This window comes from Eubalaena glacialis, chromosome 17 (genome assembly GCF_028564815.1).
Source record: "Eubalaena glacialis isolate mEubGla1 chromosome 17, mEubGla1.1.hap2.+ XY, whole genome shotgun sequence".
Classification (NCBI taxonomy): Eukaryota; Metazoa; Chordata; class Mammalia; order Artiodactyla; family Balaenidae; genus Eubalaena; species Eubalaena glacialis.
Genome location: NC_083732.1, coordinates 30,421,364 through 30,709,721, shown reverse-complemented (window position 1 = coordinate 30,709,721; position 288,358 = coordinate 30,421,364). Strand labels below are relative to the sequence as shown.

The window sequence follows — 288,358 nt, the reverse complement described above, 5'->3', positions numbered from 1 at the left end:
CTAAATCCCAAACAACAGAATTCTAATCTACCATGACTAAATACCAAAGTGAAAAAATATGTATTATTATTGTGTTTTCCTCCATGTTCAGAAGTTCATGAAGGGATATTTTAGTTGAGGTCAGAGAAAGTTTGAAAACTGTGACCTGACCACAGAAAGCCTGTCTTTTCAGTTTCCTGAAATGTGTCAATGGAGTTGATGACTACATAGGGACTGGTCCTCCTTGCTTAGGTACATATGAATGGAAAGAGGAACTTCAGCATAACAAGAGCATCACTCACTTTGAGCAGACCACTATCAGCAAAGTCAAAATATAAAATCAGGGTTCATGTTGTTGCAATAATTGATATTTAGGAGTTGAAGATGTGCTCAAGATTCATAACTGAAACAAAAAAATTCTTTGGACCACATATATACAATCTTATGGAATCAAGATGATTCAAGGAGATATGAACAGACTGCATTCTTTAAAAACAACGCCTGTTTCATTACAATTTTACAGAAATGACCCAAATTACTCTGGATGGCAGTTGGAACAGTTGTTACCAACATGGATTATGCATGTAAAAATGTTATAATGGGCTTCCTAAGATATTTTCTTATTCCAAAATTTCCAGGTTCCTTGATTAACAGAAGCTAAAAATGCTAGTCAAAATAATCTAAATTTTCCATTCCCAAAATATATATAATAAACTCTTTTATGTTGCATGAGCGGGGGATAGCTACTAAAAGATGGCAAGTTATATAGGTAGAGTAAACGATGATGATGATAGATGATTGATAGGTAGAGAGATAGAGAGATAAACAGACAGTATATATCACTCATGAATTTAAATTTTTTTTAAATATATAAACATATCAAGAATCATGTGATGGGGTATGAACATTCATCTTGTTTTTACTGGAAACTTAACTGTTTTAGTTTTTCTTCTATCTATTGCATTAAAAAAAATAGAATACAATTATTTCCCCTCACTTTCTGATAGAGTTGGAAGATTTTGCCCTTTTTGACCTCTAGTTTTCATTTGCTAATAATTCAAGCTTAATGGGTCTTCAGTATCTACTAAGAAAAATAAAAAGAGAATGGAATGATTGTAGTGATGGGGAATTAGGGAAAGAAATAGAGTGATCAAGAAGATGTAAGGAAAAGAATCTGAAAGGAAAAGGAGTAAGTTTGGGGGCTTACTCAATGGGACACCATAAATCACAGAACTTATCCCAAAGAAGCTGCCTAAAAAGGAAGAAGGCCCACTACTAGAGAAGAGTCTAGTGCACCAAGAAACAGTCACCCTACTTCAATTGCTCAGTCCTTACTGACTCTGTACATGACAAGACAGGCTTAAGAAAATGGTGGAATTTGAATTGGACCTTGAAGAATAGACAGTATCTGAGAAGGTAGAGAGAAGATTATTACGATTAGGAAATGGCAAGAATAAGGTTGTCTCATCCTGAATGTGGATTGCATACACTGGAAAATATCTCTAAATAAAGACTTTGAGTTGTAAGCCAAGTTGTGCATCAGGTGACTTCAAATGGTTCTCATGAATTAATTATGAGTCATAATTGATGATCTACTGTGGACAGACATCATAAAGGCCCCTAATTTTTTCCAAGTACTATGTTCATCACTCAGGATTTAACTGTGAGAAAAATAGCCATGTTTCCACCTCTGGTATTTAGGGTAACAGACCTTAATCAAAGATACTCTGATTCATATGAGACTGAGAAAAATTAACAACCTGTCATACCATTAGTGAACAGAACAGAGAGCATATTAATTCAGTGCTGGGTAACCCAAAGCTCATGTTCACAGTGGAAAAGTGATCGTACTTAATGTGGCAGAAGAGGAAAGATTGGTTCCAAGGGCTTAAATAATAGAGACACAAATGTTAGTCCAATAGTTTCTGTAACAATTACAAATGTCCCAAATTAGACAGGCCTGCTTTTCAGGTAAAATTTAAGCAAAGGCTGAATTACTGCCTGCCTAGAGTATTGTAAAGAGAATTCTTGCACTGGATGACCTCTAAATTCCTTTTAACTTTAAGAGTCAGTTAAATCTTGATTTTCTTCTATACATAATATGATTACTTAACTAACAATAAATATTGATGATCCCTGCACAAAGATATGTGCAGTAAAATAATTCCAAAGATAACAGATAATATGACCTCTACTCTATAATGATTGGATGTTCAACTAATATTGTTGGTCTTTTCATTGATCATATTATTCCTAAAGTCTTCCTACCAGTTCTTACCTGAAAAGTCCTTTGTTGATTATTTCACTTCGACATTATCAAATCAAGGGGATATTTGAAACATTTGGCTTTCTTAAACATCTTATAAATACTCAACATAGTCTGTATCAAATCAGTATTCACATCATTTCTTCAAAACCTTACATTAAGACTTGATTTTAATTACACCTCAATTACATCTTGCACCACTTTTGTGAATTAGCATTTTTAAAGGAAGGGAAGCTGCTAGGAAGAATTAAAGCAATATGACAAGTTTAGACTCAGCTTCTGTTGCAGTTATGAAATAGTTCTCCAAAACAAGATGCCTTCATATAATTTTTAAAATTATATACCTCTCACTTGTTGTCTCAGATTTCCACATGTATCTATGTCTTTTTCTAAAACAACATACAGAAGACAATAAAGAAGCACTGGCTGTCAGATATAAGCACTAGAACTAGACAAAGTATGAAGCACAAGGATCTCTGCATTATTTTTTATGCAGAGTTGTGAAGACCGTGAAATATTTCCAAAGAAGATTCATATTAACCACTTAGAATGTTATAAATTTATAATTTGGTCACCTCCTTCTTAACTGACTTCAAAAGTTTTCCTAGTGAACAGAGGTTCCTATAAGTATTTAAACTTATTTTTAATGAAACAATCATGCATAACAATAGTGAAAATAACAATGATGATGATGAGGATGTGATAAGAGCTACACTTATCAAATACTGATTATGTTCAGGCACAGTTATAAGTACATTATATGTATTAGGTAATTTAATTCCCACAACAATTGTATGAGAAAGACTTTTTTTAAAAACCATTTTATAGATGAGGAAACTGAGGCACATAGATTTCATAACCAGTGAGAAATAGGACCCTGTTTCTAATCCTACTAGTGAGGCCCCAAAACTTACATTAAAGCCATTATGCTAATTATAAAATTATTAATTTCTGCTTCTGTCTTAGAAGCAAAATGATGACTCCCTCACACTACTTCTCCAACCTTGAACAAAGAGGACTAACTGCTTTAAAATACAACACCATGCATACATCAATGGATTAATAAATGCAGACAACTAATCATGGTGTCATATTTACAGAAAATAAAGAAGAGATTTAGGTAAGCAAGATCCATAGTGAAAATAAGACTTCTAATTTTAAAATAGTGCTGACCACTTCTCATCTCAGAAATTACCCAAAACAAGGAGGAAGAAAAACCTGAAAAACAACCCCTTATGTCTTAAAGTAGGACATAACTAGGAGCTAATAGGAACAGAGCACACAGGTTAGCTGTGGGAGCATCTCCAAAATGTCTTGTCCTCAAACAGAAGCTGACAGCAGAGATGGATGAGGAATCACGCAAGCAGACTGCATTATCAGGAAGCAGTCTGTTGGTGAGACAGTTTGAAAGAAAGAGACTGAAGCATTGATAGCCCTGGAGCTGCCAATCTTAGATGACAGGGAGGAAGTAAACCCTATAAATACCTCACTCACACACATGCTGATGTTATAACGAGAACTTCTACCAGCTTGGAAGACTACCTTGACCTTTTTCTCAAGGAAAACATGTAGTCCAGGTAGAACACACCTCGTCAAACAAAATGAGTAATAGCATGCAAGGACTTTGTACAAGTCTTTACTAACATATCAAAAGACAATAAGAGGAGTGAAAAAACAGGAGAAATTAGTAACTCACTAGAAAAATATTGATAAAGAAGCAAATAACTTTAAATGGTGTATAATCTATAAAAGTATTGAATCACTGTGTTGTACACCTGAAACTAATATAATATTGTAAAACAAATATACCTCAATAAAAAAGAAGCAAATGAAAATTGTGACCATCAATGTCACCATGAATTTTTTAAATGTAATGAATAAATTGCTCCCCAAAAAATAAAATCTCAAAACAAAGAGACATGAGCTCCGGAGAAAAATAGTAGGAAAACAGAATAAGGTAAAACACGGCATGGTTGAACTTAGAAAAGAAGTGGGGGAAAAAAATTCATGGTGCCATCATAGAAATGATGTCCATGTGGGAAGCAGACTTAGAAAGTAAATATTGCTGCAAACACAGTAAAGATATGGAAGGCAGGACTGGGAAAAGGAAGAAAATAAGATAAAAATGAGCAAGTTGATTAGAGAAAATCATACATATGCAAGAGCAATGAGATTCCATTATATGCAAAATTGATGTTGATAAAAAAGAAATCCAACATAATGTTAGAGAAAAATAAAAAGCTTTGGTTTAATAAAATTATCCCAAAATTTAAAAATACTAAATCTATGGATTCATAGGACACAGGATATCTCAGGGGAAAAATGCAGACAAAACTTCCGACACCAAGGTATTTATGAGTTAAGTTCCTATTTTCATATCTTTTGTATCTGGGGTAAGGGAAAGGGGAATCATTTAAAGCTGATACTTGAAGTCTGAAAATAATAAAAAGGATAAGTGTGAAAACTAAGAAAAGTGTTTCTATTAATGAAGATCAGGTACAGAAAGGAAAGATCTATGGTGATAAAACATTAAAATATAATAATTTTATTATTAAAGAGAGTAACTAGTCAATAGACTTTCCATTTAAAAATAAAGAACTAAGTTCTTATATAAAGTTACAGTTAGAAATATAATTATTAGAAAAAAATCACAATAATTACAAATAAATAATTACAAATTAGTTATAAACTACATGAAACAAGAAAGCAGCAAAACAAATTCAAACTATATTGCAAGTTTCAAAAACAAACAAAAATATAAAAATGTAAAAACAAAAAAATTGCAGTAATATGATAAAATACAAAACACCAAACATGTCTTTTATACTAGTGGGCTAAATTCACCTATTAGCTTGACCATGGAGACTTCTAAAGCAAATCAAAAAGATAAAAATAAAAAGATGGACATATATATACAAGGCAAATGAAAACAAAAAGGAAACAGATGCCATAACCATTTTTAATTGAAGTACACACATTAAGGATGAACTACATGAAGAAGCATGCTCTAAAAGAAAATGTGTACAATCCAAAATGCAGAATTACAGTTATGATCAAATAACATAGCAGTAATATTCACCAAATCAAAAGTACAGGTGTACCTCATTTTATTGCACTTTATTTTATTGTACTTTGCTACATTTTATTATGCTACATTTTTTACAAATTGAAGGTTTTTGGTAACTGCGTAGACCAAGTTTATCAGTGCCAATTTTCCAACAGCATTTGCTCACTTCCTGTCTCTGTGTCACATTTTGATAACTCTCACAAGATTTCAAACTTTTTCATTATTATTATTAATATATTTGTAATCTGTGATCAGTGATCTTTGATGTTACTATTGCAATTGTTTTGGTGTGCCATGGACTGCCCTCATATAAGACAGTAAATTTAATTGATAAATGTTATGTGTGTTCTGACTGCTCCATTGACCAGCTGTTCTCCGTCTCTTTCCCTCTCCTCAGAACTCCCTATTCCCTGAGATGCAACAATATTGAAATTAAGGCAGTTAATAACCATACAATGGTCTTTAAAAGTTTAAGTGAAAGAAAGAGGCTCTCACTTTGTCAAAAACTATAACTGATTAAGCTTAGTGAGGAAGGCATGTCTAAAGCTGAGAAAAGCTGAAAGCTAGGCCTTTTGGACCAAACAGTTAGCCAAGTAGTGAATGTAAAGAAAAAGTTATTGAAGGAAATTAAAAGCACTACTCCAGTGAACATGCACATGATAAGAAAGCATAACAGGCTTATTGTTGATATGGAGAAAGTTTTAGTGGTCTGGATAGAAGATCAAATCAGCCACAACATTCCCTTAAGCCAAGGCCTAATCCAGAGCAAGGCCCTAACTCTCTTCCATTCTGTGAAGGCTGAGAGAGGTGAGGAAGCAGCATAAGAAAAGTTTGAAGCTAACAGAGGTTGGTTCATGAGGTTTAAGGAAGAAGCTGTCTTCACAATATAAAAGTGCAAGGTGAAGCATTAAGTGCTAATGCAGAAATGTTAGCAAGCTATCTAGAAGCTCTAGCTAAGATAATTAATGAAGGTGGCTACACAAAGCAATAGATTTTCAATGTAGATAAAACAACCATATATTGGAAGAAGATACCACCTAGGACTTTGTTAGCTAGAGAGGAGAAGTCAATGCCTGGCTTCAGAGCTTCAAAGGACAGGCTGACTTGTTAGGGGCTAATGCAGCTGGTGACTTTAAGTTGAAGCCAATGCTCATGTACTATTCCAAAAATCCTACAGTCCTTCAGAATTATGCTAAATCTACTCTGCCTGTGCTCTGTAAATTGAACAACAAAGTATGGTTTACTGGATATTGTAAGCCCACTATTGAGACCTAGTGCTCAGAAAAAAAGATTCTTTTCAAAGTATTATTGCTCATTGACAGTGCACCTGGTCACCCAAGAACTCTGATGGAGATAATAATGAGATTAATGTTGTTTTCATGCCTACTAGCACAACATCCATTCTGCAGCCCATGGATTAAGGAGGAATTATGACTTATTATTTAAGAAATACATTTTATAAGGCTACAGCTACCATAGATAGTTATTCCTCTGATGGATCTGGACAAAGTAAATTGAAAACCTTCTGGAAATGATTCACCATTCTAAATGCCATTAAGAACATTTGTGATTCATGAGAGAAATTCAAAATATCAATGTTAACATGAGTTTGGAAGAAGCGGATTCCAACCCTCATGAATGATTTTGAGGGGCTCAAGACTTCAGTGGAGGAAGTAACTACAGATGTGGTGGAAATAGCAAGATAGCTAGAAGAGGAGCCTGAAGATATGACTGAATTGCTGCAATCTCATAATAAAATGTTAATGGATGAGGAGTTACTCCTTATGGAGGAGCAAAGAAAGTGGTTTCTTGAGATGGAATCTACTACTGGTGAGGATGCTGTGAAGATTGCTGAAATGATAACAAAGGATTTAGAATATTACATAAACTCTATTGATAAAACAGAGGCAGGGTGTGAGAGGATTGACTCCTATTTTGAAAGAAGTTCTACTGTGGGTAAAATACTGTCAAACAGCATTGCATGCTACAGAGAAACCATTCATGAAAGGAAGAGTTTTTTGATACAGAAAGCTTTATTGTCATCTTCTTTTAAGAAATTGCCACAGTCACCCCACCCTTCAGCAACCACCACCCTGATCAGTGAGCAGTCATCAGCATCAGGGAAGACACTCCACCAGCAAAAATATCTACTCACTGAAAACTCAGATGATGGTTAGAATTTTTTAGCAATAATGTGTTATTTAATTAAGGTATATACAATTTTTAGATATAAAGCTAGTGCACACCTAATAAGCTACAGTATAGTATAAACATAACCTTTTTATGGACTGGGGAACCAAAAGATTCATCTAACTCTATATTGAGATATGCACTTTATTGTGGTGGTCTAGAAATGAACCCACAATATCTTCGAGGTATGCCTATATAGGATATACAAGGAGAAACAGCCAAATGCATTAGTAGTAAGAAATATTAATTTACCTCTCTCATCCTTGACATATCAAGTGGAGAAATAATAAGTAAAACTGTAGAAATCCTAAAGAGCATAATTAATGATGTAGCGTGTAATCACTGTGCTTTGAACCCTTACATCACAAAAAGAAAAACTATACCTATTTCTTACATGTCCATGGAACATTAACAAAATTTGTTCATTTAGTAGGCAAAAAGAACTCAACCAAATTCCAAAAAGTAGAAACAATGAAGGCAACATACTTTGGATCACAAAACAATAAAACTAGAAATTAATAACAAAATGAAAAAAAGAAAAACATACCACCTGGTTTAAAAAAAAACTGTTGATTCAAAATGGAAATAAAAAATCTACTAAAAGACATCTGGAAAATAATAAGAAAACTAATTTGTATTGGAAGCAATGTGATAAAGTTTGTGCTGAGAGGAACAGTCACAGCCTCAAATATTGATACTTACATTTGAAAAAAGAAAACAAAAATAAATAAGCATCCAATTCAAGAAGCTGAAAAAAAAATAAAGAAAACCAGTACAATGATAGCAGAAAAAATAACTGATAAAAATTAAAATATAAATTAATGAAAATGATTGCAAGAAATAACTTTTTGAAAAAAAATTTTTAGCAGACAGGTCGTTAGATAAACTAATCAAGGGGAAAGGAGAAAAGAAAAGGAGCAGGCAAAAGCACAAAATGAGAAGTCATTAATCGGAAAAGACTAAAAGACAAGATTAGAGGTTACTTCCCTCATATGTATTCAAAAGCCTGTATGAAATAGATGATGTTCTAGGAGAACATAAATTAAGGAAACTCTTCTCAGTGTGTTACCTTTAGGATATTGGCAGTTGAATCCATTCAACACCAAGTCACTAACATGCTTAACTTTAAAAAAATCCAGCAAGTTACTACAACACATTTTGCAAAGGCCCCATCCTGGAAATTTAGTAAGTAACCAGTCCCCAAGCCCTAGACAATTATCTCAGGCAGAATATGTCCAAGATACAGTCATTACTTTTGCCAAAGGCCATAGCAGACACAGCAGCATGCCAGTCAGTTTAAGCCAATCATTCAGAATCTAAGGACTGTGAACTTACATTCAATTGGAAAAAGCTCTCAGCAGAAGTTTAATTTAGACTTTAAATATTTACCATGCTATATTTACTATGTATCCTGTCACTTCTCTCAAAGATTAGTATTTGAAACATTGACGTCTTCTCACAGCATTTTAGAGTATTTACAGTAGTGGCAGAGTCCGTCAACTGCTCTTATTTGAAGTTCCTTTCTTTCACATCCAGTATATCCAAAACTTTATAAATTCTATTGCTCCTGGCAATAGAATTGTCAGGCACTGACAATTAAAACCTACAACCTCACTAGTGCTTTGGCGGGGTATGAAAAACTCAGCTGCCTTATAGGTTTGCAGTTGAGCATTTGTTATTTTTCCTTTGCCTTTGTCTGCATGTGCCTTCCTGAACATTAGCAGAAATGTAGGGAGCTTACGCTATGGCAACCTGAATGACTGAAGAGTAAAGACTAAACGTTTCTGTTCTTAACAAGGAAACAAAACGACGCCCTTCAGTCACTTCTACCTACCTACTCAATCTCCAGCATTCCACCAATTGCTTGTCATTTCTCATCTCTTTTCTTCCCAGCTCTCTCTTACTCCTAAATTCCTAAAGAGGTTTTTAATTGTGAGGTGTGTTCAGGGAACAGTTAACAATGGAAAGAAGGGATCCACGGGGAAAGGAAAGAATGTAAGCTTCAGGAAGGTAGAGATTGTTGTATGTTTTTTTTGCTGAATTGTCACAATGCCTAGAACATATCCAGTATATAGCAGGATTTTGGTAAATATTTATCAAATTAAAGAATAAAGATTGGGACATGAGAAAGGGGTAGATGGCAGAAATAAGGCTGAAATTAAGGTGATTTCCAGTTATAATCAAGCTGCTCCCTAAATCCAAAATCCTCAATGATTATCTATTGCTAAGACTGCAAAATCTAAATGATTTCTTCCACCCTGATCAGGCTTCAGCTTCCGTTTTGATTTTATCTTGCAATTTATTATGTTGTCTGTGCCTGCTGCAAACTGGTTCACCATCCTACAGCATGCCCACATTACCTCAACTGTCTAAGTCCTATCAATATTTAAGATGCATCTTGAATTTTTTCCTCTTTTCCTTTCCTAAAGCTCTTCTGGATTCTCTCTACTCCCCCATTACTCAACACAATGTGATTGCTTTTTTATAAGGAACTCCATTTTCCTCTGTTCTTACTTCACTCCTGACTCCTGAAACATTTAGCCTTAAATTATACCCATCTATAGTTTTGACTTCTCTCATTGTCACAGTGGGTTATCACCATTTTATTCCTTAACAATTATAAACAGATGATGTTCACATGTGCAATACTATGTCATTGTGCTCTGTCATTCTATTTCTTTCTCTCCCACTCAAGAAAACAAATTGAGATGCAGGGGAAAAAGGTAGAGAATTGAATGGAATTAAGTTTAATTTACCCTGATATTTTAAGTAATTTGAGATTTCATTAGTCTAAGTAATATCAATCACAAGCCACTGGCAAGTTATCTCACAACTGATAGTTAACATTCAATACTCTTTAGGATATTTAAAAGGCATTTTTATATTCTTGTATTTTTTTCTGTATCACCTAACATAGTACCATAAATAGATAAGCCAGTGAACCTCACTTTTTAGGAGACATATCAGAATCACTGGAGTAGGGGTCGCATACCTATAACTCAGGCAATAGGCCCCTTATCTTTGCCCATAACAGGTCCTGTAACCCTCTCTGGTGGAAAGAAAGAACATCAATTAGCTTTCTTCAATCAAGGGGTATCAGGTAATGGGTGAATATTGGATCTCTTCCTCTCCTGGTACTGTAGAGGCCTAAGTTGTCTGACATTATGGGTTTCACCTTAAGTGGGGAAAGTAGCATGATACAAAGTACACAAGTTGCCCACCCTCTATTTGATATATGCTCCTGTCTCTTCCCATTGAGTACTAATGAAATAATTTTTATTAATGGAAACGGACAGTATACTTCAAGAATGATAAGGAAGGGGAAAAGGTTGAGAACCAACATGCAGGTACCCAAAATGAATTACTTAAATTAAATTAAATTAGGAAGACATTTCTGGTTATAAGAGCTGCCTGAAGATGAAACTATTATACATTGAAGTGGCCTCTCCATCACCAGAAACATGGGAATTAGGTAACTTTCTAAATGTTATCATTATACCCTAAAACTAATGTTATCATTGTTCTCTGCACATTTTATTATATATGCAAGTATATCCATCCTCCCACTTGACTGTAAACCCATTGAGGACCAGATCATATCTTAACTGGCTCACAAGTGCCTGGGTCAGAAGAGGTATTTAATAAATATTTTTGAATGACTATATGAATTAAAGTGAACATTTGAAAAGGATTTATATATTTGATGACTAGCATAGTAGTACTTCTGCATCCGATTCTAAAAATTTATGTATCTGTGATTTCCTATGAAGATTATTATAGAGTTATTTTGCCTCTGATGAATCTCTGAAGAAAAAAAAGACCAAAACTATGACGGATGGTAACTAGAGTTTAGGGGGTGATCACTTTGTAGTGTATGCAGATATCAAATTATAATGCTTTACACCTGAAACTTACACAATAAAAAAAAGACCAAAACTAATCTTTAGAGCTAAAGTGACAGATCAAAACCAGGAAAAATATTACAACCATAATATGAAAAAAATACACACTCAATGTTCGCCATTAACAAAATAGAGAATCTTGCTTTTTTTAAATTCATAATGGGAAAAAACAAATTTCTCCACTAACTCCAAATTAATCAAACAGGGAAAGGAAAGGAAATCAAAGATTTTACATTCTAGATGGGCTATTACTAAAAATGTTTATATTTACTGTATAATTCTTTGGTTTGACATTTCACAGTGTCCTTGTAAGATTAGCAGAGAAAATTCAAGAAATATCCCACAGTAACCATTGTAACAAAAATATATTTGGAAGTTATTGAAAATTTGTCTTTACATTTTATGAAAATTCACCTTTAATCCCCTTGTAGATAACCACAATTATTGATGACCATATATATTCCTTTAACTTGCTCTTTATTTTCCGCTCAAGAAAATATTCTTTTTCTGTTTCTCCATGGTGAAGATAACTCAAGAAGGAAATCAACATCGGTAACAATATAGCTATATTCTGCTTATATAGTTTTTCTTGAGTTTTTAATAGAATATAGCATCTTCATAGTTTATTCTTTAACAACATGTTGAACATTTACAACACATTAGCTAATATGTTACTGACCATAATTTCAGTCTTTCATTCATTGTCTTTGATTATTACCAGGGAAAACTTTGTTGAGCTTATATATGAGTTTAATTTTTCTAGCTATCTTCATAGGCAACTTTAAAAAAAAACTTATTAAACATCTTGCTAGCTATATACACATTTCGATATAGAAATGATTTATCTTGATAAATATTAATAGATGGAGTCTTGATAGCAAAGTTCCATTGTTCCATATTAATTTTAGTTGTGAATTAACTTCTTTTTATGTACCTTTTCAAGATTGACTTAGAATTTTTTATTTTTTAATGAAGATTTAAACCTTGAGCACAAACCCACCAAAATCTACAACATAAGAAATGTCCAGTTCTTCTTTTTTTTTTTTCCCACCGCACCCCCCTGGTATCCATACGTTTGTTCTCTACGTCTGTGTCTCTGTTTCTGCTTTGTAAATAAGATCGTCTATACTAATTTTTTCAGATTCAACATATGTGCGTTTATATACAATATTTGTGTTTCCCTTTCTTACTTCACTCAGTATGACAGTCTCTGGGTCCATCCATGTCTCTACAAATGACCCAATTTCATTCCTTTTTATGGCTGAGTAATTCCATTGTATATATGTACCACATCTTGTTTATCCATTCGTCTGTTGATGGACATTTAGATTGCTTCCATGTCCTGGCTATTGTAAATAGTGCTGCAGTGAACATTGGGATGCATGTGTCTTTTTGAATTATGGTTCTCTCTGGGTATATGCCCAGTAGTGGGATTGCTGGGTCATATGGTAGTTCTACTTTTAGTTTTTTAAGGAACCTCCATTCTGTTCTCCATAGTGGCTGTATCAATTTACATTCCCACCAACAATGCATAAGGGTTCCCTTTTCTCCACACCCTCTCCAGCACTTGTTGTTTGTAGATTTTCTGATGATGCCCATTCTAACTGGTGTGAGGTGATACCTCATTGTAGTTTTGATTTGCATTTCTCTAGTAATTAGTGATGTTGAGCAGATTTTCATGTGCTTCTTGGCCATCTGTATGTCTTCTTTGGAGAAATGTCTATTTAGGTCTTCTGCCCATTTTTGGATTGGGTTGTTTGTTTCTTTAATATTGAGCTGCATGAGCTGTTTATATATTTTGGAGGTTAATCCTTTGTCTGTTGATTCATTTACGAATATTTTCTCCCATTCTGAGGGTTGTCTTTTCGTCTTATTTATGGTTTCCTTCGCTGTGCAAAAGCTTTGAAGTTTCATTAGGTCCCATTTGCTTATTTTTGTTTTTATTTCCATTACTCTAGGAGGTAGATCAAAAAAGATCTTGCTGTGATTTATGTCAAAGAGTGTTCTTCCTATGTTTTCCTCTGTTTTATAGTGTCCGGTCTTACATTTAGGTCTCCAATCCATTTTGAGTTTATTTTTGTGTACAGTGTTAGGGAGTGTTCTAATTTCATTCTTTTACATGTAGCTGTCCAGTTTTCCCAGCACCATTTATTGAAGAGACTGTCCTTTCTCCATTGTATCTCTTTGCCTCCTTTGTCATAGATTAGTTGACCATAGGTGCGTGGGTTTATCTCTGGGCCTTCTATCTTGTTCCATTGATCTATGTTTCTGTTTTTGTGCCAGTACCATATTCTCTTGATTACTGTAGCTTTGTAGTATAGTCTGAAGTCAGGGAGTCTGATTCCTCCAGCTCCGTTTTTTTCCCTCAAGACTGCTTTGGCTATTCGGGGTCTTTTGTGTCTCCATACAAATTTTAAGATGATTTGTTCTAGTTCTGTAAAAAATGCCATTGGTAATTTGATAGGCATTGCATTGAATCTGTAGATTGCTTTGGGTAGTATAGTCATTTTCACAATATTGATTCTTCCGATCCAAGAACATGGTATATCTCTCCATCTGTTGGTATCATCTTTAATTTCCTTCATCAGTGTCTTATAGTTTTCTGCATACAGGTCTTTTGTTTCCCTAGGTAGGTTTATTCCTAGGTATTTTATTCTTTTTGTTGCGATGGTAAATGGGAGTGTTTTCATAATTTCCCTTTCAGATTTTTCATCATTAGTGTATAGGAATGCAAAAGATTTCTGTGCATTAATTTTGTGTCCTGCTACTTTACCAAGTTCATTGATTAGCTCTAGTAGTTTTCTGGTGGCATTTTTAGGATTTTCTATGTATAGTATCATGTCACCTGCAAACAGTGACAGTTTTACTTCTTCTTTTCCAATTTGTATTCCTTTTATTTCTTTTTCTTCTCTGATTGCCATGGCTAGGACTTCCAAAGCTATGTTGAATAACAGTGGTGAGAGTGGACATCCTTGTCTCATTCCTGATCGTAGAGGAAATGCTTTCAGTTTTTCACCATTGAGAATGATGTTTGCTGTGGGTTTGTCGTATATGGCCTTTATTATGTTGAGGTAGGTTCCCTCTATGCCCACTTTCTGGAGAGTTTTTTTCATAAATGGGTGTTGAATTTTGTCAAAAGCTTTTTCTACATCTATTGAGATGATCATATGGTTTTTATTCTTCAATTTGTTAATATGGTGTATCACATTGATTGATTTGCATATATTGAAGAATCCTTGCATCCCTGAGATAAATCACACTTGATCATGGTGTATGATCCTTTTAATGTGTTGTTGGATTCTGTTTGCTAGTATTTTGTTGAGGATTTCTACATCTGTATTCATCAGTGATATTGGTCTGTAATTTTCTTTTTTTTGTAGTATCTTTGTTTGGTTTTGGTATCAGGGTAATGGTGGCCTCATAGAATGAGTTTCAGAGTGTTCTTACCTCTGCAGTTTTCTGGAAGAGTTTGAGAAGGATGGGTGTTAGCTCTTCTCTAAATGTTTGATAGAATTCACCAGTGAAACCATCTGGTCCTGGACTTTTGTTTGTTGGAAGATGTTTAATCACAGTTTCAATTTCATTACTTGTGATTGGTCTGTTCATATTTTCTGTTTCTTCCTGGTTCAGTCTTGGAAGGTTATACCTTTCTAAGAATGTGTCCATTTCTTCCACGTTGTCCATTTTATTGGCATAGAGTTGCTTGTAGTAGTCTCTTAGGATGCTTTGTATTTCTGTGGTGTCTTTTGTAACTTCTCCTTTTTCGCTTCTAATTTTATTGATTTGAGTCCTCTCCCTCTTTTTCTTGATGAGTCTGGCTAATGGTTTATCAATTTTGTTTATCTTCTCAAAGAACCAGCTTTTAGTTTTATTGATCTTTGCTTTTGTTTTCTTTATTTCTATTTCATTTATTTCTTCTCTGATCTCTATGATTTCTTTCCTTCTGCTAACTTTGGGTTTTGTTTGTTCTTCTTTCTCTAGTTCCTTTAGGTGTAAGGTTAGGTTGTTTACTTGAGATTTTTCTTGTTTCTTGAGGTAGGCTTGTATAGGTATAAACTTCCTTCTTAGAACTGCTTTTGCTGCATCCCATAGGTTTTGGATTGTCGTGTTTTCATTGTCATTTGTCTCTAGGTATTTTTTGATTTCCTCTTTGATTTCTTCAGTGATCTCTTGGTTATTTCATAACATGTTGTTTACCCTCCATGTGTTTGTGTTTTTTACGTTTTTTTCCCTGTAATTTATTTCTAGTCTCATAGCATTGTGGTCAGAAAAGATGCTTGATATGATTTCAATTTTCTTAAATTTACTGAGGCTTGATTTGTAACCCAAGATGTGATCTATCCTGGAGAATGTTCTGTGCACACTTGAGAAGAAAGTGTAATTTGCTGTTTTTGGATAGAATATCCTATAAATATCAATTAAATCTATCTGGTCTATTGTGTCATTTAAAGCTTCTGTTTCCTTATTTATTTCATTTTGTATGATCTCTCCATTGATATAAGTGAGGTGTTAAATTTCCCCACTATTATTGTGTCACTGCCGATTTCCTCTTTTATAGCTGTTAGCAGTTGCCATATGTATTGAAGTGCTCCTATGTTGGGTGCATATATATTTATAATTGTTATATCTTCTTCTTGGATTGATCCCTTGATCATTATGTAGTGTCCTTCCTTGTCTCTTCTAACATTCTTTATTTTAAAGTCGATTTTATCTGATACGAGTATAGCTACTCCAGCTTTCTTTTGATTTCCATTTGCATGGAATATCTTTTTCCATCCCCTCAGTTTCAGTCTGTATGTGTCCCTAGGTCTGAAGCGTTTCTCTTGTAGACAGCATAAATATGGGTCTTGTTTTTGTATCCATTCAGCAAGCCTGTTTCTTTTGGTTGGAGCATTTAATCCATTCACGTTTAAGGTAATTATCGATATGTATGTTCCTATAACCATTTTCTTAATTGTTTTGGGTTTGTTTTTGTAGATCATTTTCTTCTCTTGTGTTTCCCACTTAGAGAAGTTCCTTTAGCATTTGTTGTAGAGCTGGTTTGGTGGTGCTGAATTCTCTTAGCTTTTGCTTGTCTGTAAAGCTTTTGATTTCTCCATTGAATCTGAATGAGATCCTTGCCGGGTAGAGTAATCTTGGTTGTAGGTTCTTCCCTTTCATCTCTTTAAGTATATCATGCCACTCCCTTCTGGCTTGTAGAGTTTCTGCTGAGAAATCAGCTGTTAACCTTATGGGAGTTCCCTTGTATGTTATTTGTCATTTTTCCCTTGCTGCTTTCAATAATTTTTCTTTGTCTTTAATTTTTGCCAATTTGATTGCTGTGTGTCTCGGTGTGTTTCTCCTTGGGTTTATCCTATATGGGACTTGCTGGGCTTCCTGGACTTGGGTAGCTATTTCCTTTCCCATGTTAGGGAAGTTTTCAACTATAATCTCTTCAAATATTTTTTCTGGTCCTTTCTTTCTCTCTTCTCCTTCTGGGACCCCTATAATGCAAATGTTGTTGCATTTAATGTTGTCCCAGAGGTCTCTTAGGCTGTATTCATTTCTTTTCATTCTTTTTTGTTTATTCTGTTCCACAGCATTGAATTCCACCATTCTGTCTTCCAGGTCACGTATCCGTTCTTCTGCCTCAGTTATTCTGCTATTGATTCCTTCTAGTGTAGTTTTCATTTCAGTTATTGTATTGTTCATCTCTGTTTGTTTGTTCTTTAATTCTTCTATGTCTTTGTTAAACATTTCTTGCATCTTCTCGATCTTTGCCTCCATTCTTATTCTGAGGTCCTGGATCATCCTCACTATCATTATTCTGAATTCTTTTTCTGGAAGGTTGCCTATCTCCACTTCATTTAGTTGTTTTTCTGGGGGTTTATCTTGTTTCTTCATCTGGTACATAGCCCTCTGCCTTTTCATCTTGTCTATCTTTCTGTGAATGTGGTTTTTGTTCCACAGGCTGCAGGATTGTAGTTCTTCTTGCTTCTGCTCTCTGCACTCTGGTAGATGAGGCTATCTAAGAGGCTTGATTGGTGGGACTGGTGGTGGGTAGAGCTGACTGTTGCTCTGGTGGGCAGAGCTCAGTAAAACTTTAACCCACTGTTAATGGGTGGGACTGGGTTCCCTCCCTGTTAGTTGTTTGGCCTGAGGCAACCCAACACCGGAGCCTACCTGGGCTCTTTGGTGGGGCTAATGACAGTCTCTGGGAGAGCTCACGCCACGGAGTACTTCCCAGAACTTCTGCTGTCAGTGTCCTTGCCCCCACAGTGAGCCACACCCCACTCTCCCCCCACCACCACCTCTGCAGGAGACCTTCCAACACTAGCAGGTAGGACTGGTTCAGTCTCCCTTGGGGTCACTGCTCCTATCCCTGGGTCCCAATGAGCACACTACTTTGTGTGTGCCCTCCAAGAGTGGAGTCTCTGTTTCTCCCAGTCCTGTTGAAGTCCTGCAATCAATTCCCACTAGGCTTCAAAGTCTGATTCTCTAGGAATTCCTCCTCCCATTGTCGAACCCCCAGGTTGGGAAGCCTGACGTGGGGCTCAGAACCTTCACTCCAGTGGGTGGACTTCTGTGGTATAAGTGTTCTCCAGTCTGTGAGTCACCCACCCAACAGTTATGGGATTTGATTTTACTGTGATTGCGCCCCTCCTACCATCTCACTGTGGCTTCTCCCTTGTCTTTGGATGTGGGGTGTCTTTTTTGGTGAGTTGCAGTGTCTTCCTGTCGATGATTGTCCAGCAGCTAGTTGTGATTCTGGTGTTTTCACAACAGGGAGTGAGAGCACATCCTTGTACTCCGCCATCTTGGTTCCTCCTCCCCGTTCTTTCTTTAATGAACTTGGGAACTGTATGGTTTTGGTCATTTAGGAAAAAAAAAAATTCCTCTTGTTAATATTTGTCCTCATCTCCTCTCTAAAAACTTAACACAAAATATTTACTTACACTTACATAATGCTCTATGAATGATAGAATTAAAATGTTTCTTTAATTTTAGAACATCAAACGTCTTGAACATGTAAAGTCCATGATTTCTTTACCAACATAATAAAGGTTCTTTTTCTTTTTTGGGTTTTTTTTTTCCTAATATTTTTATTTTTTATTTTTTAACATCTTTATTGGAGTATAATTGCTTTATCATAGTGTGTTAGTTTCTGCTTTATAACAAAGAGAATCAGCTATACATATACCTATATCCCCATATCTCTTCCTTCTTGCATCTCCCTATCCTACCCCTCTAGGTGGTCACAAAGCACCGAGTTGATCTCCCTGTGCTATGCAGTCCTTTTCTTTCATTACATACCTTTTCTCAAACTAAGTTTACTAATTTATATTTGCATCAAACTAAGGCAGAAACATTTGATTTTGGTTATTGCCATTATAATAAAACACATGAGGAACAATAGAAAATTAAAAAGGCCACTGGTGTTCTTATGCCTGGTAATGCTCATTCATCTCAAAAAGCTGAAATCTAACCCACAGCATAAACATTTTTCCTTAAAATAAATGTTCAATTAAGATATCTTTATTTGCTATTAATTTTTCATTTTGTATTTTTTCAGTATCCTTTATTTCCAAATTTTCTACAATGAATGTGTATTATTTTAATGAAAAAAATTTGTAAGATAAATAAAATTAATGCTACATGATTCATCTAATATGAATTATAATTGATGTTGTTAAATGTAACTAAGCATTTAATTAAAGTGGTTTTACAATTTTAATTTCATGTGAAATAAAGTGAAAAATAAGATAATTGGGATTAACTGAAAGGTTTCAAATGGTTGCTAAGTTCTTCTCGAACAATTATTTAGAAACTAAAAGTTTCTTCCTCAAAGGATGTGATAGAAAAACTCATCTTTAAAGTGCCTATGCCTATAAATTTGGTTTGCAATATCTTCAAGATTTGGCCTTTGTAAATATCATAATTTTTAGAAAATGCTCATAGAGTTTGGTAAGTAGTCTTAAAGTGTCTGAAATTAGGAAAACAAACAAACATTTCTAGAAACAAAACAAGTAATGAATAGAGGTTTAGAAAAGCTTTTGCACACACAAACTGATTTATATCCAAATAAGAAAAAAATATTGTACAACACAGTCTCTGAAAATCAGTCTCTTGTGATTATTTCTATTTTTTCATCACTAAGCACATAAAGAGAAAATATTTTTGTAACTTCTTTGTATTTCTGTAAGTATATAAATTATGGAAGGACTTAGAAAAAAGGTAGAACCAAAATTCTCAAACTGAATCTACGTTTGCACAGACAAAACTGAAGAAATATGCAAGAGATTTTTTTAAACAATCAAACTAGAAGTAAATCTTGAGCTGAATTATTTTAGAAAAGTTCTTCAAATTGGCTCTTTTCCTTTATAGAAATAAATAGACCTTCACATTGACGTTACAATATAATCCTGCCATGCAAAATAACTGCCTATTTAACATGTAGTTAGAATATATACTTGCAAAAAACAGTATACTAGAGCTAAATAAATATTTCCTGATTTTTAATAGATTATGATATAAAATATACATCATTATATTATTGAAGTGTTCAATACTTTAGAAATATACACAGCAAATAATATTCAATTAAGCCCTGGTGAAAAATATCTCATATAGAAATATTCTTCCAATCACAAGAAACCAACAAACCAGAAATCCAAGCTTTCTAAAACTGTAATAATCAGAAGGAAACATATTATAACACCCTATAATACTACATAGCTAGGATGTTAATAAATTAGATAAAATTAAGAGAAGATCTACTAAGACCTTCAAGTCAATAATAAAAATTACTCCATAAAAATTTTGTTTCCCAAAAAAATGAGTACTTTGAATTTGGACAAATGGAGACCAAAAAGTTAATTTTAATAATTAATGATTTTTAAAAGTGTGATCAAAATCTGTAAAATCATAAAGGGAATAGGTAGGGTAATTGTTAACTTTTTCACCAAATTCTGATGTACTCCAGCCTCAGTAAATTCTGCTCCACCAACCTCCACCCCAAGACTGAAAGAAAAAGCTTTTAAAAAATTGTTAATCAAGTGTCATATTGATGAACCCATTTCCACCAAAATTTGATCTAAAATTTGATCAACATGAATCTAAAGGCTAAATCTTCATGGATGTTAAGCAGAATGAAGAGTGTCTGGAGCAAAAATCTTACCTTCCTACTGAAAAAAACAAAATCCTCTCAACAAAGTGTCTTTGGTGACAAATATCTCTCTCCTTTCAACAATATCCTTTCTCCTTCTCTAAGTCAGCCTTTATCAAAGATGAAATCAAAATATATCACTAGTCACTGAATAACCTTATCCAGGACTGTTAAGTAGGTTCATAATTTAGAAAATGTCATTTAAAATAAACATTTCAAACAGAAGTATTTAAAGGTTAGGGAGCATTTACAAAGAGCTGAAGTTTGATTATAAAAGACCTTACAAACCCAGAGTTTCATCTCCCTATCCAAAACATCTAGACTCAAAATAATTTCTGCACAACATTTATATATTATAAATTATTCTAAATCAGTATTTTAAAATATCTTTTATCTTGGGCTCAAAATATTTTTATATAAATCTCTTTTTTAGTGTGCTAAAAGAGAAATCTGATTCTGTTTACTTGAATTCTCTTAGAGTCTGTCTTTCAAGAAGGGTATCCCTACACAAAATATTTTTTTTTCCCTCATCAAATGTAAGCTAAGTAGGCAAAGTATTATAATATTCACTTCCTGTTTATATATACACAGTTTTTTCTAATCAACCACTGGCAGCAGGGTGTAGGTACAATACATTACAGATCATTTTTGTTTCCACATGATCCTCTTAACAAATGGAGCTCCTATTATTTAAAAGTCCCTTATTAATCCATGCTCTTTTATCTGAGCTAATGTGTCTCTAGAACAAATAAATTCAACTTTGGTTTGAAGAGTTAAATCCAGATTTTTGCTGCTGTTTCTAAAAACTAAACAACTAAAGATTACTGCCATTTTCACTCACAACTCTTCAACCATGGAATTTCTGTACCAATCATGAAAAGGCTGAACTCTTTTTTTAAAGATAATATTTACTAATGGTAATCTCTAGAAAAAGATAGCAATTCACAAATTCTACTTCTTGGGACTCCTCTGACAATGAATAGAGCTAGTGTTTCTTCCATCTACTATCCTCTCATTACTACTTTAACCATTAGTGAATCCACTCTAAAAATAGTGTTTTTTAATTTAATTAGAATTTAAAACTTCTCTCTTTCCTCCATTTATTTATTTTTTTCTCTTTCTTATATCTTTTTTTCTTCCCTGTTCCCTCACTGATCTTCTTTGCAATATGACATATTGGTAAGAAGTGATCAAGGCAAATTGCAAAAGTCCACAGACTTTGGTTTATGGAGGAGTTAATCATCACCTTTTTCCTCTCTCTTCTTCTCTGAAATTCACCTACATAAACACACGCAAACAATATATCAGTCAGGTTCCACAGATGACACATTCAGAGAGTATAAATAGTCCTCAAAGGGACTGTTTGCCAGAGTGTAGGCAAGGTTAAGGGAACCCAGGGACCAGCAACAGAAGAAAGGCATTATCCACACAGTCCTGAAGGGGCAAAAGGAGAATTCGGGTTATTTGAACTTGGTGAGATCTATCGCCATAGGAATGGAGCTTAACAAGAGCAGTGTCCATAGGTAAAGGAAGAGAGGCCCAGACAAACAGAGACTCTGCAAGAAGAGAACGGGGTGGGGAGAACATCAATACTTCAGCCTCGTTCTCACCCACTCTTCCATCTCCTGCCAGTAGGTGACCACTGGTTGAACCAAATAAAAGCTAAATGGCAAAGGAGGTCAGGCAATGTGGTGCTTAGAGTTCAGTCTACAAGGATTGCAGGTCCAACAGAGAAGAATAGAGAATCACAAGGAGGAGGGGAAGGGCCAAATGGAGAAATACTAATGTTCACAGACACACATAAACTCACACACCCCTTCCTAGTCACACAGTTCATACATTCAATTCATAAATTACCACAGATTGGTGGATGCACTGAAATGGCTGGGTATTTTAGAAAGAGAAAAGAAAGAATGTCCCAGTTGTAGTTTCAATAGCATGCTCTCATGAAATTCCATTTCCATTGTTCATAATCCAGAGATGTGACATACCTTCCTTTTTGCACACAGAGATTACCTGCTTTTCGAAAAGATTTCCTTTGCTTAGCAGTGTTCTGTTTTGTTTTTTCTTAGACAAAGTGTATTAATTTTACAACTTAACTGAGGTATGATTGAACTACAATGAAGTGCACATATGTAAATTGTACAGTTCTGTCAGTTTGACAAATGTATACACCCATGAAACTATCACCATAATCAAGTTCACAATTATTTCTCTCTCTCTAAATTTTCTTCCATCTCTTTTTTAATCCAGCTCTCCCTCTACCCAGATCCAATTAGCAGTTTTTAACAAATGATTCCATATTGATGCATCCCAACGTCCAGGAAAATGTCAAAACTTTACCGGTTATTCTTTATGTCATTCATATCACAACATTGCTGTGTTAATAACCATGGTTTGTTGACTCTCTTCTTCCCTAACAACATATTTGTAAATTTGTATGTGTTAACTGATACAGCATTTAAAACAGCCTCCTGAGAGAGAGAGAGAGTAAGAATTTTTAGGACACTTTTTTTAGGAAAAGAATTTTTAGGAAAGAATTAACATTCAGAGGTTAAGTAACTCTTTCAATGTCACTCTGCTAGTAATGGTGCAGCAGGGGATTCAAACTCCAATCTTTCCAATACCAAAGCCTGTTAGTTTCTTACTATATTATACTGCCGCTCCTTGGATGCCAAGTTATCTTCTCAGTTTATGTCTTGAGTTCAGAGACCTTGCACCTAAGCAACATTCAAAGCACTCTCTTAATATTGAAGCTCTTGTTCAGAGCAATCTCGAGTTATACATTTTTACATGTATATACCAACTTGCACAGAAAGTCATTCATTCTAAACCCCTCATTAGTATATTAGCATAACAATATTTAACTTATTTTTACTAAAGCTATAATTTATACAAGTCAGTTCACATTATTGTTATGTATTTTATCATATTGTTGAAAGTCCTATTAATAGTTATGATAATCATCTACTGATATTAATGGCAAATGACAAATGGTATCTATGATGGAGAGAAGAAACTAATATGATGGTAAGAAAGACCAGCTGGAAGTTTACTTCAAAGGCCTGGGTAGGAGAGATACTGGTAATAGCAATAGAAAGGAAAGAATGGAGATGAACAGGGTTGAGGGTCCCAGTGCTAAATGAAAATGTGAGGTCACGTGTCCAAAAAAGCAGGGAAAATGTGTCATTAAAGGTACTGAAACATAAACCTTTTTCTTTCTTCCATAGTTTCTCTCCTGGTCTGTCATGGTGGTTTTATTTGCTATGTGCCATCACTTCACATGCATTTAACCCTCCAATAACTCCACAAATTAGGTAAACTATTATTATTCCAAGTTTATATCTGGCATCCTTTGCCTTTTGCAAAAGAAAACTGACTGAAGCTTTCATCTGATACAGAAGTCAATACTGTTTGCAGCAACCACTTCCGGTAGCCATATGGAAACTCTTGCCTTTTTTCAGGAAAATTCTCTTTTAAAATATATTTCCTTTATTTAGTATTGCTATCTTAGTATTGCTATCTTTAGAAGGATAGATATATTCAAAGAAGGATAGATAGGTAAGGCAGGGCTTGCATACATATGGGTTTTAAATACAAACTTGGTACATTTTACTTTTCTTACAAAGTACTTCTTAAATAATAAGTGAGAATTCCACAAGTGTGCCTCATGAGCGAAATGAATTAGAAGAAATCCACACTTCACAGTTGAAGAAATCAGCTTATCTAACTGCACACTCCAGTGAAGCTGATTTGGGTGAGGAGTTGTTTTGAAGTTCATGGAAATATTCAGGGCAACATGCCAAGTATAAAATCTGTCCTCAGTTTAGTCATTGCAGTCTAGACAATCAAACTGAAAATACTGGTAATTAATTATTTATTTATAGGGTACTATTAAGTTTTCTATATCCATGATTACAAATCTTGAGCCCAATTTCCGAAACAATTGGTAAAGAGTCAATTTGGGTTTTTTTATGGCATGTGGATTTGGGCAGCTGGGGGTTTGGGATAAAAGTGTTTCCCTCTCACGCAGTGATTTTCTAAAACTTCTTCAATGAATACAGTAAAAATGATTGAGTAGGGAGAGGTTCATAGCAACAACTGTAATGTTTCTGCCCAGATGTTCTCCCAGTTACACAGCTCTAAGATCACTTCCAATCAACATCAGTTGCAACCTAAGCCATTCTAAAAGCTAGATAAAACCAAAAGGATATAGACAGAATGCTGGAAGACTTATCATCACCTTTAGTTTATATTTTTATTTTTCTAATAATAATGGTGATGATGATGATAAAAGTGATCATTTACTTAACACCTATTAGGTGCTGGAGACCAAGCTAGGTGTTTTATTGTCTCATTTAATTTACATAACAATCTTAAAATATGTTAACATTCTGCAATGAAGATAGGGACACTGAGATTTAGAAAGATTAAGTAAAATTTCCCAAAGTTACGAAATGGAAGAGAAAGAAGCAAGAGAGTCTCCAAAGTAAATCTTTGCAAACTGGGAGCCATATTGACAAATTCTGGTACCCTCTTTCTAGCTGCTGGAATTTTATACTGGCTGATCCCTTGGCCTAAAATATTCTCCAGCAAGGTTTTCCCACAGATACATCTTTCTCATTGTTGAGGAATGTCTTTTCAGAGAGAGTTTTTTCTTGGCCTATGGTGTCCTCTCCTACTGTACCTCATCACCTTACTTATTGCCCACAATGTACTTATCAGTGTCTGTGAGTATCTTAAGGTTTTTTACTTGTTAAATGTCTATATCTATCTCCCTCTTGAATGAAATCTCCATGAAGATTGGGACCTCACCTTTCTTTTTCTCTATTGTATTTCCAAAACTGAGCATACTTCGTGATACATATGAAAAGTGTCTAAGAGTATGGATGGCCCTTAAGGCCAAGACAATGAGACCCCGTATCCAGGATATCACACTCATGGGGTATTCAAACACAAGTTCAAACACACAAAGTAAAGAGGATGGCTGAAAAAAAGCTAGGTTTTCTTGAGCTACCTGACTGACGAGCTTGATATTTACGGAAGTCAGTCTCCTCTTTGTGGGACTATCCAACCACGAAACATGAGATGAGCAGCCCTTGAAGTTTCATACCACAAGGAAGACTTGTTCATTGCATGAGCACATAGCCCCCAAAATCTGACCCCAGTGTCAGGATGCATAGCAGTTGACCAGCCGAGTAGGTAGGGAGCAGAAATTCTCTTGCTCTCTTAGGCTCACTCCTGTCCACGTGTGGTCTTCCAATTATAAATCTCACATACTCATAAAACTTGTTTGAGCCATAACCCCTGTGGTTCAATTCAAGATCAATATTACATTTAAAGAAGTACAGTCCAAAGATGCAAATAATAACATTACTAATATCAATAATTAATAAAGCAGAATTTCAGTCTCCCTCGTGTCTCTCCAAAGGCATTAAAGGAACACAGGTCATATCACTCACTAATCCTTTTTCTTCCAACATTTTTCACCCTCCCCACACACTCTCCAGAGACTCCTGTTTGTCAATTCCTCTCTCTCCCAAACACTTCCCTACTCTGTCTTCTACCTAGACTGCCTATGTAGTGTTTACAAATATCTTCTCCCTATCCTGTTACTGACAATTTCAGGGTCAGCAAAGCTAATAAACTATGATCGGTACAACATCAACAAATTTTAGCCTATCACACTCACAAAAGTACAATTTTCCCTCCAAGAACAATAGTGGGAAGATCTATTTATAGACAGCTATTATTCATACAGGTATTCTATCATCTATTTTTGTGATTCTCTTTCTAAATCCATTAGGAAATAATATTTTCTCTGGGAAATAAAATATATTTAACTTCCATATGTTGATAGCTTTGACAAGTGTAAATTATTAAATATTTGTGAATTATTAAATATTTAAATAATGGTCAGTGTCAGGAAAATAGTATTTTTTCTACAAAAGGAACTTTATTATCCCCCAAGTATCAGCAGTTCTGTATGTTACTGTGAAAGTTCTTGAGGTATGTGTCATACTTGGAAAACCATCATTGGTACAAGCAAAGAAGAATCATATGCCTGTAAGTAACACTAGTAAGTTATTTCAACGTTCTGATCCCAAAGTTATAGTCTCTCCCTAAAGCAAAAGGAATAGTTTTAAAAATGATTTGCATTCATCATACTTTCCTTTCAAAAATAAAACTCTTGCAAGCCAAAATATTTCCCTGAGGTGAGTTTTTGTCAGAGTATAGCCACACCATTTTTTTCATTTGAAGAATTCTTTCAATGGCTCAAATATCATGTTCTCTCCTACAGGATAGTCTAATGAATAATTACTCAAACTACTGTTCTTGGCAAAATCAGAACTGTATTATGCATAGATGAGTTACATACTCAAATCACCAGATGAATAAAAACACCCGGGAGGATCTTTTTAAATTAATGCAATCTAAAATAATTGGTGAAAGCAAAGGAATTAAAAGCTGTGGAAATTGTTATGTATTAGATTGTCGTTAGACTCCTGGCACCATTTCTGCCCACCTGCCCCACGCTCTCCTTGGTGTTGCAAAGCTAGAAGCCCGGAAGCTACATTTCTCAAAATTCCTGTGAGCAGGATTGCAAGCTAGAGACTGCCAGCCAGGAGCACTTGCATAAAATTTGAGAGGCAAAAGAAAAGCAGAAACCATGTTATTGTTTATCCACTGGAGGCAGACAAAGCCACAGAGCTTCAGTAGATGGGATACTTTACATCTGCCTTTGGGTATTTTCCTGGGAATCACTGAGTCAGCTCTGGAAGCAGCTGTGAACATAACCTGTAGTTTCCTGTAATTCCAGAGATTTTCTGAAAACTACAACACCTGAGAGTAAATGGTCCTGTTCTGACTTTCACTCTTCCAGCTCTGCTAATGGTTTTGTAAGCATCTAATTACCTTCATTATCTAGTCTAATCTATTAAATTAAATGTATCTAATTTAATTCAATTCATCATCTGATTTATAGAATCCTTTTCTGATTGAGATATCTTGAGTGGTTTTTGTTTTCATGACCAAACTTTGGACAACGTATGCTATACTTTTCTGAGATGACATATGGCTTGTTAGCAGATTTCATAAGTTCAAAAAAAAAATTAATGGAAATGTGTCCTTAGCCTTATATCATTCATATCACATTTGATTATGTCACAAAGTTTGGTACTGAGCTTGTGGGTGGTGTTATGTGTTCTTCTGCTGCTTCGATTGAAGTACCGCTTAAATACATATGTATTGACACTTGCTATGTTTGTTGGGCTCTTCTTTTCCTGCCAAATAACAGAAAAATGAGAAAATGCTGAGGCCCTTGCCCTCCAGATGCACAAAACCTAGTAGGGGAAGTAATAGTAGTATTCATTAAAAATATTGATCAAAACAAGACAGAACATTCAGAAAATGTCAAGGAAAAGACATAGAATGTCTTTTTACTCATCCATACCATTTCATCCCATCCCATCTTATCAGCAAATTAACTAGATGGCAGTCTCAAAGGTAAACCTTTAATGGCATAACAGATTTTCTAAAGGCAAAGAGGAACAAGACAAAGCACAAGGAACAGAGTAAGAAAGTGGACTGGGAAAAAGGTCACAGGGAGAGATACTGTGGGCAGAGACACATTTCCTAATCGATAATCTTGCTTGGAGGAAAAGTCAGATGTAGGGATTGAAATGCTTATCCCTGAAGTCTAAGAAAGCCCAAAGATTGCAAAACATCAGAAATGGCATTAAACAAGTTCCCTGGAAGCCTGGATTTTGATCTCATTTCTGCCACTAAATCTGACTTTTTATCTCTTCAACTCATTATCACTAAAATTATGGCCTGGACTGGATTATTCCTAGAGTCAATTCCAGCTCTCACATTTAAGCATTGGAACAACAGTTTATCCAGGGTGTGTGGGATCTTCCAGTATTTTCCAGGTAGTCACAGAATTCCCCTGGGCATCAGGCAATATTCCATTCACTCTATGTGGATATTTTAAAAATAGATATGTCAAATTTCAAAATTCAGATATTCAATATTTGAAGCATTATGTGCAATCAAAAGGAATAAGAGAATAAATTATTTTTGTGCATTTAAGGCCAGAGCATCCTGATCCATTCCATTTGACTCAGGAGAAAAACTCCCTCACTGCCACTCACTACCTTTTAAATGTACAGAAAGCAAGAAAGACATATTCCATAACTCTCCCAGAGCTCCACCATGGGGAAAAGGATTAACTATTCCCTTTATAAGAAATGTGAACATACCTTATCTTTAAATACAGCCATCTAAATTTAGAGACTTTTTCTCATGAATATTTAATTAATCAGTAATAGTAGTAATCATTCTCACTTTATAATTAAAGTAGATGAGTCATTTTTAATTTAGGATTGGGTTTTCTTCCTCTCTGTTAGGCAATCACAGCAATTCTTGATGAACATGTGCTTTATCTGGTAAGAAATGTCTACCAAAATAAAAAGTCACTCTGCTTTGGAAAAAAAAAAAATTAGTGGATTAAATCATGTGAAATCTTTTGGCTATAATTAAGATGATGTATAATTTTTAAAAATTTTCTACTATGGATATACAAGCCAAAATATGTAACATTAGTATACACACCTGCAAGAATTCAATTCAGTGCAAAATAGAACTGTGAAATTGACTTGCATTCATGAAGGAACCCCATTCCTTAACCCAAGTCCACTTTCACTTTAACTACATTTCCCACTCACTCCAAAGCCTGTTCTTGGGCACTATTCCTGCAAATTAAACATTTAAATGAAGATACACAGTTTTTATATGACTTCACCCTGACCTGCAAGAAGAAGAAAAGACTTACATTAATTTCTCTTTTCCTTAAAAAGTAGTTGGGTAAGTTCTCTTTTCCTTAAAAAGTAGTAGTAAAAGCATTAGTAATAATTTTTTTCTGTGCATGGAACACTTTGTTCCCAACCAATTGTTCTAAACCAAGGCAATGCCCTCTAGGGTAGACTGTACTTTATACTTGGAAGCAGGTGATTGGTAGAGGTAATATCAGTCCTTCCTACTCCTTGATTCTGTGTCTGTTTACTTGGCATCATGTGGATACTTCTTCCAGCATAATCCGAGTGTGAAGAGCATCCTTTAATATAAAGTCCCATCATAAAGTCTTCTACTCAACCCTTGTCACACCCTACTGTACCTGTTGAATACCTGGCATTTCCACAAGGTCTTACATTCCTTGAGGATAGACACCATGCCTAACACATGTTCTTCTCCTAAGCACTTGTATAACTCTTTGCATATAGTAGTGTTCCAGAATGAATAACTCTTCATCAACATAAAGATTGCCTAAAACTTGGCTCAAAATAAACCACCCCATCTGTCACTTCTTTTTCTCTGCTTCCCTGAATTTCTCAGACATTGAAGCATTTGTCAAGTTTTCTAGGCACATAACGTGAATTATTTTTGTTAACCATATCCCTGTCATTCACAGCTATTGGATGGCATGGAATATTTATGTTGGAGGGATCAGGGAGACATATGTGAAAAGGTAAATTGGGGTTAATACAAGTTAAAAATAGCAATAAAGCCAAATACCCCCTTCTCTTTTTATAGTAGTTTCCTTGAAATATGTTGTGGGGTTTGGTGGGAGGTTTTTTTCAATTATTTTACCAATTTATTTGGTATCATAAATATACTCTGAATGAGAAGTAAAGTGACATCATATAAAGGTCATGGATTTCAGAATCCAAAATGCCTTGGATCAACTCAAACTCAACCTCTTTCATCCATCCATTAAATATACCTCTTCTGAGTATCTGCTCAGAGGTTGGCCCCGGGCTAATCATCAGGAAAACATTGATCATTAGCACATGATTCCTGTTCTCAAAAAGTTTGAAATACAGAAGTAGTGAAAGAGGCATAAAAATGTAATGCAGTACATTTGTGGAAACATAGAGGAAGTGAGCTTAAACGTGTGGGGATCCAATGTTACTATATATGGAATGTGCTTTGTAAACTAAAAGCCCTGTATAAGGATGAGTCATTTTATTTCTGTCCTTAGTTTAATGACATAGAACATGGTTGAAAGTAGGAGCGGCCAGAAGAATCAAGAGATAGTGCAAATATCTTCCTTTGAAGAAGAGATTAGTTGCATCCAACTAATTTTAAACTGTATTTGAAAAGCTCTTCCACTTCTTTGTATTGAAAATCTGCCAGTGCTTACTTACCAAGGAAATCTCCAACTACTTTATTCTAAAAACTGTAAGAGTACTAAAAAAGTTATAAATATTATATAAGTATAAATTATTGAATAACTGGTTTGACTTACCCATTTTAATGACCCAAATGAAACATTTTAAGACAGTAATTGACACTAATGTCTTCATTCATTTTCTAACCATTAAATATCTTGTGCAAGGAAACAAATTATAAAACCCATATCAAATAAAATATTCTTCCTGAGAAAACGTGTGTAGAGCAATTAAGAGTCAGGTCAGAAAACCAGAAGCCAGTCTAAAGTAGTTCATGCAGAAATAAATTTAATAAAATGAGGTTTACAAAACCATTAGAGGGTTGGGGCAGTGCAGGTCAGGAAAAGCCTCTGCTGATTTTCAGGAGATGAGGAAGTGCAGACTTACCACCACCAGTGAGCTCAACTGCCCACAACCTCAAAGTGGGTGATTCATAGGAGGATGCTGGAAAGCGGCTGGCAGGGTTTCACATATGCCCCTCTGCTGAAGCCCATGAACTTGCCTGCAGGAACATTAATGGCTTCTGCTGCTCTTCCACCTTCCAAATCTTGCACAAGATCCTCTCATCAGTGCAATCTAATACAGAACCCTGTTGGCATAAATTTGGGAAAATGTTATTACCAAGAATTCAGGAGAAAGCGTAGGAGGGGAAAAATGGAGTTGAGTTTCCATCAGACCATCTGGCACACATTTCTTAAATGTCAACACTCTTGCTTATTAAGAATAATTTTTCCAAGTTCATATTTTTAGAAATTTATAAAACTAGCCCTTATCCTGTTTCTCATTCTGTGCCACCCTATGAAGCTTATCCACATGAGAGTTACTCCCTTCTTTTCTCTCATTCTGGACTTACTGGAAAAGAAGAATAATCAAGTTAAAAATGAATATTCTTTTCTAATGAATACACCAGAAAGGAAACAATATTTAACTTCTCTAACAATTAATAAATGCTCAGTAAATCTTCCCTCTCCCATAATTTTAACCAGAAACTCCTAATAAAACTTTCAATAATATTAAAGTTCATTTAAGTAAACAATTTGTTATCATGTTTAGAGCAGTAGTAAATTTTAAAAGTTAATAGCATACTATAGTGTATAGTAATTTTTAACATCCTTCAGTAAGCATAAAAAAAAATAAAAATACAATGTGAGATTAAACGTGGATGAGTGTCAGCTTCTGAAGCCACATTATCTAGATTCAGACCAGTTCTGATGCTACTAGTTGTGTGAGTTTGGCAAGTTACATGGCCTCCCCCTGCCTCAGTTTTCTCATCTGCAAATACAGAGAGGATGAAAGGAGTTAATATACTTAGAGTTTTTAGAATAATGTCTGGCTCATAGAAAGTATTTGATCAATGTTTCCTGTGTGATTCATAGAAGTAAATTTGCCAAGTCTTACCTAGGATCCTTTCATTAAACAAGTGTATATTGAGCATCTTTGTTATGCCGGACACTTCTACACCTGGTGGTAAATGGTATTGAAGTCAAAGACTCTGCCATTCTAGCAGAAAAAGTAGAAAACAAATGAACAATAATGTGATGTCAAGAGTGGTAAGCACTAGGAGGAAAAAATAAAACAGTAAGGGTAAGAAGGGGATAAAAAGTGATGGAGGCTGATATTTCAACTAGGATCATCAGGAAGGCTGTTCAGAGAGGGTGACATTTGACCAGAGATTTAATGAAGTGAGGAATTAGGCCATTCCAATATCTAGGTGAAGAATGTTCCAGAGCTATGAAGCAATAGCAAGTACAAAGGCACTAAAGCAGGACTGTGTCTGGCATGCTCAAGAATCAACGGATTGGCCAGTGTGGCTTGAGTGGAGTGAACACAAGGGAAAGACACAGAAGATGAGGCTGGAGACACAGTCTGGCAGGGCCAGGTCTGGGATGAGGCTAGTGAGGTATCAGGTGCAGGAACCTAACACTGAGTGACTCCTTAAATTATACTCCCTTTGAAGTTTAAGTTCAAAGCCCTTACCGGACCTACAATTTACTGCTTGATCTGGCTACTCCTCCAAATGTATCTCCTACCGCTCTCCTTCACTCACTCTATTCCAGTAACCCTGGCCTCCTTCAGCACCTTCAAACACACCAAGCACACTCCTACCCACACTTGCTATTCTTCCTACTTGTCGAGAGCTGCAGACTTCACTCCATCACTTCACCCAGGTATCAATTCAAATGTTACCTTCAGAGGAGTCTTCTGCTATGCCATCTAAGCTAGCAGTCTCCTACTCTACCCTCATCCCCATCCTCTGATCTGCTCTATTTCTCTCCATGACAGTTACCACTATTGGATATTACATTGTATTTTTAATTTATTTCTGACTTCCCCAGCAATTCCCCACATTAACAACTTAAATGTTGACATTTTGTCTGTTTTGTTCCCTGCAATATCCCCAGTGTCCAGTGACTCCCTGGCACTCAGCAAATGCACAATATTTGTTCAATGAATGAATGTGAAAGAGAAGATAAGTGACTATTTTGAAGCATAAAAAACTAACCAAACTGGCTAGAGTCACAAGAAGACATATTTGTTAGGATTAAGAGACATAGCCATGATTTGTTGAGGTACCCAATCTATTCAACTGACAACAGGTTATAGGTTTCAAGTAAGAATTAATCTCAGACTTTCAGGATAAGTATAGAAAATGTCACTCTACAAAGCTAAAGTCAATAATGAACAAATACTGGACACATATCTACACACTAGACTATACATATGCATATGTTAGACATATATAGAAGCAAGGCATGGCCCCACCTCACCCTTACCCAGTCCCTAAAATGGCTTGTGCAGGCCTTGCTGTTTGTACTGGAAAACAAATAACATACTGGAGAGGCCAATCTTTGCAGCTGAAAGTTCTAGATTTGAATTTGAACTCTGCCATTTCCTACTTGTGTGGTCTGCTGGGAGAGCCTCCCTTCCTTCCTCCTTTCCTTTCTGTTCCTTCCCTTCCCTCATTTGACTGTATTTATGGAATGCTTTCTTTGAACCGGGAGTTTGCCTGGGAGCAGGAGGAGAGTGCATAGAGTGGGGACGGGAAGGTCACGAAGCAGAAGGTTTGAAAGGAAAGGCAGTCCAGGCTGAGAGAGGATAAGCAATATCAGGAAGGTGAGAAAGAGTGGACCCTGTGAGAAGAAGTATAACTACCAGATCTCTATATCTATCCAGACAGCTAGTAGTTCAGGAGAATATGTTCAAATCCAAGAGGAGAGTATGAAAAGTGTGAAAAGAATGCAAACAGTTAAGGTGAAGGAATAGCAAGGGACACAAATAAGCAGCACTCAGAGAGCTCTGAGGACAAGTAGGAGATCCTGGCCTGAAGAAGTAAGCAATTAGAGGAAAACAACATAAAGAGTGCAAATATACCCAGTAATGATTAGGCTGAAAAATACACACCAGACAAAGCAACTAAGAACTGCAGGAGAATAAAGGAAGCAGAAATCAGATCGCACTAGGTGAGGAGGGAGAAAGACACAAGATTTCCCTGAGCAACAGTTAGTCATCTATTAAATGCTGGAAAAGAATACTTACCAAATAGGGATGCTGTGGCACCTAAAGTTGAAATAAAGATGATAGATGATAGAGAGAGAGATGATAGATAGATTAACAGAGAGATAGATAGATGATAGATAGATAGGTAGGTAGATAGATAGATATGATGGAAGGAAGGAAGGGAGGGAGGGAGGAAGGAACGAACGAACGAAGGGAGGGAGGAAGAAACTTTGCAGAGATGTACAGACTTGACACAGATACCTAATACATGGAAATGATGACAAAAGTATTATCCCTTCTATAGAGAGTGAAATCCCCTTAAGTATGCCATTGTTCTGACTCTATGCTCACAAAGTAATTTATTTTAAGCCTCAGTTTATTTACACATCTGTCTGAACAATGTCCCTCTTCATTCATTTGTGTATTTATTGCCTTTCTCAATCCTATTTCCCTAACTTCGCATAAGTATCCAATCTAATATGCTTAATTAATGCATACCTTTTTATTTGTATGTGTAAAATATAAAATGTCCCATCTTTTTTCTCTGACAGTTAGTTTTCCTATTCCTAGATCTCTATTCTTCAACATAAATTTTAGAATTAGTTTATCATGTTCCTCAAAAAAAAACTAGATGAATTTTTATTATGATTGTATTGAATTTATACTTTAATGAGAAAATACATGCATTTTTAATGTTAAGCCACCCCATTAAGGATATGGAAATCTTTCTTTTTATTCTGATCTTTTTCACATACTTTAAAAGAACATTTAAGTTTCCTTCTTAGATGTCTTGTGTATTCTTTGATATATTTATTTCTATAAGCTTCATGAATTTTGTTGCTATTGTGAATATTTTATCTCTGATTGTATTTTCTAGATACAGTGTAGAGGAATGTCACTGATTATTAAGTATTGATTTTGTGTCTGACAATGTTGCTGAAATTTTATATTCATTCTAAATTCATCTTTTGATTCTGTTGGATTTTTTATTCTATTCAGATGTACTGAATTAGTGTTCTCAAAAAATTCATATTCACTTAGAACGTCAGAATGTGACCTCATTTAGAAATAAGGTCGGTGCATATGTAATTAGTTGAGATGAGGTCATACTGAATTAAAGAGTGCCCAAAATCCAATGATTGTTGTCCTTCTATAAAAGCCACGTGAAGACACACAGATGAAGAAAAGGCCATGTGATGATGGAGGCAGATTTTGGAGCAATGCAGCTATAAGCCCAGGGATGTCAAGGCAACCAACAGAAGCTAGGAGAGGGGCATGGAACAGATTCTCCATTAAAATGTCCAGAGAGAATCAACCCTGCTGATTTTGGACCTTGATTTTGGACTTCTGGCCTATTGAGCTGTGAAAGAATAAGTTTTTGTTGCTTTAAGCCAACCAGCTTGTGTTGATTTGTTATGCCAGCTCCAGGAAAATAATACAATAAACAATCATATATCTGTAAATAATGACATGAATTTCTCTCCTACCAATGCTTACGACTCATTTCTTTTTTTTTTTTTCTTTATTTATGGTATTGGTCAGAACATCAAATATTGTGTAAAACAGTGACAGTGAGAGTAGAAATTCTCATCTTATTCCTGATCTTCAAAAGACTATGTTTATTTTTTCCATCAAGTGTGCTTGCAATAAGAATTTATATATAACCTCTCCAAATTAAGGACTTTCTCTTCTATTCCTTGTTTCTTAAGGGTATTATAATATATAGAATTTATCAAATGTATCTTTCTGCAATTTTAAGATAACTATGATTTTTTACCTTTGGTCAATTAATGGATAAATTAAATTCTTAGATGTTTTAATATATTCAGACATCCATGCATTTCTAGATAAAATCTGTTTCATAATGTATTATTTTTATACACTTTTGAGTTGAGTTGGCTAATGCTTTTTTATTAAGGAATTTCACATCTGTGTTAGTAAAGTAAAAGTGGGCATCTTTTCTTGTGCTATCATTCCCAGTTTTAGAATCAAGCTTAAGCTAACTATATAAAATAGGCTTGGCATCTTTTTCTACTTTTTATATTTTGGAAAAGCTTTTATAAGTTTTGAATTAACAGCTTCTTGAAAGTTTGGTAGAATTTTGGCCCAGGTTTCAGAAAGAGGAGTCTTTGATTACCATTTCAATTTATTTACATGTTTATTAGTCTATTCGATTTTCCATTTCTTCCAATTTTGTGTCCTTTTATATTTTTTCAAGTATGTATATATTTCACATTGAATTTTAAATTAGCTATAGTTGTTTTAATTTTTTTTTAGTTTCAATCTCTGTGTGATTATAACTTTTCCCTTTTTCGTTCTGTATTTTGTCTATTTGCATGTCATTTTCTTTTATTTTTTTCTTTATCAATCTTGCTAGAGATCTCCATATCTTATTAATCATTTCAAAGATCCATTTTGAAATCTTCTTTATTGTTTTTGCTGGTGTTATTTTTGTACTGTATTTCACGGACGTCTGCCCCTTATTATTTCTTTCCTTCTTGCTTATTTGGGTTTGCTCTATTGCTCTATTTCTAACTTCATGAGCTGAATGCTTAGCTGGTTTGTTTTCAATCTTTCTCATTTTCTGATAAAATTTTTAAAGCTATAAATCACCCACTCCCTAGAGCTGCTTTAACCATTTCACATAGGGGGAAGAATGGTATAATGTGACTCCATGTGGAGCTCGCCTCTGGTTAGAGAATGTGCCAGTCAGGGGTTGAAAGTTCAGGATACCTCCAGACAGCTCATCATTAACAGTCAAATATCATTAATGTAAGGTATGGAAAAACATGAAGTAGAGAATGGAAAAGCATGAACTGCTTAGGTTAACCCATCCATGTTGGTGGCTAAGTGGGGAGAGAAGCAAGCTGGAGGCCAGATAGATACTGACTTTGAGATATTATTAGAATTTTGGTCAGTAGGGCCACTAGCTTTTATAGGATAGTTCTTCTTACAATAGGCTCAATAAAATATTTCACTGGTTTATCTACTTTCTTTTCCTTCCGTTCTTACCAAGTATCTTCTGATCCCCAATGAGATTCGGTGAGCCCTTACTATATGCCAGGCACCATGCTAAGAACTGGAGAAATAATAGTGTAAAGGATCAGCAGAGTCCTTGCTCTCTAAGTGTTAAATCTATAACATCTCAGCAAGAGCACCAGCTATCTTTTCTTAAATATCTTATTTCTAAGAAAACATTTGAATTCTTGTTAATTTTCCTGTATTCACCAAATATGTTCTTTGTTCATATGATAAGCCCTATAATGTTTTGAAGCTACATTGATTCTGTCTCTCATAACCACAGTGAATAGACAGATGTTTTATTGGGGTGAGAAATGGTAATCTTCTGACTTGGGCAGTAGGTAAAGGAGGGTTCTTGTCCCTCCAACAGAAAATATATAGAAGGAGTAATTTGGGGAAAGGAAACTAGTTCAACTTTTTATGATTGAGTTTATGTTTTCTTTATGAAATCCAAATAGAAATATGTAAGAGTAGGTCAGTAGATATATAGGTCTAGACCGCAAGAAAAAAACTTAAGCTGGGGAAAAAGTTTTGGAGTCGCATTTTAATGAATGTCCAATAGACATTCATTAAAATCATGGGATGGATGCTCTCACCCAGGAAAAGTGTACAGAATGAGAAGAGCACAGGGCCAACACTAACTTCTTCGCCCTGAGCTATCAGTCCTAGTACTCACTTTCCATTTTCTACAAACCTGATAGATGACTAGTCAGTACTTGTATATTCTGCCTCATTTTCTGTGCGTCCTTCCACCTTAGGCTAAATAAAACTGTCATATTGGAGGATCACCAACGTTCTATTTATTTCCAATTATATCAACCTTTTTTTAGGATACAAACTAAGCTTTCTTTTTTTTCTATTTCAAATCTACAATCTCCTGGTTATTGTTTATTTATCCTTACAGTGAATATTTATTGAGTACCTACTATATGCCTAGTACTGTTCTAGATATTAGAAATACAGCAACAAAGAAAACAGCTATTGTGCTACCCAGTGGAGATTACATTCTTCCAATTATCTGATCTCTTCTCCATTTGGTCTCTGGATTTGCTTCTTCATCTAAATGTAGGTGTACTACATAGATCTTTCAACTTTTTTCTTCTAAGAACATCTATTGCAAAATCAATTATTGTAACATATTCCCAAATCTGCCTCTAGTCTTTACCTTTTTCAAAATCTCTGGACCAAAATCAAGCAAAAGTAATTAATTCTGTAAAGTATTTTGCTGTTTACTATATATATATGCATATATATGTGTGTATATGAATATTCTCATCCTTATTTTAGAAATTAAGAAACTGAAGCTTTAACAGGTGTAGTAACTTCCCTAAAGTAACAATTTATTAAGTAGAATAACCAAGTAATAAGCATAAGTTTTCTGTCTCCAAAATCAGTGTTTATGCCATTATTCTATGATAGATAGATTGCCCCTTAAGAGGAACAGGCTTATTATATATAAGTAGAATGTATTAAGTCCACCTTTGGAATATTTCTCCTATGAATATCAGAGTCATTTTCATACTTTCCCCTCCCTCACACTGCATCAAACCATCATAAAATTCTTTAAATATTCTACAGTCTCAATCCACCTCCTCCATCTGACTTCACTGACATTGCCATAGTTTATGCCCTCGTTACCTCTCTCAGTGCCACTCACTCATACAAACAAACTCATCTGATCAACACTATCAATGCTTTCCCTATGGACAATCATACAAATTTTGTCACCATTCCCCTAGCTTGTCCTACATACATGTCTCAATATCTTTGCTCAAGTTGAAATTTCCTTCATTTAAGAAATATTTATTTAGCCCTTTTTATAAGCCAAGCACTGTATCCCAGGAGTTGGAGCTTAGATTGTAGTAATAGTTATCATGGAAATTTATTGAAAGTCTATTTGGCACAAATGTTATCCCACTAGTCTTCCCCAAAACCTGTATAGTATTCATAGTATTTTTCTATTATTTAGAAAAGGAAATTGAGATTTAAAAAGTTTATGAACTTAGATCATGGTCAGAATCGAGAAAACCCAAATTTGACCCTAGTCTGTCTAAATCCAACATCCTCACACTTAATCTTATGCTATAAGACCTCTCCTCCTGATACTCCTCTTATCTGCCTATTGGATTTTGCTCTTCCTTTAAGATGTAACTCAAATCTTGACTTACCCAAAAAACCTTTCCTTATCAAAACTAAATTCATCTTATCCTCTCAATGCTCCCAGAAAACTTTCTTAAAATTTTTCCTTGTCATAAGCTGCTTTTTTACTACCATTTGTTATATCTACATGGGTATAACTTTAGTGCATAAATTATAAGGCCCAGCAGGAAAATAACTCTGTTCTGTTCCTGTTTATATTAAAGCAACAAGATGAAGAATGTGTAGATAGTAGGGGATAAATAGGTAGGAGGGTATGTTTAATTGAAGAGAACAACAGCTTACTAAAAGCTTCATTCTTACAAGATGTTAAATGAGAAAGCTTATATATATATATAAAATATATATAATTATATATAAAATCATCATGAACAGCTTGCAAGAAACATCTATACACCTTTAAGTGGGGAATTACTTCATAGAATATTTAAATCTAGTCATTTCAAAACATATTATTAAAATAAAAAATGAAGAATATTTATTAAAAGTAGAAATTATCATTTGGAGAAAAATTATATCCTTCAGTAAGTGTGGAAGTTCAGAAAGAAAGAGAAGTCAACTATATTTCAATTAAAAAAAAGAAAATGAAAAAAAGCATTTTACCATCTACTTATGGTATATCATGGTTGCATAAACTAGTTCTAGTTCTAGTTTACAAACTAGTTCTAGTTCATGAATGGTATGAACTACTTACTTGTCAACAATTCCATATGATTATATAGACTCAAGATTAAACAACTTTCAAAATCTGATCTTTATTCTTTTGTCCTTACACAATCTGTTTGAGTCTAAAGTTCTCTAGAATGATTAATAGCTCCAGATTTCCAAAAGGCAGAAAAATACACAGTGGGTATGTTTCAGAGTCTTGCCTAAGAACAAGTCAGTGACAAGGGTCCTTTTGGTTCTTTTCCTTAAATCTGTATGAGTGGTGAAGAAAACTGTATCCCATTATATATTATTATCATCTTCATTCTTTAACCTGAAAGATAGCACACTTTATTTTCTAGTATATCTTGCATACAAGCAACATATAATTAACCCCTGACACTTTTCTTTCTCCACACATTTTAATTCCCTGTTTGTGTAAACACAGTCTAATAATCAAAGTTCAAGGTAACTAGGACCTGTTTTAGTAAGTTTTCATTTCATTGTAAATTGTTCAACATTAAGGAATTTAATTAATTTGTTAAATTCATACAATTATTACAACATTGGAAATAAGGTTGTAGTGTAATATTTACTGACACAATGATGTTCATGATGTGTTATTACTAAATAAAAAAGTATAAAGCATGTACTGTATAATCCCAAATATTACATCTATTTATCAATTGATATCTATATTCATATCTACCCATATGAAGAGAGAGAGAGAGATTGATAACTAAGGTTTTTACAGGAATTAGCTCTGAAGAGTAGAAGCCTGAGTTAGTTATAGCCCTTTCAACTTGCTTGTGTTTCTAATATTCACATGTATTTATGCACTAAACATGCTTTTGAATTCACCTTAAATGCTATTTATTTAAGAAGCCATATTGCAAAGCTGCCTGCTTTATACCTTGTAAATAACTATCAAATTTTTGTGTTAATTTAGTTCCAAAATACAGCAATGAAACAGAAGTAAAAGTATATTATTGGCTTTTTGCTAAAATCTCAAAAAGACCTGCTGTCCTGTAACCTTGTAATTATACAACAGACAAGCTTCACAGACATCTTTCAAGAGAACCAGTTGAATGCAGTAGTGTAACATTACACATTAAGGTAAGCAAATAATATCCAAGTAGGGTCCCAGTTGATGCACAGATAAGTTTCCATCCAAATGTTTCAAAAAGATAATGACTTGGGCTAAAATAAAGCTGCCTAACTCTTTAATAATGTAATTACAATAAATCCACACTGTTTTCAAATTTTGAATTTCATATGTAAATGACCACCTGATTATTTTGTTTTTTTTTTTAATTTTGACTATTCCCGTTCCACCCTTTGACAACCAAGTACCACCTATAACTAGCTAATGTGATTTTTATAGTGACAAGCTTTAAATATTCATGATAAAAGAACTGGAGTCAGTGTCAATGCAGAATAAAGAAGTATTGGCGAAGTGCAGACAACGAGAGAGAGTTAAAGAATACATCTCTTTGATAACATGGCACATTTTAGCTTCCCAGGGAGCTACAGGTTACTAAAGGTCGATGCAAACAACAGGTCTCATATTTTCATTCTCTACGGAAAGAAAAATACATTATTTTTCTTTCTTTGATGTGTAAGAGCCCTGAGGCTTACAGGATCTTGTCCACAAAATGGATATGTATTTTTCCCCCAGTAATTGCTGACTCTAAATATAAACATATCTGAATAGAAAAATAAATTAACAAGGATTATCCAGTCAATTTGAGAAAATTAAATCTAGTAAATATTATATGGGTTACCTTTCAGCACGAATGTTATCCTAAAGATTTTGAAAGACATAGTAAAGTTCAGAAGGATACATTTTTCATCAATGCATGACATACAGGTCAAATTTGCCCAGAAATGTTACAGAATTTCAATGAGCAAGGCATTTGGTAACACAAAGGGGGAAAAATGATTGTATGAAAATTAAAGAGGCATTTAAGATCTAGAAGCTTTCATGTGGATGAACTTGAATTTTCCTATGCTCAATATTCCAACATTTTAGTGCTTTGACTATACTGTAGCCACAAACCACTTGAGAATCTGCCCAGAAAAAAATATGAAGTAAGCAATCCAACATTTCCACACTAAACTGAATCCACATCCCTGTCTTACTCCAGCCAAATTAATTTGACGAGCTTTTTATCTCTGGCCTTAGACCCTGAGCCACTCTATGGGACTAGCAACTGACTCTACCTGATGGCATTGATGGCAGTGCAAATATCAAATGTAAGAAGCCCATCCAAAGAGCCATGGAGATTCTGGAGAAGTGAGACCTATGACTACAAGAGAGTAAGGGAAATTGTTATTGCTGTGTTGAGAATGAATGTTAAAAGAAAATTATTTTCACAAACTGGCTCTGAAGACATAGGCTTGATCTGCCATCCTGAAGTCTTCTCCCAGTCTTCCTTATTCCTATCTCTGCAGAGTCCAAGAACTCTCATCTTCTAAACATAACACTAAACTTATAATCTCAACTCCACTGCCATCTCCGTTCTTTCAGGATAAAAGAGTGAAAAAGCAAAGGGTAGGAAAAACCTAGAATTTAATGAAATAATTACCATATTTCATTAACCTTAATGCACACACCTTTTGTTCATATTTTAACATCCTGAAAGTGAGTTACATCATTTTAAAATCACTCTAGGCCAGAGATAATAAACATAATTGTGCATATTGTTATTGTTTCAACTGAATTATGTGCACTATTGGTACTAGGAGTGGAATTTAAAACGTCTTAGGCTGGGGCTAATGGCAGACTCCCGGAAGGTTCACTCCAAGGAGTACTTCCCAGAACTTCTGCTATCAGTGTTCTTGTCCCCACGGTGAACCACAGCCACCTCCCACCTCTGCAGGAGATCCTCCAGCACTAGCAGCTGTATGGCTGACAGGGTCTTGCTGCTCTGGCTGGCTGTCAAGCCTGAGCCTTGCAGGTGGGAGAGCCGAGTTCAGGACATTGGACCACCAGAGACCTCCCAGAACCACGTAATATCAATCAGCGAGAGCTCTTCTGGAGAGCTCTGTCTCACTCAGATGCAGCTCCACGCAACGACCAGCAAGCTCCAGTACTGGACACCCCCTGCCAAACAACTAGCAAGACAGGAACACAACTCAAAGCATTAGCAGAGAGGCTCCCTAAAATAATGTTAAGTTCAAAGACACCCTAAAACACATCACTGGACACGATCCTGCCCACCAGGAAGACAAGATTCAGCCTCATACACAAGAACAGAGACACCTGTACCATCCAACTGAAAACCTACACAACCCACTGAAACAACCTTACCCACTGGGGGCAGACACCAAAAACAACGGGAAGTAAAACTTGCCACCTGAAAAAAGGAGACCCCAAACACAGTAAGTTAAGCAAAATGAGAAGACAGAGAAATATGCAGCGGATGAAGGAGCAAGGTAAAAACCCACCAGACCAAACATATAAAAAGGCAATAGGCAGTCTACCTGAAAAAGAATTCAGAGTAATGATAGTAAAGATGATCCAAAATCTTGGAAATAGAATGGAGAAAATACAAGAAACGTTTAAAAAGAACCTAGAAGAACTAAAGAGTAAACAAACAATGATGAACAACACAATAAATGAAATTAAAAATTCTGTAGAAGGAATCAATAGCAGAATAACTGAAGCAGAAGAACAGAGAAGTAACCTAGAAGATAAAATAGTAGAAATAACTACCAGAGAGCAGAATAAAGAAGAAAGAATGAAAAGAATTGAGGACAGTCTAAGAGACATCCGGGACAACATTAAACGCAACAACACTCAAATTATAGGGGTCCCAGAAGAAGAAGAGAAAAAGAAAGGGACTGAGAAAATATTTGAAGAGATTATAGTTGAAAACTTCCCAAATATGGGAAAGGAAATAGTCAATCAAGTCCAGGAAGCACAGAGAGTCCCGAACAGGATAAATCCAAGGAGAAACACAGCAAGACACATACTAATCAAACTGTCAAAAATTAAATAAAAAATAAAAATATTAAAAGCAGCAAGGGAAAAGCAACAAATAACATACAAGGGAATCCCCATAAGGTTAACAGCAGATCTTTCAGAAGAACCTCTGCAAGCCAGAAGTGAGTGGCAGGATATATTTAAAGTGATGAAAGGGAAAAACCTACAACCAATATGACTCTAAGCAGCAAGGACCTCATTCAGATTCAACAGAGAAATTAAAATTTTACAGACAAGCAAAAGCTAAGAGAATTCAGAAGCACCAAAGCAGCTTTACAACAAATGAGAAAGGAACTTCTCTAGGCAGGAAACACAAGAGAAGGAAAAGACCTACAAAAACAAACCCAAGACAATTAAGAAAATGGTAATAGGAACATACATATTGATAATTACCTTAAAGGTAAATGGATTAAATGCTTCAACCAAGAGACATAGACTAGCTGAATGGATACAAAAACAAGACCCATATATATGCTGTCCACAAGAGTCCCACTTCAGACCTAGGGACACATGCAGACTGAAAGTGAGGGGATGGAAAAAGATATTCCATGCAAATGGAAATCAAAAGAAAGCTGGAGTAGCAATACTTATATCAGACAAAACAAACTTTAAAATAAAGACTATTACAAGAGACAAAGAAGGACACTACATAATGATCAAGGGATCAATCCAAGAAGAAGATATAACAATTGTAAATATTTATGCACCCAACATAGGAGCACATCAATATATAAGGCAAATAGTAACAGCCATAAAAGGGGAAATTGGCAGTAACACAATCATAGCAGGGGACATTAACACCTCACTTTCACCAATGGACAGATCATCCAAAATGAAAATAAATAAGGAAGCACAAGCTTTAAATGATACATTAAACAAGATGGACTTAATTTATATTTATAGGGCATTCCATCCAAAAACAACAGAATACACTTTCTTCTCAAGTGCTCATGGAACATTCTCCAGGATAGATCATATCTTGGGTCACAAATCAAGCCTTGGTAAATTTCAGAAAATAGAAATCCTATCAAGTATCTTTTCCGACCACAACACTATGAGAGTACATATCAATTACAGGAAAAAATCTGTAAAAAATACAAACACATGGAGGATAAACAATACACTACTTAATAACCAAGAGATCACTGAAAAAATCAAAGAGGAAATCAAAAACTACTTAGAAACAAATGACAATGAAAACACAATGACCCAAAACCTATGGGATGCAGCAAAAGCAGTTCTAACAGGGAAGTTTATAGCAATACAATCCTACCTTAAGAAACAAGAAACATTTCAAATAAACAACCTAACCTTACACCTAAAGCAATTAGAGAAAGAAGAACCAAAAAACCCCAAAATTAGCAGAAGGAGAAAAATCATAAAGATCAGATCAGAAATAAATAAAAAAGAAATGAAGGAAACGATAGCAAAGATCAATAAAACCAAAAGCTGGTTCTTTGAGAAGATAAACAAAAATGATAAAATATTAGCCAGACTCATCAAGAGAAAAAGGGAGGAGACTCAAGTCAATAGAATTATAAATGAAAAAGGAGAAGTAACAACTGACACTGCAGAAATACAAACGATGATGAGAGATTACTACAAGCAAATATATACCAATAAAATGGACAACCTGGAAGAAATGGACAAATTCCTAGAAAGGCACAACCTTACATCTGAACCAGGAAGAAATAAAAAATATGAACAGACCAATCACAAGCACTGAAATTGAAACTGTGATTAAAAATTTTCCAACAAACAAAAGCCCAGGACCAGATGGCTTCACAGGCAAATTCTATCAAACATTTAGAGAAGAGCTAACACCTATCCTTCTCACACTCTTCCAAAATATAGCAGAGGGAGGAACATTCCCAAACTCATTTCCATCACCCTGATAACAAAACCAGACAAAGATGTCACAAAGAAAGAAAACTACAGGCCAATATCCCTGATGAGCATAGATGCAAAAATCCTCAACAAAATACTAGCAAACAGAATCCAACGGCACATTAAAACGATCATACACCATGATTAAGTGAGGTTTATCCCAGGAATGCAAAGATTCTTCAATATATGCAAATCACTCAATGTAATACACTATATTAACAAACTGAAGGAGAAAAACCATATGATCATCTCAATAGACACAGAGAAAACTTTCGACAAAATTCAACACCCATTTATGATAAAAACCCTCCAGAAAGTAGGCATACAGGGAACTTTCCTCAACAAAATAAAGGCCATATATGGCAAACCCACAGCCAACATCATTCTCAATGGTGAAAAACTGAAACCATTTCCACTAAGATCAGGAACAAGTCAAGGTTGCCCACTCTCACCACTATTATTCAACATAGATTTGGAAGTTTTAGCCACAGCAATCAGAGAAGAAAAAGAAATAAAAGGAATCCAAATCACAAAAGAAGAAGTAAAGCTGTCACTGTTTGCCGAAGACATGATACTATACATAGAGAATCCTAAAGATGCTACCAGAAAACTACTAGAGCTCATCAATGAATCTGGTAAAGTAGCAGGTTCCAAAATTAAGGCTGAAATCCCTTGCATTCCTATACACTAATGATGAAAAATCTAAATGTGAAATTAAGAAACCACTCCCATTTACCATTGCAACAAAAAGAAGAAAATATCTAGGATAAACCTAACTAAGGGGACAAAAGATCTCTAGGCAGAAAATTATAAGACACTGATGAAAGAAGTTAAAGATGATACAAATAGATGGAGAGGTATACCATGTTCTTGGATTGGAAGAATAAACATTGTGAAATGACTATACTACTCAAAGCAATCTACAGATTCATTGCAATCCCTATCAAAATATCACTGGCATTTTTCACAGAACTTGAACAAAAAATTTCACAATTTGTATGGAAACACAAAAACCCCGAATAGCCAAAGCAATCTTGAGAAAGAAAAACGGAGTTGGAGGAATCATGCTTCCTGACTTCAGACTATACTACAAAGCTACAGTAATCAAGACAGTATGGTACTGGCACAAAAACAGAAATATTGATCAATGGAACAGGATAGAAAGCCCAGAGATAAACCCATGCACATATGGTAACCTTATCTTTGATAAAGGAGGCAAGAATACACAGTGGAGAAAAGACAGCGTCTTCAATAAGTGGTGCTGGGAAAACTGGACAGCTACATGTAGAAGAATGAAATTAGAACACTCCCTAACACCATACACAAAAATAAACTCAAAATGGATTAAAAACCAAAATGTAAGGGCCGACACTATCAAACTCTTAGAGGAAAACCTAGGCAGAACACTCTATGACATAAATCACAACAAGATCCTTTTTGACCCGCTTCCTAGGGAAATTTGAATAAAAACAAAAATAAACAAATGGGACCTAATGAAACTTAAACGCTTTTGCACAGCAAAGGAAACCATAAACAAGATGAAAAGGCAACCCTCAGAATGGGAGAAAATTTTTGCAAATGAAGTAACTGACAAAGGAATAATCTCCAAACTTTCCAAGCAGCACATACAGCTCAATATCCAAAAAACAAAAAACCCAATCCAAAAATGGGCAGAAGACCTAAATAGACATTTCTCCAAAGAAGACATACAGATTGCCACAAACTCATGAAAGAATGTTCAACATCATTAATCATTAGAGAAATGCAAATCAAAGCTACAATGAGATATCATCTCACACCAGTCAGAATGGCCATCATCACAAACTCTACAAGAAATAAATGCTCTAGAGGGTGTGGAGAAAAGGGAACCCTCTTGCACTGTTGGTGGGAATGTAAATTGATACAACCACTATGAAGAACAGTATGGAGATTCCTTAGAAAACTAAAAATAGAACTACCATATGACACAGCAATCCCACTACTGGGCATATACCCTGAGAATACCATAAATCAAAAAGGGTCATGTACCAAAATGTTCATTGCAGCTCTATTTACAATAGCCAGGACGTGGAAGCAACCCAAGTGTCCATCAACATGTGAATGGATAAAGAAGGTGTGGCACATATATACAATGGAATATTATTCAGCCATAAAAAGAAACGAAATTGAGTTATTTGTAATGAGGTGGAGAGACCTAGAGTCTGTCATACAGAGTGAAGTAAGTCAGAAAGAGAAAAACAAATACTGTATGCTAACAGATATATATGGAATCTAAAAAAACAAAAGGTCATGAAGAACCTAAGGGCAAGACGGGAATAAAGACCCAGACCTACTAGAGAATGGACTTGAGGATACGGGGAGGGGCAAGTGTGAGCTGGGACAAAGTGAGAGAGTGTCATGGACATATATACACTACCAAACATAAAATAGATAGCTAGTGTGAAGCAGCCGCATAGCACAGGGAGATCAGCTCGGTGCTTTTTGACCACATAGAGGGGTGGGATAGGGAGGGTGGGAGGGAGGGAGATGCAAGAGGGAAGAGATATGGGGGCATAAGTATATGTATAACTGATTCACTTTGTTATAAAGCAGAAACTAACACACCATTGTAAAGCAATTATACTCCAATAAAGATGTTTTAAAAAATAAAATAAAATAAAACAGACAAACAACAAGGTCCTACTCTATAGCACAGGGAACTATATTCAATATCCTGTAAATAATTATAATGGAAAAAATATTAAAATTATATATATATGTGTATAAAAAAACACAAAGAACACTCCCTAACACCATACACAAAAGTAAACTCAAAATGGATTAAAGACCTAAATGTAAGGCAGACACTATCAAACTCTTAGAGGAAAACCTAGGCAGAACACTCTATGACATAAATCACAGCAAGATCCTTTTTGACCCACCTGCTAGAGAAATGGAAATAAAAACAAGAACAAATAAATGGGGCCTAGTGAAACTTAAAAGCCTTTGCACAGCAAAGGAAACCATAAACGAGACGAAAAGACAACCCTCGGAATGGGAGAAAATTTTTGCAAAGAAGCAACTGACAAAGGATTAATATCCAAAATTTCCAAGCAGCTTATGCAGCTCAATATCAAAAAAATGAACAACCCAGTCCAAAAATGGGCAGTAGACCTAAATAGACGTTTCTCCAAAACAGATATACAGATTGCCAACAAACACATGAAAGGATGCTCAACATCACTAATCATTAGAGAAATGCAAATCAAAACTACAATGAGGTATCACAAAAGACCCCAAATAGCCAAAGCAATCTTGAGAAAGAAAACCGGAGCTGGAGGAATCAGGCTCCCAGACTTCAGACTATACGACAAAGCTACAGTAATCTATACAGTATGGTACTGGCACAAAAACAGAAATATAGATCAATGAAACAGGATAGAAAGCCCAGAGATAAACCCATGTACACTGGTCAGAATGGCCATCAGCCAAAAATCTACAAACAATAAATATTGCAGAGGGTGTGGAGAAAAGGGAACCCTCTTGCACTGTTTGTGGGAATGTAAATTGATAGAGCCATGATAGAAAACAGCATGAAGGTTACTCAAAAAAATACAAATAGAACTACCATATGACCCAGCAATCCCACTACTGGGCATATACCCTGAGAAAACCATAATTCAAAAAAAGTCATTTACCACAATGTTTATTGCAGCACTATTTACAATAGACAGAACATGGAAGCCACCTAAGTGTCCATCAACAGTTGAATGGATAAAGAAGATGTGGCACATATATACAATGAAATATTACTCAGCCATAAAAAGAAACAAAATTGAGTTATTTGTAGTGAGGTGGATGGATCTAGAGACTGTCATAAAGAGTGAAGTAAGTCAGAAAGAGAAAAACAAATACCGTAAGCTAACACTTATATATGGAATCTAAAAAAAATAAATGGTTCTGAAGAACCTAGGGGCAGGACATGATTAAAGACTCAAACCTAGAAAATGGACTTGAGGACATGGGGAGGGGGAAGGGTAAGCTGGGACGAAGTGAGAGATTGGCATGAACTTACATATACTACCAAATGTAAAATAGGTAGCTAGTGGGAAGCAGCCGCATAACACAGGGAGATGAGCTCCATGCTTTGTGACCACCTAGAGGGGTGGGATGCCAGGTGCGGTGGGGAAGACGCAAGAGGGAGGGGATATTGTGATATATGTATATGTATAGCTGATTCACTTTGTTATACAGCAGAAACTAACACAACAATGCAAAGCGATTATACTCCAATAAAGATGTTAAAAAAATAAATAAAATAAAATAAAATGTCTTAAAAAAACTAGACTATGATTTATCACTAAAACTAACTTATTAAATGTGCAGAAAGACATAGAAATAGAGGAGTGGGTGAAATGATTAAGTAAATAGTAATCATTGTTGGAGGAATTACTGCAAATCCATATTTTCTTGCAAAGGAGCAATCAAGAACATTACAGAAATTAAGAAAGGAAGAGTCCCACAAATGGATAAAGTTGTAATGCATTGCAATGCATGGCTAACTTGAATCATCTAGGCATCTTGTTAAACATGGAGGTTCCGATTCAGTGAGTCTGGGTGGAGCCAGATATTCTACATTGCTAATGAGCTCACAGGTGATGTTGATGTTGAAAAGTGCTATATTCCCTCTCCGTACCATGCAGTGCAACTGAAGGTGGGGTAAATCGCCAGTTCCCTTCAAGTAAATGGAAAAAATTCAAAGCAATGAAAGAAAGGTGGTGTGATCAATTTATATGTTGCATAAGACTATCATTAGTCAAAAGCTTCCTGCTGAGACAAATACTGTATGATTTCAATTATATGTGGAATCAAAAAACAAAACAAATGAGCAAACATAATAAAACAGGGTTATAGATACAAAGAACAAACAGATTCTTCCCAGTGGGAAGGGGGTGGAGGAAGGAAAGAAATAGATGAGAAAGATTAAGAGGTATAAACTTCCAGTTGCAAAATAAATGTCCTGGGCATAAAATGTACAGTGTGTAGTATAGTTATTAACTATGTAACATCTTTGTATGGTGACATATGATAACTAGACTTATAATGGGGATCACTTTGAAATGTATAGAAATATCAAATCACTATGTTGTTTAACAGGAACTAACATAGTGTTGTAGTTAATTATACTTCAAAAACAAATAAACAAACATAGCAAAAGAGATCAGATTTGTCCTACCAGAGGCAGGGGCTAAAGGGAGGGAGAATTAAACGAAGGCAGTGAAAAGGTACCAATTTCCAGTTATAAGACAAATAAGTGCTAGGAATGTAATGTATAACATAATAAATATAATTAATACTGCTGTACATTGTATATGAAAGTTATTAAGAGAGTAAATCTTAAGAGTTCTCATCACAAGGAAAATTTTGTTTCTATTTCTTTAATTTTTTATCCATATGAGATGACACATGTAAACTTACTGTAGTAATTTCATGATGTATGTAAGTCAAATCATTTTGCTATGCACCTTAAACTTATACAGTGCTACATGTCAATTATATATTAATAAAACTGGAAGAAAAACAAAACTTCCTGCTGTCTTTGACGATAAGCTCTTACCTTCCAGCTACTTGTGATTCAATGGAGGAAAAAAAGTATAATTATGAGTAGTCAGATAGAAAAAGACCAGCATCAAAACTTATAAAATGAACAACAGGGTCCTACTGTATATCACAGGGAACTATAGTCAATATCCCATAATAAACCATAATTAAACAGAATATGAAAAAAATATGTATATGTATAACTGAATCACTTTCTTGTACAGCAGAAACTAATGCAACATTGCAAATCAATTATACTTCAACAAAATAAATTTTTAAAAAAAACATAAAATGACTACCAATGGAGCACCTTTTAAAAAACACTGCATTATCGATGTTTTTGATGGCACTGATGATGATATGGTATTGAAAACACACCTGTCAATGGCTCTAAGTTGAAAAATGATTGAGAAGAATAGGATTCTATTATTGAGCTCATTTTAAAATATTTTAATCAATTTATGTTTTATATTATTTCAAGTACAGAAAGGAGTTATATATGATATTTTTCAATTATGTTTAAATGAGTCTAAAATTGCTCTTTCTATAAATATAAAATAAAGGGTCTAAGTGCTAAAGCATTGTGTCATGACTGGCAGATTTTTTTCCTTAGTACTACAGTACATTTTTTTCTCGATAACAGTGTCCTAGATTTGATAAAACACAGCATAATGACAGTCAAATATCTTATTCACCTCCATTTCCACAAGCAAGCGTGCACACACACACACACAGTCGGTGGTCCATACTTTGAGAACCACTGACTTAATCATTCAAGGTATATTTAACTTAGTGGGAAAAGTCTTGTTAAGACAGCACTTGTGAACACTGACTGCAAATTGGAATCCTCTGGGGAAATTTTGAAAACTAGATTTCCTGGGAAGTACCCCAAACTAATTAAATCATGATTTCTGAGGGGCGGAGTCTCATCTTTCATACGTTTTTTTTTTTTATTTATTTTTGGCTGCATCGGGTCTTAGTTGCAGCACGCGGGCTTCTCTCTAGTTGCGGTGTGTGGGCTTCTCTCTAATTGTGGCGTGTTGCCCCGCAGCATGTGGGATCTTAGTTCCCTGACCAGGGATCGAAGCCGTGTCCCCTGCATTGGAAGACAGATTTTTAACCACTGGATCAGAAGGGAAGTCCCATCTTTCATACTTTTTAAGTTTTCTTTAACCTTTTTTTAATAAAAGCTCAGTTTGCAGAGTTTGGGCAACAGTGATGGACCTAGCTCAATACCTGCATGTAGTCCATCACCGGATGCTGCACTGATAAATGACTTTGAGGTTCCTGAGTTCTTTATGTGAATTCATGAATCTCACTGCAGCGCGGTGGTTAACAGCATAGACTCAGACCCAACTTCAGCCTCCCTTTGCCTCATACATGCCTCATCTGTAAAATAACACCTACCTTATAAAGTGGCTCAGAGATTATATGGGTTCAAATACATATAAAGCATCTAGGGCAGCCCCTCGCATGTGGCCAATGCCACATAAACATTTGCTATTAGTAGTATCTCAACTGTCTAACACTCAAGTGCCCCCTCTAGTGTCACAGCAGCATCTCAGCCCCTCTCAAAGGCCTTTCCTTGATCTCTGATTGTCCCAAAAGTGGTACATCATAATAAAGACTGTCAACAGAAGTAATTCAGCCTACTCCTTATAAGTTATCCCCTGCTCTGGCTCTCCCTTATCCCTGTGCACTGTTACAAAAACTGCCTATTTCTTCTTACTGCTTCACTCTGCCATTGCATTTCATGACAACTGCATTGTCCATGCCTCAGACATGGATGGACTCTGGATTCTCAAGGTGAAAGAGCTCATATGTGGAATCATGCAGACTTTGTTCCCTGGGCCCCAGCATAGCCCTCTTTGTGCCGGTCCCACAGAACCTCCTGCACAGAGCAGGTTCTGTCCCTCCCAGCCAACCACAGATGATCATCTCTACTTCATATGGCCAGACCAAGAGGCATTTCCACAACTTCCCCATTTTTCTACTTTTCCTTTCTCTTTTATCATTGCAGAGTGCAGGTAGGGGGAGCACTTTCTCTCAACCAAAATCTCTTCTGTTTTATTCAGTTAAAAAATAAAACCCCTTATGCACCTTCTTATGCATCTGAACAGAAGCTAAGTTAACAAATGGCAGGGGTTACATTTGGGGGTCTACACTAAGAAGAATTAGTCCAAAAGCTTGAAAAATATTTTTTTTTGTTAATATGTCATCTCATAATTGTTACAACATTGTAAAACTGCTATTTTAGTTCTCATTTTATATGACAGAAAACTGAAGGTAAGCGAGCAAACCCTACCAAATGAATTTGACCAGGGATGCTGATTAGCGTATGAAAAGTACTCTCCTGGAAGTATTGAAAAATAGCTGACAAATAGTGGGAAATTGTCAGGCCAAGGTTGAGGAGAAAGTGGGAATCTAGAAGAGTAAACAGACTCAGAAGATACCTTTACCTTGAAGGTTTTTGTCTATGCAAGAAAATTTGAAATTTCATTTGGGTGGCTTCTCTGGGAGGTCAAGATCAGAACCCAGGAACCACAATAAACTGGGACACAGAGACCATGCCTTGGTGTAAAGGTGAACTGTTAGAGAAAAAAATTACTCATGACACTGTTAAAATTGTAAAGCAGACTTTGTTCAAAGGAACTGTCATGATAGGTAGAGTTTTGCAGTAGGGGAGAGACATTGGGCTCAGTTCTAAATATAACAAGGAAAAGTGGGGATTGTATAGTCAAGGAACAGGCTGGGGGAGTCAATGGATGGAAAATTACTAAGAGGGTAGGATAATTCTTGCTAACTGATCTAACAGGATTATTGTTGAAGGAAGGCCAGAGTGATCAGATACTACCTGGAGGACAGTGAGGGATGAGGAAGATGATCAGATATAAAGATAATCAGATATTGGACGTGGGGGATTCTGGCTAAACTGACTTAGCAGGATTCTTGCTAAAATTGGGCTCTTGAGAACGTGCCTAAGGCCAAGGCCTACTTAAAAAAGAGCTCAAAGGAGCCTGACTAAAATTTGATCAAGGAGAGAATCTTTGTCAGTACGAGAAGTAGAATAGCTCTTCTTCTCAGGTTCCAGTCACCAGAGTCATCCAAAGAATTCAAGGTTTGAGTTTAGTTTAAGATGGTCCAGGACAGAAGCAAAGCAAAAGCAAGTCTTTTCTAAAAGAAGTAATTTCATCATGGGCCTCAAATTAGTCCTACAAAGTACTCTTCAAAAACAATAAGAAACTCACAGATAACCAGGAACATCACAAAGATAACCAGGAAACTAGATCCCATGAGCAAGAAGCAGCAAAATCAAGAAACAGTGTACCTAAAACAACGCACAAAGTCTTCAGACATTGAGTACATGCAAAAAATAGTTAACATAGCAAGGCTGAGTGCAATTCTCTGAAGATCTGCTTACAAGTTTGGCTTTTGGATCCTGTCCAGGAATTTGGATTTTAGAAGGGTTCCCACCACCATTAATTTATAAGAGGAACTCACTGTGCCTAAACTGTTTGTGTAAACAATATGGTTTATGTCAAACTCCTGTTCTTTCTAGGAGTGTGAGTATTTGCCAACAGAAGGTGTCTGTATGATCAGCCCCCAGTAAAAGCCCTGGGCATGGAATCCTTAATAAGCCTCCCTGGTTGGCAACATTTCACATGTGTTGTCACAACTCATTGTTGGGAGAATTAATCTCGTCTTGTGTTTCTCCACTGGGAGAGGATCCATGGAAGCTTGAGCTTGTTTTTCTCCAGACTACCCCATGCACCTTTTCCCTTTGCTGATTTTGCTTTGTATCTTTTTACTGTAATAAATATTAGCTATGAATACAACTATATGATGAGTTCTGAGAGTCCTTCTAGTGAATTACTGAACCTGGGGGTGGTTCAATGAACCTCCAACACAAACTATAAAATAGTTTTGCTTATAATAATACTAATAGCACAAATAAAATACAAAATTAAAGATATCTACAGAAAAAAGGGAAATATAACAAGTGACCTAGGATACTTGAAAATAGAATAATATAAAACTTCTAAAATTAAAATTTAATAAACAAAATTAATATTTTGATCATTCAGTTTAAAAACAGATGAAACACAGCCAAAAATGGAATTTGTGAACTGAATGTTGACATACTTTATTTTTTTAATGGAATTATGTTTTATTTTTTTATTGAAGTATAGTTGATTTACAATATTGTATTAATTTCTGGTGTACATCAAAGTGATTCAGTTATACATACATGATATTTGTCTTTCTCTTTCTGACTTACTTCACTTAGTATTATAATCTCTAGTTGCATCCATGTTGCTGCAAATGGCATTATTTCATTCTCTTTTATGGCTGAGTAGTATTCCATTGTATATATGTACCATTAATCTGTCAATGGACATTTAGGTTGTTTCCATGTCTTGACTATTATGAATAGTGCTTCTATGAACATAGGGGTGCATGTATCTTTTTGGATTGTAGTTTTGTCCAGATATATGCAGGGGAGTGGAATTGCTTGATCATATAGTAATTCTATTTTTAGCTTTTTGAGGAACCCCATAGTGAGACTGGGCATTGTTGTTCACGATTTTAGCAGAAAGGCTTTCAGCTTTTCACCATTGAGTACTATATTGGCTGTGGGTTTGTCATAAATTAGCTTTTATTATGTTGAGATATGTTCTCTTTGCACCCATTTTTGTAAAAGTTTTTATCATGAATGGATGTTGAATTTTGTCAAATGCTTTTTCTGCATTTGACAAAATTTCTATTGAGGTCATCATGTGGTTTTTGTCTTTCATTTGTTGATGTTGCTTATCACATTGATTGATTTGCATATGTTGAACCATCTTTGTGAACTTGGGATGAATCCCACTTGGTCATGGTGTATGATCTTTTTTATGTGTTGTTGGATTTAGTTTGCTAATATTTTGTTGAGAATTTTGCATGTATATTCATCAAAAAAAGAGAAAATTATAGGCTAATTTTGAAAGAAATATTTTCCACTTCAATATCTTTGAAATTGTATATACATTTCATCAATGTGATAAGAAAACATTTTGTCAGACTTTCTTTTAAAATCAATGGTGTCAGATTTCATGAGATACAGTAAGTCAGAAGAAATTATCTAGAATGCAGCATAATGAGACAAAACAAAATGGAAAATAAAGAGGGAAAGAAACAGATTTTTAAATGAGAGGATCAAAAGAGGCAAGAGAACAGAGCAAAACAGGAATATTAGAAGAGATATGGTTGGGAATTTTCCAGAAATTATGAAAAAAACTGTACTAGTTATCTATTGCTGTATAACAAATTACTCCAAAATTTGGTGGCTTAAACAACAAACATTTACTATGTCACAAAGACAAGATCAGGAATCCAGAAGTGTCTTAGATGGGTAGTTCTGGCTCACAACATGTCATGAGGTTATAATCAAGATGTCTGTTGGAGCTGCAGGCATCTGAAAGCTTGATTGGGGTGGAGACTCTGCTTCCAAGATCATCAGCATGGCTGTCAATGAAAGGCTTCAATTCTTCATCACATGGGTCTATCAGGAGGGTTACTCACAATATGGTAGCTGACTTCCCCAGAGAAAATGATCCAAGAGAGAGAAAGAATGATATGGAGAGAGGGGCTAAGGCATAATCTCAGAAGTAACATACCATCACTTCTGCCATATTCTATTGGCCAACACAAGCCAACCTGGTAAATGTGGTAGAGGACTAAATAAGGGCATGAATACGAGGAGGCAGGGACCACTGGGAGTCATCTTGGAGGTTGTCCGTCACAGACTCTAATCCATAGATTCAAGATGCCCAAACAATCTCATAAAAATAAATAAAAAGGTGCACCTAGATACCACATGGTGAAGCTGCAGAATAACAATATGAGATAGAAGATCTTTAAAGATTATCTTCAAAGGGCAAGATTTAGAGTAAGAGTTTACTTCTCAGAAGCAATACTGGAAGCCAGGGGATAATAACCTGTCAATGTGCTGAAAGGATATATCTAGAAAAAATTTTTCTCAAAAATGAAGGTGAAGTAAAGACATTTTCAAATAAAGAAATTAGAGGATTTGGCTTTAGCAAACTCTTATGAAAGAAACTTCAATAAATGTACTTCAGGAAAAAAGAAAATTATGTCAGATGAAAAGTCTAAGATGCAGGAAAAATTGAAGGGCCATACATGATAAATAATGTGTGTAAATTAAAAAGAACTTTGACTATGCAAAATAATAATATGAATAATGTTTCATGGGATTTTAATAAAAAGATGAGAGATAAAACAACAATAACATTTATGTCATGAAGAGAGTAATTGTAGTTAAATATTCTAAGGTCATTGTATTGTCTTAGAGAGGAGTGAAAACATTGTGTAACAAAGTTTGGTAGATTGAGGATAAATGCAGGAATGTTTAGGGCAACCATAAAATGAATAGAAACAGAGTGAATATCATCCAAACCATTAGTGGAAAAAAAAGAAAGAAGGAGAAGAATATAATTTAAAAATAGTACTAAAAACTATTACAAGGTAAATGGATGTATCAAGGAGTAAGGGGTGATACAAATTGACAGGCTCTTACGGGTAACAAGAGGGCTGTATTGTCTTTAGATAATTAAAAAATAATAATTTTAATTTTATCATATACTGACAATGCTAAATAATAATCTATAAGAAAATAAAGTCTTCACCAGCAGAGCAAACTGCTCCTGCTACTCTCCTTCTCCATGGCAAAGAAATAGGTAAATAAACAAAATAGGACAAATAGAAAGCACAAAATAAGATGGTGCATTTCAAACTAGTATATTGCTAATTTACATTAAATATAAATACACTAAATGGTTCAGATAAAAATTGTTAAGACTGGATAAAAAATAATGTCCAGTTACTGTATATGCTGTTTATGGGAGACACATCTAAAACATAATGATACAGATAGTTGGAAGTATAAGAAAGGAAAATATATATTATGCAAAGCAAAAAAAAAAAAAGAAAGAGGAGAAGAGAGGAGAGGAGATCAAGATGGCAGAATAGGAAGATGCTGAGCTCACCTCCCCCACCATGGACACCTCGAACAGACATCTCCATGTGGATCAATTTTCACTGAAAACAAATGGGAGATTGGCAGAAAGACTCTTAACAACCAAGGCTATAAGAAGATCCACACAGAGTCAGGTAGGAAGAGAAGAGAAGTGATCAGGTCAGAACCTGTGTCCCTAGAAGGGGACACAGAAGAGGAGGGGGATTACATGGGCTCAGATATTCCCTGGGAGTGAGCAGTTTGAACCACATATTGGGTTGGGGTCCTGGGGTCCAATGCCAGGAGGATGAGTCCTCTTAGCTGGTTTAAAAACCAGTGGGACTGACAGTGGGGTTTTAGAAAACCTAGACTACACTCATGAAGAGTACACACGTGCTGGCTTACTCCCCAAAAAAACGCAGAGGAAACAGACTAAAACTGCTCTGTGGCCCTGGGGAGTTTCCTGCAATTGCCCTAGCACCCACCCTAGCCCAAGGCAAGCATCTACTCTGGCCCCTCCACAATGCAACTCCACACTAGGGTGAAGGCTACCACGGACAAAGAGAGTGCACAGTTGTGAGGGACAGAGCCATCTTGGACCTGGCATAGCATCCAAATGGGACAAGGACAGACATCACTGGTGCTCATCGAAGCAGCAGACAGGGAGCAGTCTGTAATTCTGACTGGTGTTCTAGGAATACCCCAACATGCACCCCAGCCTGTACAGGGCACCTACTCTGGCCTCTCTTGCTCCAGCACTACTCTACACTGGGGCAAAGGTGCCAATGCTGGGAGGGGGGGAAACACACAACTTAGAGGGAACAAAGTCAGCTCAGACTCAACCTTCAGAGCTTCTGTTCCAGCAACTTGGGACTTGAGCTCACCCCTGACAGGATGGTGTTGCCACTGAGCAAAGAAGAAGCCCAGGCTCATACCCGGCTCTGGCTTTAGCCACTCTATCTCTAGCCCCATTGCCTGCCTAGAAGATAGCTGTCAGCACACCCTGGGGGAAGACACGACTGATGCTCACATCAGATCCAGCTCTCCCACCAAAGCCAATGGGCACATGCAGAATGCATAATGATGCTCCCAAACAAGGACAATCCTCCAAGACCAGGATAGGTAATGGTTTCACCTAATCTCACCAAAACAGAAAAAATTAAGCAAAATGAGAAGACAGAGGAATTTGTTTCAAAACAACAAAAAACCTGGGAAAAAAACTAATGAAACAAGAGATAAATAATTTACCATATAAAGAGTTCAAAGCCTTAGTAATAAGAATGCTAACTGAACTAGGGAAAACAAAAGATGAATGCATTGAGAATTTTAACAAGGAAATAGAAAATACAAAATAGAACCAGTCAGAGCTGAAGAATAAGATAGCTGAAATGAAAAACATGCTAGAAAGAATTAACAGCAGACTAGGTGATATAGAAGAATGCATAAGTGATCTGGAAGATAGAAGAAGGGAAACCACCCAATCAGAACAGCAAAAAGAAAAACAGATTTTTAAAAATGAGAATAGTTTAAGGGACTTCTGGAACAACATCAAGCATACCAACATTAACATTATAGGGGTCCCAGAAGGAGAAGAGAGATAAAAAGGGGTCAAAATGTACAATATTTGATGAAATTATGGCTGAAAAATTCTTGAACCTGAATAAGGAAACAAATACCCAGGTGCAGGAAGCATAGAGGGTCCCACACAAGATGAACCCCAAAAGACCCACATGAAGACATATCATAATCATAATTGCAAAAGTTAAATATAAAGAAAGGATTCTAAAGGCAGCAAGAGAAAAACAGTCACATACAAAGGAAGTCCTATAAGGCTATCAGCTGATTTTTCTGCAGAAACTTTGCAGGCCAGAAAGGATTAGCATCATATATATGAAGTGCTGAAAGTGAAAAATCTACCAACTAGGATACTCTACCCAGGAAGATCATCATTCAGAATTGAAGGAGAAATCAACAATTTCACAGACAAGCAAAAACAAAGAGTTCATCAATACTAAACTGACCCTAAAAGAAATGTTAAAGGGTTTCTCTAAGAAAAGAAAAAGATACAGCCAGAAGTAAGAATCTATAGGAAAGGAAAAATCCTACTAGTAAAGGCAAATATATAGTAAAGGTTGTTAATCAACCGCTTAAATAAAATAGTACAAAGATTAAAAGACAAAAAAATATAAAACCAAATATAACTACAATAAACAATTAAGGGATAAATATGAAGATGTGAAATATGACATCGAAAACACAAAATGTGGGAGAGGGAAGTAAAATATGTAGATCTCTTAGAATGTGTTTAAACTTAAATGACTATCAATTTAAAATGAGTAGATATAGTTATAAGTCAACATAGATGAACCCCATGGTAACAACAAATCAAAAACCTACAACAAATAAACAAAAACTAGACAGAAAGAAACATAAGCATACCACTAAAGAAAATCCTCAAACCATAAGGGAAGAAACTAAAAGAAGAATAAAAACAGAGAAGAACTACAAAAGCAACCAGAAAACAAATAACAAAATGTCAGTAAATACATACCTATTGATAATCACTTTAAATATCAATGAACTAAATGATCCAGTCAAAAGACATATGGTGGCTGACTGGATGAAAAAACAAGACCTAACTATATGCTGCTTACAAGAAACTCACTCCAGAGCTAAAGAGACACACAGAGTGAAAGTGGAGAATGACAGGGCACATGCAGGAGAATCAAGGGAGCCAGATCAACATCCTACCAACCATCAGACTAAATCCACCAGCTGCCAGGGCCAGCTGACCACCTGCTGACCACAGATGCATGAAAGAGCCCAGAGATCAGTCAAACCACCCACAGAATTGTGAGATAAATTGAATGATTGTGGTTTTAAGGCACTAAGTGCTAAGGTGATTTTTGTATCACCTTAAAAAGATAACTAATTCAGAGATTTAATCTGCTTTCCTTAATAGAACCAAAAAACAAATAGGAAATTTAACCCAGAAATGCAAATTCTAGAGGGTAGCTTGGTCTAATCTTCATTTGTATTCAGCTCAGTCCCTCACAATTCATAATCATCCTTCTTCTGCCTGGAATGCTCCCCCTCAATACCTCCATACAACAGAGTCCCTCTTTACGTCTCTTCCTTGCCCCTACTTGACTTCCCCACAAGTTTGTATTCAGCCATCTAGAATCAGCTTCTGGGAAAACTTCTGAAAACATCATGCAACAAATAAGTAAATCGTTCCATCCTTTGTGCTGTCCCTGTACAGTATACATCCCTCCATTGAAGGATTAGTATAATTGAATATCTACAGCTGCTCCCTCACTCTCCACCTCCACTAGGATGTGACCAGAGTCCAGGAGTTTATCTGATTAATCCAGACAGAAATGTTGCCTCAAATAAAACAGCACTCAATATAGATATAAATGTAGCTAATAGTACTTTATTGAACTATAATTAATATATAATAAAATACATAAATATTAAAAGTAGACCGCTAAATTTTGACAAATACAATAGCCCCATGTAAGCATCACCCAGATTAAGATATAGAACATTTCTGTCACCCCAGAAAACTCCCTCCTGCTCCTTTCCAGTCAACTTCCCCCCAACCCCCAATCCCACCCCACCACCTAAAGGCAACTGCTATTCTAATTTGTATCAGCATAGATTAGCTTTGTCTCTTCTTTCACTTCATATAAATGAAATCGTTAATTACGTTATTATTTTGAATACAATGGTTTTAAGATACATTCGTGTTATTGTATACATCAGTTGTCTGTTCCTTTTGACTGCTTTGAGATTTTTTTTGTATGACTAGGCCACAATTTTAACTATTTTCTCAATAATGGACATTTGAGTTATTTCCAGTTTTGAGCTAATTATGAATAAAGGGGCTCTGAACGTTACCACACAAGTCTTTATGTGGACACGAGCACTCACTTCTCTTGGGTGTGTTTCTAGGAGTAGACTTGCTGAGGCACAGAGTAGATATGTAAATCAAACAGTTTTCTAAAGTGGCTGTAACATTTACACTTCCATCAGTAATATATGAGTGTCCACAGTTTCACAGCAATTCTGGTGAATATGTAGTGGTAACTCACTGTGGTCTCAATATGTGTTTGTAGAATAAGCTACTGGTCTTCAATAAATACTGAGCAAATCTTGGTGAAAATGATGTTAAAGTAATTATCTTGATGTACTTTAATAACAAGGGTTAACAAGATTATCCATTAATCAGTATATATATATGTATACCAGAATAACCTATTTTTAGTGTTCCTGATATAAGGTGCTCAATATTGTGCTAATTTTTATTTTTAACCTATTGTTTACAATTACCATTAAAACTTCTATTGTCAAGCATTTTCAAAGTTGCAGATTACTATCACAAACATATTATTTAATTAAATATCAAAATATTTAATTATGGATGGAAATATTATGAAGGAGGCACACTTATCTCCTTTATACACAGGAGAAAATTACAGTTCATGTAAGCTGTGAGTTGCCAAAATCCACACAGTAAGTGCTGGAACTGGCTCTTCAATCCACGTTCTCTAACTTCAAATACTCTATTTTTCCTGCTAGGTCAGGTTGCCTCTTTCTAATGATTCATGATGATGTTTCAACTTTATGAAAATAGTATGTACTAAATATCAAAATGTTAAGAGAAAGTGAGATAGATTTATAGATTTCCACAATAATACAGACAAGTTTCTTTTGGGGACACAGCCTAGGAAGAAAGGAATAGACTAATTGACATTCATAAACCCTTTAGTTACAACTATTCTGTGAAATCAGAAATGGGCATAACAGAAACTTTACATGACTTTACATAACTGAAATTACATAACTGGTATTACTGTATAGAAATAGAGTGAGGAGTAGAATTTGGAAAGTATTTTATGAATTAAATGCAATAATTTAACTCAATATAGACTCCCACAAGAGGATTCATTTAATAATTTATTATACAAATTTACTAGTAACAATCAAAATTCTCTACATTTTTGTCTGCCTGTGTAGACACAGTTTGCAACTACTCATAAAAGTGTCAACTGTTTCAAAATTACATACAGTTTTAAATGTAGGCTATTTTCACTGAATATTGAAATTAAAATATATTTCACATTAAAATGGATTTGCAAATCTTAGGTATAATTAAGTAACTAAACAGGGTGTTTTTTAACCCCTTCCCATTAATGCATTTATTTATTTAGCTGGGTATACTGCATACCTTCATATTAGAAAGTACTGCCAGGGCTCAAAATGGATGAATTATATTCCCTGCATCTAAATACTTACATTATTCATCTGCATGCCTGTGTCCTCCACTAAGGTGCAAGTTTTTGGAGAACAGTGTGTCTCAATTTCTACAACTCCAATGCTCAGTAAATAAGTTGTTGAAAGCATTATAGCTTTGGCATCAGAGTCCCAGCTTTACTGTTTATTAACTATGTGACTTTTGGCAAATTACTTGATTCTTGTAAGTTTCGTTTTTATTTTTTTATCTGATTATTGGGGCCAATAATAAAAACTATCTGATAAGGTATCCTGAATATTAAGTAAAATAACACATGTAAAGTGACTGGCCTTCAATGTCTCTATTGCGTTTACTGAATCATTTAATGACTGAATAAATGAATCCATAAATCAACAAATGGATGAACACAAGCATAATTTGTGGCGATATCTAATAAATGACATGAGTTACAAAAGCAACATTTGGAAACTCCTTGACGTCCAAACTCAACTGTAAGCATAAGACAGGCAGTGTTTTGATTTGGACTGATACTATCTGAGAGATTTGATTAAAGTTTTTAGAAATATTAATTGGACAGTGTTGTATAAAATAGATGGTGCCATTCTATGGAAAGACAGGCTGGTACTTTTTTAAATTGTCAAGGCCATGAAAGACAGGAAAAGACAGAGGACTCATTCCAGATTTAAAGAGACTGAAGAGACATGACAATTTTGTTTTTTAATAAATTTATTTATTTATTTATTTTGGCTGCATTGGTTTTTCTTTTTTTATTAACACTTTTATTGGAGTATAATTGCTTTACAATGGTGTGTTAGTTTCTGCTTTATAACAAAATGAATCAGTTATATATATACATATATCCCCACATCTTTTCCCTCTTGTGTCTCCCTCCCTCCCACCCTCCCTATCCCACCCTTTTGGCTGGTCAAAAAGCACTGAGTTGATCTCCCTGTGCTATACGACTGCTTCCCACTAGCTATCTATTTTACATTTGGTAGTGTATATATGTCCACATATACACTACCACTCTCTCACTTTGTCCCAGCTTACCCTTCCCCCTCCCCGTGTCCTCAAGTCCATGCTCTACTAGGTCTGCATCTTTATTCCCGTCTTGCCCCTATGTTCTTCATAACCTTTTTTTTTTTTTTTAGATTCCATATATATGTGTTAGCATACGGTATTTGTTTTTCTCTTTCTGACTTACTTCACTCTGTATGACAGACTCTAGGTCCATCCACCTCACTAAAAATAACTCAGTTTCGTTTCTTTTTATGGCTAGGTAACACTCCACTGTACATATGTGCCACATCTTCTTTATCCATTCATCTGTTGATGGACACTTAGGCTGCTTCCAAGTCCTGGCTATTGTAACTAGAGCTGCAATGAACATTGTAATACATGACTCTTTTTGAATTATGGTTTTCTCAGGGTATATGCCCAGTAATGGGATTGCTCTGTCGTATGGTAGTTCTATTTTTGGTTTTTTAAGGAACCTCCATACTGTTCTCCATAGTGGCGGTATCAATTTACATTCCCACCAACAGTGCAAGAGGGCTCCCTTTTCGTCCCACCCTCTCCATCGTTTACCGTTTGTAGATTTTTTGATGATGGCCATTATGACCGGTGTGAGATGATATTGCATGGTAGTTTTGATTTGCAGTTCTCTAATGATTAATGATGTTGAGCATTCTTTCATGTGTTTGTTGGCAGTCTGTATAATTTATTTGGAGAAATGTCTATTTAGGTCTTCTGCCCATTTTTGGATTGGGTTTTTTGTTTCTTTGATATTGAGCTGCATGAGCTGCCTGTAAATTTTGGAGATTAATCCTTTGTCAGTTGTTCATTTGCAAATATTTTCTCCCATTCTGAGGGTTGTCTTTTCATCTTGTTTATAGCTTCCTTTCTTGTGCAAAAGCTTTGCAGTTTCATTACGTCCCATTTGTTTATTTTTGTTTTTATTTCCATTTCTCTAGGAGGTGGGTCAAAAAGGATCTTGCTGTGATTTATGTCATAGAGTGTTCTGCCTATGTTTTCCTCTAAGAGTTTGATAGTGTCTGGCCTTACATTTAGGTCTTTAATCCATTTTGAGTTTATTTTTGTGTATGGTGTTAGGGAGTGTTCTAATATCATTCTTTTATGTGTAGCTGTCTAGGTTTCCCAGCACCACTTATCAAAGAGCCTGTCTTTTCTCCAATGTATATTCTTGCCTCCTTTATCAAAGATAAGGTGACCATATGTGCATGGGTTTATCTCTGGGCTTTCTATCCTGTTCCATTGATCTATATTTCTGTTTTTGTGCCTGTACCATACTGTCTTGATTACTGTAGCTTTGTAGTATAGTCTGAAGTCAGGGAGCCTGATTCCTCCAGCTCCGTTTTTCTTTCTCAAGATTGCTTTGTCTATTCAGGGTCTTTTGTGTTTCCATACAAATTGTGAAATTTTTTGTTCTAGTTCTGTGAAAAATGCCAGTGGTAGTTTGATAGGGATTGCATTGAATCTGTAGATTGCTTTGGGTAGTAGAGTCATTTTCACAATGTTGATACTTCCAATCCAAGAACATGGTATATATCTCCATCTATTTATATCATCTTTAATTTCATTCGTCAATGTCCTATAATTTTCTGCATACAGGTCTTTTTTCTCTGTAGGTAGGTTTTTTTCCTAGATATTTTATTCTTTTTATTGCAATGGTAAATGAGAGTGTTTTCTTAATTTCACTTTCAGATTTTTCATCATTATTGTATAGGAATGCAAGAGATTTCTGTGCATTAATTTTGTATCCTGCTACTTTACCAAATTCATTGATTAGCTCTAGTAGTTTTCTGGTAGCGTCTTTAGGAATCTCTATGCATAGCATCATGTCATCTGCAAACAGTGACAGCTTTACTTCTTCTTTTCTGATTTGGATTCCTTTTATTTCTTTTTCTTCTCTGATTGCTGTGGCTAACACTTCCAAAACTATGTTGAATAATAGTGGTGAGAGTGGGCAACCTTGTCTTGTTCCTGATCTTAGTGGAAATGGTTTCAGTTTTTCACCATTGAGGATGATGTTGGCTGTGGGTTTGTCATATATGGCCTTTATTATGTTGAGGTAAGTCCCCTCTATGCTTACTTTCTGGAGGGTTTTTATCATAAATGGGTGTTGAAATTTGTCGAAAGCTTTCTCTGCATCTATTGAGATGATAATGCAGTTTTTCTCCTTCAATTTGTTAATATGGTGTATCACATTGATTGATTTGTGTATATTGAATAATCCTTGCATTCCTGGGATAAACCCCACTTGATCATGGTGTATGATCCTTTTAATGTGCTGTTGGAGTCTGTTTGCTAGTATTTTGCTGAGGATTTTTGCATCTATATTTATCAGTGTTATTGGCCTGTAGTTTTATTTCTTTGTGACATCTTTGTCTGCTTTTGGTATCAGGGCGATGGTGGCCTCATAGAATGAGTTTCAGAGTGTTCCTCCCTCTGCTATATTTTGGAAGAGTTTGAGAAAGATAGGTGTTAACTCTTCTCTAAATGTTTGATGGAATTTCCTTTGAAGCCGTCTGGTCCTGGGCTTTTGTTTGTTGGAAGATTTTTAATCACGGTTTCAATTTCAGTGCTTGTGATTGGTCTGTTCATATTTTCTATTTTTTCCTGGTTCAGTCTCAGAGGGTTGTGCATTTCTACAAATTCGTCCATTTCTTCCAGGTTGTCCATTTTATTGGCATATAGTTACTTGTAGTAATCTCTCATGATCCTTTGTATTTCTACAGTGACAGTTGTTACTTCTCCTTTTTCATTTCTAATTCTATTGACTTGAGTCTTCTCCCTTTTTTTCTTGATGAGTCTGGCTAATGGTTTATCAAGTTTGTTTATCTTCTCAAAGAACCAGCTTTTAGTTTTATTGATCTTTGCTATCATTTCCTTCATTTCTTTTTCTTTTATTTCTGATCTGATTTTTATGATTTCTTTCCTTCTGCTAACTTTGGGTTTTTTGTTCTTCTTTCTCTAATTGCTTTAGGTGTGAGGTTAGGTTGTTTATTTGAGATGTTTCTTGTTTCTTAAGGTAGGATTGTATTGCTATAAACTTCCTTCTTAGAACTGCTTTTGCTGCATCCCATAGGTTTTGGGTCGTCGTGTGTCTCCATTGTCATTTGTTTCTAGGTATTTTTTGATTTCCTCTTTGATTTCTTCAGTGATCACTTGGTTATTAAGTAGTGTATTGTTTAGCCTCCATGTGTTTGTATTTTTTACAGATGTTTTCCTGTAATTGATATCTAGTCTCGTAGCTTTGTGGTCAGAAAAGATACTTGATAGGATTTCAATTTCCTTAAATTTACCAAGGCTTGATTTGTGACCCAGGATATGATCTATCCTGGGGAATGTTCCATGAGCACCTGAGAAGAAACTGTATTCTGTTGTTTTTGGATGGAATGTCCTATAAATATAAATTAAGTCCATCTTGTTTAATGTATCATTTAAAGCTTGTGTTTCCTTATTGATTTTCATTTTGGATGATCTGTCCATTGGTGAAAGTGGGGTGTTAAAGTCCTCTACCATTATTGTGTTACTGCCAATTTCCCCTTTTATGGCTGTTACTATTTGCCTTATGTATTGATGTGCTCCTATGTTGGGTGCATAAATATTTACAATTGTTATATCTTCTTCTTGGATTGATCCCTTGATCATTATGTAGTGTCCTTCTTTGTCTCTTGTAATAGTCTTTGCTTTAAAGTCTATTTTGTCTGATATGAGAATTGCTACTCCAGCTTTCTTTTGATTTCCATTTGCATGGAATATCTTTTTCCATCCCCTCACTTTCATTCTGTACGTTTCCCTAGGTCTGAAGTGGGTCTCTAGTAGACTGCCTATATGCGGGTTTGTTTTTGTATCCATTCAGCCAGAGTATGTCTTTTGGTTGGAGCATTTAATCCATTTACATTTAAGGTAATTATCGATATGTATGTTCCTATTACCATTTTCTTAACTGTTTTGGGTTTGTTATTGTAGGTCTTTTCCTTGTCTTGTGTTTCCTGCCTAGAGAAGTTCCTTTAGCATTTGTTGTAAAGCTGGTTTGGTTGTGCTGAATTCTCTTAACTTTTGCTTGTCTGTAAAGATTTTAATTTCTCCGTGAAATCTGAATGAAATCTTTGCTGGATAGAGTAATCTTGGTTGTAGGTTGTTCCCCTTCATCACTTTAAATATGTCCTGTCACGCCCTTCTAGCTTGCAGTGTTTCTGCTGAACGATCAGCTGTTAACCTTATGGGGATTCCCTTGTATGTTATTTGTTGTTTTTCCTTTGCTGCTTTTAGTATTTTTTCTTGGTATTTAATTTTTGATAGTTTGATTAATATGTGTCTTGGGGTGTTTCTCCTTGGATTTATCCAGTATGGACTCTCTGTGCTTCCTGGACTTGATTAAATATTTCCTTTCCCATGTTAGGGAAGTTTTCAACTATAATCTCTACAAATATTTTCTCAGTCCCTTTCTTTTTCTCTTCTTCTTCTGGGACCCCTATAATTCGAATGTTGGTGCATTTAATATTGTCCCAGAGGTCTCTTAGACTCTCTTCAGTTCTTTTCATTCTTTTTTCTTTATTCTGCTCTGCAGTAGTTATTTCCACTATTTTATCTTCCAGGTCACTTATCTGTTCTTCTGCCTTAGTTATTCTGCTATTGATCTCATCTAGAGAATTTTTAATTTAATTTATTGTGTTGTTCATCACTGTTTGTTTGCTCTTTAGTTCTTCTGGGTCCTTGTTAAATGTTTCTTGTATTTTCTCCATTCTATTTCCCAGAATTTGGATCATCTTTACTATCATTATTCTGAATTCTTTTTCAGGTAGACTGCCTATTTCCTCTTCATTTGTTATGTCTGGTGGGTTTTTGCCTTGCTCCTTCATCTGCTGTGTGTTTCTTTGTCTTCTCATTTTGCTTAACTTACTGTTTTCAGGGTCTCCTTTTCACAGGCTGCAGGTTCATAGTTCCCATTGTGTTTGGTGTCTGCCCCCAGTGGCTAAGGTTGGTTTAGTGGGTTGTGTAGGCTTCCTGGTGGAGGGGACTAGTGCCTGTGTTCTGGTCCATGAGGCTGGATCTTGTCTTTCTCGTGGGCAGATCCATGTCTGGTGGTGTGTTTTGGGGTGCCTGTGACCTTATTATGATTTTAGGCAGCCTCTCTGCTAATGAATGGGGTTGTGTTCCTGTCTTGCTAGTTGTTTGGCATAGGGTGTCCAGCACTGGAGCTTGCGGTTTTTTGAGTGGAGCTGGGTCTTGGTGTTGAGATGGAAATCTCTGGGACATTTTCACCATTTGATATTACATGGAGCTGGGAGGTCTCTGGTGGACCAATGTCCTGAACTTGGCTATCCCACCTCAGAGGCACAGCCCTGACGCCTGGCTGGAGCACCAAGAGCCTGTCATCCACACAACTCAGAATAAAAGGGAGAAAATAAAGAAAGAAAAATATAGAATAAAATAGTTATTAAAATAAAAAACAAAAAAATATTTAAAAAATTTTTTAAGTAATTAAAAAAAAAAAGAAAGAAAGAACAACCAAACCAAAAAACAAATTCACCAATGATAACAAGTGCTGAAAACTATAGTAAAAAAAAAAAACAGAAACGGACAGAGAGAACCCTAGGACAAATGGTAAAAGCAAAGCTATTCAGACAAAATCACACACAGAAGCTTACACAAACACACTCAGAAAAAGAGAAAAAGGGAAAATATATATATATATATCGTTGCTCCCTAAGTCCACGTCCTCAATTTGGGATGATTTGTTGTCTCTTCAGGTATTCCACAGATGCAGGGTACATCAAGTTGATTGTGGAGATTTAATCCGCTCCTCCTGAGGCTGCCTGGAGAGATTTCCCTTTCTCTTCTTTGTTCGCACAGCTCCTGGGATTCAGCTTTGGATTTGGCCCTGCCTCTGTATGTAGGTCGCCTGAGGGTGTCTGTTCTTTGCTCAGACAGGACGGGGTTAAAGTAGCAGCTGCTTTGGGGGCTCTGGCTCACTCAGGCCGGGGGAGGGGAGGGGTACGGAGTACGGGGCTTGCCTGCAGTGGCAGAGGCTGGCGTGACATTGCACCAGCCTGAGGTGTGTCATGTGTTCTCCTGGGCAAGTTGTCCCTGGATCACGGGACCCTGGCAGTGGCGGGCTGCACAGGCTCCCAGGAGGGGAGGTGTGGCTAGTGACCTGTGCTTGCACACAGGCTTCTTAGTGGCGGCAGCAGCAACCTTAGCGTCTCATGCCCATTTCTGGGGTCTGCCCTGATAGCTGCGGCTCCCGCCCGTCTCTGGAGCTCCTTTAAGCGGCGCTCGGAATCCACTCTCCTCACGCACCAGGAAACAAAGAGGCAAGAAAAAGTCTCTTGCCTCTTCGGCAGTTCCAGACCTTTTCCCAGACCTCCTCCGAGCTAGCCGTGGCGCAGTAGCCCCCTTCAGGCTGTGTTCATGCAGCCAACCCCTGTCCTCTCCCTGGGATCCGACCTCCGAAGCCCGAGCCTCAGCTCCCAGACCCCACCCGTCCTGGCAGGGGAGCAGACAAGCCTCTCGGGCTGGTGAGTGCAGGTTGGCACTGATCCTCTGTGCGGGAATCTCTCTGCTTTGCCCTCCGCACCCCTGTGGCTGCGCTCTCCTCCGCGGCTCCGAAGTTTCCCCCTCCACCACCCGCAGTCTCCACCCGTGAAGGGGCTTCCTAGTGTGTGGAAACCTTTCCTCCTTCACAGCTCTCTCTCACTGGTGCAGGTCCCATCCCTATTCTTTTGTCTCTGTTTTTTTCTTTTTTCTTTTGCCCTACCCAAGTACGTGGGGAGTTTCTTGCCTTTTGGGGGGTCTGAGGTCTTCTGCCAGCATTCAGTAGATGTTTTGTAGGAGTTGTTCCACATGTAGATGTATTTCTGATGTATTTGTGGGGAGGAAAGTGATCTCCACGTCTTACTCTTCTGCCATCTTGAAGCTCCTCCGAGGTATGACAACTAATTGCAACACATGACTTTGTATGGACCCTGGACCAGGAAGGGAAGGGGAAATGGTTGAGACAGTTGGCAAAATTTAAATAGTCTGTGGATTGGAGGGCAGTGTTATATCAATGTGGAATCCCTGATCTGGAGGTTTGGACTGTGGTCATGTAGGGGAGAATCTTTGAGAAACATGCATTGAAGACTGAGGAGTGATAGGTATCATGTTTGCAGCTTGCACTCAAATGGTTTAGGAAAAGAATGTGATAATTAGTCTATATACAGAGAAACACTGAGACAGGGAGGGAACAAATGTAGTAAAATGTATTCCAGTTGGGGAATGTTAATGAGGCAGATACTGATTTACCTGTAGTGTCCTTGTAACTTTTCTGTAAATTTTAAATTATTTCAAAGTAAGTTCATTTTTAAATTTCTACTGAGTGCATTGGGAGATTCAATGAGAGATATTTATAAATCAATTTTAGAACTTATATTCAAAGAAATCAGTGACTTCTTTGAAATTACAGAAAAATATGGACAACATTACTCCAATAACTGCTCTGCGGGACTCCTCATTACCTTTCAGTAGTGGGATTCTCCCTCCTCCACATACACAAGCTAACCATCTGGACTTCAGACGAATTACTCACAGCTTCCACTGGCCAACCCAGAAGTTATTACAATAATAAAGCAATCTCTAAGTGCTTAGATACAATGGTGAAAATGGGAATGAAGTAGAAAGGATAAGAGCAGAAATTGTAAAGGAGGAATTAAAGAAACAAGTAAATAATTCACATAAGTAGGATAAGGGAGGAAATTAAAATAATGATACTGCCTTTAATAAAACAGGAAATCAGAAGAAGCTTTGGTGGTAAAGAAGATAAATTCGTTTTTTAAGTAGGTTGATCATGAAATGCATATAGGCATTTCAAATTAAACATCCAGCAAACTGTAGGAACCATAAGGCTAAAACCCAAGCATGAAATGGAATCTGGCTTCTAAATAAAGAACTAATAATCATTCTCAGAAGATTTTCAAATTGCTATATATTACACTCATCCCTCAGACCTAAGCAATCAATAAAGTTTTCACTGTTGGTAAATTTGAGTGTTGAAAAGTAATAACATCTTCGTGTTGGGTCAAGGATTAATATATTTGCTTTTATTATTGAGGTAACCAACAGCTATTATTCATAAACCAACCCCCACCTCACTAGTAGCTGGATGTATTTTTTATTAAGCTTAAGAACATCCTAGTACAGCTCGAAAATTCCTAAAACATTCGGTTTAGATCACCAATAAATTTAGAATATAAAAAACCAAAAAATCCAGTTAAAACCAGCTTAGCTAGGGAGCTAATTGTATATAGACAATCTTCTTTACGAAATGCACTATTAATCTCCTTACATAACAGTAGATCATTATGTTCAATTAACTGAAGTGCTTTCAGTTAGCTCACTTGATGATAAAAAATAAATAAGTAAGCAATGATAGTCCATAATTAGAACCAAATACTGAAACAGGCTAATCAACTTTGTAAAAGACTGTAAAAGAATGAGGAAACTTCACATAGCTACCCCATCCATATTCACATAACAAATCCATCATGACCTGATTACTGTTTATAAAATACCAACATAAGGATTTTTTTCAAAATATTTATTCTATTAGTCACAGTCTAAACCAATATAGCTTTCAATAGTCACAGATGCCACTAGTTATTAACAATTTCTTGAAGGTATTTTTACCCTTAATATTTGTTACATTTGCTGCTTATGCATTTTAATTATAAATTAGAAGCAATGAAAATACTATAATCAGAGAAACAGAGAGCATTTCTACTCACTGAAATACTATATTTAAAATCATTTAAGTTGGAGAAATTCTTCATGTCAGCTGAGTTGCATTACACCCACAGGTGATTGAAAAAAATACTTACTCTAACTTTGTCATCACATAAAATCACACTGGCAAATATTTCTAAATAGTGTTATATATATATTTTATGATGGAAAATTTTCTTTAAATTAAGTTGTTATAAATCTACTTTGATAGATCATTAAATAGTCAATGTCATCAACTCAAGAAAAATATTTGGAAGCTTTCTTTGGATATTTATTCTTTTAACTTAACGTTTTGCTAACCCTACAAAAATGAAAAGAACATAAAATCAGTGTCTTTGGTCCCCCTTGGAAATAATATGGACTATGGCTAATATTTAATGTAAAAAAAATTGTGTATACTGTCATATTTATTGTTAATATTCACCAGTAGTTTAATAAAGCTTTGTTACATGTCTACTAAGGGCAATGTGCTGTCCACATTAACTGCCATTTACTGTAATACCTTCATTAATTGATGCTGTCTCTACGTCTGGAGTGTCTCATCTTTCCACATCTAGTCAGTGAATTCCTCCTCCTTTAAACCCATTGTGAGCATTAACTCCTCTGCAAAGATTTACTCTCCAGTTTATTGCCCACTTACACCTAGGCAGACTCGGTCACCTGCTCTTCTGTGCTACTATAACATGACTCACATTCGTCCATTAGAGAAGGCGAATTGAGATTGTTCATATATTTCTCAAGAATCTCTGTGTGTCAGAGGGTATATGTGAGTCATCTCTATATACCCCACAGCAGCTAGCAGAGTACCTGAAACACAGAAAGAACTCAAATGTTTAGTGCACAGTAAAATTATATACTTTAGTAAGCAGAGCATTTTAAATCTTAGTGCTCTCCAGAAACACGATTTGTTTTATTCAATTAACAAATATTTGTTGAGCACTTTAATTTTTACCAGGTACCTTTTATATGTTATCATATTCATTATCTTTTGTAATCTTCCCCAAATCCTTAAGAGCTTGTTGTTCTATCTTCTGTTTTGTGGATGAGGGCCAAAACCGGCTTCACAGGTGACCTGACAATGTGCCCAGTACTTTTTCCTCTAAAGTCTTATAAGTGAAGAAAACGCTCATAACTTATCTACTTCCCTGCCTTACTAAATATAATGTATTCAGTGCAGTGAATTTTTCAGGACTTAGTCAAACTTCAGACTTATTATCAATTTATGATCCTCTCCTAAAAATAGAACAGCCCCCAAAACCTGGAGAGAAAAAATTTATGGTTGTTTCCATTCAAGTTATTGTTTGAGGTTATCTAATGTAAACAAGTCATTCCCTTTATAACTTAGTGGCTACTATTCTCCTATTGAAATAATACTCAGATTATTTAAATTTAATTCAGAATGATCTCAGAAAAATATCTAAATGTTCCTTTCTTTGGTAGACATAAGGGAAAATATAACCTTAGCTGTTTTGGGGTTTTTTTTAATCTGTTATTTTTATATTGGAGTATATCTGATTAACAATGTTGTGATAGTTTCAGGTGCACAACAAAGGGACTCAGCCATACAACCTTAGCTGGTTTTGTAGTTTATTTCCAATAGTCTGCCGAAAGAAAGGAAGGGAGGGAGGAAGGAAGAAAGGAAGGTCCAACCCATCCCCCTCTCAGGAGCAAAGGAAGCTGTGACCTTAGAACTACTAGGAATTCCTCCTCATTCAAAATCACTCTTCAATGGGAATGTCTGAAATCTGATCAATAAAGATTCCTTCAAAGAAAATTAGAACTCAAACTTGTTTTCTATTAAGTGGAAACTTTATTATGGATGCTCCATCGTTGATTTGAATAATTTTATAGGAATAAGATGTAAATATGTTCAAACCTGGAACTAGATATAAACTCCATTTGCCTGTACCTTTTATATAACTATAAAGCTAAAACCTATTTGTAAACTTAACATAAAACTCAAAAATCAGTAAGATTAATGCAAACAACATTGCTATGATGGATAATGTTCTGTTGAAACTAAACAAGAAGAATATGGTACTAGTTGCCACTGATGATTCTTTTTATTTTAGTATGGCTTTGTTACCATCTGTGTGCATGTGTATAATTACATATATTTGTATAGATATATACAAATATACATGTGCAGAAAGACACAAAACCATAGAATTTAGAGTTATATATAAAATATTACTGTGTTCCATTTATAAACCATATTCATCGAATCTAAAACACCATTTATTGTAAAATCCACCATTATTTTATGCATGCTTCTTAACCTACCCCATTCTCAGTCTAAACGAAGTCTTGCATACAATGACTACTGATAAAAGTTAATGAGACCATAACATCTCTGTCCTCCAGAGAAGTTTTCTCCACTTCTTACACGCTGCCTCTGCCACAGAGAATCTCTTTATTATTAATCCTGAACTAAAAGATTGTCTAATCCATCATTCTCTCACCATTAATTCAACCAACATGCATGGAGTACCTAGAACGAGACAAAGGGAATATGAAGGTGACCAAAGCATAGTCTCAGCCTAAAGAAGCTTACTCTCTGATAGGAAAAAGAGGTCTGGAAATGGTCTTAAAATGAGAATTGATAAAATGCAGATGTGCATATGGCACAAGCTACAATCAGGACAACAAAGAAGGGATTAAATACACACCTGTTGAGAGGAAAGGGGGAAAAGGCGGGAGGAGAAAATACCCAGCTTAAGCTAGATACACAAGGAGTGGAACAGCATTTTAGGCAGGAGAAGTACTTATGAGCAAAGACATGGATAGAGGTAAGACAAAGCAGAGTAACTCAAGTTACCACAAGTTAATTTCATTATGGTAAGAGCTGAGAGTGGGAAGAAGTGGGGGTTATAAATGAAAACAGAGAGTTAGGCAAGGGTCAATTATAAAGGGCCTGAAATGTCATGGTAGGAGTTTGGACATGATGCCAAAAGCAGGAGGAGTCTCTGAGGGCCTTCATCTAGACACATGATCAGATTTATATTGGAGAATGGTTGTTTTTATTCATGTTGGCAGTCACTACTGCAGCAATGTAGTAACTTTGCACAAAAACTTAGAGTGAGATTGGTGAAATTCTAGTAGCCACTTCACCCAAAAAAGCAACCCTCTTCTTTCCCTTGTCTTCTTCTTGCTCACTGGAAAGCCTCTCTGTAGAACACAGAATCACAGAATTTAGAGTTAGAAGGAAGCTTAAATATTATTTTGCCCACCTTGTCATTTCCAGATTAAGGCAAGAGATTCGATTTAGCTCACACATCCATCCAGTGAAAAAGAATGAGCCAAAATCCACATCTCTCATTCTAGAATTCTTTCCAGTTGCCCATTTTCTGAACTTTCAGGCCCTTGATCTAGACAAAGTGAAAGTATTCATCTGTAATTTTAATGCCCATGTTAATACCAATCTACTGACAAAAATCAAGATGTTGGAAGTATTTTAAGCCATTGATAAAGATGCTTGAATTAATATCTGTATCATTTTTCTTATGACCTGTGATAAATCCTAAGGGATGAATTGTCAAAGCAGACTCCCCCAAAATCATAGAGCTTACCTCACACCAAACTTCATTAATGATTCAATTGATGCAGGCCACTGTCAGACATAGATAAAATATCCTTTTTGGGAAAAACCCAAAACCATCAGACACAGCATTTAAAACTGTCCACCTTCTCCTGCATTTTGGCACACTTTGGTTTCAGACGTACCAGGAGTTTTTGAGCATAGTATGCAAAGGTATTTCTCACAAAAGGCAGACAGTTTGGATTGAGGACATCTCAATTTTATACGTCCTTGCAAAGCTTACATACTATTTCCTTCCCCCATCTCCAGCCAGCCATGCCACATAAATCCATAAATTACAGGCTTATTTGCAATAAGCAATCTAGACAGACCAAAAATGTCCTACTAAACACATTTCATATATAGGGACTCCCTGGTATCTTTCCATGAGTAAATACCATGATCAGATTTACAAAGAGGTCTGATGATGCCTTTTATTCCTCTGAGGGTCCCAGGAAGGGAGAGAATCAGTCACAAGCCTGCTGCTAACTTTTCCTTTGATGTTTATATCCTAAATTTAAAAATATAATCAACTATAGGCTTAGAGGATTATCTGAGAAGTTCCTAAAATGACCCCATACATATTTGATAATTCATTCAGAATTATTTCTGAAGCAACAATGTAACAAAAAAGAAAACTTTGCCTTTTAAAACAATGAACACCCATATTTTAACAAAAGTAATTTTGTATTTTCAAGACATACAAATCAAATCATATTCATAATCAATCAAGTTATTTATTACATGTTTCTTTTTGATGAAATGATTGAATCTAAAATTAAAACTTCTAATTTCTTTTAAAAATCAGTAAAGGACTTATGATTTTGGTAATATGAAAAACTAAATTAAAATTCTTCCTTAAAATTTCTTCCTCTGTATTTTTTTCTACAACAAATATACTTTAAAATGCATAATTATTTTTTAAATTTTATTGAAGTATAGTTGATTTACAACGTTATGTTAATTTCTGCTGTACAGCAAAGAGATTCAGTTATACACATATATATTCTTTTTCATATTCTTTTCCTAAAATACATAACTATTATCTTAAGGAAATCTCCAGGTTGCAGAAGTACAGAGGGAAGAAATATTAGATGAGTTAACTCAGGCTGCCCTGGTTTGGAGGGTGTGGAGGGTGGTCTTGGTGCTGAAAGTCTTTAGTTTTAATTGGAAAGTGCACAAGAGAAGAGGTCCCATTTAAAAAACAAACAAAAACAAAGACAAGACTCCCTTTAAAAAGTGCATCCTTGTTGGACTGAAAAAAAAATCTGTCCAATGGCACAGAGCATCAAGGAAGTTTGTCCGGGCTCTGGGTAGGAAAATTAAGTTCTCCTTAACAATTCTTAATGTTGAACTTGTGCCTCACACAGGTTTGGGGTCCAAATTTACACACACAAAAAGAATAGAATAAGCAGAGTTTTTTAACAATGTAGAAAAAACCAAACAATGTAGAAAAACCAAAAGTAACTATAGTTAACAATACTGTATTGTTAAGCTGCTACGAGAGTAGAGCTTAAATGTTCTCACCATACAACACAACTAAATGATAATTATGTGAGGTGAAAGATGTGTTGTCTAAGTTTATTGTGATAGTCATTTTGCAGTATATACGTGTATCAAATCATCATATTGTACACCTGAAACTTACACAATGGTGCATGTCAATTATATCTCTAAAAGCTGGGGGGGAAAAGGAGTAATTCAAGTCAATTTTACTTTTTAAAATAAAGCAAGTTAAGGAATAAGATTCCACCAATTAATAGAGCCGAACATTGACAATTCTTGTCAAAATATGCAAGTATTTTTATGCTCCCAACCGCAAGCCTGGATTTTTTTTAAAGTAACTTTTTTTACATTTATATAAAATATTTATTATCCATAAAAACAAGTAAGATGTAATTAATTCATTAGTATTTTAATGTCCTTGGGACTCCATGTAGTAAGCAAGATCTCACTTTAAAGAGATTTTCATTTCATGGAAAGAGCATTTTCTATTATGTAAATTGCTTCAATTCTTTTTTAAAAGAGCAGAATAAATTTCTACAATTGAAATACACATTTTATCTTCTTTTTAATGTTTGATATTTTTTATAAAGCTAAATGGTTAAAAGACAATACTATGACTCGATATTTTGTATTGTAGAAGGACATTGAATCCTGACTGTCCAGCTGGGTCTTTGAGATGTTCTGGGAAAAGGATCTATTAAAGATAAGAGTTGGTGATCTATAGATATTTGTATGTTTAGACCTACAAGAGATGGATTGTGAAGAAAAACTAGTTTACAACAAAAAGTAGCCATTCCAATGATCTTATTGCTATTGCTAGATGGCATGTAGAGCTAAGGTATGCAGACAATCAGAGGTTATCTCGGCTCCTATTCTCTCCTTGTGTGATAACTGTATTTTAATAATCAAAATGCTGTTAAGGTCTCACACTGGGGTCTCCTTGCATCTAGTAGATATGTCACTACCAGGATGGAAATGAGAGCTCCATGGCTCTCCTAGAGACTGTGATCCTACCTTCCTCTACTCGTCCCTTGATCTTGAGCTTCCAAAAGGAAAAAGAGGAATTCTTCACTGCAATTTCATAGACCTCTGCTGTAGACTCTGGTGACTTGGACCTTTACAAGATTTTGAGTTTCTCAGAACTCTAATATTTTTTCAAAAACAGCTAAATGTTAGCCAGTTAAATTGTGAAAGAAATATTAGAATATACTACATATCTGTTTAAAATGATACAAATACAATGAAAGGATACTATAGTAGATGACAAGATGATACTAAGAGAAGTGACAGAGCAAAGGTTCTGATGGTAATGATCTTTCCATCTATTTAGGGAGAAGACACAGATATAGGAAAACATTAGTGAAAGAAATGGCATATTGTGGTGCCAAGTATTAAGAAATGCATAAACTTAAATGCTGCAAGTGTAATATATTTAATTAGTTTTGGATTCAAGCAGAGATATAAGTGAGGACTAGAGTTGTAAGATCTCTTAAAGTGCTTTCAACTAAATTCTATTCATCAGAGGCTTGAGTTTCTCTCCATATAAAGGCGCTGTGGGGGTAAAATAAGTGATGCATGGTGTCCTCCTTCAAGGAGTTTAGGCTTATTGGTTAAAGGGTGAATCGGAGAAAAAAATTCATGCTGGAGAAAGATACATATTTTTTTACAATTTATGAAATTAATAATCCAACAGAATTATCTAGACTTATAAAACTAGTAATCACATATATAGCTTTCATAATATTTCAGCAATTTGTAAGAAAATAGTAAACTTGTAAGAAATTTTGGAACAAATTGCTTCTGAGCAATGAATTACATTTCCTCAAAGTGATATTCATCAAACATACTGTCTCTCTGTTATGGGTTGAATAGCATCTCTTCAAAAATTCACGTTGAAGTTCTGATCCCCTTACCTCAAAATGTGACCTTATTTGGAGATAGAGTCTTTAAAGAGGTAGGTTAAAACAAGGTCACTGAGGTGGGCCTTAATCTAATATAACTGGTGTCCTTACAAGAAGAGGAAATTTGGACACAAACACAAACAGAGTAAAGACACTGTGAAGACACAGGAAGAAGAAGACCATCTACAAGCCAAGAAGAGAGACTGTTCCTTTACGCACAGCTTTCAGAAGAAACTACCCTTGCTGACATCTTGATATCAGACATCTAGCCTCCAGTATAAATTTATGTTGTTTAAGTCACCCAGTCTGTGACTTTTTTATGGCAGCCCTAGCAAACTAATACCCTCTCTCTGCTTAATTCTAATGTAATCATCATTATGCATCTGAGGTGGATGTTTAGGCTATTGGGAATGGGAAGTATTATGTCTCATTTTTCACTGTATTTTCTAAGAACATCATTAATCTAATCAAATAGTAAAATACTAATTTAAAAGAAAAAAAAAAAGAATCACCAGAAGAACAGAAAAAGGAAAAAGTAGTTACTTCACAGTGCAGAACTACATGTGAGGACTTTGGGACAGTTGCTTTGTATTATATGCCTTTATGCACATTTTGTTTTTTCAATCATTTGCATGTATTATTTTGACAAAATTTAGATAGAAGAGATAGGTGGGTGGGTAATTAGAAAGAAAGAAAAATAAACAAACCAATGGGTAATGTGATCACATTTAAACAATCATTTAAATAATTTAAATCAACAATGAAGTTTTGTTTAATTCTCACTTATAAATTATTCACAGGGGTATTTTGACTCTCTAAAGTTCATAAACAGAATTCAAAACATCCAAGCAGAAGTAATTTGCTGCTTTTAAGCCAAAGCCCTGACTAGCTAGAGAGTTGCCTCCAGGAATTAACCAGAACAAAATCCTGATTAAGCAACTAATTGGCTTGTCTACTAATGAAAAGAAAAACAAAGTACATTTCTCTACCTCGAGACACAGAGTCATAAAAACAGAAGTTTTCAGAACCATCTTTAAGATGTTTAAATCGCTGACAATAAGATTCAACAAGGCGAAGCCGAGTGAAGGGAACGTTGAGAATAAACAAGGTTCTGATCCAAGCAGCGAGCCACAGCAACCCACGAGACAGGTACGCTCCCCACGTCCCTAAATCAGTCTTGATTCTCATCATTTCTTGTCTGGGGAGGGATTTTAATAAACACTATGATATGTGATTTCTCTGCAGTTTTACCTGCTACCATCTGGGTCATGGACTGTTTGTCTTTGGGGTTTATCCCTATCATTTTATACATACTGCATACATTGGCTTTAGAATGGAATAATAAATGTTTAGAAGACCCTATTATGATTTGGAAAAACAAAGTAAGACTTCTCCTTGCTGATTTTCACTTCTACCATCATCCAAAATGAAATCATTTCTCAAATATTAAACTGGTTATATGATCTAGTTCCAATAGAGAATGTCAAACATCCTGGTCTTAGGAAACTGCATTTTAACAGTAATTTCTCTAGACCAGGAGTTTTCAATAGGAAGTAGTTTGCGCTCAGGACAATCAGCAACGTCTGAAGATATTTTTGGTTGTCACAGCCCAGGGGTAGGGAAGTTGCTGGCATCTAAAGGGGAAAGGCCAAAGATGCTGTTAAATGTTCTAGAATGAACAGGAGAGCACTTTACAACATAGAATTCTTCAGTTCAAACTTTTAATATTGCCAAAGTGGAGGAACCATGCTCTGGACAAATATTTTCACAAGTTCTAAGTCTGTTCGTCTATACAATGAGGATGATACCTGCTTTGTAGCCTTGGTATACAAACTAGAGACAGTACAGATAAAGCATATAGTAGGGAATTCCTAAGTGGTAATTATTATCATCATCATTATTGATAATTTGTGTTCTTATGACAGATTTAAGTCCAAATGGTAATTATATGATCAATACTCACTTACAGCTATTTATAGAACAATTTTCATGAATTGCTCACTAGATTTACCTAAAAGCACTATGTAAGATTTTTAGAGCAAGAATTATTTTCTCATCTAAGAGAACTGGATGAGAGATGTCAAATACAAACAGGAAGGTACCTCAGGGACTAGCATAGCATGGTCTAATGATTCAGGTTTAAATGAGCCTAGAGTATAAAAAATACCGAGATTACCTAATGTTGACCCTAGAAAATTTGCCTTCCTTTTCTGATTAACATTGACTTTTTGCAGTGGAAAGAAGTGGAGAATGTTCTTTATGAAAGTGCCCTTGACTTTTCTAATACTTGTGTCAAAATAAATAATCTCACACTTTAAAAGTTATTTATATGTTTAAAAACTTATAGAATATCACAAATGTTGAGCTGGGTACTTCCCTTCAACTAGCCTTGTTGTGTTTTTCTCTGGGAAAGTCATTACAGTGATGTATGCCAACTTACCATCATGATTATTTTCCTGCAGAGCACATAAAAATAGCTAATACATTATTCTCTTGGAGAACATAGTAGCTAACAGCAAATACTATGTGCCAAGCAATGTGCTAGCCCTTTCAAAGCACTGCTGTATTGAATTCTCATGGGCCCTGTTATAATTTGCTACTTACGCACAACTTACAAATTTCAGAGTCTGGATCAGAACCCTGTTCTATCTGACTTTAGTGCCTGAGAGCTAAATCACTAGGTTATATCACTACAAACAGAAGGCAAAATGAGCAGAAACTCCTTAGAGAGTTGTCTTTCCTTCAGAAACATTAATATTGGAGAGCTACTCAGACTAGACACAGGTAGGGCAGCTCTTAGACACATCCTGTGCCATTCCTGACAGCCATAATTTGTGGATGTTAATCAGGAAGTCTGCTGGCATCACATATCTTAAAAGTCATATTGGGGAATTATTTGCAACTACTCTTTCCAGTAACATGTTGGTAAAAGAAAAATAGTTTTTCTCCAGTTTCAAATATGCTAAATGTTAAAAATGACACAAAGTTAAAACCCTATTTTCATCTACAGAATATAACTTTTTAAAATGACATTTAAACAACATGTTTCTGAAATACAAATAGATTATTTGAGTCCTATAAAAAATCTATGAATGAATAAATCAATTTACATTGTATTTTAAGTGTCATTTAAATAGTTAGTTCTCAAACCAAAATATCATATGTCATTCAAATTTGTCAATAACCATGAAATCAAAAACTGCAAACTCAGACTAGTACAAACTCTCTCTTATACTCCAGAATAAGACACTATTCACATAAAACTACATTTATGTACACATAAAACTATGATGGAAATGTTTCTGAATAACATGATGTAAAAGTATTTGATTGAAGTCAGAAGGCTTTATCACTACTTCATAATCTATCCAAGGATCCATACTTTTCTAGCCACTTAATCAATTTCTTATTCAATAATATAAGAATAATAATAGCTTCCTTGCCTAACACATATGAGGCTTAAATTAAATCATCTGATTAATTTGCTTTCCAGTTTAAAATGTTTCTGACATACAGTGTCTAAAAATAATGTCAAACTCCACATCAAGGCTTAAAAGACTCTCAAAATCCTTTCCTACTTCACTAGCCTCATCTTCTCACCCTTTTTCCCTTCCAAGCACTTCTGTAGTCTCCCTTCACCTACATATACCTTAGGCTTTTGCTAAACATACATCCTCTGCCTGGAATATTTTCCATGCCTGTCCCTCTGGAAAACAAAAATTTCATCTTGATTTGTAAATCCAGGAGTCACTTCATTTTTAATAGTGTCCTTCCTTTCCCTTCAACTCCAGAAGAACTGACCACTCCCCTTTATGCCCCACCTCTAGCATCTACAAACATTGTGTCATCACCGATAACATTTCATGTCAGTTGCATTGGTGTGTGTTTGTTCCCCTTATGAGACTGAGCAGCTTGGGAGTCAAACTTTCTATGCTCTAACCTTATATCTTATTTTACCCTGTCCCCATGGGAAAATCTTCAGGTATACACTGGCCACATCCAGTGAGATATACTTACATTTCAAAGGAAAGCTTAAATGTTAAGATAAATGATGAAGTGGAGGCAAATGAAATCATGGAATGTAAAAAGAAGAGAGCTATGAGTAAAGACACCAAGGTGCTTTCTTCTTTCCATCATTTTACATTCTACCTCTAAAGACTTAGACTGGGACCAATGCTCTGGCTGTAGGAAGTGAGAACCAGAACTGGGAGAAACATGTGCCTGGGAGATGCAGCAACCACAGTGAAAAAAACACACCATGGTCAACAAACTGTGGAGGTTGAAGTTGATTATTCAATAGTAGAGCCAAGAACATTCATTTAAGTGCAAGAATTATCATTTTTAGTATATCATAAACAAATGATCAATTTTAATGACTGGTTTGATAATGGAATGAAAAACTCTTATATTTTACATTCAACTTCATTTTATGTAAAATCACATGTACTATCTCTATTTTTTCCTCAAAGGGAGAAAACAAAAATGAAAAGAAATCTCTCAAAACCAAGATGCCTCCAGTTTCAGCTGAAGAGTCATACACCAAAATTCAAGGTAAGAACCCAAGTCTGTAGGAAAAAAAACTAAAAAGTAAAATGTATATTTCTCTGAAATGTATTGTCTGATGAAACACCCGCCCTTGACTAGGTAAATTACATAGGGTCACACTTGAGATTATTTGAAGATCTGAATATTTATAAAAATTATTTCTTCATTCAGTCACTTATTCAATAGATGCTTTTTTGTCACCTACCACGTGCCAGGCCCTGTTCTGTGGGTTGGAGATACAGTGGTAAAGAATATGGGCCAAATTTGTGTTAACATAAGTGTACAGTGAACAATGAAATTTCAGGTAAGTGTTATAAAAACATTAAAATAGATATGGGTTGTACATATTTAAAGGTTCTGTTCTCTTCTCCCTTGAAACTCCATTAGAAATCTTATCTACTCCTAAGGCTACCACATTCACTTCTACACTGATGATTCCAAATTCATATCAGACCAATTTCTTTTTTAAGAACCTGTCCAATATTTTCCAAGTAACCACTGGACAAATATACCTGTATGTTCTGCTGCCATCCTAAAGAAAGCATGTCCAAAATTTAATTCCTTATCTTCCCCTTCAAATAAGCTCCCTCTCCTGATTTATTTCTATTCCTGGTTCTATTATTTTTTCAGTCTCTCAAAACCTAATTCATGTTTTATTCCTCTATCTAGGCTATCCTATAAAGGAAATTAGTCACCAAATCTCCTTTCATAATGGCCCTCAAACCCACTTCATTCCTTTCCAATTCCACCACTAATACCATCCTTATTAGTAACTCATGCCTACACAACTCCCAGGCTCTAAGTGATCTCTTCTGATTAGGACTCTTTCACCCAATCTCTCCCCTTTTCATCCAGCCCCAACAGTATTAGCAGATTACTTTCCATTAATCATTATTTTGGTCTCACGTCTCTGCTAGTCTCTTCTAAAGAATCTTAAGTGCCTCAGTATTGCCTGAAGGACAAAATCTAAATTACTTCATCTGACTTGGTAGGATCTAATAAAATCTATTACCAGCTCTTCTATTTCTCCTGAGTATTAACACTACATTATCACCAAGAAAACATAAAAATGATAGAAGAATCACTAAAACAGAATATGCTACTGTTAAATAATGAAAACATACAATTATTGTTACAAAACTAGAGTAAATGTTTTTGCTTTTCATCTATTAGACAAAGGTAAATGTATGATAATTTTTACTAGAACGAATTTTGGGGCTGAAGCACAATTGAGTTTTTGCTAGCGAGAATTTCTATCTCTAAGAAGGAAAAATAAGAAACATGTGAAAATTACAAGCAAGATTGTAAAGAAAGAAGCAAATCACAAGAAAGGTTGTAAGTAAACAAATTCCTCTGTAGGAATATCCCCACAATCAAATACTGAAGAAATATTCCCATTGTCATTATACTTGACTGCTCTTATTTAAAAGAAAAACAAAGAACCTATGTGAAGAAAATAACAATTTAACAGAGAAATGTAGAATAATCTTGAATAACTGGAGGAAAATAATATGTTCCCTGTTTGGAGGGTAACATTATAAAGATATAGATCTATTTTTGTAAGTAATTCATATTTCTATTTTCATGATCTCCTCTCTACCCACTTTCAACAATATATTTTAAAAAACAAGGGAAGAAAATTCACTTTAGTTTTCTTGATTTTATTTATTTATTTACTTATTTATTTGGAAGTACAGATCTAGGTTTTTATTGTTCTGATTAGAATGTAGAGAATACTTACTGTGTCTATAGAGATCAGCTGTTTTTTTTCACTTTCTTTTGCATTTTCATCTCAGCCAAGAAGACAGCAAAATAGTGTCTTCCAAACAGTCATCATTTACTTACCTGAGGAGAAAGAACAAAAAAGTAAATGCTCTGCAATGTTTTTCAACATGAATGCAGTTTAATATTACCTCCTAACTGATTAGTAAAGCTAGGCTCTTCAATTGTTAGATTATCTGATTTAAAATGTTTACAATGATGTATCACTGAAAGGGAAGCACTTAATAATCATAAAGCCTCCATTTCTGATAAACGTTCACACACATATATTACTTCCACAGATAGTAAGACTCCTATACCAAGAGGATATAATAAAAAAATGTGTTCTTGACATTTTTTCCCTCCCACCTTAACAAAAACAAAACATCAACCAAAAGACACCTCTCTTGATTCCACTTCCTCTTTGGCTATTGCCTCATTTCCATATTCTCCTTTAGAGTGAGACTGCTTGAAATAGCTATCTATACTTGTAGTCTCTGATTCCTGTTGTCCCTTTCTCTTTTTTATTTTTTTATTGAAGTATAGTTGATTTACAATATTGTGTTAATTACTGCTGTACAGCAAAGTGACTCAGTTATACATATATATACATTCTTTTTCATATTATTTTCCTTTATGGTTTATAAGATATTGAATATAGTTCCCTGTGCTACACAGTAGGACCTGTTTATCCATTCTATATATACCAGTTTGCATCTGCTAATCCCAAACTCCCAATCTGTCCCTCTCCCATTCCCTCCCCCTTGGCAACCACCAGTCTATTCTCTATGTCCCTGATTCTGTTTCTGTTTCATAGATAGGCTCATTTGTGTCATACTTTAGATTCCACATATAAGTGATATCATATGGTATTTGTCTTTCTCTTTCTGACTTACTTCACTTAGTATGATAATGTCTAGGTCCCACCATGTTGCTGTAAAAGACATTATTTCATTCTTTTTATGGCTGAGTAGTATTCCATTGTGTATATGTACCACATCTTCCTTATCCAGTCATCTATCAATGGACATTTAGGTTTTTTTCATGTCTTGGCTATTGTGAATAATGCTATAAACATAGGGGTACATGTATATTTTTGAATTATAGTTTTGTCTGGATATATGCCCAGGAGTGGGATTGCTGAATCATATGGTAATTCTCTTTTTAGTTTGCTGAGGAATCTCCATACTGTTTTGCACAGTGACTGCACCAACTGACATTCCCACAAACAGTGTAGGAGGGTTCCCTTTTCTCCACACCCTCTCCAGCTCTTGACATCTTTTTATCAGCAGCATTATTTAATCTTCAAATTTTTCAAAAGGAGTAGAAGTTTCTTCTGTAGATCATATAAGAATTTTCATTGCATACACTGAACTGTTGGTTAACAAATGGAGGTATTGAGGAAGAGAGAAACACCCTACAGTAGAAATCAAATCTACATATCCAAAGGAAGAAAAAAACACAGAATTGTCAAGATAATTCAAACTATAATTCTGTTTTATTTTGAGTTATTTTAATTTTTTTATTGAAGTATAGTTGATTTACAATGTTGTGTTAGTTGCTGGTGTACAGAAAAGTGATACAGTTATACATATTTATACAAAAATAAAGAATATTTCATATTCTTTTCCATTATGGTTTATCACAGGATATTGAATATAGTTTCCTGTGCTATACAGTAGGACCTTGTTGTATATCTACTTTATATACAGTACTTTATATCTGCTAATCCCAAACACCTAATTTATCCCTCCCACAGCCCTCTACCCCTTTGGTAACCATAAGTTTGTTTTCTACATCTGTAAGTCTGTTTCTGTTTTGTAAGTAAGTTTATTTATGTCATATTTTAGATTCCACATATAAGTGATACCATACGGTATTTGTCTTTCTCTTTCTGACTTACTTCACTTAGTATGGTAATCTCTAGGTCCCTCCATGTTGCTGCAAATGGCATTATTTCATTCTTTTTTATGGCTGAGTTGTATTCCATTGTGTATATATACCACATCTTCTTTATCCATTCATCTGTAGGTAGACATTTAGGTTGCTTCCATGTCTTGGTTAATAGTGTTGCTGTGAACATTAGGGTGTGCATGTATCTTTTTGAATTAGTGTTTTTGTTATTTCCAGAATTGCTGGATCATATGGTCATTCTATTTTTAGTTTTTTAAGGAACCTCCATACTGGTCTCAATAGTGGCTGCATCAATTTACATTCCCACCAACAGTGCAAGAGGGTTCCCTTTTCTCTACACCCTCTCCAGCATTTGTTATTTGTAGACTTTTTAATGGTGGCCATTCTAACTGGTGTGAGGTAATACCTCATTGTAGTTTTGATTTGCATTTCTCTAATAATTAACAATGTTGAGCACCTTTTTGTGTGCCTTTTGGCTATCTGTATGCCTTCTTTGGTGAAATGTCTATTTAAGTCTTCTGCCCATTTTTTGATTGGGTTGTTTTTTTTTTTCATTATTGAGTTGTATGAGCTGTTTGTATATTTTTGAAATTAAGCCCTTGTCAGTCACATTGTTTACAAATATTTTCTCCCAGTCTTGTAGGTTGTCTTTTTGTTTTGTTTATGGTTTCCTTTGTTGTGTAAAAGTTTGATTTGGTCCCATTTGTTTATTTTTGTTTTTATTTCTATTGCCTTGGGAGCCTGACCTAAGAAAACATTGGTACGATTTTTGTCAGAGAATGTTTTGCCTATGTTCTTTTCTAGGAGTTTTATGGTGTTGTGTCTTATATTTAATTCTTTAAGCCATTTTGAGTTTATTTTTGTGCATGGTGTGATGGTATGTTCTAACTTCACGGATTTACATGCAGCTGTCCAACTTTTCCAATATTACTTGCTGAAGAGACTGTCTTTTCTCCAGTGTATATTCTTGTCTCCTTTGTGGAAGATTAATTGATTGTAGGTGTGTGGGTTTATTTCTGGGCTCTCTTCTGTTCCATCGATTCATATGTCTGTTTTTGTACCAGTACCACACTGTTTTGATTACTGTAGCTTTGTAGTATTGTCTAAAGTCTGGGAGGGTTATGCCTCCTGCTTTGTTCTTTTTCCTCAAGATTGCTTTGGCAATTCTGGGTCTTTTATGGTTCCATATAAATGTTAGGATTATTTGTTCTAGTTCTGTGAAAAATGTCATGGGTAATTTGATAGGGATCACACTAAATCTGTAGGTTGCTTTGGGTAATATGGCCATTTTAACAATGTTAATTCTTCCAATCCAAGAGGATGGTATATCTTTCCATTTCTTTAAGTCACTTTCAATTTCATTTATCAGTGTTTTATAGTTCTCAGCGTATAAGTCTTTCACCTCCTTGGTCAGGTTCATTCCTAAGTATTTTATTTTTTTGATGAGATTTTAATATTATGAGTTATTTTATAATAGTGATGGTTTCAAATCTGTAGTTCTCACATAAAAATACAACCTTGATGACATGAAACCAAGAATCACATCTTTGGGATTACAAGTTTATTCTTATTCTTGTTATACTCTATTCAAAGTGTGTTTGTAATCTTAATTTTTCCTGGCTGGTAATAAAAACTCTTTCATGGAAACTTCATTTAATAGAGGAGCTATTTGAGTGGGAAGGAAAAAAATTAGTTTCATTTAAATTTGCAGACTTAGCATGTCTTCAGAAACTTTAATAGGAATAAGAGTTATATTTGAGATATTTTGAAAAAGCAAAAGCAAAATTATTACTGTTTAAATATAGCCTCTTATATATGGTTGGTATTTCTGTGTTCTTCACTTCAAAACATGCAGGTGCAATGTCATAATATCTGCAGATGTTGATTTCTGATTATACAACTCTTATCTTCTGCAGAGCCTGGTTTAATTTATATCTGCCATAGAAATGAAGAATGCAACGTATTTTTGATTCAAATAAAGATAACTTACTAAAGTCCTCTTTTGATTACAATCATCTTTCTTAGGCTTCCACTTCACTTATATTACATTAAATGTTTCTTTAAATTAATGTTTTGGTACCAGCATAGGATATGTAAATGACTTACCTAGTGATTTATGATGCCATAAAATGACTCTATTTGTGTGGAAGTGGATCAAAGTTAGGTGCCCATAAGTAGAATGGCTTGGTAAGCTCAATAATGCCCCTCAAGGTATCCATACCCCAACTCCCCAAACCTATGAATTTGTTACCTTACATGGAAAAAAATTGCTGATGTGATTATATTAAAGATCTCGAGATGGTAAGATTATTCTGCGTTATCCAGGGGGCCTCAATATAGTCAAAGGGTCTTTATAAGAAGGCAAGAGGGCCAAAGGCAGAAGAAGGAGATGGGATGATGGAAGCAGAGGTTGGATTGATGCATTCTGAAGATGGGGGAAGGGACCATGAACCAAGGAATGCAGGCAGCCTCTACAAGCTGGAAAAGATGAGGAAACAGATTCTCTCCTAAAGCCTCCAGAAGGAATGCAGCCTGTCTTAGACTTCTGACTTACAGAACTGTAAGTGAATAAATCTGTGTTGCTTTAAGCCATTAAATTTGTGGTAATTTGCTACAGAAATAGAAAACTAACATATATGGCTTTAAAATACTCCATACTTTCAAAGTCACAATTAAGAAAATGAAATTTTCAGTCCAAACAATCATACAATTAATACTAAAGGCAGTATTTTGTACTAGAAAAAACAGAGTTTGACATCCCTGAATTCAAATTATTACTCTGCTACTTAACTAGTTTTGTGTGACCTTAGTCAGTCAAGATAGTTAACATCTCTGACTCTTAGCTTGCTTGTGTATAAAATAAGGATAATACTGTCATCACTAGGTTGTGGGTATGAATTTAATTAATATACATAAAGCATTTAGCATCGAGGTTGGTAAATTCCAATGTTGACAGAAGTCAGATAGCTTAAATGAGGATCACGTATGCCCTGTCTAAAGAGCCAGAGGTCACTCGGCTCCTGCCAATCGCTGCCATGTGGGTAAGAGGGTTAAGTGCTGACAGACATTTCATCTTCAGTCTAGAGAGACTGCAAATACAAATCTTAACTTGAAATTTCCCAGTTTTTAAACATTGACTTTTTAATGTTTAAATATTCCCTTATTTTACATCATTGAAAGAAAACTGAATTCTTGTCAAATTTAGCCCATACTACTATTCTGTGGCCTCTAACCAACCACATGTAGGTACTCCATGTAGTTCAAAACTGTGGACATTGACAGCCCTCGACAAGATGTTTTTAGTTGTCCTCTTAGTCTTCCCTTCTTCTCCAGTCATGCTCTCCAGCCCAGACTTTGTGTTGCAAACAGACTACAAGTGTGGGCTCCTCCCTGCACCTTCTGAGCCAAATAGCTCTCCACAGCCAAGATCCCAGCGTGCCAGGTTCACCACAGTTCCAGGCCTGCAGAGGCATCCCAGGCCTTGCCAGTCCCCCACCATCTATCCAAACTGACCTAGCCTGCATCTCAGCCAACTCTTAGTTTGAACAGACATCCAGAGAGCTAAAAAACAAACAAAAACTGCTCTAGAGCTAAAACTGCTCTAAAAAATAAATTATATTAATTTTTTACATATAGACAGAAAAAAGGAGGGAAAATCCTAGCTTGTTTAAACAAGAGACCACTCTTTATTCCTTGGTAGTAACAATTAACTTACTCAACTTAACTTGTCTTATGTGGAATAGGAAAATGGGCAGACTGTCTACTGAAATTTAATTTACAAGTATCAGTAAAGGCTTCCCTATGTAAAAGCAAACAGCTGGACTGGGGGGCATAGTATAGTCCACTCTGTGACTATTGGTCCTATTCACCAGCCAAGGGTTAAGGTGGGAATATAGAAACTACATCAACAAAAAAAAAGAATGAAACTTTTTATCAAAATTACTCAAGCATATTTCTCTGCTTCATCCCAAAAGAAAGTCTTATACAGTATACAATTAGAATTATAGAACTCAATAAGAAATATTCATTCAAAAATAATACCTAATGTGATGATGAACAAAAGAAATGAGAAATGAATAAACTTGGCATGTGAAATTTCTGAAAACTTAGTCTAGAAAAAAGATAAGTAACATGGGCTTTACAGTTTGAAACGATGAAGAAAATTCCCAACCATGCTGAGTTGGCAAGGGACATAGGCATAATCAGGGCACCTTGGGTGGCAAGGGCTCATTGTAAGAAAACTTGTGGATAACTGGAACTGAAAACATGTTCAGGGGATGGAAGCAGCCGTAGGAGCTAATTACTCTCTCTGACTCTTGTTCACAGTCAACATGGCTTCGTTTCTCAAGACTGTTGTGTTTCTCTCTATATATCTATTCTGGACTGTTCTCTTTCCATCTACTCTTTTCCCAGTCCATATTCCAGAGAGAGCAGTCTACCTGACTTAGATAACAACCATTACTCCAACGGGACAAAGCCTTCATGGTGACCTTATATATCGGTCACCAGCCAGCATGGATTGCTACCTTCTTCAGGTCAGGTGCCCAGCTGTGTGCACAATCAGGAACCATTCCTGCATGTGATACAGCAGAGATGGAGAGAGCAATATCAGCTAAAAGAAGAAGTTAGGCAGAGAAATCATACACTGTTTTAAATATCAAACAGAAGAGGAGACTATGATAAAATACCTCAGTGTCCACTTATTTTTTTAAACTAAAAACTTGAGACTCTAACCAATGTGGGTGTTTTCGCTTTTTTTCTTTTTTCTTTTTTTTTGGATAAAATGCCATTTTTTTTGCAGTTTGCATGATTTAAATATATTTGCATAATTCAATTACATCAAACTCTGTGTTTTTAGGCTTCTTGCTGCTAAAGAATATATCTGATTTGTAGGAAATCGCATTCTGCTTTCCTGATCCCTGAAACTCTTTTAAGTAAATAGAAGTTCCTGTATGCCCCACATACATCAATGCTGTGTAGACCTGAAGGAGTTAATGTATATTTTTTGAAAAAAAAGATTATTTTAATTTACCCTAATCTGGCTGGTGGAACACTTTGTATTTATATTGCATTTTTCTCGAACGGAGTCTTTATCTAATCCTCACAGAAATCCCCATGACAAAAGTATTCCTCATTTTATGGATGAGGAAACTGTTATAGAAAAGCGACTTATCCAGAGTCACCCAGAGAATTATGATGTTAGGATTAGAGCTCTCTCTTAGGTACCCAGCACCAGTAACTCACCACATTCCTTAATACCTGTACATAAAATGCATCTTCTAGATGAATTAATCCCAACAAAAAGGTCTCTGAAACCAAGCATGCCATTGAGAGAGGACAGGATTCCTTGATCCTGACACAGTACCAAAGCTACCTTAGATGGATCTGTATTCTTTTTGCTCTGCAGTTATTCATTTCTTTACTTGTGATGATGTACCTTAAAGCAAAATCTGCCTAAATGTAAAAATTCCTTCAGGACTTTTTAGCATGTTAAGGCTGCCTGGAGGAACTCTAACCTCTGGTTGGTTCAAGGACCCCATCCTAGCTCTCTTGGCACAGGCTTCTGCCTGTATACCTCCAGCAATGGGGTTTTCGCAGCCTCACAAAAATGTATGTTTCACTGTTAGACAAGTTGAGTTGTTAGAATGTTTGGGGTTTTGTTTGTTTTTCTGTTTTGTAAATCCCATTGATGGATTCCTCTTCTGCCTTCTGGAATACATGAAATAATTTTATTTTCCTGTCTACGTAACAGCCCTTCAAAGAATTGGAAATAACTGCTAGGTCGCTAGTTAGTCTTCAATACCTTAGCTAAAGAACAAAAGTTCCTCAACCATTCTTCTAATAGGATGGTTTCCAGAACTCTCACCTACTCTGATTCCTTCTAGATTTTTATAGATTGCATGAGCACTTCTTAATATAAAGTACTCCATTTTTCTATGCTATGGCATTTAAGGCACTCCATCAGATTCCATTGTGTATGCACTGCTACAATATTTGTCAACTTCCTCCATGTCATTTGGCAATCTACAAAGATGTAATAAAATATCAAGTGTGATCAAGGTGCTGTAATTAAAATTATTCTAAGAACACATATATTCTAGCAACTACAAAATTAATCACAAGCTGAGTCAAAAATACAATCTTGGGTGCCAGAAAATAATCATTAATCATACACTTCTTAAAACTGTGTTATTCATTTTTTTAACTCCAAATGTTCGTTCATTAAGATGAAAATAATAGTATCATTTATGTATCTAATCAAAGTACTCAGACTTAGTCTTTATTAATTCATCTAACATCTAGCACTCAGGTATTGTTGGTGTCTAATAAAAGGAGATTTGTTTTTGAGACAGAGCCCACAATGTATTTGGTGTTTTAAGAATTAGAAATTTAACTAAGTGATATCATCACCTGCACAAAGTATTCCAACCAATGAAAGCATTTTTAGGTCTTCTTTTTACATTCATCCAAAAAAGGGCCAATTGAACCAATGCCTATTTAACAACCTTATTCCCAAATTAATTTCTTTCCTTGAATCCCTCCTTTTCCAGCAATTATTTAGTGCCACTGATAAAATGTGGAAGGTTAATAGCTTTCTGTATCAATTATTTCCTCTCTTAAAGAGGAAAGCATGTGTTTCACACCTGTGCAGGCCTCCACCATGTGCAGTACCATGGGGTCAAACAGTCTGAAAGTGTATTACAGAGGCCCAGAGTGAGATGTTGCCAGGCTGGAGACAGAATCAGCCAGGTGTGTGGAGAGCAAACTCAGTACTCACTCTTGCACATTAAATAAAAGCAACCATATCAGAACACTTTGATACCTGCCATGGGCACACATTCCAGGGCAGAATTTGACCAAGTGCACTGATGTGATCTGGCAATTGCTACACAATGTGCAAAGAGCACAGTTGGCAGAAAGACTTATTCTATTCATTTGGGCAGCAACAAAAAAGGGAATCCTGCTGTCCATGTGTGAAGCTGGGAAGTACCATGCGCAGTTCACAAAACTTTACCCAGATGCCAAAGCAAGATTTGCCATGTATTTTAGATTTCTGTTTCATGATGAGGATGATGCAAACAATCTGACCATCTGTCCCCACAAACAAATAACATGCTGCATGGATAAAAAGACACCCATACTGACTATAGTTGATGGAGATCCTTTTGTTTTAAGTCCTCATGGATATTTTTTCAAGTTGTTCTGCCTTGAATCCAAGAATGGAAATAACTGGTTTCTCATCTTCATGGGAGTTTTAACTTCATGGGAGAATCACAGATTGGAATCTGCCTACCAGAATCACCTAATTCTGAAAGTGTTAGTGTTCAACTTTTTAAATTGCTTTGCCTCACTCTTCTACATTACCTTTGTCCTGAGGGATATGAAGCTTTTGCGTCAGAGTTTAGCTACTCTCCTGATTACCTCCTAGATCCTTAACCAATTGTAGAATCTCTTCTTTCTTACTGGTTCCAAAAGAAGCACCATGTGCAGGTGAAGAGGAAGGTGCAGGCTTTAAAGGCAGACATCGATGCTACATTATATGAACAGGTCGTTCTGGAAAAGGAAATGGGAACTTACTTGGGCACCTTCGATGATTACTTGGAGTTATTCCTGCAGTTTGGTTATGTGAGCCTTTTCTCCTGTGTTTACCCACTGGCAGCTGCCTTTGCTGTGCTAAATAATCTCACTGAAGTTAATTCAGATGTCTTAAAAATGTGCAGGGTCTTCAAACGCCCATTCTCAGAACCTTCAGCTAATATTGGTGTATGGCAGGTAATTATTTGAGAAAAAATTATTTCTTTAAAAAAAAAACAAAATGAGGCATTGTGATTTTTTTAAAAAGCTATGATAGATTTATTTTATAATAAAATGCTTATCCACAAAGCAAATTAAGCTATAATTAATTTCTAAAATAGCCTAGATCTGTCATAATAGAGCATCATTTTAGAAGGGCTTGGTAATGTCTAGAGGAGACCTGGTAAGGTGTGAAGATCTACTTAAAGTTAGTTTAATCCAAATATTATGAGACTAAACAAAGATTACTTATTAGAATGGAAGAAAAGAACTATTGCAAAACAATTGGTCATGTAATTGGTACTAGCAGAAAAGTAACACAGCAAATGTAATACATATGCTGTGGCTTGAATGAGCAATGGAAGAGGACGATGCAGCTTATACTCATGTGCCTCTATAAGAAACAGTCACTAAAAGACTCTTAAGGAATACTCTGTTTTACAGATTCTGCCTGTTTTATATTCAGGAGGGTTTTTTCTGAATTCTTTTACTCATTTTTTCATGCTCTATTTCAATCCTAATATTCTTTTGGGGACAGGTGTCCCTAGAAATGTATATGTGCACAAAATGGCTCATAGCCTTTTTTTTGGTCAGACTCCTTTGAGGAGCTCATGTTAACCCTAGATCTTCTCCATGGAAAAAAATGCATATACAGCATACAGTCTCAAGGGTTCCAATCCATGATTGTACAGGACATCCATGGCCAGAGGTTAAGAACTCTGCTTTAAAATATCGTACAGTGATTGGCCCCAATATTTGTAGATACAGGAAAAAGATTTGGCTATCACTTTCTTAGGCAGCAATACATGGAACAATGTCAAAAATCTGAAAAGTGATTGGGGGGGTGGATTAAAAAAAATGGAAAAATATAGCTTGATCCAAATACACAGGGAAAATTCTCTCATTTCTATCAAAACCCTCTTAGTAAAAAATGACATATGGAAAGTGTGTGTTTCCTATCTTCCAGACAAAATTAGTATAATTCCAAAATAAAGGTAGATAAGAGATGCAAAATGAAGAAAACTTCTTGGGAAATTCAGGGGTTTATTCTTTCTTATTCATAAATTTTTTTTAAATGGTAAGTAATGACTTGACTTTATGATTCACTTTATTCTTGAAACATGTTCCTGAAAAGTTCAGTATATTGAAAACTTTTAGATGGACCATAGAAATTTTCATATTAAAGGACTTGTATGGTGAAAACTTTTGTAAAGTAAGTGATCATCCCCTGATTTATCAATTTCGTAAGCCCAGACTTTCGATACTGTGTTGGCTTAAGTTTTAAAAATTATAATGTACTACAATAAAATAAGAATTATGATTTGGGCCTTCATTTCAACTTTCTAAGCACAGTACATCCAATTAAAAATAAATTAGAAACTGTGGATAATGGATTAAGTTGTGTTCATTGTATTTCTTTGCTCCCTCTATATTTTCTTTTTAGATTAAGTAATTTATTTTCATTAAAATCTTCTCTAAAATCCAAATATTTAGCAGTGAATTGATTATTCTCTGGGTAAATTACAATTTAAACTATATTAATTGGAAATTGTATTTGTAGGTTTGAAGGAAAAAATTCAATCCTTGTACTGAAAATGAAGCTAGTACATATTAGTTTGCATTGCTTCTTCAGAAAAAATGTCACAGCTGAAGATGATCAAAGGAAAAACAAAGATTTTTATCAAAAAACAAAATTAGAATGCAAAATTTGAAAATAATATCAATGACATCATTTCTGCCTATTTTATTTTTCTGAATTTTATGATGCATCAATTTCAGCCATAAATTATACTTTAGCAGAACGAAAAATGCCTTATGAATGATGGCTCCTTATTAATCTCAGCCTTGCTAATGTCAAAAAGAAATATACCATGTGAAACTTCTGTTGCACAATACACCAAATTTAAGCATATTTTTTTATCAGTGTGAAGGTGTCTGCAGGTTAACTCCTCCTGCATAAGGTCTTACTTTGTTTAGAGGAATCCTAGGGGAGGTGTTCTTGAGAAAACTATTCTGGAAAAACAAGCAGCATCTCTGCAACTTATGTTGTCCAATATAGCTGTATTAAGAGTGGCATATAGGGACTTCCCTGGTGGCACCGTGGTTGGGAATCCGCCTGCCAATGCAGCGGACAGGGGTTCGATCTCTGGTCCACCAAGATCCCACATGCCACGGAGCAGCTAACCCTGTGTGCCACAACTACTGAAGCCCGCGTACCTAGAGCCCGTGCTCTGTAACAAGAGAAGCCACCACAGTGAGAAGCCTGCGCAGAGCAACGAAGAGTAGACCTCGCTTGCGCAACTAGAGAAAGCCCGCTCACAGCAACGAAGACCCAATGCAGCCAAAAATAAATTAATTAATTAATTTTTTTTAAAAGTGGCATATATTCTTCTATCTATATGTTGTTTCTTTTCTATCTATATTTTGTTTCTTTTCCATAGATAAAATCTGCGAGAAAAATACACTCGAAGACAAGACCACAAACCCTGACTCTCAAAATCCAGCAGAATCAACTGGAACAAAGCCAGAGCAGAAGGAAATGGGGACTGGGAAAGAAAGCCTGGTCAGGTGAGAACTCAATAAAACACATAATACTGCACTTAAAAATTCAAACACCTATCCCCCACTTTAGCTGAGCAAAGGTCAGGAGAACTACAGTAGTCACATAACACAAGGGACCTGGGCCGGAACTAAAAGGTTGTTTCTGTCCAGTTCATTGTTCCTTACCAGCCTGCTATGTCCACTAACCAGGATCTCTAGACAGCCATTTGGCCATAGGCCATAGCACACCAACAAAAACATTGTAGTCACATGTCTGAGTCATTAGTATCAGCTTGAAAACAGCTTACATATTTACTAGGCATGAATTTTTTAAAAAGGACTTGAAGAGAATGTATGATTCTTCTCTGAATTCACAAAGAAATGGCTATTCCAATTCTGTAAACATTTTATTGTTCCAGAAGATTGATTATTTCCTTTCATCTGTTAAAGAAAGTGTGGTATGATAACCAAGAATAATTACAGAAACAGATAATCTTTTTGCCACTGAAGGAGTACAGTTATATAAATACTTCCTACAAAATTACTGGAAATATCACAAAGGAGATGGCAACGTCAGTGTGAATCAGTGAATCCACAATAAAACCCAACGAGAAACTCCTCATTTGGCCACTTCTTCTCATGTTTATGTGCCTGCTGATCCAATTTGAATTTCTTGACTATAGTTAATATAATTGCAATAAGTGTACTCTTCTTATTTAATAGGCAAGAAGAGTTGTCATTTATAAAGAAGTTAAAAGTACCTATTCCTCCCCCTGACCCCCCATTCCCACTTCTCTCTCAGCAGCTCTACTGTATTAAACTGTGTGCTGCCAATAGGTGTCACCATGACCCAGTGTACTAGGACCCGGTGTATTAGGTTGAACAATAGGCATCAGAAAGAATGCATTTTCAATAAGCATATATTTGACTATATGAAAATAAACACAAGCTCACTCTACCGCACATACAAAAAAAAAAAAAAAAGTTTGACAAAAATTAAGCCTGACATATTATTTAGGCAGAGGGAAGGTACTTAAACTCTGAAGTAAAGATTAGACTCTCACAACTGGGGTAAGTAATTATATTATTTCTATAACTGTTGGTGTTTACAGATGATTTACAGTCCTGTTAGTGAGTCATTGTTATCTTTACTCCACAGATAAGCAGCCAAGGCACAAAAAGGTTAATTAGTTTGCCTATAATCATAGGTCAGCTCTGCCAAGATCAGACTGCAAAAGACTCAGATCCCTGAGTGGAACTTTTTCCTCGCTCCCACCAATACACTCACTTTTAATCAACATCTTAACCTTCTGAACTGATCTCTCTTTCTAACATTTATTTTAGTATATTTAATTTTTTGTAACAACCAGGGTGATACATAGGTTTTCAAAGGACTGAAGTGGAAGCCATAACTAACATTTTTAGGGATGTATTCTTCTTAACCCGGTATAGTACTTTCACTCTTCTGAAATACGAAAATGCAAACATTTCAATTACACAGAAAATGGGTCATATCTCAAAAACACAAAACTCCTTGACACAGCCTTGTATGCTTCCCACCTGTTTTTACTTTGTCTTCCCCAACACACAGTTCCTTCCCTGTTTTCCCATCTCTCTGTTCCAGTCATACTTGTCCTATTTCAGACGCTTGTACTCATGAATTGATTATTCTCTGGAATGTTTGATTATTCATTTTGCAATATAGGTAGCAAAGTCGCTTGAGAATTATTGACAAACTGAGTAGACTCAAGTTAGTTTAAAGCTCTGGCTTTATGGCTGGCCACACTTCTCCTCAAGATTGAGGGAGAACCAGCTGCATTGAAGGAGCAACTTAAAAGGGTCACTGGAAGTTCCAGTGTCACTTTTGACTAATATTACTGGGAATCTTAATTTCCAATACCATGGAGGACTTACCAAAGCCTTCCTGTTTTGATTTCATGGGTATCAATGATACCACATCTTGAATCCTAGAGAGCAGAGTTTCTATACATAACTAGAAAATATCAATGATAAAATAACTTTCTATTAAAAGTGTTATTTCACAATACTCTCAATGAGTAAAGATGATTTTGGTATTTGCAGTTATTAAAAATCAACAATTTTAAACTTGGGCAAGGCCAGGTTTTAAAAAGCTCTTTCTCCTTGAAAAACATTAAGGATTTGATTGATTGCAGATACTAAATACAGATGCTGTGTGAGCGACTGATTCTCACTTCAACTTTTTGAAGTAACAAAAAAAGTTAATTATTAATAAATAAAATTTAAAGGTAGGTTTTTTTATTCTAAGTGCATTTACATTATCCTCTGACCTAAGCCATGGCTTGAATAGGAATTATGTGTTTAGGATGATCAATATGTATTGGGGAGAATGCATGTTGTGGATTTTGCAGTCTCTGTGTGTGAAGTGCAGTGTGATATTATTGATTATGCCTTTAGTTTCTGTCACACTCAGCAGAAGATAGGCAGAGGTAGATACCAGGAGAACCAACAGGATATAGATATAGATATAGATATAGACATCACAACAGGATATATTTTTTTAACAACAAGATTATATATACAAAGAGATTTATTATAAGGAATTGGCTCACATGATTGTGGAGGCTGGGAAGTTCCTAAGATCTCCAGTCAGTGAGCTAGAGACCCAAGAGAGCCAATGATATAGTTCCAGTCTGAGGCTGCAAGTCTCAGAATCAGGAGGACTGATGATATAATTCCAGTGTGAAAGCTGCAAGCTGAAGACCCAAGAAGAGGCAATGTTTCAGTTCGAGCTTGAAAGCAGGAAGAGCTCATGTCCCTGCCCAGTCAGGCAAGAGGAATCCCTTTCACTCATGGAAGGGTCAGCCTATTTGTTCGATTCATGCAGGCTTTCAACTGATTGGATGACGACCACTTACATTAGAGAGGGCAATCAGCTTTACTTAGTGTACAGATTCAAATGTTAATGTCATCCAAAAGCACCCTCACAGACCCACCTAGAATAGTTGGGTTTTTTTTTGTTTTTTTTGTTTTTTTTAACGTATCTCTGTTGTATTTTATTGCTTTGGCACAAAGATTATTGCAAAGTGCACAAGGAAAGATCAGCCATGATGTAATTTTCAGTTAAAATGAGTTTCTGCTTATAACATAAACAATTTTCTAGAGGGCATTAAAAAAAACAATTATCTGAGTCATGTAAAAGCATTTAACTTTTTTTTAAATATCTTTATTGGAGTATAATGCTTTACAATGTTGTGTTAGTTTCTGTTGTACAACAAAGTGAATCAGCTATAAGTATACATATATCCCCAAATCCCCTCCCTCTTGAGCCTCCCTCCTATCCTCCCTATCCCATTCCTCTAGGTGGTCACAAAGCACTGAGCTGATCTCCCTGTGCTATGCAGCAGCTTCCCACTAGCCATCCATTTTACATTTGGTAGTGTACATATGTCAATGCTACTCTCTCACTTCATCCCACCTTCCCCTTCCTCCCCTGTGTCCTCAAGTCCATTCTCTACCTCTGCGTCTTTATCCCTGCCCTGTCACTAGGTTCATCAGTACCGTTTTTTTAGATTCCATATATGTGCTTTAGCATACGGTATTTGTTTTTCTCTTTCTGACTTACTTCACTCTGTATGACAGACTCTAGGTCCATCCACCTCATTACAAATAAGTCAATTTCGTTCCTTTTTATGGCTGAGTAATATTCCATTGTATATATGTGCCATATCTTTTTTATCCATTCATCTGTCAATGGACACTTAGGTTGCTTCCATGTCCTGGCTATTATAAATAGTGCTGCAATGAATATTGTGGTACATGTATCTTTTTGAATTATGGTTTTCTCAGGGTATATGCCCAGTAGTGGGATTGCTGGGTCATATGGTAGTTCTATTTTTAGTTTTTTAAGGAACCTCCATACTGTTCTCCATAGTGGCAGTATCAATTTACATTCCCACCAATAGTGCAAGAGGATTCCCTTTTCTCCACACCCTCTCCAGCATTTACTGTTTGTAGATTTTTTGATGATGGCCATTCTGACTGGTGTGAGGTGATACCTCATTGTAGTTTTGATTTGCATTTCTCTAATGATTAGTGATGTTGAGCATCTTTTCGTGTGTTTGTTGGCAATCTGTGTGTCTTCTTTGGAGAAATGTCTATTTAGGTCTTCTGCCCATTTTTGGATTGGGTTGTTTGTTTTTCTGATATTGAGCTGCATGAGCCCAGAATAGCTTTTGACCAAATACCTGGGGACCCTGTGGCCCAGTCAAGTTGACACATAAAATCAACTACCACACCATCTCCATTACTCACATAAAGGAACTGAAAGTTTTTCTGATGCTAAAATGCAGTCTTTTCTTACCATTTCACAGTCCTCTCATCTCACCTGCAATGGACTGAATGTTTGTGTTCCCTCAAAATTCATGTTTTGAAGCCCTAACCCCCAATGTGGCATTATCAGAAGATGGGATCTTTAGGAGGTGGACCCCATCATGCATGGAATTCGTGCCCTTATAAAGAGAACCTAGAGAACTCTCTTGTCCTCTTTCCACCATGTGAGAATACAGCAAGAATCCTGCAAAACAGAAGACAGCTCTCACCAGAACCCAACTATGCTGGCACAGTGATCTCAGACTTCCAACTTCCAGAACGATGAGAAATGAATTTCTGTTGTTTATATGCCACCAGTCCATTGTATTTGTTATAGCAGTCTGAACAAGTAAGACATCACCCAACCCAGCCTTACCCAAAACTCTTTAACATAGAGCCTCAGTACCCTTGGGCATACATAATGATGACCTTCTTCTTCATCATGCCACAGAACAGAAATTCTAATGTTAACTATTTACAAAGTTGGGCATCCTGTTTAAAATATTCCCTTGTCTCAAATACTGTTTTGTAAGGATACAAGAGTATGGATATATGCCTAAGCCAAATTCACATATTATGTCTATTTAGCTCTTTATATAAACATAAAAAGAAGGGGTAAGTAAAGTTGACATTATTATTATAAAGATGTGAATTTCATTAAACAAAATCACTTCTGTGATTCTGTGATGTTTTTTCATCCAACTCTCAATAAGATTCTAAATAGAACCTAAAACTAATTTTCTGGCCACAGTAATAATACTTATCTCAAATACATGTCAGCCCAGGAGGAGATTTCTTTTCAAGATATCCAAGTATTACATATCCACATTTCTGACTGGAATCCATTTGTGTTAAACTAGCTTATTTATTTATATATTTATTTATTCTTTTTTATATCCTTTCAGAATGTTTTCTAAGTTGTTTATCCAGGGGAAAAATATTCTTTGCAAATCTTCCCAGAAAAAAGCAACCAATTCATTATCTTGTCAGATGAATCATTTAGCTTCTGAAAGACATGGGGTTCACCTCTGGAAAGTCCCATTGATGCCATTTGTCCATTACCAAGAAAAACAGCCTGTTTCTGGCATTCCATCTCAGCACATTCTTATTTTTTAATATAAAAAAGTGCATTTTGATGGACACTAATGAATAGCAAGCAAAAGATGTGTTTTGTCTGGAAATGTCAAATAGCTATGTCTGAAAAGGAGACAGAGTTGAACTCCTGATAGGTTAAGTGGTTAAATGATGAACAAGCGAGTGAAAAGTTCAATGCCCGTGACTGGGGTGCACTGCAAGACTGACTTTTACAGTATAGTATATGGCTTTTCATCACTGTTGCTACCCATAACGCCAAGAAGGAAGGTTATTTCTATGAATAGTCTTCTTTGTTCATAATAGCAATCAGTCTCTATTTGGGTGGTTTTAAAATAGGCAGTCATATCACAGCAGGAACAATGAGAGCAGAATAGGATTCAGAATCTTATCAGCACTCATAAACACTGACGTGTATTGTCTTGTAGCTAGAAAAAGCAAGAATCACTGCCGTAAAGATGCTTAAAAATCCATATGTGACTTTATAGTTGAAATAGAAAAGGAATGTCAGCTACCAAGTTTATAAAAATAAAATACAATTTATACTATAATAATTTATAAGCATGTAAAAAAATAAAATCAGCTACACATGTGCTAATTCTGTGGGATGCATAATAAAAAATGATGCACTATTATTTTTAGCCCCAAATTAGAATTTTCCTCTATGGTAAGCAATACTTTTATAATTCGGCATTGCAAACACTTTTAACAACAGATTGGCATCTCATTTTAATAATGATTGCTAACTTATATTTCTAGCCATATGGCAGACTAAACATTTGTAGAAAACTCTTTGGGGAGAATGTAATTAAAACTACTAGGTAAAATATAAAACCTACATTTGAATGCATGCCTGAGCTAGTGAAAAATAAATTCTACTGATAGAAAGTTTCAAGAACTGGTGTTTGCCCTGAGGATTTTTCCAAACTCTAGAGCCTAGATCTGAGTTGAAATGTGTCATTAGTGAAACAAAACCTGGGATTAAACTGGATGCAAAAAACAGGTTGGAAACTCTTTCATAAAACTAGGATTCCACAGGGTAACCCACTGGAGGGTAAACTATTTCTCAGAGGGAAACAGCTTGAGTAATACTTGCCTTTGTCCTGGCTTTGAGTGGGAAAAATGGAAGAAATTTAAAATTGGGGGGCAAGGCAGGGGGTGTGGAATGAAGGAGGAGAGGACAGAGGAGGGAAGGGGCAGAGAAGAAAGGGAAGGAGAGAAAAAGAAGGGGAAGAAAAGAAATTCTTAGCCATAAGCCAATATTCAAATAGACCTAGAACCAGAATTCTTATACTATCTATATTCTGAAAAAAAAATGAGGCTAAAAAAATTTAAAACAATTAAATTTGAGAGCCCAGACATCTGCCAAAAACCAGCACAATCTGGAAGAAAACAAGCTTTAAAACCACATCTCAAAATATCCCTATTGATAAAGTTTCAATTAACATGAACCCACAGTCAAAAATTACTAAACACGTGAGAAAATAAATCGCTGTGAACAAGACAACAGAAACAAAAAACTGCAGAATCAGACTCTTGAAAACCTACAGATGATGAAATTATCAAAAACAGTATTCTGTATAAGTATGTGATGTATATTAAAAGAAATAAAAGAAAAGATTGAAAATAAGATAAGAAACAACAAACCAGAAATTGTCAGAATTGACAAGGTATTTCTGCAAGTTAACTGAGAAGAACATCTAGAAATGAAAAATATAATCTCTAAAATTAGAAAGTCAGTGAGCTAGACAGCAGAGTAGACAGAGTTGAAGAGTTAGCAAAGTGGATGACAAATCTGAAGAAATCACCCCAACTTCCACCATAAAGAAAAAAGATGGAAAATATGAGAGATTAAAATTAAGAAGTGTGGAGGAAAGTGTGAAAAGGTACAAAATGCATATAATCAGAATTCCAGAGAAAGATAATAAATAGAATGGTGGAGAATCAATATTCAAAGAGATAATACAATTGATAAAAGGTAGTAGTCCTCAAATTCAGTAAGCCAAATAAATCCAAATCAGCATAAATAAAATGAATTAGCCCTAAATATATTCTAATAAAACTTAAAAGTACAAAACACAAAAGAAAGATTTTTTAATTAGCCAGAAAGTAAATACAGACCACATAAGATAGGAGAAGTAAACTAACATCTGACTTCTCAACAGTAACAATGGAAACCAGTAAACAGTAGAATGGCATTATCAAGATTCTAAAAGTAATATCAACCTGGAATTCTATACCTGGTGAAATTATTATTCAAAAAAGAGGGTAAAGTGTAGATATTTTCAGTCAAGCAAAACTGAAGGGAGCTTAGAAGTTTTTTAACGTATACTTCAGGAAAATAAAAATTATCTGAGGAGGAAAGACTCAAATTGGGGTAGTCAGGGATCAGTCAGGAAAAAAGAATTTATTCTAAATATTTCAATGAGAAGTAATTAAATACAAGGAATTCTGTAGTTTAAAAACTTTTGTAAGCGGTAGGAGAGCAAAGTTCAAGGGTGGAGACTGCAACACAGAAATTAGAAACGTACAGAAACTAGCTGCCAAAGCCACAGCTGCCCCTTAATTTCAAAGCTGGAGACTGGCAGTAGAATATAGAGTCTGAAGAAAGTTCAGAAGAGCTGCTGCTTCTAAGGAAGTATGCTCTGGTCTTCTGCCAGATGACAACTGAATTGTGCCTTCCTTTTAACTTTCAAATCACCTACAAATGTGTCTCATTGGTGCAATTTAAATCAGGACCCTCCTGGCAAGGGATTCTTAAAAATAAGGTTCCCAGGCTTTCAGCCACTGCAATAACATGGGAAAGTGTAAAAAGGAACAGAAATGCCACTGATTGCAAATAGACAATCCAGCACAGAGATTCAAGAAGAAATGAGTGGAGAAAATGGCAAGCATGTGGATAAATAGAAATAAACATTAACACCATGAAATAATTATAATAATGTCTAAATTGAGGGTAAAAAGTGAGATGGAACTAAACTATTCCCTCTACAGTAGGGTGATTGGCATAAAAAAGAATTAAGAATCTGATCAATTTTAGAACTTCTTAATTAAACATGCATGTTAAAATATATTTGAAGAACACTAATTTTATTTAAAGAGTATTTAACCTCCATACACTAAACTTATATGATTTTAATATTATAAGATGATAGACGAGAAACAGAGAGAACACGGAGCAATTCTATCAATTACAAAATGAAACTGATGATTCCATGCTCCTAGATGGGTCATTTTAAAATGTTTTTTTTTTGTTTTTTCATAGACTTAACATTTAAAAATTCATTAAGGATATATTATATTTGAACAACACAACTGACAATTTAAATCTGAAAGAAATTTAGAGAACCCTTATATCCAGTAACTGAAGAATAAACAGTTATTTCAAGTTTACTTAGAACATTACAAAAATTCACAATATACTGTATCAAGGTACACTGTAAAATCTCCCAGGATCTCTTTAAAAATACAAATGTTTGTGTTCTACCCCCAGTGATACTGATTTCATTGGTCTGGGGTGGGTTCTAGGCCTTAGTATGTCTGAAAATCACTCCTCAAGTGATTCCAAGGTCCATCCAGGACAGAGAACCATTTCACTAGGAGTGACCATTTCACAAAATGAGACCTAAAGTAGGTCTTAATAAATTTTAAAGATTTCACATTGAATATATTTCTAATCACTATGCAATAAAGTTAGAAGTTAATTTTTTTAAAACTAAATTTTTGAAAAATCTCACATAATTAAAATTTAAATCACACTTTTAAGTGGCCCTTGGGTCAACAAATACATCATTAGTGAAATTAGAAAATATTCAGAAAGGAACTGCAATGAAAATATTGCACACCAAACTTATAGAATAATAAAGATACCAGCAGGTATTTGTTTTGTTTTTCTTTCTTTTTTTTTTTCTTTTCCTTTTTTTTTTTTAACTAGAAAAGTTGGTTATAAAATTTCTTGGAAGAACAAACAAGCAAACATAGTGAGTAAAACGCTGAAAATGGAGTTTTTAGAGTAATGTAGGTGGTATAAGTCCTACCAAATATTAAAACTTATTTAAAAACCTCTGTAATAAAAAAAAATAGTGTGGCATTGGCACACGAATAGCTAAACCAATAGTATAGAGAATACAGAAATAGACCTAATTGCATATAAAAATGTAGTGTATGATAAAGTTGGCATCTAAAATCAGTGCAAAAAATGTAGATTTAAATAAGTGGTATTAGAGTAACTGGATAGCCATATAGAAAAAAAGTAAAATTGGATCTGTCTCTCATGCAGCACACAAGGATAAATTCCCAACGAATCAGAGATTTAAATGTAAAATAGTGAAACAGCACAAGTACTAGGGAAAAAGGTTCAAATCCCTTCATAACCTGGAAAGGTACATTAATCCCCAAATTCAAAATTCAGAAGGAAAAAAGCAAGAGCTTAATACATTTTACTATGTAAAACAAAAAAAGCAAACAAACAGAAAACTTCTCATTATGAAAAAAATTATTAAAAAAAAAAAAGAGAGACAAAATCAGCAAAATATACAGATATGAAAATTCTCACTGCTATTTTCTTTGGGGATTGATTACTTTATTTGGGGATTAACAGACATTTAAATTTTTTCATTAAGATACTTTACAACTGTTAATGACTCAATCAAGTTGATATCTTTGTGATATGTTACTACCACAATTTTATTTTCCTCTTTTTAAAATCTAATACCAGAAGTACAATGTACTTACCTAATAGCATAGAGCAAAACCACTATGTCATGTAATCCCAGGAGTAAAATAATAATCCTGATACTCAATACGGTGCAATCTGAAAGTCCATCTTGACCTCAAAAAAAAGTAATTATTAGTAGTGTATATTTATGCATATATTATATATAATATAATATACCTTATGTATACATTATTCATATACATACAATATATGTGTATATTTGGTGACAAATTACCTGCTAAAGTCCCCACCTGTGTTTTCTACTCTTAAAAGTCATTACTATTGTGCCAGAAATTATATGTGGCACATGAAGATGAAACAGACCAGTATCAGAAACATCAAGAGTGATTTACTAGTAGGCAATTAGACATGAGTCACCAGACAGAAGACAAAAATTTTATGAATATGTATAGTTGCCTTGAGAGAGGAACGAGCCTACGGACACAGTTTGTGACCCTATTTAAATCACTTCTGACATGTCAGTTGCCTGTTGCCATAGAAAACCAGAGCAGACAGAATTTGTGTCTACTTTCTTTTTTTTTTTTTTTTTGGCATAGAGAGAAGGAAAATAGACAAATTTTGTATTATTTTATGGCACCTAAATTGTGACTTCTAAAAAAATAGATCTTCTTATTTACCTAGTACAGTGAAGGGAACCATAGAATAATTGGTGGATTTTTTGAAAGTTTTTAAAAATTATGCAAGTGGACAAATTCAGATTACTATGGGGCAGGCAAATAATACCCATGTATAAAGCACACGGGATATGGAAACAACAGAGCGAGCAAGATGATAAGAGACAGGAGAAGAGGGGATACTGAGGTGAACTGGAGTGCACCCAGGGATTCCTCCTTCCCTTAAAGAGCCAATCCAGCTGAGAGATGCCATAAGGAAAAATGAGTCCAGTGATGCCAATATTATCTGATTTTTTTAAGAAAACCCCAAAATGAATACTACCAAAATAATTTGAAATTCTTTTAAACTATAGGCCAAACAAAACACAGCTACCATCTCTGCCTTAAAAGGGTAGGCTAGTTCTAAACAAGTTGACTGTTAAAAAATATAATTCCATTATAAAATTAGAGATGTGGTCCACAGGAAAAATATTCATTATTGTTGTTCCCAATGTGAAGCACATATAGAGAATAAAATCAAAACTATAAGAATATTTTGTGGATTATAATTAATAACTTTGTACATTTCCTTTCAGTATTTTTGTTATTTTTAGGATTGGGGTTTATACTGTAGTATTTTTTTAGATATTATATTTTAGTTATTTTAGATATCTTTTGTCTGATATTATTTAATAAGCAGTCTTTCATTTGAACAGCATGTTTTTATAGCCAGTCTCTTTAATGCACTCATAATAGTCCAAATAGCATAAATAGCAAGAGCCTAGAAAAGAGGTTTTGTTGATTCTATCTGAAAGTTAATTGACTGATGGAAGTTGGAAGATTTGGTAAAAAAAAAAAAAAAAGGTAAAATGGAAGCTCCCTAATGTGAGAGAATAACTAGATGACTCATTGCGTTTTTTAAAATCTTTATCTCCTTGGGAAGAGGAAAATGATGGGTCTGTCTAGGACTGGCATTAGCAGGAGACAAGAACATGATGAGACAAAGGGGTAGAGACGAAGGAGGGGGTACCTCCCAACCTGGTGACAGCAGCAGACAAAAGAGCTGAATCACCTGAGAAAGGGAAAAAAAAAAAAAAAAAAAGAGTTTCCCACCTAGTGAGAGACAATTTCAGCCATGGGGAACAGCAAAACTAGCACAGTGATTTGCAGCATATCGGTTCTCAAAAAGCAGCAAAAATGCTATGCAGATAAGCTGAGGGGAGCAAACCCATAAGCAACCTAAAAGTAAGCTGGCCTGTGGGGATCAGGATGGGAGAAATGGAAGCTTATCAGACACCCCCATACTCTCTCCGCCCTTCTTGAGGAAGGAAGGTACTTGAATGTTTCAGCAAGTCAGCAAAGTTATGGGGAATTGCTCATTTACTAGAGTGGGGTAATTGCCAGAGAGGTTGACAATTTTATCTCAAATGTTTAGCACAGGGTCTGGCACTTATTATATGCAGTTGAAGATAATTGCTTTGTAAATAAAACATTGTATATTTTACTCTACTCCAAGTAGATTTCAAGAAGGGGGGATCACAAAGTGAAACATATATATATATTTTAAACTTCTGATAGAAATTTTATGAGTACATATAGTTTAATGCCTGAAAACTGTTCTCGTTTTAAATATAGAAATCTTTTCAAATATGGCTGTTTTCACTAATCATGATACGTCTTGCCAGTTTTTCCTTTATCTTTATATGAAAGGTAATGTTTTCATTTATTGTTACCCTTTTCCAGCATCCCATAGTATCCAGTTCGTTGTATAATGTGGTAAAAAATGCAACTGAGAGCTTAAATGTCTAATAATTCTATACCAATAAACGTTCACCCTAATTCTGCTGAAGCAAGGAATAGTTTCACAACTAGTTTATGTGCCAACCATCAGCTAGGTAAATCGCTTCTACCTAGCCTAATGATTCATTTTATTCTAACTTTTTTTATGCAACTGTTTACCAGAGCCCTTATCTGGGCATCCAGTTCACAAAAACAGGCCTGTTTGAGCCCTCCCAAACCCTGGTCATGGTAAGACATTGACAGACTGTAGAAAAACAACTGTGCAAAAAGGAAAAAGCAGCAAGAGGACAAGCCAACAAAACAGAAGCCATCAGAAGTTCCACATGCTTCCACCACCAAGTGTAATGTGTGTCTGGGTCTGTACCCTTTTAATTAGCCTTTGCTCCTATTACGGTGGATGAGCTGAACACACCATGTTTCAAGGCAGATTCCTCCAGGAGTGCCCATCCCCCTCATCTACTCAGGACGTCACTCCGGCAGTGTTCCCTTTCTCTCCCTCACCACCTCTCTGTTGGATCATTTCTATAAGCATCTAAACATGTTGTAGCGGTTCTCACATTTAAACAACAGCAACAAAATGCCTCCCTTAGTTCCATGTGAGCATCAGCTATTGTCCTATTTGTCTGCTCCTCTTACAGCAAATCTCTTCAAACCAATTACCTATATTCACTTTCTCTATTTCCCCTCCTCCCATGTCCTCGTGACCCTGTTTCAACCAGGATTTTATTCCTTCCTTCCACCAGTATTTTTTCCTACTTTTATGAACATTTTTATTGGTTTTTTCCACTTTTACCAAAGTCAGCAATACCTCCCATGTTGCCAAAGCCAATGGCCAGGCCTCAGTTTTTTCCACCCATCAGAAGCAATCCAGGGTTGATCCCTCACTCCCTTCTTGAAATACTATCTTCATTTGGTTTGCCAGATGCCTCTCTCTCTGATCCTATCTCAGTGGACATCCTCCTCACCGTTCATTGATGGCTCCACCTCATCTCCCCAACATCTAAACTTGGAAGGCCCCAAGCACAATCTTCAGACCCCTCCTCTGCTCTTCCTACATTCTCTTAGTAAGTGATTTTATCCGGTCCTATGGTTTTAAGCAACATTGATACCCTGATGATTCCCAAATTTATATCTCCAGTCCAGATCTCTCCCCAGAACCTCAGTTTCACATACCAATTGCCTACTTAATATTTCCACTGTAGTGTCTATTTGACATGTCCAAAACAAATCCTTAATTCCCTCACTTCTTCCAAATCTGTTCCTCCTACGTCTTCCCCTTCTCAGTAGAAGGCACCTTCATTCTTCCATTTGCTCAAAAATTCACCCTCTTTTCTCTCTCATACAGTACAGCCAATCCAATAGCAAATTCTGTTGGCTGTTCCTTTGGGACATATTCAGAATCTGACCACATCTCAGCATCTCACACACAGCTGCTACAATGTCTCTTAACTGGTCACCTAGCTTCCACTGTTTGCCCCCTATAATCTGTGTTCAACAGAACAGCCTGGGTGATTGTGTTGAAATGCAAATCATCCCTTTCTCCTCCAGATTCTCCAGTGGCTTCCCATTTCATTCTGAGTGAAAGCTGAAGTCCTCATAATGGCCCACAGGGCCCTACGTTATCTCCCCTGCCACCAACCTCTCCACTGCTCCTCTGACCTTAGCTCCCACCACTTTCACTCTCTCACTCTGACCCAGCCACACCAGAACAGGCTTCCCTCAGATCTCCACATAACTTCTTCCCTCACTTCTTTCAAAGTTTCTGCTTAAATGTCACCTTATTGGAGAGACCTTCCCTGACCACCCGACAGAAAATAGCAGTGCCTTTCACTTCTCCAACTCCCTTACCCTGATTTTTTTTCCCTTTGTTGCATTTACCATCACCTTACATAGTCTGTATTTTTTAAGTGTCTATGTTGTCTGTCTCTCCCTACTAGAAAGTAAGGACTTCATTATGTTTACTTCTATATTCCCAATGCCAAGAAGACTCCTGGCATATAGTAGACATACAATAAATGAATGAATGAATAATTGAATGATTGAATGAGATCCCCAAATTATATAATTTTGGAAGGAAGATAATGCTTTTCCCATAAATATTTACTTCACTCTTAAAATTCTTAAATCTAAACTATTGTCAAGTTAATTTCTCTTAAGTGACTGCACATCTTCCTCCATGAATATATTTGATCAAGCTCCATGTCTGATTTCACAAAATTTTTATCACAAAATACCACCAAGTCTTTTCCAATGGCTCATAGCAAATTCACAATTTAATGTGCTTTTAAGCTATTTGGGGTCAAAAACAAAATTGGACCCTCATGCTTTAACTGATTCCACAAGTATAAGAAGTAGAAGTTATGCATTTGATTTCCTCTCTACAATTGTTGATTTCAACTGCAATCATTCTAATGACTCATGTGACAACCAGATTTTGAGAAGGCACGGTAATACGGAGGTGATTGCACTCGGTAGTCACCTCCAGAGTCTAGGACATGAGTTAAGACTCAGATGAAAGGAAAACAATGGTTAAAGTCTGGACTTCGGTAGGCATCTGTCTGTGTAACAAAAGCACCAGGCTATGGGACACAGTAAGCTTTCTACTCAGGGCAAAGCTAATTGGAGAAAGGTCTGCTTCTCCCAGGATTAAGATACAAATGGTGGCCACATGAAAGAGCTCTCAAGGCTGTTGCACTTTTCCCCACTTGGAGCTCAATGCAGTGTTTTTCTCCCACTAATGAGCAATGCATTTACTCACATGCTTTTAAAATTAGAATCAGGGGGTATTTTTTAAAGTAATGAATGTTTTGCTTAAACCGTACCAACATGTGTTTTGAAAGGAACTGGAAATGTAACATATGGTTCATGTAGACTGAAACAGGCCTTGTTCAGACGTTAATCTGAGGGGAAGAGGGGCTGTTTGCCTAGTTGGCCCCCTTAGGCACAGCAATCTTTACTCGATCATCAATGTATTCTTCTTAGATCAAATATTTGGTTTTAATGGAACCTGACAAAGTACTTCACTCCTGACTTTACAAAGACAATTTTGAAAAGATTCACTGAGGAATATAAACTACAATATGGAAGGAACTGTGTTCTGATTAACAGGCAATTTATACAGGCAACTACAATTAAATTACCGTACTTAGCTCACTATTAATAGAGCGCTTCAATAAAGTTCTGAAGTTAACAACTCTTGCTCATCAATAACTTGGTGAAAATTTAGCCAGGTTTAAAACCAGTTTCTTTTTTGGTTTCTTCAGATCAGCATCTGGTTCTGCATCTGCCTGTTCCTATTCCATGTCTCACTGTGTCCACAGCATTTGAATCAACTCCATGCATTGGGACAAATACAAATTTAGCAGGCCTAGCATTTCACCATCTCACTGCCCACTGGAGGCCAAAGCCTTTGGTGCCATATGTAATCCATCTGCAGCTTCATCCCAGAAGCTCAGGCTGTAATTTTTCTCTGAATCCTCATACGCTCATGTCAGGTATGTCCCTGATATCAACCAGCCCTCAGTATTTGGATTTGACAGTTTCTTCTGCTTGCACCAGAGAAGTTTTTCTGCTTTTAAGGGCTTATGTGATTAGACTGGGCCCACCCAAATAATCTCCCATTTTAAAGTCTGTAAACTGCCAAGTTCCTTTTGCCATTAACATAACATATTCCCAGGTTCCAAAGATGAGAGCACGGACATCTTTGGAAGGGCCACCTTTTCTTTTATTCACACCTGAGATTTATCCACTCTGGAGAATTCAAAAAGTTTACAGACGTTCAGCATAATTTTGGCAGGCAAATAGAGTAAAAGACTGAACAAAAATTAAACAATGACAATGAAATCTTTCCAAGACCTGAGTTTTAATTGGCCAGAGAAGAAAGCTGCCTACTCACTGACAGAAATACATATGAGAATTCTACTCAAAGCAAAATACTGGCAAACAACTTCAGCAGATAATTAGAATTCCTAGGCAATTTGCTTCTTCCAAGATGCTTTTCGAGAGGTATGGGGAGAGGTTTATCGTCTGTGACTTTAAATGCTTAGACATGGGCTAGTTTAAATTAACTCCAAATCTAATTTTAAGTCTAATATGACCTTAAATGTAACTGCTGATACCACATTTCTAGTTCCTGGGATGCTAGTGACCCCTGAATGAAGGAGACTCATTACCCCTTGTCATTTGCTCATACAAATGATCCCCCAAATTAAAATATATATATATATATATGGTGTTTTGAAAGTCCTAATGCATTTTTCCATTGTAACAATGTTAAAAGTAACACATGCAAGGTAGACCTACAGAATTCAATTTAGATCATCATTTATTTAAGACCAGTGCTACTTGAAAAGGACTGTAGAACTAATCGTGATAAATTGTATTCTGAGTTCCAGCTTGGAACACATCACTGCTAGGGTGCCCCCAACACAGAGCTCCAGTCTCAACTCCCTGCAGTGGATCAAATCACCTAGAGAGTAGCCACCAGGTCCCTGATGTGGTTCCAAAGTCTGGGCAGAAAGTCCTTCAGAGCAATACCTTCAAGGAAGTGGCAAAAGCGACAAAGCTTTCATCTTTTGGCGGTAAGACAGAACTTCCCACCTAGGCAGCTTCAAATAAACCTAATTTCCAGTGATTTGCATTTTTCTTTTCTTCTCTACCAACACTTTCCTTGACTCAGTGCCTGAGCCAAGTTTTCAGTATCCCTGCTTAACAATATAAGAAAATACAGCTTGACGATCTCTTTTCCCCTCTCTCTATCATTAAAGCACAATCCTTTAATAACTGACAGTAAGTTTTCACTGCTAGAGACAGTAAGACGTCTTAATTTTTATAGCATTTATTCTTTCTCATATTTTATACATTTCCACTGTTGGAAATCTGAAAAATAGCACAAACTAAAAGTAAAAACCACTCATAATCACAAGAGTCAGATATAACACCAGAGCTACTCACTCTTTGTTGAAAAATACAAATGAATGAATGAACAAGTTCATAGTGTAAGACCAAAAGGAGGTTTTACTCCGTTGTACAAGCTCCATGGCAGTCTGCAATAGTCTGCCTAGCACTGGCTCCTACTGTACTGTGGGCTGCTGAACCAAAGCATGGATTGTTAAGAAAAAGAGGCACAGCAGCAATCAGTCACAGCAAAGCTTGAACTTTCCTCAGAACTGCCTTTGAGCAGCATGAAGGTTTGCACCCAAAAACATGCACATACACTGCCCTCTAGTGCCCATCCACCAGACGTAATGCCGCAACATGCGTTATTGGAATAATTGCAAAGCTGAAAAAAGATCAAAGTAAAGCAATGACTAAGGGGTAGAAGAAAATGATTAGAAAAGAAATTAAATCGCCTGCACTCAGCGAACTTCTATTATGGAAAAATAAATGATCAAAAAGCTCTCGTTTTCTCCTCCTCCTCCCCACATCATCCCCACCCCATCTCTCTTTACCAACCCAATACACACATACACACTGTTTTTCATTCTGACCATGGCTGTAAGTGGAAGGAAAAGGATCCGGCAATAAAGCTATGAATTAAGAATTATATTTTATTTATAAATATTTGACGTATGTGAAGGATTAAGTAGCCTTGCTTAAAATAGAAATCTGATTAATAGAAAAAGAATGATACATTAATGGAAAATGAAGATGACATCATAAATCACAAGAAAAATGAAAGATTATTCAAAGAACTGTATTAGGTGATGGGCTATTCTGAAGGAAGAGAGGTGTATTTAGATCCTCACATCAGTCCAAGGAGCCAACTAGATTTCAGATGCATGAAATTTAAACCAAAATCAATTTTCAAAAATTATGAGAAAATTAAAGTGAACTTTTATCAAATACATGGAGAACTTTCTATGCTGGAAGAAATGACAAAGGAAAATGTGGATAATTTAACTATCAAAATTAAAACTTCATTATTTAAAAAAACTAGCGGGGACACAATAAGCAGAGAAAATGTTTACATTTATATAACATATGAAAAGCTCATACGAAAATATAAGAAACAGAATATGACTTCAATACTGGCAACTAACAAGTAAAAAAATGACTTACAGGTAAATGTGAAAGCATTCACCTTGAGAGTAATCAAAAAAGTGCTAAAAAATGGTCTGTTGGAAATGGTTCACATATGCAATATTTTGACATTAAATAGCCTTTTTTTAATTTTTAAAAACATTTTAATACAGAAAACAATAAAAACAATAAAATATAAACAAAAATAGCAGTATAATGAACCCTTCTGTATCCATCATCCAGGTTCAACTCATAGTTAATCTTTATTTTTTTTTAATCTGAGATATACATTTTAAAGTAATAACTAGAATTATGACTTATAACATTATACCAGAACATATAAGATTTTTAGAAATTTCATGTAATGTCTGAAACATTTATATTAACATATTTCCATACAAATAACCCAATGAAAGTTTAGTATTAGTTGTTTTGTTTGTTTGTTTTTATACTGCAGGTTCTTGTTAGTCATCAATTTTATACACATCAGTGTATACATGTCAAACCCAATCGCCCAATTCAGCACACCACCATCCCCACCCCACCACAGTTTTCCCCCCTTGGTGCCCATATGTCTGTTCTCTACATCTGTGTCTCAACTTCTGCCCTGCAAACCGGCTCATCTGTACCATTTTTCTAGGTTCCACATACATGCGTTAATATATGATATTTGTTTTTCTCTTTCTGACTTACTTCACTCTGTATGACAGTCTCTAGATCTATCCACGTCTCAGCAAATGACTCAATTTCGTTCCGTTTTATGGCTGAGTAATATTCCATTGTATATATGTACCACAACTTCTTTAACCATTCGTCTGTCGATGGGCATTTAGGTTGCTTCCATGACCTGGCTATTGTAAATAGTGCTGCAATGAACATTGGGGTGCATTTTCACAGTATTGATTCTTCCAATCCAAGAACATGGTATATCTCTCCATCTGCTGTTATCATCTTTAATTTCTTTCATCAGTGTCTTATAGTTTTCTGCATACAGGTCTTTTGTCTCCCTAGGTAGCTTTATTCCTAGGTATTTTACTCTTTTTGTTGCAATGGTAAATGGGAGTGTTTCCTTAATTTCTCTTTCAGATTTTTCATCATTAGTGTATAGGAATGCAAGAGATTTCTGTGCATTAATTTTGTATCCTGCAACTTTACGAAATTCATTAATTAGCTCTAGCAGTTTTCTGGTGGCAGTTTTAGGATTCTCTATGTATAGTATCATGTGATCTGCAAACAGTGACAGTTTTACTTCTTCTTTTCCAATTTGTATTCCTTTTATTTCTTTTTCTTCTCTGATTGCTGTGGCTAGGACTTCCAGAACTATGTTGAATAATAGTGGTGAGAGTGGACATCCTTGTCTCGTTCCTGATCTTAGAGGAAATGCTTTCAGTTTTTCACCATTGAGAATGATGTTTGCTGTGGGTTTGTCATATATGGCCTTTATTATGTTGAGGTAGGTTCCCTCTATGCCCACTTTCTGGAGAGTTTTTATCATAAATCAGTGTTGAATTTTGTCAAAAGCTTTTTCTGCATCTATTGAGATGATCATATGGTTTTTATTCTTCAATTTGTTAATATGGTGTATCACATTGATTGATTTGCATATATTGAAGAATCCTTGCATCCCTGGGATAAATCCCACTTGATCGTGGTGTATGATCCTTTTAATGTGTTGTTGGATTCTGTTTGCTAGTATTTTGTTGAGGATTTTTGCATCTATATTCATCAGTGATATTGGTCTGTAATTTTCTTTTTTTGTAGTGTCTTTGTCTGGTTTTGGTATCAGGGTGATGGTGGCCTCATAGAATGAGTTTGGGAGTGTTCTTTCCTCTGCAATTTTTTGGAAGAGTTTGAGAAGGATAGGTGTTAGCTCTTTTCTAAATGTTTGATAGAATTCACCTGTGAAGCCTTCTGGTCCTGGACTTTTGTTTGTTGGAAGATTTTTAATCACAGTTTCAATTTCATTACTTGTGATTGGTCTGTTCATATTTTCTGTTTCTTCCTGGTTCAGTCTTGGAAGGTTATACCTTTCTAAGAATTTGTCCATTTCTTCCAGGTTGTCCATTTTATTGGCATAGAGTTGCTTGTAATAGTCTCTTAGGATGCTTTGTATTTCTGCGGTGTCTGTTGTAACTTCTCCTTTTTCATTTCTGATTTTATTGATGTGAGTCCTCTCCCTCTTTTTCTTGATGAGTCTGGCTAATGGCTTATCAATTTTGTTTATCTTCTCAAAGAACCAGCTTTTAGTTTTATTGATCTTTGCTATTGTTTTCTTTGTTTCTATTTCATTTATTTCCGCTCTGATCTTTATGATTTCTTTCCTTCTGCTAACTTTAGGTTTTGTTTGTTCTTCTTTCTCTAGTTTCTTTAGGTGTAAGGTTAGATTGTTTACTTGAGATTTTTCTTGTTTCTTTAGGTAGGCTTGTATAGCTATAAACTTCCCTCTTAGAACTGCTTTTGCTGCATCCCATAGGTTTTGGATCGTCGTGTGTTCGTTGTCATTTGTCTCTAGGTATTATTTGATTTCCTCTTTAATTTCTTCAGTGATCTCTTGGTTATTTAGTAACATATTGATTAGCCTCCATGTGTTTGTGTTTTTTACGTTTTTTTCCCTGTAATTCATTTCTAATCTCATAGCGTTGTGGTCAGAAAAGATGCTTGATATGATTTCAATTTTCTTAAATTTACTGAGGCTTGATTTGTGACCCAAGATGTGATCTATCCTGGAGAATGTTCCGTGCGCACTTTAGAAGAACGTGTAATCTGCTGTTTTTGGATGGAATGTCCTATAAATGTCAATTAAATCTATCTGGTCTATTGTGTCATTTAAAGCTTCTGTTTCCTTATTTATTTTCATTTTGTATGATCTGTCCATTGGTGTAAGTGAGGTGTTAAAGTCCCCCACTATTATTGTGTTACTGTCAATTTCCTCTTTTATAGATGTTAGCAGTTGCCTTATGTATTGAGGTGCTCCTATGTTGGGTGCATATATATTTATAATTGTTATCTCTTCTTCTTGGATTGATCCCTTGATCATTATGTAGTGTCCTTCCTTGTCTCTTGTAACATTCTTTATTTTAAAGTCTATTTTATATGATATGAGTATAGCTACTCCAGCTTTCTTTTGATTTCCATTTGCATGGAATATCTTTTTCCATCCCCTCACTTTCAGTCTGTATGTGTCCCTAGGTCTGAAGTGGGTCTCTTGTAGACAGCATATAGATGGGTCTTGTTTTTGTATCCATTCAGCAAGCCTCTGTCTTTTGGTTGGAGCATTTAATCCATTCACGTTTAAGGTAATTATCGATATGTATGTTCCTATGACCATTTTCTTAATTGTTTTGGGTTTGTTTTTGTAGGTTCTTTTCTTCTCTTGTGTTTCCCACTTAGAGAAGTTCCTTTAGCATTTGTTGTAGAGCTGGTTTGGTGGTGCTGAATTCTCTTAGCTTTTGCTTGTCTGTAAAGCTTTTGATTTCTCCATCAAATCTGAATGAGATCCTTGCCGGGTAGAGTAATCTTGGTTGTAGGTTCTTCCCTTTCATCACTTTAAGTATATCATGCCACTCCCTTCTGGCTTGTAGAGTTTCTGCTGAGAAATCAGCTGTTAACCTTATGGGAGTTCCCTTGTATGTTATTTGTCATTTTTCCCTTGCTGCTTTCAATAATTTTTCTTTGTCTTTAATTTTTGCCAATTTGATTACTATGTGTCTCGGCGTGTTTCTCCTTGGGTTTATCCTGTATGGGACTCGCTGTGCTTCCTGGACTTGGGTGGCTATTTCCTTTCCCATGTTAGGGAAGTTTTCGATTATAATCTCTTCAAATATTTTCTCTGGTCCTTTCTCTCTCTCTTTTCCTTCTGCGACTCCTATAATGTGAATGTTGTTGTGTTTAATGTTGTCCCAGAGGTCTCTTAGGCTGTATTCATTTCTTTTCATTCTTTTTTCTTTAGTCTGTTCCGCAGCAGTGAATTTCACCATTCTGTCTTCCCGGTCACTTATCCGTTCTTCTGCCTCAGTTATTCTATTGATTCCTTCTAGTGTAGTTTTCATTTCAGTTATTGTATTGTTTATCTCTGTTTGTTTGTTCTTTAATTCTTCTAGGTCTTTGTTAAACATTTCTTGCATCTTCTCGATCTTTCCCTCCATTCTTATTCTGAGGTCCTGGATCATCTTCACTATCATTATTCTGAATTCTTTTTCTGGAAGGTTGCCTATCTCCACTTCATTTAGTCGTTTTTCTGGGGTTTTATCTTGTTCCTTCATATGGTATGTAGCCCTCTGCCTTTTCATCTTGCTTATCTTTCTGTGAATGTGGTTTTTGTTCCATAGGCTGCAGGATTATAGTTTTTCTTGCTTCTGCTGTCTGCCCTCTGGTGGTTGAGGCTATCTCGACATTAAATAGTCTTAATTCTATTGTTTATATTTTAAATAAGAGCCAATTAATTTATAATTAAATTATTAACACAGTAATATAAAATCATGATGAAGATGATTTTTAAATTCTATTATAATTTCCAATATGACACTAAGGTGCAATAGTTGGAATAGGAAAAGAGGTTCAACTTGAGAGGAACTTAAAACATGCTTTCAGATAAAAAAATAAATTACGGGAGTATTCTACTTCACTAACCTTCAAAATGCAAAGCTGTACCCAAATGATCACCTCCCCTGTCATTGATTACTTATTTTTAAAAAACTAATATTAGCTGAGAAAAATAAACCCAGCACCCAGGACAGTAAATTATATGCCAAAGTAGATGAGGAGACAATAAATAAGGACTGTGGGGTGGGGGGCAGGGAACACAGAAGAGCCCAGAATGAGAAAATTTGAGAGAGGAAAAGAAGTAAGAGAGAAGAGAGAAATACCTTCAATGACAAACTATCTTTATCACCTTAGTTGTAAATTTGCTGTGGTCCAGAGTGACCCAGTGTTAAACTGTGAAGTAGCTGAAATTTATCATCATGGTCCATAGAGGCTCTTGACTTCGTCCTCGTAGTGCTTTTTTAACTTATTTTCACCCTCTTCACCACAGTGAAAAGCCCAAGCTCTTAATATTCTCTCCATCTAACACCCTACCCCTTCCCACTAACCACTACCACTCACTCCATCATCTACACCCCCATGCCTAAGTCTACTTCAGGAGATAAAACAATCTTGGTAATTTATATCTTAACATAAATTATATAATACTTTTCCAAAAAAAACAAGTTGACCCTAATTCTAATTGTGGAATGGAAAGATTTTCCCCTATTAAGAAATTTTGAATATCATCGAACATGAGGGGAAGCGCTAGGAAGGGAAGGGAACAAAGGAATCAAACAATATTCAATTTTTTCCTCTCTTTCTAAAAAGATGTCCTTGACTCAATCAAAGCCTCCACCCAGTACAAGCTTGAAATATGCTTTCTATTCCACTCACTAAACAGAATTACTTACCCTTGACTATAAGGTCATAATAATGCTCACACACAGGTAGATTCAGAAGCATCATTTGTCCTGATAAAAATTATATTTATATTTAATGTCTGAGGAACATCTAAGTAACAAATAACATTTAGAAGAATCTTCAACTATAACTGATTTGAATCTGCTATATAAAAATATGCACATGTATTAATTTTCAAAGAAGGGTATGATGTAGAGTGTGGAAGCTATAGACCACACAGTTCTATGTTGGTCCCTGGCAGAACTCTAGAATGGATTGTTAAATATGAGTTTTAGCACTTAGAAAATAAATGATGCTCCTTAGATAGCAAATGTGGGTTGCTAAAAATCAAGTCCCATTAACCTCATTTTAAAAAAGGATTTGACAGTCTCTTTTTATATCTTCTCAAACAAGATAGGGAAATGTGTTCAGTGAATTCACAGTTCTCCAAAAAAGTATACCTACTAAATTTTAATAAATGAAGAAGTATAAATCTGATCTCTAATGACATAACTACAGACTCCAGGTGTTATATTGTGCTGCTCAACATATTTTTTCAGTGATTAGGAGAAAGCCATAAATGATACAAGTCCCAAATCTATAAATGAAACAAAATAAGACAGGATAGCAGATATAATTGTGATTGGGTAAAAAAAAAATAACAGATTAGAATAATAGATTAAAACAAATGAAACTAAAGGAACTTGATTCTTCTCTTCAAACTTTCATTTACTTTTCTTATAGACTTGGACAAACCTCTTAGTTTACTAAAACCTCAGTTTCCTCATCTGAAAAGGAGGATAATCACAAGTAGCTTCATTCATGGGGTTGTTGTGAGATTCAAATGAGGAAAGAATCATAAAAACCATTTTAAAATCATGAACTGCAATTCAAATATTCTTTTGAAATATACCAGAAAGAAATGTAGAGTTCCTAGTAGAGGTTTTAAACATTCAACCGCTTGAACACAGATTGAGGGAGAGCCCCTTAGGGTGGGAGGAGAGGCAAGACAGGTGAAGAAGATTAAGAGGTACAAACTATTAGCTAGAAAATAAATAAGATACAAGGATGTAATGTACAGCACAGGGAATATAGTCAACATTTTATAATAATTTTATATGGAGTGTAATCTATAAAAATATTAAGTCACTATTATGTACACCTGAAACTAATATTATATTAAGTCAACTATGCTTTAATAAAAAAAAAACTCAACAATAATAGAACAACCAACTCAATTATAAAAAAAAAAATGGGCAAAAGATCTGAACAGACACCTCATCAGAGATAAACAAATGGAAAGTACTCGACATCATTTGTCATTAGGGAAATACAAATTAAAACAAAGAGATACCACTACACACCTATTAGAATGGCTAGAATTCAAAACATTGACAACACAAAATGCTGACGATGAGGTGGAGCAATAAGAACTCTCATTCACTGCTAGTGGGAATGAAAAATGGTGCAGTCACTATAGAAGACAGTTCAGCAGTTTCTTACAAAGCTCATCATAGTCTGAATATATGATCCAGCAAACACACTTCTTACCCAAATTTACCTGAATGAGTTGCAAACTTATGTCCACACAAAACCCTGCATACAGGGGTTTATGGCAGATTTATTTATTCATAATTGCCAAATTTTGGAAGCAAACAAGATGCCTTTCATTAGGTAAATGGATAAACTGTGTATATCCACACAATAGAATATTAGTCAGTGATAAAAAGAAATGTGTAGTCACTAAAAGTCATAGAGGACCCTTTAATGAATATTGCTAAGTAAAAGAAGCCAGTCTGAAAAGCTACACACTGTATCATTCCAACTATACAACATTCTTCAAGGCAAACTATAGAGACATAAAAAGATCAGTGTTTTCCAAGGATTTGTGGGAGGGATGTAGGGATGAACAGGTAGAGTACAGGGGAGTTATAGGACAATGAAATTACTCTGTATGATATCGTGATGATAGATTCATATCATTATGCATTTGTCAAAACCCACATAACTGTATAGCACAAAAAGTAGATCTTAATGTAAAATATAGGCTTTAGTTCATAATAATATTTATTCATCATTGTAACAGATGTACCACACTAATACAAGATGTTAATAATAGTGGGAAACGGAGGGTGGAGGGTGGAGGAGAGGGATAGAAGGCAGGAGCTCTTTGTACTTTCTGCTCAATTTTTCCGTAAACCTAAAACTGCTCTAAAAAATGGAGTCTTTGTTAAAAAATAATGATAATAAAATCTATTAATAAAAAAATCTTCCCTTTTTGTTGTAGATAAAAACTACAGTAATCTTAACCCCAGTAAGCCAGAACTTCTGGCTCTATGAAGAACAAGAGTTCCTAACGTGTGAAAAGAAGAATAGTGTTTGCTAGCAATTTTTTTAGCAACATGTGAACTTTGCTAAATCCTAACAGTTGAGGTGCTACCCTTTGAAAATCTACTAAAAATATATAGACATTTTCTCCAGAAAAATATGTATGCACATTTTTAAATTGTATGCAATTTCAGGACTTCAAGGAATTTCTGAAACCAAAAGAAGAACCTTTAAATCAGTGAAGCCTAAGTTAAGAACTTTTACAGGAGTATATGAGCACATAACTTCATAGTTCCCACCTCTGTAATTTTTCTCATGCTATTTCTTCCACTAAAATGCCCTCCCCACCTCCCTTCTGCTAGGTCACCAATTCTATTATCTAACCCCATAGTAACTAACCAACTTTACACCCAAGTGCCACCCAAAACATTTCTCTGCTGGTCTTCTCTTTAGCTCCCATGAGACCCACACTCATTCATATCTTCTTGCTTCTGCTCACTCTTTTACCCCCTTAGTTTCCTGCATTACTTAAACCCACATACTCTTCACAATCATCTCAAGCCTGTCTGCTTTTGAAGCCTTATCTAATCATTCCTTTATCACACATTGTGAATATCACACAATTCTGTAAATATGTTAACAATTACAGTTTTTAAAATTTTTATACTAAATTATTTAAGAACAAGTAATGTGACTTACCTTTATAGCATATCATGATACCTATTTCATAATAGGGACCCTATAAACATTCGATCAGTTCTCCTTGGAGCTTAACACACTGTAATAGAAGGTAATATTGTAATGTTACAGCACTAGTAACAATTAGTTACTAATTGAGTCATTGAATGGATTGTGGACTTTTTAAAAAATGTGATTGTGGTGAAATTCATACAACATAAAATTAACCATTTTAAAGTGAACAGTTGAGTAGTATTTAGTACATTCACAATGTTGTTCAACCTCAACCTCTATCTAGTTTCAAAACATTCTCATTACTTTAAAGTAAATCTTTTACCCATTAAACAGTTTCTCTCCCTTTTTTTTCTCCCTCAAGCTCCTAGCATCCACCAATCTGTGTTCTATCTCCATGGATTTATCTGTTCTGGATATTTTGTCTAAATGGAGTCACATAATATGTGACCTTTTGTTCCTGGCTTCTTTCACTTAGCATAATGTTCTCAAGGTTCATCCTTGTTGTGGCATGTAACAGTACTTCATTGTTTTTCATGGCCAAATAATATTCCATTGTATATATATATACTATAATTTGTTTATCCACTCATTCACTGATGGACATTTGGGCTATTTCCATCTTTTGGCTCTTGTGAATAGGGCTATGATACAGGCTTGTACAAGTATTTGTTTAACTAGCTGCTTTCCACTATTTGAGGTATATACCTAAGTGTGGAGTTGTGAGTTCATGTAATAATTCTGTGATTAAATTTTTGAGGAACTGTCAAACTACTTTCCACAGCAGCTGAACCATCTTATATTCCCAATAACGTATGAGATACAAGGGTTCCAATTTCTCCATGACCTTGCCAACACTTATTTTTCATTTTTTTAAATTAAAACCATTCTACTGGATTTGAAGTGGTACCTCTGGATGCTGACTTTAAAACATTGGACGGTTTTGAACACATCTTTAACATCTGTAGAGGTAAATTTATTGTGAAGCTAATAAATCTTATGTTTCAGAGTCCTTCACTGAAGACTGTGTTGAAATTAGAATTCAATTTTCTATTCTTTTTCATTAAAAGAGGCCTATAAATTATGTTTCCAACCCCACAAAACTTGAATTCTCCCGCACACAAGCAAATAAGAATATCTACTGTTCAAGAGTATAACAAGAATATCCCTATCTCCAGCTATGGTGGTGTATTCTCTTGCTTTCAAAGTCACCGTGCTTGACTTAAAGCCTTTATGACAAATAATCTTACCACCTGAGAAAGATGTTTAAGAACCTAGTATTACAGGTAGCATGACATAAATCATAATAATCCCAGCCACTTATCAATTGCAGGACACCCTGAGTCCAGCTTATTGCTAGAAAGCCAAACATAAATTTCTGTTTCCAAAAGGATACATACACAGTTCTGCTGGCAATTACCTCTTCTTCTCAAATATCAAATTAAAAAGAACAGAGCCATAGGGAGTCTGCAATATTTTAAAGCCATAATCTCTTTTACATTACTTCTGCATTTTGCTTGTAGCCAATAAGGTGATTCTGTCACATTCACTAAGAGGAATCAAATTTATATGACTATTGATGTCCCTGATTTACATAAAAATCTGTGATGCACATCCAAGATCTGTACTGACTACAAATAGATCAAATGGCGAGCTCCCTCAACCATGCTCATATGATTTATGAGTCAGATTTACTGCTGTGTGCTGTTATGCCCTTCAGAAACTAGGTTATTTGAATTGAATATTCAGTGTAATACAGTATGTGACAGACTATGCAAATTATTTGCACAAGACATGACATGGTAAGTAATTTTGACTGTAAAGCTTGATTACAATGTTCATCAGGAGAGTGGCCTGCCTCTCCAAAAAGCCTTGGAAATTTATGTTATTGTCCCATATGGTGTTCTTTGTTTTCCACATTTTCCTCTTAAAGATCCAAGTGTATTCCCATAGTTTATCATTTATTCTCCCCTGTAAAATATTCCGTTTACCTTACATATAAGCAAACTAAGTTTAAGTTAGTGTCATTCAATTTTAACAAGTTCACTTTCCAGTTCATTTTGCTAAAATAGGACCAAATGACTAGATTCTTACTCAGTTGTGTTGATGTACTCTGAATATTCTCCAATTTTAAGAGAAGTAACTCACTATAAGACTAGTTTGGCTTCTTAAAATCAAAATACTTACCTTTCACAGATCACCAAACATTGAGTTCTAATTATTTCCATTTTTTTTCTTTTACAGTTCTGTCAAAATTTGTTAAGAACCTTCTATCACTTATTTTCATATATGGTTTTTTTATTTTCATACATGGTTTTTCAGTTAGTTCATCAGGAAAGGGATATAATAAAGCCCATCTCATTGAGTTTTGTGAGAAACATGTGTGATATTGACACAGCTAGCATTCAAGAAAAGTTAGGACTTTTCCCCCTTCCCTTCAAGAAGAGAAAATGGGTGCTTAAGCAAGGAAAAAGTGTGACTTCTGCCAACATTTACAGATTTAAGCTTGTAAGACTACTCTCATGGAACAATATTTCTCAAACTTTACTGTGCATACAAATTATCTGAGGAGCTAGTCAAAATGCAGATTCTTTTTAATAGATCTGGGGTGGGGCTTGATATTCTGGGTTTCTGAAAAGTTTTCAGGGGGTGCCAATACTACAGGTCCACAGACCATTCTCTGAGTGACAAGGTTATAAAACTCCATGTTTCTACCTAAGTGTGCTAAATGTAACTAAGCAGGTAACTTGCTGTTTTTTTATTTAATGAAACTTTTAATTTGGGATAACAGTAGATTTATATACAGTTATAACAAATAATATAGAAACCTCCCATATACCTTTCACCCAATGATAACATCTTGCAAGCTATAGAACAATAGCACAACTGGTATATTAACATTGATAATCCACTGATCTTACTCAGATTTCCCCGGTATTACTTGTACTCATTTGTGTGTGTGTGTGTGTGTGTGTGCGTGTGTGTGTTTTATGTAACTTTATCACATGTGTAAGTTCACGTATCCATCACAAATCAAGATACAAAAGAGTTCTATCAAGGATCTCTCCTGTTGCCCTTTATAACCACAAGCATCTCTCTCCCTACCCAGCACCCTGTCCCTTCCCTGCCCCCTGACAATCACTAATCTGTTTTCCAACTCTATAATTTTGTCATTTCAAGAATGTTATATAAATGGAACTGTCAACATCTAACCTTTGGAGACTGGTTTTTAATCAGTATAATTCCTAGAGATTCATGCAAGTTATTGTGTGCATCAATAATGCATTCCTCAGGGTATATTGCACCACTATTTACAATAGCCAGGACATGGAAACAACCTAAACATCCAATGACAGATGAATGGATAAAGAAGATGTGGCACATATATACAATGGAATATTACTCAGCCAGAAAAACGAATGAAATTGTGTCATTTGTAGAGATGTGGATGGACCTAGAGTCTGTCATACAGAGTGAAGTAAGCCAGAAAGAGAAAAACAAATACTATATATTAATGCATATACGTGGAATCTAGAAAATTGTTACAGATGAACTTATTTGCAGGGCAGGAATAGCGACAAAGACATAGAGAAGGGACATGTGGACACGAAGGGGATGGGGAGTGTGGGACGAATTGGGAGATTAGGTTTGACATGAATACACTACCATGTGTAAAATAGATAGCTAGTGGGAACCTGCTGTATAGCACAGGGAGCTCAGCTTGGTGCTCTGTGATGACCTAGATGAGTGGGATGAAGGGTGGGAGAGAGGTCCAAGAGGGAGGGGATATAGGTATACATATAGCTGATTCACTTCATTGTACAGCAGAAACTAATACAACATTGTAAAGCAATTTTACTCCAATCAAAAAAAAAAGAAATTAAAAAAAAATAATGCATTCCTTTTTTTCCCATTATATGGCTGTACCATAGTTTAATCATTCAGTCACTGAAGAACATCTAAGTTGTTTTCTGTTTGGGCTTATGACCCAAAAAAATCTGCTATTGAACATCTGTGTACAGGCTTTTGTGTGAACACAAGTTTTTAGTTCTCTGGGATAAATGTTCAAGTGTGCAATTGTTGGTCCATATGATATGATAGTTTTATAAGAAATGATGCAGTTTCTCCATATTTTTGCCAACATTTGGAGATGTTACTATTTTTATTTTAGCCATTTTGATAGCTGTGTAGTGATAGATCATAGCAGTTTTAATTTGTATTTCATAATGGTCAGTGATGTTCTAGATCTTTTCATGTGCTTACTTGCCATCTGTATATCTTATTTTGTGAAATGTCTGTTCATGTCTTTTGCTCAATGTATACTTGGATTCTTTTAATTTTTTGCTAGTAAGTTTTGAGAGTTTTTTATGTACTCTAGATACTAGACCTTTGTCAGATATGTAGCTTGCAAGTATTTTCTCCCACTCTGTTGCTTACCTTTCATCCTTCTAACAGGATCTTTCACAGAGCAAAAGTTTTTAATTTTAATCAGGTACAATTTATCCATTTGTTTCTTTTATGGACTATGCTTTTGGTGTCAAAGTTAAGAATTCTTTGCCTAGTCCTAGACACAGAAGAATTTCTCCTTTTTTTCTAAGAGTTTTATAGTTTTATATTCAACACAGAGTTTATGATCCATTTTGAGTTAATTTTTATATAAAGTATGAGGTTTAGGATAAAGTTCATTTTTTTGCCTTGGATGTCCAGTTGTGCCAGAATGACATGTTGAAAGGGCTGTTCTTCCTCCTCTGAATTGCTTTCATACCTTTGTCAAAAATCAGTTGGTGTATTTTTAATGGTAGCATTAATGTTTTGTCCCCAAACATGAAGGTCTGTCCCCTGCAACAGATAACTGATAGCAATCAAGACTAGGGCAGTGGGAATTTCCTGGCAGTCCAGTGGTTAAGACTCGGTGCTTTCACTGCCATGGGCCCAGGTTCAATCCCTGGTCAGGAAACTAAGATCCCACAAGCTGCGCGGCGTGGCCAAAATAAATAAATAAATAAGTAAGACTATGGCAGTGAAACAGTCAGTACAAATTTCCTTATGAAAATATAATTACTAGAAGAGAAGGAAAATTATTATGGCCTGCTTTCATCCTAAGGAAAGTTTCAATATAGAGCCAGACTACTAGCACAGTTCTTTCACTGAGTTTCAGCAGTTATCAGCAACTTGTTTAGTTTCATCTTGCTCTTTATTAATCTACTTCTAATAGACACTTTATCTTTTCATTTATTGGTTTAAAGGTCAAAAATTATTTAAGTTTTAGCCACATGCTAAAATTATTTAAGTTAAAGCCTCCTGCTTTAGCATGTTTAGTTTGGCCTTTTAGTGCTTCAGTTCAACTTGATGTCTCTTTTAGCATTTAGAAGAAGAAGGGAAAGAAGAAACAATGAATTGGGCATTCAGAGTATCTCTTAAATACATGCACCACTCTCTCCTTTATTTCAACATTAAACTGAATACTCATTTTTTATTCTTTCATTATTAGATACTATTAATTATATACCTGGGATATAATTGATGTATCTCTATACTTTCAGAGAAAAGAAGCTGGGCAAATATTTTCCAATCAAGGAAATGTATCTCTGTTAACCATTTACTACTCAATCACTCTTAAGGAAGAATCTATCCAAGAACTTTGCCCAGCCAGACACTGAACTGCCAAATTTCTAAATGGGCAGGGATGGGCAACCTGGTGCTCCAGGGCTTTAAAGTCTGACCACAGGACAGGGATCAAGATAGCAGAGTAAAAAGATCCTGAGCTCACCTCCTCAAATGGACACACCAAAACTACAACTACACATAGAATAACTATCCTCTGAGAATGACCTGAAAACTAACAGAACAGCTCTTCTACAACTATGGATATAAAGAAAAAACCACATTGAGATGGGTAGGAGTCAGGACTCACATCTCCAGGGTGGTGACCCACAAGCAGGAAGGGTATCACAAACGTGAAGGTCCTCCTTCAGGAGTGAGAGGTCTGAGCCCCACATTGGGCACCACAGCTTTGGGGACCTTCACCAAGTAGACAAGCTCCCATAATATCTGGCATTGAAAACCAGCAGGGCTTACATCTAGAAGAGCCAGTGGGCTATGGGAAACCAAGACTCTGCTCTTGAAGGACTCACATGCAAACTCACTACAAATCTGAGCATAGAGGCAGCAGTTTGAAAAGCACCTGACCATAAGTGAAGAAGATTTATTGACTAACTTTAGGGCAAGTGCCAAAAAGGCAGGGGTCTGCTGGAACTTTATCTGGGGACCAAAGTGCTGGTGGATGCCATTTTTATTCTCCTCTACCTAGCTGGCCTGGCACTGGCATGCTCCATTTCTGACATTCACCATCTACATTGCTAGCACCCCTTGCCCCACCTTGGCATTCCCCTCCTGACCTGCCCCACCCAACCAGCCTGCCCTAGTCAGCACCCGTCCAATGCAGCTCCCACATTGCCACATTTTGTTGGTGGCCCAAGACCAGACTAGCACCCCTCAGATTAGCTACTGCCTCTCCACACTCAGCCGGTGGCCTCTGCCAGGATAGGTGCCCCTCCTAGAGTGGCTCCCAACTTACCACACCCAGTTGGCATCCTTGGATCAGACAGGCACCTCTCCAAAGTGGCTCCCACCCCAGGGGCAACCTTACACACCAGTGCACCCACAACAACCATGGCACCACCAAAATAAAGGGCACATGCAGCCTACATGGGGGAGACATCTGGAACACCAGGATCTAGTAACGAGGAGGGATTGTTTTTCTAGGCCCCAACTTTCTACATAAGGCCACTCCTTCAAGACCAGGAGGCATAGCTGATCTACCCAACACATAAACAAACACAGAGAGGTAGGATAAATGAGGAAACAGAGAAATATGGTCAAAACAAAAGAACAAGACAAAACCTTAGAAAAAGGATGAAATGAAATTGAGATAATTAATCTAATAAAGAGTTAAAAGTTATGATCATAAAGATGCTCACCAAAATCAGGAGAAAACTGGATTAACACAGTGAGAACTTCAACAATGAGATAGAAAATATAAAAAAGAACCACTTAGAGGTGAAGAATACTATAACTAGAATGAAAAATACACTAGATAAATTAACAACAGATGAGCTGATTCAGAAGGACAGATCAGTGAACTGGAAGACAGAGTAGTGGAAATCCCCTAATCAGAACAGCAAATTAATTAATTAATTAATTAATTTAAAAAGAATTTTAAAAAGACAGGATAGTTTAAGAAATCTCTGGGACAACTTCAAGCATACTAACATCCACATTATATGGGTCCCAGCAGGAGAAGAGAGACAGAAAGGGACAGAAAACTTATATGAAGAAATAATGGCTGAAAACTTTCCTAACCTGAAGAAAGAAACAGATGTCCAGGTACAGGAAGCAGAGTCCCAAATAAGATGAACCAAAAGGACACACTCCAAGACACGTTATAATGAAAATGTCAAAAGTTAAACACACAATCTTAAAGGCAACAAGAGGAAAACAACTAGTAATGTATAAGGAAATTTTCTGCAGAAACATTACAGGCCACAAAGAACTGGAACAATATATTTAAAGTACTGAAAGGAAAAAACTTACAAGAATATGCTAACTGCAAGGTTATTATTCAGATTTGGAGATATAAAGAGTTTCCCAGAGAGTCAAAAGCTAAAGGTGTTTATCACCACTAACCTGCCTGTAGAAGAAAGGTTAAAGGAACTTCTTTCAGCAAAAAAGAAAAGGCCATAACTACCAATAAGAAAATACATGAAACAAACAATCTCACTGGTAAACACAAAAATATAGTGCAGATAGTGGATCAATGACTTACGAAGCTAGTATGAATGTTAAAAAACAAAGGTAGTAAAATCAACTATGTCTACAATAATTAGTTAAGGGATACACAAAATAAAAAGATGTAAAATATGCTATCAAAACTCAAAAACCTATAAGAGATACACAAAAAATAAAGAGAGAAGAATCCAAATGTAACATTAAAGATAGTCATAAAATCAAAAAGGGAGAAAACAAGAGAAGAAGAAAGGAACAGAGAGGAATTATAAAAACAAGAAAACAATCAACAAAATGGCAATTAGTACATATGTATCATTACTTTAAATGAACTAAATGCTCCAATAAAAATACATAGAGTTGCTGAATGAACACAAAAACAAGACCCATCTATATAATGCCTGCAGGAGACACACTTCAGATCTGAAGATACGCAAAGACTGAAAGTGAGCGAATGGAAAAGGTATTATATGCAAATGGAAACAAAAAGAAAGCTGGGGTAGCAATACTTATGTCAGACAAAACAGACATAAAAACAAGGTTCTAAAAGAGATTTTTAAAAGGATATTGCATAATGATACAGGGATCAATCCAACAAGAGGATATAACACTTTAAAACACTAATGCACCCAAAATAGCAGACCTAAATATATAAAAGAATATTAACAGACATAGAAAGAGAAATTGACAGTAAAACAATATAGTAAGGGACTCTAATACACCACTTACAGCAAAGGATAGGTCATTCAGACAGAAAATCAATAAGGAAACACTGGTCTTGAATGATATATTAGACCAATAAACTTAATAGATATATAGAGAACATTCCATCCAAAACAGCAAAGTACACATTGTTTTCAAGTGTACATGGAACATTCTCTAGGATACAACACATGTTAGGCCACAAAACAAGCCTCAATAATTTGAAGAAGATTTAAATCATGTGAAACATCATTTCTAACCACAACAGTATGAGACTAGAAATCAACTACAATTTTTTTTTTAATTTTATTTATTTATTTATTTATTTATGGCTGTGTTGGGTCTTCGTTTCTGTGCGAGGGCTTTCTCTAGTTGCGGCAAGTGGGGGCCACTCTTCATTGTGGTGCGCAGGCCTCTCACCATCGCAGCCTCTCTTGTTGCGGGGCACAGGCTCCAGACGCGCAGGCTCAGCAACTGTGGCTCACGGGCCTAGTCGCTCCGCGGCATGTGGGATCTTCCCAGACCAGGGCTCGAACCCGTGTCCCCTGCATTGGCAGGCAGATTCTCAACCACTGTGCCACCAGGGAAGCCCCTACAATTATTTTTAAAACTGAAAAAAAAACCAGATGGAGTCTAAACAATATGCTATACAACAACCAACGGGTCACTAAAAATATCAAAGAGGCAATAAAAAAAAATACCTGGGAACAAATGAAAATGGAAGCATAACATTACAAAATCAATGTGAGGCAGCAAAAGCAGTTCTAAGAGGGAAGTTTATAGTAATACAGACCTACCTCAAAAAGCAAGAAAAATATCAAAAAAAAATTATATTCTTATACCTAAAGGAACTACAAAAAAAGAAGAAACAAAGCTCAAAGTTAGAAGGAAGGAAATAAAAAAGATCAGAGCAGAAATAAATGAAACAGAGACCAAAAAAACAATAAAAAAGATCAATGAAACTAAGAGCTGGTTCTTTGAAAAGATAAACAAAATTGATAAACCTTTAGCCAGACTCATCAAGAGATAGAGAGAACCCAAATAAATAAAATCAGAAATGAAAGAGAAGTTGCCTCTGACACCACAGAAATACAAAGGATCATAAGAAACTACCAAAATGGACAATCTGGATGAAATGGATAAATTCCTAGAAATGTACAATCTTCCAAGACTGAATCAGGAAGAAATAGATAATATGAACAGACCAATTATCAGTAAAGAAAGTGAATCAGTGCTAAAAAAATAAAAAAAAACAAACTCCCAACAAACAAAAGTCCAGGACAAGACAGCTGTACACGTGAATTTTACCAATCATTTAAAGAAAAGTTAACACTTAACCTTCTCAAACTATTCCGAAAAATTGAAGAAGAAGGAACACTTCCAAACTCTTTCAACAAGGTCAGCATCATCCTGATACCAAAACCAGATAAAAACCTCACACACACACAAAAAATTACAGTCTAATATACTTGATGAACATAGGTGCAAAAATCCTCAATGAAATATTAGCAAACCAAAGTCAATGATACATTAAAAGGATCATACACTATGATCAAGTGGGATTTATTCCAGGTACTCGAGGAGGGTTCAGAAAGGCTATCATCAAAAAGACAAAATATAACAGGTGTTGGTGAGGATGTGGAGAAAAGGAAACCCTTGTTCACTGTTGGTAGGAGTGTAAACTGGTACAGCCACTATGGAAAACAGTATGGAAATTTCTCAAAAAATTAAAAATAGAACTACCATATGATCCAGCAACTCCACTTCTGGGTATTTACCCAAAGAAAATAAAAACACTAATTGGAAAAGATATATGCACCTCAATGTGTATTGCAGCACTATTTACAGTAGCCAAGATATGGAAGCAACCTAAGTGTCTATTGATAGATGAATAGATAAAGAAGATGTATATACATGTATATCACATATATATGTGGAATATTGCTCAGCCATAAGAAATAATGAAATCTTGCCATTTGGGACAAACTGGGTGAACCTAGAGGGTATTATGCTAAGTGGATTAAGTCAGATAGAGAAAGACAAATACCTTATGATTTCACTTACAAAACTAACTAAACTAAACTAAAACAGACTTATAGATACAGAGAACAAATGGATGGTTGCCAGAGAGAAGAAGAGTAAGGGGATAGGCGAAATAATTGAAGGGGATTAAGAGGTACAAACTTTCTGTTATAAAATAAATAAGTCATGAGGATGTAATACACAGAATAAGGAATATATTGTATTAAAAATATACAATAATATTGTATTAATTTTAAATGGTGACATCTGGTAACTAGACTTATCATGGTGATCATCTCATAATATACGTAAATGTGGAATCACTATGTTTTACACCTGAAACTAATATAATATTGTATGTCAATTACACTTTAATTTTTAAAAAGCGGATCAAAACTACACACAAGCCACCAGAGTTTAGACTTCTGTTCAACAGTCCTGTACCCCAGTGTGCAGAATCATAACCTAACTCCACTTATTTGATGATCAGCACCCTGAATTCTCCTCCATTGCCTAGTCTGATTTATTTCTGTGCTATTTTCAGTTTCTCTGAGGCTCTCTTGTGATTTTGCTTCATTGACTCAGACAGTCTTGGTTTCTCTCTTTTTATAAATTATCTTTCTTCACACTTAAATTATTGAATTGCTCCAAAGGGAAGCCCTTCCTGCCAGGAGCTCTCCACTGGCATCCTTATGGAGGAAGCCGATCTCTGCATCATGAGCTTCTGTTCCATCCTCAGGCCACAGCAACATGTACTGCTGCTAAAACAATTACAAATCTGCCTCAAGGTAACTGACATTTCTGAGGTGGGAGTTGAAATTGTTCTACACTGTCTTTGTCACACCTGCCTCTTGCTATCCACGATCTCATTCCCAATTTGCTCATAGCAGAAGAAGACAGAACCCAAAACATTCATCTTCCGTGGTTTAGTAATGATTGGTATTACCGTGCCTTAAAGAAAGGAAACCAAGCCTTGTCCTTTCTCTAGATTTTGTCCTCTCTGATGCAGTAAAACTAACTGGGTGCAGATATCTACTTAGGGAATATTTTCACTTAAGATTAGTAGGTGGATGAGATTAGTAGGTGGATGAGTAGACCCACAGTCTGCCCTGAAGAAATAGCATATCTCTCTTCAGCATGTGGTTTCAAAATTTAGATTCAGGGAAAAGTTGGAGAATGTACTTTAGTCTCAAGGTCTAAACTGAATTTCTCAACACAGCTTTTATTGGAGCTCTATATTCTCCACCAGCAAAAATCCCAACTCCTTCACCTGCTTCCTCTTTTTAAACTATTTTACCTTTTAAATTATGTTCCTACCATCAGAGGAAGAGACCTCCATACAACACCTGATATGAATATTGAATTTATTGCTTTATACGCAAGTCAGAGCTATGCTTGGAAGGTTAAGTCTTTCTGAGCAAAGCAAAGAGCTGGTCTTACATAAAGTTTGACACCATGGAGTTCAAGAAAAAATCATTTTCCCTTAGAAATTTCTAAGTCTTCTAATATTTTCTAGAAATTTCTAGTATCCAGTAGTGCCAATGAGAAATCTCATGCCAATCTAATGTTTCTTTATTTATAGGCAATTTTTTCCACTTCTGGAAGCTTTTAGGATTTTTCTCTTTAATCTTAATGTTCTGAGATTTAAACAGTTTGCTAGGTTTGGGTTTTCTCTTACTCATCTCACTCACATTTGGTGACCTTTTTAAATCTAAAGACTTGTGCATTTCTTCAGCTCTAAAAAAAAAGGTTTCTCTGTAGTTTTAATTAATTTATCTCCTTCTTTATCTCTATTCTCTCCTTTGGAAACTTATCTAGCTTTTGTTAGAACTTCTAGATCTATCTTTCATGTCTTACCTTTTTTACCATCAATCCTCTTACCACATCTTGCATGCTTTTATATTTCCTGTCCTTCTGTGTTATATTCTGGGAGAATTCTTCAGCTTACTAATTCTCTCTTCAGTTTTGTCCATTCTGCAATTTAGCTAATCTCATAACTTTTTTGTTTTTATTGTTGTTGCTATTTTATTTTTGATTTTTGGATGATTAAAATTTTTATCTCCAAGTCTCTAGTTGATTCTCTTTCACAATTAACATTCTAAGTAACATAAAATAGATTCCCTCTCTTATCTCCATGAAGATATAAATCTTTTATAAAAATTATTGTCTGTTTTGTTCATTTTATTTCCTCAGGTATTAGTTTTTGTTTTCTTTAATGCTTCTCATAGTGCTGATTTTGCACAATTGTTTGACAATCTTTGGCTTGTGTGATCATCATTGTATTGAAATTCGCCATAACTTCAGTAGATCAGCTGTATACAAAGGGAGATAATAGATGTGGGCTACCTTAGGGATGGAAGTATTTTATAATCAACATTGTTTATTATCAGCACATAGTGACAATAAAAAGACTGACTTTTAGTTATGTATATTTTTTTAATTATCTGTAGACATTGCCCCCCTTAATTGCCGTCACCTGGGGAAGATCAGTCCCACTAAACCCTCTCTCACTCCACCTCCTCAATTCATCCCACCACGTGATAAGCCATTGCTATGGATTCTGTTCCATTTACTGTCTTCTTTCTACAGTGATTGTGGGGAAAAACATTGCTAAGAAAAAATAGATAAGCAACAAGGATTACAGTAAAGCACTATGAATTATACCCAATATCTTGTAATAACCTATAACGGAATATCTGAAATTACATCAGCCAAAACACTGAATCACTATGCTGTACACCTGAAGCTAACACAATTTTGTAAATAAACTATACTTTAATTAAAAAATTGCTAAGGGTATAACACTAACTCATTGTCTGGGCATATAGTCCCTCTGAGTTTTGCCATCCACCTGGGATACAGCTCTGCTTCTCCAGTCCAAAGTCCGTATTACTGCCCCACCCTAGAGACAATTGCTTCTGCTTTCATCCACTCCATGCAGACTTGGTGAGAAAGAAGTCAACCTACTTCACTTACTGTGAACATTGTTCCTCGTATAATCACTCTAATGGTAGACTGTGGCTCTTGAACCACCCTCTTCAAGGGTAGAGTACTTCCAGAACCCTTCTCACTTTGCAAGAAATATCTGTGAGTGTTTTAGGCAGTGGTTTTCTTCATTAATAATAACAACAGTGGCCTGCTCTAAGAGCTTCACAATTTGTGAGAATTTGTGAGAATTAAATGAGTTAATGAGTACATGAAGCCATGTACCTTCTATCACTAAGAAACTTCTCACATTTCCTATTTTCCAGCTAGCAATTTCCTGTTTTCCATCACTGTAGATTTCCTTAATCATCTTTTCTGTCATTTCTAGAGATTCATGGCATTCAGCCTATTATCTTGATCTAATTTTTTATCTGCTTCTTAAAATAGCTTTACCCTTTTTTTTTTCTAGACATGTAAGCATTCTGTAATAGTCTGCTCAGGCTGTCATAACAAAATACCACAGACTGGGCAGCTTAAACAACAGAAATTTATTTTCTCACAGTTCTGGAAGCTAGAAGTCCAGATCAAAGGGCTGTCATAGTTTGTTTGTTAAGACTTCTCTTCCTGGCTTGTAGACAGCTACCTTCTTATTATGTCCTCACTTGGCCTTTCTTCTGTAAATGTACAGAGAGAGAGAGAGCTCTCTGGTGTCTCTTCCTCTTCTTATAAGGACACCAATCCTGTTGGATTAGGATCTCACCCTTATGATGCTATTTAACTTTAATTACCTTCCTAAAGGTCCCATCTCCAAATAATCACATTGGGGGTTATGATAGCAACATATGAATTTGGGGGGGACAATATTCAGTCCATAGCACATTCTAATAGATCAATTCATAAAGAAAACAGCAATTTACTCAGAGGAAGCTAATAAGTAAGAACAAATCTAAGGACACATGTAAAATGAAAGAGAGGGATATTAACTAAAGAATCTTCAAAGTGAATACAGAGTATGGTATTTTTCCTGATGAAAACTAGTGTGCAAAAATATCTGTAGCATAAATGAATGCGACATGCAAAATGCACTTCAACTTCCCCAAGACACCAATTTTCAGGAACATTTGTGAACATATTCTTTGACTCATTCAGGCTGGTATTGTATAAAAGAAATTATAAAAACATAGTTGTTGCTTACTTTACTCTCAAACCTGAAACTCTTTAGGGAATTTAAGATGTTTATTAAAATGAAATATATTAGTATTAAGAATATTTTATGTTGATATTGATATGCTATAAAAGAAATCCAAATTCTCTTTCCAATTAGGTAAAGATTTGGAAAGGGTTACTATTCTTATGTTGTTGATGTGTTTGTATGTGTATATGTGTGCATATACATGTACATATGGGACTTATGGATATAAATTTAAAATCTATGTGGCAATATTTTTGTAACTTTTTGGTGACTTTAGTTTTAAGTAGTCACTTAACTTTTAACAAATTTAGGCACCACCACACTTATTATGGACCATTAGAATGTGATTCATAACAACAAAAATAAGCGTTATGTACACAACCTCCAGCACTTACAGATTAACAGAAGAAGAGATCTAGAGAGTAGACTGCTGGAAGAGGCTTGCAAACAAGATTTGGAGCCATAAATGTATCGTAGGCTGTTCTACACAGATCAAGAATAATTTAGGTTAGGAAATTGTGTATCATAATATCCATATGTACAAATTAATGTGTACAAACTATACCATATGTAGAAGTGAAATGTGACAAACAATTCAAAATTTTCACAGTATTTAGAGGTAAACGTGAGAAGACAGCAAAGTGAGAATTGGTTAAGTTATATATTAATGACCCAAGTTTTTGCTTAAAATTTGTAGGTTTTATGATAGAGCACAAGATACATTGTTAAAAATCAGAATTTTGTGCAAATTTCAAGTATTTTTGTTCAGAAATTTAATCCTACAAAAATTTTCACTTATTCAAATCAGATTTCTTTTCCTCAAATGTAAATTTTGAGGACATCTCTCTGAATTTATCATTAATTAATACAAATACAAGACTGAAAAAATGACCTGCTCCTCTCCCCATCCCAAACTTCCCAAATTAGAAAATAATATTCTTTTTTATTGAAATATAGTTGATGTACAATATTATGTTATTTTTAAGTATACTACATGGGGATTTGACATTTTCATAAATTATGAAATGATCACCACCATAAGTCTGGTAGCCATCTGTCCCCTGATAAAGTTATTAAATATTATTGACCATATTTATTATTATGTATATTACATCATGTGTCTTATTTATATTATAACTGGAAGTCTGTACCTCTTAATCCCTTTTATCAATTTTAACCACCCCTACCTCTTCCCTTCTGGCAACCACCCATTTGTTCTCTGTATCTATTATACTTTTTTTTATTTGTTTTTAGAATCCACATATAATTGGGATCATACATTATTTGTCTTCTTCTAGCTGATTTATCTCACTTAGGGTAATGCTCTAGATCCATCCATGTTGTAAAAAATGCCAATATTTTATTTTTTTATGGCTGAATAATATTATATTATGTGTATATATATATGTGTGTGTGTGTGTATATATATATATATATACCACATCTTCTTTATCCATTTGTCTACCAATAGACACTTAGGTTGCTTCAATATCTTGGCTACTGTAAATAGTGCTACAATATACATTGGGGTGCATATACCTTTTCCAATTAGTGTTTTATTTTCTTTGGGCAAATACCCAGAAGTGGAGTCTCTTGATCATATGGTAGTTCTATTTTTAATTATTTGAGAAACCTCATACTGTTTTCCATAGTGGCTGCATCAATTTACACTTTCACGAACAGTGCATGAGGTTTCACTTTTCTCCACATCCTCACCTACTCCTGTAATTTTTTAATAGCCATTGTGATGGGTGTGAGGTGATATCTCATTGTGGATTTGATTTGGAGTTCCCTGATGATTACTAATGTTGAGCAACTTTTCATGTGTCTTCTGGTTATCTGTATGTCTTCTTTAGAAAAATGTCTATTCAGATCCTACACCTATTTTTTAATCAGGTTTTTTGTTTTTTTGATGTTGAGCTGTATGAGCTCACTTTATAGTTTGGATATTAATCCCTTATTGGATATATTGTTTGCAAATATATTCTCCCCATCAGTAAGCTGAATTTTTATTTTGTTGCTAGTTTCCTTTCCTGTGCAAAAGCTTTATAGTTCGATGTAGTCGCATATGTTTATTTTTGCTTGTGTTCTCCTTGCCTGAGGAGACAGATCCAAAAAATATTGCTAAAACCAATGTAAAAGGGCATGCTGCTTATGTTTTCTTCCAGGAGTTTTGGGGTTTCAGGTCTTACATTTAATTCTTTAATACATTATGCATTTTTTTTTGTATATGGTGTGGGGAGGTAGTGCAGTTTGATTCTTTTGCAAGTAACTGTCCAGTTTTCCCGACACCATTTATGGAAGAGTCTTCCATTGTATAGTCTTGTTTCTGTTGTCATATTTAATTGACCATATACGTGTGGGTTTATTTCTGGGGTCTCTATTTCATTCCATTGTTCTATGTGTCTGTTTTTGGTTAGTACCATAATGTTTTTATTACACTAGCTTTGTTATAAAGTTTGAAATCAGAAAGCATGATAAATTCATCATTTTTCTTTTTCAGGATCGCTTTGGCTGTTAGAGATCTTTTGTGTTTCCATACAAATTTTAGAATGATTTCTTCTAGTTCTGTGAAAAATGACATTGATATTTTGAGTACAAGATTTTTGCCTCCTTGGTAGGATTTTTTTCATGGGTAATTTTTTTTTTTTTTTTTTGGATGCAATAGTGAGTGGGATTGTTTTCTTAATTCTCTTTCTGATAGTTCATTATTAGTGCTTAGAAATGCAACAGATTTTTGTATATTAATTATGTATCCTACATCTTTACTGAATTCATTAATTAGTTCTAATAGTTTTTTGCTGGTGTCAAAGATTTTCTATATATATTACCATGTCATTTTCAAATAGTGACAGTTTTACTTCTTCCTTTCAAATTTGAAAGCTTTTAATTTATTTCTTGTCTGATTGGTGTGACTAGGACTTCCAATACTATGTTGAATAAAAGTGGCAAGAGTATACTTATCGTGTTCCTGAACTTAGAGGAAAGGCTTTCAGCTTTTCACCATTGAGTAAGATGTTGGCTGTGGATTTGTCATACATGGCCTTTTTCATGTTGATATGTTCCCTCTTTACCCATTTTGTTGAGAGTTTTTATCATAAATATCTTGTCTTGGACTTTTGTTTGTTGGGTGTTTTTAGTACAGGTTCACTTTCATTATTGATAATTGGTCTGTTCATATTTATCTATTTCTTCTTGATTCACTCTTGGAAGATCATACATTTCTAGGAATTTATCCATTTCTTCCAGATTGTTCATTTTATTGGTGTATAATTGCTCATGTTATGATCCTTTGTATTTCTGCAGTATCAGAGGAAACTTCTTTCATTTCTGATTTTATTTATTTATTTTATTTTATTTTATTTATTCTGATTTTATTTATTTATTTCTCTTTATTTCTTGATGAGTCTGGATAAAGGTTTGTCAATTTTGTTTATTTTTTCAAAGAACCAGCTCTTAGTTTCATTGATCTTTTCTATTTATTTATTTATTTGTTTGTTTGTTTGTTTAGTTTTGGTCTCTCATTAATTTCTGCTCTGAACTTTATTATTTCCTTCATTCTAACTTTGAGCTTTGTTTGTTTTTGTTTTTTCTAGTTCTTTAGATTTAAGAATAGAGTGTTATTTGAGATTTTTCTTGCTTTCTGAGGTAGGTCTGTATCTCTATAAACTTCCCTCTTAGAACTGCTTTTGCTGCCTCCCATTGATTTTGGAATGTTGTGTTTTCATTTTCATTTGTCTTCAAGTATTTTTTTATTTTCTCTTGGATATTTTTAGTGACCCATTGGTTGTTTAGTGGCATATTGTTTCAACTACAAGTGTTTGTGTGTTTTGCATTTTTTTAAATTGTAACTGATTTCTAGTCTTATACTCTTGTGGTCACCAGAGATATATGCTCTAAGCGTGCCCCATTTGGGCTGTGAACCCCCATCTGCTGTGGTAGGTCTGACTTCTGTGGGCACACTGTTAAGCAAGCCTTTCCCCAGCCCACTTGACTGCAAGGCCTTGCTTCATGCAGTGACTGTGGCCCAGTGGTAGGTGGGGCTGGCTCCCCACATGCCTGGCTGCTAAGCCTGGGGGCCATGGGGCCACAAGACTGGTACCAGCCTGCCAGTGGTCACAGCCAGATCTCTTCGTGGATAAGAGGCAGTGGGTCTGGTGCCAGTCCACTGGTAGGCAGGTAAGCCCCCAGTGCTAATATGCTAGAGGGAGGATTCCTAAATGACACTTTCCAGCACCAGTGTCCACACAGTGCAACAAGCTCCCCAAAATGGCTGCAGCCAGCATTTCCATCCCCAGGGGGAGGCCCAGTTGCCTCCTGCCTCTCCAGGAGGCTTTTCAAGATGAGCAAGGGGATCTGACCCACGTTCCTCTTAAACTATTGCCTCTGTGCTAAGACATGTAGAGAGTGAGATTTTACATGCACCTTTTTAGAGCAGAGTCGTTGTTTCCTGTAGCCTTCTGGCTCTCCCAAACATAAGCCCCACTGGTTTTCAAAGCTGGACACTACAGGGGCTCATCTCCCCAATGCAGGACCACCAGTCTGAGGAGCCCAATTTGGGGCTCAGATCCCTCACTCCTTGGGGAGGACCTCTGTGATTGTGATATTCCTCCCATTTGTGGATCACTGACCCAGGAATGTGGGTCCTGACTATACCATGTCTCCACCCCTCCTACCCATCTTGTTGTGGTCCCATCTTTATATCTTTAGTTGTAAAATTATTTCTGCTAGTCTTCAGGTCTTTCTCATACACAGTTGCTCTGTTAGATAGTTGCTCATAGATAGTTGTAATTTGGATGTACCTGTGGGAGGAGGCGAATTCAGGGTCTTCCTACTCTTCCATTTTGCTCACACCTTTCCTGGAGTATAATTTCCTTTACCTAATTCCTGTCTGTTATTCAAGACACAAATAGCAAGTTTTAAAGACTTTGACCAACTGGAATTTTTTAAATGAGTTAAGTCATTGAAAAATGAATTAATTCTTAATTAAGCATTAATTAAGAAGAATCTAGCAAAGTTTGCAAAAGCCAAAAATTATTCAAGAAGATCTTATTATAAGAAATAAATACTACTTTTAAATGAATTTAGGAACTAATGAATGGAAATCTAAAATATTATTTAGAGAACAAAGGCAGGTTCTAAGTACTTCTTTTACAAAATACTTGTTAAGACAAATGAAGAGAAAAATGACAAAATTTGATGACATTACAATTTTCCCCAACCAATTTTCTTAAAAATTACCAATGAAATCTTACTTGCTAAATTTAAAGTCCTCCCCTAGTCCCCATCTTACTCACTTTGTGTTCTGACTTCTTTTGTCAAACTCTTAGCTTCCCCAACTTCTGTGATATTTTTCTCTCTCAGCTTTACCTCTCTAACTGCTACTTCTCGGTTCCTTTACTTGCGCTACTCCTTAAATGTCAGCAAATTCCAAGGTTGTGGCCTCCCAGTCTGATGTTGTTCTGTTTAATTTCCACCATCTCCTCTAGATAGATGATTCTTAGTTCAACTTCTCCAGTTCAGTCTCCCCTACTGATAGGAGAGACTCCCTTCTCAACTGCCTGATACACTGAATGTATTATTTATTCACACCTCAAGTTTACCATATATTAATATACTTCTATTTATCTTACAACTTATGTCTCCATCTGAGTTGCCCGTGTGGTATCACAATTATCCACTTTGCTAATTCTATTAGTTTCCTAGGGCTGCCATAACAACTTACCACAAACTGAGTGGCTTAATACAACAGAAATTTATTCTCACAATTCTGGAGTCTAGAAGCCTGAAATCGAGGTATTGGCAATGTTGGCCCTTCTGGAAGTTCTGAGGGAGAATCTGTTCCATGCCTTTCTCCTAGCTTCTGGCCATTGCCAGCAATCTTTTGTGTTTCTTGGATTGTAGAGGCATCACTCCGATCTCTGCCTCTGTGGACACATGACACTCTCCCTGTGTGTTTCTTCCATGTTTTCACTTGGCCTTCTTATAAGGAAGGACTCCAGTCATTAGATTAAAGGCCCACTCTACTCCAGTATGACCTCATCTTAACTTAGTTACATCTGTAAAGACCTTATTTCCAACTACAGTCACATTCTGAGGTTCTGGATGGACATGAATTTCGGCCGAACACTATTCAATGTAGTACATTCACCAAACTTGACATTTCCTGCTGTTACATTAATCCACATATTTTAACTCAACACTCTTCCCTCTTCAAGTCACACGTCTTCCTCACCACAACTAATTATCATCTTTCTTTTTTCAATTACTTTCTAAAACATAGCTAAAAATGTGCCTCTTCTTCTTAGAATTCTGTTACAGTTCCTCATTGGTCTCAACGGAACTTTCAAGCCAAATTATAGGTGATTGGAGATCCTATATTAAAAGGTTTGCGCCTTTATTGTCCTCTACAAGGCAGCAGCTAACACATCTTTTCTCAGGCTTTTTCCTTCTTCTTGAATATCTTCCCTTTACATTATTAAAGTATCATTCCTCCTCCTCTGACCACCACCTTCTCATTTTGCCCCATCAAAATTTGTCATCCATTTGTGTTATAGTAAAGCAACAATCTTAAACTAGAGAACACGTATCACAGGGTGTACATGAAAACTTTCCTGGAGTCCTAATAAACACCAATAGTTTTAAAAGAATCAAGTTCAAGATATACATTTTACATATGTACTCTTTCTTAAAACTGATATTCCTGAGTACAGCTGCAGACCACGAGTTTTTCTTTCCTACCTTTCTTTTCCCATTGGCTTTTCTCTCACTTTACCAAAGAAGGACCTACTTCTAACCCATCCCAATACTACTATAATACATTGCCCTGGAGTGCAAAAAATTTCTACAGTCCCAAACACAGGGAAAATTGTTGATTATGTGATTTTTTTGCCTGTATTTCATTGAATTTAGGAAGTAAGGAATACTGTCATAATTCTCTTATTTGCTATCAAATGTTTTTTTTTTTTAATCAGTCATCAATTTTATACACATCACTTTATACATGTCAATCCCAATCGCCCAATTCAGCACACCACCATCCTCACCCTACCGCAGTTTTCCCCCCTTGGTGTCCATACGTTTGTTCTCTACATCTGTGTCTCAACTTCTGCCCTGCAACCTGGTTCATCTGTACCATGTTTCTAGGTTCCACATACATGTGTTAATATACGATATTTGTTTTTCTCTTTCTGACTTACTTCACTCTGTATGACAGTCTCTAGATCCATCCACGTCTCAACAAATGACTCAATTTCGTTCCTTTGTATGGCTGAGTAATATTCCATTGTATATATGTACCACAACTTCTGTATCCATTCGTCTGTTGATGGGCATTTAGGTTGCTTCCATGACCTGGCTATTGTAAATAGTGCTGCAATGAACATTGGGGTGCATGTGTCTTTTTGAATTACGGTTTTCTCTGGGTATATGCCCAGTAGTGGGATTGCTGGGTCATATGGTAATTCTATTTTTAGTTTTTAAGGAACCTCCATATTGTTCTCTATAGTGGCTGTATCAATTTACATTCCCACCAACAGGGCAAGAGGGTTCCCTTTTCTCCACACCCTCTCCAGCATTTGTTGTTTGTAGATTTTCTGATGATGCCCATTCTAACTGGTGTGAGGTGATACCTCATTGTAGTTTTGATTTGCATTTCTCTAATAATTAGTGATGTTGAGCATTTTTCATGTGCTTTGTGGCCATCTGTATGTCTTCTTTGGAGAAAGGTCTTCTGCCCATTTTTGGATTGGGGTGTTTGTTTCTTTAATATTGAGCTGAATGAGCTGTTTATATATTTTAGAGATTAATCCTTTGTCCGTTGATTCATTTGCAAATATTTTCTCCCATTCTGAGGGTTGTCTTTTCATCTTGTTTATGGTTTCCTTTGCTGTGCAAAAGCTTTGAAGTTTCATTAGGTCCCATTTGTTTATTTTTGTTTTTATTTCCATTACTCTAGGAGGTAGATCAAAAAAGATCTTGCTGTGATTTATGTCAAAGAGTGTTCTTCCTATGTTTTCCTCTAAGAGTTTTATAGTGTCCAGTCTTACATTTAGGTCTCTAATCCATTTTGAGTTTATTTCTGTGTATGGTGTTAGGGAGAGTTCTAATTTCATTCTTCTACATGTAGCTGTCTAGTTTTCCCAGCACCACTTATTGAAGAGACTGTCTTTTCTCCATTGTATATCTTTGTCTCCTTTGTCATAGATTAGTTGACCATAGGTGCGTGGGTTTATCTCTGGGCTTTCTATCTTGTTCCATTGATCTATGTTTCTGTTTTTGTGCCAGTACCATATTGTCTTGATTACTGTAGCTTTGTACTATAGTCTGAAGTCAGGGAGTCTGATTCCTCCAGCTCTGTTTTTTTCCCTCAAGACTGCTTTGGCTATTAGGGTCTTTTGTGTCTCCATACAAATTTTAAGATGATTTGTTCTAGTTCCGTAAAAAATGCCATTGGTAATTTGATAAGGATTGCATTGAATCTGTAGATTGCTTTGGGTAGTATAGTCATTTTCACAATGTTGATTCTTCCAATCCAAGAACATGGTTTATCTCTCCATCTGTTGGTATCATCTTTAATTTCTTTCATCAGTGTCTTATAATTTTCTGCATACAGGTCTTTTGTCTCCCTAGGTAGATTTATTCCTAGGTATTTTATTCTTTTTGTTGTAATGGTAAATGGGAGTGTTTCCATAATTTCTCTTTCAGATTTTTCATCATCGGTGTATAGGAATGCAAGAGATTTCTGTGCATTAATTTTGTATCCTGCTACTTTACCAAATTCATTGATTAACTCTAGTAGTTTTCTGGTAGCATCTTTAGGATTCTCTATGTATAGTATCATGTCATCTGCAAACAGTGACAGTTTTACTTCTTCTTTTCCAATTTGTACTCCTTTTATTTCTTTTTCTTCTCTGATTGCCGTGGCTCGGACTTCCAGAACTATGTTGAATAATAGTGGTGAGAGTGGACATCCTTGTCTCGTTCCTGATCTTAGAGGACATGCTTTCAGTTTTTCACCATTGAGAATGATGTTTGCTGTGGGTTTGTCATATATGGCCTTTATTATGTTGAGGTAGGTTCCCTCTATGCCCACTTTCTGGAGAGTTTTTATCATAAATGGGTGCTGAATTTTGTCAAAAGCTTTTTCTGCATCTATTGAGATGATCATATGGTTTTTATTCTTCAATTTGTTAATATGGTGTATCACATTGATTGATTTGCATATATTGAAGAATCCTTGCATCCCTGGGATAAATCCCACTTGATCGTGGTGTATGATCCTTTTAATGTGTTGTTGGATTCTGTTTGCTAGTATTTTGTTGAGGATTTTTGCATCTATATTCATCAGTGATATTGGTCTGTAATTTTCTTTTTTTGTAGTGTCTTTGTCTGGTTTTGGTATCAGGGTGATGGTGGCCTCATAGAATGAGTTTGGGAGTGTTCTTTCCTCTGCAATTTTTTGGAAGAGTTTGAGAAGGATAGGTGTTAGCTCTTTTCTAAATGTTTGATAGAATTCACCTGTGAAGCCTTCTGGTCCTGGACTTTTGTTTGTTGGAAGATTTTTTATCACAGTTTCAATTTCATTACTTGTGATTGGTCTGTTCATATTTTCTGCTTCTTCCTGGTTCAGTCTTGGAAGGTTATACCTTTCTAAGAATTTGTCCATTTCTTCCAGGTTGTCCATTTTATTGGCATAGAGTTGCTTGTAGTAGTCTCTTAGGATGCTTTGTATTTCTGCGGTGTCTGTTGTAACTTCTCCTTTTTCATTTCTGATTTTATTGATTTGAGTCCTCTCCCTCTTTTTCTTGATGAGTCTGGCTAATGGCTTATCAATTTTGTTTATCTTCTCAAAGAACCAGCTTTTAGTTTTATTGATCTTTGCTATTGTTTTCTTTGTTTCTATTTCATTTATTTCCGCTCTGATCTTTATGATTTCTTTCCTTCTGCTAACTTTAGGTTTTGTTTGTTCTTCTTTCTCTAGTTTCTTTAGGTGTAAGGTTAGATTGTTTACTTGAGATTTTTCTTGTTTCTTTAGGTAGGCTTGTATAGCTATAAACTTCCCTCTTAGAACTGCTTTTGCTGCATCCCATAGGTTTTGGGTCGTCGTGTTTTCATTGTCATTTGTCTCTAGGTATTTTTTGATTTCCTCTTTGATTTCTTCAGTGATCTCTTGGTTATTTAGTAACATATTGTTTAGCCTCCATGTGTTCGTGTTTTTTACGTTTTTTTCCCTGTAATTCATTTCTAATCTCATAGCATTGTGGTCAGAAAAGATGCTTGATATGATTTCAATTTTCTTAAATTTACTGAGGCTTGATTTGTGACCCAAGATGTGATCTATCCTGGAGAACGTTCCGTGCACACTTTAGAAGAACGTGTAATCTGCTGTTTTTGGATGGAATGTCCTATAATTGTCAATTAAATCTATCTGGTCTATTGTGTCATTTAAAGCTTCTGTTTCCTTATTTATTTTCATTTTGGATGATCTGTCCATTGGTGTAAGTGAGGTGTTAAAGTCTCCCACTATTATTGTGTTACTGTCAATTTCCTCTTTTATAGCTGTTAACAGTTGCCTTATGTATTGAGGTGCTCCTATGTTGGGTGCATATATATTTATAATTGTTATATCTTCTTCTTGGATTGATCCCTTGATCATTATGTAGTGTCCTTCCTTGTCTCTTGTAACATTCTTTATTTTAAAGTCTATTTCATCTGATATGAGTATAGCTACTCCAGCTTTCTTTTGATTTCCATTTGCATGGAATATCTTTTTCCATCCCCTCACTTTCAGCCTGTATGTGTCCCTAGGTCTAAAGTCGGTCTCTTTTAGACAGCATATATATGGGTCTTGTTTTTGTATCCATTCAGCAAGCCTCTGTCTTTTGGTTGGAGCATTTAATCTATTCACGTTTAAGGTAATTATCGATAAGTATGTTCCTATGACCATTTTCTTAATTGTTTTGGGTTTGTTTTTGTAGATCCTTTTCTTCTCTTGTGTTTCCCACTTAGAGAAGTTCCCTTAGCATTTGTTGTAGAGCTGGTTTGGTGGTGCTGAATTCTCTTATCTTTTACTTGTCTGTAAAGCTTTTGATTTCTCCATCAAATCTAAATGAGATCCTTGCCGGGTAGAGTAATCTTGGTTGTAGCTTCTTCCCTTTCATCTCTTTAAGTATATCATGCCACTCCCTTCTGGCTTGTAGAGTTTCTGCAGAGAAATCAGCTGTTAACCTTATGGGAGTTCCCTTGTATGTTATTTGTCATTTTTCCCTTGCTGCTTTCAATAATTTTTCTTTGTCTTTAATTTCTGCCACTTTGATTACTATGTGTCTCAGCGTGTTTCTCCTTGGGTTTATCCTGTATGGGACTCTCTGCGCTTCCTGGACTTGGGTGGCTATTTCCTTTCCCATGTTAGGGAAGTTTTCAATTATAATCTCTTCAAATATTTTCTCTGGTCCTTTCTCTCTCTCTTCTCCTTCTGGGACCCCTATAATGTGAATGTTGTTGCGTTTAATGTTGTCCCAGAGGTCTCTTAGGCTGTCTTCATTTCTTTTCATTCTTTTTTCTTTAGCCTGTTCCGCAGCAGTGAATTCCACCATTCTGTCTTCCAGGTCACTTATCCATTCTTCTGCCTCAGTTATTCTGCTATTGATTCCTTCTAGTGTAGTTTTCATTTCAGTTATTGTATTGTTCATCTCTGTTTGTTTGTTCTTTAATTCTTCTAGGTCTTTGTTAATCATTTCTTGCATCTTCTCAATCTTTGCCTCCATTCTTATTCCGAGGTCCTGGATCATCTTCACTATAATTATTCTGAATTCTTTTTCTGGAAGGTTGCCTATCTCCAATTCATTTAGTTTTTTTTCTGGGGTTTTTTCTTGTTCCTTCATCTGGTATATAGCCCTCTGTTTTTTCATCTTGTCTATCTTTCTGTAACTGTGGTTTTTGTTCCACAGGCTGCAGGATTGTAGTTTTTCTTGCTTTTGCTGCCTGCCCTCTGGTGGTTGAGGCTGTCTAAGAGGACTGATGGGAGGCTCTGGTGGTGGGTAGAGCTGACTGTTGCTGTGGTGGTCAGAGCTCCGTAAAACTTTAATCCACTTGACTGTTGATGAGTGGGGCTGGGTTCCCTCCCTGTTGGTTGTTTTGCCTGAGGCAACCCAACACTGGAGCCTACCTGGGCTCTTTGGTGGGGCTAATGGCAGACTCTGGGAGGGCTCACAACCAAGGAGTACTTCACAGAACCTCCGCTGCCAGTGTCCTTGTCCCCACGGTGAAACAGAGCCAGCCTCTGCAGGAGACCCTCCAACACTAGCAGGTAGGTCTGGTTCAGTCTTCCCCAGGGTCACTGCTCCTTCCCCCGGGTCCCAATGAGCACACTATTCCATGTGCGCCCTCCAAGAGTGGGGTCTCTGTTTCCCCCAGTCCTGTCAAAGTCCTGCAATCAATTCCCACTAGGCTTCAAAGTCTGATTCTCTATGAATTCCTCCTCCCATTGCCAGACCCCCAGGTTGGGAAGCCTGACGTGGGGCTCAGAACCTTCACTCCAGTGGGTGGACTTCTGTGGTATAAGTGTTCGCCAGTCTGTGAGTCACCCACCCACCAGTTATGGGATTTGATTTTACTCTGATTGCGCCCCTCCTACCGTCTCACTGTGGCTTCTCCTCTGTCCTCGGAGGTGGGGTATCCTCCTTGATGAAGTCCAGTGTCTTCCTGTCGATGATTGTCCAGCAGCCAGTTGTGATTCTGGTGTTCTCGCAAGAGGGAGTGATAGCACGTCCTTCTACTCCGCCATCTTGGTTAATCTCCTCTCAAATGTTTTTAAAAATGTGTTTTCTCTGATCCTTATCAAAAAAGAAATAAATTGCCTTTTAACTATAACTAATTCTTTATTCTTCCATAAGTACATATACAAATTTTAAAAGTCTTGTCCATCTCAATCAGAGATGGCTACCAATAAAACTTTCATGCTTGTTTATCAAAATTTGTAAAATATACTTACTGTTTCCCAAATTCTTCATCAAGGAATTATGAGGAATAATTCTTTTAAAAATATACATTATGAACTAGAATTATCAAATATAGCTTAAATGAAGCATTGTTATAAAAAGCATATACCTTTTATTCCCTCTTATACTCCCATTCGATATTTTGTTTTATGAAATATATATTTCTTCATCTCCATTTTTTTCATTCACAAAATTACCTGAGGAGAAATACATTCATAACTTCTGTATGTATATAGGTGGGAAAGAAGATAGGCAAGGATTACTGTAGAAAAAAGCTGTAAAAAAAGAAAAGAAGGTGGAATAGATTGACATATTAATGCTCAGCTAATATAAAAAGAAAAATACATAGGTGAAATATAGCTATGGATTAGAAATGCTGACATGCTTTCTCATACAATTTTTAGCATGTTAACTGTGAGGTATGTTTGCACAGTACAAACTGGTGTTATTAATAGGCAATTATATGGTCAAATAGGACTTACAGATAATTCAGGAAAAGAAAAACATTCTCCTTAAGTCTTAGGGCTTGAATTAGACATTTTAACAGTTTGAATACCTGACTTTACAGTCAATGATTCACCAATCCTCAACTTTACATTTTATGGATTTTTTTAGTGCATTGAGGTACATCAAATAGGTCAAAAAAGGTTGGAAGTAGTGGGTTTATTTATTCAATAAGCATTTATTGAAAACCTGCCTTGTCCTAGATCTTGTGGAATATAAAGAAAACATACAGTTCCTGATCTTGAAAACGTCAGTCTATGATAATGTCAAATATAAACATTGCTTTAAACACCCCATATGCACTGGATCACCAAGATCTTGTTGCCAGAATTGTATTCCTGAATGCTTCCTGGGTATCACAAACAATGTCCTATCACACAATGTCCTATAAACACCATGAACTGAACACACACACACACATACACATACACACGACTCATTTTTTCCATATGCCCACTACATACAAACATCTCCTTCTGAATTCCAATTTATATTAATGTTTTCATATATCTAGTCTCTTGTAATAGTAATCTTTGTGAATTTAGTCACTTGTAATAAAAACTTAGAAATTATTCTTGATTCTTTATTTGGATTTATCCAAAAGATCCAGAAAGTTCAAATTCTTTGATTTCTACCTCTAAATAAGTTCTTTAGTCCCTCTCTTTTTCCCTCATCCACTCTAACTTAATCTATTAACTTCTTTCCTTGCCTCCGTGCATTTACACTGCTCCTCTTCAACTCTCCCACTATTGTTACTTTTCCAAAACTTCTATCTGCTCATACCCCTCATTTGCTTAATATTCTCTATTGGTCCCCATTAGCCCATAGGCTAATGTTTAAACTCCTAAGCAGATCATACAGGAACCATCATAAGCTGACCCCACTCACCTTTCCAGACCTAACCACCATCACTCCTGACACACCCCACCACCTGGTGCCCTCCACGTACACACTGTCTTCCAGTCACACCAAAATACTTGCTGAATATGTCATATTTTTTTCACATCTTTGAACATATTGTTCTCAAGGCCTGGAAGGCCCTTATTTCATTTTTCTGTCAGAGACCTTCTAATCCTTCCAGACTTAGGATGCTTTCTCTGTGAAGCCACTCCTTGATACCACAGGCCAAGTTCAGTGTGAGCATAGCATTTTGTACATATTTTTATTACTTATTATTAGCTACTTATTTACATCCTTGCCTCCCCCATTAAACTATGAACATCCATAGGGCTAGTATCTGTTTAACTTATCTTTCTATTTCCAGTATAAAAAGTAGAAACTCAATAACTGTTTGATGGATGAATAAACTTCTAAGCAGACTAAGATTTTTAAGCAGAAATTTATGAAATGATATAAATGACAACACATCTTCATCAGAAAAAAAGGTTTTCTTGGTTTTGTAGACTGAATGCCCACTTATTTCTGTATTGTGTACGATGTATCAGATTTTCTTCCACTGCGGCTCCATCTTCTCCATTCTTGAATGGTTTATAGAGGTCTTAGTGGGACACACTTGAAGAATCTTGATGCTGAAGCAGGACTTTAGACATTTGAAAGAGGTATAAGTTATACTATGATAATTATAAGGAGAGAGAGAAAGACACCAATGGTTGGGGAATTTGTAAACAACTAGATTTATGATATATTTGTGGACCTGGTGGAAAATGGATATTAGTGGAGAGGGGCTCTTTAAATGGAATCCACAGGTTACCCATTTCCAATGTGAACCGCATGGGTTCCAGTTTGGAAGTGAGATGGAAAGGGCAAATATGCGTGTGAGGAGGTGAGAACGGATAGAACTTATGGGGGCCTGTGTAGACCCAGTGTCATACTCAGAAGGAAGGTAGAGAGTGAGTTAGAGATTTGAGGAAAAGCTGTGAGGAAACTTAGATCATTATGAAGTATACTAGTTTATACAGTAAGTCCCCTACCTATGAACTTTCAAGTTGCAAACTTTCAAAGACGTGAACATAAGTTCACATGTCCAATCATTTAAGTTAGTTCATGTGTCTGGAGTACATTGTCACATGCATGCATTCTCTACAAGTGGTTGTGCTTTTGTGTATTTTACTATACAGTATTATATAGAGTACAGTAGTACAGTATCTTTATTTCAAGCCCAGGATGTCTGGAAGCAAGGGTAAAAGCAACGATGATGTAGCTGTTATTGCTAAGAAGTACCAAGCAATAATGATGGAAACAAAAGTGAAAATAACTGAGAGAGGGAAGTGAGGCGAAAAGATGGTAGACATTGCTCATTCTTATAACATGAATCATTCAACCATCGGCATGATTCTAAAGAACAAGAACAAGGTCATGGAACATGTGAAGTCTGCTGTGCCGATGATGCTGACAATAATATTGAAGAATCGTGGAAAAGTGATGGAGGAGATGGAGAAACTTCTCCATCCTGTGGATGCAGGATCAGCATCAGCATTGAGTCCTGCTCAGCTTAATGCTGTTTCAAGAGAAAGCTAAAAGCCTTTATGAAGTCTTGAAGAAGAAACATAGTGAAGAATCAGAGGGTGCATCTGTTAATGCCAGCCATGGCTGGTTTCATCGATTCAAGGCTAGAGCCAACATTCACAACATAAAAGTTAGTGGCGAGGCAGCGAGTGCAGATACAGTAGCTGCCCAGGAATTTCCTGAAATGCTTCAAGAAATTATTGATGAAGGTACGTATTTGCCCAAGCAGGTTTTTAATGTGAATGTGGCAGGACTGTACTGGAAGGGGATACCAGACGAAAGTTACATCAGTAAGGAGGAAAAGTTGATGCCAGCCTATAAAGCAGCAAAGGATAGGCTAACTCTGTTGTTTGGTGGCAATACGTCTGGTGATATGAAGCTGAAGCCTCTCTTAGTTTATCATTCAGAGAACCCAGGAGCCCTTAAAAACATAGCCAAGGGTTCCCTTCCTGTTGTGTGGAAGAGTAACCCCAAAGCCTGGGTTACACAGGCTATTTTCCAGGACTAGTTTTTCCACCCTTTATCCCGGAGGTAGAGTAATATTGCTTGGAGAAGGATGTCCCATTCAACATTCTTTTGTTGCTGGACAATGCTCTGGGCCACCTCCCATTCATAGACGACTTTCATCCCAGCGTCAAAGTAGTGAATCTGTCACTGAATACTTCGTCGTTCATTCAACCTATGGACCAGGGAGTTATAGGGATTTTCAAGCAATATTTATGTCACACTTTTCATCAGGCAGTAAAGGTGAGTGACAAATCAGGAACAACCGTGCAACAATTTTGGAAGGACTATAACATCTACAAGGCCATAAAAAAAACCATTGACTTTGCTTGGCATGAGGTTACAGCCGTCACCATGAATGGGGTTTGGAAGAAACTTTGCCCGCAGTTTGGTCGTGATTTTTGTGGATTTGAGAAGGTGGATGAGGAGTTTCTTCAGAAACTTAGTGACTCTCAGTGAGAAGCTGGAGCTAGATCTGCAAGAGGACAATTTCACTGAACTCCTTGCTGTGCAAAACAAGGAGCTTACTAATGAAGACCTGATGGAATTGGAGGCCCAGAGGAAGGACAAAGAGAGACAAGAGGAAGAAGAAGTAACTGAAGAACGAAAGAGATTCACGATGCAGGGAATAGCAAGGGGATTTTCTTTATTTGAGGAGTCACTGTTAGCTTTTGAGGCACAGGACCCGAACATAGAACGGTACACGAAGGTTGCAGCAGCCATTCAGAATGCAATCCAGTGCTACCGTTTCATTTATGATCAGAAAAAAAGAGCTACTACCCAGACATCACTGGATAATTTTTTCAAAAGGGTAGATAGACTTGAATCCAGCAAGGAACCAGAACATGTGCCATCAACATCAGGTGTGAGTGAAATTTCAGCTTGCCCTCTGTCTCCTATTGCTAACAATCCTTCAGCTCTACCATCTCCCACCTCCTTTCCCTCCTCCAGTCAGTAACTCTTCTTGCCTGTTCACTCGATGCCAGCCCCTATATGCCAGCTGTTGTACTGTACTACTGTACTTTTCAAGGCACTGTACTGTAAAACTGTAAATGTCTTCTTTATTTTTTGTTTGTTTTTAATGTATTCTTTGTGTGAAAAAAAAGTATTATAAACCTAATACAGGACAGTACTATATAGCCAATTGTGTTAGTTGGGTACCTAGGCTAACTTTGTTGGACTTATGAACAAATTGGACTTACGAACACGCTCTTGGAACGGAACTCGTTCGTATGTAGGGGACTTACTGTATGTCATGCTTTATATGTTTTCTTAGAAGGGAAGTTCATTAAATCACACTAGAAGTATTAGTTTTCTACTGCTGAATAACAAATTATGGCAATTTTAGAGACTTAAAACAACACCCATTTACTAGCTCACAGTTCCATAGATCAGAAGTCTGGGTGGGCGTGGCTGGGTTCTCTGCTTAAGGTCTTACACAGCTGATATCAAGGTGTCAGCCAGGCCTGTCTGGATTCTTACCTGGAGGCACCAAAGAAGAATCTCCTTCTAAGCTCATTCAAATTATTGGCAAAATGCAGTTATTTATGGTTGCAGGACTGAGGTCCTTGTTTCCTTGTTAACTAGCCAGGGATCACTCTCAGCTCCTAGAGGCCTCATGCAATTCTTATCAGGGGACCCTTTTCTCCTTCAAAGCCAAAAACGGAGAATTTCTCTCAAGTAAAGTTCCCCTTGTGCTTCAAATCTCTGACATTTTCTTCTGTCACCATCTGGAGAAACTCTCTGCTTTTAAAGGGCTCATTTGGTTACATCAGGCCCAGCTATATAATTTCCTTATCTTAAAGTCAACTGAGCCACATAACACAACTAATTATGGGAGTAAAATCCACCATATTCATTTTCCCTGGGATTATGCAGACATGTACACAAAGGAGCCATCTTAGAACTCTGCCTATTGTGTCAACTATAGCTTTTTTTCTTCTCACTATACAGTCTAATGGCAGAACCACAGTCAAGAACACTCATTTGCTATTTCTGGATTCTAATTTTTCAATGACAAATATGTATTGCATGAGCACTATTTCCATCAAATTTAATGCTTAAGTTGTTCTATCCAATTGCAGAAAGGAGCAGTTAATAATCTTGGGTATATAAGGAAGGTGAAGAGACTTAATCCCTTCCCTGTATGTTTCTCCTCATGGGTCCAACTCTGTTACCATTTTTTTTTTCTCATTTAGTCCAAAAAGCAAACCACTTGGAGCCCCTGTTATTAATGAGTATGCCGATGCCCAGCTACACAACCTAGTGAGGAGATTGCGTCAAAGAACAGATTTCTACAAGAGAAAGTTGGTGGAAGGTGATATGTCCTCACCTGAAGGCAGCCCCCAAACTGGTGAGCAGTGTGACCTCAAAGTACCAGGAAGAAGGAGGCTATGAGTGGACATGTATTTTGCAAATGTTTTAGTTTGGGGTTCCCCAAAAGCCAACCCCAAGACAGTGATTTAGCTATAAATATTTTATATCGAGGGTGCTCCAGGAGGTGAGAGTGAGCAAGAGAGACAGAGAAGGGAGTTAAGACAATAAAGGTGTGTTAATGAAGCATTACTGCTGTGGGCCACTGGGGCTTAAGCCAGCTGAAAATCTGTGTGGATGACACATCAGAATTATCCTGAAGGAGGAGGAAGCTGGGGTATCAACACATCAACTCCTGTCCTTCGTTGGCTGAGGGTTGCTGCTGGGGAATGTTGCTAATACTCCAGCATTTTAAGCAAGCCAGCTGGGAGAAATCCCCGAAGCAGAGAGATGCAGGAACCTTCTGCACATGATCTCTGGCCCACAGAATATGCACAGGCCAACAACAATATCTGTTATAGCAAGTTTTATTGTAAATATTAATTAATAATACCCACAATAAACAAAGCACTTATAATAAGAATACAAGAATACTACCTGAGTACACAACAGAGCAAAGGACATCAGTGAACTAATCACATAAGGAGAGAGACAATTATCAGTCTATCTAATAATTACAGAAATGTGCTTATGAAAAATTAATAAATACAATAAAGTAGAGCACAAAAGTGATATATATGTCATATATACATAGATACATGGTGTATATATGTGTATATATATAGTATATATACATATACATACCATGATTACATCTATATAAAATGTTTATAAATGTATAGAAAAATTAGAGAAGAAAGTGTGTTGTTTAATAACAGATAAATAAAAACAAAATTGTTAATTACATGGGATGGAGTTGAGGATTTCCTTATAATTCTGTATGAAGAAAGTTGGATTTTCAAAATGAACTATGTATTATATATAGTTTCTTTTTAAAGAGAAGGGTCTAAAATATAGTCATTATAGCTTGATAAAGATTTGTTGAAAAGAATATTTTGAGCTTTACTTACCCATAACTGGAAGGATATAAATGAAGCTAAAGAAGCATGAAACTAGGGGACTTCCCTGGTGGTCCAGTGGTTAAGACTTTGCCTTCCAATGCAGGGGGTGCCGGTTCAATCCCTGGTCAGGAAGCTGAGTCCCACATGCTTTGCGGCCAAAAAACCAAAACATAAAACAGAAGCAATATTGTAACAAATTCAATAAAGACTTAAATAAAAAAAGAAGCATGAAACTGAAACCTGTGGAATGGTGCACATTTGTAATGTTTCTGTTCAATGTAAATCCAAAGCACTAACTATTTATGCTCCAAAATATGTGGGAATGAAACTTGTATTTAAAATATCCTATTTGTAACATCTTTGGGACACTTAATTTAAACTTTAAACCTGCTATTTATTTCCAAATTTTGATGTTTTCATTACTTGGATATTTTCACAAATGGCAATATTTTAAATGTCATGAAATGCCTCATCTGCCTGTATTGAGAGGGGAAGATTTTGTAATGTTTTGATTCCAAGAAATCCAAGCTTTTTCCTCATTAAGCTAACCTAACCTCTTAAAAATGTTTTCATCTCTTTTTTCCTATAAAGCAAAGCCCACAGTTGTATCACCAACACAAGAAAGCAGTGCTAAGCTAAAAGAAGAACATTATCAGAAGGTGCCTCTGACAGAGTACCTAAAGCGAATCAGACTTCCAAAAAGCATAGATTCATACACAGGTACCATCAAAGGGTGGACTATCTCAGTGGGAGGGCTGACTATTACCAAGAACCCCTGAAACCCAAAGTCACAGATGGCTTCCATTTTCTCTAGCCAGTGTTCTGAACCTATCTAGAAAGCAGAATTTAAACTGTATTATCTGCAGTGGGTTGTTTTCCCCTTCCCAGTGAAGATAAGAGATTAAAATATTCCTGTGTGTTTTTAAAATAGTCCAGGGCCTGTCCTGTCCCTAATTAACTTCCAAAAGAAGTCCCAAAGCATTAAGTAATATGTTCACTGAACACCCCCCCAAAAAAAAAATCATTATAAAATGTCTGTCTTCTTCCATGGCTTCACATTGTTAATTAATCCAATTGAACAAATCCCCTCCTACAGCTTCCCTTGGGCAGAGGAAAGCCCTGTGTGCAGGGTCATGGACTGCCTTCACTGGCTGACTTGCCCCCTCCCCACTTCAGTCACACCCCTGTGGGCAAGATGTGGCCTTTGGCTCACAAGCCCTGGGTGATCCTGCAGCTTAATTACCAACCAGCATAAAGCCCTTTGAGTCAGTTCTCCTGGACATGCTACCTCTGACTTTTCCTTGGGTTCCCCTTTCCTGATCTAAATAGTACAGTCACTCATGGGGACAGACTCAGTGGCCACTTCTCTAGGAGACAGGAAGAACACTCTCTAATGTCACAAAAGCTGATAAGATGACTTATCCCTCGTAAACCCCAGTGTCTCGGCTCTAGGGGCAGAACTGTGCTGAATGTTTTAAACAGAGTCTCTAACACAAATTGCTAATTTCCAGAAGGTAGTGCCCCAACTTTACCAAACTAAGCAACAGAATTATTTTAATGTTTTTTACATGCCATGTGGATTACTCCAGTCGCTATTTTTCTAGATCGATTCTATCTCCTGTGGCTCTTGCTTGTCACCATTGCCTTTAACTGGAACTGCTGGCTCATACCGCTGCGCATCATCTTCCCATCTCAAACACCAAACAACGCACGCTACTGGCTTATTACGGACATCATATGTGATATCATCTACCTTTTCGATTTGCTGTTAATCCAGCCCAGACTCCAGTTTATTAGAGGAGGAGACATAATAGTAAGTAGGGCTCGGGAGAAGCACAAACTGACAAAGGAATATCAGATTGAACTACAAAAAAACCAAATTAACAGCATTGTGTTATTTAATGTCTGACTGATTGTCTGCATGTATGGGTCTTTAACCACTGGAACCACCAGTATAATAACAATAATAATAACAACAACAATAACAAAACAACCACTGAGCAATCACCACGTGCTGGGGACCATGTATCTCCCTGTGCCTTAGTTTCCTCATTTTAAAAATGGGAATAACAATAGTACCTTCATAATACTGATGAGAAGACTGAATGAATTAATGCAGGTAGGGTGCCTGGAACTGTGTCTGGTGCCTATCCTCTTTTCACTCTTCACTTTCCAGATTCATCACACCTCATTCCTCATCATCAAATGCAGTGTTTTGTCCACTTCAGAAATATCATTCTTACCCTTAGGAGAAATCATCTTCTCCTGGATTTATTCTCACTGTTGAGGGAATTTCAGAGCCAATCCAATCAATCTAAGACAGAAAGAGAAGTCTATGTTTTCACAATTACACACCCAAATCATACAGCCTCTTATACCCTGCACCCCACCCCTGGGCCCTTCCCCAGCTAACTAGAACAATGCTTCCTTTCCAACTGATGTCCACTGTGATATCCTCATCACAGTCGCAGTGAGGGCTGCATGGAACAGATCTTCCAATGTCAAAGTAGGAAGAGCAGAGCAACCAAGTGTATGGCATCTTGGGTTCATATATGTTTTTGAAGAAGAGGGGTAGTCTCCTTAATCTCCTGAATATTTTCTTTTGAATCTCCAGATGATTTTAAGTTATCAAAATGCTGAAAGGAGTTTGGGTCATTTTTTTCTTTAAAAAATATTATTTGTTGAGGAATGCCCCCTATATTTGAAATCTTCACTAGGAAGAAATTCTAAAGGCAAGAGCTAAAGCTATAGCAAAAATCTATTCAAAATATTCCTTGTGTGGACTTCAGAGCATTAGTTAACTCACCAGCATGATCCCCTAAGTTCACTGGCAGTTTGATGAATGAAGATGTGTACAAATAAGAAATAACACTCAAAAAAGGGGACACTAATTTCAAAAGGGGGCACTAATTTCAACCTGCATTAGATGCACAAAGGGGGGAGAAAATCAATGTTTGACAAATGGAAAATGACAAAATCAGTAAGGAGAGACTTTTATTTTCAATTTTCTAAGAGGTCTTTGCACACAATGGAGTGTTAAAACCAAGAAAAATAACCAATAAAAACACACTCAATGGGCTCTATTTAAAATGCATTATCACAAGCTACAAATATAGAGCAGGAACTAATTGCTTTGTTTGTTCAAATAAAGTTTAATGGTTTCTTTAATGTAGAGTAGGTAGTTTTAGACTTTGAAACTTGATTACATTTTGCTAAAAGGACTATGCAAGTTGAGTACCCAACCTGAAAGTCTCACTACATTTAGCTATCTATGCGAAATTTGTTTTACACCATCAAATTATTCATTCATTCATTCATTCAACAAACATTTATTAAATACCTATAGTTGACAGATATTCCAGAACTGGAGGATGGAAATATCAATTCCCCAAGGGCTTGAGGGAAAACAGATACCAGATTGAGGTGTTGGAGGCCACAATAGAGGGAATTGGGAGGGTTTACAAGTTTTCCACAGCATTTATGTGCAGTATGTTTCTTCTGAGAATGGTGCTGCACAGAGAACAGAATTTTGATTCAAGGACCAACAAAAAGAGTTGCTTATTTAAAATGTCCTTTATAGACAGCAGGAATAGAGCTGGGAATGACACCATGGAGGTTATGTAGATATGAGACTTGCACCCACAACACTTTGCTAAGACTGCCAATCACAAGGATCCATGGAAACGCTCAGAGCCTTCTAGTGACCACGTCTATCAGGCCTGCCATTATAGTCAACTGCTTTTGGTCCTTTAGCTATTATTTATAAACTGTTCTAGAGAAAATTAACAACTCCCTTCTCTGTGCTCTGCATATTTTACTCACACTTTTGTTATTTAATTGTTAAATAACAATTAAGTTCACTATGTTGTAGCAGAAACAAATAGCCCAGGGTCAAATTTTGCCTCTGAAATTAACTTACAGCAATACTTGAGAAAAATAAATTTACCCTTTCATTGTGTACTATCTTTGTCATCCGTAAAATAGAACTAGTACCACACACCTCATAAACTTATTGTGAAGATTAAGTAAGACAATGTGAACACCTAGCCTAGGGTCTGGCTTCTAGAAGATGTGCAGTGAATTGCTGACAGAATCAAATGAATGAATGTCCACACACTAACTTCCTCTTGTCTCCTATTTGTATAGGCAGCTCGCTTTCTTACCTGATAATGAGTTTCTTGAGAGTAGGGACAGTATTCAATTCATTTCCCTATTTATCCTAGGAATTCAGAGGGTATACTCAAAAATGTTTGAAGGAGTGAATGAATGGCAATCTTGGTTCAAGGATTTTCTGCCCTTGAATGACAGTTTAATCTACCTTGTAGTTGTATTATATGATATTATTATCTTGAAACATTTATATCTGTTCTATGTGAAATTATGGAGTTTCTATGAATTATTTAAAAGAAGAGGTAAATAATAAATAAATATAATAATACCTTAGATGAGGGTCTTCAAAGACTATCTGTTTGAAAAAGATTTAAGTGCAATTATCATATCCTTTCTAAAGTAAGCTTCCTCAGAATAAATGTTGCCTGCATAATAATGAGGCTTAAAAGAGACAGAGAGAATTAAATAGGGTTACATATTAAAAATAAGTGCCTACAGAGAGACTTCAAGATGGCAGAGGAGTAGGAACTGGAGATCACCTTCCTCCACACAAATACATCAGAAATACATCTACATGTGGAACAACTCCTACAGAACACCTACTGAACACTGGCAGAAGACCTCAGACCTCCCAAAAGGCAAGAAACTCCCCACGTACCTGGGTAGGGCAAAAGAAAAAAGAAAAAACAGAGACAAAAGAATAGGGATGGGACCTGCACCAGTGGGAGGGAGCTGTGAAGGAGGAAAGGTTTCCACACACTAGGAAGCCCCTCCACTGGCAGAGACAAGGTGTGGCAGAGGGGGGAAGCTTCGGAGCCACGGAGGAGAGCTCAGCAACAGGGGTGCAGAGGGCAAAGTGGAGAGATTCCTGCACAGAGGAGCGGTGCTGACCAGGACTCACCAGCCCGAGGGGCTTGTCTACTCACCCGCTGGGGTGGGTGGGGACTGGGAGCTGAGGCTCGGGTTTCAGAGGTCAGATCCCATGGAGAGGACTGGAGTTGGCTGCGTGAACACAGCCTGAAGGGGGTTAGTGTGCCACAGCTAGCTGGGATGGAGTCCAGGAAAAAGTCTGGAACTGCCTAAGAGGCAAGAGACCATTGTTTTGGGGTGCACAAGGAGAGGGGATTCAGAGCACTGCCTAAACAAGCTCCAGAGACGGGCGTGAGCCGCGACTATCAGCGCAGACACCAGAGGCAGGCATGAAAAGCTAAGGCTGCTGCTGCAGACACCATGAAGCCTGTGTGCAAGCATGGGTCACTATCGACACCTCCTCTCCTGGGAGCCTGTGCAGCCCGCCACTGCCAGGGTCCCGTGGTCCAGGGACAACTTCCCCAGGAGAACATACTGCGCGCCTCAGGCTGTTGCAATGTCATGCCGGCCTCTGCCGCCGCAGACTCACCCCGCATTCCATATCCCTCCCTCCCCCCAACCTGAGTGATCCAGAGCCCCCTAATCAGCTGTTACTTTAACCCTGTCCTGTCTTGGTGAAGAACAGACGCCCTCAGGCGACCTACAGTCAGAGGCAGGGCCAAATCCAAAGCTGAACCCCAGGAGCTGTGCGAACAAAGAAGAGAAAGGGAAATTTCTCCCAGCAGCCTCAGGAGCAGCGGATTAAATCTTCACAATCAACTTGATGTACCCTGCATCTCTGGAATAACTGAATAGACAATGAATCATCCCAAAATTGAGGTGGTGGACTTTGGGAGCAACTGTAGACTTGGGGTTTGCTTTCTGCATCTAATTTGTTTCTGGTTTTATGTGTATCTTAGTTTAGTATTTACAGTTTGTTATCATTGGTAGATTTGTTTATTCATTTGGTTGCTCTCTTCCTTTTTTTTATATATACATATATTTTTTTTTCCTTTTTCTCTTCTTCTGAGTGTGTATGTATATGCTTCTTTGTGTGATTTTGTCTGTATGGCTTTGCTTCCACCATTTGTCCTAGGGTTCTGTTGGTTCATTTTTGTTTTTTGGGGTTTTCTTTTTTTCTCTTTTAGTATAGTTTTTAGCACTTGTTATCATTGGTGGCTTTGTTTTTTGGTTTCATTGCTCGTTCTTTCTTTTTCTTTTTTTTATTACTTTTTAATTTTTTTTATTTTTAATAACTTTTATATTCTTATTTTAATACCTTTCTTTTATTTTATTTTATTTTTTCTTTCTTTCTTTCTTTTTCACTCCCTTTTCGTCTGAGCTGTATGACTGACAGGGTCTTGGTGCTCCAGCCAGGTGTCAGGCCTGTGCCTCTGAGGTGGGAGAGCCAGGTTCAGGACATTGGTCCACAAGAGACCTCCCAGCTCCACGTAATATCAAATGGTGAAGGCTCTCCCAGAGATCTCCATCTAAATGCTAGTACCCAGCTCCACTCAACGACCAGCAAGCTACAGTGCTGGACACCCTACGCCAAACAAGTAACAAGATAGGAACACAACCCCACCCATTAGCAGAGAGGCTGCCTAAAATCATAATAAGGTCACAAAAACCCCAAAACCCACCACCTGACGCAGTCCTGCCCATCAGAAAGACAAGATCCAGCCTCATCCACCAGAACACAGGCACCAGTCCCCTCCACCAGGAAGCCAACACAACCCACGGAACCAACCTTACCCACTGGGGGCAGACACCAAAAACAATGGAAACTACGAACATGCAGCCTCTGAAAAGGAGACCCAAACACATTAAGTTAACCAAAATGAGGAGACAGAGAAACACACAGCAGATGAAAGAGCAAGGTAAAAACCCATCAGACCAAACAAAGAGGAAATAGGCAGTGTACCTGAAAAAGAATTAAGAGAAATGATAGTAAAGATGATCCAAAATCTTGGAAATAGAATGGAGGAAATACAACGAACATTTAACAAGGACCTAGAAGAACTAAAGAGCAAACAAACAATGATGAACAACACAATAAATGAAATTTAAAATTCTCTAGAAGGAATCAATAGCAGAATAACTGAGGCAGAAGAAAGGATAAATGACCTGGAACATAAAATAGTGGAAATAACTACCTCAGAGCAGAATAAAGACAAAGGAATGAAAAGAATTAAGGACACTTTCAGAGACTTCTGGGACAACATTAAATGCACCAACATTCGAATTATAGGGGTCCCAGAAGACGAAGAGAAAAAGAAAGGGACTGAGAAAATATTTGAAGAGCTTATAGTTGAAAACTTCCCTAATATGGGAAAGGAAAAGGTCAATCAAGTCCAGAAGCACAGAGAGCCTCATACAGGATAAATCCAAGGAGAAACACGCCAAGACACATATTAATGAAACTATCAAAAATTAAATACAAAGAAAAATATTAAAAGCAGCAAGGGAAAAAACAACAAATAACATAAAAGGAAATCCCCATAAGGTTAACAGCTGATCTTTCAGCAGAAACTCTGCAAGCCAGAAGGGAGTGGCAGGACATATTGACAGTGAGGAAAGGGAAAAACTTACAAACAAGATTACACTACCCAGCAAGGATCTCATTCAGATTCAACATAGAAATTAAAACCTTTACAGACAAGCAAAACCTAACAGAATTTAGCACCACCAAACCAACTTTACAACAAATGCTAAAGGAACTTCTCTAGGCAGGAAACACAAGAGAAGGAAAAGACCTAGAATGACAAACCCAAAACAATTAAGAAAATGGTAATAGGAACATACATATCGATAATTACCTTAAATGTAAATGAATAAAATGCTCCAACCAAAAGACATAGACTGGTTGAATGGACACAAAAACAAGACCCATATATATACTGTCTACAAGAGACCCACTTCACACCTAGGGACACATACAGACTGAAAGTGAGGGGATGGAACAAGATATTCCAAGCAAATGGAAATCAAAAGCAACCTGGAGTAGCAATTCTCATATCAGACAAAATAGACTTTAAAATAAAGATTACTACAAGAGACAAAGAAGGACACTACATAATGATCAAGGGATCAATCCAAGAAGAAGATATAACAGTTGAAAATATTTATGCACCCAACATAAGACCACTTCAATACATAAGGCAAATGCTAACAGCCATAAAAGGGGAAATCAACAGTAACACAATCATAGTAGGGGACTTTAACACCCCATTTTCACCAATGGACAGATTATCCAAAATGAAAATAAATAAGGAAACACAAGCTTTAAATGATACATTAAACAAGATGAACTTAATTGATATTTATAGGACATCCCATTCAAAAACACTTTCTTCTCAAGTGCTCGTGGAACATTCTCCAGGATAGATCATATCTTGGGTCACAAATCAAGCCTTGGTAAATTTTAAAAAATTGAAATCGTATCAAGTATCTTTTCCGACCACAACGGTATGAGACTAGATGTCAATTACAGGGAAAAATCTGTAAAAAATACAAACACATGGAGGCTAAACAATACACTACTAAATAACCAAGAGATCACTCAAGAAATTGAAGAGGAAATTAAAAAATACCTAGAAACAAATGACAATGAAAACACGATGACCCAAAACCTATGGGATGCAGCAAAAGCAGTTCTAAGAGGGAAGTTATAGCAATACAATCCTACCTCAAGAAACAAGAAATATCTCAAACAAACAACCTAACCTCACACCTAAAGCAATTAGAGAAGGAAGAACAAAAAAAAACCTCAAAGTTAGCAGAAGGAAAGAAATCATAAAAGTCAGATCAGAAATAAATGAAAAAGAAATGAAGGAAACAATAGCAAAGATCAATAAAACTGGGGCTTCCCTGGTGGCGCAGTGGTTAAGAATCCGTCTGACAATGCAGGGGACACGGGTTTGAGCCCTGGTCCCAGAAGATCCCACATGCTGCGGAGCAGCTGGGCCCGTGAGCCACAATTACTGAGCCTGTGCGTCTGGAGCCTGTGCTCCGCAACAAGAGAGGCCGCGATAGTGAGAGGCCCATGCACTGTGATGAAGAGTGGCCCCCACTTGCCACAACTGGAGAAAGCCCTCGTACAGAAACGAAGACCCAACACAGCCATAAATAAATAAATAAATAAAATTTAAAAGAGATAAGCAAAACATTCTCTCTATAAATTTTATCTTTAAAAAAAATCAATAAAACTAAAAGCTGGTTCTTTGAGAAGATAAACAAAATTGATAAACCATTAGCCAGACTCATCAAGAAAAAAAGGGAGAAGACTCAAACCAATAGAATTAGAAATGAAAAAGGAGAAGTAACAATTGACACTGAAGAAATAGAAAGGATGATGAGAGATTACTACAAGCAACTATATGCCAATAAAATGGACAACCTGGAAGAAATGGACAAATTCTTAGAAAAGCACAAGCTTCCAAGACTGAACCAGGAAGAAATAGAAAATATAAACAGACCAATCACGAGCCCTGAAATTGAAACTGTGTTTAAAAATCTTCCAACAAACAAAAGCCCTGCACCAGATGGCTTCACAGGCGAATTCTATCAAACATTTAGAGACGAGCGAACACCCAACCTTCTCAAACTCTTCCAAAATATAGCAGAGGGAGGAACACTCTCAAACTCATTCTATGAGGCCACCATCACCCTGATACCAAAACTAGACAAATATGTCACAAAGAAAGAAAACTATAGGCCAGTATCACTGATGAACATAGATGCACAAATCCTCAACAAAATACTAGCAAACAGAATCCAACAGCACATTAAAAGGATCATACACCATGATCAAGTGGGTTTTATCCCAGGAATGCAAAGATTCTTCAATATACACAAATCAATCAATGCAATACACCATATTAACAAATTGAAGGAGAAAAATCATATATTCATCTCAGTAGATGCAGAAAAAACTTTCAACAAAATTCAACACCCATTTATGATAAAAACCCTCCAGAAAGTAAGCATAGAGGGAACTTACCTCAACATAATAAAGGTCATATATGACAAACCCACAGCCAACATGGTTCTCAATGGTGAAAAACTGAAACCATTTCCTCTAAGATCAGGAACAAGACAAGGTTGTCCACTCTCACCACTATTATTCAACATAATTTTGGAAGTTTAGCCACAGCAATCAGAGAAGAAAAAGAAATGAAAGGAATCCAAATTGGAAAAGAAGTAAAGCTGTCACTGTTTGCAGATGACATGATACTATACATAGAGAATTCTAAAGATGCTACCAGAAAACGACTAGAGCTAATCAATTAATTTGGTAAAGTAGCAGGATACAAAAATAATGCACAGAAATCTCTTGCATTCCTATACACTAATGATGAAAAATCTCAGAGAGAAATTAAGGAAACACTTTCATTTACCATTGCAACAAAAAGAATAAAATATCTAGGAAAAAAACCTACCTAAGGAGACAAAAGACCCATATGCAGAAAACTATAAGACACTGATGAAAGAAATTAAAATGATACAAACAGAGGAGAGATATACCATGTTCTTGGATTGGAAGAATCAACATTGTGAAAATGACTCTACTACCCAAAGCAATCTACAGATTCAATGCAATCCTATCAAACTACCACTGGCATTTTTCACAGAACTAGAACAAAAAATTTCACAATTTGTAAGGAAACACAAAGACTCCGAATAGCCAAAGCAATCTTGAGAAAGAAAAAGCGAGCTGAAGGAATCAGGCTTCCAGACCTCAGACTCTACTACAAAACTACAGTAATCAAGACAATATGGTACTGGCACAAAAACAGAAATATAGATCAATGGAACAGGAATGAAAGCCCAGAGATAAACCCATGCACATACGGTCTCCTTATGTTGATAAAAGAGGCAAGAATATACAATGGAGAAAAGACAGCCTCTTCAATAAGTGGTGCTGGGAAAACTGGACAGCTACATGTAGAAGAATGAAATTAGAACACTCCCTAACACCATACACAGAAATAAACTCAAAATGGATTAAAGACCTAAATGTAAGGCCAGAGACTATAAAACTCTTAGAGGAAAACATAGGCAGAACACTCTATGACATAAATCCTACCTATAAGTGAAATAGAAAAATATAATCCCAATATTAACATTAATTCTGAATGTTAACAAATGCCTTCCTATTCCTCTATCTCTTATCACACATTTACTGAGCACCTGTTGTGTGTTAGACATTGTGTTAGGAACTGAGAAACACAGGATAAATATATTGTCCCTACCCTTTTAAGTAGCTCAGAGTATGAAGGATGGACAGACAAAAGAAAAATGGTGGAGTTTTGTGATGTGAGTCATGACAGAGGTGAGCCCTTAGTGCTATTTGATGCAGAGAAAACCATATAAAGGAGGCAACACCTGGTCCAAATTTTGATGGATTAATTGAAATTATCTGCACACCTTCGTCCCCATTAAAAAAGGGGAAAATATGTCCTAAGTTCTGGGAACAACATAGGTAAAGGCATCAAGGTAAGAAACTCTGCTATGCACTGCTAAACAGAATGAGTATGAGATGCTTCAGGAGGTGAGTGAGACAGAGAAAGTAGAGCTTTGTATATCATGAAAGGGAGTTTGGATTTTTTTTCTTTAAGTCATGTGAAGTCATAGGATTTGACATAAATAGAATTGTTAATGATCTGATCTAGAGAGATCATCTCACTGACATTGTAGAACTGATCAAGGAAAGCAAGAATAAAGGCAAGGAAACCAAAGCCAAAAGGAGAAAATAGGCATGAGAAAATTTTAGAAAGGAGAATCAGTAGAACATGGTTGCTGGTTGGATGAGGGCTAAGGGAGAGTGAGTGGGGTAGGATCACTGACTAGTGTAGATGAGGATTCTCATAGGATACTCAATAAGAGGAGGAGCATGGCTGGCTTTAGGGGAAATGGAGAATGATGATGAATTCAGGTTTGTTGTAGTTCAAATTTGAGATGAGCAGAACTGCTAAGTGAGGAAGACAATAAGCAGCTGTTGGATAGGTCAACAGCTCCAGATACTAATATTAAGATGAGGTAGAGGTTTGGTAGCATCCACATACATGGTGATCTTTGAAACAATGAAAGTGGATGAAATTTCCCAGGAAGTAAATATGAAGAGAAAAGAGAAGAGGGCTGAATCCTGGGAAATATTGATTTTAAATGGCTAGCCATAGGATGCAAGAAGGACCCTGAAAACTGGAACTGAAGAAGTAAAGTAAACCAAGAATGGCATTACAGATTCTTTGGAAAGAGAAAGTTCCAAGGACAAAATTGTCCCAAAAAAGTCAAATGCTTCAAAAGTTTTACTCATCTCTTCATGCCTTTACCTATTCATCCACTCAAATATTTATTGGGCTTTTAATATATTATAGTCACTAGTTATATACAGTTGCTAAACAAAATCAACCCTGTCCTGAGATAGATTACCATTTCATGGAGTAGACTGATCTTAAATAAATGGGCCAAGACATATATGTGTGATTTCAAAATGTGGTGAGTGCCATAAAAGAATGTTAGTGTATAAAGGATTCCCTGGGTATGATCATTAGGAGGTTATTGGTGGCTTTCACAATGGTAGTCTTGATGGAATAAGAGAAGTGAGCAAAAGTCAAATCACCACCAAAATTGCCATGAGTTGAAGAATAAATATGGAGGAAGGATGTGGAGCAAAGCAAGGTAGATAACTCTCTTAAGAAGCGTTAGTGTGACAATTAGAGCAATACAAAAAAGAAAACAAAGCCAAGGAAGGTTTTTTGATTTATGACATGGGAAGATAGAGCATATTTATAGGCTGATGTTAGAAGGAACTAATAGAAAGAAATAGCTATAAATATTTTTAAAGTGAGAAAATGTTTAATGAAATTGGCTAAAATTAATATGAATTATAAATATAACATATTTCAGGTGGATTCAAATGAACTAAAGAGACACTACAGGAGTTCTACAAAATTTCAGGTAGGTGACTTACAATTCCAAAATTGTTCAACTAATCCATTCCCATTTTGACTTTAAGTTCCATCTATAAATTTCTACCAAAAAAAAAATCTGCTTCCTTTAAAAATTGTAGACTTCGTAACAAAGTTTATACAGATGAAGTTTTATTAGGCAGAGTTTTTGCTTCTCAATAATTATACAGTATACTTCCTAATATGTGCAAATGTGTAATTCAATATATGGATGTTTACTAGGCAGAACAAAATCTTAGCGCCCACATTTAAATTCCAATTTAAATGTCAACAAAGGAGTATGGGTAATACTTTGTCTTGTCCATACATAATTCTAGCCTCCAATTCATGTAGCATGATGATGTAAAAGTCTACAAAATTGTTTCTACTCCTATTTCTTTCTTGTTCATATAAGCAAAATATATGCTACGGTATAGCACAGGAAACTCTGCTCAATATTCTGTAATAACTTAAATGGGAGAAGAATTTGAAAAAGAATAGATACATGTATATGTATAACTGAATCACTTTGCTATACACCTGAAAGTAACACAGCATTTTTAATCAACTATACTCCCATATGAAATTTTTTTTAATTTTTTTAATAAAAAAATTTTAAAAATAAAACCACTGGAAATTGTTAGAATGGCATAGAGCAAAAAAAAAAAAAAAAAAAAAAAGAAGCAATTATTTAGATAACATGGCATCTTCCTTTTCTCAAATAACAGTATAATATTATTTTTTCACCCATGTGTAGTTTTTTCACTCATAATTATTTACAAAGCACTTTATTATCTTTTATTGTTCTTCCTAACCCCGAGAAATAGGCAGAGATTTGAGGGTGTTCCAAGGTTACCCAATCTGTATGAGTGAACTCCAACCTCCCATTTCAAGGACAACACTTTAGTGGCCTCAAATATTGTTAAAAATACAAATCTGGGTTTAGGTGCCAAATTGTCCCTACTGGCGATCTATAGTGATTAAAATTTCTTTCAATTCGTTTTTATCTCCAACTAATTTTCTCTGTAAAAAACTGCCACATACTTAGACATATTCATAAAAGATCTAAACTACTTTGATGAACCCTACAAAGAGGAAGAATAGTTTTGTAAGTGCCACAGACCTTATTCCAAACACTATCACTTTCTTGAATTTGAATAAGGGCAACTTAACTCATGTATTTAGTTTGGGTTTATAAATGTAAACTTTTACATTTATTTAATTGCAGTCACGTCTTTTGAATTTCCTTAGCACATCCTGTACGTCTTATGGCATTGTGTTATAGCTATTTCTGTGCTTGATTATTCCACCATTAGATTGTTAACTTCTTGTGGACAGAAACAATATCTTACTTCTATTTCAACCCCAACATGTTTTGCAAAGTTCCTTGTACAGAGTACAGTGTTGGTCAGCACTTAATTCAATTTTCTACAATTCATTGAGAAATAAATCATCTCTATCTATACAAATCCACATTAATGTATTAATATCAAACATGATTAATAACTGCATAGAAAAGTCAAGTGAGTATTTGAGCAATTGGATCCTGAAATAGCACTAGACAAATCAACAGTTCTGTGCTCCTGCTTCCTTATTTATAAGACATTATTTTAGTAACTGCTCTGTGTACCTCTCAACTTGTTATGAGGCTCAATATCTGTAGGGTAAAATCAATGAGGTTTGATGATATTACGCAATTTTTAAGCCAATTATTTTAGTAAGTAATTTGTTTATAGTAGCCAACGGTGTGTTCATTCAAACTGAAAGTCCCATTCCTTTTCAATAGCACTAGGCTTTGAAATTGTAGTACACAATTAATTACCTCAATTTTCCATTTCATATGTATGGCCTTACACAAAACTCTTAACTGCTCTTAATTGTCTTAAATAAATTAAATGTTTTTTTAATGTACCCTATTTTTCAAGATGATGTAAAAAATAATGAAAATGAATAATTATCTTATGTAAAAGAATTTTTTATTGTTATCATTGCAATCAGGAAAGTATGCAAATGTTATGCTGTCATTTCACAATTACCAGAGTAATCGAAGGCCAGAATAATTTAAATACATCACAAATTTAAAATATATTATCTTTAGCTATAATAGTATTTTCAATACCTTCTCCCATCGGAACTGATAATTGTAAATGGGACTGATTTCTTTCCTCTCCTCTCTGTTACCCTGTACAGTCTCTGATAGATACGTTCACAGCAGTTTATTGTTAGCAATATGATACAAAGTAGACAGCAGTAGAAAGAACTGAAGAGTCTGGATGAACCACCAACAGTATAATTAGCCCTGAACACTGGAGAATTGCCTGAAACATAAAAATATATCACTACAATGAATGCCCAATTGTTTCACATAAAATCAAGAATGGGCTTGAGTTTCAGTCCAAAAGCCCCAAGTTTAAAACACTATTAAAATATATTTTAACAGTAGCACCCATGCCATCTCTTAAATATATGTGACAGCTCAACAAAATCCCAGAAAATGCAGTGCCTAAGGCAAGATCAGATGCATGAAGCTGGAAATGAAATTCATTGGAAGTAGGCTATGAAATAGTGTTTTCAGGATGCTAATACACCTTTCAGTGACACCATGCATATGAAACTGAAGGCAATTTTGTATTAAACAACAAATAATTCATGGTGACTGGTCAGCCTTTACATACATTGGTATAAATCAATTCGTGTCCTAAAAAGCATGTAAACACAACATAATTGTGAATGTGTTCTTCCAACAGTTGGATGTGGCATCAATAATGCCATTTGATGCTTTCTACCTCTTCTTTGGTTTTAATCCAATATTTAGGACAAATAGGATGTTAAAGGTAAGATAACTATACTTAACTGTCTTCTCATAATAATGGAAATCTTAAAGTACTTTAAAATATCCTAAAAGTATCATATTCTTAATTTTTCCCAAACTATCCTCCATTTTTATGCCCTCATCAATGCTAAGAATTTTAAAAGCTGAATGAAGGAAAAAATCCCTATATCTAGTGATGGAAGTTGCTTTTGGTTGTTTTGAGTCTATATCTCATAACAGCTATTTTTATAACTAAAAATAGGAATGCCTTTGTATTTTGAAATACAGCTATAATTACAAATGAATATTTTATAATTTTATTCTTTTCCACTTGTCACTATTTATTACATAGTCACTGAATGCCTGCAATACTGGCTGTAAAATGAGGGTATTAGTTTAGATGACCTCTAACTTATCTCACTCATCAACAATTCTATAATTATAGAAAAACGCAAGCACAGTTTTGCATAACAAAATTATTTATATACTTAGATACAACTCAAATGTCCATCAAGAGGGAAATAGTTAAATATGTTGCAGTATATGTATAGAGTACTTTGTAATGCAAAAATAAAGAGGAAGTTTTCTATGAAAGACCTCCAAGACAAACTGCTCAGTTAAAAAAAAAAAAGCTAGTTACAGAACAGTTTATAGAACAATACTAACTTTTGTAACAGAAAGGGGAAAATATTCTATTTTTCTATATTACATAAACAGTGGAAGATTACCCAAAAAAATCTAATAAAAATGGTTAACTGAGGTAAGGATGGGAAGCTGGAGGGAAAAGCAGGATGGGTAGGTGCAGGAATAGGAGAAAAGACTATGAAGGTATATATTTCCTATTGTTTTTGAACTATGTGAATCTATTACCTATTCAAAAAGATTCTAAGACATAAATATTTTATAACCCATAGCTTTATCAGATACCTAAGAGGAATCTGAGGAGAGTCAGGATGTGAAATTTCATATAAATTTTTAATACTAGCAATGATAACTTGTATTTCCAAAGACAGCCTTCTTAAAAGGAACACCAAAGATTTTTATCAGTTTTAGGTGGTTATCGCTTTGACACCTTGAGAAGACAAGATGACATAACCTGGAGACTCGGGTGGATCCTGACACAGCTGCAGCTGATATTTATTGAATACATACTTGTAGCTACATACTTTGTTAAACTTCATATTCATTATCTCCTTTATTCCTCCAAACAACCTCATTTTAGAGATGAGGGAAATGAGAATTAGCAGGGTAAAAAAATCTGTCCAGACACACTCTGGTGAGTGGCAGTATCTGGATTCCATCACATATTTTTCTGACTCCAAATTCCTTACTATAGTCAGATGGGCAAATAAACTTCAGGCTGAAGGAGCTTTCCTTCCACGCCCATGATTTTTTCCAAGTCAAGAGGGATCTTACTCTATATTCTCGTCCATCCAAGACAACTCTAGAGACTTCTGTTTTGACCACAGAATGTAGGTCTAGATTGAGCAGAACTTAACGTTCCCAGCAGCTTGGTGGGCTGGCCGTCCGTCAAGTTTCTAGTGTAGAATGGACGTTTCTGGAGGCCACTGCTCAGAGGCAACCAACTTTGAGAGAGACTCAGGTTCCTGTGGATTTGAGTGTTTGCCTGGCATTATAATAAAAATTTATAAAATGCTAACTCTTCACACCCCATCTCTGTGCCCCTTCAGTGTCCAAAAACCTACTCACTATATTAGGTAGTTTTTTTAATAATATAGGAGATCCTGAAAGCCAACATTAATCTTCTTTACATAGCCCCACAGTCCAGTCATCTTCACATAAGTGTGTCATTTTAATGTGCAGTTCTCTAGGGAAAATATCATTTACCTATCTCCAAATTATATATGAGAAAAAAAATTACGAATATAAATTTTCTCCACAGTGAACACTTAAGCTAAATTTTAAAATGTGCCTTTGTGCAAACTTCTGTTAAAAGCACAATAAACAAGTTACCACAAATTGAAATTATCTTAACCTGAATGCTTAATGGATGTTTCCTACTCAGGAATTCTGGAAAAACAAATCATTTGTGTATATTTCTAGTTAAATAGTCATTGCTATTATAGCTGTTTTCTAATTCCAAATGTTCTATTACAGTCTTATCTACATTGGATGAAATTTTGAACTAAATAATCTTTGAACTAAATAATCTCTAATAGCCCTTCCTATCTGTAAGATCCTATGAGTCTAAGTACATTCTCTATTGTCCCCAATTTACAGATGAGGAAACCAAAGTACAGAAATATTGTCGCACAGTTAATAAATGGCAGAGAGGAGATTGGTGTTTGGCTCTGGATTTCATGCTCTTGCTCTTGCATTTTACAGCCTATAGATTAAAAAGAGAAAGTAGAGGGTAAGAGTGCATGTAGGGAGTATCTGTTGCTATAGAAGTGGGTGTAAGCAGAAGAAAACCTTGAGGCAAATAGCAACTGTTTGGATTAGATGCATATAAACTCTATGTCTTTGAACAATGTCAAGAATAGATAACAAATGCTAATATTAACTGGACTTTAAATTTTGTTGAAATAAATACACATTTAATGCAACTTGCTTAAAAACAATGCTAGTGTTGAGCAACAGGATTTAACACCTATTTATGATTTCAATGTATTTTATTACGCTTTTACTATTTTACTTATGTTTTGGGGGGAGGTATGATTTTTAATTATTGTAAAATAAAGTTCTACTACATGCTTTAAAAAAGATAAAAAAAGGAAAGAAATGTTTTTAAGCTTGATTTTCAACAAGCATTACAAACAAAACTATAACTAGAGGGTAGACATAAAATAAAGCAAGAAGCTCTGGAAGTTTGGCGCCTTGTTAAAATGCACTACCCAGAGGAAAATACCACTGACAGACCTTAGTTTTTTTAAGACATGAATAGAATTATTTTCAGTAACAAATAAAGTCTATTTTATATTGTTTTATTTAAATATAATAGATGTATTTAAGACTAATGCACTTTTGGATTTCTTTTGCTTGTTTTCTACATAGTACACATCATTTTTTGAGTTTAATCATCACCTAGAGTCTATAATGAACAAGGCATATATCTACAGGTAAAGTATAACTCAATGTACTTCAGGGCTGGGAGAGAGAGCAATGGTGAAATATTTTAGACAGGACTTGGGAAGAATATGGCCTCCCTGCAAAAGAGAAGGGAATAATCTCAGATTTGGGGCTATGCAAAATATTGGGTTGTGTTCTAAAGTAGATTTGAACATTTTGAAGTGAGATAAAAGTATGAAAATTATATTAGATTTTAGAAGAATACAACACTGAAGAAGAGGACGTATTACCTGCTTCAGTCAGAACAAGGACAGAGAAACGTGCTCTTTCACAAGTTTTTACATCTCTCTCATGACAATTCATTCTAATCTGAATTTTCATTCATTTGCTGTTCTGAACTTAACTTGCCCAGAGACCTCTAGTCAGTTAATCATAGCATAAAATCCCATGAGCTTTTCAGAGATATCCAGTGAAATCAGCATGGTGTATTTTATGGGACTCAAAGTGGAGAGGTGACCCTGGAGGCATATCTTTCAGGGAGTTGACTCATACCATCTGTGAAAAGAGAGGATTTCTTTTTTTCTACTCTGTCAGTCCCAGTCAAGACACTGCAGTCAGAAAACATGTGAAGGCACCATCATTTTATATTGTACTAATGAGAGTTAACAGTTCACAAATTTAAAACAAGGAGATTCAGCAGAGACTTTAAGGAAAAGAAAATGTTAAAATAGGCTGTATTCCAGGAACAACATGAGTCTTACTTTGCATTTATTCTCCTGTCAGAGCCATTCGAACAACTGGATACTTGCTCTTTACTCTGCACATTAATGCCTGTATGTATTATTGGGCTTCAAACTATGAAGGAATTGGAACTACCAGATGGGTGTATGATGGTGAAGGAAACAAGTAAGTTTTAATTTTGAAGGAAACGTTTATTGATTCTTCTTAATTTTATGTTTCAGTGTGAGCTTTCTTAAGCTAGTGTTTTTTGAAACTGTACATCACAATCCATTAATGGGCAATAAAAACTCTTTATTAGTAGGTCAGTATGTTTTTAAGTGAAAGAGGATAGAATAGAGGAGGACAGAATAGAAAATATCCAAGTCTGTCATACCTAGTAGGGTGCGTGGGTGTGTGTGTGTGTGTGTGTGTGTGTGTGTGTGTGTGTGTGTCCTGGATTAACCTGTAAAATGCATTTCTTGCTCAGGATCATGAACAAAAAAGTTTGAAAGCCTCTGCTTTAGACAGCTGAGTGGTAAGGTAACTTTTAATAACTCCTATGCTGATTGTTAGTAATGAACAATGTTAATTATTTAGAGGGCAGATGCAGTGGCTAATTAGTTTACCACTGAAGAGCTTTATGGGTTTATGAGTCAGCTATAACCACTAACTCAATTAAACACTTACAGAGTAACAAGGATCATATACTAAACTTGACAATTAGATATGCAAGTACCCTGACAATAAGAGATTGTCTGAAAATTTTAGTACAGTAGAATCAGGGCTCAATAACGGCAACTTAGTTATTTAACAGTGAAATTTCCTTTTGGTAGATACGAAGGCCTGGCATAAGGTAGATTCCACTAACTTTCTGCTCCAGTGAAATGACATTGAGCCTATTATAAAGCAATGTCCTTACTGGAAAATAGCAGGTCCCAGCATGACTTTGAAGGGCAACTCACAGCAGCCTTGGGGAGAAAAACAATTATAGGATAGAGCAAAAAGAGTAAAAATACCTCACAAAATTACACCCTAGCTAGAGTGAGCAGGATCTGAATGAGGGATTATAACATTTTTTGAACTTTTAACCAGAACTAATTTTAAAATTTTTAAGTCAGAAGGCCCACTGATCAGGGAAATACACACACACACACACAACAAGAAGAAAGTGTATAACCAAATCTATAAGTAATTCCCTTTAGAATGTGAATTAAATATGTATTTAGTTTAATATAAGTAACTATAAAGAAAACTAAGATACCAACTATATTAAATATTGCCTAGAAGTATGTAATTCAACATCATTAGACCCATAAGTCTGATAAGTGTTTTTATCAAATTAGCAAAATAATATACAGTTGCCATCCAGAAAAAGTGGAGCTATTTCTCTTTTCATACCTGGATGCCTTTCTGCAGCATTTCTAGAGAATATATCTTGTTCCCAGTGCCTAGAACATTGTTAAGTATATAACATACACTCAGTATATGTTAGGTATTTAAAGAAGGCAAGAAGGAAGTTTCTTTACTTTCTCTTCCTACTTGCCTTCTTTAAATACCTAACATATAGTGAGTGTATGAGAGAGAGTAAAGAAAAAAGGAAGGAATGACCAAATCTGTATTATAACAAGAAGAGAGAAACCTCAGCTTCAACCCATAAGAAACTGAAGCTACATTGTTCTAATACTTTAGACGTCTAATTCCAGCTATAGTGCAGACCAGATATTCAAAGCCCTCTCACTAAAATACAAGAAGATAAACTACTTGAAATTTTTGTTGTATTAGTTATTGTAGTTACTTGTTATAAGATACATTTCTATATAAATTATAATTACAACAGTTTTCAATGATTGCTAAACTCTCTAGAAAGTAAAAGCAATCTCCAAAGTCTAAAAAACAAATGTGTGTACTGAAGCTGGAGTAGAGTGGTAAGATAATCACTAAGGAACAGAAATAGAGAAGATAACTTCTGAATCAGTAGAATAAAAAGAAGATAAGATTGTAGAAACAACTTAAACTATATCAGTAAGCAGAATAAGTTAATATGAATTAAATTCACCACCTAAAAGAGACTGTCAAATAATATTAGTCAAAATAGACTTTAAAACAAAAATTATTTTAGGGAAAAATAAGGTTATCATATAATGGTAAAAGTTTCAATTCACTATCAATATTTACCAGTTCTAAATGCACATGCACCTAATGCAAAGTACTTATGATGAATCAAAGAAATTCATAAAGCAAAAATTATTAGAAGGAAGAGAAATTTGCAAATACACCATCAAAGTGTGAGACATCAACACACAACTATTGACTGATCAAGCAACCAAAGACAATCAGTAAAGATATAAAAGATTTGAGAACCCATTAAAAAGCTTGATTTAACAAATACAAATGGAACTTTGTACCCAAGAATTAGAAACCACTCATTAATTTTTTAAATTTTTTTATTGAGTTATTGTTGCTGTACAATATTATATGTTACTGCTGTACAATATAATGAGTCACAATTTTTAAAGGTTATGCTCCATTTATAGTTATTGTAAAATATTGGCTATATTCCCTGTGTTGTACAATATATCCTTGTAGCTTATTTTACACATAATAGTTTGTACCTCTCAATTCCCTATCCCTATAACGCCTCTCCCTCCTCCCCTCTCCCCACTGGTAACTACTAGTTTGTTCTCTATATCTGTGAGTCTGCTTCTTTTTTGTTGTATTCATTAGTTTGTTGTATTTTTTAGATTCCACATATCATACAGTATTTGTCTTTCTCTGTCTGACTTATTTCACTTAGCATAATGCCCTCCAAGTCCATCCATGTTGTTGCAAATGGCAAGATTTCATTCTTTATCATGGCTGAGTAGTATTCCAGTGTGTGTGTGTGTGTGTGTGTGTGTGTGTGTGTGTCACATCTTCTGTTTCCATTCATCTGTTAATGGACACTTAGGCTGCTTTCATAGCTTGGCAATTGTAAACAACATTACTATGAACATTGGGGTGCATGTATCTTTTTGAATTAATGTTTTTGTTTTTGTTTTTGATATATGCCCAGGAGTGGAACTGCTGAGTCATATGGTAGTGCTATTTTTAACTTTTTGAGAAACCTCCGTACTGTTTTCCACAATGGCTGTACCAATTTACTTTACCATCAACAGTGTACAAGGGTTCCCTTTTCTCCACATCCTCGCCAACATTTGTTATTTGTGTTCTTTTTGATGATAGCCATTCTGACAGGTGTGAGGTGATATCTCATTGTGGTTTTGATTTACATTTCCCTGATGATTAGCAATGTTGAGCATCTTTTCATGTATCTATAGGCCATCTGCGTTTCCTCCTTGGAAAAAGAAACCACTCATTCTTCTTAATTACTCATGGAAAGATTACAAAAAGTGGTCATTTTCTAGGCCAAAAAACAAGTCAATACATTTCACAGCACTGGTATGATACAGGCCCCATTCTCTGCTCCTTTAGACAGGAGGGTTCTCACCCAAAACCAAAGCTCCAATAATCCTGTTACCAGCTGTCAGGGACACATCCTTACAAATAAAATGTCTTTAAAAGCATCATTTATATGTATTCTAAGATAATTTGCAAATGGCAGTTATTAACATACTTACATTTTCCCACAGTTTTTAAGCATCACCTGCCCCTTCTATTATTCCATATTACCCTTTGACCATGTAAGCTTAAAGCATTTTTTTAGTTAACCCTCGTGATGGTTTCTGATGACCTATAAATTGAAGGTTGCTTATGAAATCACTGGACTTGTAAACTTTCTCCTAGTTAGAATTATGCAGCAACTGTGGGGCATAAGTGGAGCATTGTGAGCATTTAAAATGAGTCATTTATTACTATTTTATTAATCCTCATCAGAATAATAATGTCTGTTCATTTCAATAGAAGACAAGAAGTCATTTTCATTTATACTAAGTAGACGGCATCTTTCATTTGACTGTGAAATTTGACAAAGTAGGAAAGGGCTTACTTAGCTCAAAAGGAAAACATAAGTAGTTAAGGTTATTTGGTACCCAGAAATGTTCCCGATGTCCCTTAATCCATATATACCCCAATTTATTTATTTTCTGACATAAATTTCCCAGTGTGCACAAACCTCTTAGCAAATACCTAGCCTCAATCCCTAACACATAGACTGTCAAAAGAAAGAGTAAAAATAGCAAGCAAGTTTGTCATGGGAATCATGACTTTAGATGGGATGGAGAAAGAGTCAGAATGTCCATATCTTAGTGCTAGGGAAATTTAAGATAACTTACTCCCTTCATTTTACACAGGAGGAAGATGAGACCAGGGTAGATGAAGGTATTAACTCAGGGTCCCCTAGGTACTTCAGTTCAGACACTGACCAAAAAAAAAAAAAAAAGAATGGTCTTTACACTAGACACTAAGACACATGTAACAAAACCTCTCCAGAACAGCAGAATTCAGTAGACCAGAAGGGAGATGAAAGGCAGCTGGCAGCATGTCTGGAAGGGGATTGCATAGATGTGCTCACAGATACAGCCTTCTTATGTTCTTAAGTCTAAGTATGCATAACCTTTCACTTATTCTTTCAGGTCATTTAACAAATATATTAAGCTCCTATTGTGTAATACCTGTCTTTGAGGAGTTTATCTTCTAATGAGACCGTTCTCCTCCATATTCGGTGCCTTCAGTGATAAATTTACAGAAACCTAGAACTAAGATGGATTGGGGTAGTTTAAAAGTCCATTCATAAAGTATCAAATTGGGTACTTTTAAAAGTTGCATGTCCCACTACACATCCACCACAATGGCTAAAATCAGAAAGACTGACAGTACCAAGTCTTGGGGTAAGAATATGGAGGAACTGGAACTCATACATTGTTGGAGGGATAAAATCTGACAGTTTCTTTTACAACTGAATATAACACCTACCTTAAAAACAAAAATTGCAAGCCTGAATATTTACCCAAGAGAACTGAAAATATATGTCTAAAAAAAATTATATAAGTATATTCATAGAATGTCTATTCACAAGAACCAAAAACTTGAAACAGCCTAGGTGTTCATCCGCAGGAAGATGGATAAACATACTGTGCCATAGTCATGCAAGGGATAGTGCTTAGCAATAAAAAGGAATAAAGTACTGATACACACAAAAACACAGCTAAATCTCAAAAACATTATTCTGAGTGAAAGACATCTTACACAACAGTGTATATACTGTGTAATTTCATTGTGTGAAATTCTAAAGCAGGCAAAACTCATCTGAGACAGAAAAAAAATTAGAACAGTAGTTGCCTGTGCGGGCAGGGATTGACTGGGAAAAGAGAGCTTTTTGGAGTGATGGAAATGTTCTCTGTCTTGATGGGTTTCTGGGTTACACAAGTGTATGGGTTTGTCAAAATTCATCAAATAGTATCAGATAGTATACTTAAGATTTGTGTTTTCAATGTATGTTCAAGATTTTAAAATAACTCTTTACCAATACTTAACTCTAGTATATATATATATTTTTCTGAAGTATATTCTAACTTTTATATATATATATATATATTCTGAAGTATATTCTGAGTTTTATATATATATAAATATTCTGAAGTATATTCTGAGTTTTATATATATATATATATACTCTGAAGTACTGTATTTAGGAGGAAGTGTCTACTGTCTGCAAATTACTTTGAAATGCATCCAAAAAATAAGATGGATTGATGGATGGAAAATGGAGGAATATGTGACAAAGAAGGTAGAGTAAAATGTTCATAATAGAATCTAGGTCGTGGATATACGGGTGCTCACTGTGAAATTCTTTCAGTTTTTCTGTTTGTTTGAAATATTTCAAAACAGAATGTTGGGGGAAAAGTTTAATGCTGCATTTGTTTCACAGAGGAAGAATTTCTATTTTCACACTAAATTTTTTTTATGGTTTTATGTCAAGTTCTGCCTTAATGCTTTAACTTGGGGCTGTATATATAGAACCTGTAAGATAGCTCAGGTATTAAATCGGCCAGATAGAATCTGCTTGAAAAGATCTATCTGCCCAGGGTGTAAATATTAGAGGTGGATACACTTGACTAATTAAGCTAATCCTAGAAAACCGATAAGATGCCATCTAATTAAATTACAAATCTTACCTTTGGTTGTGCATGTCTGGCTGTAAGACATGACTGAGAAAAGAATCCCAAAATAAACCTCAAAGCAGCCGGGCAGAAAACTTCCAATTAACATAGCAGACTGTTTCAGTATGAAAAAATAGTTCGAGGCTAACCCTTCAGATTTGGAAAATCAATGCCTAAGTTTTACATTTAATTGTTATTTTCTAACATCCATAAATAAGAAAATGAGAGAAAGTAATTCATGTGTTTGTTCCTCTTAACACTGGAGGGACTTTGTAGGGGATAGTAATCCCAACACTTGAAATAGAGTTGCCATGTAGGGAGAGAATCTGGTCCCTGTCTCACTCTTGGGCTGTATTGGGGTCAATAAATTTCCTTAATTCAAAGAGACCCACAGGTCCAGGACCTGTGAAAACACTAAATCAGGTAACAGGAAATTATAAATTGGAATTGAAAAGTTAAAATGCAATCCATAAAATTAATTCCATACTTCTTCAAGGTGGTTCTCTTTGACATCAAGTTCACTATAATATTTGTAAGTCCAAGGAAGCCTGCTAGAAAAAATATTGCAGAGTAGTAATATTTTTATTCTCTTGGCACAGAGGTTTCAAACCTTACCAAAGAGTTAATTATTTGTCTGTTCCTATATCTACCAGGTAAAACAAACAGACAAACAAAAAACTCATGTCCTTCAAAAGGTATTAAATATCAAAACAAGTGATTTCTTTCTAGATCTGTTTTTATTTGAATACTGACTTTAACTGCAGTTTGATTCTTTCTTTGTAAACCTCAACTTCTTAGTATTTGAAGATCTGAAAATTGTAATCTATTTTCACAAGAAAAAGACCATCCTTGTTCAAAGACAAATGTACCATTACTTAAATTGCAAATGTTTATGTCTCACACGCAGACAAGAAATAAAAGCCTGACTAGGGCGGATTCTGTAAAAAGTGCTGCTTTTCTGTGTTTACTCTGGAAACTAGAATAGCTAGCTGGAACCCACTAAATCCAAATGTCTCTCTGTAACAACATCTGAAGATGTTCTCTATATATGGGACATTTTTCTTCAAGGATTCAGTGGAAATGTCTGATCCAGACCATGTTAACAGAGCTGTATGGAATATACCCAGTAGTATACCTAATTGTGTATCAAAATTACAATATATATATATACAATGGGGTTGTAATACTAACTTCTATTCCCACCTCACTCTGGATACATGAAACCCTTGACCAAATATAGCTAAGTGAATCTTATATGTTCTGTCCTAATCTTTATCATATTCTTTTCTATTGCCCTGGTTCCTGATGTTCTTCCCATCTGGGCTATTATGATCTGTCTCTCCATTTGCAACTGCACGAGTTAGGTACAGAATCTTTACCAAGTATATTTCTGAGCATAATTGGTTTTCTTCAATACTAAATTTCTAGATAAATTACCTATTACGACCAAGAGTAATTCCCCTTTTAAGATATAACTAAGTTCTCCTCTGTCTCTGCCATGGTTTATATATTCAATAACATAATAAGATATGAGTAGAAAATAGAGAAGTATATACCTACTTGCTCTACTTCCCATCAGTAAAAAATAACTGGTTCTAAACTATAAAGGGCTCTCCCATCTCCATAAATACACTTGATGTCTACAATATTCCACACTAATCACTAGTGGGGTAGTTTAAAGGTAGCCTCACATTCTTTACTGCTCCTCTTATTGAGAGGTATATTCAAATATCCCTTCCCTTGAATCTGGGCTGGTCTTAGTGACTTGCTTGGCAAATATACATGGCAAGAGATTAAGACATTGCAGGGCTTCTGAGTTATAAGAAGCCTTATAGCTACTGCCTGGGCTGCTATCACTCTGGGGGAAACCAGCCACCAGACAAAAAGTACATCTACCCTAAGACTTCCATGCTGTAAGGAAGCCCAAGCTAGTCATATGGAGAGACCGAATGAAAATACCCAGCCAGCCCCAGCTGTTCCAACCATTCCAGCCCAAGCTCAGACTGTGAGAGAAGATACCCTGGGCATTCCAAACAGATATAACATGGAGAACAGAGGAACCCAGTCAACAGTTAGAACCAAGGCCTCCGAAATTTGGCCTCAATCAAGTCCTCCCAGTTGTCTCTAACTATTCAAGTCACCTGAGGGTCCACTCATCATAGAGCATGGATGAGCCATCTCTGGGGGGCCTTTTACAAAATACCTGACCCACAATATGATAAGCCTAGTAAAATAGTTGTTGTTTTATACCACTAAACTTTAGGATGATTTGCTTTGCAGCGAGAAATAAGTGGAACAGCTAGTAAATACCCTCCTTGGGTTTGTTTAGTCATTTCATGATGTTTATCAAGAAGTTTACATTAAAAAGGAAGTTTACATTAGTATACATGGTATTTGTTAATGCTGCCTACAGAAAGAAAATCTTGATTAGCAGGAAATGTGTTAAAATCTAGTAGTAATCTATAATTCCAAGCATAGTGGCATTTTACTGTTATAGTAAAGAGCAAAATGTATATCTTCTCTTTTCACAGGTATCTGAGATGTTATTATTGGGCAGTTCGAACTTTAATTACCATTGGGGGCCTTCCAGAACCACAAACTTCATTTGAAATTGTTTTTCAACTGTTGAATTTTTTTTCTGGAGTTTTTGTGTTCTCCAGCTTAATTGGTCAGGTAAACTGAGATGTGAACCCCTGGATACACAATGCTGTCATTTTTGAAAGTCTAACAAGTCCTTATAAACTTTACAGAGAAAAAATCAAAATCTATCTGGTGTTTTTTTACTAATTTCCATCTATTTTGATGAATTGAATGGGGATGTAAATGGATCAACATTGCCTTTCAATTTTTAAACCATCAAATTTTTCAGAAGACTTGTACACAATGAGTGTTGGGTTAGACTCTCAGAGAGTCACGTTTCTAAGTTAACTTCTTACTTGGTGTTTCCTGAAAACTTTAGAAGCTCTCTTTTTTTACTTAAACTTAAAATATTGTCATAAAATCCCTGGCTTAAAATCAACTTAAAAAGTCATTTAAACCAGAGGCTACCAAATGCTGTCTAAATTAATTTAATTAAAAAATCATTGGTTCATAAATGTTTATTATGGTATCTCCTTGCCTTATTCTCAAGGAATCACAGTCTAGTAAGAAAGTAAAACAAATACCCAAATAACTCTATTGCAAGGTATCTGCCATTTGCAAGGGATAGAGCCCAACACCTTTGTAAATTCCCAGATTCACAAGAAATAAAAAGCTCGCAGCATAGCATCTTTAGAAGTTATACTTCTTTGTAAGGCACTTTACATATTATATGTCTGAGAGCAAAAGCCATATTGAGATTTGTGTACGGGGTAAATAGTTAGACAAAATCACAAAATGATTATTACCACTAGATAAATTATTGGTTCCCACTCACCACACTGACAGTGGTATGAATAAAACTCATGCTTTAACAAAATTTAGCAATGAAAACTATTCATTATAACATTTGAAGTTGATCACAAATAGAACTCAAATCCTACATCCATGAATGTCAAGGGGCTGCTATCCTTGGTAAGTTCCAGAGGAGAGTGTGAAAGCTCTGTATTAGGTCAGAAAAGGGGAGCTTCCCAGGAGGTTTCATAGAGGAGAATGTATTTTAAAAACCAGATAGGATTCAGTAGTTATAGACAGATAGTTCAATCAATCAGAAACAGTGTGTGAAAGATAATGATAAAGCACAAGATATGTTTGAGAAAATAGAAAAAGTACCAGAATGACGGGAGTGAAGGACACCTATAAATAAGGTTAGAGATGTATGTAAGGACAAGATATTTTAAGGGCTCTGAATGTTAAATTAAAGATGTTGAACTTTATCCTAAGGGCAGTGGGAAATCAGTCAGGGAAGGATTTTTAACAAATAAGAGATTTAAGAAAGATTAATCAAATATAATATAAATTGGAAGGGTCATACAGTTTTAAAATGTAGGTTTTATTATCATTTATGGATGGTGAGGCCAACAGATCAGGAGACCATTTACATTGAAAAGATGATCTGTTATACAAACAGATCCAAGAAGAGGGGGTCACACCTTGCCAATAGGGCTACATAAGGAGGCACAAGGAAAGGAACTGATCAAGCAGGGTAAAGGGGTTTAAGATTGGCCAGTTTGGATAATTTCAGCAGGCTCTGGGGGTGTAGGGACTGTCTCTAATTGCCTGGTACCTGGCCCTGGAGTAATTGGGGCAGGTGGATAGTAGTCTAGAATACGAGAGCTCAATAAAGAAGGTTGTTGGGAGTATGGGCTCAGGGTTGGCTATTTTGCATATGAAAGGCACACTCCCAGTAGTTTGCTACCTTTAGGAATCAGCTAACTCTGGGAGGGATAGTCCCAGAAATCAAAGAATCAAAATACAGAAAATAAAAAACATGGTTAATACAGGTGCTCAGGGATATGGCAGCTTCAGCCTGAACATGGTAATCGAGTAGAGAGAGAGAGACTGTAAAGGAAACTCTATTTAGAAAATGTTTAGGTTTGGAAAATGAACACCAAGCAGTTAAAAACTATAAGCACAAATTATAATCTTAATGCCTGGGGAGATTACATTAACAGTGATTGAAAATAGGAAGCTGGTGGGGACTTCCCTGGTGGTACAGTGGATAAAACTCTATGCTCCCAATGCAGGGGGCCTGGGTTCGATTCCCCCCACATGCATGCCACAACTAAGGAGCCTGCCTGCCTGCCTGCCTGCTGCAACTAAGACCCGGTGCAACCAAATAAATAAATAAATAAATAAATATTAAAAAGAAAATAGGAAGCTTGTTTATAGAGAAATACAATTAATTTGAATATAAATGGAAAAAATCATCTTATTTAATAAATTTTTATAAAATATATGTGAGGTAGCCAGATCCCCTTCAATGTTTTCTCAGTTTTGAAGTTGAGTCAACCCCAGTTTAAAGAGATTAAGAGGCAACCCTAATTCATACATGTAATTCATGGTCATATGATAAGGCCATATCATATTGATAAAAATAGTAAAATCTAACATGTATTTAGCACTTACTATGTCCAAGGAAATTTTTACAAGATTAAAAACTATGTCCAGCTCCAGTTAAAATTCCATTCAAAGTGGTCTTTGGACTAACAGTAGAAGCATCACCTGGGAAATTCAAAATTCAGGCCTCATCCCTTACCTACTGAGTCAGAATTTGCATTTTAATGGGATCTTCAGGTGATTCATATGCACATGAAAGTTTGAAAGGGCTGCTTTATACACCACACTGCACCTGCCTTTACAGTGACTTTGAGGATCCAAGGAACAAGAAGAAATATCAAGCCGCTAAAAATGTAGGACTAGAGCCAAAAAGAAAGATTGAGGCAGGAGATAGAGATTTGTGCCTTAACTCTCACAGTGAATAAAAGATGCTGAGAAGGAGAACAGTTAGAAATGAAAGTAAGAAAGCCCTGGACAAAACCTCCACTTGTTCAAAATTCCCGCATATAACCACCCCAAGAACTACATCCTGGATGTGATCATCTCATTTTAACTGCAATATTCTATTCTCACATACAACTCATAGAGACTGACATTTTCTTCCTCTAATCTGGAACACACATCATAGAATATATGTCTTCTTCACCTGCACCATCAAAATTCAGCATTGCACATAAAACATTCAGATTACTCTCACTACAAATTCTCCGCCCCCAACACTGATCAATAATGCTTTGAATTGTCCTTGGATCCCAATTTAAAACTCTATTAAATCTCCCAACCCAATCTCTGATATCCCAATTCTCAAGGCCTTAGGTGACTGGGTAATGTTCATCATCTGTCAGAAATGGCTTGGAAAAAGGAGATCTAGGAACTGAGGTGGTTGAAGAATAGCCCTCGAGGAGTAGGTTAGAAACTGAAAAAGTATCCAGTTTGACTCTCTGCATAGCTCCTCGGGCAGACACTTTCGACAAGTATAAGAACCTATTAACTCTGAAATGGAAATTGAGGAAGGCATCACAATAAAAGAGCCATTTGATCTAGATCTCAAAGAATGAGTAGTTTTTCCATAAGCAGAAAAGGCTAAGCTACTAGAATGAATGAGCAAAAGTGAGGCCCAGGTTTTCCTCCGTATTATAAACCCACAGTCAAAGCAAATTTACAACCACTTGCTTCCCTCTATGTGAGAGGAAGAGTCAAGCTATATATCTTTTCTGTGCTGAGACCTTAAAGATCAGCTTTTAACCTAGAGTGGGTTTTCATGGCTGAGTTATAAACATCCAAGAACTAAAACCTGACAGTTCCTTAAGTATTGTCACAGCAGTAGATGATGCTTCAGTAATTTCAGCACATTTCAACTTCTGCTGAATACTATGCCTTAAGCATAATGAGATTTGATCTTATCTGTCTAAACAACACAAAGGGAAGTATAGAGGTTGCAATTTCGTGATGAATTGAGTCTATATAGCCAGCCACACTGCAAAATCTATGAAGGATGCTTTCTAAGCGAGACTCACCAAAATGGACTCGCCGTTCTGCCAGGTAATTGCTCAACTTTCTTTGCACATTTCTTGCATAAGCACAGCTATATAATTTTTAAAATATCAACTAACATCTTTGCAGTAATATACAAGTTTGCAAAGAAGATTGGGTGCAGTCACATGCATTATGTGACTGAATCCTCACAAAAACCTCACATGGTAGGTAAAACAGGTTCTATTGTCCTTATTGGGTCAGAAAGAGGATATGATTTGCCCAATATTTTATAGGTAAATGGCTGAAAGTAGGACCCAATATCAGTGTGTTAAAAATCAAGTAGTCAGGGATTAGAATAGAATGTATCATGTGAGAACTCTTAATTCAACTGGGCTTATAGTAACTCTGCTAATTCCTCTGCTGGGTGTGGAGTGACCATGTTTGTGGTTTTAGATGCAAGATGTAATTGGGGCAGCTACAGCCAATCAGAACAACTTCCGCATCTGCATGGATCATACCATTGCCTACATGAACACTTACTGCATTCCTAAGATTGTGCAGAATCGGGTCAGGACTTGGTATGAATATGCATGGGAGTCTCAAAGAATGCTAGGTAAGCACGGCAAATTACTGACTAAAGCCCTGTAAAACATGTCCTATAATGAAAATCCTATAAGGTAGCAGTGGCAACTAATTGGGTTTGAAAAAGATTGGGAAACAACCAAATAATCTTTAAAGCATTAATTTAATACCATGGGCTTTTTTTCCTTAAATATTCAGACATAACTTACGGGTTATGCAAATCCTTCAAGAGCAAAGGCTAAATTTTATTCAGTGCCCACCAGATGCTAGATATTATGCACATTAGCTCATATAATCTTCATCAAAAAAAAAAAAAATGGGGAAAATTTAGTGTCATCAACCCCCTCTTAGGAGACAAGGAAATGGAAGCTCCTAACTGAAAAAATTGGCCAAGGACACAGAGGCCTTAGGCAAATGGCCTAAATGGAACTGAGACATGCACCTGTTCTCCTCTAAACCCTTGCTCCCTCTGTGATATCATCCTCTTCCCAGAGCCCAGTGAGTGCTCAGAACAGCAATCGTTCAAGCCACTTTCAACCTGCTACAGGTCTCCTCTAAGAGACCCTTAATCATTCGTGGTGCCTACTATTAGGACTATAACACTGGAGTTAAAAATAATGTTTACTAAAGATGTAAAGTAAGTTAAAGATAATGTGCTAGGTGATGTTGAGCAGCTTAAACAATAATCAGATTCAACTTTTAGTTTGCTCCTCACCATATAAAAATAGGAATTAGTGCTACTGAGAAGCCAATAAAGCTACTGCCCTCAGAATGCAAATTACAATGCGAATCCCAAATTGGAAGAATCAATATTGTGAAAATGACTATACTATCCAAAGCAATCTACAGATTCAATGCAATCCCTATCAAATTACCAATGGCATTTTTTTACAAAATTAGAACAAAAAATCTTAAAATTTGTTTGGAGACACAAAAGACTCCGAATGCCAAAGCAATTTTGAGAAAGAAAAAGTGAGCTGGAGGAATCAGACTCCCTGACTTCAGACTATACTACAAAGCTACAGTAATCACGACAATATGGTACTGGCACAAAAACAGAAATATAGATCAATGGAACAAGATACAAAGCCCAGAGATAAACCCATGCACCTATGGTCAACTAATCTATGACAAAGGAAGCAAGGATATACGATGGAGAAAAGACAGTCTCTTCAATAAGTGGTGCTGGGAAAACTGGACAGCTACATGTAAAAGAATGAAATTAGAACACTCCCTAACACCATACACAGAAATAAACTCAAAATGGATTAGAGACCTAAATGTAAGACAGGACACTATAAAACTCTTAGAGGAAAACATAGGAAGAACACTTTTTGACATAAATCACAGCAAGATCTTTTTTGATCCACCTCCTAGAGTAATGGAAATAAAAACAAAAATAAACAAATGGGACCTAATGAAACTTAAAAGCTTCTGCACAGCAAAGGAAACTACAAACAAGACAAAAAGACAACCCTCAGAATGAGAGAAAATATTTGCAAATGAATCAACAAAGGATTAATCTCCAGAATATATAAACAGCTCATGCAGCTCAATATTAAAGAAACAAACAACCCAATCCAAAAATGGGCAGAAGACCTAAATAGACATTTCTCCAAAGAAGACATACAGATGGCCAAGAAGCACATGAAAAGCTGCTCAACATCACTAATTATTAGAGAAATGCAAATCAAAACTACAATGAGGTATCACCAGTTAGAATGGGCATCATCAGAAAATCTACAAACAACAAATGCTGGAGAGGGTGTGGAGAAAAGGGAACCCTCTTGCACTGTTAGTGGGAATGTAAATTGATACAGCCACTATGGAGAACAATATGGAGGTTCCTTAAAAAACTAAAAATAGAACTACCATATGACCCAGCAATCCCACTACTGGGCATACACCCAGAGAAAACCATAATTCAAAAAGACACATGCACCCCAATGTTCATTGCAGCACTATTTACAATAGCCAGAACATGGAAGCAACCTAAATGCCCACCGACAGATGAATGGATAAAGAAGATGTGGCACATATATACAATGGAATACTACTCAGCCATAAAAAAGAACAAAATTGAGTTATTTGTAGAGACGTGGATGGATATAGAGACTGTCATACAGAGTGAAATAAGTCAGAAAGAGAAAAACAAATATCATATATTAATGCATATATGTGGAACCTAGAAAAATGGTACAGATGAACCAGTTTGCAGGGCAGAAACTGAGACACAGATGTAGAGAACAAACGTATGGACACCAAGGGGGGAAAGTAGCAGGGCGCTGGTGGTGGTGGTGTGATGAATTGGGAGATTGGGATTGACATATATACACTAATATGTATAAAATGGATAACTGATAAGAACCTGCTGTATAAAAAAATAAATAAAATAAAATTTAGAAAAACAAAACAAAACAAACAAAAAAACACAAAGTTTCTTAGAAGCAGATAAGAATCACTGGTTGTTGACGGTAGGACCTTATCTTCTCCTTTCTGCCAGTCTTAAGAGGTTCCAACCACAGGTTTAGAACCTCTTCCTGAATCTAAATGACAAAAACAACAAACTTTTTTCTTAAACACACACAGCTATTCCTGCGGGCATCTCAAGCAGAGAGGAAGAGGAGGAAGAGGGGCAGTAACAGGCTCTTTCCCTCTCTCCCTGTGGACACTGCTCCAACTCCTTCATTTAGGAAGGAACTAGAGACAAACAGCCCTTGGAAACAAGGAGCTGTGTTTTTATAGAAAAGATTTTCATATTTAGAATCAATGTTGGAATCAAAATAAGGATATAGTATAGAAATTTTTTTCTTTTCTAAATGGATGCAAGAAAACATCAAAAGTAATCAGCTCTCAGAAACCCATAATATACTGTAGACTAAAAATGGGCAGTTTTATTCATGGACCATTTTATGAGCCTGAAGGTCCATCATTTAATTCACATGTAGAAAAATCTTTAATGTATTCACATACTACATTGAGTTAATAAGTAAGTAAATAACAATAATTTGAATTTACTCACTTAACAGATTTCTTCTTTAGATTCCACTCCCAGCTCAGCCACCCACCACTTATGCACAGATGAATAAGTCACTTACAGCCTCTCTGAGTTTCAGTTCCCCTTTTGTTTCTTCTTTCTGGAAAGTAGAAATAAGAATACTTATCTTTAGGGTTGTCATGAGGGTCCAATAAGATCATGACAGAACTCTGTAAGCTACATGGTATTCATTATTCTTTGCCATCCTTAGGATGTTAGGGCTGGTCTGCAGAATCAGAAGATAGGAACTAGATCCTTTTCCCATCCCAGTTTGTTCACTAGCCTTTGTCCCATCATCACTAAGCTTTAAAATTTCAGCAAACAAAAAATTCTGGTATTATTCAGAACTGTTATGTCACCAATATTGAAAATACTTCTTTTCTTTCATGAAGTAATAGTGCTATTATGAGAAATATGTATGTCCAATAGAAGCAATGAAAATATAGACTGTGATGCAGCTGTTTATAAAAAGAGTTGACATTTTGTTTACTTTATTTTTTTAATTGTTCTTGAACTTTGATGTTTTTTCCTTAATTATTCTCCTTTATGGATTGATGTGTTTATCTTTATGAAGATGAATCCAACCTACTTGAGACACTGCCAACTACAATGCAGTTAGCCCTCACCATTGATGTGAACTTCAGCATCATCAGCAAAGTCGACTTGTTCAAGGCAAGTGTTTTTCAATTCATAGGAAGGCACCATATCAATTTCTCTGTAAAAATCAAAGCTCTTGCTGAATTCTTGGTTGACAATTTGTTCTTTGAGCATTTACACTATATTGTCTCCCTGTCATCTGTCCTCCATTGTTTCTGATATAAAATAAACTATTATTCTTATTGAAAAAAAACAAAACAAACAAACAAAAAAAGCTCTTGCTGAATACAGCATTTATGGTTTTTTTGCCTTTATGTTTACAACATCAAAATAATCTGGAGAATTTATGTGAAATTAGAGTCAAATAAACTATGGATCTCTCTTCAGCAGACGACTTGTTCTTTAGAAGCCTCTCTCTCCTAACTGGTGTCAAAGAAGAGTTCTTCAAGGTCTTCTTGCATTAATTTAAATATAATTAAATTCTACAGCTCTATGTCTTTGTTACTACACATGTCATCTCCCATTTACAAATATGCCTTGGCAATGCATGGCAAATCAGGTCCCAGATTAGCTCTGGATTGGCCTGACAGTCAGAGAATCATGCCTAATCATGTCTCCAATACAAATGCTTAGGATTTAGATTTTTTACATGGCCAAATTCAAATTTAGAGGGTTTTTTTAAAAGAAAAAATGCATAGCAAAGAAAATTTGAATGTTTTTAATTTTCTGCCCTCTTCTCAATGCATTTTACTATATGGAAGTTTCTCTCACCTAACACTTATTCTGTGTGTGTCATTCACTGATTCATCTATTTAATTAATTCATTCAACGAACATTTATTAAGTTCCTACTATGTTCTAGGCACCATTTTAGCCACTAGGAATTCAACTTCTAAAAACAAATACTTGCACACATGGGGCTTAAATTCCAAAAGACAGGAATGAAAAATAAATATATAATATGTGTGAAGGTGATAATGCTATGAACAAAATTAAACAGATTAAAGAGGATGAGGGAGGTACTGGGCATGAAAGGTCTGCTCTAATGAAGTGCAGTTGAGCATCTGGGCAAAGGACTGCAGGATGCAAGGGAGTGAGCCATGGAGATATTGGGAGTGGGAAAGGAGGGATGGACAGAGAGGGAATATTACAGGAGGATGGACAAGATGAAGCCCTGATCTGGGAGGCTGGAGCAAAGGCAAAGTGATGTAAAGCAAGAGTAGTCAGAGGAAAGTAAAAACAGGAAGGATGAGTCAGGGGGGCAAGTTAATGGAGGGCTTTGGAGGCTGTAGCATAAAATTTGGATTGTACTCTGAGATGCAAAACCCACTAAAAATCTTGAGCAGAAGATGATCTACTTGAGATCTGTTTGAAAGGGATTTTTTCCTACTCTGTGGAGAGTAGACCATGGAAGCAAATATGGAAGTCAGGGAGGCCAAAGAGGGATAACATCTATAGACGTCTATAGGGATGATGGTGATCAGACCCAGAAAAGTAGGAGCAGAGTTAAAAAGTGGCCAAATATTGGATGGATTCAAAGGAAGAGCCCACAGTTTTTGCTGTTTGATTTTGTGAAGGGAGAGAGAGACAGAAATGAAGGATGATTCAGGATTTAAGCTGAGGAACAGGAAGAACAAAGATACCATTTGCAAAATAGGAAATTTTTGAGTAAGTGTAGGGTGAGGAGGGTAGAAATAGACTGTTTTTGGATGTGTTGGTTTGAGGTGAGAGTTAGACTTCAGATGGAATGTCATGTAGGCAGTTTGATAAATAAATCTGAGTTTAAGGGAGAGGTCCAAGCTGGAGCCATAAATTTGGGCAAATCAACATATTGATGGATTTTAAGCTAGGGACTAGATATTATCCCCTGTTATGTAACCCAGACAGAAAGATATGCCTTGAAAATACATAATCGATACCATTGTGGGCAAGATGAAGAAGCAGACGCTGTATAGTAAAATGGTTAGGCAGAGTCACCCTCGATGTTAGGTTACCGTACAGTGTCCTAAACGGCCTTAGGAAGGAAGAGAGGGGATGGGAGGGAGGATGCCCTGGGGTCAATTCCTGGAGATTATAGGAAAGTAGTTTCCTAATTGGAAAGTGGTTCCCAATTTCTAGTGCGAGTGCCACAGTGGAAGCTCTGGTGAGGTAGAAGCACCACGGAATGTATTCAAACAGTTTTCTGATCTTCTACCAGGGAGACTGGGAAAGGGATTTCGACCTTGGTTAACAGGTTCATCTAGATAAATGGTTTTCAAGCTGCAGCTTGCAATTCATTTAGGGATCATGAATTCAATTAAATGGGTCACAAACAGCATATAAAATAGACAAGAAAATATCAGAGTGCCTCACACATAAGTAAGGGTAAGCATTGTATTACAAAATTTTTGTTTCAGTTATTTATTTTTTTAATACACATATACATATCTATGTGTGTACTGGGCACAATGTAAATGTCTTTGTTGCTATAAGTTATGGTCAAAAAAGGTATGAAAGCCACAAGGCTAAATTAACAGTATTTTTAAATGCTATAAAACTTTTTACAACTTAAGGACTAGCTTAATTGAGAATAAATGAGAATAAGTGAGAACCAGCTACATTTTAAAGAAAACAAAAGCTTTAAATTATATACCAGTGACTTTTATGGGATTACCTCTGATCTGGGAAGTTATCAGTTTTCAGCCTCAGAGTTTTTTCCTTTGTTTTTACATATATTTTTGGAAATCCATAAAATCAGCAGCATCTGATTGAGAAAAAAATGTTAAACCTTCACATGTTGCTAACTTACATAAATATAGATTCATTTTTTCCTGACGTTTCCATTAAAGATGTAGCTCCTTCCAGAAAGAAACCATTTCCATTTATATTTCTGTTAAATGAAAAAATTATTTTTTTACCTAAAGCCAAATGAAGTAGAAAATAAACAGGTATGGAAGCTTTCTAAATTTATTTCTTTTCTAAATCTTGCTAAGACAGTCTTAGTGGTTTGCACAAATCTGTTATTTTCTTAGGGAGGAAATATGCTGACTAGGGATCTTATATGCTTACCTCATAAATTATACCCAGTTGACTCGTGTTGCTTCTGATTCAGTCACTGTTCACTGAGAGCCACCTATGGCCTCAAGGGGCTGAGGCACAAAGGAGGAAACCTTTGGAGCGTGTGTGCCCAGAGGATGCTCAGGAAGCTTCAGAGTGAAAAGGGGGAGGCTCCCGGGCAGGAGCCTCATTATCACTCATTAGGACCAAAGCATGAGGTGACAACAAAAGATGAATCTAGAAAGGTCAACTGAAGCCAGGCTATAGTGTGTGGGCCCAATCCTATAGGCCAAGGAAGCTGGAAAGGAGGAAACCGACAGCACAGATTTCAGTTTTATAAAGACAAAAAATGGGGACACTTTGAATAGATCAGAAATATCCAGGGATAATAAAGAAGGGTGACTCAACTGCTGAGAGCCTCCATATCTTGAATTCTCCCTGAAAATGAATCTTCCATGTCTTTAAAAGGCAGGCAGGCAGGAAGAGAGAGAGAAAGAGCAGAAAAAAGAGACAGAGAGAGAGAGACAGAGAAAGAGACAGAGAGACAGAGAGATCTGACACCAAGATTGGAGGCTAGCAGGCATGCTTTGTGTCTTTCCAATCTTCAGGATTAGGATAAATTAAAGGTACTTGAAAATCATTTAACTCACAAATACCTAGTTTAAAATGTCCTAAAGAATATTTTAAGTTTATATCTTGGACCTTCAGTCAAAAATTTCACAAGGACTTTTCTCCATTTTGTAAATTTGTGAAGGGATACAGATATAGTAGAATTTGTTTGCAATGCAGCACCAGATATATATAATTATATATAATTATATATATAATTATATATAATTATATATATAATTATAATTAATTATATATATAATTATATATAATTATATATATAATTATAATTATATATTTTTATATTTTTATATATAATTATATATATTATATATAATATATATATTATATAATAATAATTATAAATATATATAATTATATAATAATTCTATGCTAAATAAACTTGCTTCAGTTTTTCCAGAAATATGTCTGTAACTTTAATTGTGCATTGTATTCAATTTTTAAAACTCCAAAAAGGACAATGTGCTTATATTTCTTTCCTTTTAGCCTTGTGAAACTTGTTTATATATTAGTGGAACAGTGAGCATCCTAATGCTTTAACAAAAGTAATGTAAGTAATGCTGGAGTATCACAAATTATAATATGGACAAGGTTACATGAAGGAGGTCCATACTGTCCATGATCCTTCATTCCCAGTACTGTCACCATATACCTTGCTATACCCAATACTCACATGGCCCCTGTATTAGTCAGGGTACTCCAGAGAAACAGAATCAGTGAGATATGTGTGTGTATATATATATATAGAGAGAGAGAGAGAGAGAGAGAGATTTATTTTAAAAAATGTCTCATGCAATCATGAGGACTGACAGGTCTAAAACCTTCAGGACAGGTCAGCATGTTGGAGAACCTGGGAAGTGTTAATGTTGCAGCTCAAGTCCAAAGACAGTCTAGAAGCAGAATTCCCTCTTCCTCAGGGAACTTCAGACTTTTTTCTCTAAGGCCTTCAACTGATTGGATGAGGTTGACCCACATAATGGAGCGTACCCTGCTTTACTGAAAGTCTACTGATTTAAATGTTAATCTTAACTAAAAAATACCTTCACAATGACATTTAGACTTGTATTTGACCAAATATCTGAGTACCATGGTCTAGCCAAGTTGACACATAAAGTTAACCAGCACAGCCCCCAAACATTGTCAAGCTGTATGGAATATAATTGTCAAAGAAACCAAGCTGTTGCTAAGCCCAATTTTTTTTTCTCTCTTTTTTTTTTTGGCCGCACTCTATGACTTTTAGGATCTTAATTCCCTGACCAGGGATTGAACGCAGGACCACGGCAGTGAAAGTGCCAAGTCCTAACCACTGGACCACCAAGGAAGTCCCCCAAATTTTAAAATTGATACTTGTATCTTCTCAAAACTAATAGCTACTATTTACTGAGCTCTCATTGTGTGCTACACTGTGTTTTCTTCTTTGTTACCTTCTCTCAATTAATTCTCACAGCAAGCCTCTGAGAAAAGGTTTATGACCCCCCCCACCACCACGACCATTTTTCAGAAAGTACAAACTACTTACCTGACTGAGGCCAAAGAGCTAGAAGCAATGGGACTGGGTTTGAGCACTGATTTTTCTTATGCTACAGTCTACAATCTTAACCACTCAGTGAAGCCACCTTTCAGTTCTCCACCAGCGCTGTCTGGATAAGTGATAAGATGCTGAGAATTTTCCCTAGAGTCAAAAAACAATGTAAGCTCAAGGCCATCCTTTGGTAATTTTCACAGACTTAGACTTGGCATGCCAGTTAGTTTCACACCAGATACCTAAATTCACACATACTGTGCTATTCTCCTACTGAGAAAAGACCTTGAATCTCATGTGTTTTTTTCTCCCTCTTAATCAAAGCAGGTAGAATTAAAGTCACAGAATTTCACTACAACTTTGCTTCATTCAACTATGGTTAATTAGTAAGACCTGCTGCTTCTACATGGGGTGATCAGAGTTTCTAAAGAGCTTAGAGATGAATAGTCATTTTTTAAAATTTTTTCACAAAAATAATTCTCTTCCTTTCAGATTGCATGTTTTTCCAGCCCAAGCTCAAGTATTAACCTAATAAGGAGTGATTCATTTCTATGAGGTTGGGCAATTTCCCCTCATTTCTGATGATTTATTATTTTTATATTGATTTTTAAATATGTTTTATCAAATTAAATGCTAGGGAAATCACATTTTGCCTCTACCACTAAATTACCAGAAATAGAAAATTTAATAAAAGTTCTGTTGCGCCACCTAGTGTCTAGAATTTAAATTGCATCCTTTAGAAACTGAAAAAGAGCGCCCTGCTTAATGGTAGGAAAGGAAAGACACCAAAATGGGAATGTTGGTACCACCAGTCTGTCAAGGAAAGCACAATAGGCTGCTTTAGTAAAAATGGAGAACCCTTCCCAAACAGGACACCTCACTGGGATCTGTGACTCATTGTCATTATATGGCAAGTAGAGCCTGGAAAGGCTGTGACTTCAGTGATAGGAAATATGTGGAGAAAGAATTTTGTATGTGAGTGGCAGACTGAGCCAGGAATGAAATGGGAATGGCAAAATTATTTCTTCCCCTCACACAAGGATCCCCTGGCAGTGACATCCTAATCACATATTTCCTCCCAAGGGCCTGAAATCAGAGCATTACAGGGAGGCTTACTACATTTCATTTTTAACTTTATTTTTAACCCTGGTGGTAAACGTAATATTGTGGCTAGACTTTTTAAAGTATTTTGAATAATAAACTTATAACCCAGGTGAACTCCATTCAACTACACATGCTGAGCAGTTACTCTGTCCAAAACACTACTGGGGTACCCCAGATACTACACGCATATAGTCCCTGCTCTCCACTGCCTCCCAGAAGTGTGGGGAAATTCTATATAAATAAGATGACATCCTTAGCTGTTCTGTGATAATTCAGTGACTCAAAACGTATAAAGTGTTTATCTCAATACCTCAGATATAGTAAGTTATATTGTTATTATTGCTACTATTACTGAGAAATAAAACTGATTCAGTCACAGGGGAGTCTTCACACAGGTAAAATCAGTGTGTAGCCGTGCTTGATCATAGGAAGATGGATTAGATTCATCCTCAGGGTTTCATCCAACTTGTGACTTCTCACTTTGACTATGTGATACTGAGGCTCCTAGAAAAATAGAATTAATGTCAGTTCTCAGGAAAGCTTGATGGAGATGACTTTACTTGTGTTTGCAAATGTTAAGCGTAAGGTTGGGTCTGATATCACTTAGAATTCAATAAGTTATGACATCATAGTACCTTGCAAATTATTTATCACATTTGACTTTAGCATGGGTAACTGGATTCAGAATTCCTGCCCTAGACATATTACCCATCACTTGCGTAGTGGTAATGGAGTTTAAGATGGGACAAAGCATGTCCTTTTATAATAAACAAGGCTGAGCTGAGAAGAGCCCTGAAGGTTGTTTATACTTGAGGGTGACTTAAAGTTACAGTGAGTTATATATTACTGATAATATCTTAAGTTCTTTTTCAAAGAACTTAAGGAGGAATGAGCCTAGAAATGAAGAAATCCTTCAGGACTGAGAAAGTAAACATCCAAAGGTAAATTTTACCAACTTTACAATTGCATTCAGAGCTTGCAAATATTAAAAGAACTTCCTGGGTATAGGAACCATCATCTAAAGTATAGGTTATGTTTTGAATAAAAATAAAATTTCTCCCAACCTCATTCAAATCTCCAGAAGCCTTATTCAAATCTGTAACACAGTTTTTATACAGCACTGAATTTCCCATTGTTGAAAATGGAATAATTTCTAATAACTTCATTCTATACATCAGACCACATTTATTTAGTGCCTGGCATGCCCCATGCCCTGGCAAGACCCTGGGCATATGGAAGTGACTAATATACAAATCTTGCCCTTGAGTTGCTCAGAATGTAGATCAAACACACACACACACACACACACACACACACACACAGATGAGTCTCTTCCTCTGACACCTCTTGCATGTGTGACCTTAGTGAAATAGTCAATAGACTGCCTGAGCCTCTGTTCCCTCATCTAAAAACCAAGAGTGTTAACAACATATTAATTAATGCCAAGCATCACAGGGAGGATGAAAGAATTAAACAGATGAAAATAAGAAAATAAAATGTAATACAAATGTTGTGTTAATACAATGTTAATATTGACATTTACACAGGTACTCTCACTTTACAAAAAAAAGGAACATTTATGAAACAATGACTGTGCTCTGACTTTCTGTGAATCAGAAGTTTTCCTAATTACTTCTATAAAGGAAATGGAGCTGCATTATAAAGAAAAAAATGCTAGCTCTGGGATGTAATTCTTTTTTATCATACGATAATGGAGCACACTGTATCTCAAGAAAATAGTCATTTTGGGGGGAGGGAGGGGATAATTGTTCTCAAATACATCATAAAACATAATGACTTCATAAGGCAAACTTGATTTCACTAAGCCAAAATACAGAAAGGAAGGATCTAGTCATAAATCACAGCTGCCCCAAGGCTGGTGGCACCTGTCCACAAAGAAATTATTAGGAGAAAGAATCACTTAGTTGATGAAGCTTAAATTGTAATTTTTTTATTACATACAACTGCTATGTTCTGTTTACATAGTTAATACATATTCTATGCAAGTACATTGATAAAAACTCATATTTATAATGGTTTAAGTGTTTTTCTCTGAGGAAATCCAAGCCATAAGCTAACAGCTCTCCATGTAAGTATTTGGGCATTTCTACTGAGGAAAGTACTAATTGTTTGTCAATCTATTTTAAGGCTTATCTCCTAATTTGGTCCAACACTTCCATTAATTGGGTTTCTTTATAGTGCTTTCTGCCAGTGAGCTAACCTGAAAGATAGAAGAGAAAAGATGAAATGTGTTCCTTCTCAAAGAGAATTTTGTTCCTACAAACAATCTTGGGATGTGTGTTTTACTTTATTTTTATTAATATTAATAAAAGTTGAAGTCTCATCAATTCTTCTTGCCAGTTCTATTCTCCTTTCTCCCTCCTCAGAGGTGGCCACTAAGATGATTTTAAGCATATCCTTCCATTTCTCATTTTTATTTTACTTTTTATCTACATAAACATCAATGATAGGTAGTATTATTTTGTACAGATTTGTTCATAGTTGGAGTCATAATGAATATATTCTATAGCTTGCTTTTGTGCAGACCACATTATTTGTTGAATTCAATCACATCTAGAGAGAGAGAGAACTGATTTATTGATTTTAACCACTTTATGGTATTGCAACCTGCAGATCTTCAATATTTTTACCTGTCCACAGATTGCCATTTTGTTGTTTGCAGTTTTTTCAGTACTGAAAATAATACTGCCACTCACATCTTTGTACATTTATGGAATTATTGCCATAGGAAAACAGCATTTAAAATCACTAGTAATTCCTATGAATACAATTTAATACAGTTGGGAATTTTCATTAAAGTTCATTCCAGCAGGAATTGTTCAAGGAATGAAAACTTTATTTTGGCCTACAAATTATAATTAAAATTTAATGCCAAAAAAATCAAACTGTGCTTGTGAAAGTAAATATAAGTGGGTTTTTTTTTTAATCTTCTCTTTCTGATCATTTATAATGCTATTATTCTCCATGGATATGAATGATTGAGAGTTACCTTCATTGCAATGATATTCTAGACATGTTTAAGCTTAAGAACTTCCAAATATATTTCTAATGAATTTTCTCTGAAATATCAAGGACACTAACCTTCTTTAGTGGGTGGAATCTTAAAATCAAGCCAAAGTTTGTGTTTTTTCCTAAGAGAGTTCTGAGTGATCAGAACACCAGTTTCTGAAATGAAATTACTGTGAATCAATGACAGCATTAAAAGAAGTAAAAGCCATATATTTAGAGAATTTTTACTAAAATCAAAATAACAATTTTTCGAAGGAAATTAATCTTTGTCATTTGCCTTAGCAAATATGATAACCTATGAGACATGGTAGGGATAAAATAAATATAAATAAAAATTATATACTTTGCACAAAACAAATACATGACAAGGAAAGAAAATGTACATTTCACTATGCCTAAAAGGACCTTTGTGCATCTTTGCAGATACAAATCATACTCATCTTCAAATGACTCAAATTGTGTCACCCACACGAGCACCTTCTTGATGCGTCCCCTCTCTCTCATCCCCACTCTAAGATAGAAGTAAAAGCCCCACCTCTTAAAAGTTTTATGGATACTTACCTAGGATATCTTATGATATGATTAACTTTTACCACAAATTACAGCTTTTCTGTTTACTTAAAACCGTATCCCAACTAGACTTACTCTCTGTCATCTCTGATTGCACCAAGGGCATTGTTCAAAGCCTTGCTCATAGCAGCTTTCATGAATATTTGTTGGCCTGTATTAAGAAGGTATTCTTGTTGGCTTTTGCCTTTCTTTCTAGCTGAGAGAACCAAAAGCTATAGTTGCTCAAATAAATTTTTAAAATTCTAACTTCAAGTTCATCTGAATGCTTCCCACCCATGGCTACTTGAAAATACTTCAATCAAAAATCATTAACTCTCCTTATCAGTCAAGCAACCCCAAGGTTTAAATTTCATATGGATCTAGGTCAAGTGTTTGCTACTAAAATCATTATGGAAACCTGTGATTGCTAAAGGAATGATTAGCCAATCCACAAACTGGGGATAGGTCCTTTGCTTTTCCGCCTCCTTCCTCTGCTACTGATTAGGATTAGTTCTCTGCAAAATAATAATTTCCCCTAAGGGACAGACAAAAGGAAAGCTGCTACATGTTAACAGCTCTGAGAGGAAAAAATAAAAATATTTGATGAAAGTAGAAGATTCAAAATTGCTATGTAAAGTGAGATTTTTGAAGCATCTACAGATTTTTCTTTAACCTATCATATAGATAAATTACAATTATTTAGACAGAAAACAAATATAGACACATTTTCTAACAAATCAAATTTGTTTCTTACACTATTGAAGTGGATATGAACAGTCATTCGTTTAACAGATATTGTTTTTGTATCTCTCATGTACAGTTATGCTGCCTTTAAGAAGATGACAATTAAGTTGAGGAAGAAAAACATACAAGCTTGCAAAGTTAAATAATAATATCTAACAATAGTATGAAAGATGTTATTAAAAAGAAAAATATTCAGCAAAGATTTTTATCTGTCAGTGTTAATATATTAATAATCATTCACTTATATTACCATAATCTTTAATACCTATCATTTACTAAGCATCATGTTAAGTTTTATATGAGTAAAATTTTACCATTATGAGATTAGTAACATTTTCACCCCCATTTAACAGATTAAGAAAATGAGGGCATGAGATACATAGATACATAGCAATAAGTAGTGGAAACAGGATTAAAACCTGAATATATCTGACCAGGATCTAAATTCTAGCCATCATATCAGAGGTATTTTTTTTTTCTAAATTTTGGGTCAAGACAAGTCCATATCCACCAGCAACTAATATTTTAATGTTAACACAGACAACATCTATTACTATTTATTTCCATTGCATTTTAAAATCAATTGGAATATTGGCCTTTTAACTGTGTCTATGAGAATTATTTTTCTCTATTATTTTTTCTTTAGGGTTGTGATACACAGATGATTTATGACATGTTGCTAAGATTGAAATCCATTGTCTATTTACCTGGTGACTTTGTCTGCAAAAAGGTGAGTTCATGCTATTTTTCTAATGCATGACTAATAAATACATCTGAGGAGTTCAGACATAAGTCAAGAGAACAGTTTAAACAAAATTTGTCCAGGGTGAATTCCATAGTATGGAAATAATCATGAGATACAATTCTGTAAAACTATAATGTGCTCTCAGAGTTTAAAATGGAACAAGACAATATGGATTTCATTACTTATAGGATATAAGTGTGGGTGGTCTGAAAAGTTGCTTTTTGTAAATGTAAATCATCAATTGTCACACCCCATTAATTCCAAATACTTAAGGTGGAGGGAAAAGTTACAGAAGTGAAAGGTGGTTCTGTCCTTTTTATGTCTTCAGCAAACTATCAGTTACCTCCATTTAGCTCACCCAGTTAGTAAATAATCAATGCCATTTTTTTAAAATTTTACTGTGCTTTTTATGATTACAAAGTAATACATGTTCATTATTTTTAAAATGGGAAACACATAAAAGCACAAAGACAAAAACTCCACCACCCAGAAATAACCACTATTAATATATTTCAACCTATCTTTTTATATTGATTTATGGATAGTTAGAGCTTGTTTTATAAAATTGGCACCAAACCTCGCTTATGTTTGAAACTTGTTTTGTCATGTCACAATATATCATGGGAACATTCTACATATTATTAAGTAATCTACAGCATCCTTTTTAAAGCTGCATAATATTCCAGTCTATGAATATATCATAATCAATTTCCAAGTGTTTGCTATTACAAATAACTCTAAAATAAACAATTTTGCACATCTCTGATTACTAACTCAAAGGGGGAGAGAAGGAATGATGACCTTGGGACCTTGAGATACATCTTGAGATATTAAATCAATAGTGAAATCAATAATCAAAATAAAAAGTAAAGAAAGATGAACAGTTCAAAGAAATGAGAGATGATCCAAAACCCTGGGGAGTTCACACATGAGTGAGGGTAAGAAGTACTTATATCATTCCAAAATAATGTGCTAAGTGTGATGGTAGAAGTAAGCACAAGCTGTGGTAGGACACAGAGTAAGGATACTTCTGCACTGGGGTACTGGCAAGATTTCCTGAAGAAGATGCTGGTCAAGCTAAGTCTTGAAAAATGAATCAGCATGAACCAGGAGAAAGAAGAAGCAGGCATTCCAGATAGAGGAAAGAATTCACATGAGTCAAGGCAGAAAGGAAGGGACTCTGTCTTCGGAGGGAGTGTATGGAACTACAATAAGTCAAAAGCTAGAAAATTTTAGTATCATTTATTCAGTGAAACTCATTAAATAATTTTGAAATACTATGGGCCAGGCACTGTGCTGGGTACTAGATATATTCAGCAGTGAGCATAAAAAGGTGGTTCTTGTCCTTCAAGGGCTTACAGTCTAGTGCCAGGGTATTCAATTCACAGTGTACATCAGAATCACCTGAATTTAGAAATCTGGGCTCCATCTCCAGCAACTTAACTGGTCTGGGTGGAGACCACATATCAATATTTTTAAAGCTCCCAGGTGATTATAAATTGAGCCAAAGTTGAGTATCACTGGCCTGATGGAAGAGACAAACAATAAACAAATAAAATTAATGTGTAACTCCAAAATGTGCTAAGTTCTATGCAGCAAAAACAATTTGCCAGGAGAGGGCGTGGTGGCAAAGGCACTTACTTTAGATTGGGGGACTCAGACAGGGGGAGATTGTCAAGCTGTCAGGCATGATCTTTGTGAAAATCTGAAGAGAAATAGTTCTCTAGCTTAAAAAACAAAACAAAACTGGAGAGGACACTATTTTAGATGAAGACTTGGGACCATGAGGCAGGACAGAACTTGACATATTTAAGGAATGGAAGCAAATGATCAACTAGGATAATGGTGAAAGACAAAGTCAAATAGAGTGAAGGTACTTTAAGGCATCCAGGTAGAGATACCTAGTGCACAGGTGGAAATCAGTCTAGTCCATGAGAGAGGACAGAACTGGAGGTAAATCTTTGGAAACCGGCATATGATGGAAACTGATATCATAAGAAGCTCAAGAAAAGGTAAATAAAGAAGACCAAGGCTGTAACTTTGAAGAATACTAGTATTTATGGAAGAGGTCAATGAAGAAGAATCACAGAGGGCAACTGAAAAGCTGTCAGAGGTAAAAGAGGAAAAATAGAGGAGAGGTTGTGATATTAATGAAACTAGGAATCTAGAATCCCACACAAATTAGTCCAGATTAAATGTGGGCATACTGATGATATAAAATCATTTTCATTAAAATGGGAAATACAAACCACAGCTCAGTTTAAGGACCCCTTTAGGGCAGTGATGCATTTAGGATGACATGGCCTTAATGCACCAAAATGGCCTTTCAATTTGTTCCAATAGCAGCAGGGACTGAAAATTGAGATAACTCATAGAAACTTTAGCATCCGGGCCCACAAGCAGTGAAAATTTGCTTAACAAAGTGTGAAATGCAGAGTAGATGCAGCGTTCTCATTTCTAATTTCTTCCTCACATCGCATCCATCACTCAATAATAAAAACAGATCAGTGAACACAAATGAAGGAAGGAAAAAAATAAGCAGGGGGAAGAGCAGAAATGAAAAGACATGAGACTCCAAGCCACATTTCTTTGTTTCTGTTTTTAAGAAGGGATTTAATTAAGAGTAGACATAGACAGAGATGAAAAGTTGTTACTTGTCCAGATTTTATACAGCCAAATTCAGCTTTGTTTTTTATCATTTCCCCAAATCATTGTAGGAAAAGGGAAGAAAAAAAAAAAGGAAGGAAAACATGTTCCATTAGCAGTTGTTTAAATAATTGAAGAAATGGCAGGGCTCAGGACTGAGTTTGCTGACCTACCTAATCCTCCGGATGGCTCCTAAACTTACCAAGTGGGTAGCTTGGACTGCTTCAAAGAGTACTTAGGAATTTTCCCAGGATTAATTTGTAAGAATTAATTTGAGCGTGATAATGCCCCTGTCAGCCTTGGAAATAGCCTTCTACACAGGAACCCTGAAAATTTGAAGCGCTCCCTCACTAAGGGTTACCCCATTGTACATGAAGCGCTTGCATTTCTACACTTTCTCCAAATTAGTACATAAACCAACCAGAAGAGCTTGGTTCGATCTTTTTTTTTTTTTTTTTTAAACATCTTTATTGAAGTATAATTGCTTTACAATGGTGTGTTAGCTTCTGCTTTATAACAAAGTGAATCAGTTATACATATACATATGTTCCCATATCTCTTCCCTCTTGCATCTCCCTCCCTCCCACCCTCCCTATCCCACCCCTCTAGGTGGTCACAAAGCACCGAGCGGTTTGATCTTATTTTGCACATGCTGTCAGACCTTGCTCTCTAAGGAATGTCTACTTCATTTGAATGCCAATTAAACTTGCAGGAAAGTCTTAAATTAGCCTAGAAATATGCAAGAAATAGGGGAAGTTTTGGTTCGTTGATTATGCCAGATCTCCTTGGAAAATTACTGAAATGATCATTAAAAAATAATTAAAAGTGCTGAACTATATTTAAGTACCCATTATGTACTTCTACGTCCAGTCAGTTGTAATAACTGCCTTTGAAAAATCATTCCAGTTCCCTGAGAATTACTTCATGCAAAGAATTAAGGAATATGACCCTGTCCTAATCATTACTTCTTGGAGTATCTCTTGAAAAACTAATTTTCAGACACTTTCTCTCATTTTTAAAATAATTCATAGATATTGTGTTGGTTTTAAAGAGATCAGTCTTGATATTGGATTCATTAGATATGATCTGTACATATTATATAGTCAGGTGACATAGGTGTTGCTAGTTCTAATGCTATCATCTGCCAGCCTCGTAAGTTTGCCCAAGACACTTAACTTTTCAAGTCTCTACTACCAATTTTTAAACAAGAATAATGATATGTTTCCTATTTGACCTCACTGGGATTTTTGCAAGAAATAAGTGAGTTAATATCTATGAAAATACTTTGCAGCTATAAAGTAGCATGTTCCTTTTTTTAAAAAATTTATTTATTTTATTTATTTTATTTTTGGCTGTGTTGGGTCTTCGCTTCTGTGCGCGGGCTTTCTCTAGTTGCAGCGAGCAGGGTCTACTCTTCTTTGCTGTGCACGGGCTTCTCATTGCGGTGGCCTCTGTTGTTGCGGAGCACAGGATTTAGGTGCGTGGGCTTCAGTAGTTGTGGCTTGCGGGCTCTAGAGCGCAGACTCAATAGTTGTGGCGCACGAGCTTAGTTGCTCCGCAGCATGTGGGATCTTCCCAGATCAGGGATCGAACCCATGTCCCCTGCATTAGCAGGCCGATTCTTAAACACTGCGCCACCAAGGAAGCCTCAAAGTAGCATGTTCTGATAAAACAAACACAGGCATTAAAATAAGGAGCAATGTAAAATCTGATATTATGATTTTAAAAATACTTTGCAAATGCAAGATGTATTATTAGCACTGATAATATGGAAATAACTATAATTAGATCCATCTGTATTGGAATTTCTACTTAAATCTACATTTGGGAATAAATATACCTATTTATAGAAGGTATAAATACACAATGCAAAATTTAAATATACTTTTTGCGTTGCTTAGTTGGGAGATGTGCATTCTAGGCTTCCTTTTGCTTCTATTTACTATCATGGAGCAACAGTTACTCAGCCAAATATTAGCCAGTAAGCCAATCTGTGCCTTTATTTTCTTTCTGTAAAATGGAAATAATAATACCTACTCTAGCTTCCTCATAAAAGTCATGGGGAGATAAAATGTGAATTTCAGTGTCACAGATGTTAACTAAGAGGTAGAGTCTGAAAACTTTAAACTTAACCTAACAATTATAATACGACAATAAATAATGTTCAGGAAAATAACCCTTGGTATTAAAGAACTTCAAAACTTCCCAGGGAATAGCTGAATTATAAATTATTCATAAATGAGTGCCTATGTCATAATTCCTATGCTCAGCACTGGAACAAAGTAGACATTGTCTCAGCCATTGCAGAGCATAAACTATAATCAACATTGTTTAATCCTAAATTAATTTTAGTGTATTCTACTCCTTTGAAAATATGGTTAACAAGAATGTTTTATGAACTCAAATAATCCAGTCCCCTCCTAAACCAAATATAAGAGAATTTATTGTATTTATGCTATTTTTAATAGCTCAGAGTGATCAAGACTCAACTCACTAAGACATATAGGCACTGTTATCCAAATACTCTGCCTAGTATTATGAGAACTGGCTTATTTAAAGTTTAAAAGCTTTTCTTCACCCAAGTGCCATTTAGATCTCTTGTAAAACGTATTTATGTTTTTTGGATCCTGGAGTGAGATGTGTTCCAAGGGTCCCACAACCACCCACTAGTTTGGTGATTTGCATGACTCAACATAAAGTTATATTTATCACTTAAGATTTATTAAGGCAAAGTATACAGTGCAGGAACAGCATGAAAAAGATATGCATAGGCAAAGACTAGAGAAATCAGGTGCAGATTTCCTAGATCCTACTTCTGAGAGGCTCACATGGATGCATTTTTATCTCCTACTGTGGACCATAGAGACAAGGGCAAAATATCTCTGCCTAGGAAAGCTCATCTAAGTCTTGGAGTCCAGAGTTTTTAAATGGGGCTGGTCACACAGCTACATGACCAGTCATTTTTCAGACTCCAAACTAGATACCAAGCACACACCATAAATCTTTGTATTTACATTAAACAGTGTTGACAGCCTGGTACATCCTGCCACACTACCTGAGGCATACAGAATAACATCATTAACCAGTGTCTATGTGAACATTCCAGGAGCTTAGTTGTCAAGGCACTGAACAAGTGTCATTGCCCTGGCTCCAGAGTCCCCAGAAATAAACAAGAACTGAATAAAACAACCTGCTGAAGGGAGGAACACTCCCAAACTCATTCTATGAGGCATCACCCTGATGCCAAAACCATACAAAGATGTCACAAAAAAAGAAAATTACAGGCCAATATCACTGATGAACATAGATGCAAAAATCCTCAACAAAATACTAGCAAACAGAATCCAACAACACATTAAAAGGATCATACACCATGATCAAGTGGGGTTTATCTCAGGAATGCAAAGATTCTTCAATATATGCAAATCAATCAGTGCAATACACCATATTAACAAACTGAAGGATAAAAACCATATGATAATTGCAATAGATGCAGAAAAAGCTTTTGACAAAATTCAATACCCACTTATGATAAAAACTCTACAGAAAGTGGGCATGGAGGGAACCTACCTCAACATAATAAAAGCCATATATGACAAACACACAGCCAACATCATCCTCAATGGTGAAAAACTGAAAGCATTTTCTCTAAGATCAGGAACAAGACAAGGGTGCCCACTCTCACCACTATTATTCAACATAGTTTTGGAAGTTTTAGCCATGGCAATCAGAGAAGAAAAAGAAATAAAAGGAATACAAATTGGAAAAGAAGAAGTAAAACTGTCACTGTTTGCAGATGACATGATACTATACATAGAGAATCCTAAAGATGCTACCAGAAAGCTATTAGAGCTCATCAATGAATTTGGTAAAGTAGCAGGATACAAAATTAATGCACAGAAATCTCTTGCACTCCTATACACTAACAATGAAAAATCAGAAAGGGAAATCAAGGAAACACTCCTATTTACCATTGCAAAGAAAAGAATAAAATACCTAGGAATAAACCTACCTAAGGAGGCAAAAGACCTGTATGCAGAAAACTATAAGACACTGATGAAAGAAATCGAAGACGATACAAACAGATGGAAAGATATACCATGTTCTTGGATTGGAAGAATCAACATTGTGAAAATGACTATACTACCCAAAGCAATCTACAGATTCAATGCAACCCCTATCAAATTACCAATGGCATTTTTCATAGAACTAGAACAAAAAATTTTACAATTTGTATGGAAACACAAAAGACCCCAAATAGCCAAAGCAATTTGAGAAAGAAAAACGGAGCTGGAGGAATCAGGCTTCAGACTATACTACAAAGCTACAGTAATCAGGACAGTATGGTACTGGCACAAAAACAGAAATATAGATCAATGGAACAGGATAGAGAGCCCATAGGTAAACCCACGCACTTAAGGTCACCTTACCTTTGACAAAGGAGGCAAGAATATACAACGGAGAAAAGATAGCCTCTTCAACGAGTGGAGCTGAGAAAACTGGACAGTTACATGTAAAAGAATGAAATTAGAACACTTCCTAACACCATACACAAAAATAAACTCAAAATGGATTAAAGACCTAAATGTAAGGCCAGACACTATAAAACTCTTTGAGGAAAACATAGGTAGAACACTCTATGACATAAATCACAGCAAAATCCTTTTTGACCCACTTCCTAGGGTTAGGGAAATAAAGACAAAAATAAACAAATAGGACCTAATGAAACTTAAAAGCTTTTGCACAGCAAAGGAAACCATAAATAAGATGAAAAGACAACCCTCAGAATGGGAGAAAATATTTGCAAACAAAGCAACTGACAAAGGATTAATCTCCAAAATATACAAGCAACTCATGCTGTTCAATATCAAAAAAACAAACAACCCAATCCAAAAATGGGCAGAAGACCTAAATAGACGTTTCTCCAAAGAAGACATACAGATTGCCAAAAAACACATGAAAAGACTCTCAACAGCACTAATTAGTAGAGAAATGCAAATCAAAACTACAATGAGGTATCACTTCACACCCGTCAAAATGGCCATCATCAAAAAATCTACAAACAATAAATGCTGGAGAGGGTGCGGAGAAAAGGGAACACTCCTGCACTGTTGGTGGGAATGTAAATTGAAACAGCCACTATGGAGAACAGTATGAAGGTTCCTTAAAAAACTAAAAATAGAACTACCATATGACCCAGCAATTCCACTACTGGGCATATCCCTGAGGAAACCATAATTCAAAGAGATACATGTACTACAATGTTCACTGCAGTGCTATTTACAATTGCCAGGACATGGAAGCAACCTAAATGTCCATCGACAGATGACTGGATAAAGAAGCTGTGGCACATATATACGATGGAATATTACTCGGCCATAAAAAGGAGCAAAATTGAGTTATTTGTAATGAGGTGGATGGACCTAGAGTCTGTCATGCAGAGCGAAGTAAGTCAGAAAGAGAAAAACAAATACCGTATGCTAACGCACTTTTACGGAATCTAAAAAAATGGTACTGATGAACCTAGTGGCAGGGCAGGGATAAAGACACAGATGTAGAGAACGGACTTGAGGACACAGGGTGAGTAGGGGAAGCTGGGACAAAGTGAGAGAGTAGCATTGACATGTATAAACTACCAAATGTAAAATGGATGGCTAGTGAGAAGCTGCTGCATAGCACAGGGAGATCAGCTCCATGCTTTGTGAGGACCTAGAGGGGTGGGATAGGAAGGATGGGAGGGAGTCTCAAGAGGGAAGGGATATGGGGATATATGTATACTTATAGCTAATTCACTTTGTTGTACAACAGAAACTAACACAACATTGTAAAGCAATTATACTCCAATAAAGATATATATATATTAAAAAAATACCTGCTGCATTAACACTTTCTTCTCAATATGGAACAAGAATAATAGCTTAAGGGTCTCATATGCCCCAATTACTAAAATCAGACCTCAGTGCTATAGGCAGTAGAGTTCACCTTTAGATGACTGTAACCCATGTTTTTTGGATAAACTAAGCAACTTCTTCAAAGCATAGCAGTGGTCACCAAAGCTAAGGTGAATATGCTTACAATCTGTTATTTCCTCTCTTCAATCCCATTCTTAAAACAATGTGCTGACTGAAGTATCTTTGCCTGTCCAGTGATGGCACACAGTGCTCAGGTTCTAGAGGGTATCACTTTCCTTGTAATTTCCTTTCACATGTTATATCAAACTGATGTCCATAACTACCTCAGGTCTTAAGATAATTATTATTACACTTATATTCCTTGCTTCCTTCATTTACATTTACTCCTCTAGAAGAGTTTATATCTTTTAATTTGGGGCATAATTGTCAAGAATAAAGTGACTACCATTTGCTCTTTATATTTGGCATATAGGGAGAAATCGGCAAGGAAATGTATGTCATTAAGCAAGGAGAAGTCCAAGTTCTTGGAGGAGCTGATGGTGCTCAAGTTCTGGTTACTCTGAAAGCTGGGGCAGTGTTTGGAGAAATCAGGTATCTAAAAGACACCTTGTAATATTGAAGTCTGTCATTTGTTATAAAAGAAAAGCCTTGGGTCATAAAATAAGTAAAGTTCCCGCTCAAATTCACCAATGGTTTGATTGTGCTGACAGCATTGATAAAATAAGGATTTTCACATTTCTATTTATCCTTTCCCTTCCCCAAAAGACCTAGCTCATTCAGCCCTTTAGGCCCAGGACTTAGGTCAGTGCCTAGCATAAAGTAGATGCTCAATATATGTTGAATAATGAATGTGTGAATAAATGAATGGATGAATGATGAAAGAAGAGATTGGGAGAGTTAGTCGTCAGATTGTTGGAGAACTTGAATGCCAGGCTAAGACAATAGTTTTGAGTAGGTGAGTGATAATGATTATCATTGTGGGACCAAATTGCCTGAGTCCAAACCCCAGTACCACCACTTACAATCTTTGCTCCGTTGTTACTTGACCCCTCTGTCCTTCATCTTAATAATTAGAAGAACAATAGTGAATATCTTAGAGGGTTGGTAAGTGAATTAATTCATGAAAAGCACTTAGAACAATGTCCAGCATCTATTAGGAGCTCAATAAATATTAACTATTGTTATTATTATTTCCTATTGGTCAGGAGAAGTTTATCCTACAAGTAAGTCCCCAAGAGTAAGAATAGGAGTATTGGGGCAAGATGGCGGAAGAGTAAGACGCGGAGATCACCTTCCTCCCCACAGATACATGAGAAATACATCTACACGTGGAACTGCTCCTACAAAACACCCACTGAACGCTGGCAGAAGACGTCAGACCTCCCAAAAGGCAAGAAAATCCCCACGTACTTGGGTAGGGCAAAAGAAAAAAGAAATAACAGAGACAAAAGAATAGGGACGGGACCTGCACCAGTGGGAGGGAGCTGTGAAGGAGGAAAGGTTTCCACACACTAGGAAGCCCCTTCGTGGGCAGAGACTGCGGGTAGCAGAGGGGGGAAGCTTCGGAGCCACGGAGGAGAGCGCAGCCACAGTGGTGCGGAGGGCAAAGCGGAGATTCCCGCACAGAGGAGCGGTGCCGACCAGCACTCACCAGCCCGAGAGGCTTGTCTGCTCAGCCGCCGGGGCGGGCGGGGCCTGGGAGCTGGGGCTCGGGCTTCGGTGCTAGCCGGGAGGGAGTCCGGGAAAAAGATTGCAGCTGCCAAAGAGGCAAGAGAATTTTTCTTGCCTCTTTGTTTCGCGGCGCGCAAGGAGAGGGGATTCAGAGCGCCGCCTAAACGAGCTCCAGAGACGGGCGCGAGCCGCGGCTATCAGCGCGGATCCCACAGCAACAGGGACGCAGAGGGAAAAACGGAGAGATTCCCGCACAGAGGCTCGGCGCCGAGCAGCACTCACCAGCCCGAGAGGCTTGTCTGCTCACCCGCCGGGGCGGGCGGGGGCTGGGAGCTGAGGCGCGGGCTTCGGTCGGATCCCAGGGAGAGGACTGGGGTTGGCTGCGTGAACACAGCCTGAAGGGTCTAGCGCACCACAACTAGCCGGGAGGGTGCACGAGAAAAGGTCTGCAGCTGCCAAAGAGGCAGGAGACTTTTTCTTGCCTCTTTGTTTCGCGGCGTGCAAGGAGAGGGTATTCAGAGCGCCACTTAAATGAACTCCAGAGACGGGCGCGAGCCGCGGCTATCAGCGCGGACCCCAGAGACGGGCATGAGATGCTAAGGCTGCTGCTGCCGCCACCAAACAGCCTGTGGGCGAGCACAGGTCATTCTCCACACCGCCCCTCCCGGGAGCCTGTGCAGCCCGCCACGGCCAGGCTCCCGTAATCCGGGGACAACTTCCCCGGGAGAGCGCACGGCGCGCCTCAGGCTGCTGCAACGTCACGCCGGCTTCTGCCGCCGCAGGCTCGCCCCGCCTCCTCCGTACCGCTCCCTCCCCCCGGCCTGACTGAGCCAGAGCCCCCGAATCAGCTGCTCCTTTAACCCCGTTCTGTCTGGGCGGGGAACAGACGCCCTCAGGGGACCTACACGCAGAGGCGGGTCCAAATCCAAAGCTGAACCCCGGGAGCTGTACGAACAAAGAAGAGAAAGGGAAATCTCTCCCAGCAGCCTCAGAAGCAGCGGATTAAAGCTCCACAAACAACTTGATGTGCCTGCATCTGTTGAATACCTGAATAGACAACGAATCATCCCAAATTTAGGAGGTGGACTTTGGGAGCAGGATATATTAACTTTTCCCCTTTTCCTTTTTTTTGTGACTGTAGATGTGTATGCTTCTGGGTGAGATTTTGTCTGTATAGCTTTGCTCTCACCCTTAGTCCTAGGGTTAGGTCCGTCCGTTTTTTTTTTTTTGGCTTAAAAATTTTTTTTCCCCTAATAAATGTTTTCTTAATAATTTTTTCCTTATTTTCTATTTTTAAAAAAATTTTTAATAAGTTTTTTCATATTTTTTATTTTAAAAAATTAAAAAATTTTTTTCTTAATAAATTTTTTCTAAATAATTTTTTCTTATTTTTAGTATAAAAAATTAATAAATCTATTTTTAAAAATTAAAAAAAATTTTTTTTTCTTAATAAATTTACTCTTAATAATTTTTTTTCTTATTTTTTATTATAATTGCTTTATTTTATTTTATTTTATCCTCTTTTTTTCTTTCTTTCCATTTTTTTCCCTTTTATTCTGAGCCGTGTGGATGAAAGGCTCTTGGTGCTCCAGCCAGGCATCAGGGCTGTGCCTCTGAGGTGGGAGAGCCAACTTCAGGACACTGGTCCACAAGAGACCTCCCAGCTCCACGTAATACCAAACGGCGAAAATCTCTCACAGATCTCCATCTCAACATCAAGACCCAGCTTCACTCAACGACCAGCAAGCTACAGTGCTGGACACCCTATGCCAAACAACTAGCAAGACAGGAACACAGCCCCATCCATTAACAGAGAGGCTGCCTAAAATCATAATAAGGCCACAGACACCCCAAAACACACCACCAGACGTGGACGAACCCACCAGAAAGACAACATCCAGCCTCATCCACCAGAACACAGGCACTAGTTCCCTCCACCAGGAAACCTACACAACCCACTGAACCAACCTTAGCCACTGGGGACAGATACCAAAAACAACGGGAACTACGAACCTGCAGCCTGTGAAAAGGAGACCCCAAACACAGTAAGATAAGCAAAATGAGAAGACAGAAAAACACACAGCAGATGAAGGAGCAGGGTCAAAACACACCAGACCTAACAAATGAAGAGGAAATAGGTAGTCTACCTGAAAAAGAATTCAGAATAATGATAGTAAGGATGATCCAAAGTCTTGGAAATAGAATAGACAAAATGCAAGAAACATTTAACAAGGACGTAGAAGAACTAAAGAGGAACCAAGCAACGATGACAAGCACAATAAATGAAATTAAAAATACTCTAGATGGGATCAATAGCAGAATAACTGAGGCAGAAGAACGGATAAGTGACCTGGAAGATAAAATGGTGGAAATAACTACTGCAGACCAGAATAAAGAAAAAAGAATGAAAAGAACTGAGGACAGTCTCAGAGACCTCTGGGACAACATTAAACGCACCAACATTCGAATTATAGGGGTCCCAGAAGAAGAAGAGAAAAAGAAAGGGACTGAGAAAATATTTGAAGAGATTATAGTTGAAAACTTCCCTAATATGGGAAAGGAAATAGTTAATCAAGTCCTGGAAGCACAGAGAGTCCCATACAGGATAAATCCAAGGAGAAACACACCAAGACACATATTAATCAAACTATCAAAAATTAAATATAAAGAAAACATATTAAAAGCAGCAAGGGAAAAACAACAGATAACACACAAGGGCATCCCCATAAGGTTAACAGCTGATCTTTCAGCAGAAACGCTGCAAGCCAGAAGGGAGTGGCAGGATATACTTAAAGTGATGAAGGAGAAAAACCTACAACCAAGATTACTCTACCCAGCAAGGATCTCATTCAGATTTGATGGAGAAATTAAAACCTTTACAGACAAGCAAAAGCTGAGAGAGTTCAGCACCACCAAACCAGCTTTACAACAAATGCTAAAGGAACTTCTCTAGGCAAGAAACACAAGAGAAGGAAAACACCTACAATAACAAACCCAAAACATTTAAGAAAATGGGAATAGGAACATACATATCGATAATTACCTTAAATGTAAATGGATTAAATGCTCCCACCAAAAGACACAGACTGGCTGAATGGATACAAAAACAAGACCCATATATATGCTGTCTACAAGAGACCCACTTCAGACCTAGAGACACATACAGACTGAAAGTGAGGGGATGGAAAAAGATATTCCATGCAAATGGAAATCAAAAGAAAGCTGGAGTAGCAATTCTCATATCAGACAAAATAGACTTTAAAATAAAGACAATTACAAGAGACAAAGACGGACACTATATAATGATCAAGGGATCGATCCAAGAGGAAGGTATAACAATTGTAAATATTTATGCACCCAACATAGGAGCACCTCAATACATAAGGCAAATACTAACAGCCATAAAAGGGGAAATCGACAGTAACACAATCATAGTAGGGGACTTTAACACCCCACTTTCACCAATGGACAGATCATCCAAAATGAAAATAAATAAGGAAACACAAGCTTTAAATGATACATTAAACAAGATGGACTTAATTGATATTTATAGGACATTCCACCCAAAAACAACAGAATACACATTTTTCTCAAGTGCTCATGGAACATTCTCCAGGATAGATCATATCTTGGGTCACAAATCAAGCCTTGGTAAATTTAAAAGAATTGAAATCGTATCAAGTATCTTTTCCGACCACAACGCTATGAGACTAGATATCAATTACAGGAAAAGATCTGTAAAAAATACAAACACATGGAGGCTACACAATACACTACTTAATAACGAAGTGATCACTGAAGAAATCAAAGGGGAAATCAAAAAATACCTAGAAACAAATGACAATGGAGACACGACGATCCAAAACCTATGGGATGCAGCAAAAGCAGTTCTAAGAGGGAAGTTTATAGCAATACAAGCCTACATCAAGAAACAGGAAACATCTCGAATAAACAACCTAACCTTGCACCTAAAGCAATTAGAGAAAGAAGAACAAAAAAACCCCAAAGCTAGCAGAAGGAAAGAAATCATAAAGATCAGATCAGAAATAAATGAAAAAGAAATGAAGGAAACAATAGCAAAAATCAATGAAACTAAAAGCTGGTTCTTTGAGAAGATAAACAAAATTGATAAACCATTAGCCAGACTCATCAAGAGAAAAAAGGAGAAGACTCAAATTAATAGAATTAGAAATGAAAAAGGAGAAGTAACCACTGACACTGCAGAAATACAAACGATCATAAGAGATTACTACAAGCAACTCTATGCTAATAAAATGGACAACCTGGAAGAAATGGACAGATTCTTAGAAATGCACAACCTGCCGAGACTGAACCAGGAAGAAATAGAAAATATGAACAGACCAATCACAAGCACTGAAATTGAAACTGTGATTAAAAATCTTCCAACACACAAAAGCCCAGGACCAGATGGCTTCACAGGCGAATTCTATCAAACATTTAGAGAAGAGCTAACACCTATCCTTCTCAAACTCTTCCAAAATATTGCAGAGGGAGGAACACTCCCCAACTCATTCTACGAGGCCACCATCACCCTGATACCAAAACCAGGCAAAGATGTCACAAAGAAAGAAAACTACAGGCCAATATCACTGATGAACATAGATGCAAAAATCCTCAACAAAATACTAGCAAACAGAATCCAACAGCACATTAAAAGGATCATACACCATGATCAAGTGGGGTTTATTCCAGGAATGCAAGGATTCTTCAATATACGCAAATCAATCAACGTGATACATCATATTAACAAATTGAAGGAGAAAAACCATATGATCATCTCAATCGATGCAGAGAAAGCTTTCGACAAAATTCAACACCCATTTATGATAAAAGTCCTGCAGAAAGTAGGCATAGAGGGAACTTTCCTCAACATAATAAAGGCCGTATATGACAAACCCACAGCCAACATTGTCCTCAATGGTGAAAAACTGAAACCATTTCCACTAAGATCAGGAACAAGACAAGGTTGCCCACTCTCACCACTATTATTCAACATAGTTTTGGAAGTGTTAGCCACAGCAATCAGAGACGAAAAAGAAATAAAAGGAATCCAAATCGGAAAAGAAGAAGTAAAGCTGTCACTGTTTGCAGATGACATGATACTATACATAGAGAATCCAAAAGATGCTACCAGGAAACTACTAGAGCTAATCAATGAATTTGGTAAAGTAGCAGGATACAAAATTAATGCACAGAAATCTCTTGCATTCCTGTATACTAATGATGAAAAATCTGAAAGTGAAATTAAGAAAACACTCCCGTTTACCATTGCAACAAAAAGAATAAAATACCTAGGAATAAACCTACCTAAGGAGACAAAAGACCTGTATGCAGAAAATTATAGGACACTGATGAAAGACATTAAAGATGATACAAATAGATGGAGAGATATACCATGTTCTTGGATTGGAAGAATAAACATTGTGAAAATGACGCTGCTACCCAAAGCAATCTACAGATTCAATGCAATCCCTATCAAACTACCACTGGCATTTTTCACAGAACTAGAACAAAAAATTTCACAATTTGTATGGAAACACAAAAGACCCCGAATAGCCAAAGCAATCTTGAGAACGAAAAATGGAGCTGGAGGAATCAGGCTCCCTGACTTCAGACTATATTACAAAGCTACAGTAATCAAGACAGTTTGGTACTGGCACAAAAACAGAAATATAGATCAATGGAACAGGATAGAAAGCCCAGAGATAAGCCCACGCACATATGGTCACCTTATCTTTGATAAAGGAGGCAAGCATATACAGTGGAGAAAAGACAGCCTCTTCAATAAGTGGTGCTGGGAAAATTGGACAGGTACATGTAAAAGTATGAAATTAGAACACTCCCTAACACCATACACAAAAATAAACTCAAAATGGATTAAAGACCTAAGTGTAAGGCCAGACACTATCAAACTCTTAGAGGAAAACATAGGCAGAACACTCCATGACATAAGTCACAGCAAGATCCTTTTTGACCCAGGTCCTAGAGAAATGGAAATAAAAACACAAATAAACAAATGGGACCTAATGAAACTTAAAAGCTTTTGCACAGCAAAGGAAACCATAAACAAGACCAAAAGACAACCCTCAGAATGGGAGAAAATATTTGCAAATGAAGCAACGGACAAAGGATTAATCTCCAAGATTTACAAGCAGCTCATGCAGCTCAATAACAAAAAAACAAACAACCCAATCCAAAAATGGGCAGAAGACCTAAATAGACATTTCTCCAAAGAAGAGATACAGATTGCCAACAGACACATGAAAGAATGCTCAACATCATTAATCATTAGAGAAATGCAAATCAAAACTACAATGAGGTATCATCTCACACCGGTCAGAATGGCCATCATCAAAAAATCTAGAAACAATAAATGCTGGAGAGGGTGTGGAGAAAAGGGAACACTCTTGCACTGTTGGTGGGAATGTAAATTGATACAGCCACTATGGAGAACAGTATGGAGGTTCCTTAAAAAACTAAAAATAGAACTACCATATGACCCAGCAATCCCACTACTGGGCATATACTCTGAGAAAACCATAATTCAGAAAGAGTCATGTACCAAAATATTCATTGCAGCTCTGTTTACAATAGCCAGGACATGGAAGCAACCTAGGTGTCCATCATCGGATGAATGGATAAAGAAGATGTGGCACATATATACAATGGAATATTACTCAGCCATAAAAAGAAATGAAATGGAGGTGTTTGTAATGAGGTGGATGGAGTTAGAGTCTGTCATACAGAGTGAAGTAAGTCAGAAAGAGAAAAACAAATACAGTATGCTAACACATATATATGGAATCTAAGGGAAAAAAAAAAAAAAAAAAAAAAAAAAAAAAAAAAGAGGTCATGAAGAACCTAGTGGCAAGATGGGAATAAAGACACAGACCTACTAGAGAATGGACTTGAGGATATGGGGAGGGGGAGGGGTGAGATGTGACAGGGTGAGAGAGTGTCATGGACATATATACACTACCAAATGTAAAATAGATAACTAGTGGGAAGCAGCCGCATAGCACAGGGAGATCAGCTCGGTGCTTTGTGACCACCTAGAGGGGTGGGATAGGGAGGGTGGGAGGGAGGGAGATGCAAGAGGGAAGAGATATGGCAACATATGTATATGTGTAACTGATTCACTTTGTTGTAAAGCAGAAGCTAGCACACCATTGTAAAGCAATTATACTTCAATAAAGATGTTTAAAAAAAAAAAAAAAAAATAAAAAAAAAAAAAAATAAAAGACACCTTGTAATATTGAAGTCTGTCATTTGTTATAAAAGAAAAGCCTTGGGTCATAAAATAAGTAAAGTTCCCGCTCAAATTCACCAATGGTTTGATTGTGCTGACAGCATTGATAAAATAAGGATTTTCACATTTCTATTTATCCTTTCCCTTCCCCAAAAGACCTAGCTCATTCAGCCCTTTAGGCCCAGGACTTAGGTCAGTGCCTAGCATAAAGTAGATGCTCAATATATGTTGAATAATGAATGTGTGAATAAATGAATGGATGAATGATGAAAGAAGAGATTGGGAGAGTTAGTCGTCAGATTGTTGGAGAACTTGAATGCCAGGCTAAGACAATAGTTTTGAGTAGGTGAGTGATAATGATTATCATTGTGGGACCAAATTGCCTGAGTCCAAACCCCAGTACCACCACTTACAATCTTTGCTCCGTTGTTACTTGACCCCTCTGTCCTTCATCTTAATAATTAGAAGAACAATAGTGAATATCTTAGAGGGTTGGTAAGTGAATTAATTCATGAAAAGCACTTAGAACAATGTCCAGCATCTATTAGGAGCTCAATAAATATTAACTATTGTTATTATTATTTCCTATTGGTCAGGAGAAGTTTATCCTACAAGTAAGTCCCCAAGAGTAAGAATAGGAGTATTGGGGCAAGATGGCGGAAGAGTAAGACGCGGAGATCACCTTCCTCCCCACAGATACATGAGAAATACATCTACACGTGGAACTGCTCCTACAAAACACCCACTGAACGCTGGCAGAAGACGTCAGACCTCCCAAAAGGCAAGAAAATCCCCACGTACTTGGGTAGGGCAAAAGAAAAAAGAAATAACAGAGACAAAAGAATAGGGACGGGACCTGCACCAGTGGGAGGGAGCTGTGAAGGAGGAAAGGTTTCCACACACTAGGAAGCCCCTTCGTGGGCAGAGACTGCGGGTAGCAGAGGGGGGAAGCTTCGGAGCCACGGAGGAGAGCGCAGCCACAGTGGTGCGGAGGGCAAAGCGGAGATTCCCGCACAGAGGAGCGGTGCCGACCAGCACTCACCAGCCCGAGAGGCTTGTCTGCTCAGCCGCCGGGGCGGGCGGGGCCTGGGAGCTGGGGCTCGGGCTTCGGTGCTAGCCGGGAGGGAGTCCGGGAAAAAGATTGCAGCTGCCAAAGAGGCAAGAGAATTTTTCTTGCCTCTTTGTTTCGCGGCGCGCAAGGAGAGGGGATTCAGAGCGCCGCCTAAACGAGCTCCAGAGACGGGCGCGAGCCGCGGCTATCAGCGCGGATCCCACAGCAACAGGGACGCAGAGGGAAAAACGGAGAGATTCCCGCACAGAGGCTCGGCGCCGAGCAGCACTCACCAGCCCGAGAGGCTTGTCTGCTCACCCGCCGGGGCGGGCGGGGGCTGGGAGCTGAGGCGCGGGCTTCGGTCGGATCCCAGGGAGAGGACTGGGGTTGGCTGCGTGAACACAGCCTGAAGGGTCTAGCGCACCACAACTAGCCGGGAGGGTGCACGAGAAAAGGTCTGCAGCTGCCAAAGAGGCAGGAGACTTTTTCTTGCCTCTTTGTTTCGCGGCGTGCAAGGAGAGGGTATTCAGAGCGCCACTTAAATGAACTCCAGAGACGGGCGCGAGCCGCGGCTATCAGCGCGGACCCCAGAGACGGGCATGAGATGCTAAGGCTGCTGCTGCCGCCACCAAACAGCCTGTGGGCGAGCACAGGTCATTCTCCACACCGCCCCTCCCGGGAGCCTGTGCAGCCCGCCACGGCCAGGCTCCCGTAATCCGGGGACAACTTCCCCGGGAGAGCGCACGGCGCGCCTCAGGCTGCTGCAACGTCACGCCGGCTTCTGCCGCCGCAGGCTCGCCCCGCCTCCTCCGTACCGCTCCCTCCCCCCGGCCTGACTGAGCCAGAGCCCCCGAATCAGCTGCTCCTTTAACCCCGTTCTGTCTGGGCGGGGAACAGACGCCCTCAGGGGACCTACACGCAGAGGCGGGTCCAAATCCAAAGCTGAACCCCGGGAGCTGTACGAACAAAGAAGAGAAAGGGAAATCTCTCCCAGCAGCCTCAGAAGCAGCGGATTAAAGCTCCACAAACAACTTGATGTGCCTGCATCTGTTGAATACCTGAATAGACAACGAATCATCCCAAATTTAGGAGGTGGACTTTGGGAGCAGGATATATTAACTTTTCCCCTTTTCCTTTTTTTTGTGACTGTAGATGTGTATGCTTCTGGGTGAGATTTTGTCTGTATAGCTTTGCTCTCACCCTTAGTCCTAGGGTTAGGTCCGTCCGTTTTTTTTTTTTTGGCTTAAAAATTTTTTTTCCCCTAATAAATGTTTTCTTAATAATTTTTTCCTTATTTTCTATTTTTAAAAAAATTTTTAATAAGTTTTTTCATATTTTTTATTTTAAAAAATTAAAAAATTTTTTTCTTAATAAATTTTTTCTAAATAATTTTTTCTTATTTTTAGTATAAAAAATTAATAAATCTATTTTTAAAAATTAAAAAAAATTTTTTTTTCTTAATAAATTTACTCTTAATAATTTTTTTTCTTATTTTTTATTATAATTGCTTTATTTTATTTTATTTTATCCTCTTTTTTTCTTTCTTTCCATTTTTTTCCCTTTTATTCTGAGCCGTGTGGATGAAAGGCTCTTGGTGCTCCAGCCAGGCATCAGGGCTGTGCCTCTGAGGTGGGAGAGCCAACTTCAGGACACTGGTCCACAAGAGACCTCCCAGCTCCACGTAATACCAAACGGCGAAAATCTCTCACAGATCTCCATCTCAACATCAAGACCCAGCTTCACTCAACGACCAGCAAGCTACAGTGCTGGACACCCTATGCCAAACAACTAGCAAGACAGGAACACAGCCCCATCCATTAACAGAGAGGCTGCCTAAAATCATAATAAGGCCACAGACACCCCAAAACACACCACCAGACGTGGACGAACCCACCAGAAAGACAACATCCAGCCTCATCCACCAGAACACAGGCACTAGTTCCCTCCACCAGGAAACCTACACAACCCACTGAACCAACCTTAGCCACTGGGGACAGATACCAAAAACAACGGGAACTACGAACCTGCAGCCTGTGAAAAGGAGACCCCAAACACAGTAAGATAAGCAAAATGAGAAGACAGAAAAACACACAGCAGATGAAGGAGCAGGGTCAAAACACACCAGACCTAACAAATGAAGAGGAAATAGGTAGTCTACCTGAAAAAGAATTCAGAATAATGATAGTAAGGATGATCCAAAGTCTTGGAAATAGAATAGACAAAATGCAAGAAACATTTAACAAGGACGTAGAAGAACTAAAGAGGAACCAAGCAACGATGACAAGCACAATAAATGAAATTAAAAATACTCTAGATGGGATCAATAGCAGAATAACTGAGGCAGAAGAACGGATAAGTGACCTGGAAGATAAAATGGTGGAAATAACTACTGCAGACCAGAATAAAGAAAAAAGAATGAAAAGAACTGAGGACAGTCTCAGAGACCTCTGGGACAACATTAAACGCACCAACATTCGAATTATAGGGGTCCCAGAAGAAGAAGAGAAAAAGAAAGGGACTGAGAAAATATTTGAAGAGATTATAGTTGAAAACTTCCCTAATATGGGAAAGGAAATAGTTAATCAAGTCCTGGAAGCACAGAGAGTCCCATACAGGATAAATCCAAGGAGAAACACACCAAGACACATATTAATCAAACTATCAAAAATTAAATATAAAGAAAACATATTAAAAGCAGCAAGGGAAAAACAACAGATAACACACAAGGGCATCCCCATAAGGTTAACAGCTGATCTTTCAGCAGAAACGCTGCAAGCCAGAAGGGAGTGGCAGGATATACTTAAAGTGATGAAGGAGAAAAACCTACAACCAAGATTACTCTACCCAGCAAGGATCTCATTCAGATTTGATGGAGAAATTAAAACCTTTACAGACAAGCAAAAGCTGAGAGAGTTCAGCACCACCAAACCAGCTTTACAACAAATGCTAAAGGAACTTCTCTAGGCAAGAAACACAAGAGAAGGAAAACACCTACAATAACAAACCCAAAACATTTAAGAAAATGGGAATAGGAACATACATATCGATAATTACCTTAAATGTAAATGGATTAAATGCTCCCACCAAAAGACACAGACTGGCTGAATGGATACAAAAACAAGACCCATATATATGCTGTCTACAAGAGACCCACTTCAGACCTAGAGACACATACAGACTGAAAGTGAGGGGATGGAAAAAGATATTCCATGCAAATGGAAATCAAAAGAAAGCTGGAGTAGCAATTCTCATATCAGACAAAATAGACTTTAAAATAAAGACAATTACAAGAGACAAAGACGGACACTATATAATGATCAAGGGATCGATCCAAGAGGAAGGTATAACAATTGTAAATATTTATGCACCCAACATAGGAGCACCTCAATACATAAGGCAAATACTAACAGCCATAAAAGGGGAAATCGACAGTAACACAATCATAGTAGGGGACTTTAACACCCCACTTTCACCAATGGACAGATCATCCAAAATGAAAATAAATAAGGAAACACAAGCTTTAAATGATACATTAAACAAGATGGACTTAATTGATATTTATAGGACATTCCACCCAAAAACAACAGAATACACATTTTTCTCAAGTGCTCATGGAACATTCTCCAGGATAGATCATATCTTGGGTCACAAATCAAGCCTTGGTAAATTTAAAAGAATTGAAATCGTATCAAGTATCTTTTCCGACCACAACGCTATGAGACTAGATATCAATTACAGGAAAAGATCTGTAAAAAATACAAACACATGGAGGCTACACAATACACTACTTAATAACGAAGTGATCACTGAAGAAATCAAAGGGGAAATCAAAAAATACCTAGAAACAAATGACAATGGAGACACGACGATCCAAAACCTATGGGATGCAGCAAAAGCAGTTCTAAGAGGGAAGTTTATAGCAATACAAGCCTACATCAAGAAACAGGAAACATCTCGAATAAACAACCTAACCTTGCACCTAAAGCAATTAGAGAAAGAAGAACAAAAAAACCCCAAAGCTAGCAGAAGGAAAGAAATCATAAAGATCAGATCAGAAATAAATGAAAAAGAAATGAAGGAAACAATAGCAAAAATCAATGAAACTAAAAGCTGGTTCTTTGAGAAGATAAACAAAATTGATAAACCATTAGCCAGACTCATCAAGAGAAAAAAGGAGAAGACTCAAATTAATAGAATTAGAAATGAAAAAGGAGAAGTAACCACTGACACTGCAGAAATACAAACGATCATAAGAGATTACTACAAGCAACTCTATGCTAATAAAATGGACAACCTGGAAGAAATGGACAGATTCTTAGAAATGCACAACCTGCCGAGACTGAACCAGGAAGAAATAGAAAATATGAACAGACCAATCACAAGCACTGAAATTGAAACTGTGATTAAAAATCTTCCAACACACAAAAGCCCAGGACCAGATGGCTTCACAGGCGAATTCTATCAAACATTTAGAGAAGAGCTAACACCTATCCTTCTCAAACTCTTCCAAAATATTGCAGAGGGAGGAACACTCCCCAACTCATTCTACGAGGCCACCATCACCCTGATACCAAAACCAGGCAAAGATGTCACAAAGAAAGAAAACTACAGGCCAATATCACTGATGAACATAGATGCAAAAATCCTCAACAAAATACTAGCAAACAGAATCCAACAGCACATTAAAAGGATCATACACCATGATCAAGTGGGGTTTATTCCAGGAATGCAAGGATTCTTCAATATACGCAAATCAATCAACGTGATACATCATATTAACAAATTGAAGGAGAAAAACCATATGATCATCTCAATCGATGCAGAGAAAGCTTTCGACAAAATTCAACACCCATTTATGATAAAAGTCCTGCAGAAAGTAGGCATAGAGGGAACTTTCCTCAACATAATAAAGGCCGTATATGACAAACCCACAGCCAACATTGTCCTCAATGGTGAAAAACTGAAACCATTTCCACTAAGATCAGGAACAAGACAAGGTTGCCCACTCTCACCACTATTATTCAACATAGTTTTGGAAGTGTTAGCCACAGCAATCAGAGACGAAAAAGAAATAAAAGGAATCCAAATCGGAAAAGAAGAAGTAAAGCTGTCACTGTTTGCAGATGACATGATACTATACATAGAGAATCCAAAAGATGCTACCAGGAAACTACTAGAGCTAATCAATGAATTTGGTAAAGTAGCAGGATACAAAATTAATGCACAGAAATCTCTTGCATTCCTGTATACTAATGATGAAAAATCTGAAAGTGAAATTAAGAAAACACTCCCGTTTACCATTGCAACAAAAAGAATAAAATACCTAGGAATAAACCTACCTAAGGAGACAAAAGACCTGTATGCAGAAAATTATAGGACACTGATGAAAGACATTAAAGATGATACAAATAGATGGAGAGATATACCATGTTCTTGGATTGGAAGAATCAACATTGTGAAAATGACGCTGCTACCCAAAGCAATCTACAGATTCAATGCAATCCCTATCAAACTACCACTGGCATTTTTCACAGAACTAGAACAAAAAATTTCACAATTTGTATGGAAACACAAAAGACCCCGAATAGCCAAAGCAATCTTGAGAACGAAAAATGGAGCTGGAGGAATCAGGCTCCCTGACTTCAGACTATATTACAAAGCTACAGTAATCAAGACAGTTTGGTACTGGCACAAAAACAGAAATATAGATCAATGGAACAGGATAGAAAGCCCAGAGATAAGCCCACGCACATATGGTCACCTTATCTTTGATAAAGGAGGCAAGCATATACAGTGGAGAAAAGACAGCCTCTTCAATAAGTGGTGCTGGGAAAATTGGACAGGTACATGTAAAAGTATGAAATTAGAACACTCCCTAACACCATACACAAAAATAAACTCAAAATGGATTAAAGACCTAAGTGTAAGGCCAGACACTATCAAACTCTTAGAGGAAAACATAGGCAGAACACTCCATGACATAAGTCACAGCAAGATCCTTTTTGACCCAGGTCCTAGAGAAATGGAAATAAAAACACAAATAAACAAATGGGACCTAATGAAACTTAAAAGCTTTTGCACAGCAAAGGAAACCATAAACAAGACCAAAAGACAACCCTCAGAATGGGAGAAAATATTTGCAAATGAAGCAACGGACAAAGGATTAATCTCCAAGATTTACAAGCAGCTCATGCAGCTCAATAACAAAAAAACAAACAACCCAATCCAAAAATGGGCAGAAGACCTAAATAGACATTTCTCCAAAGAAGAGATACAGATTGCCAACAGACACATGAAAGAATGCTCAACATCATTAATCATTAGAGAAATGCAAATCAAAACTACAATGAGGTATCATCTCACACCGGTCAGAATGGCCATCATCAAAAAATCTAGAAACAATAAATGCTGGAGAGGGTGTGGAGAAAAGGGAACACTCTTGCACTGTTGGTGGGAATGTAAATTGATACAGCCACTATGGAGAACAGTATGGAGGTTCCTTAAAAAACTAAAAATAGAACTACCATATGACCCAGCAATCCCACTACTGGGCATATACTCTGAGAAAACCATAATTCAGAAAGAGTCATGTACCAAAATATTCATTGCAGCTCTGTTTACAATAGCCAGGACATGGAAGCAACCTAGGTGTCCATCATCGGATGAATGGATAAAGAAGATGTGGCACATATATACAATGGAATATTACTCAGCCATAAAAAGAAATGAAATGGAGGTGTTTGTAATGAGGTGGATGGAGTTAGAGTCTGTCATACAGAGTGAAGTAAGTCAGAAAGAGAAAAACAAATACAGTATGCTAACACATATATATGGAATCTAAGGGAAAAAAAAAAAAAAAAAAAAAAAAAAAAAAAAAAAAGAGGTCATGAAGAACCTAGTGGCAAGATGGGAATAAAGACACAGACCTACTAGAGAATGGACTTGAGGATATGGGGAGGGGGAGGGGTGAGATGTGACAGGGTGAGAGAGTGTCATGGACATATATACACTACCAAATGTAAAATAGATAACTAGTGGGAAGCAGCCGCATAGCACAGGGAGATCAGCTCGGTGCTTTGTGACCACCTAGAGGGGTGGGATAGGGAGGGTGGGAGGGAGGGAGATGCAAGAGGGAAGAGATATGGCAACATATGTATATGTGTAACTGATTCACTTTGTTGTAAAGCAGAAGCTAGCACACCATTGTAAAGCAATTATACTTCAATAAAGATGTTTAAAAAAAAAAAAATAAAAATAAAAAAAAAAAAAAAATAAAAGACACCTTGTAATATTGAAGTCTGTCATTTGTTATAAAAGAAAAGCCTTGGGTCATAAAATAAGTAAAGTTCCCGCTCAAATTCACCAATGGTTTGATTGTGCTGACAGCATTGATAAAATAAGGATTTTCACATTTCTATTTATCCTTTCCCTTCCCCAAAAGACCTAGCTCATTCAGCCCTTTAGGCCCAGGACTTAGGTCAGTGCCTAGCATAAAGTAGATGCTCAATATATGTTGAATAATGAATGTGTGAATAAATGAATGGATGAATGATGAAAGAAGAGATTGGGAGAGTTAGTCGTCAGATTGTTGGAGAACTTGAATGCCAGGCTAAGACAATAGTTTTGAGTAGGTGAGTGATAATGATTATCATTGTGGGACCAAATTGCCTGAGTCCAAACCCCAGTACCACCACTTACAATCTTTGCTCCGTTGTTACTTGACCCCTCTGTCCTTCATCTTAATAATTAGAAGAACAATAGTGAATATCTTAGAGGGTTGGTAAGTGAATTAATTCATGAAAAGCACTTAGAACAATGTCCAGCATCTATTAGGAGCTCAATAAATATTAACTATTGTTATTATTATTTCCTATTGGTCAGGAGAAGTTTATCCTACAAGTAAGTCCCCAAGAGTAAGAATAGGAGTATTGGGGCAAGATGGCGGAAGAGTAAGACGCGGAGATCACCTTCCTCCCCACAGATACATGAGAAATACATCTACACGTGGAACTGCTCCTACAAAACACCCACTGAACGCTGGCAGAAGACGTCAGACCTCCCAAAAGGCAAGAAAATCCCCACGTACTTGGGTAGGGCAAAAGAAAAAAGAAATAACAGAGACAAAAGAATAGGGACGGGACCTGCACCAGTGGGAGGGAGCTGTGAAGGAGGAAAGGTTTCCACACACTAGGAAGCCCCTTCGTGGGCAGAGACTGCGGGGTAGCAGAGGGGGGAAGCTTCGGAGCCACGGAGGAGAGCGCAGCCACAGTGGTGCGGAGGGCAAAGCGGAGATTCCCGCACAGAGGAGCGGTGCCGACCAGCACTCACCAGCCCGAGAGGCTTGTCTGCTCAGCCGCCGGGGCGGGCGGGGCCTGGGAGCTGGGGCTCGGGCTTCGGTGCTAGCCGGGAGGGAGTCCCGGGAAAAAGATTGCAGCTGCCAAAGAGGCAAGAGAATTTTTCTTGCCTCTTTGTTTCGCGGCGCGCAAGGAGAGGGGATTCAGAGTGCCGCCTAAACGAGCTCCAGAGACGGGCGCGAGCCGCGGCTATCAGCGCGGATCCCACAGCAACAGGGACGCAGAGGGAAAAACGGAGAGATTCCCGCACAGAGGCTCGGCGCCGAGCAGCACTCACCAGCCCGAGAGGCTTGTCTGCTCACCCGCCGGGGCGGGGCGGGGGCTGGGAGCTGAGGCGCGGGCTTCGGTCGGATCCCAGGGAGAGGACTGGGGTTGGCTGCGTGAACACAGCCTGAAGGGTCTAGCGCACCACAACTAGCCGGGAGGGTGCACGAGAAAAGGTCTGCAGCTGCCAAAGAGGCAGGAGACTTTTTCTTGCCTCTTTGTTTCGCGGCGTGCAAGGAGAGGGTATTCAGAGCGCCACTTAAATGAACTCCAGAGACGGGCGCGAGCCGGCTATCAGCGCGGACCCCAGAGACGGGCATGAGATGCTAAGGCTGCTGCTGCCGCCACCAAACAGCCTGTGGGCGAGCACAGGTCATTCTCCACACCGCCCCTCCCGGGAGCCTGTGCAGCCCGCCACGGCCAGGCTCCCGTAATCCGGGGACAACTTCCCCGGGAGAGCGCACGGCGCGCCTCAGGCTGCTGCAACGTCACGCCGGCTTCTGCCGCCGCAGGCTCGCCCCGCCTCCTCCGTACCGCTCCCTCCCCCCGGCCTGACTGAGCCAGAGCCCCCGAATCAGCTGCTCCTTTAACCCCGTTCTGTCTGGGCGGGGAACAGACGCCCTCAGGGGACCTACACGCAGAGGCGGGTCCAAATCCAAAGCTGAACCCCGGGAGCTGTACGAACAAAGAAGAGAAAGGGAAATCTCTCCCAGCAGCCTCAGAAGCAGCGGATTAAAGCTCCACAAACAACTTGATGTGCCTGCATCTGTTGAATACCTGAATAGACAACGAATCATCCCAAATTTAGGAGGTGGACTTTGGGAGCAGGATATATTAACTTTTCCCCTTTTCCTTTTTTTTGTGACTGTAGATGTGTATGCTTCTGGGTGAGATTTTGTCTGTATAGCTTTGCTCTCACCCTTAGTCCTAGGGTTAGGTCCGTCCGTTTTTTTTTTTTTGGCTTAAAAATTTTTTTTTCCCTAATAAATGTTTTCTTAATAATTTTTTCCTTATTTTCTATTTTTAAAAAAATTTTTAATAAGTTTTTTCATATTTTTTATTTTAAAAAATTAAAAAATTTTTTTCTTAATAAATTTTTTCTAAATAATTTTTTCTTATTTTTAGTATAAAAAATTAATAAATCTATTTTTAAAAATTAAAAAAAATTTTTTTTTTCTTAATAAATTTACTCTTAATAATTTTTTTTCTTATTTTTTATTATAATTGCTTTATTTTATTTTATTTTATCCTCTTTTTTTCTTTCTTTCCATTTTTTTCCCTTTTATTCTGAGCCGTGTGGATGAAAGGCTCTTGGTGCTCCAGCCAGGCATCAGGGCTGTGCCTCTGAGGTGGGAGAGCCAACTTCAGGACACTGGTCCACAAGAGACCTCCCAGCTCCACGTAATACCAAACGGCGAAAATCTCTCACAGATCTCCATCTCAACATCAAGACCCAGCTTCACTCAACGACCAGCAAGCTACAGTGCTGGACACCCTATGCCAAACAACTAGCAAGACAGGAACACAGCCCCATCCATTAACAGAGAGGCTGCCTAAAATCATAATAAGGCCACAGACACCCCAAAACACACCACCAGACGTGGACGAACCCACCAGAAAGACAACATCCAGCCTCATCCACCAGAACACAGGCACTAGTTCCCTCCACCAGGAAACCTACACAACCCACTGAACCAACCTTAGCCACTGGGGACAGATACCAAAAACAACGGGAACTACGAACCTGCAGCCTGTGAAAAGGAGACCCCAAACACAGTAAGATAAGCAAAATGAGAAGACAGAAAAACACACAGCAGATGAAGGAGCAGGGTCAAAACACACCAGACCTAACAAATGAAGAGGAAATAGGTAGTCTACCTGAAAAAGAATTCAGAATAATGATAGTAAGGATGATCCAAAGTCTTGGAAATAGAATAGACAAAATGCAAGAAACATTTAACAAGGACGTAGAAGAACTAAAGAGGAACCAAGCAACGATGACAAGCACAATAAATGAAATTAAAAATACTCTAGATGGGATCAATAGCAGAATAACTGAGGCAGAAGAACGGATAAGTGACCTGGAAGATAAAATGGTGGAAATAACTACTGCAGACCAGAATAAAGAAAAAAGAATGAAAAGAACTGAGGACAGTCTCAGAGACCTCTGGGACAACATTAAACGCACCAACATTCGAATTATAGGGGTCCCAGAAGAAGAAGAGAAAAAGAAAGGGACTGAGAAAATATTTGAAGAGATTATAGTTGAAAACTTCCCTAATATGGGAAAGGAAATAGTTAATCAAGTCCTGGAAGCACAGAGAGTCCCATACAGGATAAATCCAAGGAGAAACACACCAAGACACATATTAATCAAACTATCAAAAATTAAATATAAAGAAAACATATTAAAAGCAGCAAGGGAAAAACAACAGATAACACACAAGGGCATCCCCATAAGGTTAACAGCTGATCTTTCAGCAGAAACGCTGCAAGCCAGAAGGGAGTGGCAGGATATACTTAAAGTGATGAAGGAGAAAAACCTACAACCAAGATTACTCTACCCAGCAAGGATCTCATTCAGATTTGATGGAGAAATTAAAACCTTTACAGACAAGCAAAAGCTGAGAGAGTTCAGCACCACCAAACCAGCTTTACAACAAATGCTAAAGGAACTTCTCTAGGCAAGAAACACAAGAGAAGGAAAACACCTACAATAACAAACCCAAAACATTTAAGAAAATGGGAATAGGAACATACATATCGATAATTACCTTAAATGTAAATGGATTAAATGCTCCCACCAAAAGACACAGACTGGCTGAATGGATACAAAAACAAGACCCATATATATGCTGTCTACAAGAGACCCACTTCAGACCTAGAGACACATACAGACTGAAAGTGAGGGGATGGAAAAAGATATTCCATGCAAATGGAAATCAAAAGAAAGCTGGAGTAGCAATTCTCATATCAGACAAAATAGACTTTAAAATAAAGACAATTACAAGAGACAAAGACGGACACTATATAATGATCAAGGGATCGATCCAAGAGGAAGGTATAACAATTGTAAATATTTATGCACCCAACATAGGAGCACCTCAATACATAAGGCAAATACTAACAGCCATAAAAGGGGAAATCGACAGTAACACAATCATAGTAGGGGACTTTAACACCCCACTTTCACCAATGGACAGATCATCCAAAATGAAAATAAATAAGGAAACACAAGCTTTAAATGATACATTAAACAAGATGGACTTAATTGATATTTATAGGACATTCCACCCAAAAACAACAGAATACACATTTTTCTCAAGTGCTCATGGAACATTCTCCAGGATAGATCATATCTTGGGTCACAAATCAAGCCTTGGTAAATTTAAAAGAATTGAAATCGTATCAAGTATCTTTTCCGACCACAACGCTATGAGACTAGATATCAATTACAGGAAAAGATCTGTAAAAAATACAAACACATGGAGGCTACACAATACACTACTTAATAACGAAGTGATCACTGAAGAAATCAAAGGGGAAATCAAAAAAATACCTAGAAACAAATGACAATGGAGACACGACGATCCAAAACCTATGGGATGCAGCAAAAGCAGTTCTAAGAGGGAAGTTTATAGCAATACAAGCCTACATCAAGAAACAGGAAACATCTCGAATAAACAACCTAACCTTGCACCTAAAGCAATTAGAGAAAGAAGAACAAAAAAACCCCAAAGCTAGCAGAAGGAAAGAAATCATAAAGATCAGATCAGAAATAAATGAAAAAGAAATGAAGGAAACAATAGCAAAAATCAATGAAACTAAAAGCTGGTTCTTTGAGAAGATAAACAAAATTGATAAACCATTAGCCAGACTCATCAAGAGAAAAAAGGAGAAGACTCAAATTAATAGAATTAGAAATGAAAAAGGAGAAGTAACCACTGACACTGCAGAAATACAAACGATCATAAGAGATTACTACAAGCAACTCTATGCTAATAAAATGGACAACCTGGAAGAAATGGACAGATTCTTAGAAATGCACAACCTGCCGAGACTGAACCAGGAAGAAATAGAAAATATGAACAGACCAATCACAAGCACTGAAATTGAAACTGTGATTAAAAATCTTCCAACACACAAAAGCCCAGGACCAGATGGCTTCACAGGCGAATTCTATCAAACATTTAGAGAAGAGCTAACACCTATCCTTCTCAAACTCTTCCAAAATATTGCAGAGGGAGGAACACTCCCCAACTCATTCTACGAGGCCACCATCACCCTGATACCAAAACCAGGCAAAGATGTCACAAAGAAAGAAAACTACAGGCCAATATCACTGATGAACATAGATGCAAAAATCCTCAACAAAATACTAGCAAACAGAATCCAACAGCACATTAAAAGGATCATACACCATGATCAAGTGGGGTTTATTCCAGGAATGCAAGGATTCTTCAATATACGCAAATCAATCAACGTGATACATCATATTAACAAATTGAAGGAGAAAAACCATATGATCATCTCAATCGATGCAGAGAAAGCTTTCGACAAAATTCAACACCCATTTATGATAAAAGTCCTGCAGAAAGTAGGCATAGAGGGAACTTTCCTCAACATAATAAAGGCCGTATATGACAAAACCCACAGCCAACATTGTCCTCAATGGTGAAAAACTGAAACCATTTCCACTAAGATCAGGAACAAGACAAGGTTGCCCACTCTCACCACTATTATTCAACATAGTTTTGGAAGTGTTAGCCACAGCAATCAGAGACGAAAAAGAAATAAAAGGAATCCAAATCGGAAAAGAAGAAGTAAAGCTGTCACTGTTTGCAGATGACATGATACTATACATAGAGAATCCAAAAGATGCTACCAGGAAACTACTAGAGCTAATCAATGAATTTGGTAAAGTAGCAGGATACAAAATTATGCACAGAAATCTCTTGCATTCCTGTATACTAATGATGAAAAATCTGAAAGTGAAATTAAGAAAACACTCCCGTTTACCATTGCAACAAAAAGAATAAAATACCTAGGAATAAACCTACCTAAGGAGACAAAAGACCTGTATGCAGAAAATTATAGGACACTGATGAAAGACATTAAAGATGATACAAATAGATGGAGAGATATACCATGTTCTTGGATTGGAAGAATCAACATTGTGAAAATGACGCTGCTACCCAAAGCAATCTACAGATTCAATGCAATCCCTATCAAACTACCACTGGCATTTTTCACAGAACTAGAACAAAAAATTTCACAATTTGTATGGAAACACAAAAGACCCCGAATAGCCAAAGCAATCTTGAGAACGAAAAATGGAGCTGGAGGAATCAGGCTCCCTGACTTCAGACTATATTACAAAGCTACAGTAATCAAGACAGTTTGGTACTGGCACAAAAACAGAAATATAGATCAATGGAACAGGATAGAAAGCCCAGAGATAAGCCCACGCACATATGGTCACCTTATCTTTGATAAAGGAGGCAAGCATATACAGTGGAGAAAAGACAGCCTCTTCAATAAGTGGTGCTGGGAAAATTGGACAGGTACATGTAAAAGTATGAAATTAGAACACTCCCTAACACCATACACAAAAATAAACTCAAAATGGATTAAAGACCTAAGTGTAAGGCCAGACACTATCAAACTCTTAGAGGAAAACATAGGCAGAACACTCATGACATAAGTCACAGCAAGATCCTTTTTGACCCAGGTCCTAGAGAAATGGAAATAAAAACACAAATAAACAAATGGGACCTAATGAAACTTAAAAGCTTTTGCACAGCAAAGGAAACCATAAACAAGACCAAAAGACAACCCTCAGAATGGGAGAAAATATTTGCAAATGAAGCAACGGACAAAGGATTAATCTCCAAGATTTACAAGCAGCTCATGCAGCTCAATAACAAAAAAACAAACAACCCAATCCAAAAATGGGCAGAAGACCTAAATAGACATTTCTCCAAAGAAGAGATACAGATTGCCAACAGACACATGAAAGAATGCTCAACATCATTAATCATTAGAGAAATGCAAATCAAAACTACAATGAGGTATCATCTCACACCGGTCAGAATGGCCATCATCAAAAAATCTAGAAAACAATAAATGCTGGAGAGGGTGTGGAGAAAAGGGAACACTCTTGCACTGTTGGTGGGAATGTAAATTGATACAGCCACTATGGAGAACAGTATGGAGGTTCCTTAAAAAACTAAAAATAGAACTACCATATGACCCAGCAATCCCACTACTGGGCATATACTCTGAGAAAACCATAATTCAGAAAGAGTCATGTACCAAAATATTCATTGCAGCTCTGTTTACAATAGCCAGGACATGGAAGCAACCTAGGTGTCCATCATCGGATGAATGGATAAAGAAGATGTGGCACATATATACAATGGAATATTACTCAGCCATAAAAAGAAATGAAATGGAGGTGTTTGTAATGAGGTGGATGGAGTTAGAGTCTGTCATACAGAGTGAAGTAAGTCAGAAAGAGAAAAACAAATACAGTATGCTAACACATATATATGGAATCTAAGGGAAAAAAAAAAAAAAAAAAAAAAAAAAAAAAAAAAGAGGTCATGAAGAACCTAGTGGCAAGATGGGAATAAAGACACAGACCTACTAGAGAATGGACTTGAGGATATGGGGAGGGGGAGGGGTGAGATGTGACAGGGTGAGAGAGTGTCATGGACATATATACACTACCAAATGTAAAATAGATAACTAGTGGGAAGCAGCCGCATAGCACAGGGAGATCAGCTCGGTGCTTTGTGACCACCTAGAGGGGTGGGATAGGGAGGGTGGGAGGGAGGGAGATGCAAGAGGGAAGAGATATGGCAACATATGTATATGTGTAACTGATTCACTTTGTTGTAAAGCAGAAGCTAGCACACCATTGTAAAGCAATTATACTTCAATAAAGATGTTTAAAAAAAAAAAAAATAAATAAAAAAAAAAAATAATAAAAGACACCTTGTAATATTGAAGTCTGTCATTTGTTATAAAAGAAAAGCCTTGGGTCATAAAATAAGTAAAGTTCCCGCTCAAATTCACCAATGGTTTGATTGTGCTGACAGCATTGATAAAATAAGGATTTTCACATTTCTATTTATCCTTTCCCTTCCCCAAAAGACCTAGCTCATTCAGCCCTTTAGGCCCAGGACTTAGGTCAGTGCCTAGCATAAAGTAGATGCTCAATATATGTTGAATAATGAATGTGTGAATAAATGAATGGATGAATGATGAAAGAAGAGATTGGGAGAGTTAGTCGTCAGATTGTTGGAGAACTTGAATGCCAGGCTAAGACAATAGTTTTGAGTAGGTGAGTGATAATGATTATCATTGTGGGACCAAATTGCCTGAGTCCAAACCCCAGTACCACCACTTACAATCTTTGCTCCGTTGTTACTTGACCCCTCTGTCCTTCATCTTAATAATTAGAAGAACAATAGTGAATATCTTAGAGGGTTGGTAAGTGAATTAATTCATGAAAAGCACTTAGAACAATGTCCAGCATCTATTAGGAGCTCAATAAATATTAACTATTGTTATTATTATTTCCTATTGGTCAGGAGAAGTTTATCCTACAAGTAAGTCCCCAAGAGTAAGAATAGGAGTATTGGGGCAAGATGGCGGAAGAGTAAGACGCGGAGATCACCTTCCTCCCCACAGATACATGAGAAATACATCTACACGTGGAACTGCTCCTACAAAACACCCACTGAACGCTGGCAGAAGACGTCAGACCTCCCAAAAGGCAAGAAAATCCCCACGTACTTGGGTAGGGCAAAAGAAAAAAGAAATAACAGAGACAAAAGAATAGGGACGGGACCTGCACCAGTGGGAGGGAGCTGTGAAGGAGGAAAGGTTTCCACACACTAGGAAGCCCCTTCGTGGGCAGAGACTGCGGGTAGCAGAGGGGGGAAGCTTCGGAGCCACGGAGGAGAGCGCAGCCACAGTGGTGCGGAGGGCAAAGCGGAGATTCCCGCACAGAGGAGCGGTGCCGACCAGCACTCACCAGCCCGAGAGGCTTGTCTGCTCAGCCGCCGGGGCGGGCGGGGCCTGGGAGCTGGGGCTCGGGCTTCGGTGCTAGCCGGGAGGGAGTCCGGGAAAAAGATTGCAGCTGCCAAAGAGGCAAGAGAATTTTTCTTGCCTCTTTGTTTCGCGGCGCGCAAGGAGAGGGGATTCAGAGCGCCGCCTAAACGAGCTCCAGAGACGGGCGCGAGCCGCGGCTATCAGCGCGGATCCCACAGCAACAGGGACGCAGAGGGAAAAACGGAGAGATTCCCGCACAGAGGCTCGGCGCCGAGCAGCACTCACCAGCCCGAGAGGCTTGTCTGCTCACCCGCCGGGGCGGGCGGGGGCTGGGAGCTGAGGCGCGGGCTTCGGTCGGATCCCAGGGAGAGGACTGGGGTTGGCTGCGTGAACACAGCCTGAAGGGTCTAGCGCACCACAACTAGCCGGGAGGGTGCACGAGAAAAGGTCTGCAGCTGCCAAAGAGGCAGGAGACTTTTTCTTGCCTCTTTGTTTCGCGGCGTGCAAGGAGAGGGTATTCAGAGCGCCACTTAAATGAACTCCAGAGACGGGCGCGAGCCGCGGCTATCAGCGCGGACCCCAGAGACGGGCATGAGATGCTAAGGCTGCTGCTGCCGCCACCAAACAGCCTGTGGGCGAGCACAGGTCATTCTCCACACCGCCCCTCCCGGGAGCCTGTGCAGCCCGCCACGGCCAGGCTCCCGTAATCCGGGGACAACTTCCCCGGGAGAGCGCACGGCGCGCCTCAGGCTGCTGCAACGTCACGCCGGCTTCTGCCGCCGCAGGCTCGCCCCGCCTCCTCCGTACCGCTCCCTCCCCCCGGCCTGACTGAGCCAGAGCCCCCGAATCAGCTGCTCCTTTAACCCCGTTCTGTCTGGGCGGGGAACAGACGCCCTCAGGGGACCTACACGCAGAGGCGGGTCCAAATCCAAAGCTGAACCCCGGGAGCTGTACGAACAAAGAAGAGAAAGGGAAATCTCTCCCAGCAGCCTCAGAAGCAGCGGATTAAAGCTCCACAAACAACTTGATGTGCCTGCATCTGTTGAATACCTGAATAGACAACGAATCATCCCAAATTTAGGAGGTGGACTTTGGGAGCAGGATATATTAACTTTTCCCCTTTTCCTTTTTTTTGTGACTGTAGATGTGTATGCTTCTGGGTGAGATTTTGTCTGTATAGCTTTGCTCTCACCCTTAGTCCTAGGGTTAGGTCCGTCCGTTTTTTTTTTTTTGGCTTAAAAATTTTTTTTCCCCTAATAAATGTTTTCTTAATAATTTTTTCCTTATTTTCTATTTTTAAAAAAATTTTTAATAAGTTTTTTCATATTTTTTATTTTAAAAAATTAAAAAATTTTTTTCTTAATAAATTTTTTCTAAATAATTTTTTCTTATTTTTAGTATAAAAAATTAATAAATCTATTTTTAAAAATTAAAAAAAATTTTTTTTTCTTAATAAATTTACTCTTAATAATTTTTTTTCTTATTTTTTATTATAATTGCTTTATTTTATTTTATTTTATCCTCTTTTTTTCTTTCTTTCCATTTTTTTCCCTTTTATTCTGAGCCGTGTGGATGAAAGGCTCTTGGTGCTCCAGCCAGGCATCAGGGCTGTGCCTCTGAGGTGGGAGAGCCAACTTCAGGACACTGGTCCACAAGAGACCTCCCAGCTCCACGTAATACCAAACGGCGAAAATCTCTCACAGATCTCCATCTCAACATCAAGACCCAGCTTCACTCAACGACCAGCAAGCTACAGTGCTGGACACCCTATGCCAAACAACTAGCAAGACAGGAACACAGCCCCATCCATTAACAGAGAGGCTGCCTAAAATCATAATAAGGCCACAGACACCCCAAAACACACCACCAGACGTGGACGAACCCACCAGAAAGACAACATCCAGCCTCATCCACCAGAACACAGGCACTAGTTCCCTCCACCAGGAAACCTACACAACCCACTGAACCAACCTTAGCCACTGGGGACAGATACCAAAAACAACGGGAACTACGAACCTGCAGCCTGTGAAAAGGAGACCCCAAACACAGTAAGATAAGCAAAATGAGAAGACAGAAAAACACACAGCAGATGAAGGAGCAGGGTCAAAACACACCAGACCTAACAAATGAAGAGGAAATAGGTAGTCTACCTGAAAAAGAATTCAGAATAATGATAGTAAGGATGATCCAAAGTCTTGGAAATAGAATAGACAAAATGCAAGAAACATTTAACAAGGACGTAGAAGAACTAAAGAGGAACCAAGCAACGATGACAAGCACAATAAATGAAATTAAAAATACTCTAGATGGGATCAATAGCAGAATAACTGAGGCAGAAGAACGGATAAGTGACCTGGAAGATAAAATGGTGGAAATAACTACTGCAGACCAGAATAAAGAAAAAAGAATGAAAAGAACTGAGGACAGTCTCAGAGACCTCTGGGACAACATTAAACGCACCAACATTCGAATTATAGGGGTCCCAGAAGAAGAAGAGAAAAAGAAAGGGACTGAGAAAATATTTGAAGAGATTATAGTTGAAAACTTCCCTAATATGGGAAAGGAAATAGTTAATCAAGTCCTGGAAGCACAGAGAGTCCCATACAGGATAAATCCAAGGAGAAACACACCAAGACACATATTAATCAAACTATCAAAAATTAAATATAAAGAAAACATATTAAAAGCAGCAAGGGAAAAACAACAGATAACACACAAGGGCATCCCCATAAGGTTAACAGCTGATCTTTCAGCAGAAACGCTGCAAGCCAGAAGGGAGTGGCAGGATATACTTAAAGTGATGAAGGAGAAAAACCTACAACCAAGATTACTCTACCCAGCAAGGATCTCATTCAGATTTGATGGAGAAATTAAAACCTTTACAGACAAGCAAAAGCTGAGAGAGTTCAGCACCACCAAACCAGCTTTACAACAAATGCTAAAGGAACTTCTCTAGGCAAGAAACACAAGAGAAGGAAAACACCTACAATAACAAACCCAAAACATTTAAGAAAATGGGAATAGGAACATACATATCGATAATTACCTTAAATGTAAATGGATTAAATGCTCCCACCAAAAGACACAGACTGGCTGAATGGATACAAAAACAAGACCCATATATATGCTGTCTACAAGAGACCCACTTCAGACCTAGAGACACATACAGACTGAAAGTGAGGGGATGGAAAAAGATATTCCATGCAAATGGAAATCAAAAGAAAGCTGGAGTAGCAATTCTCATATCAGACAAAATAGACTTTAAAATAAAGACAATTACAAGAGACAAAGACGGACACTATATAATGATCAAGGGATCGATCCAAGAGGAAGGTATAACAATTGTAAATATTTATGCACCCAACATAGGAGCACCTCAATACATAAGGCAAATACTAACAGCCATAAAAGGGGAAATCGACAGTAACACAATCATAGTAGGGGACTTTAACACCCCACTTTCACCAATGGACAGATCATCCAAAATGAAAATAAATAAGGAAACACAAGCTTTAAATGATACATTAAACAAGATGGACTTAATTGATATTTATAGGACATTCCACCCAAAAACAACAGAATACACATTTTTCTCAAGTGCTCATGGAACATTCTCCAGGATAGATCATATCTTGGGTCACAAATCAAGCCTTGGTAAATTTTAAAAAATTGAAATCGTATCAAGTATCTTTTCCGACCACAACGCTATGAGACTAGATATCAATTACAGGAAAAGATCTGTAAAAAATACAAACACATGGAGGCTACACAATACACTACTTAATAACGAAGTGATCACTGAAGAAATCAAAGGGGAAATCAAAAAATACCTAGAAACAAATGACAATGGAGACACGACGATCCAAAACCTATGGGATGCAGCAAAAGCAGTTCTAAGAGGGAAGTTTATAGCAATACAAGCCTACATCAAGAAACAGGAAACATCTCGAATAAACAACCTAACCTTGCACCTAAAGCAATTAGAGAAAGAAGAACAAAAAAACCCCAAAGCTAGCAGAAGGAAAGAAATCAAAGATCAGATCAGAAATAAATGAAAAAGAAATGAAGGAAACAATAGCAAAAATCAATGAAACTAAAAGCTGGTTCTTTGAGAAGATAAACAAAATTGATAAACCATTAGCCAGACTCATCAAGAGAAAAAAGGAGAAGACTCAAATTAATAGAATTAGAAATGAAAAAGGAGAAGTAACCACTGACACTGCAGAAATACAAACGATCATAAGAGATTACTACAAGCAACTCTATGCTAATAAAATGGACAACCTGGAAGAAATGGACAGATTCTTAGAAATGCACAACCTGCCGAGACTGAACCAGGAAGAAATAGAAAATATGAACAGACCAATCACAAGCACTGAAATTGAAACTGTGATTAAAAATCTTCCAACACACAAAAGCCCAGGACCAGATGGCTTCACAGGCGAATTCTATCAAACATTTAGAGAAGAGCTAACACCTATCCTTCTCAAACTCTTCCAAAATATTGCAGAGGGAGGAACACTCCCCAACTCATTCTACGAGGCCACCATCACCCTGATACCAAAACCAGGCAAAGATGTCACAAAGAAAGAAAACTACAGGCCAATATCACTGATGAACATAGATGCAAAAATCCTCAACAAAATACTAGCAAACAGAATCCAACAGCACATTAAAAGGATCATACACCATGATCAAGTGGGGTTTATTCCAGGAATGCAAGGATTCTTCAATATACGCAAATCAATCAACGTGATACATCATATTAACAAATTGAAGGAGAAAAACCATATGATCATCTCAATCGATGCAGAGAAAGCTTTCGACAAAATTCAACACCCATTTATGATAAAAGTCCTGCAGAAAGTAGGCATAGAGGGAACTTTCCTCAACATAATAAAGGCCGTATATGACAAACCCACAGCCAACATTGTCCTCAATGGTGAAAAACTGAAACCATTTCCACTAAGATCAGGAACAAGACAAGGTTGCCCACTCTCACCACTATTATTCAACATAGTTTTGGAAGTGTTAGCCACAGCAATCAGAGACGAAAAAGAAATAAAAGGAATCCAAATCGGAAAAGAAGAAGTAAAGCTGTCACTGTTTGCAGATGACATGATACTATACATAGAGAATCCAAAAGATGCTACCAGGAAACTACTAGAGCTAATCAATGAATTTGGTAAAGTAGCAGGATACAAAATTAATGCACAGAAATCTCTTGCATTCCTGTATACTAATGATGAAAAATCTGAAAGTGAAATTAAGAAAACACTCCCGTTTACCATTGCAACAAAAAGAATAAAATACCTAGGAATAAACCTACCTAAGGAGACAAAAGACCTGTATGCAGAAAATTATAGGACACTGATGAAAGACATTAAAGATGATACAAATAGATGGAGAGATATACCATGTTCTTGGATTGGAAGAATAAACATTGTGAAAATGACGCTGCTACCCAAAGCAATCTACAGATTCAATGCAATCCCTATCAAACTACCACTGGCATTTTTCACAGAACTAGAACAAAAAATTTCACAATTTGTATGGAAACACAAAAGACCCCGAATAGCCAAAGCAATCTTGAGAACGAAAAATGGAGCTGGAGGAATCAGGCTCCCTGACTTCAGACTATATTACAAAGCTACAGTAATCAAGACAGTTTGGTACTGGCACAAAAACAGAAATATAGATCAATGGAACAGGATAGAAAGCCCAGAGATAAGCCCACGCACATATGGTCACCTTATCTTTGATAAAGGAGGCAAGCATATACAGTGGAGAAAAGACAGCCTCTTCAATAAGTGGTGCTGGGAAAATTGGACAGGTACATGTAAAAGTATGAAATTAGAACACTCCCTAACACCATACACAAAAATAAACTCAAAATGGATTAAAGACCTAAGTGTAAGGCCAGACACTATCAAACTCTTAGAGGAAAACATAGGCAGAACACTCCATGACATAAGTCACAGCAAGATCCTTTTTGACCCAGGTCCTAGAGAAATGGAAATAAAAACACAAATAAACAAATGGGACCTAATGAAACTTAAAAGCTTTTGCACAGCAAAGGAAACCATAAACAAGACCAAAAGACAACCCTCAGAATGGGAGAAAATATTTGCAAATGAAGCAACGGACAAAGGATTAATCTCCAAGATTTACAAGCAGCTCATGCAGCTCAATAACAAAAAAACAAACAACCCAATCCAAAAATGGGCAGAAGACCTAAATAGACATTTCTCCAAAGAAGAGATACAGATTGCCAACAGACACATGAAAGAATGCTCAACATCATTAATCATTAGAGAAATGCAAATCAAAACTACAATGAGGTATCATCTCACACCGGTCAGAATGGCCATCATCAAAAAATCTAGAAACAATAAATGCTGGAGAGGGTGTGGAGAAAAGGGAACACTCTTGCACTGTTGGTGGGAATGTAAATTGATACAGCCACTATGGAGAACAGTATGGAGGTTCCTTAAAAAACTAAAAATAGAACTACCATATGACCCAGCAATCCCACTACTGGGCATATACTCTGAGAAAACCATAATTCAGAAAGAGTCATGTACCAAAATATTCATTGCAGCTCTGTTTACAATAGCCAGGACATGGAAGCAACCTAGGTGTCCATCATCGGATGAATGGATAAAGAAGATGTGGCACATATATACAATGGAATATTACTCAGCCATAAAAAGAAATGAAATGGAGGTGTTTGTAATGAGGTGGATGGAGTTAGAGTCTGTCATACAGAGTGAAGTAAGTCAGAAAGAGAAAAACAAATACAGTATGCTAACACATATATATGGAATCTAAGGGAAAAAAAAAAAAAAAAAAAAAAAAAAAAAAAAAAAGAGGTCATGAAGAACCTAGTGGCAAGATGGGAATAAAGACACAGACCTACTAGAGAATGGACTTGAGGATATGGGGAGGGGGAGGGGTGAGATGTGACAGGGTGAGAGAGTGTCATGGACATATATACACTACCAAATGTAAAATAGATAACTAGTGGGAAGCAGCCGCATAGCACAGGGAGATCAGCTCGGTGCTTTGTGACCACCTAGAGGGGTGGGATAGGGAGGGTGGGAGGGAGGGAGATGCAAGAGGGAAGAGATATGGCAACATATGTATATGTGTAACTGATTCACTTTGTTGTAAAGCAGAAGCTAGCACACCATTGTAAAGCAATTATACTTCAATAAAGATGTTTAAAAAAAAAAAATAAAAATAAAAAAAAAAAAAAATAAAAGACACCTTGTAATATTGAAGTCTGTCATTTGTTATAAAAGAAAAGCCTTGGGTCATAAAATAAGTAAAGTTCCCGCTCAAATTCACCAATGGTTTGATTGTGCTGACAGCATTGATAAAATAAGGATTTTCACATTTCTATTTATCCTTTCCCTTCCCCAAAAGACCTAGCTCATTCAGCCCTTTAGGCCCAGGACTTAGGTCAGTGCCTAGCATAAAGTAGATGCTCAATATATGTTGAATAATGAATGTGTGAATAAATGAATGGATGAATGATGAAAGAAGAGATTGGGAGAGTTAGTCGTCAGATTGTTGGAGAACTTGAATGCCAGGCTAAGACAATAGTTTTGAGTAGGTGAGTGATAATGATTATCATTGTGGGACCAAATTGCCTGAGTCCAAACCCCAGTACCACCACTTACAATCTTTGCTCCGTTGTTACTTGACCCCTCTGTCCTTCATCTTAATAATTAGAAGAACAATAGTGAATATCTTAGAGGGTTGGTAAGTGAATTAATTCATGAAAAGCACTTAGAACAATGTCCAGCATCTATTAGGAGCTCAATAAATATTAACTATTGTTATTATTATTTCCTATTGGTCAGGAGAAGTTTATCCTACAAGTAAGTCCCCAAGAGTAAGAATAGGAGTATTGGGGCAAGATGGCGGAAGAGTAAGACGCGGAGATCACCTTCCTCCCCACAGATACATGAGAAATACATCTACACGTGGAACTGCTCCTACAAAACACCCACTGAACGCTGGCAGAAGACGTCAGACCTCCCAAAAGGCAAGAAAATCCCCACGTACTTGGGTAGGGCAAAAGAAAAAAGAAATAACAGAGACAAAAGAATAGGGACGGGACCTGCACCAGTGGGAGGGAGCTGTGAAGGAGGAAAGGTTTCCACACACTAGGAAGCCCCTTCGTGGGCAGAGACTGCGGGTAGCAGAGGGGGGAAGCTTCGGAGCCACGGAGGAGAGCGCAGCCACAGTGGTGCGGAGGGCAAAGCGGAGATTCCCGCACAGAGGAGCGGTGCCGACCAGCACTCACCAGCCCGAGAGGCTTGTCTGCTCAGCCGCCGGGGCGGGCGGGGCCTGGGAGCTGGGGCTCGGGCTTCGGTGCTAGCCGGGAGGGAGTCCGGGAAAAAGATTGCAGCTGCCAAAGAGGCAAGAGAATTTTTCTTGCCTCTTTGTTTCGCGGCGCGCAAGGAGAGGGGATTCAGAGCGCCGCCTAAACGAGCTCCAGAGACGGGCGCGAGCCGCGGCTATCAGCGCGGATCCCACAGCAACAGGGACGCAGAGGGAAAAACGGAGAGATTCCCGCACAGAGGCTCGGCGCCGAGCAGCACTCACCAGCCCGAGAGGCTTGTCTGCTCACCCGCCGGGGCGGGCGGGGGCTGGGAGCTGAGGCGCGGGCTTCGGTCGGATCCCAGGGAGAGGACTGGGGTTGGCTGCGTGAACACAGCCTGAAGGGTCTAGCGCACCACAACTAGCCGGGAGGGTGCACGAGAAAAGGTCTGCAGCTGCCAAAGAGGCAGGAGACTTTTTCTTGCCTCTTTGTTTCGCGGCGTGCAAGGAGAGGGTATTCAGAGCGCCACTTAAATGAACTCCAGAGACGGGCGCGAGCCGCGGCTATCAGCGCGGACCCCAGAGACGGGCATGAGATGCTAAGGCTGCTGCTGCCGCCACCAAACAGCCTGTGGGCGAGCACAGGTCATTCTCCACACCGCCCCTCCCGGGAGCCTGTGCAGCCCGCCACGGCCAGGCTCCCGTAATCCGGGGACAACTTCCCCGGGAGAGCGCACGGCGCGCCTCAGGCTGCTGCAACGTCACGCCGGCTTCTGCCGCCGCAGGCTCGCCCCGCCTCCTCCGTACCGCTCCCTCCCCCCGGCCTGACTGAGCCAGAGCCCCCGAATCAGCTGCTCCTTTAACCCCGTTCTGTCTGGGCGGGGAACAGACGCCCTCAGGGGACCTACACGCAGAGGCGGGTCCAAATCCAAAGCTGAACCCCGGGAGCTGTACGAACAAAGAAGAGAAAGGGAAATCTCTCCCAGCAGCCTCAGAAGCAGCGGATTAAAGCTCCACAAACAACTTGATGTGCCTGCATCTGTTGAATACCTGAATAGACAACGAATCATCCCAAATTTAGGAGGTGGACTTTGGGAGCAGGATATATTAACTTTTCCCCTTTTCCTTTTTTTTGTGACTGTAGATGTGTATGCTTCTGGGTGAGATTTTGTCTGTATAGCTTTGCTCTCACCCTTAGTCCTAGGGTTAGGTCCGTCCGTTTTTTTTTTTTTGGCTTAAAAATTTTTTTTCCCCTAATAAATGTTTTCTTAATAATTTTTTCCTTATTTTCTATTTTTAAAAAAATTTTTAATAAGTTTTTTCATATTTTTTATTTTAAAAAATTAAAAAATTTTTTTCTTAATAAATTTTTTCTAAATAATTTTTTCTTATTTTTAGTATAAAAAATTAATAAATCTATTTTTAAAAATTAAAAAAAATTTTTTTTTCTTAATAAATTTACTCTTAATAATTTTTTTTCTTATTTTTTATTATAATTGCTTTATTTTATTTTATTTTATCCTCTTTTTTTCTTTCTTTCCATTTTTTTCCCTTTTATTCTGAGCCGTGTGGATGAAAGGCTCTTGGTGCTCCAGCCAGGCATCAGGGCTGTGCCTCTGAGGTGGGAGAGCCAACTTCAGGACACTGGTCCACAAGAGACCTCCCAGCTCCACGTAATACCAAACGGCGAAAATCTCTCACAGATCTCCATCTCAACATCAAGACCCAGCTTCACTCAACGACCAGCAAGCTACAGTGCTGGACACCCTATGCCAAACAACTAGCAAGACAGGAACACAGCCCCATCCATTAACAGAGAGGCTGCCTAAAATCATAATAAGGCCACAGACACCCCAAAACACACCACCAGACGTGGACGAACCCACCAGAAAGACAACATCCAGCCTCATCCACCAGAACACAGGCACTAGTTCCCTCCACCAGGAAACCTACACAACCCACTGAACCAACCTTAGCCACTGGGGACAGATACCAAAAACAACGGGAACTACGAACCTGCAGCCTGTGAAAAGGAGACCCCAAACACAGTAAGATAAGCAAAATGAGAAGACAGAAAAACACACAGCAGATGAAGGAGCAGGGTCAAAACACACCAGACCTAACAAATGAAGAGGAAATAGGTAGTCTACCTGAAAAAGAATTCAGAATAATGATAGTAAGGATGATCCAAAGTCTTGGAAATAGAATAGACAAAATGCAAGAAACATTTAACAAGGACGTAGAAGAACTAAAGAGGAACCAAGCAACGATGACAAGCACAATAAATGAAATTAAAAATACTCTAGATGGGATCAATAGCAGAATAACTGAGGCAGAAGAACGGATAAGTGACCTGGAAGATAAAATGGTGGAAATAACTACTGCAGACCAGAATAAAGAAAAAAGAATGAAAAGAACTGAGGACAGTCTCAGAGACCTCTGGGACAACATTAAACGCACCAACATTCGAATTATAGGGGTCCCAGAAGAAGAAGAGAAAAAGAAAGGGACTGAGAAAATATTTGAAGAGATTATAGTTGAAAACTTCCCTAATATGGGAAAGGAAATAGTTAATCAAGTCCTGGAAGCACAGAGAGTCCCATACAGGATAAATCCAAGGAGAAACACACCAAGACACATATTAATCAAACTATCAAAAATTAAATATAAAGAAAACATATTAAAAGCAGCAAGGGAAAAACAACAGATAACACACAAGGGCATCCCCATAAGGTTAACAGCTGATCTTTCAGCAGAAACGCTGCAAGCCAGAAGGGAGTGGCAGGATATACTTAAAGTGATGAAGGAGAAAAACCTACAACCAAGATTACTCTACCCAGCAAGGATCTCATTCAGATTTGATGGAGAAATTAAAACCTTTACAGACAAGCAAAAGCTGAGAGAGTTCAGCACCACCAAACCAGCTTTACAACAAATGCTAAAGGAACTTCTCTAGGCAAGAAACACAAGAGAAGGAAAACACCTACAATAACAAACCCAAAACATTTAAGAAAATGGGAATAGGAACATACATATCGATAATTACCTTAAATGTAAATGGATTAAATGCTCCCACCAAAAGACACAGACTGGCTGAATGGATACAAAAACAAGACCCATATATATGCTGTCTACAAGAGACCCACTTCAGACCTAGAGACACATACAGACTGAAAGTGAGGGGATGGAAAAAGATATTCCATGCAAATGGAAATCAAAAGAAAGCTGGAGTAGCAATTCTCATATCAGACAAAATAGACTTTAAAATAAAGACAATTACAAGAGACAAAGACGGACACTATATAATGATCAAGGGATCGATCCAAGAGGAAGGTATAACAATTGTAAATATTTATGCACCCAACATAGGAGCACCTCAATACATAAGGCAAATACTAACAGCCATAAAAGGGGAAATCGACAGTAACACAATCATAGTAGGGGACTTTAACACCCCACTTTCACCAATGGACAGATCATCCAAAATGAAAATAAATAAGGAAACACAAGCTTTAAATGATACATTAAACAAGATGGACTTAATTGATATTTATAGGACATTCCACCCAAAAACAACAGAATACACATTTTTCTCAAGTGCTCATGGAACATTCTCCAGGATAGATCATATCTTGGGTCACAAATCAAGCCTTGGTAAATTTTAAAAAATTGAAATCGTATCAAGTATCTTTTCCGACCACAACGCTATGAGACTAGATATCAATTACAGGAAAAGATCTGTAAAAAATACAAACACATGGAGGCTACACAATACACTACTTAATAACGAAGTGATCACTGAAGAAATCAAAGGGGAAATCAAAAAATACCTAGAAACAAATGACAATGGAGACACGACGATCCAAAACCTATGGGATGCAGCAAAAGCAGTTCTAAGAGGGAAGTTTATAGCAATACAAGCCTACATCAAGAAACAGGAAACATCTCGAATAAACAACCTAACCTTGCACCTAAAGCAATTAGAGAAAGAAGAACAAAAAAACCCCAAAGCTAGCAGAAGGAAAGAAATCAAAGATCAGATCAGAAATAAATGAAAAAGAAATGAAGGAAACAATAGCAAAAATCAATGAAACTAAAAGCTGGTTCTTTGAGAAGATAAACAAAATTGATAAACCATTAGCCAGACTCATCAAGAGAAAAAAGGAGAAGACTCAAATTAATAGAATTAGAAATGAAAAAGGAGAAGTAACCACTGACACTGCAGAAATACAAACGATCATAAGAGATTACTACAAGCAACTCTATGCTAATAAAATGGACAACCTGGAAGAAATGGACAGATTCTTAGAAATGCACAACCTGCCGAGACTGAACCAGGAAGAAATAGAAAATATGAACAGACCAATCACAAGCACTGAAATTGAAACTGTGATTAAAAATCTTCCAACACACAAAAGCCCAGGACCAGATGGCTTCACAGGCGAATTCTATCAAACATTTAGAGAAGAGCTAACACCTATCCTTCTCAAACTCTTCGAAAATATTGCAGAGGGAGGAACACTCCCCAACTCATTCTACGAGGCCACCATCACCCTGATACCAAAACCAGGCAAAGATGTCACAAAGAAAGAAAACTACAGGCCAATATCACTGATGAACATAGATGCAAAAATCCTCAACAAAATACTAGCAAACAGAATCCAACAGCACATTAAAAGGATCATACACCATGATCAAGTGGGGTTTATTCCAGGAATGCAAGGATTCTTCAATATACGCAAATCAATCAACGTGATACATCATATTAACAAATTGAAGGAGAAAAACCATATGATCATCTCAATCGATGCAGAGAAAGCTTTCGACAAAATTCAACACCCATTTATGATAAAAGTCCTGCAGAAAGTAGGCATAGAGGGAACTTTCCTCAACATAATAAAGGCCGTATATGACAAACCCACAGCCAACATTGTCCTCAATGGGGAAAAACTGAAACCATTTCCACTAAGATCAGGAACAAGACAAGGTTGCCCACTCTCACCACTATTATTCAACATAGTTTTGGAAGTGTTAGCCACAGCAATCAGAGACGAAAAAGAAATAAAAGGAATCCAAATCGGAAAAGAAGAAGTAAAGCTGTCACTGTTTGCAGATGACATGATACTATACATAGAGAATCCAAAAGATGCTACCAGAAAACTACTAGAGCTAATCAATGAATTTGGTAAAGTAGCAGGATACAAAATTAATGCACAGAAATCTCTTGCATTCCTGTATACTAATGATGAAAAATCTGAAAGTGAAATTAAGAAAACACTCCCGTTTACCATTGCAACAAAAAGAATAAAATACCTAGGAATAAACCTACCTAAGGAGACAAAAGACCTGTATGCAGAAAATTATAGGACACTGATGAAAGAAATTAAAGATGATACAAATAGATGGAGAGATATACCATGTTCTTGGATTGGAAGAATCAACATTGTGAAAATGACTCTGCTACCCAAAGCAATCTACAGATTCAATGCAATCCCTATCAAACTACCACTGGCATTTTTCACAGAACTAGAACAAAAAATTTCACAATTTGTATGGAAACACAAAAGACCCCGAATAGCCAAAGCAATCTTGAGAACGAAAAATGGAGCTGGAGGAATCAGGCTCCCTGACTTCAGACTATATTACAAAGCTACAGTAATCAAGACAGTTTGGTACTGGCACAAAAACAGAAATATAGATCAATGGAACAGGATAGAAAGCCCAGAGATAAGCCCACGCACATATGGTCACCTTATCTTTGATAAAGGAGGCAAGCATATACAGTGGAGAAAAGACAGCCTCTTCAATAAGTGGTGCTGGGAAAATTGGACAGGTACATGTAAAAGTATGAAATTAGAACACTCCCTAACACCATACACAAAAATAAACTCAAAATGGATTAAAGACCTAAGTGTAAGGCCAGACACTATCAAACTCTTAGAGGAAAACATAGGCAGAACACTCCATGACATAAGTCACAGCAAGATCCTTTTTGACCCAGGTCCTAGAGAAATGGAAATAAAAACACAAATAAACAAATGGGACCTAATGAAACTTCAAAGCTTTTGCACAGCAAAGGAAACCATAAACAAGACCAAAAGACAACCCTCAGAATGGGAGAAAATATTTGCAAATGAAGCAACGGACAAAGGATTAATCTCCAAGATTTACAAGCAGCTCATGCAGCTCAATAACAAAAAAACAAACAACCCAATCCAAAAATGGGCAGAAGACCTAAATAGACATTTCTCCAAAGAAGAGATACAGATTGCCAACAGACACATGAAAGAATGCTCAACATCATTAATCATTAGAGAAATGCAAATCAAAACTACAATGAGGTATCATCTCACACCGGTCAGAATGGCCATCATCAAAAAATCTAGAAACAATAAATGCTGGAGAGGGTGTGGAGAAAAGGGAACACTCTTGCACTGTTGGTGGGAATGTAAATTGATACAGCCACTATGGAGAACAGTATGGAGGTTCCTTAAAAAACTACAAATAGAACTACCATACGACCCAGCAATCCCACTACTGGGCATATACCCTGAGAAAACCATAATTCAGAAAGAGTCATGTACCAAAATATTCATTGCAGCTCTGTTTACAATAGCCAGGACATGGAAGCAACCTAGGTGTCCATCATCGGATGAATGGATAAAGAAGATGTGGCACATATATACAATGGAATATTACTCAGCCATAAAAAGAAATGAAATGGAGGTGTTTGTAATGAGGTGGATGGAGTTAGAGTCTGTCATACAGAGTGAAGTAAGTCAGAAAGAGAAAAACAAATACAGTATGCTAACACATATATATGGAATCTAAGGGAAAAAAAAAAAAAAAAAAAAAAAAGAGGTCATGAAGAACCTAGTGGCAAGATGGGAATAAAGACACAGACCTACTAGAGAATGGACTTGAGGATATGGGGAGGGGGAGGGGTGAGATGTGACAGGGTGAGAGAGTGTCATGGACATATATACACTACCAAATGTAAAATAGATAACTAGTGGGAAGCAGCCGCATAGCACAGGGAGATCAGCTCGGTGCTTTGTGACCACCTAGAGGGGTGGGATAGGGAGGGTGGGAGGGAGGGAGATGCAAGAGGGAAGAGATATGGCAACATATGTATATGTGTAACTGATTCACTTTGTTGTAAAGCAGAAGCTAGCACACCATTGTAAAGCAATTATACTTCAATAAAGATGTTTAAAAAAAAAAAAAAAAAAAAAGAGTAAGAATAGTTGCCGCTTAGTATCTATGAGGATATTGGTTCCAGGACCCCCACAGATACCAAAATCCACCAATGCTCAAGTCCTGTGTATAAAATGGCATAGTAGAGTCAGCCATCTGCGTCTGTGGGTCCCTCATCTGAGGGTTCCACACACCGGGACTCAATAAACCGGATTGCACAACCCATATGTGAATGCACAAGCCATGGATACAAAGGTCTAACACTATGGACAGCAAATTTAAGCATTCTGTGGGCTAAACATTCCATATGTATTATTGTATTTAAACATATTCATGTATTCATCCAATAAACACTTATTTTGAGTGCCTAGTACATGCTAGACAGTCAGGTATTGCTCTAAACTCTGGAAATGTACTGTGAAAACAGTAAACAAGAGCTTACAGTCTTGTGGGAGAAAGCTAACAATAAATAAACTAGACAAGATAAATTCACATTGTGATAACTGCTATAGAGGTAAAAATTGTTAGAGACTGGGGATGCTACTTTACATATAATGGTCAAGGATACCTCTCTGGACAGATAATATTGCAACTGAGACTTGAGAGAGTAAATGGAGCAGCCATCCAGACATGGGGGAAGAGCCTCCCATATGATGGAATAGCAAGGGCAGAGGCTTAGAGGTAGAGCAAGCGTATCTGACTGAACATCATAGAGGTCAGTATGACTGGAGCTCAGCGAATAAGGGACACTGTGGGGAGATGAGGCTAAAGAGGTGAGCAAAGACAAGATTGTACAGGCCTTTTAGGCCATGGTAAGGAATTTGTATTTTATTCTAAATACCAATGGATACCAATGGAAGATTTTAGGCAAAAGAATGATACAATTTGAATTATGATGTTAAAAGACCACTCTAACAGCTGTGTGGAAAATAGGCAGTAAAGAAACAAGAATGAAATAGAGATCAATTAGAAGTCAGTTGCAGTGGTTCAAGTGAAAGATGATGGAGTCTTGAACTAGGATGCTGGCTCTTAGGGTAAAGACAAGAATGCACTGTCAGGCAGTTATTAACATATCCATTTCATGATTGGAAAAATTGCAATTCCTAGGTGTCAATTATCTGGCCCAGGATAACATAGCTAGCAAGTGAAAGGGACAATATTCAAACATGAGTTTCATGGATCAGGGCCTAGTGATCTTTCCACCACACCACAGAAGAAAGGTGGTTCATCCAACCTCTGATTTCATAGCTGCTAAGAAGTTATCTTCAGAGTTCCAGAGATATGAATAATTTCAGATGACTTTATATTAGCATAATTAGGGTTTCCTTAGAATCTTGAATCATGTTAATTCTCTGTTGATAATGTGCCTTCTCTTTTTTATTTTTCCTCCTTGCTTAAAACTGGGTGGGCACTCCTGTGAGGGTCTTGCTCTGGGGCAGTGGTGGAAACACTTCTCAGAATGTCCAGATCTGTGTGTTCTTTGCCTATTTTCTATTGCTTCCTTACTAGGAGTACTTGCAAAAGTGATTTAATATTTTAGTGACTTAATAATCACTGTAATCTTCAAGGTCATAAAACAAGCAACAGTCTAATCTCAAACATTGCAGAAATTAATTAGCTGACCTCTCCCAAGGGTTGAGTACTCCCTGAAGAATAAAGCTCTATAAATACAAATATGTTCGTTGCTGATATTATCATCACAGGAGGAAATACTCTAAGAATACAATCCAGGTGCTGCTGAGTTGCAATTGAAAGGAATCTTAAATTCTTGACAGCAGCTTCTCAAATAAATCTCCTATTACCCATTGGGTTTCTAAGGCCAAATTGAAACCAGTAAACCAGACAAGCTCTAAATTCGCTCATAATCTGGCTGATTCAAGCAAAAGGGAGATTTTTGCCTTGATTCTCTTCTTGGCTGTGGTTGAAGAGAAATACAATACCCCCAGGCTTCACAGGCCCACAGCTGTCATACGCCCCTGGAGCTCTAGTTATTTATTCCAGCAATGGAGGCATGCCTGCCAAACATCTAGATACTGGAAAGATCTAGTAATTGTGTTTACTACTCAAAAAACCTGTGACCTTTGTTAAAATGAGCTAAATCCAGCACTATTATGTAGCTTTTTAACGAAGGTTCTTTTTTCTTAGGAAAAAATAAGAAAGAAAAGAACTGAGGGCTTTCAAGGACATTATATACTAATCCAAAAGAGCAAAGCCCTGACTAAAATATAGATTTACAGCCTGTCATGGAGAAAACCCAGACCACATTTCCAGTTAACATCTGAGGCGTTCAGACACCCCATTTTTAATAGAGAGACTCAGGGTCTGCCGGGGGATAGCCTTGTAGTAGTACTGACTCCACTGTTTGTTTTTACAATTACAATTATTGCCAAGTCTTATTCACTGAATGTATTTAACCACTTCCTATCCTCCCTCTGCATCTGTTAAAATCTCACTTTTCCTGAAATGCATCTGAATTTTTACCCTTGCTAGTGCTATTATGATTTCAATAGAAATCCCTACTGGTTTCATCTCCCTTTGGAATGTTCTCCCCCTGGAAAATACCTATTCACCTTTCAAGACTTCAATTCAGATGTCACCTCTCTGAAGCCACCTCTAACCACCCCCCAAACAACTAGTTGCTCCTTGTTCTATGCTTTCATAGTATTTCATTCATGACTTTACTACAGGAATTACCGCTAATTTATAATCAATTCATTCAAATGCATCTCCTCAACAGACTAAGCTATTAAAATGTATGAACTAAAACTTTCCATCTTTATGTCACCAGCAGCTATATAAAAACTGTACAATGTGTTGATTTTCATTGATATTCTGCCTCCATTCAAAATAATTTGCAGGTGCTATTCAGAAATTTCTGATTAATTAAGCAGTTAATTGTGATTTGATAGAAAAAAAAAACAGAAAATTATATTCATGACCCCTTACAGTATAATGTGAAGTGCCTCAAAGAAGGCCATGCCTGGCATGGTGAACAAGAATGGTGAGCAAGAAACAATCACTTCCCTCAAGGGCCTTACAAATAAAAGACAAGGAAACAAAAAGATTCCAATACCAGGTGATAAAATGTATGGATTGCATTCAATGATGGAGCATACGCAGGATGTTATGGAGTACAAAGCCTTCACAAGGACCAATCCTTCAGATTTAGCAACTGCTTGAGGTTATTTGAGAACTGAAGGCAGACCTTTCAGTGCTTCTCAAATGACATGTGGAGAAAATAATGTGTGCAGACAATATGTGTGCACAAAGGTCAGTCCTGATAGCCTGTAGAAGGGAGTATGTAAAGGAGTATTCACATAATGCCTGTAGTGGGTTGAATGTTGGCCCCCACAAAGATATATCCATGCCCTAACCCCTGGAACCTGTGAATGTGACCTTATTTAGAAAAAAAAGAAAAAAAAAAGAGTCTTTGCAGATATAATTAAGCTAAGGATCTTAAGGTGAGCTCATTCTTGATTTTCTTGGATGGGCCCTAAATCCAATGACAAGTGTCCTCACATGAGACAGAAGAGGAGAAGACACACAAACACAGGGAGAAGAAGGGAAGGCCGTGTGAAGACCGAGGCAGAAATTGGAGTTATGCAGCCACAGCCAAGGAACTCCTGGAGCCACCAGAAGCTGGAAGAGGCAAGAAAGGATTCTCTCCTAGAGTCCCTGGAGGGAGCACAGCCCTGCCAACAACTTGATTTTTGACTTCTGGCCTCCAAAACTGTGAGAGAATAAATTTCTGTTGTTGGTAGTCACTGGTTTTACAGTAATTTGTTACAGCAGCCTCAGGAAACTAATATAATACTAAACTTTTTACATTGTTAACTTTTGAAATTTACTGGGGGAAAAAAAAAGGTCTGCTTGACACTCCTTCAGTTCACACTACATGGCCAGTCCACCTCTAAGACTTCAAAGTGTGTCTCCAATTGTTTGCACCTTGCCTTCTCCACTGACCCCACTTCCGTCCACACCACCTCCCTCTCTCACTGGACAACTTCAGGGCTGCTCCAAGTCTCCCACTCCAACCACCACACCCTCTGTAATCCAGGCCCCACTAGCAGCCAGAGGGATCCTTCATAAACAGGTATGATCATGTCATTGCCCTCCTGCTTAAAACCACTCAATGCTTTCACATGTTCTTTTTTATCTAAAAGTCCTTGCCTGACCTACAAGATCCTGCAGAGTCTAGTCCCTGCCTACCTCTCTACTGCAGGATGTACCCCACTACTCTTGCTCTCTTTAATCCAGACTTCAGTTCCTTGAATGTGCCACATGCCATGCAGCCATGGAGAATTGGTTTATTTTTTCCTAATTTTGGAATTTAAAAACTTTTTTATTCAGGTAATATTGGTTTATAACATTATATGTATCATGTATACATTTTGACTTCTGCATATACTGCAGTGTGCTCACCACCAAAAGTTTAGCTTCCATCTGTCACCGTATAGTTGACGCCCTTTACCCATTTTGCCTTCCCTCAATCCTTCTTCCCCTCTGGTAACTACTACTCTGTTCTCGGTATCTATGTTTTTGTTTTGGTTTGGTTTGGTTTGTTCATTTATTTTGTTTTGTTTTTGTTTTTTATATTCCACCTATGAGTGAAAACATGCAGTATTTGTCTTTCTCTCTCTGACTTATTTCACTTAGCATAAAACCCTCAAGGTCCATCCATGTTGTCGCAAATGGCAGGATTTCATCTTTTTATGGCTGAGTAGTATTGCATTGTGTATATACACCACATCTTCTTTATCCATTCATTCATTGATGGATACTTAGGTTGTTTCCATATCTTGGCTATTGTAAATAAAGCTGTAATGAACATAGGAGTGCATATATCTTTTAAAATTAGTTTTTGTATTCTTTGGATGAACATACAGAAGTGGAATAGCTGGATCATATGGTGGTTCTAATTTTTTGACGAATCTCCATACTGTTTTCCATAGCAGCCATGGGGAGTTTTTACCTCTGCCCATATAGGTTTCCCACCCCTTTAACCTAATCTCAGCTACTTTCAGGACTTCTTTTTCTCCATTATAGGGACCACCCAGGTCTCCTTGCTATATTCTCTAGTTGGACTACATTCCTATCTTTCGGAACACGTACCTTTGTAATCATGCACTTGCTGGTGCATTTATTTCTTCAGTGTCTTTCTTCCTTCCTCACTAAATCGTAAGCACCAGGACTACTATGTATGCTGTGCCAGTCGTGCTCTGCATCAGGATGTCCAGGCAGGGGCTGGGAGAACTGGAATGCAGCCTGCACTCCACTCCTGAGCATGAGCCCTGCTCTTACACTCCCCCTCATGCACAGGTGCCTTTTACTTTGCAAAAGGGGGCATTTTTCTGGCCAAGCTTTGCACCTATAGGACTGCATTTGCCCAGAGAGGTTGTATTTTTCCATTTTGTACACAGACACAGTCCCTAGCAGACGCCACACCCGATCTGCACTTGATCCCCAGCCCTTAGGGCAGTGCCTGGCCCACATAAGTGCCTAATAAATAGTCACTGAATAAATAAGTTAACATAATTATCTTTCTATCTTTGCAAATGTACTAATACACGTTCATTTTTGTCATGAATATGCATATTCAGCCTTGTACCCTTTTTGTCAGTTTTTATTATTAAGAATAGGACTGCTACGTTTATCTTTGTAAAATCATTTTGCTTTTCTTTTATTTCTTTGAAGTTTATTCCCCAAAATGAAATAACTAGGTAAAAAGGTAGAAACATTTCTATAACTCTTGGAATATATGGGCAGATGATTTTCTAGAAAAATTGAACCAATTTAAGATACAACATGCAATGTATAGCTATCTTTCTCTAGTATCAGTGATATTACCTCATTATTCTCAGTTGGTTTTGCACTTTAATAGTTGTTTTAATTTACATTTCTCTAAATAGTGCCTAGAAAATAATAGGTCCTCAATAAATATTTGATAAATGAATTAATTTCCTCTGGGCCTATTTATTTTCATAAATGTGATCATTTATTTTCTGTGTTTCTTTCTTTGTACAATATCCTTTTTTCATCATATATAACAAGTTATTGAGCAGAATTTAGGCAGTGATATATCATATGTTTTAGATAGTCTGGCTTTTATTTAAAGTATTTAAGTTCTGACTTTTCACCAGCTATATTGGTCAAATCACCCATTCTGCATATTTAACAAATATTTTCTCTATACCATGGTGAAAAGGCCAAATATTTTGAAAAATAATTTTAAACCTCTTTGTTCCCTCCAAACAATGTTTGCCTATTTTTCCTGAGCACACAGTTTTCAAAATGAGAGTACCAAGGTAGACTTTTAGTTTTTTGGACTATTTTAATTCCGTATTCTTATTCTTCATCAGAATAACTCTGTTATTCCTTCACCCACTACCCTGCCTTTCCTAAAAGACAGAAATAGTAGATACATTGCAAGTATGAGCAGGGGTAAGAAGATTGATAAATATTGAGGGAGAAAACTTTTCATTTCCATTTTTTTCTGGCTCAGTCCTGTGAATACTACCTGTGTTAAAATATGTGTTTATATTTTCACTACCTTCTTTAATATACAGTCTCTTTGTTTGTGTAGCATTTTTTGCTTAGAGCAAAAAGCAAACCTCATCTAAGTTTCACAATATTCCTGTGAACAACTACATTATCAGTACCATTGTTTAAACATGTATTCAAATATTCTCAGGACTCCTCCTAAACTGACTTCATCTGGTGACTCTAATTCTATGAAAATCAAGGCTCTTTACCACCATTTGGAATAGCAGAGAGGGAGTAAAGAATCTGATTGTCAGACATTGGTAGAGCTTATCACAACCAGCCCAACTGGCTTCCTCCCTGATTTTTCTAATATCCATGGGCAAATCTGTATCATTAGAACAATAACAATGGCTTCATTAGCAGCATTAGAGTTTAGGGTGTAAAGAAAAGACTCTATGACTTGAAGTCAGCTCTAGTCTTGGATTTGAATTTCTGCAATGAAACTCATAAGTATTTGTTCTGGAATAAGTCACTTCACTAGATTCTGGACCTCAATTTCCATGTCAGTAAGTGTAGGTAAGAACCTACCTCAACAGTTTCATGTGGTCATTAATATATGACATTGTTAACTATTTTGACCCCAAAGAAACACGTAGTTAAGCTAGAATATTAGTTTGTTTGATACAGTATTTTCTAGCCAGAGTATCATATATCCTCCTGGGTACTTGATATAAATAAAGAGGGCATGGAATAAACTGTGCATGTTATTCTTTTTTTCCTCTCCTTCTTTAGAATTTTTACCTAGATTCTTCATCGATCATCCACTTCTTTTTTTTTTCTTTTTAATAAATTTGTTTATTTTTGGCCGCATTGGGTCTTCATTGCTGCGTGTGGGCTTTCTCTAGTTGCGGCGAGCGGGGGGCTACTCTTGGTTGCAGTGCACAGGCTTCTCATTGCGGTGCCTTCTGTTGTTACGCGGGCTCAGTAGTTGTGGCGCACGGGCTCAGTTGCTCCGTGGCATGTGGGATCTTCCTGCACCAGGGCTCGAACCCGTGTCCCCTGCACTGGCAGGCGGATTCTTAGCCACTGCACCACCAGGGAAGTCCTGATTATCCACTTCTTCTAAGGCCAATTCAACTCTGAAATCAAGACTTCTGGGAGAAAGAGGACTACATGTTTTGTATCTGTGAAATCTGAACTCTTTAACTCTGATAAAAATCCATACATAGAGATTTTTCTCAAAAATCTAGGTTAACATGTGTTGCCTTGCAGTAGTTTTATGAATATCAAAGTATCTGCAAAGAGCGAGCAGTCTGGGCAGAGGTGACACTAGAACATCCTCTGATATTTTCTCACCCACAAAAGTTTTGTCAGGATTTATATTTAGTGAAGTGGTAAAAATTTTCAAGCAACAAAGTGTTTTCCAATAACATTGAAAAGAGTAAAAGAATATCTCATAAAAGTCTACACAGGTGACCTAACCTCCTACACTCTAAATATAATCCAGCTGGAAATTTGCTTAATGAGAACAGATATATGAAGTTGTAGTCTCTCACTCAGCATTGGATGTGATGTGATTGATCTTCTTTCCATAGATAGTATTCAGAGTTAGTTTTATTTCTATTATAGGAAACAATTCTACATATGAGAGTATGCTTTTAGACAAGAAACTTCTTCATTTTAGGAAACATTCTCATTTTTTACAGTTATCAAAGCATTAATCATTCTGAATTGTGTTTATCTGTTTAAGAAGTCTGTCTAGGTTTGCATCCAACTCCACAACAATGAGCTGTGTGACTCCAGGTGGGGTCCTCAACTGAGGTTTCATTTCTTCATCAGTTAAAATAGAGTAATAATAATACATAATTACCTCATAGGATTGAAAAGCATTATATGTATTGACTTAGAAAAATACCTGGCTCATAGTAAGCATTTAAAAATATTAGCTAGTAATACTACTATTACTAATGTTATTATCAATATTTGTTAGTTGACTAGACAACCCTTGCCCACGCTTATCCCACTCCTAGATTACAAACAGCTTGAGGGCAGATTTTTTTTTTATTGAAATACAGTCGATTTACAAATATTGTGTTAGTTTCAGGTATACAGCAAAGTGATTCAGTTATACATATATATGTGTATATCTATATTTTTTTTGATCCTTTTCCATTATAGTTTACTATAAGATATTGAATATAGTTCCCTATGCTATACAGTAAATCCTTTTGTTTATTTTATATATGGTAGTATGCATCTGTTAATCTCATACTCCCAATTTATCTCTCCCCCCTTCTCCTTTGGTAACCATAAGTTTGTGTTCTATGTCTGTGAGTCTGTTTCTGTTTTGCAAATAAGTTTATTTGTACTAATTTTTAGATTCTATATATAAGTGATAGAATATTTGTCTTTGTCTGACTTAACTTCATTTAAAATGATAACCTCTAGGTCCATCCATGTTGCTGCAAATGGCATTATTTCATTCTTTTTTATGGCTGAGTAATATTTCATTTTATATATCTATATCTGTACCTATATCTATATCATCTTCTTTATCCATTCATCTGTTGATGGACACTGAGGTTGCTTCCATGTCTTTGCTACTGTAAATAGTGCCGCTATGAACACTGGGGTGAATGTATCTTTTCAAATTAGAGCTTTTTTCTTTCCCAGATATATGCCCAGGAGTGGCATTACTGGATCATATGGTAACTCTATATTTAGTTTTTTCAAGGAAACTCCATACTCTTTTCCACAGTGGCTGTACTAATTTACATTCCCACCAACAGTATAGGAGGGTTCCCTTTTGGCTTGAGGACAGATGTTAATCATCTTTATAGCCCCAGAACTTGGCATTGTATCTAGGTCATTATGGAGTATGTTATTTCTACACACTTCTAATTTATCACTAATTTCTTTTTTTCCTTTTCTTTTCAATTTATACAGTGAATTCCTTATATGCTTCTGCATGATTGGCCTCCAAAGTAAAATGGTCTGTAAAATCTCAAACTCATAGAAAAAAACTATTTATCAAAAGTTCAGCTGAGAAAGGTAATGTTTAAGAGGATTATTTTTCTCTAGATATCCTAGATACCTCTGAAAACAAAGAGACAGATGAGTATCTGATATGTACTGTACTGACTGACCTTCCCACCCACAGCATTGTTCCTACAGAACTGGACTTTGGAGTGACACACAGCCTTTACTGAGGACCACATCACAAACAGTGCTGGCAAACTTAGTTTTGCATCTATAATAGAATATGAACATGTTGTCCACCAATTTACATAGTGGCCTCTCTACTAAAGCCCTTCAGCAGATATTTCTGTCTTAAAACTAAGAATCCATCGATTTTTATGATATAAGAGACTTAAAGCCAAATTTGAAGCCCTCTTGTAACAAAGTTTGCATTTTTGTGTGAACCCCATTTTATGTTTCCATTCTTGTTTTTCTTCTGCTCTTCCTTTCAACTTATGCTCTTTTGTATTCTACTTATCCTTGTGAGTGCTTTCTGGATAAACTAGCTCTGTGAAAAAGGGCTGTGCACATTGTGTTCCAGTCACATTACAGTCTGTGTATGCAGTGCACAATTTATGATGCCATATGTGGCAGCCCTGGAAAAAAGCTGGAAATGGATGACTGACTAGAGACTATCTGAATATTCTAGCTCTTTCTGATATATACACACAGAAATGTATATGTAAATACATATACATTTGTTTATATGTATATATACATTTGTTTATATGTATATGTGCACATGTACATATTATATGTATATGTATGTACTGTATGTATATATGCATATATGTGCATATTATATACATATATAGTATACATATGTGTATAGTATATATATTATACATGTATAATGTATTATATGTATATATGTGTTACATATATAATCTTCATATTGCTATTTATACCTGACATTTACAGAGTTTTGCACATACAGGTCATCTCACACTAAATATACCTTCTCCCTCTGACATTCACACCACTGATTTCATTCACTTATCCACTTTTGGCACACTAGTACTATGATGGTTAATTTTTTGTGTCAACTTGGCTAAGGGATGCCAAGATAGATGATAAAACATTATTTATGGTGTGTGCTTGTAAGGAAGGGTGTTTTGGGCAGAGATTAACATTTGAATCAGTAGATTGAGTAAGGAAGATCACCCTCACCAATGCAGTATGGATCACCCAATCCACTGAGGGTCTGAATAGAACAAAAATGTGAAGAAAGAGCAAATTCGTTCTCTCAGCTTGAGCTGGCACATCTCTCTTCTCCTGCCCTCAGACATCAGACATCAGGGCTCCTGGTTCTGGACTTTCAGACCCAGACTTGGACTTACACCAGAGGCTCCTCTTTCTCCCCTTCTCAGGCCTTTGGACCCAGACTGAATTACAGCACCATTTTCCTGGGTCTCCAGCTTGTAGATGGCAGACTGTGGGACTTCTCAGACTCCATAACCACCACAACGACGTGAGCCAATTCCCATAATAAATCTCCTTTTATATATATCTGTATATGTCCTATTTTTTCTGTTTCTCTGGAGAACCCTGTGTAATAAAATTTATTATACTTATTGTTACTTGTTACAGTTACATACCCCAAATTAGGGTTTAAAACTCCTCAGCCAGGAGTTTTACCTAAGTACACCTTCATAATTGAATGTCAGGAGTCTATAAACACCTATCTCTCCCTAAAGATAATCAGATACCTATAGTACAGAAGGTACTAAAAGGTGGTCTTGTTAACCCAAAAGAGAGATTAAGTATCTTGCTCAGAAATACACTTAATAAATGGTAGATTTCAACTATAGTTCAATTTAAATTCTTTTAAATTAAACATTATAAATAAATAAATAAATAAAATAGTAGAGTTATCTGGTTCCAAAATCTGTACTCTTTCCACAAACCATACCATGCTTTACTATTTTTCTTTTTGCACTACTTTACCTGCTGAATACATGATAGGCACTTAATAAATACATGATTGGAGTAAAAATCTAAAAGGTCCTTAAGTTCTTTTTTAAGGTCACAGCAAACAAAAGTGGACCTAGAATTAGAATCCATTCCCTTGTTTCCTGGGCCATTGCTCTGTTCAGTATTTTTGACCTGGGGACACTTACCATTAACCTCGGCTGTTTGTCCTCCAGCACATGCTCTTTCAGAAACTATGTGGGCTTGGCAATATTTAGGGATCTTCTTACTAAGCTATTTAATGAGTGAAACTTTCCATTGGTGGAATGCTGGAGAAGCATTTTGTGGACAGGAGGGGAAAAAAAACATGCTATTTTAAACATTGCTGAGAGAGTTTGGGCAAAATCCATCTGGCAGACAGACTATTTCTTCCGTTCAAAAACTCATCAAGCACTCCAAATGTGTAACCTGTAGGCAAGTTTAATTAAAGCTTGAGAAATCTCAAAATAACTTGACATTTAAATATGTTATTTCCGTTCTGCTCTCATAGTCTGACACACACAGAGACAGTCTCAGGTCCAAATTAAGCTCCCCAGTGCCATCCAGCCCTTCCTAACTACTGGATTGCCCTATGCCCAAGGCGACAGGAATGTGAATGAAATAGGCTCATCCAATCATTGTCCTTCAAATATTAACATCCATTTCATACATAGATAGGCAGGAAGATAGGTAGATAGATAGATAGATAGATAGATAGATAGATAGATAGATAGATAGATAGATAGATGGATGACAGAGTAAAATTTATTTCTCTTAAAAAAAAAGGTGAAGGCAGAGCTTTTCTTGGGGAGAACCTCAGGAAAGGAGATTCCATTTTCTCTTTTCTCTTAGTTTATCAATTATAATTCTTTTCAAAAAACTTCAGTGTTTGCCATACACATTTTAAACTAAGTTTACCTTCACATTAACACTATACCACTTCACACATAGTGCAGGAACATTATAACAGCCCTTCCCTACCAGCCCTTAAGACACTGATATCATTCATTTCACTTATCCATATGCTACAGTCACCCAATGCAGTGTTACTTTATTATTTAAAGTCATATTTTAGATAAATTAAGAATAAGGAAAATAAAAGACTTTCGTTTTACCTCTGCTTATTCCTTCTCCCATGTCTTTCACTCTTTATGTAGACCTAAATTTTTAATCTGTATCATTTTCATTCTTCCCGAAGAATTTCTCTCAACATCTTTAAGGGTATGTCTGCTAATGTTAAAGTCCCTCAGTTTTTGGTTTTCTGAAAAAATCTTCATCTCTCCCTCACTTTTGAAGGATAACTTCACTATACATAGAATTCTAGGTTGGTGATTTTGTTTTTCTCAACACTTGGTATTTCACTCCACTCTCTTCTTATTTGCAGTGTTTCTGATGAAAAGTCCACTATAATTCTTATTCCTGTTCCTTTATATGTAAGGCTTTTTCCCCCTCAGCTCTTTTCAAGATTTTCTTTGTCTTTAGTTTATTACACTTTGAATATGATGTGCCTAGGAATGGGCGGTGGGGAGTATTTATTCTGCTTGGTATTCTCTGAGCTTCCTGGATCTGTGGCTTGTTGTTCTTGGCCATTATTACTTCAGGTGGTTCTTCTAATACTAGAGAATGATGTATGTTTATGTATATATCATATATATATAATAACTTTTGAAAATGTCCCACGGTTCTTGATTTTCTGTTCTGGTTGGATTTTGGGGTTTTTTTTTTCATTCCTTTTTTTCTTTTTGCATTCAATTTGGGAACTTTCTACTACCTATCTTCAAGCTCATCTATTCTTTTCTTGACCATGCCCAGTCTACTGATGAGCCCATTAAAGTCAGTATTCATTTCTGTTACAGTATTTTTTATTTCTAACCTTTCCTTTCAAATCTGTCTTAGAATTTCTATCTCTCTGCTTACATTACCCATCTGTTCTTGTATGATGCCTACTTTTTCCAATAGATCTTTTAACATATTAATCATAGTTATTTTAAATTCTCTGATAGTTCCAACATCTGTGTCATATCTCAGTCTGGTTCTAATGCTTTCTTTGGCTCTTCAGGCTGTATTTTACTTGCTTTTTAGTGTACTTTGTAATTTTTGTTGAAAGCTGTACATGACGTAATGGGTAGTAGGAACTGAGGTAAACAGGTCTTTAGAATGAGGTTTTATATTAATCTGGCTAGGAGTTGGGCTGTGTTTAATGTTTGCTCTAGTTGTAGGTGCTAGAGCTTCTAAATTTCTCTAGTGACTTTGTTTCTATCTCCTCTGTTGACTTTGGCCTTCCCTCAGTACTGCTCTTCAGAGAAAGTCTGCATTTTGCAGTTATAACCCAATGTTACTATACAGAAGCCCCTTTGGTATAGTGCTAAGGTATGGGGGAGAGCTCTAACTTTATGATTAAATCTAAGTCTTTTAATGGATCTATGTCCCTGGGGTGCGATCTTCACAGGTGTTTCTTATCCCCTTAGGCAGGAAGGCCAGAGGTGCCTGGGGTGAGAGAAATGCCCTTCCTCCAGGTAGGATAAGACTCTGGTAATCTTTTCCCCTGGATAGTAGACCTTTGTAATGGAGAACAAATATATTCTGGGTGTATTTTACAATGATTAATTATCCCCTTCTACTGCCAGAGCAACAAGCAGATCTTTCTTGGCTCTCAACCATGAGAATCTGCTAAAGTTTCTCAAGGTAAAACCTATAAAAGTATCAGTTTCCCCATAATTGTGGGCCGCAGAGTTTCTCCCTCTCTTGATAGTTTACTCTCAACCTACAGCAATTTGTCAAAATTACCATTTAGGTATTCCTACCAGTTACAGCTCCAAGGGCTTCTGTTCCAGGTAAGCAGGTTTGGCTGTGGCTTTCTGGATTCACCTGTCTCCCCAGATTTGGATGGGAGTGGACCCTGCAACTTCAGTTCTTTGACAGTTCCAAGAAAAGTCATTGGTTTTCAGTTTGTTCAACTTTTTCATGTTGTAAGGACAGGAGTGACAACTTCCAAGCTCTTTACATGTCAGAGCTGAAACCCTATGTTAGTTTTTTAATGATTAACAGCCAGTGAAAATGTTCCCTTTTCTGCAACAACAGCTGGATAAATACACATGGTCTGATATCAATCTTCAGGCACAGCACCCATGCAGCTTCTCACATCTCATTGTCCCCAAAGGCAGGGCTGTGAAAACGTGAACATTCCTATTGCCAGAATGCTTTCTCGGTCCTGTCCACCCCTGGAGATTGTGTTTTATTAATGTGAGCCTTCTTTCTCCATTTCTAAATGGTTGACTCCGAGAGATTGAATCTCGTGTTACCATCTCACTGCAGAGGCTGTAGTGTTTTTTTAAACATTTGAAATGTGTTTTTTCTTGTCTTGCTTTCAAAGACCAACCCTTATTTTCTGGATTATTGGTGAATGACAGAAGTTATATACATTTGTTTTATTCACTCGAGTGTTCATTTATTTTATAACTATTTATTGGTTACTTCCCAAATGCAAAATGCCCCAGCTATGTCCCTGAGAGATATAAAGTCCAGAATTCTCTGACATTCCAAGTGGGAAGCAGTATGAGAATGACTATACTACAGAGCAATTTATGATACTGAGAAACAATTTGATCTGGGAGTTACGTATAGGAAGAGATTAAATTCACCTAATGTAACCAGGGTATCAAGATTTGATGTCAGAGCTTGATCTGTCAGAGTCCAGACAAAAACCTGAAGGTACACTTAAGTAAGTTAACTAAGAAGACTTTAATAAAGGGATTACTGACAGAAGTCAATCAAAGGAAATTAGAAGGAAAATCTAAGACTACCCAACAAGAGATGATGATACATCTCAAAGCTAGCTACAAGGGAGCTGTTTCCACAGCCAGGCCTCAAGGGGACAAGGGCAGGGCACATTACCAGAGCCCAGAAAGAAATCTGTGGGAGTTGTACTTCCAGGAGATGGCCAGGAGCTGTGGATTTTGGTAGGAACTGCAGCCATTGCTAACCTAAGGCCTGGCAGGGAAGAATGGGGGAAGAAACGTGCCAACCCCACTCTCTTCCTGCTTTCTGACTTCCTACTGGTATTTCCCATTGGCTGAACCCCAATGAAAATCAGAGAGCAAGCCCACAGAGGTCAGCTTCATGGAGTGCAAAGAGGATCGGGAAGGATGAAAAGTTAGTCTGAAAGAGCAAATGGAGGATACCCAGTCCAAAGAGAGTCTGCACTTCTAGAATCTGGGAGGAAGAATCTCCCAGGGCTCTGATGGCTACAAGGCCTTGATTTGAGGTGGGAGTTAGATGCAAAACGCGTTGAAATCTGTTGCCACTTCTATTGCCACCACATCTTGACTCTCTCTGCACACTCATCTGAACTCTCACATCCAGAGAATGATCTCTGAAGCAGTATAAATGGTTCTAATATTTGATTTTTTTTTTTTTTTAAGATTTTGGTGGAGGAAGATTGAAACTGGTGGCAAAGATTCATTTTTCTCTCTTACAGCCTTCTAGCAGCAAGAGGAGGAAACCGTAGAACTGCCAACGTGGTGGCCCATGGCTTTGCCAATCTTTTAACTCTGGACAAAAGGACCCTCCAAGAAATTCTAGTGCATTATCCAGATTCTAAAAAGCTCCTCATGAAGAAAGCCAGGTATAACCTTTAAAACCCCATTAGAGAGGAGTTGGTTTTACTTTGTAAAATCTAAGATGAGAACTGTGCTATGGTGGGTACAATCAATTTTATCCATGAGATTCACTTAACAAACAACTGTTTACGCAGTTATACATTGAAAACTTCACAGATTAGGAGAAATGATAGTATTTCTGGTAAGTTTTTCCATAACTCTCACAGTGCTATCTGAAATGGCCTTTCTGTCTTGTCCACAGAGTGCTTCTAAAGAACAAGGCTCCAGGCACAGGGACAACTTGTCCAAATAAAGGACTTGCCTTTCTCTTCCCACCAAAACAAGAGACACCCAAAATGTTTAAAGGTCTCCTGGGAGGCTCAGGAAAAGCAGGTCTTGCAAGACTACTCACATTGAAGAGAGAACAAACCATTCTGGTAATAAGGCAGAGGGAAAGGAGGGCTGTAACAGAGACCACTGGACTAAAGAAACCCAGACAAGCTCCTACTTTAATTCCATTTCAGACACTGGGATAATCTGGATTCATCTAATGCAAATAATTAATACTTTGTATATAGCACTTATTATTTTACTGTATGCCCATATAACATCACATTTAATCCTCACAGGTTTATTATGGATAGTTTTAATGTATATATACATAAATACAGTTGACCCTCATTTTTGTGGATTCTGTGTTTGCAAATCTGCCTACTCACTAAAATGTGTTTGTAACCTCAAAATCAATATTTATGGTGTTTTGGGGGTCATTCGCAGACATACATGTGCAGAGCAGCAAAAAATTTAAGTTGCTGGAGGCACATGTTCCCAGCTGAGTTTGAACAAGGAGACACTCTGCCTTCTTGTTTCAACTCTCACACTGTAAACAAGTGACCTTTTCGTGGTCTATTTATTGCCATGTTTTTTGCATTTTTGTGCATCTCCCCCCACAACACTGTTAAAAATGGCCCCCAAAGCACCACCTAGTGTTCTTCCTAAGCACAAAAATGCTCTGATGTGCTTACAGAGAAATATGTGTGTTAGATAAGCTTCATTCAAGCATGAGTCATAGTACTGTTGGCTGTGAGTTCAGTGTAATGAATAAACAATATATATTAAATAAGGTGTCTCTAAACAGAAATACACATAAAACAAGGCTATGTATTGAGCAGCTGACAAAAATGTTGTAGCCAGAGGCTTGTAGGAACCTAAACCTGCATTACCCCTAGGGGAGATAGGTCAGGGTTTGCTAACAGTGTTTGTGGCAGCTTTATAGAACAAAACTACCATGAATAATGAGGATCAACTGTATATGTACAGACATACATATACACCTATAAATATATGACATTTTACCAGTAAGCTAATAAACATTTTCACTAATATTCATTCAATTACTATCACTAATGTTTAAAGTTAGAAATAACCACATAGATTGCATCCAAGCTTTTATGTTATAGATGAAGAAACTAAGATCCAGATCAATGTATTTGGATAAGATCACAATCAATGACAGAGCAAAAGCTATTACTCGGGTATTCAGACTTCCACACCTACACCAAGCTGTCTCCCAATTCCTAGAAATGTCAAGAAACTCAAATGTTATTGCTTTTCTCTTTTTTTTTCATATTTCTTTGATTCTCATGATAAGCTTATGAGGGCAGATACTGAAAAACAGAGCAGGAATTCAGGTTTTCTGAATCTAGTCCTTATGCTAACTCTAAAACTGTAAGAAATGGGAGACTGTGGTTCTTTCAGGAAATTGGTAAAGCAAATATTATAAAAGTCAGTCACACTCAAGAGGCTAAAACTTGCCTCCTCCTTTGCCACCCACACAACACTGCGATGAAAATCAGTGTATACCAAATGCCTTATTTAATCGGCATAGAAATAATACTTTGTGTAAAAGGCTTATGGGGTTAAAGAACTGTGTAAGTCAGTATGTTAAGTAAGGCTCTCAACTTCATATGTACACATTCATACCCGGTACAAGCGTCTCTCAAACTGATCTCAAGCATCACCAGTAAAGAGCATAGTATATTTTTTACTATGAAATTTCTACAGATGACACTAAATACAATAGGTTCTAAAGCCATATCAAACACCCATGGGACAAATGGAGAAGACTGTACTAGGAAAGAGATATGAATTTCTCCCTGAAGTTCTCCCATAAACTTATGCAGGAGGAACACCAGAGATTCTAGAGTATTTATAAGGTATTTGGTTAATACATTTTTATTAAAAGATAAATATTTAAAATTTCATCTTCATAAAATAAGTAAGTAAATATTTAAAAAGCAAAGAGTCCTGAGCACTAAGTCTAATAATTCAGAGACCATGAGGGTCAATAGGAAGTGAATTCCTTGGCAGGGACAAAAACGCGATGTGGACTAACACCGAATTCAAATGTGACAGCTCAGCCCCATTCTCCAGCACATCAGAAAACTTAGTTAAATGATAGTCAGTGGCAGACATGATTCCCTTATTAACTTAATTCAGACAGTCTTTGTCTTAGTGGTGATCCTTAGCTATTGCATATTAATCAAAAGACTCCAATGTCCTTGATTATGATTTCAATACCAATTCTTTTCAATAACTGTTGCTTCTAGAAAAAAAGTGAAAACTCCAAAGGAGAAGAGGATAAAGGAAAAAAATACGAAGATAAAGGAAGAGAGCCAGCAGAGAAACCACTTGAAACATCCAAATGTCGAACAAGTTCTCTTACAGCAGAGGAAGCGCCCCAGTCAATTAGAAGGGCAGTTTTACCCAGAGGAACTACCCGTCAATCACTCATCATCAGCATGGCTCCTTCTGCGGAGTCTGGGGAAGAGGTTCTGATGATTGAAGTCAAAGAAAAGGCTAAGCCATAAATGTTTGATTATCTTCAGATACAATCTAGTTAGTTCCCAAAGAGACTGTAGTCAGGATGGTAGCTTAAACTAATGAGAGGAAAAGACCTTGCCGGGACCCTTGAGAAACCATAGGCAAATCCCTAGCTTAGTTTCTAGGACTTATCTGAGAGTGTGATCTTCTGCAGTGGCAATAAGAAGATTATTAAAAAACCATCCCTATTCTCCGTTGTCATTAGCTTTGCGCAATTGGTATTTCTCCTAATTGTATATAGTAGGTTATTTTTCTTCCGTTCTTTCTTGATGATGTTTCTTCTCTCCATTTTGATTAGGTTGGTCTTGGCTCTGAAATGATTCACTAACTTTTTCTCTTAATTGTGTGTGTGTGTGTGTGTGTGTGATTGTGTGTGTGTGTTAAAGTCTTGCATCGCACTGTTAGTCTTGGTTAAATGTTCCATGTATATGAATTTGTCTCTTACTTTGGGAATATGAGATTTTAATAAAATGTCAGAAGTTGGGTGATTTTCATTCAAGGCAGGGTGATGAGTCAGTCAAGTATCAAATCAACCCAGCAGCTGAGACTGAAGGGAAGCAAACAAGGGAGCCGATGGATGTAAAACCCAACTTGCAGAGGAGTCCCCTGAAGAGCACTGCTGGTCAGCAGTACTAAAAAACCCACAAGCAAAATCACATTGCAGCAACATGTTGGAAAAACTGTACCCTTTGCTAAAGAAACAAACTTTAATATTTTCCCTCAAATCAACTTAAAAGGCTCATCTGTCTCAACAGACTCAAACAGGAGGAATCAGATTGTCCCCATCTTCATGGAGGCTAAAGTGACATTTCTCAGAAACTTCTGCAAACATTTACTTCAGAAGACGTCAGATTTGAGCTTCTTGTTTTCAGCTTTAGTAAAAAGTGACGAGGTTAGGAAGGCAGACTGTACACATGTCAGATTGACATATCCCTGCAATTTGCAGAACCTACATGTACAGCTGTTTACAAAATCTCCGAGTTAATTAAGTGCACTTTAGGAAGTTGTCCTCATGAATCAGCTAGCATTAGCATAATTACCAAAGTCTCAAGCTGTGAAGAGGCTAAAAGAGCCAGGCTGCTGTCAGAAGTAATAATACATATAGAATTCCATTCTAATAAATGCCCTTAGGGTATAATATTAAGTTCTGTATAATAAGCCTATTTCCAAGTCCCAGAAGATGGTCATTGTAACAGCACTTTGCAGAGTGTTTTAACAAATTATATTAGCCAAAAAGCCTACAACATAGATGCATTCAGCAAACCATGTAAAGTTAATCACTAGAATAAAATGTATCATTTGGTACTCACCATTTTTTAATATAGTGTTCAAGTATCACAGAAACATGACAACTTTTACAAAAGGTTGGGTGGCGTTTTTCAGGATTTAAGGGAATGGAGAGAAACTGTTAAATAGTGTTTACTTTATAAATGGGAGTTTATCAAGAGTGATTAGAAGAGCCAGAAAGAAAAGGTAAAAACAGGGCCTGAAAAAAGTCTGATAATAGGAAAAAAAACAAAGGAGAAAAGTCCTGAACTTGTGAATAATATGTTCTCTCCTTACATTCTGTGTTCTTCCCCTGTCGTTTATTTCCCCTCCTAAACTATCCTTTTTTAGATATCTTCATTCTTCCAGTCTCTCAGACTCAAATCTAAGAATAATTAGTAACTCTTCCTTTGCTTATATAGTGTCACCAAATCCTTTTTCTTTCTTAAATCTTTCTAATTGTCTTTTCTTTTTCAACTTCAATGTTAACAACTCAGTTCATATTTTCTGTTCAATTCAAATAGATGATCACTTTTTACCAACTATCAGCTCTAATCATCACTTGTCTACCTTTCTCAATCCTTTTGCCATGCGTAAAATTAGAGCTTTATAAAATACAACTATCTTAGTCCATTCAGGCTGCTATAACAAGAATACCACAGATTGAGTACATTATAAACAACAGAAATTTACTTCTCACAGTTCTGGAGGCTGGGAAGTCCAGGATCATGGCCCAGCATGGTTCACAGCAAGCTCCTTCTCACTGTGACCTCACATGGTGGAAAGGAAGGGGTCTCTCTGGAGCCTGTTTTATGAAGGCACTAATACTATTCATGAGGGCAGAACACCTCCCAAAGGCCCCACCTCCTAATACTATCATCTTTCGGGTTAGGATTTCAATACATAAATTTGCTGGGGAGGGGGAGAGGCAGAGGTGAGGGACACTAACATTCAAACCATAGCAACCACTTTTGACCATGTTACTTCTCTGCTCAGGGACCTATTAATCCCTCCTAGTGATTAAATCTTATTTGTGCAAATTTAATTACCACTATCCAACCATACCCTCCACTGAAGCTGGTCGTCTTGCTTTTTCTGGAACCACCACCTACCTTTCTTCCTCTGGCATTTGTCCATGCTACCTACCACAGTATGGAGCGTATCTCTCCTCCATCACCTACCTCTTTCCTATGCTTCCAAATCTCTCCCACTGCCTCTAAAAACATCAACCCATGATAGTTCTAATTTCAAGGGATTATCACATAGTACAGCATTCCACTGTTCTCTAACTTCTGCTTAATTTTAAATTATAACGAGGCAAAGACTAGCTCTTATGCTTTATTTGTAAATATAAAGACAGAAAGCCCAGGGTTTTTTTTAAAGGAGAGAGGACAGTAATAGTCAACTCATGGAAGCAAAATAAATAGGATATCAACATAGAAAAGATGCTTGACTTTACCTGTACTTAAAGAAATACAAATCAGAACAAAAATGGAATACTGCTTTATACCTATCAAACTGGAAAATATTTGAAAGTAGACAATAATACCAAGTGCTGGCAAGTATGTAAATTGGAGCTACTATTCTGGCAGTACACCTTAGAACTTGGCAGTACTACTTCAGATACATATCCCAGAAAATCCTCAAGCAGGGCCATAAAAGAAAATGCAAGAGGAAATGCATTGTTTGTAGTACAAAGGAACGGAAGGCAACTGGGGTGTCTACACTAGGAGAATGGATTAAAAAAATATGGCATGTGGCATATGGATGTGTTTTTAAGATGAAATTCTATTCAGCCATTGGAAATAATGAATTAGATTTACACATAACAACATAGATAGATCTCTTTTAAAAACTAGTGTGGATTTTCTTAAGTAAGAAAAAAGAATGAGATCTTTAGTCATACCATGCATGCATATTTTTATAAAGCCTATCTGATCAAGACTATCAGGGACAAATCTGTAGCCCAACAAAGCCAAGTTTATTAACCTGCGGCAACAAGGGAGACCATTCACCAGAGGAAACGTGAGTGTCCCACCAAACACAGGAAAGGACAAGTTATGATAGGATATTGGGGAAAGGTAGACGTTAGGTAGAGTTTAAATGAAGTGATGTTTTGAGAGGCTCAGATTAAAGCAAGACTGTATGTAAAGGGGTTAACATCAGTCCTGGGCCAACAAGCAGACTCAGGGTCCTGTTTTCCTGGAAACTACTCAGTTAAGAAAAACATAGACTGCTGTGTCCAGAAACCCCTTATCTGAAGGTGTATACCAGGCTGCTTCTCGTGTCAGAATGACTTAGATTCTCCGGGCAAACGTGGAATGTTTCAGTCTGACTGATAAGATTTCAAATAGAAAAGTTTCTAACAATCTGTGATTTTAGGGAACAAAGTTTCTCAGCACTGTGTCTCTTTGTTGATTAGCAAAAGTGGTGTTTACAGTTTCACAATTTAAAAATATACAAAATATTATGTATTTCAAAAATATTTACATGTCTAACAAAGTATGTTAAATGCATTAGAGATGATGGCTATGGGGAGAAAGGAATGTGGAAGTGGTAATAGCAATAGATGAAGTGAGAAAAAATAATAAATCAAGAGCCTCAACTAATGAGGATTATGTGCCATGAACTGAGAAGCATGATTAACTCAATTTTATGGACTTGAGTTCAGTGTTGTGTCTAGAAATAGGCTAGTGGAGAAGTGAGACCCCCATTGATCAAGGGTCTTTCCTTCAGCCTCTGTTACATCTGAGCCACACAGGCAGCCACTATAGATACAGCCGCTACTTCATCTGCTCTCTGGGGCCTGTCCTGCCAATGAGGCTTTTCTTCTGCATGTGGGCAGGTCTCCACTTGACCCCAGCAGAGACTACTAAGCATGCTTAGGGACCAGCAGAGACTACTAACCATGCTTAGTGTTAGGGACTGAATTGTATCCTCTTCAAATTCATGGGTTGAAGGCCTAAACACTAATGTGACCACATTTGGAGACAGGGTCTTTAAGGAGGTAATTAAGGTTAAACTAGGTCATAAGGGTGGGGTCCTAATCCAATAGGATTTGTGTCCTTGTTTTTATAAGAAGAGGGAGAGATACCAGTGGTGCTGGTGCACAGACAAAAGGCCATGTGAAGACACAGCGAGGGAACTCTCTGGCAGTCCAGTGGTTAGGACTCCAAGCTTCCACTGCAGGGGGCATGGGTCCACTGGTTGGGGAACTCAGATACCACATGCTGTGCCATGCAGCCAAAAAAAAAGACACAGTGAGAAAACAGCCAGCTGCAAGCAAAAGAGAGAAGCCTCAGGAGAAACCAAAACTTCAGGTATCCTGATCTTGGACTTCCAGACTCCAAAACTATGAGGAAATAAATTTCTGTTGTTAAATACCCATTCTGTGGTATTCTGTATGGCAGCACCAGCAGACTAATACACTTAGTTTCATGAACTATGGCAGAAAATAGCTGTTGGTTGGAGAAGCAGGAAACAAGAATGAGGAATACGTTGTGGAGATTCAAGAGGCAGTGATAAGACAGGCCCATGGAGGTGTAAAATAACCATACCCAGGGAGCAGCTGTGAGTGACTGTACTGAGGCCCAGCCTTAAATTATATCAGCTCATTTGTTAGGTACATGCAAGAGTTCCCAGCAACTTAGCTATGAGGAAGAACAATAGTTGAAATATGGATTTGCAACCTCCATAGATGTTGACCACACTTCTCTCAACAAATCTTAATATTCCATTCATTCATTCTTCATAAAACCCCAGGGTATTATCATCTATTTCCTAACAGACCCCAGGCCCACAACCCACTCTTGATAATATTAACTTCATACTTTGCTTAAAGATGTGAAATATGTGAGGGGGAGGGTGGGAATATGGTAAAACATGGATGGGGCAGACATTTTCCCCTATGAATTTCAAAAATATTTTCTGATTAAAAATGAAAATTTTTTATAAGGCGGGGTTCCCCCCTCCTCCCCAGGATAGCATAACTAACAGTGTGTATTCAATAAAAGGTAGCTGAGTGAATGGAATCTCCAAAGTAAATGTGGTACCCCTCTGCCCAGTGCTGGAGCCAGCCCCAGCCTCCCTGAGCCTGCCTTTATCACTCTGCCAGGCCTCAGTGTTACTGCTGAGTTTTCTGCTGAAATAATCTGACTTTGCCACACATGGAGTCCTCCAGGTCTCCTTCTTCTATGCTTTCTTCACTTTTCTCAGCTGAGGATTTATAAATTCCCAGGAACTGCTCACCCAAGCTTTCTCTTCCTCATCCAGATCCCCTCAAAAGGCAGGGTTGATCTTCCAGCATTCTGTACTTGATTTCAAGTAAAACTAAGTCTCACTTCTGTTGACCAAGTCTTCCAAATGCTATTGGTGCAGAACATCCACCCAACCTCGTCCCCAAATTCCCCAAGGGTGTGCTGTCTCCTGTCAGCTATCTGCATTAGTGACGCAGCCCTCGTTTCCACTTGCTCGGTATGAGTTAGCACTGACATCCTTCCCTGCAGGACCTCCTTCCTCCACCCATCTCCTTGCCTAAACAGTGTGCTCTCCAAGGAATGCAAAACAAATCTCACATTAGCTTAAATCAAATATCATTAAGAGGGGGCAGAGTCAAGATGGTGGACTAGGACACAGAATTCGCGTCTCCGCACAACTAAGGCACCTACCTGGCACCGGTGGGGGACCATGGACACCTAAGGGGATGGGATGAACCCCCAGAAACCGGGTAGGATGTGGGGCATGCAGGGGAGTGAGGGGGGAAGAGAAGTGGAGGCGGGATGGGACTGGCACCCCGGAGGGGCAACTGGGGGAGGGAAAGGGATACCATGTTCGAAGGGGGAAATTGGGGGACCACTGGGAGGACAGAGGATCAAAAGGGAGCGTGGCCAAGCTTCCCCTGCCCACTTGAGCTCCTGGGAGCCTGCTGAGATCCCAGGCCTGATCCTCTGCCCACCTACACCCCCTCCAACTGCACGGGTCCTAAGCGAGTGGGAGGGAGGGAAGGGGGAGCAAAAGTAAAGGCCGGACCTACAGGACCAGCACCCCTGAAGGGTGGTTGTGGGAGGGAAGGAGTTCCTACACCCAGCAGGACCCACCCACGGTTACGGGTCCAGCGGGGATGGGGGAGATGGGGGTGGTGGGGGGGTGCAGAGAAATGGAAGAGACTGCTGCCAGCGCTTTCCCTGTCCACTTAGGCACCCAGGGAGCCTACTGGGCTCCCAGGTCTAATCCTCTGCCCTCGGAGCCTACCTCCTGCCATGCAGAGCCCAAGCCCCGCCCCTACACCCACACCCAGGGCCCTACCTCTACACTCGGAGACCCCCTGAGACGCCCTCCAACACGCTGGGCCTAAACTCCACCCACACACCCTCACCCAGGGCCTTACCTCCAAACTCCGGAGCTCCACACTCAGGAGGCGCCCCTTTGGAAATGCTGCCTCTCCCCTTCCACACAGGTCCTAAGCAAAGGCCCCACCCCACGCTTGAACGTTGCCCGGCCTAGGCCCCACTCCCAAGGCCTTTTCTGGCTGAGTGGGTCTTTAGCCGAGGCCCTGCCTCACGCTCAAACGTCACCTCCCACCCACCTAGGTCCTGTCTCACCCTAAATCCCACCCCTGCCTAAGTTCCACCCCCGCCTAAACTCCACCCCCATGGCCAAGGCTTTTTTTTTTTCTTTTTGTCTCTTTTAGATGGGGTTCTGTTTTACCTTGTTGATTCATTGTTGTTGATTCATTTATATTTTTATTTTTTCTAATAAATCTTTTATTTTTCTAATTTTATTTTATTCTTTGTACTTTGTTGTTGTTCTGCTCCTTTTGGCTTGTTTCCCTCCCACCTCCCTTTTTTTTTCTTTTTTTTGTTGTGGTTTTATTTTACCTTGTTGCAGTTGTTTCAATTATATTTCTATTTTTCCTAATATATTTTTTAATCTTTCTAATTTAATTTTGTTTTTTATTCTTTGTTATTGTATTGCTCCTTTTTTACTTTTCTTTTTTTTTTTTTTTCCATGCCACATGGCTTGCAGGATCTTGGTTCCCAGGCCAGAGGTCAGGCCAATAAGACAGGAATACAGCCCCACCATCAAAAAAAAAAAAAAAATGAAATGACAAAAAATACGTTACAGACGAAGGAGCAAGGTAAAAACCTACAAGACCAAATAAACAAAGATGAAATAGGTAACCGACCTGAAAAAGAATTCAGAGTAATGATAGTAAAGATGATCCAAAATCTCAGAAACAGAATGGAGAAAATACAAGAAACCTTTAACAAGGATCTAGAAGAACTAAAGAGCAAACAAACAGTGATGAACAACACAATAACTGAAATTAAAAATACTCTAGAAGAAATCAAGAGCAGAATAACTGAGGCAGAAGAATGAATAAGTGAGCTGGAAGATAAAATGGTGGAAATAACTGCAGGGAGCAGAATACAGAAAAAAGAATGAAAAGAATTGAGGACAGTCTCAGAGACCACTGGGACAATATTAAACGCACCAACATTCGAATTATAGTGGTCCCAGAAGAAGAAGAGAAAAAGAAAGGGTCTGAGAAAATATTTGAAGAGATTATAGTAGAAACCTTCCCTAACATGGAAAAGGAAATAGTCAATCAAGTCCAGAAAGCGCAGAGTCCCATACAGGATAAATCCAAAGAGAAACACGCTGAGACACATATTAATCAAACTATCAAAGATTAAATACAAAGAAAAAATATTAAAAGCAGCAAGGGAAAAGCAACAAATAACATACAAGGGAACCCCCATAACATTAACAGCTGATCTTTCAGCAGAAACTCTGCAAGCCAGCAGGGAGTGGCAGGACATAGCTAAAGTGATGAAAGCGAAAAACCTATAACCAAGATTACTCTACCCAGCAAGGATCTCATTCAGTTCGATGGAAAAATCAAAAGCTTCACAGACAAGCAAAAGCTACAAGAATTGAGCACCACCAAACCAGCTTTACAACAAATGCTAAAGGAACTTCTCTAGGCAGGAAACACAAGAGAAGAAAAAGATCAACAAAAAACCCCCAAATCAATTAAGAAAATGCTAATAGGAACATACATATCAATAATCACCTTGACTGTAAATGGATTAAATGCTCCAACCAAAAGACACAAACTGGCTGAAAGGATACAAAAACAAGACCCTTATATATGCTGTCTACAAGAAACCCACTTCAGACCTAGGGACACATACAGACTGAAAGTGAGTGGATGGAAAAAGATATTCCATGCAAATGGAAATCAAAAGAAAGCTGGAGTAGCTATTCTCATATTAGACAAAATAGACTTTAAAATAAAGACTGTTACAAGAGATAAGGAAGAACACTACATAATGATCAAGGGATCAGTCCAAGAAGAAAATGTAACAATTATAAATATATATGCATCCAACATAGGAGCACCTCAATACATAAGGTAAATGCTGACAGCCATAAAAGGAGAAATTGACAGTAACACAATAATAGTGGGACTTTAACACCCCACTTACACCAAGAGACAGATAATCCAGACAGAAAATAAATAAGGAAACACAAGCTTTAAATGACACCATAGACCAGATCGACTAAATTGATTTTTTTAGGACATTCCACCTGAAAGCGGAAGAATACACTTTCTTCGCAAGTGCACATAGAACATTCTCCAGAATAGATCACATTTTGGGTCACTAATCAAACCTTGGAAAAGTAAAGAAAATTGAAATAGTATCAAGCATCTTTTCCAACCACAATGCTATGAGATTATAAATCAATTACAGGAAAAAAACAGTAAAAAGCACAAATACATGGAGGCTAAACAGAAATCAGAGAGGAAAACAAAAAATGCCTAGAAACAAATGACAACGAAAACATGACAATCCAAAACCTATGGGATGCAGCAAAAGCAGTTCTAAGAGGGAAGTTCATAGCAACTCAAGCTCACCTCAAGAAACAAGAAAAATCTCAAATAAACGAACTAACCTTACACCTAAAGCAACTAGTAAAAGAAGAACAAAGAAAACCCAAAATTAGTAGAAGGAAAGAAATCATAAAGATCAGAGCAGAAATAAATGAAATAGAAACAAAGAAAACAATAGCAAAGATCAATAAAACAAAAAGCTGGTTCTTTGAGAAGGTAAACAAAATTGATAAACCTTTACCCAGACTCATCAAGAAAAAAAGGGAGAGGACTCAAATCAACAAAAGGAGAAATGAAAAAGGAGAGATTACAACTGACACCGCAGAAATACAAAAGATCTTAAGAGACTACTTACTACAAGCAACTATATGCCAATAAAATGGACAACCTGAAAGAAATGGACAAATTCTTGGAAAAGTACAATCTTCCAAGATTGAACCAGGAAGAATTAGAAAATATAAACAGACCAATCACAGGTAATGAAATTAAAACTCTAATTAAAAATCTTCCAATAAACAAAAGTCCTAGACCAGATGGCTTCACAGGCCAATTCTATCAAACATTTAGAGAAGAGTTAACACCTCTCCTTCTCAAACTCTTCCAAAAAATTGTGGAGGGAGGAACACACCCAAACTCATTCTACGAGGCCACCATCACCCTGATACCAAAACCAGACAAAGATATCACAAAAAAAGAAAATTATAGACCAATATCACTGATGAACATGGACGTAAAAATCTTCAACAAAATATTAGCAAACAGAATCCAACAACACATTAAAAGGATCATACACCATGATCAAGTGGGATTTATCCTAGGGATGCAAGGATTCTTCAATATATACAAATCAATCAATGTGATACACCATATTAACAAACAGAAGAATAAAAACCATATAATCATCTCAATAGATGCAGAAACAGCTTTTGACAGTATTTAACACCCATTTATGATAAAAACTCTCCAGAAACTGGGCATAGAGGGAACCTACCTTAACATAAGACAAGCCATATATGACAAACCCACAGGAAACATTATTCTCAATGGTGAAAAACTGAAAGCATTTCCTCTAAGATCAGGAACAAGACAAGGATGTCCACTCTCGCCACTATTATTCAACATAGTATTGGAAGTCCTAGCCACAGCAATCAGAGAAGAAGAAGAAATAAAAGGAATACAAATTTGAAAAGAAGAAGTAAAACTGTCACTGTTTGCCGATGACATGATACTATACATAGA

At 36.9% G+C, this 288,358-nt stretch overlaps 1 protein-coding gene across 1 annotated transcript; it reads left to right on the top strand.

The window, feature by feature from the left end:
- The first annotated feature begins 81,640 nt into the window (after nucleotides 1-81,640).
- Nucleotides 81,641-277,943, top strand: CNGB3 (cyclic nucleotide gated channel subunit beta 3). Its single transcript, XM_061171725.1, has 18 exons — nucleotides 81,641-81,751; nucleotides 85,072-85,153; nucleotides 99,058-99,184; nucleotides 159,502-159,647; nucleotides 161,260-161,388; nucleotides 162,273-162,481; nucleotides 173,539-173,589; nucleotides 176,327-176,413; nucleotides 179,407-179,471; nucleotides 180,205-180,327; nucleotides 188,771-188,912; nucleotides 193,146-193,305; nucleotides 196,886-196,983; nucleotides 208,169-208,252; nucleotides 217,298-217,416; nucleotides 274,953-275,099; nucleotides 275,336-275,510; nucleotides 277,683-277,943. Exons 1-18 carry the CDS (start codon nucleotides 81,641-81,643, stop codon nucleotides 277,941-277,943), a joined length of 2,316 nt encoding a protein of 771 aa, XP_061027708.1.
- The last annotated feature ends 10,415 nt before the right edge of the window (nucleotides 277,944-288,358 follow it).

Bases quoted from the DNA above. Each gene is read 5' to 3' on its own strand.
- CNGB3 (XM_061171725.1), top strand. From the start codon at position 81,641: ATGTTTAAATCGCTGACAATAAGATTCAACAAGGCGAAGCCGAGTGAA. The intron at 179,472-180,204 runs GTAAAGTATAAC...TTCTCCTGTCAG, and splicing joins AACAAGGCATATATCTACAG to AGCCATTCGAACAACTGGAT. The intron at 275,100-275,335 runs GTATAACCTTTA...TCTTGTCCACAG, and splicing joins CTCCTCATGAAGAAAGCCAG to AGTGCTTCTAAAGAACAAGG.